The following is a 253,615-nucleotide window of genomic DNA, read 5'->3' on the forward strand; positions in this document are numbered from 1 at the left end:
CATGGTATCTCTTCACAGCAATAAACCAGCAACAAAGACAGAAGCTGGTACCAGTGACTAGGGTATTGCTGTGAGAGGCCTGACCAAGCTATTTGCTGATGGAATATGGAAGACTTTGGACTAGAAAAGCAGTTGACCACTCTGAGTGGGGTTTAATGGGCCATCCTAGCAGGAACATGGAAGACAGTAGTGCTGAGCCGATGTGGACTAGGCAAGCCCAGTCCAAGAGGTTTCAGAAGGAAAGAATATGGTAATGTGGCTGGTCTAAAAAGCATTCTTGTAACATTTTGGGAAGGAATGCAGCTGCTTTTTACTCTGTCCTAAGAATCTGCCTGAGCCTAAACTGAAGAGTTTGGATTAATGTCGTTGGCAGAGATTTTAAGGCAGCATTTTAAGTATTGATCGTGTGCCGTGGTTTTCTTAGTGATCACCCTTATGCAGAGCTATGGCGAAAAGGAGCAAGTGGGTCAGAGAAACATAAAATGTACAGTTTAAGGAGAAAAAGTAGTGGGAAATGTATGCAGAAGTTCCAGTGTTCAAGGAGATAAACGTTTCAAGAAAAGTCTGATGCTATAGGGAATAAGGGAGTACTGCTCTCTTGGGCAAGCGCCACCCAGCTAATCCTGCAACCTGGGAAGTGAGCCCCTGGCCCTAGGAACTTCCTAGGCTAAAACAACCATTGAAAGTTTATGCAAATGTATTCTAGGAGGCTGCTAACAAGCAGAAGAACTTGGCCATGTGGTTCTGGATTTAGAGTCAGGATGCTGCTGTCAGGCTTATGGCAGGAGAATCCTTGCCTGCACAGGCTACTGTGTGATAGAGATGTGAAAGTACTGTTGTCTGGCTAAATACAGATCACAAAACATTAGTTTTCCAATTTTCATTTATCAGTCATGATATGTACAAGAAAAACACTCACAGAAACATATACACAAACTCCTTTAAATTACTTCATTAAAACAAAGGTGAACCAAACCATTTGAAATGAAGTAAAATCATGAACAAAAATTAAAATTAACACAGAATATCAATACTTACACATCAAAGTGGTCAGTTACCAAAACAAAGCTAGCATATGGTCATAGAGAAAGACCCCGTGATCGCTACCCAAACGCTACTTCACTTCATTTTTCTCCATCTCCTGTCCCTCAGGCTTCCAACCTTTCACACTGGGGTACCAGTGCAGGAGGCTCCTGGACGTGGCTAACCGCGCAGCAGCTCCCAAGACAGCCGTGGCTGTACTTCGAGGGATGTAGAGCTTCTGAGCAATCTGGTGCTGGGGGGACAAAATCAAAGAGAGCTGGTCTATGGCTCCTTGACTCTCGTCCTTGACCACTGTGTCGGCATGGCTACTAGAAAAATCTTCACTCTTTAGGCTCCCTGGAGAGCTTTCCACTGAAAAAGAGGAAAAACAAGAGTCCTTTCAAGAAGTTCTCCAACTCCCTGCCTGCCCCTCCAGTCCCCTTCTTTACCAGCATGCATTACATATAGGCTTTTCTGATTGGTCAGAGGGACACTACTCAGAAAACAGCCAAGGTTAGGCAGGAAGTGAATCCTGCATTAGCATAAAATAGACACTTCTCAGGCTAAGGGCCAAGAAAGGGAGAGACGTGAGTGAGGAAAGGAAGACTTCCTTTTAGGAATGTCGGAAAATGAATCGGATGAAGCTCAAATCCCAGCGAGAAGCCCAGAGCTCCCTTTTTTTTTTTTTTTCCCAGTACAAAACAAATGGTACTCCACAGGCCCTCTCTACTGCCAATGGTTCTGATTCCAAGTCCATGAGAGAGTTGGAACAGAGGTGTAAAAGGCCACCTACTAACAAGTACCTTCTGTGTTGATTTCTGTAATTAGAAATAGCCACAGGAGCAAAATGGAAATGCTGGTGCTCTAACGCTCCAGCCAGAGTTTCTAATAACCAAGGATAGGGATGCTACACACTCTTAAATGGACATGCTAGACCAGTGCTGGCTCTTTTCCACTGGAGACCACTTTTTGCCTGAGAGTTTTATAGGGCCCTGTTACATAAAATAGACATATAAATCAAATGTTTACTGATAATAAATTTATTCTTTTGTTTTGTTTTGTTTTTGTTTTTGTTTTTCGAGACAGGGTTTCTCTGTGTAGCTTTGGAACCTATTCTGGAACTCACTCTGTAAATCAGACTAGACTTAACTCACAGAGATCCACCTGCCTCTGCCTCCCAAGTGCTGGGATTAAAGGCGTGCGCCACCACCTCCCGGCATAAATTTATTCTTAAAACATCTTTGGTATACATGTAATTTTACTGATTATTAAAGACAAAATCAAACGTGCATGCTGATCTGATGGATGTACTTATTTTTTACACAAAGGACTGAATCTTGGCTGAGCATTTGATACTACGAGGATACAGAACATCTTCATTGTTTACTGAAATGTCTTACAAAAATGACAATGTTTTAGTCCATTTCAGAAATTGTTGGAAATTCGGCCCTTACCTTAATCCTAAAGGCAAAATTCATTCAATTTTTTTTTTTTTTTTTTTTTTGGTTTTTCGAGACAGGGTTTCTCTGTGTAGCTTTGCGCCTTTCCTGGAACTCACTTGGTAGCCCAGGCTGGCCTCGAACTCACAGAGATCCGCCTGGCTCTGCCTCCTGAGTGCTGGGATTAAAGGCGTGCGCCACCACCGCCCGGCTCATTCAATTTTTTAAAAATGAAACTCATCAGTAACTCAAACATTCTAATACGATCCAATCCAAAGACACACTAATTTGATACTTAGGAACAACATTGGGAAAACAGTAAATAAAAGCCTTTGTTTTCTATAATTAAGCCATTAGGTTGTATTTGGTTTTGTTTGAATACAGGGTATCACATAGTACATTCTAGCCTCTGGAAATCACTCTAGAACTCCTGATCCTCCTGACCTTGTCTCCCACACGCTGAGATTGTGGGTTTGTGCAGTTTTATGGAGTGCCTGAGCTTGAACCCAGGGCTTTGTGAACACTAGGCAAGCACTCTATTAACTGAGCTATACCCAGCTCCAAGCCCTCACCTTTTCTTGTAAACCATTAAGTTTCTATGAGCAGAAAGAAACCTGTGTACAATAAAAACACTGCAATGTCTAACAACCTTCTCTCAATTCTGCGCCCAGGTGTCTCAGAGAGCATTTGCTGGCCAGGTCCTACTGCATGGTGTGTTGGCATGCACACTGAAGAGCTGTCATCTTACGTGCACGGGAACAAAGGCTGCAGGGAAATGGTGTGAGGCAGCATGCGCGAGTGTACCGCAAGCACCCCGGATTCACTAAGAGTCTGAATCGAGGAGCTGGAGCAATGGCTCAACGGCTAAGGGCACTGGCTGCTCTTCCAGGGGTCCTGGGTTCAATTCTTAGCACTCACATGGTGGCTCACCAACCGTAGTCCCATGAGATCCAATCCTCTCTTAAGGTGTGCTTATATACATGCAGACAGTACACCCATACATATTAAGTTGATTTTTTTTTTGGTCTTTTTTTTTTTTTTTTTTTTTTTTGGTTTTTTTCAAGACAGGGTTTCTCTGTGTAGCTTTGCGCCTTTCCTGGAACTCGCTTTGGAGACCAGGCTGGCCTCGAACTCACAGAGATCCGCCTGGCTCTGCCTCCTGAGTGCTGGGATTAAAGGCGTGCACCACCACCGCCCGGCATTTTTGGTCTTTTTCAAGACAGGGTTTCTCTGTATAGTTTTGGTGCCTGTCCTGGATCTTGCTCTATAGACCAGGCTGGCCTCGAACTCACAGAGATCTGCCTGGCTCTGCCTCCCGAGTGCTGGGATTAAAGACGTGCACCACCACCGCCCGGTTACGTTAAGTAAAACTTAAAGATGTCTGAATTGCATTTTGATTGTTGCAAGTTCACAGCCTTTTACTACTGTACACTTTACCCCTCACAGTTTTAAGAAGCTGATTTCTAGACCAATACTACCCCAGGTGGCATCCCACTGTGAGAGGAGGGCTGTCATGTTTGGGGGCATGTGGAATAACTTGGCTTTATTCCACAAAGTCCTGCTTTAGTGGAGCATGCTGGGCACATGCCTGTAATCTCAGCACTAGGGAGAATCAGGAGGTTAGGAAATCCCAGACCAGCCTGAACTAGGTGCAAGGTTCAGTCCAGCATGGGCCACAGAGCAAGGAAGACTCTGTCTTAAAAAACAAAAACCCTGCTTAAAAAAGTTCAGGTGAACTTAAATCCATTCAGCAGGACACTCAGTTTGCCGTGCTGCACCAACTCCTGTTATACTGTCTGCAGACACTTGACAGACTAGCACAACTATCTCCAAACATACATTTCACTAACTTCACAGGAAAGTAAGTACAATCCAATCCCTTTTATCTTTGCATGTTAAGCACGTAACACATGATCTATTATCCCTGGTACCTGTGATAAGTTTTTGTCACAGAAGATTTGACAGTGTGTTCTAAGAAGTGATATTCTGACCATAAAATGATTAAGTAGTAGTGCCCACTAGAGAGGAGGAGACAAATACATGAAAGGGGGGACATGTGGTCGGTCACACAGAGAGCTGCAGTGTTGAGCAGAATCAAGCGTTCACTCTCCTGCCCTGAACCATCAGGAAACTGGGCAAACACACGGACAACAGTTCCTGCAGAGAACAGTGCTGTGGGAGGGACTCCTGAGGGAACACACTAGAGGGGGGTGTGTGTGTGTGCATGGGTGTGTGTGTGTGTGTGGGAACCAATGCTGAGAAATGTAACTGCCACACGCCCCTTCCCTAAAACAGACAGAATTCTGGAAGGAATCCAGACAATATAAAATTCTATGTCTGGCATCCAAAGAAGCAGAGTCTGATTTGGAATCAGGAGAAAATAACAAACAGATCCAAACAGGACACAGACGATACATTTCAGAAAGAATCACTAGCCGGGCGGTGGTTGGCGCACGCCTTTAATCCCAGCACTCGGGAGGCAGAGGCAGGCAGATATTTGTGAGTTCAAGGCCAGCCTGGTTTACAGAGTGAGATCCAGGAAAGGCGCAAAGCTACATAGAGAAACCCTGTCTCGAAAAACCAAAAAAAAAGAATCACGAGATAAATGCATTAAAACAGATGCTGGGACGCTCAATAGTTAAGAGGAAAGAAAAACGTAAGCATGATGGAAAATAACTGGGAAATAAAGACTCCAAACAAAAATGTGGAGATGAAGAACAGAGTATCTGGGATCTAAGTCCACGTTGGGACACTTGGGACACAGGACAGACACTACCACAGAGAGCAGAGCTGGGAATGGAGCTATCAGTGAGCTACAGAGCGGGTGACTAGTGCGTGTGCGATCCGATCTGAGAAGGACTCAGGACACTAGCCTCAGTTTTTAAACCTTCCAGCTCTGTGGTTTTATAGTTTCATTAACTCTTATCTACAACTGTTTTTGCACTGTAGCACAGATTCCATACCCGCAAAAATGAAATATGTATATTTGGGGGTGCCAGGGACCAAACTCAAGGGTCTTGTGAATGCCATACAAACCACAATTCAGTCATTCTCCAGCCCTATTTTCTTGACTCCTTACAGCAAACATTTGTTGAATCCTCATTTAAACTTTAAAATAAAGGGTACTGGAAAAGATAAATATGTAAGTAAATAAAATAAAATGCTTTCTTTTTTAAATTTCTTTTTAAAACTGACTATAAAAAGAAAACTAAGAACTGATTATGGGTACATAATATAAAAAGTAAAATATATAACAATAACATCAGGCTGGGATAGGAAAATGCATACTATTCTAAGATTTTATTAGTAGAGATGTGTCAACTTAAAGATATAATGGCATCTAAGCACAGGAAAGCCGGCTAACGTGGGGAACAGAATGACCGAATTGGTTGCAATAGCCCCTCACATTCCACTGTATTGGCAAAGGTAAAGGAATTTTTTAAAAGCTGGGTGGTGGTGGCACATGCCTTTAATCCCAGCACTCAGGAGGCAGAGCCAGGTGGATCTCTGAGAGTTCAAGGCCAGCCTGGTCTACAAAGTGAATTCTAGGACAGGCTCCAAAGCTACACAGAGAAACCCTGTCTCAAAAAAAAAAAAACAAAAAAAAATTTTTTTTTAAATACTATCTGGAGGTTAGGATGTGAAGCAATCGCAAATTTCATACCTCACTGGGAGGCATGTGAATACTACATCCTCTTTGGAACACATTTTGGTAGTTTAAAAAGCTATGCATACAGTGAACATAAGCCCTAGAAAAATCACTTCCAATTGAATAGCCAACAGAAACGAAACTCTACAATATGATGATAAAGGAAAGAAGTCAGATATGAAAACTATATACTATGTAACTCTAGAAATGGCACAGTGGCATGCCAGAGGCCAGCCAGCTGAGGTAGGGACTGACTGCAAAGGGCACGAGGAAACATTTTAGGCTAACGGAAATATCATGACTGAACACATTTGTCAAAACTCAAAGAGCCATGTACTCGAAACTTTATAAAACTGTAAAGTCCCTCCAAAAACTACAAGCAAGGAAGAAAGTGTCGAAGTTAAAGAGAACTGAGCTCAAAACTAAGATGAGAACTTGGAGCAAATGCTGGCACTAGCCATCTTTCAAGGTATGTTCTCAAAGAAATCGAGGTTTTAGCAACAGGGCAAACCTGTCAACTGAGCATGCCCAGGGTACGCAGACCTACCAGAGTCAGAGTGGGTTTCTGGAGAGTTGACCCTGGAAGGAGCTGAGCTGGGCACTGTCGAAGACAGCAGACTGTGCTTGGGTTGAGTCTGAATGCTGACAGGTTCCGACTGGCTCCCTTCTGCCGACTGCTGTGACTTGATAAGAGAGATGTAGAACTCTTCCAGTTTGGGCAGTGTGGAAGAATCCAAAGGATACTGTAAATCTGCTTGCTGCAAAATAGGAGAAATGGGGCAAAGGCATGAAAAGTGCCAGTCAGTACCATAAGAATCAAACCCTCTGTTTTGTTATTTAGATCATAATTTAAAACTTCGGAAAAAGCAAGCTCTTCTCTATTTTTAATAAATATCAAAATTCAATTTAGGAAATCTTTATTGATATTTCTATGAGCAAACTGGTACTGAGTACTACCACACAGTGGAGTCAGACCCTCCTTCCTGCCATGTGCCCGTGTTCAAGTGCATACGACAACTCAGGACCATTATCTTCCATGATACTGAAAGGCATCAACATGGCTAATGTGAATACAAACTAAAGGCACTCACATTGCAGGGGAAAATGCCAAAAGACATTTATCAGATTAGCCACCTAAGATCCAGGAAAACCCTGGCCAAGAGTAAAAGGTAGGACATAACTGTACGAACAGCCAGCCTAGAAATTATGCTCGCTATCGGGAGGAAAAGAGTGATACCACAAATTCCAGAGAAAGATCGTGATTCAGAAAGGAACAAGAGGCCCATAATGATCAACTACAGTGGAAATCAGACAAAATAACGCGCACCAAATTTAGCAGCTAAGCCTGTGAAAGGAAGGTGGGCCCTTCTCCCTGGTAACAAGGAAGCAAGCCTGGATCTTTGTTGTCAACAGTTTGGGCCTTTCCAGAATCTGCAACATGCATGCCCCAGAGCCGGATGCAGGGTTCTGGGCAGGCGGACTACCATGCTCCCGACTGAACTGGCCCTGGCAGTTTTAGAATAGAAAAGAACATGTTTTTGACTTCACCCTGGGTCAACCTCATGTATGCTGTGGTTCCTCCTTCTGTTAGGGCAGCTTCTCTTTCAGTAGACACAAGCATAAGACCTCTGCTAGTCACACTAGACGATAATCTACTAAAGCAGTAAGAGAAATTAAAGTTGATCCAACTGTATGTATAATATTTGTAATGTATAATGTGTATCTATTATATGTGTATATACTGTGTATATATGTATAATATGTATATATTACACCTACAATTTGAGAGGAGTGTCCCCAATGACCTAATTACATCATACCAGGCCCCAACATTTTAATACTGCCATACCAGAGACTATACCTTTGACACATGATACTTTGAAGGAAAAAAACACAATGCAACTCACAGCAACAGAGCATTGTTCCTTCTAATGCAAACAGCCCTTAAGTCGATGCTGAGCATCTAATTTTCTCACAAGAGTGGGTGATATTTTCAGAGGTTTTCTGAAGTGACTATATATTCTCCTAACACATTACTGATATTTATTTTCAGTGAATGTCCTCCAATGTTAGAAATTACAGTCATGATTTTCCTTGTAAAGTTTTGTAAATGGCCTCTATAGGAGTCTAAAACAGGTCTGAGTTATCTCCTACTTCAGAAACACTTTAGAGTTGTCTATCTTTAATACACAGGCCTATTTTCAAATTGTTACAATTTCTTAAAAACAAAATTGAGACTTTCCCTAGTAGATGGTTCCTAGCCCATATTAGGTTTATTAATAACATTGCCATTGCTACTATAATTATTACTATTTTATAAAACTAATGTGTGCTTACTATATGCCAAACACAGCCTTGTGGAATACCTTCACTACTGTGGTGGCTCGAATAAAGAAGGCCTCAGATTGGGGCAAATTAGGTGGTGTGGCCTCACTGGAGTAGGTGTGGCCTTGTTGGATGAGGTGTGTCACTGGGATTGGGTGCTGGGGTTTCAAAGCCCATGCCAGGCCTGGTGTGTGTCTCTGCCTGCAAATGAAGATGTAACCCTCCCGGCTACTTCTCCAGCACCAGGACTACCTGTGTGCTGCCATGTTCCCTGCCGTGTTGATAATGCACCAATCCTCTGAAACTGTTCAAGTCCCCAATTAAACGCTTTCTCTTGTAAGAGCTGCCTTGGTCATGGCGTCTCCTCATAGCCATAGAACCGTGACTAAGACAACCACTTAGTATAAACCTTTGGCAACAATCTAAGTCTTATTTCCTCGTTTAAAATGGCGGTAACAGGGATGAACAGAAAGTGCTTACAACCGCGGTGGTAAACAGTGAGTGCTTAAGCACGTCAGCAGGGTTATCTCTACTAGTGAAAGGGATCATAGTGGTAACAAACCACAGGAACTAAACCCAGATATGTGACTGTAGAGGCAGAGCTCTGAATTACTATGAAGTTCACAGCTCCTTACAGACTAGCGATGGGGAAATGAGCTGTCACTAATTGAAAAGGCCCAGAGTATAGTTACTAAAAGCCCCAGCAGATTCAGACATATTGGGTTTACAAATCCCGATCCCTTGGTGTGAAGATATAAGCTATAAAAATGTTAGCAAGATTCCCAATCATGGCACTCCTCAATTTTACTGCATTGGAAACATTGGACAAATTCGATTTTATAATATTTGAAAGTCCTGGGGAACAAACACAGCTGGGTAAATTGTCAGAAAGTGAAGTGGGTTCCATAGATACCACAGCATTTTAACTAAGGCATTCTCTAATCAGAAATGGGGTTGAGGTCCAAACAGAAGTTTCAGTCTTAGGGTTAATGAGAGAGAGAGCAGATCCTGAGTTGACAACGCATCCAGGCCTCGACAGACACACACACCCCAGAGAAAAGAATGAGAAAGCAGTCGAACATTCTGCTCACCACTCTCTCAAGTTATCTGCCAAGTCCAAAGCTGCAAATTCACAGAGTCTATGAAAACCCGCAGAGATCAGCAGCTGGTAGGCTAAAAGACAGAGAGTGGAGTCTGAGCCTCGCCAAGGTGGAGGGGAAACTGACCAGGCTTTCGGCTGGTGTGTCAAAGAGGAACGCGGAGCGAAGGTGAATGTGAGCTCAAACTGTCCCAGTCAGCTTTGTCAACGGACAGCCTAAAGCAGCGGTTCTCAACCTGTGGGTCAAACGACCCTTTCACAGGGGTCGCCTCAGACCATCAGAAAACACAGACATTTACAATACGATTCATAACCGTAACAAAATTACAGTTATGAAGTAGCAATGAAATAACTGTATGGTTGGAGGTCACACCACACGAGAACTGTATTAAAGGGTCGCAGCTGTAGGAAGGTTGAGAACAACTGCTCTATCGCCATCTGAAGAAAGCCTCGACTGAAGATCTGCTTTGACCAGATGGCCAGGGGTGTGTCTGTGGGTGACTGTCTTGAAAACTGATGCAGCAGGCATACATTAACCCCAATTTCTAGGAACGAAAGTGATTGATCATGTAACGGGTCACATAATGCTAATTGGATTTTACCTTTCTAATTCTGGTTGTGCCAATATTTTTTTCTTGAGCAATGGGCCCTTCAGGTGTTTGAATTCCTCCCTTCATGTCATGTGCAAAGCCCAAGGGCTGCCATGAGTCATCCCATATATCTTTAGATGCGGAAAAACACCAGTCCTGCACAGAACAAGACAACAACAAATCAGGATACGGAGGCACGAGACCGCAAAGCAAGATAAGGTGGCGGCAAAGGAGTGGCGTGTTTTAAACGACAGAAAGGATGTGTGGACTCTCTCAGGGTGACTTCTTCCCTCCAAGTCTGGAGCAAATCTTCAACACTCGGGCTTCATGAAAATAAATACATCACTGTGGGGTTTAATACTACTCTCTTAACTAGCTGTTTCCTGAGCACCTAGTACTTATCTACTTCAAAAACAAAACATGCATTTTTTTTTTTAAATAAATCCCTCTGAATTCCAGCAGGTGAGACTCTCTAGAAGCCTGGGCTACTGAGTTTAAATTTCCTTTGTCAACAGTGATTTGCTGTTTGTTTTCCCCAAGAATCTAACCTTTTGTGTCATTTCTCCATGGGACTGATACTGTTTCTTCCCAACAAGGCTTGAAGTTAACATATGGGAGGCAGGGCCCTCGCCCTTCCCCATTTTAGCCTGTAGAGGGAGCCAGTTCTCATCCCAAACATCATCATCTATGGTCACTGACTCCAGGCATGGCATTCCAGTAGGGATCTCATCCTGGAATATATCAGAAGACAAAGAAATACTATTATTTATATTTCCCAACACAAACACACTTTAAAACTCACGTGCACCATTTTTTCCTGGCTCCAAGTAAGGACAGAAGTTTAATACACAAGACATTTAAGGACATGTACATGATAAAGAGGCAAGGGGAGAAGATGCTGTCTACATCCTGGTTGCAGGAAAGCAGACTTCGTAACTGATTACAGGGTCCTAACTGACCACAGACTTCTGAGTGTATGATGGGAAAAACTGAGACACAACCAAATGTGTATAACATAAAAGTTCAGGAGCTTTTAAAGAGTCCAACTTCAGAAACTAAGTTCTTCTGGGTGAGAGTAAAGAGGGAATGAAAACAAGAGCCTGGGGTCAAAGTCAGGGTAAGAAGCAACTGCATCTCCAGACATCCTGCCCTACTCACTCCTCCTCCATCTGCTGGGGACCAGAGCATCTTCCGGAGGGACTCTGGGAATGTAAACTGAATGTGGAATAAACAAGGAGAAATGAAGGGTTTTGGATCAGCCAGCCAAATCCATCACTGTTCCATCACTCAGAGATAACTTCTAAGAGAAACAATTCAAAAAGAAGACAAGTCTGTTTGGACCCATGGTTTCAGGGTTTCAGTCCATGGTCAACAGCATGCCTGTGAGGGTTAGGGAGGCTAGCAGATCCCCTGGCACCAGAGTTCCAGAACAAAAAATATTATTTAAAAGTATATAGGCAAAGTGTCCTAGCACACTATTTGGCTCAGCAGAAAATAGCGTTTACAGCCATAAATACTGAGTGGTCAATGGAAGTTTGACATACTGTACTAAGAAAGACAGTGAGGCGGGGAATGAAGGATAAGTTTATGCCTGGTGGGGTGAAGGGATGAAGAAGGACTTAACCCTCATCTTTCATGCCAAGAAACCCAAAGACACAAAACTGAAAATCAGAAAATAAATATACTATTTAATAAAATAATTAGAGGTAAATTTCAAAACAACAGCTCAAAGAAAAGAAAATAAATATTTTAGAAAACAGAAAATGGGTCTGTCATGAAGGACTCTAGGCTATGTGCAGATAAACACTTGGTTACAATAAAAATGTGTTCTCCCAAAATGTAGACATATTTCATGATTTTTTTTCTAATATTACTTCTCAAGACTTTGAACACTACCATACTTGACCAGATCGTGGGTAGTAACCTACACATCCAGCCCAGACAGAGCTTTCCTCTACATGACTGGGTACATTCTGTACTGTGGCCTTGGTGGCTGCTAAGGAGATCATTTGACACCGACCTCAGTGTCGTGGAGTAATTCTTGCAGATGGAAACAATGGCACCTAGAGGCCGGCTGATTTATGAATCACTTAGTGAATGTAAAACCATCTCTCCTCCTTCTCCTACCTCGTTGTCTTCCTTTGGCTCCCCGGGCTTCAGGATGGACCACTGCAGATCTCCTTCACAGCTCTTACATGTTTCCAACGAACTGAACTGAGAATCCTTTAATAATTCCTTTGACGCAGATGTAAAGTGACTTAAAGACTTTTCATCATTAATATCTTGCTAGTAGACATAAAAGATAAATCATTTTCTACATTAATGCTGTTTCTAAAATCTGTATTTCTATAAATTTTGGTGGAAATTTTACATTATAGTTTATAGATGCCCATAAGTGTTCCTCTATTTTTTTTAAAAAATTTTACCCATTTCCCTAGGTCTTCCCATTCTGTTCAACTGCATCAGGAAACAAGCATTGTTGAGCACATGTTATCAAGTGTCTACCTGTAGTTACAGAGAATCCAAAGGTCCCCGACTAAAGAACTAAAACTATGGGAAACACACAATCAGGCCATTTGAGTACATTTTTCCTAGTACAACCATTAGAGCTATGTCACACACATTACAGGAAGGAGCCTGTCTGAAAAGATGCAGTGAAGATGGGCTGTTAGGAGTCTTAAAAACAGTAGGAATAGCAAGAGGCTGGGTGTGCATGTGGTGAGCAGTGGATGTGCAGCAGGTCCGCAGTGGGTGTGCAATAGATGTGCAGTGAGTCTGAGGTGGGTGTGCAGTAGGTAGCACACAGACGCTTTGCTATATCAAAACACAAACTAAAGCAGCAGAGTTTACATTTTCTCTTTTGCAAAAAAGATGGTATTTCATTTCTAGAACTAAACTATGATTATTTGAAGATACCAAGAGATATATATTCTAAAAATGTTAAACAATTAATTAAATTCATTATTCAAGAACAATAAGATATAATTCTTCCAATGCAGTAATAATGATTAAGAAATATTTAAACCATATTAGTTAAAAATCATTTCAGGGACTGGAAAGATGGATCACTGGTTAGAGGCACTTGCTGCTCTTGCAGAGACCCCAAGCTTGACTTCCAACATCTCCATGGTGGCTCATACCCATCCATAACTCCAGTTCCAGGGAATTCAATGGGCCCTTTGATATCCATGACCACTACATGCACTGTGGTGCATTACTTACCTGTAGGCAAGATGTTCATAAAGTAAATAAGTGCATCATTAAAATTTTTCATGATTTTTATTTTATGTGTATGAATGTTTTGACTGTACGTGTGCCACACTTGTGCTATGCCTTTTGCCTGAGGAGCCGGAAGAGGGAATTGGCTCCTCTGGAACTAAAGTTAAAGGCAGTTCTGAGCCACCATTTGTGAGCTGGGAACCAAACCCAGGTCCTCTGCAAGAGAAGCAAGTAAGTAGTCTTAACCACTGAGCCATTTCTCCAGCCCCAGGCCAAACTAATTTTAACTAGAAAGCTAATTTTTTTTCTATTTCCTTTGAATGCATCAGGGGACAGTCACATTTTTTGTGTGTTTAAGATAAAGTCTTGCTATGTTGCCTAGGCAGGTCTCAAACCTGTGGTCTCCTTGCTTTGGGCTCCTGAGTTGGCATTATAGGCGTGTGCTGCCATGCTCAGTTCTTATGTATTTTTTGGGACAAGTTAAAATCATAGTAGTCAAAGTGGCCTTGCCTTTGAACCTTTTCAATAATCAGTAAATATTTACTAAAAAAAAAGACTTTACCATCTCCAAAATACACAGACGTACCCATTAAACAAAGGATAACAGTGCCTGGGATAGACTACTAGTTCAAGAACTCTTTCTACTCTTATTTGGGCCGGAACAATACATGTTAGTGGAAAAGATGTTATAATGCTGAGATTACTGGGGGGGCAGGGAGAGAGAGCTGGCCGTTTGCATAGAGTATGAAATAAGAAGACTCCAACAATACCGAGTAGTCCAGGAAAGTGTCAAGGGCAGCAAGGTGCTCAGGGGAAAAGCACTTGTTACCCCGAGCCTGGCTGCTGGGTTTCATCCCTGCGACCCACATGCCAGAGAGAGACCAGTTCCCACAAGCTTTTTTCTGACCTCCACGTGTGCATCGAGGCATGCCTGTGCCTACACACATACACACAATAAACACATGCAATAAAAATGTTTTTAAAAGAATAGCATTGGCATTCGTGTAGGGGAACCACAGCCACACCAAGGGAGCAAGAGAATTTGGTGCATAAGAGGACCCGTTAAAGAGGAAACAGGACTAATGCAAAGGATTAAACTGGCAAAAAGACAAGGTCACTCTCACTATAGTTGTGGAAGGTTCCCAGACCTTGTCTGCAAAGTGTCATTACACTCATCTACAAAATGAGGGTGTAACGATAGTTAACTGGAGTAATTACATCTGCAGAAGCCTTTTACTTGGCTCTACAGTGCACTCACCTTGGACTGCTGCTGTATCTCCCTGTCTTCGTTAAAATAGTGCTGCTGAGAAGGACGCCCCAGCTCTGTGAGGACCGTGTCACCTGCGGCCACTCCGCTGGAGTTAGTGTAGAGCGCTAGTGGGTTGAGATCACTGAAGCCCTATGACAAAGCATCCAATTATATAATAAGCTTGAAAGGGAGAACAAGCTGGCGCTTCACACGGCACTGAAGCCTACGTTCTAACATAAGGTGACGATCTCCACACTGATACTTCTTCAGTTCAAAAACAGCATCAGGATGAGAAATTACGTAGATAGGACTATTACTAATTTCAAAATGTGAATGTAGTTCTTTTCTGGGAAAACATTAGATTAACTAACTATTTCAGGGTTAGAGGGATTAAATCATTTGTTTTAAATACAAGTAGTGTTCACCAGAGGATTAAAGAACAGTTAGCAAGTTGTGGAGTTGTTTCTCAGTGGTGGTGGTAATGGCCAGGTTTCAATAGTCCCCTGAAAACGAGGAGGGTGCTCTGCATTGAGAAGTCAGGAACCTAACAGACATCTCTAAGATTGAAGAGTACATCAGTGACTGCACATACTAAATTGTCTTATATCCTAAAATGTGGCATTTAAATATGTATTTTACCTTGGATGGAGCATTTTCTCGGCATACAATAGCATGGCCCTCTGTCCTCAAGACATGATGAAAGTAGACATCTTCATTTGAGGATGTATCACAAAGAAAAATATTAAGGATTCCGTCTATATATTCATCCACCACCCCTACTAATGGCTTCAAACCACATAGCTTCTGGAAGTGCAAAATAGCTCTGGATGTCCAGTGTTCCTAAAATACAACAGAGATATATTTATGTGATAGATTTATACCTGAGTTAAAGCAATCATATACAAAAATGAATTGCTAATGAACTAGAGTTTTAAGTGAAAAAAAACCAAAATCCTAAAAAACTAGAATATATAAAACATGTATAATTTTAGGGGGAGAAAAAGAAAAAATGGTTAAATAAACATGACTACAAAAAATCATCTGGTGAAGAACTCTCATTTTCAGGAATATATTATTTACTTATATAAATAAGGGATCCAACCATCAAGAAAATGCACATCAAAACCACACAGAGATTCCACTGCACCTCAGTCAACACAGCCATCACCAGAAAACCATAACAAATGCTGGAGAAGTCACAGAAAAAAGGGGCCCTTGTAAATGCTGCTGGGGGTGTGTGCTAGTCCAGTCACTATGGAAACCAGTATGGAGATCCCTCAAAAGGTAAAATTAACAATTCCACACAACCCAACTACACTGCTCCTAGGTATACACTCAGAATCTATGTCTGTCTCCTACAGGGCCAGCTGGACACTCATGTGCACCATGGTACTGTTACAGCAGCGAGGTCACCATGGCACTGTTACAGCAGTGAGGTCACCACGGCACTATTACAGCAGCGAGGTCACCATGGCACTGTTACAGCAGTGAGGTCACCATGGTACTGTTACAGCAGTGAGGTCACCATGGTACTGTTACAGCAGTGAGGTCAGGAAGTCAGTCGGTGCCTACTGATGGATAAAGATGAAGGGATAAAGCAATCGTGTTGTACATGCACAACAGAGTTCTACTCAGCACCAGGAAGGGTTAAATCACGTAGTTTGCAGGGAAATGGATGTAGAAATCATCACATTAAGTGAATTGGGACAATCTCATAAAACAAGCATTCCATGTTCCTCTAAGGTGTGGAATCCAGGGCTGGGCATAAGAATAAAAGGGGTAATATTAGAGCTACAGAAGATAAAAGGGGAAGGGAGTATAAGAATATTATATAAACACAAGAAAATCTCATAATAAAAACAAAGGAATGGGGCAAATATGATCAAAATACATTATATGTATGCATGAAAATGTCATAAACTCCTTATTTTATATTATATATGCTAATTTAAAAAGAAAAATAATGAAAAGGTTTGGAAAACGTAAATAATTATCCACTGAGTAAATCTCATTTTTTAAAAAGTCAGTTAAAGATTATTAGGCTAACCCTTCCATAGAAAAAAAATAAAAATTCTGGGTAAAATATTATTTTAATATATCACAAAAGACCAAAGAACTTATAAAATAGCAACAAATTGTCATGCCAAAATGGAAGGGAAAGTGAGTTCTACTTCTGCCTTCAGAGTACCTGCAGATCTGGGCAAATCTGAACTATAGTTTTGATGATCCTAATGAGTCCAAAGGGACAGATATCAAAACCAGGGTCTACAATGGCTGGGAGTCTAGAGAACTTTCCTTCCTTAAGCTAATTTCTGGGAGATACGCTCCCAGGAAAAAGGGAGGCAAAACATATACTAAGCTTCACATGGATTTGTGGCTCCGTTTTCACCCCACCAGCGTAGTCTAGCAATCTTCAGGTTGTTCGTTTCCATCAGCATAGTACAGCATAGTAGACCTTCTGGGCACCTGGCGGAGCAACTATAAACCCTCTCTGGAGACAGACACCATCCAACCATCCTGACACAAACTTTCAAGAGAACAGCAGTATAAAGGCAGATACAGACACAGTGTGGACGTCTGAGATTGCTCCACAAGCCTGACGAACCTGAGTTTGATCCCCAGGATCCACATGATGGAATAGAGACCCAACTCCCACAAGCTGTCCACTAACATCAATGTATGGCATGCATGCACACACAGATCCATGCATGTGCTGGAGCATGAGTGCACATGCGCGCGCACACACACACACACACAAAATTAAATGAAAATATAAAAATTTTATCTAAAATAAAGCCTAAATAATGAACCATATATATGCGAACAAGTAGAAACCACATAAAAAAATCCTCAAAACCTTAAAGCATTTTCATTTCTAAGTAATTATAAAACTAACTTTACACTTAAAGCAATACTAACAACAAAAAAATTACCCAACTTAGTTTGAAACTTTTGTAGAGATTAGCAATTTATAAAGATTGGTACAGGTCGGCCAGCAAGTTGTCTCAGTGGGTAGAAGCACCGACCGTGCATGGGCCTGATCACCCCAGTTTAACCCATGGATCTTACAAGGTGGCTGGAGAACTGTCTTGCTCTCACCCCTGCTTCTACACACACACACACACACACACACACACACACACACACACACACACACACACTTTTTAAAATTGATACAATTGAACTAAATTTCAGTAAAAGTACAATTAACAAAAACTAAAACCTTCCCGAGTTAATTCAGTAGCAGATTAAAAAGGATTAAAGAGTACACTAGACAGTGGAAGATAATTTAGAAAAAAACTGCCTACTATGTAAAGACATGGACATAAAAATACAGAAGACAGCTAAAAGATTTGGAAGAAAAACTTACCTTTAACACTTTAAATGTTTGTTCCAGAAAGAGAGACACACAAACAGAGAGAATAAAAATATGAATATGGAGCATAGATAATAGTCAAAGAATAACAACTTCAAATTCACAAGGTTTAATGAAAACTAATAACCCACAGATTATTACTAAGTGCCCAGTGAGAAAAGTAGGATAAATAATAAGTTCACACACAAGTAAACATATCACATTTTACATAAACACTCCCTGAAACTGAATGTAAGGGACACAGGGAGGAAGATCTTTAAAACAACGAGGACAAAACAGTGTTAAGGAGTTCCACAGGAAGAGTCACTAGACTGACAGTGACTTCTCTAGTTAGGAAGACCAGAAGCTAGCGTAGCCTCTAGTGTGCAAGAGAAGCTGATGCCAGCCCGGAGCCCTACCCCTGGCAAACCTGTAATGGGCCTGGGGTGGGGGGGGGGCTCTAACAGGCGGTACAGCCCGTGCTTTGCAAGCATGAGGCCCTGCCTTCAATCTCTAGCACATGCACCAAAATTAATACAAAATAATGATGGGTTCTGGTAAACATTACTAAATTTGCCACTGCATGACCCTTATGAGATACTAAACAGTGCAGCTCAAGTGGGAAAATATTCCCAGGCAAGGAGTGGGAATAGATGATGAGTTTAAAATATGTAATCAGATCCAAATAGACACTATTATAATTTTTTGTAACCAATTTCTTATTTTTTAAATAAAAACAATATTTCTTAAAACAATAAAAATTCTAACAAAACAAACATCTTCAAGTTAATTTCAGTTTCATTATTTTCTTACATTCCTTCAAGAAAACTATTTATTGTAATTGCATATTATATATTAGATCATATATAGAGACTAGATTCTTTGAACATCTCCCTTTTACCACTGTGTTAATTTTTATTGAACTATATAGCATAAAAATGCACTTTTAAGAGATCACATTGGAACAACACATGATTTATCATGTTACATGAATTACTTGAAAATTACAGTTTTCATATTTTTAAGGTATTATGTAAGACATTTATACAAAATAAATACTTTGACAAAAATAACATACTACTGAATGTTAGACATTATAAAATAACTATATTTATGAAATTGTTAATAAAAGCTTGATCTATGAGGACATGTTAAAAATAGATTTACAGATACTACAATGGTAGAGTGTCACATTCTTTATGCTATGTTCCATTACATATAAAGGTCATTTAAGGTAACATAAAAGAAATTAATCTCTCGCCGGGCGGTGGTGGCGCACGCCTTTAATCCCAGCACTCGGGAGGCGGAGGCAGGCGGATCTCTGTGAGTTCGAGGCCAGCCTGGGCTACCAAGTGAGTCCCAGGAAAGGCGCAAAGCTGCACAGAGAAACCCTGTCTCGAAAAACCAAAAAAAAAAAAAAAGAAATTAATCTCTCAGCAGCTTCCAAATGTAATACTTCAATATGTACACTGTAATCAATTTGGATAATCTAACAAAATGCTAGAATGAACATTAGTTTTTCATTAATCTACAGTCTTACAATTCTAAACTTAAGGTTTGAAAGATTCATATCCTACTGAGACCATGTTTCCTGGCTAGTAGACAGCCTCCTTGCCATGGGCTCACACACAGAGAGAAAGAGGTGAGAGAAGAGAGTGGGAAGAGGAGGGAGAGAGGAAGAGGGCATGTAAATGGTGGGCTCTGTATCATGCAAGGGAAGCGGGGATCTAGTGTACAGGAGGAACAGGAACAGAATTGGGGCCCCATCCCAATGATGCTCACTTTTAGTTACTTCTTTATTATTTAATTTTTATTGTAAGAATATACTAATTGAAGAGTTTATATGTATTTTGCTTAATACAATAAACACATTAATGCTCAATGCTTTGCCAGGATACATACACTCACATACAAACGAATCCCTCAGTCATGAACAATGAGGTAACCTGAGCTAGCTCATTGAGGAAAAAGAGGAATTGATTTCTGGCTTTGTCTAAAAAAATTCTAATAGTGTAGCTCAGTGAATACTAATTTTTAAGCAATAATTTTAGCATAGTAATATAGGCATTATCAAAACATAGTATCACAAAAACAAATTAATTCATCTATACTAAGATATAAATCCAGGGGCTAGAGAGATAGCCCAGTGGTTAACAGCACTTGCTGCTCTTGCAGAGGACCCTGGTTCATTTCCCAGCACCCACTTGGAGATGAAAACCATCTGGAACTCCAGTTCTGGGGGTTCTGACACCCTATTCTGGTCTCTGTGTGAACTGTATGTACTTGTTAAGCATACACACATTCAGACAAAACATCCACAAGCATAAAATTTAAAAGGAAAGATTGTAATTCATAGCATTGATAACATTATCAATGGTGATAGACCCTAAGGTTGCTCCATCAGTCAGGAAGGGGAATTCCAAGAGGATGCACACCTTATGATCATGTTTTAAAAGTTTATTCTAATTAATGTATAGTACATTAGAAAATTAACTTTAAATTTTTATTTGTTAATTTACTCCCACTTTGAATTTCTTCTAATAACACCCTTTAGAGTCATTATTATCTTTTATCACACATACTTTGTTTTTCTTACTTATAAGAGCCATCCAACATGGGAAGTAAAACTATCATGTCTAATATATAAAGTCAAGTATCACGTAACTACATGCCAACATGACTCATAAACGAAACAAGAAAAAAGAACAACTTGAATTATCACTTATTTCCATGGTGTTCAGTTCTACCACCATAAAGGCATTCATACTGTAAAAATATCTGAGGGGTTGTCATATATAGCCTCCATTATGTTAAGAAAGTTCCCTCTACCCCTACTCCAGGACTTTTTTCATGAAGTCATGTTGGATTTTGTCAAAGGCCTTGTCCGTATCTATGGAGACGATCATGTGATTTTTGTCTTTAAGTTCATTTATAGGATTGATTATATTTATGCTGAGGCACCCCTTCATCTCCAGGAAAAGCCAGCTACAGCCAACATCATCCTAAATGGAGAAAAACTCAAAGCAATTCTGTGAATGTCCGTAATGAGACAGGCTCATCTCCACTCCTTTTCAACAGTGGTCAATGTCCTAGCTAGAGAAATGAGACAAAGGAAAGAAATATGGGCGCGACTAGGCAAAGGCGGCAAATCTGAAGATTATATGACTTCATACATGAAGGTCCTGAAAATTCCACCAGAAAACTACTAGAACTGATCACCACTGACAACGTGGAATGATAAAAGTCAACTCAGAAAATTCAGTAGCCATTCTATATAATAACAACAGACATGCTAAGAAAGAGATCATGCAAACACTTCCGTTCAGTGTAGCATCAAAAAATAATATATCGCCAGGTGGTGGTTGCACACGCCTTTAATCCCAACACTCAGGAGGCAGAGCCAGGCAGATCTCTGTGAGTTCGAGGCAGCCTGGTCTACAGAGTGAGATCCAGGACAGGCACCAAAACTACACAGAGAAACCCTGTCTCGGAAAACCAAAATAAAATAATAATAATAATAATAATAATAATAATAATAATAATAATAATAAATCTAGGAAAACACAGAACCAGGGATATGAAAGGCCTCTGGAATGAAAATTTTAAACCTTTGAAGAAAGAGACTGAGGAAGACACTGGAATATGGAGAGATCTTCTGAGCTCTTGGGTGGTAGAGTTAATACTGTTAATATAGCCATCCTGCTAAAGGCAATGTGCAGATTCAGCTCAATCCATATAAAAATCTTCATAATGTTCTTCACAGAAACAGAGAAAATCCCAAAATACACATGGAAACACAAAAGGGCCTGGGTAGCCCAAGCAATCCCAAGTGCAAACAACAATGCTGAATGGATCACCACTCCAGAATTCAAGCTGTAGTACAGAGCTGTAGTCATATAACCACTATAACACGGGCACAAAAGCAGACGTGTGGACCCATCAAAGAAAAGAGAAGACCCAAACATGAGTAAATGTAACTACAGACATCTGATCCTGCCAAAGACGCCAGAGAAAATACAGCATCTTCAACAAATGGTACTGTACCTCATTTATTTAAGTGATTATATGATATTATATAATAAAAACAGGTCAGGAGAGATCAATGACGTTGAGTGCTCCAATGTCTTTGCACTGGTATACGCAAGTATTTTTTTTTAAAATAATACAAAGTAAAGTCAGGCGGTGGTGGTGGTGCATGCCTATAATCCCAGCACTCGGGAGGCAGAGGCAGGTGGATCTCTGTGAGTTCGAGGCCAGCCTGGTCTACAGAGCTAGTCCAGGACAGGCTCCAAAGCTACACAGAGAAACCCTGTCTTGAAAAACCAAAAAAAAAAAAAGTAAAATTTACTGAAATTAATTTTTTAATCTTCAAAATCAGGAATGCTAAATTAAAAAAGAAAGAACAAGCTAGAAAGTATACACATACATATAGATAGTTTAAATGAACTTACGCCACTTGGGATGATAACGCCTTCTGCAAGAGTTACAGACTACCTAATAAAACCCCAGCATGAGGCATGAGAAACCTCTTTTGAGTTGCTGGTCAGGGAGTCCAAGAGATTCCAGAAAATTTAGGCTTCCCTGTTGCCCCTGATTGCTTCTGAAGTTGAAGTTCAGATCCTAGTGTTGAAGACACCACACACTTTGGACAGGACTCAGCATTACAGCTGGATCTGACCCAAAAGTCTCCTCCCTGACTGAGGACTAGCTTTCATATACACCAAAAGGTGCTATGCCAGTCATCAATAATTCCACCCAGCTGTGACGCCCATGAACTGCCAGCCAGCACGAAGTTACCCCAAAGACACAATTACCCACAGGTAAGTGCAGCTCTCGTCCCTTACCAAAGAAGCCTCTTTGCAGCAGATCAGAAATCCCTACTGCTTAGTAACATGTTGTGTGATGACATCATAGCACAACAGAGCACTCATTTGTGGTGATACTGGTATAAATAAACCTGTGCTGCAAGTTAGGTCAAAGTTCACCAAGTGCAATTATACACAGTGCACAGTGTTTGATGGTAACAACTGCTACTTGTTCATAGATGAACTTAGTCACCCCAGCTTATCCTGCATTCTGGGCACAGAATGTTGTGCTCAATGTTTGTGCTCCTCTCCCTCTGCCTGCAACGTCTTCTCTTTTTGCCCTTTGAGTAAACAAAAATAGGCTTATTTCCTTTTGCTGTTCTTTTACACCACAGCAAATGACAGAAAATGTGACATGACGCAATTCCTGCCCACACGTCTCTCTCTCAAATGACCCACAATCATTTCAATGTTATTTCTGTGTCCTGAGAACTCAGAATTGTGACTGGCATAAAGTAAGAACCAAATCTTTGCTGACCAATGAGAAACAAGTAAACGTACCTCTGCTGGTCTCACCCAAGCCAAAGAGCAAGGTATAGCCTGAGCAGGAAGCTTTGTGTAGCAGCATCTGCAGAATCAAAGGTATGACTATTGAATCACATGTGTACACTGCTTTTATCGAGTCTCTGATCCATTTCTTGTCTTGTTATTCACACCATTTTAATTAATTCACCACACTTTAAATTAATGCCTTGTACTTGAAAAGTAATTTAAGAAACAAATTATAAACAGCATGTTTTTGAAGAGAACCATGTCAATCAAAGCACCAGTCAAAACTGTTCAACCCCTGGGCATCTAAGTATGCCTCTTAGCATGACCCTGAGTTACTTTCTTAATAAAAGACCAATATGTATTCTCATGGTCCATTCAAATTCATAATTAAGTGACAGAAGACAAGACAGACTACAGACCATCCATAAAACGAGTGATCAGGGGCTAGAGAGACAGCTCAGTAACTAACAGTGTGTGCTGCTTCTGTGGAGGACTACCTGTAACTCCAGCTCCAGGGGCTCCTATAGCTTTGGCCCCTGTGGGCACCCAATCATACACATACACACAGTTAAAAACAATACAAATAAGTCTCTTAAAAATACAATAAATGGATAGCCAGGTGGTGGTGGCGCACGCCTTTAATCCCAGCACACGGGAGGCAGAGGCAGGCGGATCTCTGTGAGTTCGAGGCCAGCCTGGTCTACAGAGCGAGATCCAGGAAAGGTGCAAAGCTACACAGAGAAACCCTGTCTTGAAAAAACCAAAAAAAAAAAAAATACAATAAATGGCCGGGCGGTCGTGGTGCACGCCCTTAATCCCAGCACTCGGGAGGCAGAGGCAGGTGTATCTCTGCGAGTTCGAGGCCAGCCTGGGCTACAGAGTGAGTTCCAGGAAAGGTGCAAAGTTACACAGAGAAACCCTGTCTTGAAAAAACAAACAAACAAAATATATTAAGTGATCATTTGCCAACTATGCTCTATGATAAGATGTAAAGAATGGATGGAAATTGGCAAGAGAAAGAAAAGATCCCAGCTCAAAAGTTCCATGATTCAAAATTTCATTTTTCCAGCATTCTTGCTGAATTCAACTCACTTGAGGAATCGCAGTGAGGACTTCTGAACAGTTCCAATATTTCCAAAGTCTGGGTAGAACACTTCAACTTCCTTTTTCCCGAGGATTCGGTGGATAATAACCCGATACCACCACTTGTCCTCAGAAATCCTTACACAACAGAGATGTCCTGGTTGAATAAAATATTCTGGCATGATGTACCGATCAGAAACCAGCTGGTTAGAATAACAGCGCCTGTAGAATTCCGTAATACAGGAAAACCCATAGAGTAAGAGAAAAAATGTTAATTTTTACTGATGTATCAAGAACAAGAAAGTCTTAGCAACAAGCAAAGAAAAAAATTTAATTTTCTTTGATTTGTTAATATCTATTAATGTCAATTCCTTTATCAAAATCCTTTCATCAGCAAACTCCTTCCAAGTACGAAAATTACACACTTATCTTGTTATCTTACATTCTCTGAAGATAATGTAATCCAACTTCATTCCAGAGAATTTCCTAAAATGGATACTTTCCTGCATTTATGGTTCGGGAAGATCTTGGATGAGGGACAAAGGACTGTAAGAGCCAGAATCTCAGGAAATGTGCTGTGACAGTCTCACCTAGAGTTAGCCACACAAACAAGATCAGAACAACGGCAGTGGAAGGGGAAATTTCGTGGGCTCTCACCCTAAACAAAGAACTTCAGGCAGCTGTGACCGATTCCTATTTTCAACTCTCCAGAAGCTATGCTAAATGTCCTCTCTCCAGACCCCTTCTCCTCCCTTCTTCCCTTAGTAATAAGATACCCTTATTTTAACTAGCCATACAGACTTCCCAGGATCTAAGCATGGCTATTTGAATAGAAAGTTCTAGCTAATAGGATATTTGAAAAAGGAAACAAAGATGAAAAATTACTGTATACTTTATCACAATTTTCAAAAACTTAGAATGTGAAAACTTCAAGTCCTGTCTTTCGAAGCAACGATATTTCTCCCTCTCGTTAGCTAAGAAGGGGACCCTGGCAGACGTGTGGCTAACTACATCCAAAGGGTCAACACATCATCTGGAACGAGAGAAAACATCGATGTCCTGGCCACCGTGGAGCACCCACACTCACAAGCAAGCTTCTGTTGGGACTTGAGGGAGAGAGAGGCAGCCACGGCTAAACACAATCCTAAGACTGTCAAGTCTTCAGTGCCGACTGTCTGCTCCTCACCTCAGAGGCAGTGAGTGGAGTGTGGGGTTTCTCTCACCCCAGCTTACACCTCCTCAACCTCTGCTCAACAGCCTTCACACTGAGAGTAGTTCACACTCTCTCCACTATTCTTTCTAGTCCCTTTCTTACCAACTGAGGTGTGACTTTCCTAAGTTCTCTCCAGTTTGTCCATTTGCTGACCTTTTCTTCACCTCATTATTTTCTACACTATGACTGGAGTTATCCTTCTAAAACAAGCCGTTGTCTATATCAAAATACCCAGAAGAAACAAGTGAGGACAGCTTCAGGGACTTTGGCTACGTCATTTCTCTGGTGAAGCGGAACATCGAAGGGAGGAGGGGTGAAGCAGAGCTTTTACCTCATGGCAGCCCATAGGCAAAGAGCAGAGAGAAATGGGTCAGGAACAACCTATATCCTCTAAGGCATGCTCCCCGTGACCTACTACCCTGTGACCTACTTACTTTAGCAAAAATCTCACCTCCTATTTTGAACCACTTGCCAGTAAGATCTCTAAATTATGGCGCTATCAATGCATTGATCCATTGATGAGGTCAGATCCATCATGATCCAGTCACTTGACTAATCACTGAACACTGCATTGAGAACCAAGCCTTTGACATGTGAGCCTTTGGGGACACTCCCTGTCCTGACTATAAGGAGGTCCTCCCCCAATCTTTAAGCAAAAAGGTTTCAGTGGCTTCTGTCTGTAAGAATGCCCTCCCATGGCGCTCACAACTCAGCTCTCACATCTCCGATTTCGTATCCAGCCATGCCCTACCCACCCAGCCATGCCTCCCCACATGACTAGTGCTAACTCTGCTTCCTTATTGTTCCCAAAGCCCACCACTTAATCCTTCATTAATGCTGACCTAGTGCCACAATATGTCCACTCCCATCTCTGTCGGAACAGTCAGAAGAATGATGACGCATAGTGAACAATGCCTTGGGGAACTCTGGGAGAGGCTCCAGGGAAAAAGGCAGCGGGCATTTTACTTCCCTAGATTGTTCGTGGACTTGATTTTGTGCCTCCTGAATAAAGCCTCTTTGCTAAAATGTATTCGTGGTCAGACTGGCGAATCTCTGAATGACCCCAGACCCCTAACACTAACACTGCAGTTCAGAGGTGAGTATTTGAAACACATCTCCCAAACTTCACTTCAAGGAGAACTACTAAGACTGTACATTGTCAATGATAGAATCCAAGCCTTCAAGCCAGAGTTAGGACTTGGAAGTGCTGCATTCACCACCACAAACAACAAATTCTGAGAGTTAATGCTGTTCTGACCGTATCGGTGGTAATAAAGACAGTCTGCTTCACAGAGACTGAATTCACTCAACCCCCACAACTCCCTTACTGGTAGGTAGATCTCAGTTTCTTACCGTTTTATACAATAAGTGGGGTTTTTTTTCTTTTCAATATCATGGAATGAAACACATCTACATTTGGACAAGCTGCATCATTTGGTAAAGCAGCATTTAAGAAAGGGCCCAAACATGACATTATAAAATTATACGTAGGTACAAGTCACTCAGGGCTGCTTTCCATGTTTAGAGGAGCCCCAAGCTTGCCTAAATTCTCCACGATTACTATCTTGAAATTCTTATTTCTAAACAAAGGGCCCTGTATTTTAATCTGGTACTAGGGCCAAAATTAGATAGTTCATTCTGGATCTTTTCAAAGAGCTCAAGCAGACCAATCAATTTTAAATTAAGAGCATATGAATTTTATGAAGAATTTGTAAAGTTTTGACATTATCAAAAGACAATCTTCCAAAAAGACTATTAAAACATTCATTTATTAGTTACGTATTAATAAGGCCAGAGGACTTAAGTTCCTCCATTATCCATAGTTTTCACTTACCACGGTCTCAGTTACCTATGATCAACCACAGCACAAAACTATTAAATGAAAAGTTCAAGAAATAAGTAATTCATAAACTCAAAAGTGCACGCTGTACTGAGTGGCATGATGAAATATTCCTCTTCCTCTTTCCAGCCCAGGGTACAAATCACTCCTTTGGGAGTGCCACCGAGCTACGTGAATTACCTACTACGTCAGTTATCAGCCCAGCTTCTACCACAGAATATGGCTATCATTGCTCTATTTTACTGTTAGTTTTGTGACTCTCTTAGTGTATATAATTTACAAGTTAATTTTAGCAAAAGTAAGGGTGTATGTGAAAAAACAGTATACACCTACATATATAGAGAAAGTTTGGTATAACCCAAAGTTTCAGCATCCACAGAGGGATATAGATATATACACCATATATGCGTATGAAGGGCTATTGTACATGCTTGGATTAGAAAAAGGTTTTTTTTTCATAAAATATTATTTACAGTACCACACATGTTTTTTTTTTAAACTAATGTTTTAATTTTCTCAGTTTAAGTTTCTATATGATAAGAGCATCAGCAAGCAAAAGCATTTCGTTGCTTTAGGAGTCCTGAGACCAAAATGTCTGACAATTACTAGTAAAGACAAATGAGAACACAAAGCATGAGGCTCCTACCGCATTTCAATCATCATATCTTCAAGCAACTCTGACGAGTCTCTGCTATAGATCCGAATGTAGAACTGGCTAGGAGAGATTATATATTCCACAAAGACCCCCACAAGGGTACTGGTGTCCAATGGTGGAAGTCTGCACAATTTCTTTGCACGGACAGCATCTGGTGGGATATCATGGTTTGCCACCGACAAGCTGAGCTGGGGCTTGTTTATTTCTACTTGCTACAGGGGAGGCAGGGAGAGAGAGAAATCATAAAAAACCTGTAAGGAACATTTCAAATCTGGTGACAGTATCTCTCAAACGCTATTTCATAAATCATTCTTACCACAATCATCTGGGAAATTATAAAAATCCAGATTCTTGGTCTCAAGCCAGAATTATGATTCAGAATACTTTAGAACAGAGCTCACAGCCACACATTTTACAACATTCTTCAAGTACTACATTATAAAAATACTGAGCAAAAAGTTAAGAGTGTTAAGCAACCATCCTCAACAAAATGGGCAACATGACATCTCAAATATTCAGGCTGGAGTAAGGTGGGTTTCCATCCTACCTAAGCCTACCAGAAGGCAAAGGTTATCTTTAAGGAATGGATCAAATTCAGACTAGTTCTCCGATCAAAAGCGTTTGCAAGCACATGCATTCTAAAATATGCTATTTCTCTAGGTCTTCCTATTGTCCTGAAGAAAATACAGCAGGGCTCTCAACTGCTCATTCCACTGAAGAGCCAGCTACCCTGAGGACAAAGAATTAATTCCTTAGTAACAACAAAGTCAGAAACAGAAGATGAAAATACAAAAGAGATGTGTGAGGATGTCAGTGAGGAGAAAAATTAAACGAACCAGGTGAGAACGGGCACAAAGGCATCTGTGGCCACTGCTGAGACAGGGCCAGAGCAGGGCTCCTGGACTCCTAAAGCCCGAGGATTGCAAGCCTCCACCCTGAGGCTCAGGATAGAGAAATGAACAGTGCCATCAGGAAAGAATTTAAATCTCAACCATGTGAAAAACTTTACAATTAGGTGTGTGGGAAATGAAAAAATGAAAACGAGAGGAAATGCTCCATAAAGTGGTGCTGGACTAAAGAACTGGCCTCTTCCAAGGAACGATGTTCCTAGAAATATGTTTCCCTAAAGAGCATTTTGGTTTAAAGTAACATTCATTCAGTTATTTGGTCTACTATATGAAGTCCAACAACCTCACTCACCAGCTGTAAAGGCTTTACCACAAGGTTAGGCTTCTTGTAGATTCTCTGTTCTGGTTCCTTGTGGTTCATCAAAGGGCAATCCCACGTAGTCTTCTTAACTGCTACAGCAGACAGTGGATTCCTGGAGGGACTGGAGACCCAGGCGCTGGCTTCTGTTTTCTTGTCTGGTTGAACTAAACACGAATTTCTGACTGATGAAAGTGTTCCACCTGAAAGAGCCAGAGTTCCCGCTGTGTGCCACGGCCGGAACCACTGCCACTATGCAGCCCCACGAGCTGGGCAATGCTAACTTGTCCATGCAAACCATTCAGATGGAGGGACACAAGGGAAGTTGTTCTAGAACAGAAACAAGCCCTAACATTCTCATACTGGGAAAACAGGAGCTGTTAAACCCTGGTGAGCAACTTTCTCAACATCCTGATTTCCAATTTCTCCTTCTAACTAAGCAGTGAGCAGCTGACAGTGTACATACTCTATGTATGTATGTACGTACGTACGTATGTATGTATTTACTTATTGACAGGGTTTCTCTGTGTAGCCCTGGCTGTCCTGGAACTAACTTACTCTGTAGACCAGGCTGGCCTCGAACTCCAGAGATCTCCCTGTCTCTACCTTCTGAGTGCTGGGATTAAAGGTGAGTGCCACCACCACCCGACTATATATATTTTTTAATATTATGCCTGAACTCTTAGAGAATTCCTCAACCACCACCTATTTTGTTGAAATTTATGCATAGACGAGCACCTGAGGCTGGCACAATCCAGGACTCCTCAGATCTATGCCTACAGTGGGTCCAACAGAAACGAACTCACAAGGTACAAAAATATTTATCACAGGGCTGAGGATGTTGCTCAGTGGCGAGAAGCTTGCCTGGGATGAATGAGGGCCTGAGTTTCAGCCCCTGAACAGCAAAATAAATAAAAAAGCCGGGCGGTGGTGGTGCACGCCTTTAATCCCAGCACTCGGGAGGCAGAGGCAGGTGAATCTTTGTGAGTTCAAGGCCAGCCTGGTCTACAAAGCAAGATCCAGGAGAGGCGCAAAGCTACACAGAGAAACCCTGTCTCGAAAAAAAAAAAAAAACCAAAAAAAAAAAAAAAAGGAGGCTGGAGAGATGGCTCAGAGGTTAAGAGCACCGACTGCTCTTCCAGAGGTCATGAGTTCAATTCCCAGCAATCACATGGTGGCTCACAACCATCCGTAAAGAGATCAGGTGCCCTCTTCTGACCTGCAGGTGTATATGCAGACAGAACACTGTATACATAGTAAATAAATAAATCTTTAAAAAAAAATAAATAAATAAATAAATAAAAAACTAAAACTACTAGTCACGATGCTTTTATAATGTTAAAAATGGAAACAATCTAAATGTCCACAAACAGGACACAGGTTAAATTAAATATATAAAAATGGTGCAAAGGTAAAAATATACTAATATGGAAAACAATATATTACACATAAAAGGCAAAGACAGTATTTATATAATACTGCATTGTATAAGGAAATTGTCATAATTAAGTATATAATATAGAAATACACTCACTGTAGCTATAAGCATTAACTATCTCTGTGTTATTTGATTTAAAGAGCTTTTGTGATTAAAAAAGTCTATGACTTCAGATCAGCTCTAGCTCAAATCTTCCAAGTCCTGTCTTCAGAGTACGTGGTGTCTTCAGCAACAGGGACTTGTCTTCCGGCTCTGCGAGGCAACCAAAGGAAGGCAACAGCCTGTACTGTTTCGGGTCACTCCTCTGGCTACCCTGACCCAGCACTGGGGTTTTCAGCTGCCAAGGGAGGCAAACCATCATGGGTACTCCTATCCAGCTGTGACACCCATGAACCATAACGATGACCTGAACAAGATGTCCTTAAGGTGCAAGATGGTGCTCTTATCTTGGCAGTAAATCAATGACAGAATATGGAATGGCAGTTGTTCATCAGAACCTCTTTCAAAAATTTATAAAATAGACTGGGAAGGGGAAAAAGCTGTTGGTGAAATCTTGTCTTGCAGACACAAGGATCTCAGTTGACACCCCCCTCCCCAGAATCCACATTTAAAAAAAAAAAGCCAGGCATTGGGTGTGCATGCTTGTAATCCTAGTGCTGGAGAAACAGGGCCAGGGGATTCCTGGGTCTTCCTGGCCAACTAGTAACTTCAAAAATAAATAAATCAATCAATAAAGAGGTGGGTGGTACCTGAGGGACACACCTGGGACTGTACTCGAGCTTCCAAGTGCAGCCCCACACATGCACCTCCCCACACACATCTTATAAAAGTACCCTATTGTTCACACCATTGCAGAATGTCACCACTGAGGGAACTGCGTAAGGACACACGGGCTCTATCTACATGATCATAGAAAGCTATCTCAATAAAAATTCTATAAGAAAAACAAACAGAGCTATAAACAGAAAGACAAAATACAATGCCCTAGATCCAATGTGGTTTCCTAAAGTAAATACAGAAATAGAAAAAACAACATTTTTAGAAAAACTGGAGTTTACTGTAAAGATATAAACGTAGTGTTCCTCATACACACTTCATACACTCTGACTGCACATGTCTAAGAAGCTTTCACTGCACAGCCTGAGAAGCGTTACTTATCAACCAACTATTTCAGACTTATTCCTTCAGAATTACTAATAACTGGACAATAAAGAAAATAATAGGCAGGAGAGATGCTCAGTGGTTAAGGGCACTTACTGATCTTCTGGAGGACCGTGGTTCGATTCCCAGCACCTACATGGCAGCTCATCACTGTCTGTACTTCCAGTTCCTGGGGTTCTGATCCTCTTCTGGCCTCCCCAGGCACTGCTCATACATGTTGTACACAGACACACACGCACACAAAACACCCATGCACATAAAATAAAATAATTTTTAAAAAAGAAAAGAAATTGCTGGACGTGGTGGCTCATGCCTGTAATCTCAGCACTCAGGAGGCTGAGGCAAGAGGATTTTCATGTGTTTAAGACCAGTTGGGGTAACACGGTGAGTTCCAGGCCAGCCTGGGCCACATAGTAAAAATCTGTTTCAAACACTCAAAAAATAAATAAACAAGTTAAATTGTGAAAATTCATTTTTAAAGGTAATAATACAGGTTAACTTTACTACAACATCACTAAGGAGGAGGTCACTAGTCAAACATTTCATGGCTAACGTGTTTGGGTCATGTGATTCCAATGATGACTGTTAATGTTTTCTTCTTCCTGTCCTCAAAAGCACAGTTAGGAAGGAGGTTTGTAGTATACCAATGTAACTCACCAGGTGGTACTGGCTTCAGATCAGCATCAAACACTAGCAAGTCCTGCTTCTCTTCACTGAACTCAACCCGGAGAATGTCACTGAGAGCGCCAACAAGTTCTGTCACATTTAAGAACCCTAACTGTTTTGGTGAAAGTTGCTCTTTAAAAATTAGCTGTCATAAAAACAAAAAAAAGAAAAGCATAAAAACTCTGGATATATGTTAGACAAGGCTTTAGTTGGGATTTTGTCAACCTAGACACTTAAGGTTCAGTGAACTCATGGATACAAGCCTGTTTCACAGGCGGCCAATCTTAACCTAACCACTGAACCCCAGGTCCCAGAGAGATCCTTCCTCAAGACACAAGGTGGAGAGACAGCTCCTGAGGAATGACACTCAAGGTTGACCTCTAGGTGCCACATACATAGGCATACAGGTGAGAACATACACAAACATGCACACACACATGCACATACATCTGTGCTGTTCTTAATACCAAGTTTTCATCTCTTGAACCAACATCAAGCAACTGAGCTAATTACAGTTACTCTCTCCTGCCTAGGCCTTAAGGAAGCAAAGGCCTGCTTCTAACTACATGCCTTCAGGTACCAACACTCTAAAGACTGGCCCCTTCCGGGGTAGCACAGCTGTGGAAGAGACCTTGTCACGTGATGCTCTGATGTGACACTCAATTCTCTGGGACTTCTCCCACAGAACACTTGGGGAATTAGGGGTCTCAAATCAGTCAGATCATTTAGAAGGTCACTTTTATAGCCATCAGCAAACCAAAGGAAAAATGGGCGGGGCGGGGGTGGCGGCAAATTAGAATTAGCATCTCTATTTCTTCACGTTATGTATTAAAACTTCTTTTCCTGTTATGTTTATCAGTTTCTCAAATAATTGTGTTTTACTGTGAAGTCATAACTGAATATAAAGCTAGGGTGTGGAGTATTAAAATTATAAAAAGTAACTACTTTTTTTTTTAGATTTAATTTTTCAAAATCTGCATGTGGGTACAAGTGCCAGTGCCCTGAGAAGCCAGAGGTGTTGGATCCTCTGGAGCTGCAGTTATAGGCAGTTAGGAGCCACCTAACATGGGGGCTGGGAAGGAACTCAGGTCCTCTGAGCTCTCTCTCCAACCCCCAAATTAGTAATTTTTCATAGTATATTCAAAAGGTCCAAGCAAATATTCTGCAAAAACAAGTCTCAGGAGGGAGAAGGGGATAAAACTGATGATGTGGCTGATCTAAGTTATATATGGGGAGTGGTGAAAGAATAAACAATTTTAAAGAAGAAATTTATGATGAAAATTCTCACAAATAAAAAATAACCTCATAAAAAAACAAGTCTCTGCTCATCCCCAAATGCTTCAGTCACCTGTGGGAACCCATTTTCAGGTTCCTTGTGGCTTTACCCAGCAGGTCTGCATAGAGAGGATGATTAGGACCACAGGCCTGAGTGCAGGTGTCTGAGATGGTCTGCACTTGGCTGTGCTGGGGGAGGAGGTCTTTTGCTCCACCCCTTGGCGTTTCTATAAATACCCTGGGGCAGAGACAGTCAGGGCTCTTGGAATAGGTTCCAGGCCCTCTCGAGGCTACCCTTTATTTTCTGTTTATCTCCGCAATCTAAATCCTTCTATCTAATATTTCCTGCTGCTCTCACTCAAGAAAACTCTGGGGAACCGTGGGGTTGAGTTGGTGGGTAGCCGGCCCGCAGTCACCTAGCAATCATTTCCCTAGAAATAACTATTATTGCCATTTTCTGTATAACTTTGCAGAATTGTCAAAACTTAAGTTCTTTGATATACGATTATATAAGTTATGCACCTTGCTTTTTCAGTTACTATAAAGGTAATTCCATGGTGTTATTATATGAAACACAGCTTAGGTGTACTTTACAATCAGCTGAGTCAATTCATTGATATGTCAGATGTATTTTATTCTAATTCTTTTGGTATGCTTTCTGCTTTCCTAGCTCCCAACAAGGAGCAATAAAGAAGTTGGTAGAGTTCTACTCCCACACCCCTTCTTTTCCAGATTTATACTAAGGTTTTCCCATGTATTACATCATCTCATGTTTTAAACCTAGCTAGAGGTCATCATTTTTTATTTAAACAGTAATGTTTTAATCGGTACAGGAGAGCAGTCTTTTAGACCCACTTACATGTTCACTTTAATCCTCTGTTCTTCAACCCCCTTGAAGACTCAAGTTCTTAATCTGGCATCATTTCATTTACCCTAAAGTACATTATTTGTCTTTTTTTACAATACAGGTCTATTTACACTTCTCCATTTTTTTTTATTATCTGAAACGTCTTTATAGTGCCTTCATTCTTAATATTATTACTGGATATAAAATCAGGACTGTATATGGGGTGTTCTGTTTTTATGCATCTCTTCTTGGTACTGTCACACTTCAAAAATATGTTAATCATTATTTCAATGATGTTATAACAGTAAGTACTCTTCCTGTCCATAACCAAATATTTGTTACTGGCCATATCCTTAACTATCATAATTTTTTAAAGCCACTAAAACACAAAACAGGTGGTTTAAGTGTTAAAGGCACAGACTTAGAGGATCCAGTAGGAATAGCAGACTCTGTCTATCATAAGAAAATGAAGCAATACAAAGAGCAGGCTGGTGAGAAGAAAACTCTTACCTCAAACTCTCCAAGCAGTTTAGAAATAAACAAACCTTGTGGAAACTTCGATACAACCTAATCAACAGAAAAAACACAGATAAAATTGAATATTAAGAGATAAAATATTAAGATTGTTTTCATTTCAAAAAACATTACCATCATAAATATTTCATTTTGCACATTTACATAATTTTTAGGACAAGTCCCTAGAAGTGGACTTGCTTTAATTTCAACACAGTATAAAAAACTTTGTGCCTTCCTAAATCTTCTAGATATAGTATTTATAAAACTCTAATTCACACATCAAAGGAAAATATAAAGTAAATATCCCTTTAAAATCTTGTGACCAAGAGACAATCACTGCATTTCAGAACCATCTTTCAGAAAGACACACATCCATGCTCCACTACTCATCCTTTTCCATGAAAGGACAATGCCAACCATGGCACTCTAAACCCTGTCTGAAGTACAGTAGCATGTGCTGGACACATTGCCTTGGAAACCAACAGCAACAAGAATAAACTTTCTTAGGAGCCACATGATAATCCTTAGTTGAATGAATCCTTTATCAATGAATACTTTTCTTCTTCTTTTTTTTTGGTGCTGTATTAATCGTGAACATCTTTGAACAAACAATTGTTAGACATTTGTTGAAGTTTCAAAAACAACGAGAAGATGGCTGAGTGTGTCGGTTTGACCTACCTCCCATCAAAGTCGCAGGAAGTGCAGTGAGATAATGTAAGATAGTGGGAGCTATAATGGCATTCTGCTTACACTGATCAGGACCAAAATCCTCAAGGCAGACTAAACCCCCTGGCCCAATTCCTAACAACCAACGGGTTTCCATATATTAATAATGCAAAACAATGAAATGGCCAATCATATGAAAGTATAAATCAGTACCAAGGACAGAAAAGGCTAGCTAATGTAAACTTATCATTTAAAATGTGGCTGAAAGTAAAGCTGTCTGCGGAAGTGTCCTTTTCTTCAAATCTTTTAGAGAGTAATATAGTAATTTTTATCTTCAACAAATCAAATGTCGGTGCCTCTGATGGCAACCTATGCTACATAAATGTTCATGGACTTCAAATGCAGAATTTTTCTAAATAGCCAAGGTCCAAAGCAACTCAGATTTAATCCCTCCCAGGTCCTCCTAAGTGGAACATGGAACATAGACACACTGGGCTGGACAAACTGTTTGTAATAACATTACATGTTCAGGAGAGAACACTGGGTTAGGAAGACCCTGAACGTTTGTCAACAATGATGTGTTGAAGAACGGACAGAAAGGAATGAGAAGAACACTCACAGAAGAACCATTTTCTAAACAATTTCACATGAAAATTTCCAGTACAATTTTATTGATGGCTTTTTCTGATTTAAAAACTAGTATATATGTGTGTGTATATATATCAAAATTTTAGAAAAGATGAGGTATAAATACAAAAATAATAACCGTTGTAGACAATTAAATTCAACCACACATGAAAACCAATTATTTTTGTTTCCCAGAAATGGAAAATACTTACAAATTTTATCTTATGTTTTAGGTCTGGATCAATAGTCCCACCAGGTCCAATCTGGGCAATAACTGATTTGAATGTGTTCTCCAACTATGAATAAAAGAAAAAGTCAAATCACTAAAAAGTCAAAGATAAATGTAAGCAATCTGTAAAAGGAAATGTATTTCAACAAACGGGTCAAATCCTGTTCCTAAAAAGTGGCACTGAAGGCCACAGAGATGGCTCAGTGGTTAAGAGCACTTACTGCTCTCGTAGAGGACCGGAGTTCAGTTCCCAGACTTGGACCTCTGTGGCATCTGCATTCACATGAATACACACACACACAGACACATATGCATACACACAGTTAACTAATAAACATTCTTAGTATCATTGAGACATTTTATATTACATAAAATATGCAAATAGAATTTGTGTGATACTAGACATCGAGGAATATTCCAAGATAGACAGCATTATCTATTACAGATTCAACAGTCTTTAGTTAATTGGATACTCTTGTCCAGAAAGGATGCTTGCCATTCATTTTCAAAGGTACTTAGTATTTATTAAATACTCAGTGACTGCCTAATACCCGGAAGGCAGGGCTGTTAGAAGTTCTGAAAGGTAGGAAGGAGTGTTGAGTCAGGGAATAAGGAGCATGAGTGGCCCTCTAAAGAGCAGGGGAGGAGAGCCCCTTTACGTAATATAAGCGAAGGATGAAGGAAATGATAGGAAGGGCTGTGCATGTGCGGCAGTGACAGAGATACCATCTAATGTTTCTGGGAATTTGGAAGCACAGGCCTCTCCTAAGAGCACAGGTGGAAAGGAGGACGGGTGAATATTTGAGAAGCAGTGACTGAGGAAGATGCCCATCATCAACCTCAGATCTCCACACACACCCACATGAACACATACTTAACACACGTATGTAGTTCCCACTCCCACCATTTCTTTTCACAGTAGGGAGCCTAGCCTAGCGTGAGGGGAGAGAAGGCAGACATACTGAAAAGAACAAAACTGGGGCAAAGAGATCGCTCAGTGGTTAGGAGCACGGGCAATGGTGGTGCATGACCTTCATCCCAGCACTGGGGGGCAGAGGTGGATGGATCTCTGAGTTCAAGGCCAGACTGGTCTACACAGCAAGTTCCAGGACAGCCAGGGCTAGCAGAGAAACTTCCATCTCAAAAAACCAGAGAGAGAGAGAGATCACACTAGCTCACTGGCTTCTTTCCCAGGGTTCAATTCCCAGTATCCACATGGCACATGGCAGGTCACAACTGTCTGTAACTCTAGTTCCAAGAGATTGGACACCTTCTTTTGGCCTCTGAAGGCACCAGGTGTACACATGATGCACAGACACATGTGCAGGCAGAACACCAACACACATAAAAATAAAAATAACCAGATGGCACTGTGAACTTTGAGAAAAACCTCACCCCTACAAAACAGCCAGCAGAATTATGGGAATAGTCAAACCAAGCTTATTAAGCACCTCAACTCAAGGTTCTAAGACACAGCTTATGTATGAGCAATGATTAATCTGAAAATATCATTTTTTTGGGAGTTTTTCGAGACAGGGTTTCTCTGTGTAGCTTTGCGCCTCTCCTGGAACTTACTTGGTAGCCCAGGTGGGCCTCGAACTCACAGAGATCCGCCTGGCTCTGCCTCCCGAGTGCTGGGATTAAAGGCGTGCACCACCACGGCCCGGCCTGAAAATATCATTTTTAATACAATAAAAATGAGAGGTATAAATAGTAAGTTTAATAAAATGTATACAAGCCATATACATTAAAAACTAGTATACACTGTTGAAAGAATTTAAAGATAAAAATAATGAAGATATGTGCTGTTTTCTTGAATTCTGGGACTTAATATTAGAAGACTATTATAGTTCCTCAAACTTATCTATAGTATTCAATGACATTCTAATCAAAATCATGAGACTTATTTTTAATAAAAATTTAATCAGATTTATATACAATTAAATATATACAATGTAAAAATGTAGAATAGCCGCCGGACGGTGGTGGCGCACACCTTTAATCCCAGCACTCGGGAGGCAGAGCCAGGCGGATCTCTGTAAATTCGAGGCCAGCCTGGGCTACCAAGTGAGTTCCAGGAAAGGCGCAAAGCTACACAGAGAAACCCTGTCTCGAAAAACCAAAAAAAAAAAAAAAAAAAAAAATGTAGAATAGCCAAAACAATTGTAAACAAGAACAAAACTGTTGGACACAATTTTATAATTTCAAGATACTATAAAGTGGCAGTGACCAAGGAGCCCCAGGTAACAAGGGACTTCAATGTGAAAAGCACACCTGTCTAATAAACAGCATCACCATAACTGGCTATCCTTATCCAGGAAACTTCATAGCTGGCATATTATACAAAGATTAATTTGAAATTGGTAATAGTCCCAAATATATATATATATATATATATATATATATAGTAAATCTCAAAAATTCTAGAAAAAAATGTAGAAGAATTTCTTGTTATTTTTCATTCAGCAAAGATCTATTAGGTGAACAAGAACCATATGAGAAAACTCTGGAAACAATCACATCACCAGACTTAAATTTACCAAAGACAAGATTAGGAAAAGGAAGAGTGGGGCTGGAGAGAAGGTTCAGTGGATAAGATACCGGATTTTACAGAAGACCCAGGTTCAATTCCCAGCACCCACCTGCTGGCTCTCAACCATCTGCAACACCAGTTCCATGCAATCTGATGGCCTTTTCTGGCCTCCATGACTGCCAGGCATGCACATTTGCCAGGCAAAACACTCATACACACAGAATAAATAAATATAAAAAAGAATTTAAAGAAGCAAACCATAGACCAGGAGAAAATGTCTGCATTACATGTTCATGTTAAAAGACTTATACTTGCCGGGCAGTGGCCTTTAATTCCAGCACTCAGGAGACAGAGGCAGGAGGATCTCTATGAGTTCAAGGCTAGCCTGGTCTACAGCTCAAGTTCCAGGACAAGCTTCAAAGCTACACAGAGAAACCCTGTCTCGAAAAAACAAACAACAACAACAAAAAGACTTAAAAATGATAAACTGCATAATTTGTTCAAAACCTTAGAAGGTGACAAGGACTTAAATAGTCCAAGAGAATTATCACCTGAAGCTGAGAAAGAATTGGCCTTGGTAGAAAAGAAAGTACATGAAGGACACGTGGATCGTATTGATCCAAAGCTGGATTGCATTTTGGTTATTTTACCTTCTAGGCATTCCCCAACAGGAATATTAATGCAGAGGGAAGATATTATATTGGAATGGATATTTTTACCAAATAAACCAAATAAAAAATTAAAAACTTATGTAGAAAAAATCTCTGACTTGATTTGGAAAGGAAAATTGGGACTTCATCAATTAGCAGGAATAGACCCAGCAGAAATTGTCATACCTTTAACTAAGGAGGACATTGAAAAATTATGGACAGAAAGTGAACCTTGGCAAAGAGCTTGCAGTAATTTTTTGGGAGAAATTAACAGCAAATATCCCAAAAGCGATAGAATTGATCTTATAAAGAGAGCTGATTGGATCTTGCCTCGAATTGTACAGGAAAAACCCATATCTGGAGTTTGAACATTTTATACAGATGCCAACAAACAAGGAAAGGCAGGTTACAAATCAGAAAATTTAAGTAAAGTGGTTCAAAGTCCTTATAATTCAGTTCAAAAATCAGAACTGTATGCTATTCTGTTGGTATTAATGGATTTTTCAGAACCTCTCAACATAGTAACTGACTCTCAGTATGCTGAAAGAGTAGTATTACATATTGAGACTGCAGAATTTATCCACGATGGTTCAGAATTAACTTCACTATTTATTCAATTACAAGATACAATGAGGAAAAGGAGTCATCCTTTATATATAACTCACATTCGATCCCATACTGGTCTGCCAGGCCCTCTAGCACAAGGCAATGATGAGATTGATAAATTGATAGGAAATGTGCTGGAGGCCTCAGAATTTCATAAAAAACATCATGTCAATAGTAAAGGTTTAAAAAAGGATTTTTCCATAACCTGGCAACAAGCCAAAGAAATAGTAAAGAAATGTCCTACTTGTTCCTTCTACAATCAAACGCCATTACCAGCAGGATGTAACCCAAAGGGTACTCAAAGGAATGAAATCTGGCAGATGGACGTGTTTCACTTTGCAGAATTTGGAAAACTGAAATATGTACACCACACTATTGATACTTATTCAGGATTTCAGTGGGCAACTGCTTTGAGTTCTGAAAAAGCTGATTCTGCAATCACTCATTTGCTAGAAGTTATGGCCATCATGGGTATACCTGCACAAATCAAAACTGACAATGCTCCAGCATATGTCTCTGTTAAAATGAAACAGTTTTTTGCTTATTATAATATAAAGCATATTACAGGCATACCACATAATCCTACAGGTCAAGCAGTTACAGAAAGATCAAACAGAACTCTAAAGGATATGCTACATAAACAGAAAGGAGTAACAAAACCCCCAGAAACAGACTGCATAATGCTCTATTAATTTTGAATTTTCTTAATGCCAATGAGAAAGGAACAACAGCTGCAGAGAGACATTGGATAATAGAAAAAAACTACAGAATTAAATCAGCCTATATACTTTAAGGATGTGCTGACCTCAGAATGGAAACCAGGGTATGTGTTACGTTGGGGACGAGGTTTTGCTTTTGTTTCTACAGGAGGAGAATAAAGCTGGGAAGTGGAAGGCTGAGTCAGAGAGACACTGCCAGCCGCCGCCATGACAAACAGCATGTGAAGATGCCAGTAAGCCATGAGCCACGTGGCAAGGTATAGATGTAGATGTAACCAACCTTCTTATTAAATAAGAAACACAGAACCAATGCAAAGAAGAAAGCCAAGAGGTCAGAGCTAAGAGCTAAAACTTTACCCTTCCTCCTGCAGTGGTCCTACCTCTCCGAACCAGAGCTACCCCTGTGTTAAAGTCTTTATATAGAGTTCCTGTCCTGCCTTCTCATTGGTTGTAAACCCTACCACATGACCACCTCCTCACGGCCTGTCTGTATAGGCCTCCAGGTTTTCCATGATTGGTATTGAGATTAAAGGCATGTGTATCCAATAATGGCTGTATCCCTGAACACACACAGAGACTTACCCAGCTCTGCCTACCAAGTGCTGAATTACAAGCTTATGCCACCACTGACTGCCCTGCTTTCCTATGGCTTGCTAATAGCTCTGACCCCCGGGCAACTTTATTTATTAACATACAAATAACATTTTAATACAAATAAAATATCATCATATATAGATGTATAGAAATGGATTAATTTAAGATATAAGAACAGTTAGCAAGAAGCCTGCCATGGCCATACAGTTTGTAAGCAATATAAGTCTCTCTGTTTACTTGGTCGGGTCTGAGCGGCTGTGGGACTGGCAGGTGAGAGAGATTTGTCCTGACTGTGGGCCAGGCAGGAAAGCTCTAGCTACATACTCAGAATATACAAATTCTTCTATTTCAATAAAATGACAACCCAACCTTGTAAAATGAGCAAATGACTCTGACATTTCAAAGACAATATATAAATAGAAACTATGTATATAAAAAGATACCTAACATGAGTATTAGACATAGTCTCCAGCATGAAGTCAAATGACATTATACTAAACAGAAGCTGGAACTGGAGGTGCAGCCATGGAGGTGTTAGCCAACACCTCCCAGAAACAATGTAGCTGATAAAACGCCTCTCACCTTTTCCTAATCACTGTAACCACAGGAGGGCTGATCAATGAATGGCTGGCTTCAACCTTTCATTTTTATTATTGTATGTGTATAGGTGAATGCTTGCATGCATGTCTGTGGTCTGGTCTGGTACCTGCAGAGGCCAGAAGGGGACATCAGATTCCCTGTAACTGGAGTTAGAGGGCTGTGGTCCACCATGTGCTGGGAATTGAACCTGGGTCCTCTGTAAGAACAGCTGGTGTTTTCAACGACTACACCACTTCTCTAGCTCCAGGTTTTGTCAACTTTCTCATCGGGTCTAAGTGATGACACACTGAGCTCAAAAGCCTATTTTTGGCATATTTCTCTCTCTCTCCCTGAGTTCCAGCACCTTACCTGGTTTAATTTTTCAGTGTGGTTCAGCCTTGAAATCTCCACTGTATTAAATGTGGGCATCTTCTCCATGTTCAGTACTTGCTTGGGTGGTTCCATATTTGAAGTGGGTTGTGAAAAGCGTGTCTTCGTTACTGGGAATCCAGTAGAATAGGAGCCCTGTTGTTTCATTCTAAATGGCTGGGTAAAAATTTTACCTTTTGTAAAGAAAGAAGAAAAAACAAAAAGTGATTAGCAATTTCCCAGAGATTTTATAAAAAAAAAACTACTGTGAGCTAACAGCCCTCAACTTAGAAAAAAAATTAAGGAGTGTATATATTCAATAAAACTTACATACTATAAAAGTGATTAGTCATTTATTTAAAAAAATACTAAGAAACTATGTTCCTGAAAAGATTGTTGCTCTCTAAAACTCCATATAAGGTCACCTGAATATAACTGAGAAGTAGCATTTTTAGGCAAAACCTTGAAAACTTAACAGTTATTGTGGTGCTGTTTACTGGACAGGCATGCTTTCCACATTGAAGTATCTCATTACCTGGTGCTCCATGGTCGCTATCACTTTATAGTATCTTGAAATTATAAAATTGAGTCCTACAATTTTGTTCTTGTTTACAATTATTTTGGCTATTCTACATTTTTCATTTTTACATTTCCATGTACATTTAATTGTATATAAATCTGATTTTTTTTTATCAAAAATAAGTCTCATGATTTTGATTAGAATTTCACTTGATACTATGGACGAGTTTGAGGAAATAAAATAGTCTTCTAATATTAAGTCCCAGAATTCAAGAAAATAGCACATCTCTTCATTATTTTTATTTTTAAATTCTCTCAACAATGTTGAGAGCAAACAGTGTCCAACTAAAAAGTTTGCATAGAACTATGCTTCTCATGGTGGGTGACCACCTTCTAAGGAAAGGGAGGAGGAAATGCTACGAGGTAAGACATGGTTCTAAAATAAAAGTTCTCATCAATATCGGGAAATGTACTCTGTAGTACAACATGTATCTCTGAAAAAAAGCACAGCCTAGTGCTTTCTTTACCCCAAGATCAAGTTTACCAAACATACCAATTATGCCTGAGATAGCTGAAGATATGGGAGATGAGCCATGATGGGAAATGTGAACAAGTCAATCACTGGGAAGGAATATCTACTTCTACTGTTCAGGAAACATGTGCAAAGTGCTTTACATAATATGGTTTTTTGCCTGTTTTCCTCTTCCAGTGCTGAAGAACAAACTCAGGGCCTTGTACAGGCTAGGCAAGAGCTCTACCACTGAGTTACACCCCTAAGCCTTGTAAGCTTAACCCCACCCTCCCACCCCCACACAGTTCCAGGACAGGCAGAGTGAACTACATCACCCACCAGTTTAAACACTGCTTTGTAAATTCATGACGCACTCTCATGACGCACTCACTCTGATCTAAATGCAGACTCTGGAGAAAGGGGTCAGTGAAACTGACATACAATTCTCTGAGCCAGGCCCCTGCCCTGGGCAGTGGATATTCTGTCTAGGGTCTAAGTGATGATTATATTACTCTGAGCCTCATCTGCCACACAGAATAAACTTACTAAATGCCAGGCTCTCTACAGACCTTGTCTCATGTGAGGTCCTCAGTACAAATCCAAATTCCATGTATTATATTATATACTTTGGAGATCTGGAGACCAAGGCTTATGCAGATTAATTAATTTGCCTAAGATTATTCAACTTAGTGGAAGACGGATTTTAACTTTAACAAACTCATGGAGTTTAACCCTTCAATTACCTTTCCCTATATGCCAGGATTGCTCTACCATGGGTTCATCCACAGAACAATCTTTTTTAAAAAATATTTTCTGTGTATGGGTGTTTTGCCCGCATGTATGTCTGTGTAACACATGCATGATTGGTGCCCACATAGGCCACAAAAGGGGATGAGATCCTCTTTAACTAGAGTAACAGACAATTTTAAGCTGCCATGTGAGTGCGGGGTACTGAATACCGGCTCTCTGGAAGAGCAGTCAATACTCTTGTCTGCTGAGGCGTCTCTCAAGCTCCACAATTATGATATCACTTCTACTTCTCCCTCTCCCCTCTAACTCTTCCCCTATCCCCCATCTCCCTCTCGTTTGTGACCTCTTCAATTACTGTTACATACAACACACACGTATATAAATACGGCCTGCTGAGTTCATTTGGTGCTGCTCACTTGTAAATATATATAGGGCCGACTGCTTGGGATTAGAAAACCCACCACAAGCTGGGCAGTGGTGACGCACACCTTTAATGCCAGCACTCGGGAGGCAAAGGCAGGCAGATCTCTGTGAGTTCGAGGCCAGCCTGGTCTACAGAGCAAGTTCCGAGACAGCCAGAACTGTTACACAGAGAAACCCTGTCTCCAAAAAGAAAAAAAGAAAACCCATCATAGGGCTTGTCTCTGGAGAAGATGGATTCTTTCTCAGCAGCCATTAACTGCCTGTAGCTCTTCATCTTGGGGTGGAGTCTTCTGAGAAGTCCTCCATCACACTGATGTATCAACTGCCGTTGTACTTGTGGGTGACCATATTTTTGAGTGTGTGGCCACGACCCAATTGTTAATGCCGCCGGGCTTACCTGCTGGCCATCCTCTCTGCTTTTCCTCTGAGACACTCTTTTTTAGTGTCAACAAAGAACCCGCTCTGGTCTGCTCTACAGAAATGACATCGGAAGCTGCATTGAGCACTTCAAACAGAGAGAGGAATCCGTACTGCATGTACTGGAACGATCGTCCGAAACGCTTGGCAAACGCCTTTTCAAAGTCAGAGAGGAGAACAGGGGACAAGGCCAGAAGGTCTTTCAACTCACTCTTCACAACAGCCGGAAGTATAGGGGGCACCCTTCCACGGTAAGGTATGCGGCCAGAGCAAGCACTGCTTCTTCCCTTCTGCATGGAGTTTCGGACCTTATGGCTCCTCCTCTGCTTTGCAACTAAACTTGCTATTCCTTTGGTGGACTCATCTGGAATGGCTAAGGAGATATGGGGGGAAAATCACTTTCAGGCAAAAGACATACTCCATGTATCCTAACTGCAATTGTCTCTCCAAGGAGCGTAACATAAAGCTCTTGGTTCCACCATTTTTACATTCTGACTAACAGTTTCCTAACTCCTCTACCAGGAGATGCAAAGAGCCCACGTGTTATTACTGTTAATGGCACCTGGAAGTTGTGAGACTCTAGAAATGAAGACCAAGCATGCCTACAATGACATTTTTGTGCTCCGTGAAATTTAAAATGAGTTTTAGACATTTAAAAATCAGTAATCTGAAATTGTACCAATATAGTTTTGTGAATATCCACTTTTCTGGAGAATGGGGATGGGGGGGGGGGGGTGTTTTCCCATTACTCTCTCTTTGCCCATAACCTCAAAGGCACCAATGACCACAACGCAATGACATCCACCACCCTGGGATATAGGATAACTGTACAGCTAAAACAACTCTGCACTGAGTGATATGTTTTAATTATAAAGCTTATAGACCTTCCAAAGTCTTACACGTACCTTTCAGTATGATGTTACCATCCCCAAAGGGGCAGACACTAACCACATCAGGCATATCCAACACCAGCTCCATAGTGGACCGATATCCAAGGATTCGGAGCGGTAGATGGTTACCAACCATCAAAAGGTACTCCTTCTCCAACTGTTGTGGGGTCAAACCATCTTTAGTGGAAATAAGAAGTGACCTTATCTCTTTCCTCAGACAGTCCTGTATACGCTCTTGTTCAGACATTGTGCTACAGGATTTAAGACAACAAAAATCGCTTTTGAGAGAAAGGAGTCAAACCCATGGCAAGACAAAAATAAACAAAAACCCTTTAACAACCAGCCATGAAATATAAAAACTCAGATGTGAAATGTATAGATCATAAGCCTGAAGCAATACCGTGAGTTTTCACAAGCCCTCTCCTGCTACACTCCCTACAGTAACCCCAATGCTCAGCTTGTAGGAAAGAGCCTTCCCAATCATTGCCAGTGGCTGGTGTGAAATCGCAGCTGGGCCGGGCCGATTAGTATGCTTACTCAAGGACCATCTCAAGCTCCCTAAGGGGTGTCATTCCCCCGTGCAACCCAGTATCAACTGGAATCTCTCAGCCACTCTTTGGGAACCAAAGGTCTTAGGCCGCCATGCAGGAGCGACCCGGAGAAGCGGGAACCGACGGACGGCAGGCCGTCCCATCTCCTCGCTCCTCGGGCAGGGGTCCCTCACCGCCCCAGCTGGTCCTCCCGTCTGCCCCCACGGCCTTCCGGTGACCTGAGACGGGAAGGCGTGCTGAGGGCGGCAGTAACGCATCCCATCCTCTGCGGCCCGCCACTACCTGTCCGCGGCTCGTCCGCCTGGCTCGTCCGCCCGCCCGCACCCGCGCTGCCGTTGCGCGCCGCCCAAGTCCGGGCTGCTCCGGGAGCGCCGCGGGGAAGCCGAGCCGGCCAGGGGGTCGCGCGCCTGCGCACCACGGGCCGTCGGGGCCCGAGCGCCGCGTTCCACGCGCGAGGGCGCGGCCGGTGTGACGGTTAGCGGAGATCGCCGCCGTGCGGGTGTGGCCGAGGCCCGTCTCCCCGTCCGGGGCGGCGCTGTGGGCTGCCGCGCTCACCTCCTCGAAAGCGGTGGGAAGACGCAGGGGTGGCCGCTGGACCGGCCCGCACCCGCGCGAGGCAGGGTCGTCCCGTCCTCCCCCCCGCACCCCCCCCCCCCCCCCCCCCGGGCACGGAACCGCGGCGGCGGAGGCTCCTGCCGATCTGGCTAAGCCAGGGCAGGTGGCCCCGTCGTCACACCTGAAGATGTGCTCGGTCCGTAGGTCTGCAGTCATTTGAAGGAAAATTAAGAGCGAGTCTGGTTCTGGCTTAAGAATCACTGATGAGCTGGATGAGACTTTTGACGCCAAGAAGAGAGGAATGGATGGGTGGGAAGGCTTTTGGAATGAGTAAAGAACATTCCCGGTGCAATGGAAATAAGAGAACTGGGAGACCAAGGAAGATAATTTTATTTGGACAGATTTGTTGGATTTGTAGAATAAACCAAATTGACCGTCTCCTCAAAAACTAGCAAGTAGAAACTCAGGGTCTGAATAGCTTTCCCTTAACAATATGCAATCTTAAATGGACAAACTAAAAGATAGTCAAAGAATTCAAATTAAGAGACCGGAAGCTGGGTGGGGCACACCTAGAACTTGGGCGATGGAGAGAGGAAAAACCCCAGTTGGCGATCAGATGGGTTGCAAAAGGGGGTGTGAAAGGGAAGCGCGCGCGCGCACACACACACACACCCCTTCTGCCCAAAGCCCATAAGAGAACAAAATGTTCCATCAATGAACAAAGAATATTAAAGAAGTTCTTAAAAACAAACTAGAAAACATATATTCGGCTTACAGTAGAGGAGTGGCTGGTAAGTAAATTAACAGAAAAGAAAATTCTAAGATGAAATATGGACCCAAATATCGCAACATTTCGATGACGAGTTTTGGAACATATCTTCTTATTATAAGAAGTCCTCAGAATAACAAAACAAAAATCCCTTTTTAGACAAAACCTATGTGAAAAGGAATCAAAGATTTTAGGTAGAAACAGCTATAAGTCAATGGAAATTAGACTGCCATTCAAGCCCAAGCTCAATGTTTGCCATTGTGTAACAAAACTTTTCCTGAGAAGATGCAACACTCACGCCTACTCATCCCACATACGAAGCCCACGGCAGACCAAAGTACAAGTACAACCGCCACCAAAGTCCAGCTTGGTGAACCAGTGAGTTTTATTGGAGTTTCCTACAGGAAGATGGGTGAAGAGTCACAGGAGCAGAAATGACTCAAAGACACCTGCATCACCAAGCCTATGCCAGCACAGGGGACAACTCACAAAAGCTGGGAACCTGGAGCACACTGCACAGCCTGCAGGCAGCTCAAGTCAAGAGTGTGTCCTTTCCAAGTGTCTCAGTTGCTCTAAACCCCTTGCAGGCAATGGTGGTTTCTGCTCCTCCCAGAGAAGCTGGGCTGATGTCAGTCTTCTTTGCAACTTGGCTTAGCAAGATCAGATGGACTCTCAGCTTTTATGGACTCTGGCAGAGAAGGGGGTGGGGCCCGATGTATCTGGTCAGTTTCAGGGACTTCTTGAAGCTGTTTTCCTTCCTGTTTACCCGTAGGCTGGAATGTTTCAAGCTTGGAGGGATTTATTTTAAAGGCTGTGGATCTGGAGTTAGTGCTCAGAATTGTTAAGTCTTGTCTTTGTAGGATGTAAACAGACTCTATTCTCAAAACATAAAGCCTGTGTTTTGCTAGTTTTTGTTGGCGCGCGCGCACGCGCGCGCGCGCGCACACACACGTGCATACGTACGTATAAATAAGTTGTTTGTGGAGTTCATTTCTTGAGCCCTACATTTAACTAGCACCAAAGAACTGTGTAGGCCAGCCCACCATTTGTTTTTCCTCTGTGTTATGAAGACCAGTAGCCTATTTGTCTGGTAATTAAGTGCCTCCACCTGGCCTACTCCCAGCACTGCTTCCAATCTGGGAGTTAATTTCAATTACAGCTGCCCCTACAAGTATTCTTGCCTTAGGAAAGTCAGGAAAAGCTAGGGGAGCTTTTTGACAGTGCTGAGGATTGAACCCAGGGCCTTTGTGCATGCTGGGCAAGCATGGTACTCTGAGCTACAATCTCAGCCTTAGAGAAACTTTCTAAGAGCATAGTGAAGGACTGGTGATTGAAAGATCAGGATAGAATCAATACATTATTGATAAGTATTAATATCCCCCCCCCCCCGTAGTGTGTAACTCTGCCGATGATGCAATAAGTCAGATCAGGCCAAATTAAACCGAATTAAAGTATTCCCGGGTGGTCCAGGGAGAGAGGGGAAACCATAGACCTTAAACACCCTGTAGGCTGTCCTGAGGAGCTCGGGGAAGAGCCACTACTTGGAGGCCTTTCTTTGGGCAGGGTCTGGAGAGGGCAGTTCCAGGGGAGGAGCCACCGCTTGGCATGCTTAGGTGGGGTTTGGAATGCCGCCCCCTCCCCTCTCCCCCCTCCCCCTGCGCTGGAGATCCCCAACAATTATTCCTACCTCCCAAGCTTTTGAACATTAAAGCCCAATTTGGGCCATTTGATAGCGAGTTCAAGTCTGTTGCCATAGAAATTCCTCTAAGCCTCTGACTCCATCTTAGACATCTTAATCTGCTATTACCCCACCACTGGAAAACTATGCTCTAGCCCCGTTGAAAATGTACGTTTTCATACAGAAACCTCCTCAGCTCCAGCCCAGGCCTCCGCATTGGCCTCCCCATGTCTTTCCTTCAGGTGTGTGTTCCCTTCCCCTTCGTTCTATTCCCGTAGCACTGGATGGACCACAACTTGGCTCTTCGGCTATCATCATTATACAGTTCCATTTCCATCTCCGTGTAGACTCCTATAACATAAAATTATGTTCTGATTCTTTTTATCTTACATAGAGAGAGCCAAGGAGGGAAAAATCTTCCCGTGACCTACATCCCTCTCTTCTCGTTCACAGCCAAACCCTTGAATAAACAGTCCACGCTAGATTTTTTTTTTTTAACTGTTTCACCATTCACCACTTGGTATAAAGCATTCTGCCCTTTGCTCGCCGAGGAACGTGTTAAAAACGCAGAGTCTCGGGCTCTAACCCAGCTGCACTGAATCAGAGAGGAAGCTGGCTTTGGGAGTGACTTAACAAACCCTCTTCTAGGAGGTGGGTCCACCAGAGAAGCTGCAGTTATGACCAACTGCGCCGAGCAGTGGTGGCGCACGCCTTTAAATCCCAGCACTCAGGAGGCAGAGACAGGCAGATCTCTTGAGTTCGAGGCCAGCCTGGTCTACAAAGTGAGTTCCAGGACAGCCAGAACTACACAGAGAAACTCTGTCTAAAACAAAGACCAAACTGCTCAGCTTCTAAGTCTCCCCTCAAGTCTCTTGTCAAGTCCCATAATCTCAAGGGTTGCCAGGTGCTTATATCACTTTACATACAACAGATACAGAGAATCATCTGGTTATCTTTCCTCGGAAGTATTTCCTAAGGCCACACATCCCCATCTGCACCCTTGGATCAGGCTTTCATCTGCATCACTTCCCTGGACACTGCTGTTCTCCCATAGTTGGTCAATCTGACATCTGAAATTTGGGAAAGTCAAATTTAACACATCTTTGTAGCTGCCAGATCCCAAACAGTAACATCTGAACTTCTATCTTTTATGTTAGAAATTTTTTATGTTTCATGAAATAATCTGTAGAGATATATATCCACCCCTTCTTTTCTTTGGATATCAAATTTGAAGGTACTACATGGGAATAAGTATAGCGTCTTACAACCTTTCCAGCTCTTTCATCTTGCACTCAAGTCAACCATGAGCTCCTCCTCCTCCTAGCTGCCCTATTCCTATGGACATCAGCCTCAACAAAGAAGGAGTAAAGTATTAAAAGCTTATGAGTACGTAGAATAGTTCCAAGAAAGGTATGAGCAGCATTTTCAATTAAAAAGGAATCTGAAGGAAAACATCAGCCCTGTTATAACCGCAGAGGAGGTCGGCCAGCAGCACTGGCCGCTGACTCTGCACTGCCCTCCGCAACCCCTCCACCTTCCAGAATGCTAAGTCGGCCGTTTATCAGGGACCATCATGCGTTTTTCTTCAGATACTTTCATCATTGGTAACCCCAACCAACGAGTAAACAGACGCTTATATTGCTTTAGATACGGACAAGGAAATCATAATGCTTTTCCCTCTGTGAATCAAAGGCAGCTTCAGAACTTTTCTCTGTGTGCTGTTCTAGACAGGAAGTGCTAATTGAGCCAGACTTTTGAAATATTTGCCCTCTCATGTAACTTGTGCAAGAATCATTGTCAAGGGCTGGAGAGATGTCTCAGCAGTTAAGAGCATGGCTGCTCTTCCAGAGGACCCGGGTTCAATTCTCAGCATCCATATGGCAGTTCACAGTTGTTTATAACTTCTGTTCCAGGGATCCAATGCCCTTTTCTGGCCTCTACAGGCACCAGGCATACCCAAGGTACACAGACATCTATGCAGGCAAAACACCCATACATAAAATAATTTTTAAAATATTTTAAAAATCAGCCTCTGAGGTTCATTTAATTTCAAGTTACTTGGTTACTAAATATTTATTGTATTCCCATGGATATATAAAACACATGAAAAGAAAACAATAGTTTTCAAGGTCAATTTATTTCAGGTTCTCATTACTGCAGTTTTTTATTTATAATTTTGGTTTTTCAAGACAGGGTTTCTCTGTGTAGCCCTGGCTGTCCTGGAACTCACTCAAGTAGACCAGGCTGGCCTCAAACTTGGAGATTCACCCGCCTCTGCCTCCCAAATGCTGGTATCAAAAGCATGCACCACCACTGCCCAGCTACTAAAGTTTTCTAAAAAAGTTTTTGAGGGGAAAAAAAAAAGGTATGTGTGAAATCAATATTGAAAACTAAATAAATGAACATTTCTATCAACGTGGGCTAATTCTATTGGAGTAGAATTGTGAACTTTGCTTTAAAAGTCATAGAGACATTTCTGTTTCAGACAGAAACAGTGGAATACAAAGAAATCTACAGCCGTGTCACGTTCCCCAGAAAAGGATGAGACAGCTCCTGGGTTTTGCTACTGGAAGCAGTTTGGCCACTGAACTTTGAAAACCCCTAACTCCAGCCTTCAAGAAAGCATGGGAACGGGACCTTTCTAAACACAGAAATTAAAGCAGATCCCCTACTACCACGTGTCCTATTTCACGCCGCTGTTAACCAGCAAAGCAGAACTACCTTCCTTTTCTAGTTCGCGGACCTGGTCCTCGAAGCTACCGGGTGCGGAGGCACCGAGACTCTCTCACCCAGGTCCTCTGAGAGCATCCCACCCTGTCTTGGAGATCCAGGGGCTCTGTCCAGACCCTCAAAGGAACAGCAGTTGAGTTTAGTGTGGAGGGAGGATGGAAGGGGGTGGTCACCCAGGCCCCGCCCCTCGCCCCTCCCTCTCTGCAGCTCGGTCCTACTTAGGGTCCCGGGGTCGCTCCCCAGCAGCTCAGAAAGCTCAAGCTGCCACTCTGCCAGGCCCGGGGCTGCACCGCCGCGCTGAGAATGGACAGCAGGGCGCGGAGCTCTTCCAGAGAGGCCCACGGGCGAGGTGGCAGGTCCCCTTCCAGGGAGGACAAGAGGGCGAAGGCCGGGAGGGGCAGCGGAGGCCGCACGCGCCCGGAGGCTGGGTCAGAGCGGCGGAGCTCCGGGCGAACCCGGACCCGGGGAGAGCCCCGAGCCCCCGCCGCCACCGTAGTGGACGTGGACGAGGTTCGGGGCTTCGGTGAGGAGGGCACCGAAGTGGTGGCGCTGCTGGAGAGCGAGCGACCCGAGGAAGGTACGGAGGGGCAGACCCGACCAGAGGAGGGTGTGGAGGGGCAGGGGAGAGATGTCAGACAAGTGGAGTGAGTTGACCCACTGTGACAAGTCAGATAGACTGCGTCCGAGATTCGTTTCCGGGAAAAGAAAAGCATGAGTTAAGGCAGTTACTGAGTGGTGGAGACCAAAGTGCATCAGACGAAATACAAAGAGCAACATCGGCTAAATAGTTTGTCCCTTTTTGCCCAATGGATGGGAGGTGGAAGAGAGAGTGGTTCAGGACGGGCCCAGTCAATGTGCAAAGGAACCACAGCGTTGGCTTTTGTGGTCATGGAAGGACCTGTGGACACAGTATGATGGCTCTGAGTAACAACCATGTAGCTCTTCTCTCATCCTCGCCCATCCGTCTTACCCAGGAGTATGGTAACCTTTCTTTGGACCGGCCTCCCCCGCCCCACCCCCTAACCGCAAAGGCAGCAAAGCCCACTCAAGAGCCAGACCTGAGTTTAAGTTTCAGCCTAGCCACTCGCCCGCAGTGTGACCACAGAAGGAGCCTTCGCTATCGGCCATGTGACCACAGTGTATGCTCATAGGGTAGATGTGAGAATGAAATAAGCCTTCCAATGCATCTTGCGCAATGTCAGCTAAATCCTTCAAGCCAAAGGAGAATGCCACCATGTCACAGGGGAGGATGCAAACAAAGGTGTCCCTTTCACCTCCGTGGGTGCCACAACTCTTAGGAGAAATGTATCTACTTCCAGTCCTTTTCATGGCAAATGTAAGAAAAAGATCATTGTGCTCGAATTAAAGAATAACAGATGCTTGACGGAAGTAAGAAACAGCATGTTACATTGCTGTCTGCTGGCCACGTGGAGATTTAGCATATCCTATTACCTGCAATGCAATACATGCTAGATCATAGAGAGCTACTATTTGTGGAAGCCTCGTGCAGCTGGGCTATAGTGTAAATGGACCATGCTCAGACTTTTTGCCTAAGTGATAACCCTCTGGTCCTTAGGAGAGTGGTTGGGTTCAAGGCTATAGAAATGCAAGTTAGTTTGTGCCAGATCACATCAAGGAAGTACGTAAGGGAGGAAGCCCCATTTGTGGAGTCCTTTCTATGTGGCAGGCACAGACTGAGTGTTTTGTTTTTTAATTATTTAGTTACATACCATCACAGATGAGGAAAAATGCTTTGAGAAATTAAATAGCTTGCTTGTATTGGGCGGAACTTTCTAGAGGAACAGAATCAACAGAGTTGGGTTGTAGGGGGTTGGCCTACATGATGGTCTGGGTAGAAAGGCAGAAAATCAGGTTTCCATTCCAGACAGTGGAACACCTTAACTGTCACAATCCAGCCCTGAAAGCCCAGGCATTCTCTGGAGAGTCGTTGATGTTGAGTCAAAGCAATGTGGATGTGAAAGTGCCCCAGTTCCATATCACCTTTTTACAGACACAAACCAGATTATGCCAAATAGGTGATTTCCAAGGACCGAGAAACACCTCACTCCAATAGAGGGACTCTAATGGAAGAATCTCAGACATGAAAGCAGGCAGGACCAGGGACTTCTAGACACTTCACACAGTAAAGCCTGGGACGTGTCAAGCATGAGCTGACATCTTTATATGTGTATGCCATTCACCTTTGTACCAGATATATCAGCTAGAGCTCATGGACTAGCTATTATGGGATAGTAATTAGTCAACATCCCATTATATAGGTGAGGAAATTAGGCTTTAAAGAGGTCCTATGCCCTGCTTAAAAGTCATCAATGAACATGATTGGAACCAGAACTGGAACCAACTGGCCCCCCTGGCCTCCTGGTCCCCCAAGTCTCCCTGCCTGTCCAGAAGTTTATTCCACCTTCCATTGGCCCACATGTCCATCACACAGACAATACCCCAGACCTGGGAATTCTGATCATTCTGTTACCTGGCTCATACCAATTTTTCCAGACATGTCTCCAAACTGTTCTGACTCCAGTGCTAAGCACTAGACTGACAGATACTGCTCAGTAAATATGGTGATGTTTCAATCTAATTGTTTTCCTAGGTATCAAGTCCTCTGGGCTAGGGGCCTGTGAGTGGCTGCTTGTCCTCTCCTCCCTGCTCTTCATCATCATAACTTTCCCTTTCTCCATCTGGTTCTGCATAAAGGTGAGTGTCTACATGAACCCAAGAGGTGATTTCTGTTGTCTCTCATAGAACATACTAGGCCTGCCTGCCTTCCAGAAGAGCGCTGCTTCCTTCAAGACCTGGCTCAATGTAACCATGAAGCTTCCTTTATTCTCCCGACCTATAGGTCTTCTGTCATGGCTAGAACAATATGTTAGCAAATCGTGTGTGTGTGTGTGTGTGTGTGTGTGTGTGTGTGTGTGTGTGTGTGTGTGTATGTAAGGATGACATGGATGGATGGATGGATGGATGGATGAATGGATAGATATATGTCCCTGTTAGCCTGAGAGACCCTTAAGAAGCCACATCTAGTTCATCCATGCTCAGTGACACAAAGAGCACCCCAGAATGGATCATCCACTTTGACACTACAAGCAAAACGTCTTGGGCAACTTCCACAGACCAGGAGAGACAATTATCTTTGGTCCCCAAGTGTTTTAATTATACTAATCCAGAAGTAAATGAAGACCTGGGTAGCTCAGGAAGCACATGCTGTGATGAAATTAGAAGCTTGAGGCATTTAGAGGAGAGAGAACAAGAATAGGCAGAGGCAGGCAGATCTCTGTGGGATCGAGGCCAGCCTGGTCTACAGAGTAGGTTTCGGGACAGCCAGAACTGTTTACACAGAGAAACCCTGTCTCAAAAAAAAAAAAAAAAAAAGGAAAAGAAAAAGAAAAAAAGAAAGAAAGAAAGAAAGAAAGAAAGAAAGAAAGAAAGGCAGGGGACATCTTTGATGACATAGTTTGACACTTGGGACAGATGAAGCGGGAGAGCTGGACAGAACGAACGCTAGACTGTGTGCGTGACCACTCTCAGATAGCCACAGCCCACTTGAAAGGGAACCCCAGAGCAAGGTTGGCTTCATGGTGGGTAGAAATGGTCAGGCCTCGGCACTCCTGCCGTTCAGTTTTCTCCATTGGCTGGAGCTGCCAGGGAGGAGGGATGCGGTGGCTGGACGCTGCAGACGCAGTTAGTGCTGGTGCTGGTCCTTTTCCTCCCAGCGTACAGCATACAGTGGCTTTCCTAACCCCTTCTCCCACTCCTCCCACTAGACTGACTGCACGGGATTGTATCCCAGGATTTTTTTGCATCTGTTTAAATTTTCACATGGTAGCTAATCTTTATTCTATATTTTAGGATGTCAAATCCCGCTTGGGGGCCACGGTGATAGTTCAGTTGATAAGGTGCAGAAAGGGCTTCACCTATTGGGCAGCTCTCTAGCTCCTACCTGCCCCCCATTTGAGACAGAGTCTCTGTAACATCAGCTGTCCTGGAGCATGCTATGTAGACCACAGGTGATCCTCCTGCCTCTGCCTCCCCCAAGTGATGAGATATTGGGTATGAACCACCATGCCTGGCGTTGTTCTTAGTTCTCAAAACAAAGGGTTTTTTTTGTTTGTTTGTTTTCTTTTTGAGACAAGGTCTTACTATGTAACCCAGACTGTCCTGGAACTCTCTATGTAGATCAGGCTGGTCTCAAACTCACAGAGATCCACCTGCCTCTGCCTCCCGTGTGCGACACCACACCTGGATAGCAACAAAAAAAAAAAAAAAATTCTGTAGCCTAAAATCATTCCTATGCAAAGGTCTTTTGACTCCTTTGTTTTCCTTTGAAATCATTTCAAAGTATTGCTTTTCCCTTCAGGTTGTACAAGAGTATGAAAGAGTAATTATATTCCGACTGGGGCATCTGCTCCCTGGAAGAGCCAAAGGCCCTGGTAAGAATTACCCTCCATGAGTTTTAAATTCTTATCCCACCCCATGATTTGTTGATGATTTCTTTAATCCATACATAGTTCTAATCCATAGCGTAGATTACATGAAGTTATTTGAGTCACTGTATCTGTATTTCTAATCTGTTCATTATAGGGCAGATTGTCCTGAAATTCTCCAGAAAGCATTACTAACAGGTCACAGGTGGCTAAGAGAGGACAAGCCCAGAGAGCCCCCACCAGGGCCAGTCCAGTTGGAACGGCAAGGCATCTACGGACCTAGAGCTAATGATTGGTCTGAGTACAGCGTGTGTATAGTCAGAATCCTGAGACTTCTCAGAGAAAATCTGAGCTAGTTCAGAATTGGGGATGGAGGCAGATTAGCTCATGGAAGTCAAGCAAAATTCAGCATCTAGTAACAAATAAGTCTTTAGTTGGTAGAAGAGGCATATACTGAAGCCTTCCATTGTTTTAGACTGTACACTGACTACCAGGGACTAGAGGAATAAGGCATGGTCTCTGATCTCTAGGACCTGAAAATCCAGAGGAGGTCCAACCTGAGGGGAGGGCATATAGATAGAAGTGTGGTTAGTCTGAAAAACCTAGTAGTTTGGATTTGGAGATCTGAGACAGCCAAGAAGGCCTACGAGAGAGTGAAGTCCCACTACACATATACTGAGAGGCTCTGAGTTCTCAGCCATGCCTGCACGAACAAGTTAAAAATGGAAGGCAGTCTAGGAGACACAAATCAGAGTTTCAGGGTTCTGAACCCAATATATAAGTCCACACAAGACAGAACCAGACTCCAGAGCTCCAGGGTACATACCATCTTTCTACGGCCCTGGTTTTCAGGAACCTTCTCTGTTGAGGCTGAGAAAGGTCCTAGCTGGCTGCTTTCCCATACATCCTGGGCACTTGAGCTGCTACTAGTTTCCACAGAGTTGTGGCTCTTGAAGGGTGCCTGTCCTAGTCACTGTTCTATTGCTGTGAAAAGACACCATGAGCAAGGCAACCCTTATAAAAGAAAGCATTTAGTCAGGGACTTGCTTACAGTTTCAGAGGTTTAGTTTGTTATCATCATACTGGGGAGCCTGGCAGCATGCAGGCAGATGCTGTAGCAGTAGCTGACAGCTACATCCAGATCTATAGGCAGAAAGAGAGAGCCTAGGTCTGACATGAACTTTTGAAACCTCAAAGTCCACCCCCCCAGTGACACATTTCCTCCAACAAGACCACGCCTCCTAATCCTACTAATCCTTTTAAATAGTGCCACTCCCTGGTGACTAAGCATTCAAATATATTAGCTTATGGGGGCCTTTCTTATCCAAACCACCACAGTCCCAAATCATCCACGGGGCTTTAGGAAACTTTCAACTAACCAATCTACAGATACTGCATATTGAATCTGTGTACTGTCTGGGGTAATGAGAACTAACTGGCCAACACAAAGCTGCTGTCATGATATTGCTACTCTGATGACCCTGGGGCTCACATTTTCAGAAATAACACCCAGAAGTTGTCAGATCTAAACTGATGCACCAGTACATTTCACATAGTAAAACAATTTTGCACAGTACCTAAAAGGCTCCAAGACACATTAAGGTTAATGTTCATGCATATGGCGCTGTACTTACAGAGCTTGAGTCTAGTAGAGAGACAGGTATGTAAGAGATATAGACGGGTCAATATGATGCCTCAAGTGACCAACCAAGTGGTCTAGTTTTCTGAAATACTCTTTGTTTATACCTGATGTGCTGAACTTAGTTTTAATAATAACCTCCCTTTTACCTTCAAAAGTGTCCACAGTTGAATAATGAGTTATATGACAATACTTTAGTTACAAGGAAGCTGCCCAGTGGTCTCTGGGTAATGGAGGCTAAGAAGAGCAGAGCAGCCTGGCCCTGAGAAGACAGTCCCCAGCAGTCTTCACACTTGCTGTTCACCTGTTATTCTCCTCATGCCTTCTTGTAGGCCTGTTCTTTTTTTTGCCATGCCTGGACACCTACCACAAGGTTGACCTCCGTCTCCAGACCTTGGAGATCCCTTTCCATGAGGTGAGATGCACAGTATGTTCGCTTCCTCTTGACATTTCTATGGTCTACTGTCCTAACTCAATCCCGAGGCAAAGTAACTATGCTCAAAAGTAGGAAAGAGAAGCAGAGATGTGGACTACATCAGAATCAAAAGCATCATTATCAAAGTATACAACCAACAAAGTGAAAGGTAGCCTATGTAATGGGAAAATGTATTTTCAAATCATTTATCAGAGTTTAATATATAGGATATAGAAAGAGTTCACTCAGGTCAATAAAAACAACAAAAGCCACAACCTAATTTAAAAATGGACAAAGGAATTTATAATAGTTAATTTTATCTATCAATTAGACTAAGCCTCAGTTATTTGGCCTATATTTAGTTAAACAAATCTGGATGTTATTGTGCATGTATTTGATAGATTGGATTAGTATTTAAATCAGCAGACTTTTAATAAAGCAGTTTACCCTTGATCATGTGAGTAAGCTTCATTCAGTCGGTTGAAGGTTTTAAAGAACTGTCTTTGGCTTAAAGAGGAGGAAGTTTTCTTCCAGTAGGCAATATATATAAACCTCCAGGCCCACCCACACATACCGACTCCAACAAGGTCACACCTCCTAATAGTGCTACTCCCTATGAGCCAAGCATTCAAACACATACAGGCCATACCTGTTCAAACCACCACAGGTACCAAGTGCCAAGTATTGAAGAGAATGTGGAGAAGCTAGAATTCATCCATTACTGGTGGGACATAAGATAATACAACACTGTAGGATGCAGCTATCCAACAGGGTGACTTCTCCAAAACTTAAGAACAGTATTACTGGAAGCTTAAAGTTTCAAAGAATTGAAATCAGGATCTTGGAGAAATTTTTTCCCCTCAGTGTTCATAAGAAAATGTAGAATCAGGAACAGGAGAGATGGCTTAATAGTAACCTGCTAATCTAGCAGAGGACCAGAGTTCTGTTCCCAGCACCTGAACTGCCCCTAACTCCAGCTCTAAGTGATCCAGTGCACATAGATGTGACATACACTCACACAGACACAGACAGACATACAGACACACAGACACACACACAAATAAATAAATAAATAAAAATAATCTTTTAAAAGTAGAAGCAGGGGTTGGAGAGATGGCTCAGTAGTTAAGAGTACTTACTGCTCTTCCAGAGAACACAGGTTCAATTACCAGCCTTATATGGTGGCTCACAACTATCTGTAACTCTAGTTACAGGGGATCTAACACCCACTTCTGACCTCCAAAGATACTACATGTAAATGGTATATATGCAGGAAAAATACTCACATATATCCAGTAATAAGTTTTAAAGATTAAAAGAAATCTCAAAAAAAAAAACTTTAACTGGAAGAGCTCAGATGTCCAATGATCGCTGACTAGATAATCAAAATGTGGTATGCGTCTATGATTAAATACTGTTCATCCCTTAAGAGGAAAGATATTCTGACATGTTCTACATATAACGTGGATGAACCTTGAGGACATTATGCTAAGTGGGAATGTCAAATCAAAAATTCAAATAGTTTTATAATCTACATCCAGTAACTAGGTAACTCAGTTTTCCTAGAGTATCCCAATTCACAGGGACAGAAAGGATGCTGGGACTCTAGGGAAGTGGGTGGGCAATAATGATTTGATTTCAGTTTTGTAAAATGAAAGGCATCCCAGAGGTTGATTGATCCGCTAAACTCTATACTATGGATGGTATATAACATGACAAAATTGTAGACTAGAGGTGGCATATTTTATGTTATATATTTTACCACAATTTAAAAATTTAGAAAATACAAAGTAAAGACAATATCCATATTTCTCTAGCAGAGATTTGGGTTAGTAAGTCTTTCCCAGTCTCTTACCTTTTCAAAGTTCTGTCCCATTCTTTCTTTTGGTAAATATAAATGGTTTCCTTTCAAAGATGCTTACTTTTGATAATAACATTTACCAAAAGGAAAAGAACAAAACAAGTCTTGAGGAGGTGTTTGGATGCTGGTGTATTATCCGTGAAGCTCAAACACGGAAGCAGTCCACGTGACTGTCAGCAGAAAGTTCATAAGCAAAACGTCAGCTCTACACAGAGTGAGACTTACTCAGACTCAGGGGACATTCTGACGTGTGCTACAACATAGATGAGTCTGGAGGTCATTGTGCTAAATGAAATAAGAAATTCCAAAGGACAAATTCTGTGTGATTTCACATTTGTGAAGTGCTTAGAATCATCAGAATCATAAAGACAGTATAGTGGTGGTCTTTAAGAGCAAGGGGATGGAGTGGGGAGTTAAATAGGTACAGAATTTCCATATTATAAGACAGATTCACAGAGATGAATGGTTATACAGCGTTATCAATGCACTCAATAAAAGGTTTGCATACGTGCATTTTAACACAATAAAGCACTGGTAAATACTTCTCCCTAATACTACTACCCATAGGTACTTACTGGTATTTTGGAGTATAATCTTCTAGACTTTTCTATGTACATGACTACCTTTATAAATTACCTATATATTATATGCTATTTTGTAGCCAGTTCACTTTTTATCCAACAATATACTGAAATCACCTTTTCATATATTAGCTTGTTGCTGCTGCTATATATGTATATATACAAAGTAAAGACAACATCCATATTTCTCTAGCAGAGATTTGGGTTAATAAGTCCTTCCCAGTCTCTTACCTTTTCAAAGTTCTGTCCCATTCTTTCTTTTGGTAAATATAAATGGACACACCACATTTTATTGTGTGAATGTACCATGGTTTATTCAACCAGTTACATATTGGCAATTATTTCCGATGTTTGATTCCAGTAAGCAGTACTGTGAATAGCAATTCTTATAGCTAACGCCTTAAATACATCCCTTTGATAGATGTCTATGGATGGAGTCTTAGTTATGGTTTTTATTACTGTGATAAACACCATAACCAAAAGCACCTTGGAAGGGAAAGAGTTATAGCTGAGAGAAGCCATGATGGGAAGTCAGGGCAGGAACTTGGGAGGACCACTGCTTACTGGCTTGTTCCTCCCAGCTTGTTCTGTTTTCTTATACAGGACCACCTTCCCAGGGGTGGCACCACCCACAACGGGCTGAGCCCTCCCACATCAATCATCTCTCAAGAAAATGAATCACTTTGGCTTGCCTACAGGCCAGTCCTATGGAGGCATTTTCTCCATTAAGATTCCTTCTTCCCGCCGGGCGGTGGTGGCGCACGCCTTTAATCCCAGCACTCGGGAGGCAGAGCCAGGCGGATCTCTGTGAGTTCGAGGCCAGCCTGGGCTACCAAGTGAGTTCCAGGAGAGGCGCAAAGCTACACAGAGAAACCCTGTCTCGAAAAACCAAAAAAAAAAAAAAAAAAAGATTCCTTCTTCCCAGATGATCCTAGCTTGTGTCAAGTTGACATAAAAACTACCAGAACAGATGGGCTTTTGATGGAAAGCCCCAGCTTGCCCTCTAATATCACTCCAGTAAGTGTATGTGAGAGTACCTATGTCTTAGAACACGACTCTCTTCCAGGAGACCCACTGGGCATCTGTTTAGGAAGGCCTTGACATAAAATCAATTGAATGTTTTCATATGAGAAAGTTAGTCTTGGTTTCTTTTTTTAAAAAAAGGATCTGAGCCGGGCGGTGGTGGCGCACGCCTTTAATCCCAGCACTCGGGAGGCAGAGCCAGGCGGATCTCTGTGAGTTCGAGGCCAGCCTGGTCTCCAAAGCGAGTTCCAGGAAAGGCGCAAAGCTACACAGAGAAACCCTGTCTCGAAAAACCAAAAAAAAAAATAAATAAATAAAAATAAAAAATAAATAAAAAAAGGATCTGTAACAAAATTTCTTAAATTATGAGTTCTCAGCCGGGCGGTGGTGGCACATGCCTTTAATCCCAGCACCAGGAGGCAGAGGCAGGCGGATCTCTGTGAGTACAAGTCCAGTCTGGCCTACAGATTGAGTTCCAGGACAGCTAAGGCTACACAGAGAAACCCTATCTCGGGAAAAAAAAAAATTATGAGTTATCTGTATTTGTTCTGAGCCTGGGTTGTGTTCATGTGCTCCCCATTCCCTTCCCCCACCTTCCTTCCTTCCAGAGGCAAGCATCACCAGGCCTGAGTCCTTAGTGTGCATGATAAAACCTTCATGCATTAAAAAATACATATGTCACCGGGCGGTGGTGGCGCACGCCTTTAATCCCAGCACTCGGGAGGCAGAGCCAGGCGGATCTCTGTGAGTTCGAGGCCAGCCTGGGCTACCAAGTGAGTTCCAGGAGAGGCGCAAAGCTACACAGAGAAACCCTGTCTCGAAAAACCAAAAAAAAAAAAAAAAAAAAAAAAAGAAGAAGAAAAAAATACATATGTCTATTTTGAATAAAGAATCAATTCTCCCATTACTCTTTTCCTTTCCCCTACTATAGTCTTACTCCTGGAAAATGCACTTAAAAGCATTTAGTTCCCCTCGCCCACATAGGAAGGAGTCCAGGAATCTAGCCTGCATTCAAACTCTCTTCTGCTTAGGTGGTAACCAAAGATATGTTTATAATGGAGATAGACGCCATCTGCTACTACCGCATGGAAAATGCCTCTCTTCTCCTGAGCAGTCTTGCTCATGTGTCCAAAGCCATCCAGTTCCTGGTGCAAACCACCATGAAGCGCCTCTTGGCACATCGATCTCTCACTGAAATTCTCCTGGAAAGGAAGAGCATTGCCCAAGATGTGAAGGTACCAAGAGGAGTTTAATGATGAATTGGTCATGTGTTAAATTTGCCATGTGCAAGGCATTTGGCCATTCAAGATGCCATTCATTGGGGAGTGGACAGTCAATGACATCATTAGCCTGGGGTACAGATTTGCTGCCCTCCCTTCCCCAAGTCACTCTCCAGTGACCTTAAGCACACTGTGAAATACCAGCGTAGTACAGAGTGTTGGAAGCAGCTGTAGGCAGGAAGGGTAGGAATGGGGGGGAATGGGCAGGATGATTGAGGGCGATCTACTAAGATGAGGAGGCATGGTTCCCAGATGCCCAGTCTCGCTGGGGGGATGAGCATAGTGTGCCCAAGGGTAAATAATAGTAAATTCAAGTCAGACTTTCAGAGTCCAGATATCACACACCCTTTCATGGTTAATTGCCATACTTAATTGGTTTGGAATTAGACGGGGAAGTAAAAGTAAAATCTGCCACTGGAGAAATGGCTCAGTGGATAAAATGCTTGCTGTGGAAGCATGAGGTCCTTAGTCTAGACCCCCAGAAACCACGTGAACAGCTGTGTTTGGCAATGCATGTGCCAATGTGGCCCGACATAAGAAGGCAGAGCTGGGCCGGGGAGTGGAGTTCTCTAGCCGACTAGTCTAGCCAATTAATGGGTTTCCAGTTCAGTGAGAGACCCCATCTCAGGAAACAAGGAGAAGAACAATAGAGGAAGACCCTCAGTGTCGGCCTAGGGCTTTCTTATTCACAAACATGGGCACATGCACGTGTGCGCACACACCACACACACACACACACACACACACACACACACACACACACACACACACACACACACAGCAAAACAAAAAAGAAAACTCCCTTCTAAGCAGTCTTACTGAGTCCACAGGCAGCCAGCTCTGCAGTCTCATCCACAGCCAGGGTAGATGCCTCTATTACCAAGACAGGGTGACAAGAGATACTAAGACCGAGAACAAAGCAGGGCTGTGGGCAGCTGGCCAGTCAGGTGGCAGTTACCACCAGGGACCCAGGCCAGTACTGAAGTCATAGGCACACAAACATTGGGATGGGGGGGCTATTAGGAAGAAAGACATGAAACAGAGGAACCACCTGAACCAAAGGCTTTATAGAACCTGAAAAAACACAGTGTCCAGTGTTTGTGACTTGTCCAGAGTGTTGCTAATCACTAGTGTTCATATCTGGAGGGGAAGTGAGGAGCTGGAAAATACAGCGAAGCAGGAAAGAGGTAAAGATGAGCAGCACAGACACTCCTCCACTGACATCTGAACCACTCGGCATGCTCCCACTGTTCCTTCAGCCTCATCCTTGTTCATCCCTCTCCTCTGAAGGATAAAGGCCGGGCTGCTGATAGCCAAGCTCAATTTTGTTGCAACGGGTTATAATTTAGGCATTTGTACACCTGTTTCCCCAGATTATGAATTCCATGGACTTGGCACAGTGCCGAATATTTGGATGAGTTGAGAAATGGCCCAGCTGTTGTGGCCTCACTCCCTACCACCCTGGCTCCACAGTCCAGCACCTCCACGTGCTTAGCATTCACCCTCCATGCAGCTTCCACTCCTCCGGCTTCCTCTTGAGCTGTTTCCTCTGCCTGGAATTCCTGCCTTCTCTCCAGGACAAACCTTGTCTGTTCCTTACGCTGCCAGCTGGGCTCTGATGTCTTTCTCCACATGTCTTACTCACACCTGCCCCCGCTAAGTAGTTGCTCCTCCCAGGGTTTGCAATGCACTGGGATAGTATTTAGCCACTAGGAAATGATCAGAAGGTGAGTTTGAAATGAACATGATCCACATGAAAGGGCTCTAAGCCCTATCCCTCACCCATTTCCAGAACCCAGTTCATTTGTTCTTAGCTCCATTTCCAACTTCAGTCATGGAGGGCAGAGAGGACTAAGAAGCATGGGGAACAACATCATAGGGGAAGTGGAAGTACCCTAAAAATGTTAGTCATTTGGCAGGGTCTCAGCCCAGAGACGCTGGTTATTTAAGGAATGAATTTTAAAACAAACTGGAAAAAAAATGTACCATCTGTACTGGTTCCCTATTTGCTCATGTAACAAATGTTCCCAAACCTAGTGGCTCAAAACAGCACAGCTCACTGAACTCTTGTGGTCCTGAAGATCAGAGTGCAGAATCAACTTCACCAGGCTTAAGTCCAGGCATCAGCATGGCAGATTCCTTCTGGAGGCTTCGAATCCAAGACTTTGCCTCTCTCGGCATCTAGCTCCACATGCATTCCTCTGCTGCCCCCCACACCTATGCCCCCAAACTCTCTACCCCCTCTACTTCCCACTGCCCCCCACCCCCAGCTTCACAGCGCACCAGCCCCGTCCTGCCCCCTTCATTATGACACCGTCTCTTCTGGAGTCAAATCTTCTCTCAGATGAAGACACTTGTGATTATATCCTTCAAGAACCTTTGGTTTAATCACATCCTAACAGCTCTCTTGGGTACCAGTCCAGGTCTAGGGACATGAGCATCTTTGAAAGCCCATTATTCAGGTCCCTACATCCTCTTTAGATCCAGTGATTATTCAATGGCACTGTGCAAGTTCAACAACTCTGTCCCAGACACTGTGACATTAAAAAAAGCAGTGCCCTGTGAAAGGACCTGTTCTGAGGACAGAACAGTGGCCCTTGGTGTGTGGGGGGAGGGGAGTGGGGGGGTAGCGCTTGTCTTATTTCCACTGGGGTGGCAGGTCTCACTGGCATCTCACCTCTTCCCTCCACAGGTTGCCTTGGACTCAGTGACCTGTATTTGGGGCATCAAAGTGGAGAGAACTGAAATGTAGGTGGGGAAATAACCAGAAAGAACAGTGTCTGAAAAATCATTTCAAATACTGTAGCCACACTGATACTAGAGAAAAGTGACCTAACACCTCATAGCCAAGATTCAATTGCTACATCCTCCAAGCAAACTGTCCTTGTGGTTTTTAATTTTGCATTAAGAGGTCTTTTTACATAAAACTTAGCATTGATCATGTTTTGGTATTAGCTCAGTGGTTTTAGTCCTGACTTCACATTTCTATCACTCCCCAAATCCTACAAGCAAGAACTCTCTAAACCATTCCCCTTAGCCCTTAGCCCCTCGTTCTCCTTCAACGGATATGCCTGTCATTCTGAGTAGTTCACAGAAGTGGAGTCACAGCATAAAGACTTCTTGTGTGGCTTCCTTTCACGTGCATAATTTTTCAAGGTTCATCCCTGGTATGGCACGCATCCATACTTCATTCCATTTTATGCTTAAATAATGTTCCGTTGTATAACCATACAAAATCTTGTTTTTACATTTCTCAATTAACCACTTTGGGACTATGGAAAGTGCTATAATGAAATTTTTTTTTTTTTTTTTTTTTTTTTTTTTTTTTTTTTTTTGGTTTTTCGAGACAGGGTTTCTCTGTGTAGCTTTGCGCCTTTCCTGGAACTCGCTTTGGAGACCAGGCTGGCCTCGAACTCACAGAGATCCGCCTGGCTCTGCCTCCCGAGTGCTGGGATTAAAGGCGTGCGCCACCACCGCCCGGCCGAAATTTTACTTTTGTGTCTTCTTTTATGCAGTATACTAGAATTATTCTTATTTGTTCGTTCCTTCTCCTCAAATTCATTCCTCTTTTATAAACTCAGATGAATTCCTCTGGTTTTTGTTTTTAGTTGTATGGCTCTTCAGAGTTGTTTTTCATTATTCAAATTTCATAGCTTGGATTTACACAAAATCTTAAGTGAGAAAGATGACCACAGATTGTGAACACAAAATATGGCCTGTGTAATTAGAGTGTCGTAGCCCCACGTAGCCTCCGTAGCGGTCATACCTGCACTTAGGGGACTGCCCCCGAACGTGCTCTTCTCTGCCCGTCTTCCATGTCAGAACTCTAGGAACAGCTCTATCTGCTTGTTTAGAATTTACTGTTTGGGGCTGAAGAGATAGCTCAGTGGTTTAGAGAATTGGCTGCTCTTCCAGAGGACTTGGGTTCAATTCCCAGCACCCACCAGTCAGCTCCAATTGTTATAGACAACTGTCTATAACTCCAATTGCCCTCTTCTGGCCTTCATGGGATATAGGCATGTATGTGGTGCACGAACATACATGTAGGCAAACATACCCATACACATAAACTATAAATCTTTAAATAAAAAAAGGGATTTGCTATTCATAGAGCAACAGTAGGCAGGGTCAAGTCTGTGAGAAGGCCCCGGCTGCTACCGTCAGGGCACACACCTATGCTGTCTGTCTTCTTCTGCAGTAAGGACGTGAGGCTGCCGGCCGGGCTGCAGCACTCTCTGGCCGTGGAAGCTGAGGCACAGAGACAGGCCAAAGTGCGGGTGAGCCCTTCCTGAGCACTCCACCCTCCCACCTCTGCCCCGGAAGAGCATCTGAGAACCCAGGGGAAGGCCTGCTGGTGGAGACCATTTCCCCTGCACTCTTCCTCACGGGCCCAGGAACTGAGCGGAATCCGGCTGTGTCCCCACCACTGTTGACAGTGTGTCCACAGGACTAGCCGTCCAGTACCTCAGCCTCTCCCCAGACTTCCTGCTAATGTCCCCCCCTTCTGCTTTCATCCTCTCTCCTTAAAGTCTTCCCTTGCCACCCTCCCTCTCGCGCTGGGATTGTCCCTGGAGAACCGAGGCCTGTCATCCCTAGGATAATGAAGGGCTGAAAAGATACAGATTCCTCTCAAGTAACTGAGTGGATGAAGAAAAGGACTCTAATCGCATAGAAGAACCAATAACAAAAGACTCGGAAGAGAAGGAGGGAGGGGGAGAGGAAGGTCACCTTTTGGGGTACAGTTGCATCTAAGTCTCCAAACCAGTTACCTGTGCCCAACATTCAGTGGCATCTGTGAAACAGGCCCGAGAGCCTTCTCTTCGGAAATGCTTTCCCATTCTTTTTTTTTTTTTTTTTTTTTTTTTAACCAAGTTATAATACATGTCTGTCCCCAGAACTCAGACCAACTTGTTCTCCATATGGCAAGCACAATCCTGAGTTTTCAAGCCTACCATGCATTAACAGTACCCCTACAGTTCATGTATACTTGTCATGACCTATAACAGAATCCACCTTCAGTTTTGATTGCTAGTTTAATCTGTTCCCTCTACCTCACAATCCATCTGAGAGAGTCTTCGTCTAATGCCCCAAGTTTAACAATGCCTGCACGGAGCAGATGTGCGGTACTTGCTTTCTGGGTCACACTGAATGGTTAGCACTTAAAACCCTCATGACTCCAGGTGGTGGCGCACGCCTTTAATCCCAGCACTCAGGAGGCAGAGGCAGGTGGATCTTGTGAGTTTGAGGCCAGCCTGGTCTACAGAGTGAGTTCCAGGACAGCCAGGGCTGCCCAGAGAGACCCTGTCTTGGAAACAGACAGACAAACACCCTCATGAAGTGAAGCAGCATGGTCACATTGCTCTCTTCGTGTGTGTTCTACAGATGATCGCAGCGGAAGGAGAAAAGGCCGCTTCTGAGTCCCTGAGGACGGCAGCTGAGATCCTGTCAGGCACCCCAGCTGCCGTTCAGCTCCGATACCTGCACACTCTGCAGTCCTTGTCCACAGAGAAGCCGTCCACTGTGGTTTTACCTTTACCATTTGACCTGCTAAACCTTCTGTCTTCTCCCAGCCCCAGAACGCAGGGAAGCATCAGCTACCCACATTCTTCCAAACCTGCCGAACCGCTCAACCCCAAAAAGAAGGACTCTCCCATGTTATAGGGGTGAGTGGGCAGAAAGCGATGTGAGTCTACCGTGTAAAACTCTATCCCCGAGTGAGGCATTCAGTCCTCCTGCTCTTGTTGGGTTGCCAAATAGGCCTTTTGGATGTGTGATGTCGCAAGATGGCCACGTGCATGAGAACACAGTGAAATGCCAGTGGCAGAGAAGGCATCTAACTACATCATAGTAATTACAGGAAAGAGATTTAGAATTTTGAATCTGTATGTGGCTCGATTTTGATTTCTGAAGACTTAGTTCACATATCTTCCACTGCGTGTTACCTGGCTCCCTTAACAAGGTCTTTGCAGGCCCCACAGCCTTTTCTATGAGCACCTGTCAATGTGCTTATCACACCGAGTGCTTAAGTTCTACCTGGGCTGGAGAGATGGCTCAGAGGTTAGAAGCACTGCTGTTCTTCCAGAGGTCCTGAGTTCAAATCCTAGCAGCCATCTGTAACGAGATCTTGTGCCCTCTTGCAGGGATACATGCAAACAGAACACTGTATACATAATAAATAAATCTTAAAAAAAATAGAGTTCTACCCCCTTTCAGCATTCTTCAAAACTCCCACTGTAACAGCCATTAGGCTCTGCTGCTGGCTTTTAACAACCTTTCAAGCCTAAAATCCCAAACTCTCCCACAAAATAGTGCAAAGGCATAAAAGCCTCATGGTCAGGCTTGTCATGGGAACAACCCCATTTCCTCAGTACCAACTTTGCTTTAGTTTAATTTCTGTTTTTATGATAAAATATTCTAGCAACAAGAAACTGAAAGGAGAAATGGTTTATTTTAGCTCACAATTCCAGGTTACAGTCCATCACTGTAGGAAAGTTAAGGCAGGAACTTGAAGCAACTCTTGGGCACATCATATGTGGGAATGCCGGCAGAAACCTGGAGCAGCTGGTCACATCACAGTCAAGTGCAGAAAGGAATGAATTCGTGCTGCTTAGTAACTTGAGTTCAGCTCAGTTTATTCACTCATCCAGTTCTGGGCTCCCTTCCTAGGGAATGGTGTCACCTACCATGGGCTGGATCTTCCCACGTTAACTTAAAACAGTCCCTTACAGACATGCCCACAGGACAACCTAATGGAGATAATCCCTCATCAGCCTTTTCTTTTTTTTTTTCTTTCTTTTTTTTTGGTTTTTCAAGACAGGGTTTCTTTGTGTAGCTTTGCGCCTTTCCTGGAACTCACTTGGTAGCCCAGGCTGGCCTTGAACTCACAGAGATCCGCCTGGCTCTGCCTCCCGAGTGCTGGGATTAAAGGCATGCGCCACCACCGCCCGGCCTCATCAGCCTTTTCTGGGGTGAGTCTAGGTTTTTTCAAGTTGGCAAACAAAGCTAACTGTCATATCTACTTAGTAACACCGTGTTTCAAAGCCGACAACAAAAAAGAGTCACTTGTGCCAACATTTCAAAAAGTAACTAAGGCCTAGAGCAGTGGCTATCAACCACTTTGAAACAGTTCCCCATGTTTCGTGACCCCTCAACCATAAAACTTCTTTTTGACTACTTTGTAACTGTAATTTTGCTACTGTTATGAATTGTAATGTCGATATCTGTGTTTTCTGATGGTCTTAGGTGACCCCTGTGAAAAGGATCATTAGACCCCAAAGGGGTCATGACCCACATGTTGAGAACCATTGGCCTAGAGGTTATAGAGAAATGGTTCTTATGGATGGTTACCTAACCCTAATGCCTTCCAACTTTGGCTCCTACTTGTATTCTGTTTGTGACATTTGTTTCAGACACAGGCACACTTCAGACATTCGATGTGTACAAATATGTGTTGGAGAATTCCCTTACTGGTAAGAAGTTATGCTGATAATCAACCAGGGGTATGTGTCAGGATGCTATCCTTCATGTGATACAGACCTTAGGGCTATGAGAGTTACTACTGACAGTAGGGAATGATAGGGCACTTTCATACTCTGTATTATAAAGACACACTTGTACTCAATATTGGAGAAAAGAATCTGCACATGCGTATATTGCTAGCTTAGCATATCTACACTGCTATGGTTTGTTCCAAGTTAACCACCCTTCACAGCCAGGTGCTCCTGGAGAACACTGTTAAATAGCAACAGAAACCAACTTGACTTTCCAGAAGTGTATAAGCCCAAACATCTACAGAATGAGGGAAAAAATACAAAGAATGATAGCAAGAGATGCACAAACGTCCATCACGAGTCTCAGAAATGTCACTGACCTCCTGACCAGGGGGACAAGACTGAGTCTGATTGGCTGACTGCCTCTGTCCCTCCTCTTCTCAGATTGCTTGCTCTCTGAATAAAGTACAGTTTTATAGCTTAAGTCCTGTTTTTCATTGACTTCTCTGACAGGCAACACAAACCAACTTCCATTTCCACTAGGAAGTGGTGAATTACGGAAGGTTAAGCCTAGCTGGAGGAAGTGGATAGATGAGGTTATGCCTTTGAAGGGTATATTTTGTCCCTGGACCATTCCAGTTACTCCCAGCTACCTATTGGCCTTGATATGAATAGTTTCTACCATATGCTCCCACCACCATGATACTCTGCCTCACCTCAAGCCCCAATATACTAGCCAGTCCTGGACTGGAACCATGAGCCAAGAAACCTTCCTTCCTGTTAAGACATTTTTCTCAATCATTTGTCATAGCCACAGACAGTCAATCAGTTTCTTTTCTACTAGAGATGAGGTCAGCCTGGCTGTGTCTGCCCATCTGACTGTCTGCCTTGACACAAATAGCTTCAATGGCCTGATGCCAGGGATGGACAACAAAGAGTTTGTCCCTCTACATCTCTTGAGAGACCCAAGAAAGTACAGCAAGGTCTGAAAGGCTGTAAAACTTCCCACAAAACATCTGTCCTGTTAACTTTGGCTGTCAACTTTACACATCCCTGAGTTCACCCAAGAAGGAAGTCTGAACTAAGAGATCACCCATACCATATTGGCCTGGGCGTATGACTGCAGGGGAATGATTTCATTGCCCTGTCTACTGTGGGCAGCACTATTCCCTGGGCAAGTGGCTCTTCACTATATAAGAAAGCTAGCTAAGCATAAGCCAATGAGCAAGCCAGCAAGCAGCATTCCTCCATGGTTTCTACTTCAAGTTCTTGCTAGGCTTCCTGCCCTGATTTCCCTCAGTGATGGACTCTGAAATGGGAGTGAAAGCTGAAATATGCCCTACTCCACCCCACCCCAACCCGAGTTGCTGTTGGTAAGTGTTTTATTCAACAGAAAGGAAACCAGAACTGCGTCTTTGGTATATCTATGGTATGGCCTTTGACCAGGAGACAGACTTTTCTCTCTCGGGAACCTGAGACCTTGGCAGAATAAGATAAAGAAGGAGAGCCGGGCGGTGGTGGCGCACGCCTTTAATCCCAGCACTCGGGAGGCAGAGCCAGGCGGATCTCTGTGAGTTCGAGGCCAGCCTGGGCTACCAAGTGAGTTCCAGGAGAGGCGCAAAGCTACACAGAGAAACCCTGTCTCAAAACCCCCCCCCAAAAAAAAAGATAAAGAAGGAAGAAATGATTGGAATTTGTTTATAGTAATCTGGGGTGAGATGGTAAAGCAATTATTATACCAGAGATCTTACAAAGATGCTTGTGATCACTGGTCTCATCATAGTTTTTAAAGATTTCAATTACTTGAGCTCCCCCAAATCCTTCCAATAAATTACCCTGCAAAAAGAGGTTTCTGTGGCTTACAATCAACTAATAAAGTTCTAGATACAAAACATCCCACTGCAATCAGGGTAGCAGTAGACACAGCACTTAGTGCCTTCTACCTGATGGAGTTGATGTGATTTGACACATGCTAAGGGACATGGCTCGTGTTCACAGATGGGGTCTACTAATTTGTATGGGAATGCCCATTCATTCCTATGGAGTAGAAAATTAATAAAAACCATAACCATGCAGGACTAAAAAGCCCTCAGATTTACCAGTGTCATCAAGGGATGTCTTTTGGAAGGAGGAAGGCAGGGCTGTAGCCTAGCGGGTGGAAACTGTAAGCAAGAGCTAAGGCTTTGGCCATCAGTTGGGCCATGAGCACACCCAACTGTCTGAAGAATTTCATGTTTTCTTGCCTATTAGCACTAAGTGTAGTTGACCCTGTCCAGTAGGCATAGGTAACTCCTAAGCAATGTTGAACCCATCCCTCATACTCTGTTGGTGGCCAGGGGCAGACCTGTCCAAGGCTGAGGACTCTGGAGTCAGTGGGTTTCTGAGGATGAAAGCTCAAAGGTCTATAATTCTAGGAGAGAAAGCCAAAGGAACAGCAATTGTATGGAATAAAACAGATGCAGCAACCTTCCTGACAACAACTGAGTCCCAGAGGTATGCAAACCCAAGCAGGCCAGACGCAGTGTAGGAGGGAGCCCTGCAGAGTGACAGCCACAGCCATTTGACATTCACAGCTTACTTTTACAGGACAGACCATCTTCTGTGCCGTACAGACTCTGGGACATGAAAAGTGAAGGTGAATGAGGTCGTCAAAGAGAAAACAGTGTTGAGTCTCCAGCAACACAGAGCTGTGCTAAAGAAGCCATGGAACCATGGCTGGGCAGACAGTTTAGACAAATCCAGCCAGGTGCAGATTCTGACACCAATCAGATCTGTGGAATCAGGAAGACTGATAACCATTCTGGGGCTCAGTCTCATTTTCTGAGAAACAGGATTAACAGCATCTCCCCTACCTAGCCAAAGGATTATTAAGATCAGAAAGATCAGAAAGGTGCCTGAAATCAGGAAACTCGAATCTCTGACTGAAATCTAGGCAAATGAGCAGGATCCTCTCTGCTGAATCAAAACCTAAAGCTTCCTAATTCCTTCCCACCTGATCTGAGTCTACAGCAGTATTTTCTTCTTAGAAATGAACACTTTTGGTAGAACTCTCGGGAAATCAACTGAAGAGGCCAGCATACTTTTGCATGAACTGTTTTTAATCTGGCAAGTAAACTCATGTGCTGACTCCCTGTGGCCTCTCTGTGCCTCTAAAGGAAAGTGTTGGTGACTTGGATGGTGTGGCTTTTCTAATGGCTGTTGCTAAGGGAGTCCATCCATGCGAGCAGCATGGCCAGCTCCACAGCTCACATATCTGTGCACGTTCAGGGGCATGGCCGCTGTGAACCCCGGTCTCTTGGGAAGCTATTTGGGTTTGGCCTTAGATTTAGTCCGGGTTCCAGACTTAGAAGAACCATCCTTGGGCTGTGCTTCTAAAAAAGACAAAAACAATTAGACTATTATTAGTGACTGGTGTCTTATATGTACTAAAGGCTTTTAACTTTAAAAAACTGTTTTTAAATTCTATTTGGCCTGAGTAAGTCCAATCCAATTAATAACCCTAAATTGGTTATTGAGATTCAGAATGTTTCCCAGCATTTATGTGTGGCCAGTTAATTATTTGATTTCCTGGTCCTAGGATAAAGGATTATGCAGGCAAGTAGCAAAGAAGAGAATATTCAAACAGAGTGAGTCTTCAGCATCCTCACTTGTTCATTCCTGCGTCCCTCTGCCGTCCCCTGCATCCCTCTACCGTCCCCTGCATCCCTCTACCGTCCCCTGCATCCCTCTGCCATTTCCTGGATCCCTCTGCCGTCCCCCACCCTTTCTCTCCAGCCTCCTGAACACACACACTCCATGAGATGCACCCTTGGGATCCAGACAAGAGGCCTCTGCTCTATCTAGCAAGGGCTTTAAAAGGTGACTAAATGTGAAGGAAAGCTGACAGAATCAGAAGGATTCAGCTGAGGAGGCTGGGTCTCATCCCCACCTCACATTAGCCACCTTTGTTTGCAGGCTGTAGTGTGTGTTTGTGGGGGGAGGGGTGTATTGGGGGGTCATATGTGTTATGGAGTATATGTAGAAGTGAGAAGACAGCATTGTAGAGTCTGTTCTCTCTCTCTACCTTAGGTTCTAGGGACTGAAACTGGGTCATCAGTCTTGTGCCTAAGTGTTTGTAGACACTGAGCCATCTTGCCAGCCATAGTTATTTATTTTTACGATGGTGTCTTGCTTTTGCCCAGACTGGTGTCAAATTCATGCTATCAAAGCAGTGCTCTAGCCTCAGCCTCCTGAGTATCTGGGACACAGGGACACACCACAATGAAATCACTAGATAGAAGTAAAGGCAAGCTTTAAAGGAATTGCTATATGTACTACCAAATTTTACATATGTTTCCCCACAAGTGTATTTATAAAACTCTATTGCTACTTCTTTGTGTGTGTGTGTGGTGTATGCATGTATGTGCAGTGTATGTGTATGTGTGGGGCGCATGCATGTGTGAGTGGCATATACATGTTTGTGTGGTACATGCACGGGGGAGGAGTCACCCATACATGTGTGGAGACCAGAGGCTGATATCAGATGTCATCCCCTGTCACTCTCCATTTATTTTTTAAACTTTATTATTTTGTGTGTATGTTGTGTGCACATGGTGAGATGCACACACATGTGTGTGTGTGTTGTGTGCAAACACATGTATTGTATGTATGTGTAGCTTCCCCACAGTAAATAAATAAATGTAAAATACTCATGCTCTTTTAAAATTTTGTGGTGCAATCATGTTTTCTTGATAAAAATGTGAAAGTAGGTCTCACCTTTCTTTGAGTGTTTAGGGGATTTTTTCCCGTGTCTGTGTTCCTCTCCTTCTTGGCTCCCTTCCTTTTGTTCAGATTCTTCTTCCTCTTCCTCCTCCTCTTCCTCCTCCTTGGGGCTTTCTATTCTTACACGTGAATCTTTCCTGATTTTCTTGGCCATTTCTTCTAATTCCTTCTCCAGATCTCTGTTTCTTATGAGGGTGTGATGAAGTTTCTCGTTTACATCATCAAACTTCTCCTCCGCCTCTCTGGCTCTGCTGTCAATCTGTCTGATGTGGACGAAGTCCAGGGAAACACAACAGAATGGAGAGGAATGAAAATGTATCCTTCCTTCATACAGAAACTCCTGTGAAAACCACCATGGGAGAAGACGAGCCTGGCTAACGGGTGCCAACATAGGAAGGGGGCTTCGGTGGGCCAAAGAGCTACGGCACGTGACAGACAGCTAAAGTTATGCTGTCACTTAAGAATACAATGTAGACCTCATTTCTTAATGAGACCTGACTTGGTATATGTGAATTCCCCATCAATAGCCAGAGAATCCTCATCAGTAGTTCATTTTAGATTCACATAATCAATAGAACTCAACAAAACCCATGATGTCCCTTCTTTTCTAACACTCCAAAGGCAGAATTTACCATCCAGAAAGCCAGTTTGGATATGATTTTATATTGTGAGAGGATATGTCAGGACTGGTGAGAGGACCGGGTGAGTAAAAGTACTGCCGAGCCTGACGACTGGAGTTCAATCCCCTGAACCCACATGACAGAGGGAAAGAACGGACTTCTAGAAGCTGTCCTTTGACCTCCACATGCAACACAGTCACACAGACACAAACCCACATACACACACACAAACACATACACTCACACATACACACACACACACATACATGCACATAAAGTAAATAAATGTAACAAAACATTAAATGTCGGATATATATATATATATGACATATATGTATGACATATATGTATGACAGATTCCTCTCAGTGTCATCAGACATCTTAACTGTGTTATCCTTTCAACTCTGGGTTGGGTAACATTCTTTCTTAAGCACAGCACTTTCTCCCGGTTCCATTCTTTTCCTTAAGTCATCTCCCAAAAATACACTCATTGACTTGGATCATCCCATCCCTTTCCTGACAAATGTACACACTGCAAAGATCCACACCAGCTCCCATCTCCACTGTGGGTCGAGGAAGGACTTTCTTAGCACAACAGTGTAGCTCACTGCCTCTAGCCCAAGATTTTCAGTTGTTCCTCCCGCTAGTGAGACCAGAACCAGCCAGACAAAGGTAAGCTAACAGTATGGATTGCTCAGCCAAGCTTCTGGCCCACAATCTTTATCCTCTTACCATCATGATACTTCATACTCACACAAGCTTCTCCTGCATGTGTTCAATGACAGCCATTACTTCAAGATACTTTGGCTCCAATACACCTTTGTAAGCTGGTTCCCTCTGACAAAGAAAATATGTGAGGTGACTGAACCGAGAGTCCCAACAGTTACTGGTCTGTCTTCAGGAACTGTCTAGAATATTCTTTTCTATTGCTCATGTTTATCTAGTAGATGATTACTCACAAGCCTAACACCAAAAAGGCCAGAGACACTCACTGTCTGTGGCCAAACAGCACAGCAGATTCCAAATTATTCACGCGACATGTAGGTGTGAAAGACATTAGCATAGAAAAGAAAGGTAGGAGAAACAGTAACCAAAGGAAATGTGGAAATGCTTTAAAAGTAAGAAGGGTAAACGTGTTTCTCTAATGAATCAAAGAAAGAAAATAATTCAGTTAGTTATTAATAATTTACTGCTAATAATTTTATTTCATATATATCATTGCAAAATCCCATAAGATTTTTATATTCCTGAGGGAATGTCATAATAGCTTAAAGGTGTAAATCTTGCCAGGCAGAGATGATGTCAGGGGTAGGCTGGAGCGCCTTGTTTGTGTACATGGCCTCCTTCCGGCATTTACAGTCTTCACCAAGTGTATGACAGAGATAAACATGGAGGCACGGCTCTGAAAGGTGCATTTGGACTCTGGCTGCCTGTGCACACACACCCCCACTCCCCCCCCCCCCCCACACACTGTCCCTTTAGGCCAGGCTCTGTCTGAGATCTCCCTTCAGCATTTGGTCTCACCCTTCCCAGCTCTCCTAAGGGCTTTGGCCTGGACTAACCTCCCTGGCCTGGAAGTGCCTCCGATAAGGTGTGGATCCAGGCCAGCCTCCTACAGCTACAGTTTTCAGGACCAAACTCCCTGCCCAACATTGTGTGAGCACTGTCTGCTTAGGACATACTTTTCTGGAGTCGTGTACTTTGAGGGCCCTTTCCTATCATTGTTATAAAATCGACAAATTGGTCGCTGCTCTTTTTGTTTTGGTTTGGTTTTTTGTTTGTTTGTTTTTGTTTGTTTTTCCAAGACAGGGTTTCTCTGTGTAGCCTTGTCTGTCCTGGAACTCCTCTGTAGACCAGGCTGACCTTGAACTCACAGAGATCTGCCTACCTCTGTGTCCCAAGTGCAGGGATTAAAGGCATGTGCCGCCACTACCACCCAGCAAGTCACTGCTCTTACTGTCTATTCCTGGGGTATATAGTATTGTGGTAGGAAAATCAAGACCAGTCCTTTAGCCCAAATGACAGGCAAGGGGAGAATGTCTAATCTTGAGTTGAAAACACTGCTGAGCCCAAGTCTGCCTCCTGTTTGTCTTTCCAAGGATAGTCACATATGATGCAGCAAAACTCGAGACATGCCTATGACTCTATGGACAGTCAGGACCCAAGAATTTAAGAAGACTTTTATGTGGCCTGTTTCTAGCGTGGTGCTTGCTGGCTAGAGTAGCTGGGCTCCAGGCAGCCCTATTCATACAGCTGAGCACCTGAATTAAGCCAGTGTCTGGTACAGCCTGCTGAATTTAAACATTCCGCATCTCCACCAGTTAGGTGGTCTGAAATCTCCCAGAGTTTGAGCTGTGGGTTCTGTGATAAGATCTTGGGGGCCCCCTGGCGGTAGAATCAGAATCCATCCCTGGTGCATGAGGGGGCTTTTTGGAGCCCACTGCCTATGATGGGACACCTCTTGCAGCCTTGAGGCATGGGGAAGGGCTTGGACTTGCCTCTACTGGATGTGCCTTTCCATGGGAGGCTTTGCCTTCTTGTGGGGGAGTAGAGGGTGGGTTGGGGAGGAGGCTGGGGGGGGGTGTGGTGGGAGGAGGGAAGAGGGAGATCTTTGATTGGTGTGTAAAATGAATGAAAAAATTTTCTTAATAAAAAATATTGTCACAGATTATTCATGAATGAATAAATATATGTAAATTTTTTAAAAGATCTTGGAATGATTGTGACCCAGTGAAGGCCCCCAAACGCTGCTATGCTAAAAGCTCTCAGGATTAATGAAATTGAGCCTTCCCTGGAGGTAAGAGTAACCTTTCCCAGGGAGGAGAGGCAAGGCTTAATGGGTCTGAAATGTCCCCAAAGGCCATACGCTAAAGGCCTGGTTCCCAGCTGGTGGCAGTATAGGACGTGATGGAGACTTTAGAGGCTATGGTCACTGGTACCTACCCTACCTTGAAGGGTATAGTTAGCACCTTTTTTCTCTCCCTCGTCCTCCTTTTCTTTCCTCTCTCCCCCCTTCTCTCTTCCTTCTCTCCTCTTCCTATCCCCTTCCTATCCTTCTCTTGCTCTCCCATCTCCTTCCACTGGGGAGGCAGCGCTGCTCCAGGCATGCTCCCTGCTAAACTGGCTCACTCCCTGCCGTACTGCACACTGGACCGAGTGACAGCGGACTGAGACCAGGAGCAAGACAATCCTCTGAGCTGGCCTTCTCGGGCACTGTGTCACGGGATACAAAGCTGACTAACACAGGCTGCATCCCAGAGCAGTAAGTCCCGTCCTATCAATGATCCTCAGTGAGTCCAGCCCATCAATGGGCCTCAGTTTTGTCCCCAAACTGCAGGCTTCCAGCTCCCCTCTGCTTTCTGCCTGTCTCCAAAGCTGGATCCGAACACCTCCTCTGGACAGAACAGCAGGGTTTTGACTTCAGGGAAACGAGTTCAAGGCAGAACAGCTTTGCCTGGGACTAGTGGTTTTGTATTTTCTTTTTAAAGAACTTGTCTTAAGACTCGGTGTCCCATTGGTACTGTTACTTCCTAAATCTGCCTCAGAGTGGTGGTGACAGATACGGAGCATTATTTCAAAAGCGTCTTACAGGACTGCACTTGGGGAATGTGCTTATAATCCCCCATGTACTCTCCTCACCCCAGCTGTGCCCTACATGACTTCTCTGAGTTCTTTCTGCTGTTGGTGGGTTTTATTATCTACAAGGTCCTTGTATAAACTCACTGCCAATCCCCTCTCCTCTAGGCCTGACCTCCACCTACATGCTGTCTGCCACCCTCCACTGTGGGGCTCCTCGGTCCTGTGCTCAGCCACCTCGGCTAATGACTCACACCTCCTGACAACTGCAAGACTCCTGATTCTTTTGGTTGAGCAATTTGGTGACATATATTGATCCCCTCCCCCAACCCAGAAAATACACACATAAAGTGTAGCACCAAATTTCGGGAGACTGGTGGAATGAAGTCCACCAGAGACTCCTACAGAGAGACAGAAGCCCAGTAGAGCTGACCTAAGTCTGCCACGGTCCCAGAATGAGCTTTCTATGGAGACATAGAGAATGAGTTGGGTTTTTGTTTTTGTAAAGTCAAGATGGAAAAACAAATAAGAGTCTTCTAAAGTTAGTGCTATAAGAAGAAAAAAACTGCAAAATGCATTACCCAGGAGTCACCTGAGAGGAACTAAAAGTTAGACCCATGTTGTTTTCAAAGAACGTTAAGGGATAGCTTTTGGACTTCCTCGTTGGGTTTTAGTTACATACCCAGGATGAAAATATATCTTCTTCAAACAGAGGTTTGGAATGAATGTTTTCATCTTTCCCGATGTATCGAATGGTTTGTTTGTTGTCTGTAGATGTTGAAGGTTCCTAGAGTCCAGAAAAACCAAGGACTTGTTAGCCCGCTGACACGCATCACACAGCAGGGCAAGTCACCCAGAGCCCCGTCTACAGCCTTAGCTTTCCACTGGTCTCCATTCAGCAGACAATGTTGGAAGGCCTGCTCTGACCAGGCAAGGTGGAGACGAGGGTGTGGGAACAGGAGGAGCTGGTTATGATCAAAACAAAGAGGTTCAGGCCAGCACTCGAGAATGGTCATGGCTAGTCTTGGTTGTCAACTTGACTAAATCTGGAATCAACTAATATCCAAACAGTTGGGGACATCTGTGATGGGTTTTTCTTGATTAAATCATTTGAAGCAGGAAGACCCAGGTTGTTTTTTTTATTTACTTTTTAACATTTATTCTTTGTGTCTTTCACATCATGCATCTCCATCACATTCATTTCCCTGTCCCTGTGTATCTGCCCTCTGCCCTTGAACCCCCACCCCCAAAATAGAATTAAATTTAAGAGGAAAAAAGATAAAAAAAAAAAAAAGGGAAAGGAAAAATCTCATCATGGAAGCTGTACTGTGACACAGTGAGTCACACAGTAAACCCTTTTATCCATATATCTTTACTTGCAAGTGTTCATTGCAAAGAGTCATTGGTCTGGTTCAAGGCCTCTGGTTTCCACTACACTATTAGTGCTGGACCCTCACTGGGACTCCTCTTGAGCATCCTGTTGCTGCTCTGTGTGGAGACCCTGCAGCTTTAGGTCCTGCAGCTTTAGATCTGCAGTCCTTTTCCGTGCTCCTGCAGATTATGGATGTGTGGATGTTTGGAGTGGGCCAGCTCATAACCCTGGATCTGCACCTGGGTAGTTGCAGGGTTGGTCAGCCCACCAGCTCTCCCTTGTCCTCACCACCAGGGTGAGCTCTCCTGCATTGCCCTGGCTAGCTCACCCTTGCAGTGAGGAGCAATTGGCAGGCCAGTTCTCCTGCTCTCCTGCCCTCAGGTTTCGCTCTCCCACACCTGGACCATCAGGGCCAGCTCTACTGTGATGACCAGGCAAGGTGCAGGGGCCATCTTCAAGTGCTGCAGCTGGTGAGGGGCAGGGACAGCTCTCCTGCTCCTATGACTTCACAGCCATCTCTCCCACCCACCACAGGAGGCGAGGGTTTTGGGGGGGGGGGGGACTCTTCCCCACCCACCCCACCATATGGCAGATGAGGGGTGGGGCCGGATCTCCTGCATTCACGTTCTCGGGGTGGTTCACCTGTATCCCTGCCAATAGGGTCAGCTCTGCTGCTCTGCCCAGGTGAGGTGCAGGACCCACTTTCCCAAGTGCTGCAGCTGGTAAGGGGGATGGTTGGCTTCCTTGTCTGTCAGAGGCAGCAGGGAACAAGGGTTAAGGAGAGACATCTCTCCTCTGCCCACACCGCCACATGACAGATGAGTAGTGGGGACAGCTCTCCCACACTCACAACTTTGGGACTGGCTCACCCACACCTCTACCAACAGGGCTGGCTATACTGTGCTGCCTAGGCGAGGTGCAGGGCCTGCTCCCCTGAGTGCTGCAGCTGGTGGGGGGCAGGGGCAGCTCTCTCGCCACCTTGGGCATGGGTGGGGAGGGGAATCTATTGCCCCCCCTCACCCCCACCCATGCAGGGCCAGATGTCTCATGCTCATGTTCTGGGACAGTTCACCTGCACCACCACCAACAACAACAACAACAACAACCCCCACAACACAGACAAGGTCAACTCTGCTGTGCTGCTCAGACAAGATGCAGGGCCCACTTTCCCGAGTGTTGCAGCTGGTAAAGGGAGGGTCAGCTCACTTGCCAGCTGGAGGCAGTAGGAGAGCAGGGAGGGCATCTTTCCCTAGCTCCCGTCACCACAGGGCAGATGAGGGAGGCAGCACCACTGTGCCCCTCTCACGCCCTCAGGGCAGGCTCACCCACACCCCTGTCTACAGGGTCAACTCTACTGGGCTGCCCAGGCCAGGCACAGGGTCTGTTCTCCTGAGTAGTGCAGCTGGTGAGGGGTTGGGTCAGGTCCCCCACCTGCTGCAGCTGGTGAGGGGCGAGGGGAGGAGGGCATCTTTCCCTCACCCATGCCACTATATGGCATACCAGAGAGACTAAGACCTGCTCTCCTATTCTCATGCCCTCAGGGCCAGCTCACCCATTCCCCTGCAAACAGGAAGACCCAGTTTTTATTCAGATCTTTTTAGTGGAAAGATCCACACCTCTAATCTGTCCACACCTTCTGCTGGCAGCCTATGTAAGGACATGGAAGAAGGAAGCTTCTCTCTTTGTCTGCTCTTGCTGGCAAGTCCATTCCTTCACCAGCATTAGAGCCTCCTTCTTCAGTGAATACTGAAGACCAGCTGAGACATGACTGAACAACTACTGGACTCCTGGATCTTCCACTGGTAGACAGCCATTGCTGGACTACAGCCTATAAGCCATTCTAATAACTATACACACACACACACACACACACACACACACACACACACACATGAACATACACATAAAGTGTAGCACCAAACTTCAGGAGGCTGATGGAATGAAGCCTACCATAGACTCCTAAAGTAACGGTGTTCTGCAGAGAGACAGAAACCAATCAAGAGCTGACTTAAGTCTATCATGATCCCAGAATGAACTTTCTGTGAAGACATAGAAAAGAGAACGAGAAGGATTTTCTATAAAGTCAAGATGGAAAAATAATCCTAACCCCTAACCATATAGAGAGAATGAATATATATTATACACACACACACACACACACACACACACACACACACACACACACACACATATATATATATATATATATATATTCATTTTATAAGTTCTGTCCCTCTAGAAAACCGTGACTGATACAGAAACTCAGCACAGAAGGAAAGGCAGATAAGAAGATGATCAGTCATGGCATATGATGGCTGTTAGCATAAAGGTGTATTCTAAGGGCTGTATGTACACACAAGGGGGCCCTGCTCACAGAAAAAAATTATATTTGAAGACTGAACAGGTACTAGGAATCGGTAAGGGTTCTTCTGCCACAACTGTCTAGGTTTCAGTGCTGATTCTGCCATTTGAAACTATGGTTTTAGGTGAATTTGTCAACCTTTCAGAGCTTAAGTTTCCTGTCTATAAAATGAGGCAATATATACCTAAGATGTCATCCTGGACAACATGCACAGCATAGAACTCATGATCTACACTCAGTTCCTGGTAGCTGTCATTGTATTATCACCACTATAAACGTTCAGGTGGGTTTTTACTGCTGCAGATCTTCCAGCAGGAGTAGAGAGAGTCGGAGTAATGAGAAAGTTAGAGACAGGAGGCAGGAAAGGGCGGCAGAGGAGCTAAAGCAGAGGCCAAGGGAAGACTGGACTTCTTCCGGGAGATCTAGCCATGAAGGGAGAATGGAGCAGCAGCAGGGAGTGAGGAGGACCGTGTTGTGTTGGGGGGTGAGTGAGGAGGACCGTGTTGTGTTGGGGGGGTGAGTGAGGAGGACCGTGTTGTGTTGGGGGGGTGAGTGAGGAGGACCATGCTGTGTTGGGGGGTGAGTGAGGAGGACCGTGTTGTATTGGTGGTGGTGAATGAACGAAGCTAATGGGAAAATGTGGATTTAGGGAAAGAGAAAGTCACAAGATCAGTATCCCGTATGTGTGGCTACATCTGGATGGGGAAAGAGAGAGGTTGAGCGGTCACTCCATGACACCTGCTTCCAGCTTCTATGGCTCTTATCATCTTAGTCTTTGGAAAGATAAAGGGAAGGGATAAACCAGTGCTAAATAATCGCACATCATTTTTGCTTGTCTTCTTGGTGTTTTGTTTGTTTTGAGACAGGGTCTCACTGTGCTGCCTTGAATTCCCGGGCTCAAGCGATCTCCTGTGTCAGCCTCCCAGGTAGCTGGCTCCCATCACTATGCCCAGCAAACATTCTTACCTCTTCCTCCACTTCTGCCTCTTCCTTCACTTCTGCCTCTTCCTTCACTTCTGCCTCTTCCTTCACTTCTGCCTCTTCCTTCACTTCTGCCTCTTCCTTCACTTCTGCCTCTTCCTTCACTTCTGCCTCTTCCTTCACTTCTACTTCTTCCTTCACTTTTACTTCTTCCTTTTCTTGAATTTCATCCTCCTTCATCTCAATTTCGTCTTCATCATCACCAATAAAAGGTTTTTCTGGGTCAAAATAAATTTTCGTAGCTTCCTATACAATGTAACAGTATTATAGCTGTAATTCATGTGTATAAATATTAGCAATTCCATAGAAAGTGAGCACTAATTCCACAACCAGGTATTCTAGTATCGATAAGAACACAAATGGGTGGAGGAGGTAAAGAGACTGCCCAGTGGTTAGCGACACACACTACGCCTGGCACCATATCAGGCAGCTCATCACCACCAGGGACGACAGCTCCAGGGAGCTATGATGGCCTCTTCAGGTACCTGCACTCATGTGCACAAACCTACACATACTTAAAATAAAATAAAAGAGAGCACACATGGCAGGAACAGTGCTTCCTGTGCTTGCAGAGTTTGCCATTTTTCAGACAGCACAACTGTCTGGATGGGGTGTGAAGCAGGGACGGCCGACCCACAGCGTGACGACGATGACGACGATGACGACGATGGGGTGGCAGAGGGCCGGTCAAGGGGAGGCCGTGATGGTAGGGTACTTCCTCTCGTAGTATGAGAAGGAGAAGGAGAGGCCGGGTGGTGGTGGCGCACGCCTTTAATCCCAGCACTCGGGAGGCAGAGGCAGGCGGATCTCTGTGAGTTCGAGGCCAGCCTGGGCTACCAAGTGAGTCCCAGGAAAGGCGCAAAGCTACACAGAGAAACCCTGTCTCGAAAAACCAAAAATAAAATAAAATAAATAAAAAAAAGAAAGAAAAGGGGAAGGAGGAAGGTAGAGGATGCTGGCAGAAGCAGTGTGCACATTAGCTCCAAAGAGAAGTGGTTCCCATAAGACAGAACCTTGGAGGCAAATGGACCAACGAGGCACAACTGTAACCCAGGACGGAACTGGCATGTCAGGAGACTGGATTGTATCAGAAAGGCGACAAAACATCCAAAGGATGGAAAAAAATGATTAAACTGATTTTCATTTTAAAACAATCATTCTCACAATAAGAAAATAGATCAGAAAGAAAGGAAGAAAGAAAACTCCAAGGAGAGAGTGAATACGATGTTTGTAGCAGTCAAGAGAACGGTGATCCAGGAGATACTGAAGAAGTGGTTCTTACCGACCAATAGTTAGGAAAGAAATGACTAGGGGAAAGGTGCATCTTAACTGACACATGGTTGATGGCTTGGGATGCCATTCACAGAAATAACGAGCAAGGCTGAGGAAGCAGGTTTGGAGAACGAAATGGGTTCTGGTTGGGCTGTGTGCATTCAAGGCACTAGTGAGCTAGCTAAGTGAAAATGTATGGATCTGGAGTCTAAAGAGTCCAATTTGGCTAAATAGTTAATAGTTATATGCACTTAGTTAAAGCAAAGAAAACCATATTTCCACATAAACTTGTGGACTGGTGGAAGAACTTAAGAGAGAAACTAGTTACATAAAACTGTAGAGAAGAAAAGGATCCCAAAAGTAGCCCGAGAAGTCTAAGAGGGCCACCCTGAGAGCCCCAAGAGAAAAGGGTTAACAAGTGTCCAGCCCTTAAAGGGGCCTATTCAACTACTGACAAAAACATATGTGTGTGAAGGACACGTCAGAGTGAGGGTGCAGATGCCCAAGACAAAAAGGAGATCTTTAAAAGTAGGCAAAGTAAAAGACGGGTTATCTTCAAAGGAACTGACGGTTGAATTTTCCATCATGAGCTTTGTAACCATCATACTGAGGAAAAAGAATACCATTGCTGCCGGGCGGTGGTGGCGCACGCCTTTAATCCCAGCACTCGGGAGGCAGAGCCAGGTGGATCTCTGTGAGTTCGAGGCCAGCCTGGTCTCCAAAGCGAGTACCAGGAAAGGCGCAAAGCTACACAGAGAAAAAAAAAAAAAAAAAAAAGAATACCATTGCTAATTGCACGCACAGAAACAAAAATTGAAGAATGAACTAAGATATTTCAGACAAGCAAAAACTTGGTTTGCTACCAGTACATAGACCCTCAGTTAAAAAAAAAAAAAAAAGAATTCTAAAGGGTAAAGCAGAAGAAAAAATGTCTCCATACAGAAGGGCTGAAATTTCTGAAGGAGCAATAAAGACATTCAATAGTAGGTCAATCTATTGTTTTTAATTTTTCCTGGTGTTGTTTCCTTTTTCATACACATTTCCATCTTTCTTTTTTTTTTTTAGTTTTTGAGACTGCATCTCATTATACAGTTCTGACTGGCTTAGAACTAACTCACTGTGTAGAACTTAGAACTATCCGCCTGCCTCCTGAGTGCTGGGATTAAAAGCAGGCAGCACCAGACCAGGCCTCCAGCAGAGTTCTTAAGGCAGATCATTCAAGCATTCCTGCTAAAGTCAGAAACAAGAAAACGGCTGGAGAGAAAGCTCAGGGGTTCAGAACTCTTGCTGTCCTAGAGCCCCCAAATTCAGTTCCCAGCACCCACAGCACCCAGTTCAGGCAGCTCACAATGCCTGTAACTCCAGCTCCAGAGGCTCCATCGCCCTCTTCCGGCCTTCAAAGCTACATGCATGAATACACACACACACACACACACACACACACACACACACACACACACACACACACAGCTTCAATAAAGAAAAAAAGGCTGCTTGCTATCTCCATTATTTAACACTGAATAGGAAAATTTCAATACAATTTAACAATTAAGAAGCCTTTAGAAGTTATCAAAACTGATATGTGAGCATAAAACTTTTTTTGTAGATGACATTATTAAATATCTAGATAACTCAAAAGAACCAACTGAAAAAAGTGATAAATTGAGTAGATTCACACAGTATATAAAACTAAAATGTAAATGTTTATAATATATAAAATAGCAAAATAAAACATTCATATTCACATAAACTTAACAAGAAATAAGCAAGATGAGAAAATTATCTTACATTTACAAGCATAAAAGTACACATTACATCCCAAGTTCCTGGAAAGCACAATTCAACATTATAAAGTTGTCTTTCTGAGTTAATATATAAATTTAACATTATCCTAGTTTTTTAAAAAATCATTTTTTCTAGAGCTAGATTATAGAGTTATATAAATAATAAGTAAGAAAAGCTGAACAAATTTTTTAAAAAATCAGTGAGGAAGGCTTGGTCCTATTTGATACTAAACATAAGTAATAAAATGTTGTGGTGTAGGGTTGGAGAGATGGCTCAGAAGGTAAGAGCAAACACCATTGCTCTTTCAGAGAACCAGGATCAGTTTGCAGCACCCGTGCTGGGCAGCTCATAACTGCCTGTAACTCCAGCTCTAGGGGATCCAATGCCCTCTTCTGGCCTCTGCTGGCACTGCACTCATACTCACAGCACACACACACACACACACACACACACACACACACACACACACACACACACAATTTTAGAAATGAAATAAATCTTAAAAAGAAAATAAAATGTTGTGGTATAATTCATGAATAGACAGATCAAAGAAAAATAATAGAAAATCCAGAAATGGACTTTGATTTAATATGGCCAAGAATTGGAAATACTATACTGTCAGATATTAACGCAAACACTGAATTAGGGGATTTAAAAACAAAAGACAATTATCAGCAGTTGGTTAAAAAAAGATACAAGGAGAAACAGCACATATATCTCAATAGAAAGACTAATCTTCAGCGCTCCCCTGCTCACCAAAACCACATGGACCATTTCAGAGAGCACCTGTCAGCAGATACTCAAACCTGGGCACAGTGACTGAGTTCGAATGTCCCCTTTAGGATTCATGAGTCAGATTCATGGAAGGTTGAGGGACATTACCTTTTAGGTCCCTTCTGTGCTCATGTCTCTATGATTATGTGCACTTGTTAAAAACTCCATGTGTTTACTGTTTATCTGATAACAGGTCTTTTGTAGTTCAGGCTTGGCCTAGAGCTTGCCATGTAACCAAAGATGACCTTGAACTCCTGATCATCCTTCCTCTTCCTCCCAAGGCTGGGACTACAGGTGTTTGTCACTATACCCAGCTGACTCTGTGTGCTTAAATGTTTCCCCTGATTCAGTTGGTAACCACAGTCATGACAGTGCTACTTCAGCAATTTTCTAAAATTATACTGCAATTTAAGATTTATGATGTCAATGAAATCTTTCAGTGGTTACTTCAGAAATAATTTTGACCAAGATCTGGGCAACACAGAAAAGGTTTTGCTGAAGATGCATTTTTAAGGTGATGCTTCAAATCCTATAAATGTTTATATAAAAATGCCTCCTTCCTTCACAGAACTGGAGACATTAATATGCATGGTATCAGATCATACCTGTGAGGTATGGCTGTCATAGCAACCGGAGCGTCTTCAGAATTTCCTGGAGGTACATGCCCTTCAGTCAGAGACTGGAGGACTATGTGGCTGCCGTTAAACAATCACTATGCACTGAGCTGGAATCATGGGTAAAACTACAGGATTAGCCAGGTACGATGGCTCACACCTATAATCCCAGCATTTAAGAAGCTGATGAAGGAAGATTGTCACAAGTTCAAGGCCAAGGCCAGCCTATCTCAAACAGTTCAAGCCAATCTGTGCTACAAGAGACCCCATCTCAAATACACACAAGAAACTGGATGAATACAATACCATGTAGGGATGTAGAAAGGGTAGTAAGTACATCCTAAGGACAGAGTCTCAACATGTCCCACACAGGCAGAAGTAGACAAGTAAGACAAGGCTGAAGAGACATGAAGAGGATAAAATCCAGGAACTTTTGTCTTGTAAGGAAAGTTTACCGACGGAATGAACAGTTAAGAGCCAGATGCTAAAGGGAAGCCCGTTAAAGGGGGACTGAAGATTCCAGAGCAGGCAATAAAGCCACCAGCGACTCACAGTAGATTTAGAATTTTAACAGAACCCACTGTGGGCCAGGTTGTGTCTCAGGGGTTGCTCAGCATCCCTTAGGCCCTGGGTAAGATCAGCACCACTGAAAAAACATTATGGTGGAAGGAGAAAGAGAAATGAGGCAAAAATCAAAGGACAGATTTTTTAGAATGGAAGAAATGGCCATGTTTCTAAAGTATTTTCATATCGGTAGAGGGAGCTACTGGGAAGATGTTGAAGATGAAAAGGAGAGAGGCTAGCCCACAGATGAACGAACCACTCAGAAGTCACACCCTGGTGACTACAAGGAGGGGGGCACAGAAGCAGCTGGTCTGAGGAAGACTCAGGAATGTCCATCTGAAGACGTAGATTCAAGCCAGGTGTGGCAGTGCACAAGGCAGGTAGATCTGTGAGTTCCAGGCCAGCATGGTCTACAAAATGAGTTCTAGGACAGCCAGAGCTACAGAGTGAGACCCTGTCATGTAAAAACAAAAACAAAATTTAAAAAAAAAAAAGGCTCAACAGCTAAGAGGGCTTGCTGCTCACGCAGAGAACCCAGGTTCAATTCCCAGCGTCCACAGCAGGCAGTGCACATCTGTATGTACCTCCAGCTCCAGGGGATCCAAAGCCCTCTTCCAGCCTCCATAGGTACACACACACACACACACACACACACACACACACACACACACACACACACAGGGCTGGAGGGAGACATAAAAACAAATCTTAATTTATTTTAAAACAAATGTTTTCCTTAGGAGGAAGAAGAGCTAGATCAGAAGCAAATCCTCTTCTAGTGGAGTCTACAATGAACACGCAGAACAGCGATTGCAGAAAGATGCTACAACTTACCCCTGAGATTGAGGAAGAACCTGAATGTGACCTTACTAATGACCGCTCCACGCATCTCCTTACCAGCCGAGTAATACCAGCATGTGGTAAATACCTCTTCCCCAAGCAGCTGCTCTGCTTCCTCGTAGTTCAGTAATCGCATTTTCCTGCCTTTGATATTAGAAAGGAGGTGCGAACATGTGCTGATCCAATCATAACATTCTCTCTGGGAAGAGACACAGCATAATTACTATGCAGGGAAAAAAAAAACTATCCCAACGCACTCATTGACTCCCATTGACCTGCTAAGCACAACTCCTCTAATTAGAGCACCTTTCTTTTCTGTTCAGTTAATTGCCCAGAAGTGTCTTACTACAAATGTAGACCTAAATCACATTATCTCTTTCTGACAGGGTTTGTGATCTAGGTTGTAATAAAATAAAGTGTGATGAGGTACCATAAAACCAGATGCAGAAGGATTCATGGGTTTACTAACACTTAAATGATCTGTCCTAATTAATTTTATGCAATTGACCATGTTAACATGATTGTTTGCTAATAACAATAGTGTTGGGTGAGGGTTACTTCTGGGATTGAAACAATCCATCTTGCAGGGAAACCCCGTAACATAGGAAATAAGCAACTCAAAATAGCTTCAGGAAGTCCCTAAAACTGACCAGATTCACTAGACCCCTCCTTCCCCAAGAGTACATAAGTAGTAAAGACTGTTGAGAGTTAAAAGCCCAGCAGCAGAGACCAAATGAGCTGCCTGAAAAAGGCTCAGACCAACTGAACCACCTGGAAAGGACACTCCCCAGCCTGTTGTCCTGTCTGCAGGCTGTGCACTGTGCCCCAGGTTCCCAGCTTTTGTGAGCTTTTATGCTGAAGTGGGCTTTGGTGATACAGCTGTCTTTGAGTGATTTTTTTGTTCCTGTAAGTAACCTCTCATTTGTATTCCTATAAGTAATCCCAATAAAACTCACTGACTCACCAAATTGGATATTGGTACAATCATTACTTTGCCGTGGGCTCACTATCTGGAGTTAGTAGACTTGTTTGTATTGTGTCTACTTAGGAAAAATCTGTCACACAATAAATAGAAATAGCAAACACATTCATGGTTTTTAGTTCCACACCAAACTCTTCTAAGTATTGTGTGTATATCAGTATCAATCAAATATTCATTGAATCCGTGAGGTCTAGGTTCAACAAGAGAATCTGCCTTAATATGTAAGTGGAAGAGTGACCAAGAAAGACACCAGATGTCCACTCTGGACTCCACACACACACACACATATGCACATAAACCCACACAAACACCTGTGTCCACACACATAAGAACACATATACAGACATGCATATCACACATCATCTATAACTGTAGTCCCATGGGCCCAATACCCTCTTCTGGTGTGCAGACATATATGCAAATAAAACACTCATATACATAAAATACATAAATAAACGACGGGCTATATCAACTGTTGGTGAGGATGTGAAACAAATGATAGGAGTGTAAAAATGGTTCAATCACTTTAGAAGCATACATATCCTATTCCAAGAGAAGAAAGTAAATGTCTGTTCAAAGATTGGTACATTAAAGTGCATTGATGCTTTGCCTATGATAATCAAAAGTTGGAAACAATTCAGGTGTCCATCAAGAGATAATGGACATATTTTATATTTTATATATATATTATATATATTATATATATATATGATATACATACAGCAAAATACTTATGTTGCTGTTTGGGTAGGACATGTCCCCTTAAGATTCCTGAGCTGACTGTTTGGTCCACACCTGGTGGTGTTATTGAGAGGTATACATGAGGGCACCAACTTCATGGATGGGTTAGTCCATTGATAACTTTGTGAGGAATGGGCTAACAGAAGGTGGGACCTGGTTGGAGAAGTTGGGGTTCTGTCTTTGAAGGTCACATCCTATCTCTAGCCCTTTCTTGTCTGTCTCTTTCTGCTTCCCAGTTGCCATGAGGTGAGCATTGTTGTAAATATTATGTTAAGATATGTTACATTTGTTTACACTGTGGAACATTTGTTTAATGATGCAAAGATGTGTTGCATTTCTTTATGTTGCATTTGCTTAACTCTGTGCCTAATAAAGAGCTGAACTGCCAATAGCAAGAATAGGTGGGGCTGGCAGGCAGAGAGAATAAATGGAGAAAGAGAAAAGAGAAATTGAGGAGTGAGAAAAGAAGGGGCCAGCCACAGAGCTACACAGCCAGTCATGGAGTAAGAAGTAAAGAAAGGTATATAGGATAAAGGTAAAAGCCCAGAGGCAAAAGATAGAAGGGATAATGTGCAATATGTTTTGAATTAATTAGACCTGGAAAATCTGCTAAAAGCAAAACAAAGCAAAACTAAGAGAAAAAAAAATCTTACCCTCATCTTCTCCAGCTCCTGCAGTTCCTTAGCAGGGTTCTTCTGTAAGTGAGCAGCTCGAGTCAGGGCCATTGCCCTTACCATGCCTATGCAGCAGCTGGAGTGGGACAGAGACAGAGATAGGGTCAGTATTATGATCTGGACGAGTGTAACCCCCAAAGGGTCACCTGCTACAGACTTGGTCCCCTCCTCCCGAGATGGCACTAGTGGGAGGTAGTGGAGGCTGCAGGAGGTGAGCCCATTGGAGGTGTGCCCATGGGGTGGACTGTGTTATCCCTGTCTTCCCCTTTTGCTGCCTTGCCTTGAAATGAGGAGGCTGTTCTCTCATAGACTCCTGCCTGGCCTCAGGCCCAAAGCACTGGGGCCAAGAGGTCATGGACTGGGACATTTCAAACTGTAAGCCAAGACAAAACTTTCCTCTTTATAAATTAATTACCTCAGGTATTTCATTATAGTAATGAGATACTTACTGGCTAACATTCCTAGCATGATCTACTCATTACTGATCCTTTAAGTGCTTAAAATCCGGACACTACTAACCATGATAGTTTTCTATAATAATTACAGTACTGCTTCACCGGGACAATAATTTGTCCTTACTAAATGTCTCACCCTTGTTGCCTTCCTGCCCTCCATTCTTCTCATCTCTGAACATCTGTAAACTTGAATTGAAATAAAGGACAGATTCAGTTTGTCAGTGCGCCAATTGTATGAGCTACTTCCAAAACTAAAAGTAACCACAGGCAGCTCTCAATTTAATTCAGGTTATGATTTTCATGTCTCATCTTTACTTGATTTGAATCTTCAAACTTTGTGAATCTTCTTTCTAATTTTTTTCTTTTTGAAACGGTATCTCAGGTAGCCCAAACCAATCTCAGACTTAACTATGTAGCTAAGGCTGGCCTTGAACTCCTGATCCTCCTGCTTCTGTCTCCTAAATGCTGGGATAAAAGCATGTGCCACCAAATCCATATTTTTTGTTGTCTTTGGTTTTGTTGTTGTTGTTGTTGTTGTTTGGTTTATTTTGTTGTTGTTGTTGTTTGTTTGTTTGTTTTGTTTTTAAGAAAAGGTCTCTCCATGTAGCCCTAGCTGTCCTAGAACTCACTATTAGACAAGAAATCTGCCTGGCTCTGCCTCCTGGGTACTGGGATTAAAGGTGTGAGCCACCACACCCAGCTCAGGTATTTTGCTTTTTTTTGTTTTTACTTTTCAGTTTTATAAAAGATAATTGGTTAGTATTTAGTGAAACACAAAAGTTATATATTCAATTTTTCATGGAATTGGAAGCATCTTGTTTTATTTTGTTTTCTCTCCCCTCCCCCTTCATTCACTCCCTCCTCCTCTCTCTCTCTTTCTCTGTGGTGTGTGTGTGTTTGTGTGTGTGTGTGTGTGTGTATGAGAGAGAGAGAGAGGGAGGCTTGCTAAACTGTTTTGACTAGACTGACTGGCCAGCAGATTCCAGGGATCTGCCTGTCTCTGCCTTTCCCATGCCCAGCACTGGGGACAGACACAATGCTTGTCTTTTATGAGGGTGCTGGTGATAGACCCCAGGTATTCATGCTTACATGACAAACACTTTACCCACGGAGGCATCTTCCAAGCCCCAAGACTACAAGCATCTTAAATGCTTCCCAGTACATATAAAGGTGAAAGACATTTATGCAAGTAAGCCAGTCCTTTTTAAAAACAAATGCTCGGGTGTACGGAACACACTTCCTAGCCCCCCTTTGCCAATACGCTTCCCAAAAGGAACCTGCAGAGCCACCGGGCACCATGTTGAAGCAAGCTGGAAACCTGAACTAAGATTCCTTTCTTTTTCTGAGACAGAACTTCATTACAGAGCCAGCCCAGCCTTGAACTCACAACCCTCCTGCCTCAGTCTAGTATTCCTTTCAAGGTCTTAAACTAACGCCAACTGTTACTTCGCTCCGTGTTCTACCTCCACGCATTAACCTTCAAGTGGACAGCAACACAGGGAACAGCAGGTGTCACCTGTGCAAGTAGCTGGAGTATTGTGCCAACTTCTTGGCCAGTGAAATGGCATTCAACTCTAATTCTGCAATTCCCACTTCGCGTTGCTCCTGGGCCTCTAGTTCTTCCTCCTCCAGCTTTGGGAGAGTCTCTTGGTTAGTATAGTCAGGAAGCATTATGGTCAGCAAGTTGACCATCCACTTGATCATGGCTATATGCAATTCATCCATCTGTTAAAATGATCACAATCCAAACAACCATTTTAAAACAATAAAAACTACATCCCATTTAAATAATAGAAGCAAGGAGGGGGCTCGGGAAGATAACTCAGTCTTTACAGCTTGTAGGCAAGAGAGTTCAAATAAACGCTGGATGGGCATGCCTGCATACCTGTAATCCCAGACCTGGAAGGCGGAGAAAGAATCCCCAGAGCAAGCTGGCTAGCAAGACTAGCCATATAGGTCTGTTCTGAATTTGGGTGAGAGACCTTGCCTCAATGAATAAGGTAGAAGAGCCATTGAGGCCTTCACACACATGCTCACATGCACCTGCACACACATATGCATGAAACACACACAGACACACACACCACTCATGTACACATGGAAAGAAAACCAAAAAAAGAAAAAAGGAATGCTCATACCCACGTCAAACTTTCAGCAACCCATAAATCTTAAAGAAATCAGACAATTACTTAGTTACTGTAATCTTATTGTCTCACTATCTTGTGTTAAACTGATTTTTTGCTTCTTCAGCTTGACTAAGGGTGTTAAGTCACTAAAGTTCAAGTTTCCAAATTGTGCCCAAGTCACTCTAGTGCTCTACAAATAACTCAAAAGGACCCCCACAAGATCTTTAATGGAAGGAAGCAGTGATTAGAATATGTACTATACACAGCATGAACGTGGCAGCCCACAGCTTCCTCATCAGATGCATATATCACTTTTGATGACATTGTATCTTTTTAAAGTTTGCTGTTGATGGTTACATGGAAAGACAGAATGAAATAGAAATATGAATATTGATGTGTAGGAGGCACAGAGGTCCTTGTGTTCACAGAAGCACTGGAGGAACCTAGAATGTTAGCGCATGGGGCTGTTCCCTCAAGGGAAGGAATTCAGTACCTGTCATCCACCCAGAAGGCTGGGAGCAGACATGCATTCTAGCCCGAGGATCTTTGTGCTATCTGAGTGATCAGAGACCACACTGGACCCTTCCCCAGACCCTCATCATGAGCTTGTTTATGTCAGTTCATCTATAGAACCTATCTTTATGGAAGGTGTCACATGTACTTTACAAAGAGTTTTGATATAGTCACATCTGACTTTTATTTAGCTGACTTTGTTCCTCAAAAAGATTTATGTATGCTTTATTGGCACACAGGACTGAGTTAATTATCACCAGAAAAGTTTTCATCAAATTGTGCTGTGCTTAAATATGCCTAAAATAAACCAGTCAGGATCAGACTCCTGACATTTGAACCAACACTGGCTACTTAGTTATATTGAACCCAACTGCCTTGTTGCCTTTCTAAGGGGCACAGCCAAGGCAACACAGTCCTCAAATACCCAGCTCCCTTGCTTGGATTACCAAGCTCCCAATTGTCTCTAGGCTTCCACATCACCTATCTGGACTTTACTTTTTTTGTTTTTGTTTTTTTGTTTTTTCGAGACAGGGTTTCTCTGTGTAGCTTTGCGCCTTTCCTGGAACTCACTTGGTAGCCCAGGCTGGCCTCAAACTCACAGAGATCCGCCTGGCTCTGCCTCCCAAGTGCTGGGATTAAAGGCGTGCGCCACCACCGCCCGGCTTGGACTCTACTTTTTAAAGATTTATTGTTTTATATGTGTGTGTATGTGGATATGCATGGAGGTGGTGAGGTGCCCTTGGAGTCCAGAAGCCATTTTGGACCCCCCTATTTGGAGTTATAGGCCATTGTGAGCTGACCAATGTGGGTGCTGGGAATCAATCTCTGATCCTCTGCAAGAGCAGCAAGCTCTCTTAACCACTGAGCCATCTCCCCAGCTTCTAGGATTTTAGTTTCCACTGGCTTTAGGTTGTTCCCTTTCCTAGGATGCTATAGCACTTTCTAAATACTCTACTACTGTTCACTTACACCTCTAGCTACTCAATTTGCCTGGGTGTCTCTTTAAGGCATAAACCATTGTGTTTATTCCTTCATACCACATAGAGTCTTTAGCAGGGAGTAGCTACTCCATGCTTGTTGAATGGATAAAAAGTAAATAAATAAAATGTGGTGGTCTACCCAGCTTCCTGCCTCTCAGTCAGAAGGAAAAGGTTGTGAACTACCCAAAGCAAGGTTGGTTAATGTGTATTTCATACTTAATTTAATGCATCGGAACAAAAGGTAATCTTGCCTGAGGAGGAGTTAAAAAGGCTGCCACCTCTCTTCCCCCTTTCCACCTGCTCAGAGGTAAATGCATTCCTAATAGCTCTGTCACATTCCAGTGGTCTGGGTGATACTGCCACTGAAATGGCCTATTTTTTGCTTACCTAAAACATCGATCCATCTTTGAATCTCCCTATGAAATCAACGTAAATGGATACTATTATCTTCATTTCCAGGTTATATGATAGAAATTAAATGGCAGAATCAAGGTCATGCAATTAGTCAGGTGAATTTAAAATTAAAACAAAAAATTAAAAAGATTATCACTTATTTCCATGATTTTTAACAAATAGAAAATGAACATTATCATTGTTATACTAAACAGATTGGCTGGGATTCTGATTCAGAGCTCTCAGGACAGAGGTCACCAAGGAGTGTTTGTTTCTCTTTTATGATCTGTGTTGTAGAATATTGGTTTAAGAAGTGTTATATTCGTTTATGCTGTGCAATATTTGTTTAATGATGCAAAGCTGTGTTGCTGTGTTATTTTGCTTTTCTAAGACACCTGATGATCTAATAAAGAGCTGGATGGCCCATAGCAAGGCAGGTGAGAGGGATAGGCAGGGCTGGTAGGCAGAGAGAAAAAACAGGAGGAGAAATCTAGGCTTGAAAGAAGAGGAGGAGGAGTGAGAAAAGGAGAAGGAGAGGAGGATGCCAGGGGCCAGCCACGCAGCCACGCAGCCACACAGCCACACAGCTAGCCACCGAGTAAGAAGGAAAGAAAGGTATATAGAATAGAGAAAGGTAAAAAGTCCAGAGGCAAAATGTAGAAGAAGAGGAACTGGATAATTTAAGTTGAAAAGCTGGCTAGAAACAAGCCATGCTAAAGCCGGGCATTCATAAGTGAGAATAAATCTCCATATATTTATTTGGGAGCTGGGTGGCAGGCCCCCAAAGAGTAAAAAAAAAAAAAATTCAACTACAATACTGACTTGCTGCAGTTACACTAGTCTCTTCGAGAAAAAGAGGCTACTCAGTGACTTCTTAGCTGATATTTAAAAATAAGTAGATAAATACAGCAGGATGGGATGGGACAGGCCTGAAACAGCAACACTCTGAAGATTATAGGACAAGGAGGATCAGGAGCTAGAGGCCAGACTGGGCTACACAATAAAGTCAAGGCCAGCCTGCTCTATGTAACAAGACCCCGTCTCAAAAATAATATTAGTTAATTAACTCATTTTTTTGTTTGTTTGTTTGTTTTGTTTTTCGAGACAGGGTTTCTCTGTGTAGCTTTGTGCCTTTCCTGGAACTCACTTGGTAGCCCAGGCTGGCCTCAAACTCACAGAGATCCACCTGCCTCTGCCTCCCAAGTGCTGGGATTAAAGGCATGCACCACCACCACCCGGCTAATTAACTCATTTTTAAAAGGATACTTAATTTGTCCCTTCAGAATATAAGTGAAATTTTGGTGTATAGCTCAGTGGTTAGAGCATGGTCTGGCACATACAAGGTCCTGGTTTAGTTCCCAGCATGGAAAAACAAAACTCGTGTGTGTGTGTGTGTGTGTGTGTGTGTGTGTGTGTGTGTGTGTGTGTGTGTGTATGTATGTATGTAATAGTGAGTAACTGAAATATGCTAAAGACAGGTTATTTTGCTAATCCACAGCTGTTCGCAGCTCCATCTCTGTGAATTGGTTGCTGAAAATGATCATAGACCAACAGACCAACCTTACTTATTTACTTGTGTGTGTGTGTGTGTGTGTGTGTGTGTGTGTGTGTGTGTGTGTGTGTGTGTAGCCCAGGCTTTCCTGGAACCCACTATGTAGCACAGGTTGGCTTTGAACTGATGATGATAATCTTCCTGCCTGGGCTTCCCCAGGGCTGGGATTACAGGTGTGTGCCACCACACCCCTCTGAATTACTTCTTCACACAACAGCCTGAAAATAATTTTCTAATCTGTTATAAAATCTTGTGACTAAAAAATGATTCAATGAACTAAGATTTCAGAAAATACAGAAATGCTACTCTGTCTGGATACTGTTTGCAAGATCAGCTAATGGACACTGTGGCAGATGGTAAAGAACCACTGCATAATTCATAGACAATTCAGAAACAAGTGTCATCTGTAACAAATACAGCTAATGATGGGCTTCACTTCGGATTTGTGTCTGTTTGTGAGCTGTGGTTTCAGAAAAAAAAAAAAAAAGCATCAAAGTAAGGTAAGCTCTGGAGCCACCCCCAGAGACTTATCGAGAACTGCACCTGCAGGGCTGGTGGAAGGTCCAATCACATCAGTGTTTTGAACCATTTCAAAATTATTTTAAAATACTGAGTTTTTCAAAGATCTCTTTTGACTTTTGTTTTTTGTTTTTGTTTTTGTTTTTGTTTTTTCGAGACAGGGTTTCTCTGTGTAGTTTTGCGCCTCTCCTGGAACTCACTTGGTAGCCCAGGCTGGCCTCGAACTCACAGAGATCCGCCTGGCTCTGCCTCCCGAGTGCTGGGATTAAAGGCGTGCGCCACCACCGCCCGGCAACTTTTGTATATGTTTTTATAACAGAAAACATTTTAATAATTCTGATGTGCAAATTAGTCACAACAAGTTAGAAATAACTTTTTCCGCCCATTTTTCTTGCTAAGAGAACAACAGAATAAAGGACTTCCCGCACAAACCTGAAGTCCAGTTCAAAACCCTGGTAAAAACCTGCGTACATGGTGGCCTGCCTGTGCCCCAGGGCTCACAAGGTGGAAATGGGATCCCTAGGGCAAGCTGCTTAGCTGACTAGCTGAGCTAGTGACTGAATCCTTGAGCCCCTGGTTCTGTGAGAGAATACTCCTCAGCAAACAGAGACTAAGGAAGACATCCACCATCACCCTGTGGTCTCTACACACATGCTCATACATATGCTTGCGAACATGCATACACACAGGCACACACACCACACACACTGACAAAAAAGAAAACTTTGAAAAAGTTGACACACCAGTGTTGGAGTCCGGCAATCAGCACAGAGCCAATGGAACAAAGGCGCAAGGGGAAACAGTGGAAACTGGAGGTGGGAAAACGGATCAGGAAGCAGAATGGAGAGCTGATGGACAAGAGACCAGGCGCTTCCACTTTCAAACACCCATGCACATAGTTCCCAGAGGCCGTTCCAGTCTCTCCCCTCCCTACATGGACTAACTACAATATCGCAATGTTAATAAAGAAGGACACAGGACATTTCCAAATGCTCCTAGAACAAGGGCTGAATTCTAGATTACAAAAGAAAATAAATAGGATTCCATGGATCTAAATTCCTAATGGTAAATCGAGCATTTTTCGAAGAGGGTTGCTATAGCAATGCCATGAGATACTAACAGTGCTAGAATGTTCTTCTGTCACAGACAAATATCGAGTCCTATCATGTGATGGCCCCTCTGATAAACTTTTTCATTCTCCATTGAAAATCATTTGAATAATTACTATATAAGCTTCCAGTTTTCACTTCCCAGTGCCTGCTTCACTGGGGCCCTGTTTTTCCCTGAAGAAAATCACCCCCCAACCAAAGCAAAGTAGAATCCCGCAAAGCCACACAAATACATACGTGTCGAAGAAGTTCAATGTTACCATTGGTGATTTCATTGCCTATCTTCAAAAGCCATTGTTGAATCATGTCAAATATATGACTTTGGAGTGTCCTGCAGGAAAGAGCAGGCAAGATAAACACAAGAGACTTGAGAATATACCAGTCACCGTCAATGAGACAAAAGCAGGACATAGTAAGTGTGGGTGTTGAGAAGGTTTTGTGAGAATTTAGACAAAAGTGATTCAAAGCCTTGAGCTACCGATAAGTTAGTTAGGTTGAGATAGCCTTCCTAACTCCTAGACAGGTGTCAACTAGCATGATGCACTTGGAACAGTGTACAGTCTACCTACAATATTCTCTCTCCATTGTCAACAGCATGCTGTTCACTCCTAGCTAGGAGGACCTTCTTGTGTAATGCTAATTAATTTTAAAATTCTCTCAGTGATTGGCTGCCAGCATGACAGTGTGCAGGGTCAGCACGGCCCACTTCCCAACTGAAACAATGAGAGTTAACTTTGAAAAACTGAACTATTGAAAGCTTCCAGAAATGATAAGAAAGAAAAGAAACAATGGCTGAAAATGACCCAAATTTATGGAAAAATAATAATTAACACACAAGGTTCAGCAGTCTCCAGGCAGAATAAACACAGAGATCCATAAACAGATACATCAAAGTGAAAATCAATTAAACCGAAAGGTAGTTCCTTAAAAAGGATGGGTTTAGTCGGGCTTTCTATTGCTGTAATAAAACGTCATGTCCAAAAGCAACCTGAGGAGGAGAGTTTATTTCAGCTTTCAGTTGTAGTTCATCACCCAGGGAAGTCAGGGCAGGAATTCAAGGCAAGAATCTGGAGGCAGGAACTGAAGCAGAGGCCACTGGCTTGTTTCGCTTGGCCAACCACGTCAGTCATTAATCAAGAAAATGTATTCTACAGACTTGCTACAGGCCAATCTTATGGAGGCATTTTCTCAATTGAGAGTCCCTCTTCCCAAATGACTCTAGTTTGTGTCAAGTTGACATAAAACTAACCAACACAACAAGTGTTTAGCTGCAGTTACCAAGAAAAGCAGAGGCGAGGTCCAATGACCACATTCAGAAATGAGAGAAGGGATGGTGTTGACTTTTGGAAACAAAGGATAGGGACATGGCTGTAGTTCTGATGTGGTTTGAATGTGTCCCTCAGTGGTCACTGTGTCAAAAGCCAGTTCTCCATGCAGTAACGTTCAAAGGCAGTAGAAGCTGGGGCTCGAGAGATGGCTCTGTCCTTACTTGCTGCTCAACCAGGGGACCCAGGTTCAATTCCCAACACCCACATGATGGCTCACAACCATCAGCAACTCCAGTTCCTGGAGGCTGATCCATTTCTCTGACCTCTGTAATCACCAGGCACCCAGACATACATGCCAGCAAAGCTCCCATATACATAAAATCAAATAAAATCATTTCTGAAAGAGGTAGTAGAGTCTTTGAGATTTAGCTCTGCAGGCAGGGTCTGCCAGACCCTTCAGGGAACACACTGGAGAAAGGTGTTGAATCGTCACTAGATGAAGTAGCTGATGCCTGCACATTTCTAGATTTAGTAGCAAGGTGAAGTTGAGAACTTTACAGAGCAGGAGAGAAATACCAGAATCTGTCCTGGAGGGATTGGCTCTCAGAGAGGAGTGCTAAGCCAGATGTGGGAGACACGGCTCAATGTAAGCTCAGAAAATCTGCACGTGCTCCCAGCACTGGGCACTCTGGAGGACAGGAAAGAGAATTCAGACAGGGGATGCATACAGGGTGCCTGCAGGAGATGCCAGGGTTTTGTAGGGCTGGTACAGCTGTGGAATGCCATTTCACAAAGCCCTCGGCTGAGCTGGCATCCAGCAGCCTGGCACCCTCTCTGAACTGCCCTCTCTGGAAATCCAGCAAGACACTGCTGGGTGGAGAAAAGTCTTTCTTTGGATTGGTAATTGGCAAGGCGGGAACTCAGCCAGAGCCTGCAAGGGGGATTTCAACCCAGGTTAGAATAAGGATGCGACAGAATGATCCCACAAGCAACACTAGCAACTAGCACTAGCAACAGGTCTCCTAAAGGACATCCCAGAAGCCACTCACTGACCAGACTAAATCTGTAATCTTATCTCCCAAAGGAAAGAACCCCGGTGAGAAAAGGACTGTTCTGAGATGCAACAGGCGTCTGGGAGCCTGGGAAGGACGACCATGAGGCTCCGACAGGAAATGGAACCCCGCAGACCGCCAGCAGGCCAGCCTGCTTTCACAGTGTGCTCTCACCCAGCCCTCTCTGCTTCACAATTATCCCCTCCTCAGTTAAGACACGGTGTCAGTTCAGTTAAGGTAGCTGACTCTGCCCTTCCTAGTTCTTGATCCCACTGTGGTGGTTGAGTAAGAATGGTCGCCCACAGGCTCGTATATTTGAATGCTTAGTCACCCAGGAGTGAAAGGATTAGGAGGTGTGGCCTTGTTGGAGGAAGCATGTCACTGGGCCTGGGGAATGAGGTTTCAAAGGCCCATGCCAAGCCCTGTGTCTCTGTCCCTGCCTATGGATCAGGAATTAGCTCTCCACTACTCCAACACCTTGCCAGCCACCAGGCTCCACACCATGATGATAATGGACTAAACCTCTGAAACTGCAAGCCAGCCCCAATTAATGCTTCCTTTTATAAAAGTGCCTTAGTCATGGTGTCTCTTCACAGCAATAGAACAGTGACTAAGACACCCTTTACCATTCTTTATTTTCCTCTCTCAGAGAACACAGGCTGCCCAGTCTGTAGCACCCTTGTGTTTCAGATTTCTGAGACCTGGGAATACCTCATTGTACTTCCTTATCTCTCTGGTCAACCAACCCTCAGCCAAAATGGCCTCATGCCCCTCTTCTGCCCCTTCAGTTCTCCCCTTCATGTCTTCTGTCTCTACCCTTTCTGTCTCTCCCATACTAGTTACTAGTCAGACCCTGAGGAGGTTTTCTCTTCTTCTTTTCTTTTCATTTTCCTTCCCACTCCCAAATACAGTAACTAATACTATTAATACCTCCTCCTAAAGTGATTGGCACTTACAAGATGATTTTTCTTTTAATACCACTGTATTTTGATAGTGGGCCTACATTTAATAGTGATTATTTTTGCATTCCTTTCATATGAACTGTTTATAATGGAAAAATGCAGAGAGATGGAAAGCACATTAGTGGTTGATTAGGACTGTAGGTGGGGGAGGGGTACAGGCTGGATGGGTTATATGGCTTGCTTGTGTTTTTTTTCCCCAAGGGTTCGTGTTTTGGAAAGCTAGGCTTTTTGCATGGTCATGACACTTTTAAGGGGGTGTGGCCTACTAGGAGGTAATTTGGTCACTGGGGGTACTCTCAGGTCCTTCCGAAGAAGTTGCTGGGAAAGAATGAGCTAGATCCCTCTGACTTGCCATGTGACTCCCTCCCTCCTGCATTCCTGCCATGATGTCATTTGTTAGGAGCCCTCAACAGAGTCAGCACCATGCTATTTAGACTTTCAGCTTACAAACTATAACTAAAAATAAGCCTCTTTACTGAATAAAGAGTCCAGCCACTGGTATTTTGTGACAGTAACATAAATCTTATTTCATCATAACATGCACAGTTTCTTTTTTAGAAGAATGGAAAAAGGTTTTAAAATCCACTACAGTTGGCCATATCTATAAATACACTGAAACAACTGAGTTATTGTATTAGGACTTTAGAAACATCCTCCCTGAAAAGAAGAGCCTGGGAACTTACGCGCCAGAATCCATGTCCAGGTATTGTGGAACGGTACCAATAATGTTTAACAATGTGTCCAACTGATACTTCATTTCATTGATTTTTTCATCAAGTTCATCCCAGTCTTCAGGGGGCATACTAGTACACTCTAGGAAGTTTTCTAACTTGAAAAAACATATGTCCAGAGAAGTAATCAAGTTTGGAAGAACTTTGGAGATACCTAGAAAAGTAGGGGGAAAAACATTAACAAACTATTTGTGATATCATTGTTTCAATACTAGATTATAAAATCTGGGCAAGGACAGACCTCCTTTTGCCTATCATCTACCAGAGAGCCTTGAAAGACTCATTTCTGAAAGGACTGGAATTGGCACAAAACATCCCAAGACTAAGTTCTCAGCACAAAGGAGATTTATTTGCCCCAGAGGGACGAAGGGCAGAGATAAGAGACCAAGACAGGAGATAGAGGATGAGGGAGAAGGGGAAGGGGACAAGGGAGAGGGAAGGGGTATTTGTTCTGAGAGACAAAGGACTGCCTCTGGAAAGAGAGGAGAGAGATGTGGCCCATGGGCAAACGGTAATTTATAAGGTAAAATGGGAAACCCCATGTTAGGAGGAGCTGGTTTGTTTTAATTGGTCATGTTAATTAGGGCAGCCAAAGGGGGCTTTTGATTGCTGGACTTCAATACTTTGATAGCTAGACCTTGGTGGTCAGCCTCAGGAAGAGGAAGTGGCCAAATAAGGGAATGGACCTTGGTGGCTAGCTTTAGGAATGTGATCTAATGGTTTTTAGCGAGGCAGAGGGAGTGGGGGAGAAGGGCAAGGCCTGTCAGAGCTGTGTTTGCCATGCTCAGCCTACTAGAACCCATCAATTCCTAAACACACAGTAAGTAAACACTCTGCAGTGAATGCTTCTGAAGCAGTGGGATACATCTTTTGGTGCATTCTAATTTTCTTGTTTTCTCCATGGAGAATCAAATGCCTTAAATCCAGAAATTACCAGCGAAAGTTTTCTGTAAATGGCATTATTTTAATGTCACTCTCTGAAGAGTGCTTCTCCCTGGGATAGTTAATGCCAGGTGAGAGTAGACATGGGTCTGAAGCCACTTCCTGGGTCCCTGACCAGGTCTTCACGAAGTCCACAGTTTCTAGCCACGGCAACCACTATACCCCAAAAGCCCCTGGAGAACAGAGCCTGGATCCCACTGTTAACCCAGTGGACTACTTCACTGGGAGATCACAGAAAAATACCTTCTCTGTCTCATCTCAGTTTTAAAACACGAAATGAAGATCCTACCTTCTTAGAGTTACATAGAGAAATAACAACAAGCCAGCTGTTTATACTGTCTTTGGTGGAAACTGTATTTACCAGTGCATCAATAAGTAAACCGAGATGTTCAAACTGACTTGAGAATTGTCCATCATTTTGACTTCTTAATTTTAAACCCTCTATAACCTCATTTTTTCCATGCTCACTATGCACTCTTATAGGTATTGCCATTTTATTTAAAATTGTATTATTGTTGCTACAGAAAATTAGGCTGGTGTTTTACGTGGAACAATGGTGCTATCCATGGATCAAGGTAACCAGAATTCTTTACCGGGAAGGATTCCAAAAGAATACACAACATAGTAAAAATGCACTGGTAAACTTTTAGCATCTCCATGGGTTTGGAAGAATGGATTTCCAGTATCTCCCTTCAGAGGAGTGGGGATAAATTAGACTCAGAATCCACTAAGAAGCAGATGGTCTGGACCCCTAAGCCACCACACCTTACAGATAACGGTGGAAGGGCTAGGTGAGACCTCGAAACGCCTAGAGACACACTTCATTTCAACTCAGGCTCCGTTTAAATTAAGGTGATCTGCTCTAGCCCTAAATGGGAGGAGATGCTGTAACACTCAAGGACAATTTAAAATTGGTACCAGAGTCTCAGATCATCTCTAGAACTGTACAGATAGTGTCAATATTCAATCAGAATATGGCTCATAAAAGAATTGGCTCAGAACTATGACAAAACAGAATGATTTTGAGAGACCTAAAGGAGAACCAAATGTGGCCCAATTATCATAGCTTTACATTTTAATAATTATTAAATTTTAGAAGTTGTTAAGGCCAGGGATGAGAATTGGTAGTAGAGCACTTGTCTAGAACATACAACTTTTTGCTTGATCCTTAGCACTGGAAAAAAACAAAGACTGAAATTATTAAATGACAAAATAGAAAATTTTGGTATTGGACTAGAAGCTCTAAAAGTTTATAAATCCGCCGGGGCAGTGGTGGCTCACGCCTTTAATCCCAGCACTCGGGAGGCATAGGCAGGCAAATCTCTGTGAGTTCAAGGTCAACCTGGTCTACAGAGTGAGTTCAAGGACAGGCACCAGAACTACACAGAGAAACCCTGTCTGGAAAAACCAAAACCAAATCAAAACAAAAAAGTTTATAAATCCAAGGACTGAAAAGGTAGTAATTGAAATCAAGAACTCAGTAGATGTCTGACACGGGTTAGAGAAAGCCCTGAAAGAAGGCTGCTCCCAGGCTGTTTCCTGTACCCAGACAGATGACCTTTAAACAGAAGAGGAAAAAGCAGAATGTGGCAGCACACACTTTTAGTCTCCACACTAGGGAGGCAGAAGCAGATGGAACTCTCAGAGTTCGAGGCCGCCCTCATTTACATGGCAAGTTCCAGGCCAATCAGGACTACATAATGAGACCCTATCTTGAAAAACAAACAACCAAAACAACAACAAAACAACTGACAGAAATGTGTAGCAACCCACTACTGTAAGAAAAACTAAAGAGGGAAACAGAAAAAGAGACACAAGTAAAGGAGATGCCATATGACAAGAAAAAGATCTTTCTCCAAATCCACAAAGGGGAACGGTTGCTCACTGTTTAGTCTTCGACTAAAGCCATGAAGAAATGACAACCACTGGACATGGTGGTGCACACCTTTTATCTCAGCAGGCAGATCTCTAAATTTGAGGCCAGCTGTTCTACATAGCAATTTCCAGGTCAGCCAAGCCTACAAAATAAAGAGGTCTTGTCTCCAAAAAAAGAAGGAGAAGGAGGAAGAGAAAGAAGGAGAAAAAGAAAAGAAGGAGAGAAGAAGGTGGGGAGAAGGAGAAGGAGAAGGAGAAGGAGGAGGAAGGGAAAGAGAAGGAGGAGGAGGAAGAAGAAAAAGAAGAAGGAGGAGGAGGAGGAAGAGGAGGAGGAGGAAGAAGAGGAAGAAGAAGAAGAAGAAGAAGAAGAAGAAGAAGAAGAAGAAGAAGAAGAAGAAGAAGAAGAAGCCCCCCCACAGACATGCTCACAGCCCAATCTGATGGAGACAGTTCCTCAGCTGAGTCTCCCTCTTCCCAGATGACTACAGCTGTGTGAGGCTGACAAAAAACTAACCAGTACAGGACAGCTACTATTAAAAAGACAGAAAATGGCTAGTATTAACAAGAGTGTGGTGTGGTGGAGCCTTGGACACTGTTGATAGGGATGTGAACTAGTGTAATATGGCAAGTAACTTCTTCAAGTAAAAAATGGAACTGCGTGTAATCCAAGCAAACAATCACATATCTAGGTATATACTAAAAACAAAAACAAAAATATTTGCATATTCATGTTAGTAGTAGTACTGTTTACAATAGCCAGGTGACCTTGGGGCAACCTTGATGTCTTTCTTTAAGGGAGTGAGTGGAGTGAAGAGGAGCAACTCCATTCCCTAAATGTTATTCAGTCTTTGGAAGAAAGTCCCAGTGCACTCTGCAGCATGAATGAACTGTAAGGACACTGCACTAAGGAAAATAAGGCACAGCAGGAGGATCTCTGTGAGTTTGAGGCCAGCCTGGTCTACAGAGCTTGTTCTAGGACAGCCAAACCCTGCCTCAGAAAAACAAGACACACACACACACACACACACACACACACACACACACACACACACACACACAATCCAAACAGGAACTTTCCCAAAGAAAGTAGACAAAAATTTGGGTATCCTTTATGATCAGGAGCACACAAATCAAGACCACAGTGAAACAGTATTTCACATCCACTGTCATGGTGAGATGGCCAGGGAAGCAGAAACATCAGAGCCTCCTCACTGTCCTGAGGATATAAACTGTGTCCACCTCAGAAACAGTGTGACAGTCTCCAGAAAGCTAAACGTGGAGCTGTCAAACAGCCAGGACTTCCCTCCAAGAGAAATGAAAGCAGAAAAGAGGGACAACCCCAAATGTTGTCCCTATCAACAGCTGCAACTATACAAACTCAGGTATACACACGACAGTTTATCTGCTCATAAAAATGAAGGCAGGCCAGTCACAGTGGCAAAGACGGTGACCCCCGCACATGGGAAGCTGAGAGACTGCAAGTTTGAGGATAAGTCATGTCTTTAAAAAGAGAGAGGAGAGAGAGAGAGAGAGAGAGAGAGAGAGAGAGAGAGAGAGAGAGAGAGAGAGAGAGAGAGAGAGAGAGAGAGGAGTTTTGGACCAATCTGGACTATATAGTGATCTCAGGACAGCCAGGGCTACACAGAGAGACGCTGTCTCAGAATAAGGGGGAGCAGGGTATGAAAGAAAGATTGGTACATGCTATAAATATAGGTGATCCTTAAAAACACCATGATACTACATAAAGAACCATAAAAGGACACAAAACACATTTCTCATTCATAATAAAGCCCAAATGAAACTGTAGGGGATAGAAGGTGGATTTAGGAATAGGGTAGGGGTGAGGGGGTTAGGAGTAAGAACTGGAGGATGCAGATTTCAGGATTCCCAGTGAAGTGTTCTAAATATTGCAGACTCAGCTGTGGTGATGAATGCACACACCTGTGTATGTTGCATTCATACTTTAGACAGGTGGATGATATTATATATTAAATTATATCTCAGCAAAATGATACTCAATGCTTTTCTACTGCTTGACTTTTATAGCTTATACTTAGATCTTAGCTTTTCCTTTCTAATTAACTCTGGGTTTTAATGATCTTCAACACTAATTACTGATAAGATTCTCTCCAATGCCAAGAAATCTCATCTGGCTTGCTTACCGTTGTCACCGTTTATCCTTATTTCGTACTCCTTGTAGAGTCTGCCTATGGTTTTTAGCATTTCCTCCATGTACTCGTACTCTGGGGGTAACACCCCATCCATGTTCTTATGGCGACTAAATATCCCAAACCCAATGTCTGTCCAGTTTTCCTGTAAGCGTTTAATCACTTTGAGAGCATCATATCTGGCCAACAGAAAATCCCCTGTAAAATTGTCTTTCTCCTCATTCAGCATCTAGAAAGGGAAACAGAGGGGAGAATGGTACATTACTAATTGAAGTCTGCCCCAAGCCTCCATCCTCCATGATTCCTAGCGATTCTGGAGTGTCACGGGTTATTGTCATTGTTTGTACATTTCTTCTTGTAAGATTTGGGGGTTAAAGATACTCAAGCTCACATTCTTCTGCCATTTGCCGTTGACAGATGACTCAGTTAACTGTTTTCCTATGCTTCAACTGGGGAATGTGTCAGATGGGGATCATAAAACCTCTATCATGAGCATGTCTTGGGCTCTGTATGAGATTTCATTAGGTCATGAATTTGATATTGCTTCTTAAATTATTTCAATATCATTATACAATTTTCTTTGTCCCACTACTATAGCATAATAGTAGTGGGGGGGTAGCTGATGCTTGAACCAGGGCCTTGCATATGTTAGGCTCTGTGGTATAGTACCACTGAGCCATATCTCTAGCCCTCATAATGGTTACTTAATTAATAAAATTCATTTTTAAAATTTGAAACTTAAAAAAATCCTAATATTGTGTGAAAATGTAATATATATGGCACATACACAATACAATACAGCTTGGCCTTAAAAAGAGAGTTAATCCTGAAACATGAATGCTCTTTGAAGGCAATATACTAAGGGAAATAAGCCATTCATAAATGGACAATGCTAGAACCATCAAAATCACAGAGAGCAGAATAATGCTTGTCAGGGGCTGAGGGAAACTGAGCACTGGGACTTACTGTTCAATGAGCAGCAATCCCGTTAGAAAGCTGGACCGTGTGGCAGTATGAGTGTGCTCCACGCCACTAGCCTATATACACACTTAAATGGTTAAGATGGAATTTATGTCATGTATATGTTCCCATGATTTATAAAAGTGTGATTAATTTTAAAAGTCCAACTTGTTCTTTACACAAAAGCTCTAGACAAGGGGGGTAGAAATGATGTTATACTGGGAACTCAACTGAGAATCAGAACCACTCTTACCTACCACACAGCCTTACTTCATTTAACCCACAAACTGAAACAAAACTGAAAAATATCTAAACGTATTTTTAAGGCCCCAGTGGTTTTGCTGGCTTTTTAAATTTTTTGTCATTCATAAACCTTGCTGTGCCATTTTAAAGGATGAAATGTGCTCAGCTGTGGGTGGGAGCACCCACATTGCCACCAGCGATACTATCAGCAGACTGTTGGAGGAAGTCTTACCTTTTGAAACTCCTTGAAGTCGAGAAGGACCGCAGCGAACGGGTTCCCCTTATTAGGTCTTACAATCTCTTTTCCACTGGAAGAAGAGTGAGAGAGAGGTCTCGGAACAAGGTACACACAACGAAACGCAGAAGTCTGCCCATGAACAGCAACATTACCTGTTCCCTCGGCCATCTTTCAGCACAGCCTCCAGGCCCAGCCCCTCTCCTCACAGGCATTCCTTTCAAATTCACAATTAGAAATAACAAATTCTCGCCGGGCGGTGGTAGCGCACGCCTTTAATCCCAGCACTTGGGAGGCAGAGCCAGGCGGATCTCTGTGAGTTCGAGGCCAGCCTGGGCTACAGAGTGAGTTCCAGGAAAGGAGCAAAGCTACACAGAGAAACCCTGTCTTGAAAAAACCAAAACCAAACAAACAAACAAATTCTGATTCTAACTAACCAAGTGATGGGGCTTGAAGCCTTCAGGGCATCTCTTTAAAGGGTGAGCTCTCATTTTGAGAACCCAAGACTAGGGTGTCCATAAGAATTCCCGTCAGACAATATGTGAGTGGACAGGAAGCCTGATGGATAGATAATTAAGAGAACATCAGGTCAGGAATCTCCCTGATGGATGGATAATTAAGAGAACATCAGGTCAGGAGTCTCAACCTCTTACAAGAAGCTCCCTTTCATTTCTCTGAAGTGTACAAGAAGGCTTTTATTTTTTTACTCTTTTATATTTTTATTTATTATTTGTTTGGTTTTTTTAAACAATAACAACCTTTTTTTGAAGCTTGGAGATCATTTTATTACAAGCAAGCAAGCTGAAAACCCCAACAGCTACCGACAGGAAGAAGAGAAGAGGAAGTGTTGGAGCTGGCTTGGAGGTGGTCAAGCAGCTCTAGAAACGGGGGAGTGGGGTGATACTTTGTTTGTGCTCTAATAAATAAAGCTGGGCTGAAGATCAGGGGTGGAGCTAGCGATTAGTTAACCATAAAGGCCTGGAGGTCTGTACAGACAGATAGGAAGTGATATGGCTGGGCCGAGAGAGGAATATAAGGCAGGCAGAGACAGGAGCTCAACCCCTTTTTGGTCTGAGGAGTCGTGGAGGCGAGAGGTGACTTTGGCTGCTCCTTTACTTCACTGATCTTTCAGCATTTATCCTGATGTCTGACTCTGGGTTTTTATTATTAAGAACAATTAGAATTCACACTATGAGGAGGGCAGGACAGTATCCAGAAAACCAGTGACAGAGTCCAGTGTCAGGAAAAGCATGCTGAAGCATTTGGCTAGTAATGGAAAAAAGAGACAGAAATGAGGAAAAATCCAAGTTTCAGATTTCAAATTAGAAATCAGAAAAGCAGGTATGCTTATCAATGAAGATCTACAAGTGACTGCTTAAATAATATTTATAAAAATAGGGTCTCACTATGTAGCCCAGGCTGGCCTTGAACTCACGATCTTTTACCGTCACCTCATGAGGGCTTACAGGTGAGAGCCATTGTGGCTACCCTGATGAAGTCATTCTTAAGAAGTTCCTAAAGAACAAGGGGGAGGACATCTGGGTCCCCTTACTGCTGCATGGGCTGCACAAAGCCACTCGGAGATGGATCAACTTTGGCTTTCAGAACTTTCACCTCTTCTAATTGGGAAGTCTTCAAGAGTTTGGAAAAACTGGAAACTACTAAATTAAATTCACAATAGAAACAGTGTCTCTGTGACAATGCACTCATGGGATAGCACAGGTCTTCTGTCCTCAGCTGAACTTCCTAGAAACTCACTCCCAGATGCTCCAAGGGATTCCAAAGTGACTCCATATGCAGTCACACAGACCATGGAGGTTAACTCTCACCCTTCTCTGTTTTCTGTCTAGAATATGAGTACTAGCAGCACAGGCAATTGGTGAGTCATGTGTGCAAAGGGAGCAGAAATCATTTAGTCCAGTCGGCACCCAAAGTATAGATTCTCACTAACCTTGTCTATGTACATATGATTTAGTCACCTAACCTCAACTTACTTTATTGTTAGCCTCTTCCACTTTCAGACTACTCTGGGCTGTGGAGATGCTCAATGGGGGAAGCGCTTGTCACTCAAGCCTAGTGAGCTCTGGGTCTCCAGAGCCCACAGAGGAGGAAGAAGCATTAGCAAAAACTCTCTGTAATCCCAGTTTGCCTGTGGGAAACAGAGACAGGAGCCTATCCAGAAGCTCCTGGGCCTACATGAGGCAAAGAGACCCCATCTCAAAGAAGGCAGAAAGACAGGGTCACCCAAAGGGATCCAACGCCCTCTTCTGGCCTCCTGGGACACATACACATACGTGCACATCACACATACAGAGACACACAAATACAATTAAATCTTTTTTAAAAAGGGGTGGGGGGGACAAAGAGTTGGTGTTATGAAGGCAACAGCAATTTGGCACCGAGATCAGGAGGGCTGCACAGGTGTTCAGCACTGGAAAGCACCTGAGTTCAAGGCCCAGCAATGGACGTTCTTACCTCCCCCAAACTCAGAGTAATTAGTGAAGACATTAGCTGCATTACCAGACATAATGTAACCAAGTCAGAAAAAGCAAGATTCCTGCGGACCCACACGTTATTTTTGAAGAACTCCTGCCACCTGAGGAGCCCAGTTTTCACAGTTTGCGCTCTGTCCTTTGTAGAAGCCTCCGTGCGTTCCACATCCTGCTTAAATCGGTTCACTAACCTTTTCCATTTTTCTGTTAACTTCTGCAGCACTGCAAGGTCTGCAGTGTCCTAAAATGAACAGAATCAATGCATTCATTTTCTCATAGAACTCACATTGACTGACAGGTACTAAGTCTTTATTACTGTTGAATTACTTGAAGAGTTCACAGGAAGTGGGCCAAGAAGTTGAAAAGCTATTTCTCTTTCCAAACACCATCAGTGACACTATGGCAATGGATTTTCTGTGGGACATGTTATTAGGGACAATACTTTTTCCTTTGCAACATGAACCTGGTTTTCCCACAGGATTTTTGCAGGGGCAGAATGACACACTGGCAAGGACAGGAACTGGAGAGCCAGGCAGAACCAAATGCGGATTCTAGACAGTGATATTATTTAGTCTAAAGTTCGTTTTTATTATTCATAAAATAAGGACACTGATACATATCTCAGAGGGTTATTTTAACAGTTAGATGGCAGGAGCTAGAGAAATGACTCAGTAGTTAAGACTGCTTACTAATATTCAGAGGGTTGACCTGGGGCTCTGTTCCCAATGACTCATAACTGTAGTTCCAGGGGTTCTGGTGCCCTCTTCTGGCCGGAGGGCAACTGCACACACATGGTACACAAACTCACATAGGCATACACACATTCACATAAATTTGAAAATAAATATTACAGAGAAGTGAAATGACTGGAAGGTGCTCCTCCTACTCTCTAGAGTTCTTTCTCACATTTCATTAATAAATGTATGTTTGCTATGCTCAAAGGGAGGGGGCTTAATGACTGCTGAAAATGGCTTGACTTAGTGAAATGCACTAAATGCCAGCACATTTTCTCCTTTGGAGACTGTCTTAGTTAGGGTTTTTATTGCTGTAAAGAGACACCATGACCATGACAGCTCTTACAAAGAAAAAATTTCACTGGGGTGGCTTGCTTACAGTTTTAGAGGTTCAGTCCATTATCATCATGGTGGTGAGCATGCAGGCAGACATGGTGCTGGAGCTGAGAGTGCTACATCTTGCAGGCAACAAGAGGTCAATTGACACACTGGGTGGTCAATATGAAACCTCAAAGCCTGCCCCCACAGTGACACTTCCTCCAACAAGGCCACACCTCCTAATAGTGCCACTCCCTTTGGGGATCATTTTCTTTCAAACCACCACAGTGATCAATACATTTTCTCATAAAATTATTTAAGAATGCATCAGTAATGTCTCCTTCCTCTCTCCTTCCTCCTTTTCCTCTTCTTCCTCCTCTCTTTGTTTGTAGCCCAGCCTGGCCTCAAACTTGTGACCCTCCTGCTTCAGTCTCCTGTGTTGTGGAATATGACTTTAACTAGGCAAGATGTATTACATTTGTTTATGCTGCATTTGTTTAATTATGTAAAGATGTGTTGCTATTTTACCTTGCCTGCCTAAGGCACCTGATTGGTCTAATAAAAAGCTGAACAGCCAATAGCTAGGCAGAGAAAGGATAGGCGGGGCTGATGGGCAGAGAGAATAAATAGGAGGAGAAATCTAGGCTCAGGAGAGAACAAAGGAGAAGAGAATGGGGGAGAAAGAGAGGGAGACCTCAGGGCCAGCCAGCCAGGCAGCTGCCAGACAGACAGACACAGGGTAGGACATACAGAATGAAAGAAAAGTAAAAAGCCCGAGGAAAAATGTAGATGAAGACAAACAAGTTAATTTAAGTTATAAGAGCTAGTGGAACAAGTATAAGATAAGGCTGAGCATTCATAACTAGTAAGTCTCCATGTCATGACTTGGGAGCTGGTTAGTGGCCTAAAAGAAAGCCTGCTACACTCCTAAGTTCTGAGGTTACAGGCATGCACCACCACACCCAACCACCCCCTCTTACTTTTATTTTATCTTAAGCACTAATAATAAGTAACTCTATGAAACTCTGGAGTGTTGTTACTAGACTAGATGTGCTGCTTTGATTACAGTGGAAGACACTGTAACTAAGAGTCTTTATTCCTTCCCTTATTTTTTTCATTCTACCCACAACAAAGCATAAATATAGAACTGTACTTAAGAATCTATAGATCTGGCAAAGCCAAGCCTACAGCTTCAAAACATAACACTTACAATCATTTACCCATGACCTATGTAAAGTGGGATTTACCTTGGTTGACAGCATTATAATGAAATGCTTGATATATTTATTCCAGCCTTTTTCACTGAGGTAGAGTTTTTTTGCCATTATGACTCTATTTCTTTCAATTACCTATAAAAAAAAATGTACTATAATCAGGAACCTAAAACATTTTTAAACAGTATAATTTACTTGTAATGTTTTCACATATCAATTTTTATTCAGCCATTACCTTGATCAAAATTTCTTACTTTAATAATTTGAATCGCAAATTTACACATTTCTATAACTATTGAACTGGAAGTATGTTACAGTTCAGGACTTCTGGGTAAGATGAAAGACCATAAATTGCTATCCAGACTAATCCTAACACAGAGAAACTTCAGGATTGCACAAAGACAATGATGGGTTACTTGTAGATTGTTGAGAAAAAAAGAAAGCCAATACAAAAGAAGCCAAGCTGGAGCTAGATAGATGACCCAATAGATAAAATATGAGGACCTGAGTTCGAATCCCTAGAACTCAGGTAAAGCTAGCATAGTGGTGCACTTCTGTACCCCCAGAGCTCCTACAGGAAGATGAAAGCTGGATACAGGAAAGTCCCTTGAAGATCTCAGATCAGCTACCCTAGTGTTTACAGTGGAGGGGGGAGAGAGAGAGAAAGAGAGAGAGAGAATGAGAGAGAGACAGAGACCCTCTCTCAAACAAAGTGGAAGGTGAGGACCAAAGCCCAAAGTTGTCCTCTGACCTCCACTTAAGCAAAGCAGCATGTGTATGTTCTCTCTCTCTTTCTCTCTCTTACACACACACACACACACACACACACACACACTGAAGAAAAATTAAAAAGAAAGAAAAAGGAGCCAAACTGAACATAGCTCCCACTGCATCTCTACCTGTTGGAGTCTGTCAGAGTCCAGCTCTGACCTGTCAAAGGGTTCTTGGGGGAGGAGAGAGGAATGAGGAAGTATTAGATAGAAAGGTAGACGGTAAGAAAGACAGATTGCTTCGGGAGGGCCTTGGGTCAATACCCAGCTGCCCCAAGATTTATTCTATTGGGCTTTTTATACACTATCAAGGGGAAAGGCAAAAGACCTCCCCCTTTCAAGATCAAAGCACAATGTACAGCCAAGTATATATCCTTCAAAACACTTGGTAACCATGCCCATGGTCAAATCATCCCATTATGCAGCCCTGTGCTCAGATTCTCTATCCTTGAGTAAGGTCTTACTAGGGAGCCTCTGTGGGCCCCCACACCTACCCAAACAAAGGACTCAGCCAAGAGGTAAAGTGGGAGGCCCTGGCAAAGACCAACAGTCAAGCCCACAATGCTTGCAAACCTTAAAAATAGCTGCAGGTTTTGGTAAGACAGGGTTTCTCTGTTTAGCCTGCTCTATGCTGAAACTCACTCTGTAGACCAGGCTGGCCTTGAACTCAGAGATCTCTCTGCCTCTGCCTCCCAAGTGCTGGGATTAAAGGACACCACATCTGGCTTCCCATGTGTCCTTTTACCTGCCCCCATCCTCTTTCAGCACCTATTGTACCCTTTTATTCTCCTTTCTAGTTTTACACATTTATACTCCTTCATACACATACAAATTTAACAAAGCCTAGTGTTTCTGCTTGTTTGTTTGTCTGTTTCTCAAGACAGAGTCTCCCTATGTAGCCATGGCTGTCCTGGAACTCACTATGTATCATAAAAACATTCATATATACTCATAATTGATTCTAATATATTTACAATATCATGGTTTTTACATTTTAAAATGTAACCTTTTCTTGGACTTACTTTTCCCAAGTAAGAAAGTCTTGATTCTGCTGCCCAGTATATAAGCTTTCTCTCTAGGTTTAGGACACCTGCAGAGTTTGATAGGAATTCCTTCTTTATGTTCTCCAAGCAGCTGACAAGCCACCCCATGCTGTACTAACAAGCATCTATCATGCAGGCTGTCTGCAAGGGGAGCCCGGTGACCTGCCACCAGAGGAATTTTGAACCAATCCAACTGGATCAGATTTTTAAACTTCCTATGGGTCAGAATTCAAAGTTAATTTCTACCAGTCCCTGGGGTCAGAACAGAGAGTCAGCACATATGTGTCTTTAAAATGAAAGACTATTGTGGGATTTGCTCTCACTGTAAAGCATTACTGTCATGTTCTATGGGTTTCCCTCATTGATTTGCCAAGGTACTATAACCCATGTGACATGATATCCAAGTATCTAATATGGTTACATAAGATGAAAAAGTAAGAGTTACCTTTTATAGAGATTGGAATTAGTATATATTAGCCATACTACCTTTTCTAGGGATTAGTGTACACTACATCTGCAAATTAGCATACATTAAAGTTAAAAGTTTTAATATATGCCCAAACAAAAGAAAACCAGAATTTACAGTCCTAGTTTACAGGTTCCATTTAAAGAAGGAAACAGTCCTGAACTGCACAATAGCCCTTTACCCAACAGAGAAAGGACACTTCCATCTTCAGTGCCCACAAAACCTATGATTTCATCAACAAACATACACCTTCCTTCCTCCTGCACCTTTCGTGTGTGTTATTAAAATCTGTCAGGTGGAACTTTAGTCAATATAGGAGTCCGAGTGGTACGTAAGTCCAGATGAACAAACCTTTAGGGCCAATTCATATGTGGCTGAGCTCCAAATGTCTCTTTCTGTCATTAAGAGTTTAATATCATTCTCCATCCGCCCTCTCTGTAATGTATATAAGTCGTGGTAGTCTTCTACTATTCTGAAAGAACATTAAGAAATACCTGTTTAGATACTTTAAAAATATCTTTGTGCCGGGCAGTGGTGGCACATGTCTTTAATCCCAGCACTCGGGAGGCAGAGGCAGGTGGATCTCTGTGAGTTCGAGGCCAGCCTGGGCTACAGAGCAAATGTCAGGATAGGCTCCAAAGCTACAGAGAGAAACTCTGTCTCAAAAAAACAAAAAACAAACAAAACAAAAAATAAAAAAAAATATCTTTTTATGAAAATAGGCAACCTGGTCCTTCAAGCCTTTTTATAAGGTAACTGTAGCATACTTGCTGGATATATTGGCAACACTTTTTAGAGTGAAATTTTAAAAGTTCACATTTTGTTTACAAATATCATGGTAGTCGTGACAAGAAAAATACACCCAATGAACCTTCTATACACCATTGTATCTAATAAAAAACTCAAAATAAGCCCCAAGATATGCTCAGTGAGTACAGCATTTGCCTCGCAAGCCTGATGCCTCCCTGAGTTCAGATCCCCAGGACATTACAAAGCCAGACACAGTAGAATGCATCTGATCCCAACACTCCTCTGGTGAGATTGGAGGCAGAGACAGAACAGCTGTCCGGAAGTGTATCCAATAGCCACCCTGGAGGACACAGCACAGTGAGAGAAAAGAAAGACCCCGGCTCAAACACGGTGGGCAAAAACCGACCTCGAAAGTTGTCCTCTCACCTCTGCAGGTGTGTGCCTGCACACACAGACACACACACACACACACACACACACACACACACACAAACACACACACACACTCACCTAGTTTTTAAAGCATTTTTAAAAATTCAGAATGAAAGTAATAGCAATCCAGTAATTTTATTGTTAATCATCTTTGCTGATTGATTGGGATTCTTTAATTAAAGGCCTGAAGCCTAATAAACTATAAGTCACTAAAACTTTAAATCATATAAATTAGCTCAAGGGTAAAAGAAATTCCTTCCCAGCCACCCAAAGGCTTCTGTATAATCCTGGCTAGTTTTTAAGTCAACTTGACATAAGCTAGAGTCATTTGAAAGGAGAAAAACATCAACTGAGGAAATGCCTCCATGCTATCAGGCTGTAGAGAAGCCTACAGGACATTTTCCAGCTCATTGTGGGTGGTACCACCCCTGGGCTGAAGGTCCTGGGTACTATAAGAAAGCAGGCTGAACAAACCAAGAGCCAACCAGCCCATAAGCAGCACTCCTCCCTGGCCTCTGCATCAGTTCCTGTCTCTAGGGTCCTGCCCTGTTTGAGTTCCTGTCCTGACTCCCTTCCTCCCCAGGTTGCTTTTGGTCATGGTGTCTCATCAGAGCAGCAGTAACTCTAACCTAAGACACACCTCTTTCTTACTGTGTTCTCACATCTAGCAGAACATATCTTTTCCTTCTCATTGACACCATTTCCTCTCTTGGAATGAAAAGCCCTCTGAGTTTAGCCAAACAGAAGTTGTTGGGGCTGGCAGGATGGCAGCCAAGCACTTACTGGAAAGCCTGAAAACCTGAGTTCCACCCCCAGGACACACACACACACACACACACACACACACACACACACACACACACACACACTCATTCACTAAATAAATGTGATGGAAAGAATAAACACAGAAATTACAAAGTGACTGTGGTGGTTTGAATGGCCCCCATAGACTCAGAGATCTGAATGCTTGAACATCAGGGAGTGGCACTATTAGGAGGTGTGGCCTTGTTGGAGTAGGTGTGGTTTTGTTGAAGAAAGTGTGTCACTAGGGATGTGATTTGAGGTTTCAGATGCTCAAGCTAGGCCCAGTCTCTCTCTCTTCCTGCTGCCTGCCAATCCAGATGTAGAACTCTCAGCTCCTTCTCCAGCACCATGTCTGCCTGTGTGCCACCACGCTTCCCATCATGCTAATAATGGACTAAATTTCTGAACCCTAAGCCAGCCCCAGTTAAATGTTTTCCTTTATAAGAGTTGCTGTGGTCATGGTGTCTCTTCACAGCAATAGGACATTAGCTAACACAGTGACAGATAACACTCTCCCTCATTAATGTTACCTTTGCTCTCAGCCTTAAAGTGCACTGACATAGAATTGTACTCTTGGCATGAGGCAGGAACTACCACTTTAAGTTGTCCTCCATGTGCTCACATAATTGAGAGGAAAGCCACACAGGCGGGCACACAGGAGACCTCCTGGAGCTGTGCCTTCATGATGTGTTTACCTTTCTGCCTGACCGACAACACTTTTGTAAAAATAAGGAATACCCTAATTCATAAAAGAGCAAAACTGGGGGCTGACAGATGGCTCAGCCACAGAGAGCTCTTGCTGCTCTTGCAGAGGACTGGTATTTGGTTCCCAGCACCCAACTAGTAGCTCACAACCATCTGTAACTCCAGTTCTGGGGCATCTGACACCCTTTTCTGGGCCCCACGGGCGTTGCCCATGCATGGTACACAGACGTGTGTGTAGACAAAATACCCACTCAGATAAAAAATGAAATAAAATAGAAGAGGTTTTAAAAGTGGGGAGAAATAGAAGAAGATGCACTGACCCTGGCTTCCATAACGCACACACAGGTAATCACAAACACACAGACATACGCACCACATCACACGTCTTTTCTTAAAGAATTGAAAGCTTCCCAAAAAAGGAATGAGAAAAGCATCCTCCACACTGTTGTCTTTAGATTCAGTTAATTTATTGATATTAACTATGTTGATTAAATGCATTAGCAATTAACTACGCCATCAATAATGTATCAGTGTCGTACTAAAGAAAGAAATAAAAACACTTCCCCTTGGTGTCATTTAACCAAGAGCAAGTCCAGATTTAAATTCTCTACCTTGTGCAACCTGTTTCTTCAATCTCAGTCAGTCTGCGCTATGAGTCTGAGTATGTGCCCACCCGAAGGCTGTCCTGTGACTCTGTCCCTGTCCCTGTGTCTGTGTGTGACTGTGTCGCTGTATGTCCTGTCTGTGTCTCTGTGTGTGTGTGTGTCTGTCTGTCTGTCCCTCACAAAAGGCTTTCCTTTGTATTTATTGAATGGCACAGAATGGGGAAGGAATGGGTTACTTTACAGAAATCTTTAACAGAGTTTTACAAGGAATTAAGTCACTGACTCTAACTGACCTTAAGTTACCCAGACTACAAACACCATTATTTATCAATCAATACCCATAACAGACATTCGTGTTAGAAGATTGTTTTCAATCTCTGTATTTTCTGTTTCCAGCAAACAACATCAAAACACACATGTATTGTTCTGGGTCAGGGGCATGGAAGAGTACATAATTTGAGATTACAGTTGTGCATTAGCTTAAGTTGTAAAGGTTTGCTACTTGGGAAATCCACGGTAAGTGAGGCTCACTGTTAGAATGTTCTCTTAGAGGCAGGTTAAACTAACAGCTGAGTACACAGTAGGGTATCAGCATTAAGTCTTAAGTGATTTCAAAGTATGTTATGAACTCTGGCTGTGAGGTCCAGCAAAAGTCCCAGTCTCTTAAAATGCAAACAATACTTTCATAATATTGCATTGCTACATTAATGCTTTCATTGTATTTCAGTGAACAGACACAGATAGAGTTCTTGTCCCAACTGTCTGCCTTTGTGATCTTGCCATTAGAGTGCCAGACAGTCAAAGAAGGGATACAGACATGACATGTACACATAAGCTTCACGAACTGACACTGAACCAGAGATGACATCTGAAGGGCTCTGTTACATGTCACTTTTAACCTTTATAAAAAATAACCCTAGGAAGCAGGCGATACGGCAATCTGGATTTTACATGTGGACCAACTGAGGCCCAGGAAAGTTAGATGATTAAACATCTCCTCTTTCCATTATCAAGCAATATAAGCTTTACCAACTCACTTTGCATTCTTTTCTGCTTCCAAAAGAGCTTCTGCCAGATCCTTCTGGGCTTTCTCTGCATCCTTTGTTAATTTTCTGTCATGGGCCCGAACCAGACAAAGTTCCCTGGTTGGGGGAGGGGGGAGAAAAGAAATCTCAGACTCAAAGATGAAAACTTCCAAAAAGTTTCTACCCCAGAAATCAGATTCACACATAACCTCTGTAACTCTCTGCATCCTCTCCATTCATTTTCTGCCCGTAAAACAAAACGAAACCCCCAGTGCACTTCCTGGGTGGACTCGGTCAGGTTTGGCAATGGACTTGGACAGGTGCATCTTCTAGTACAGAGCAGGGGCAGCTGCTCTACCCCGCTCTGGTCTGCCTAGCCTGTGCTCTTCATTCTTACCACTGGTCATCTTGGTGCAAGGTTAGCCCACTAACTATATTGCTATGGTATATTTATTTTCTTTGGAATTGAACATTAACATCTACAGTCATGGAAGTGCTCTGGAAATATGATTAAGATAAATATCCATAATGTGGAACAGGTTCTTTTCTATCAAATACAGGCAGAATTTTGGTTTTCGGTTCAAATGGGTAACCTGGTCTCTGCCTCTCCACCAGTCTCCAGTTCTCTGAAGGCAAAGGAGCCTTCCTCTTTAACGTCTCCTCCCCATGGTTTCCTTTCACTCCAGGTAAAGACAGGGCTCTGGCTTCCACTTTGGGTTGAGGAGGCTCAAGGTTTTCACCTGGTCAACTCCTCAATCACATTCTTGAAGTTATACAGTTCTTGTAAGATGCGCTGGTCCATCATCCGCTGAGTTACGAAGTCTTTGTAGAATTCAATCATCTGCCGGGCAATTTGGTCAAGCATTTGCACATATCTCTCTCTACAGGAGAAAACCAAGGAAAAGGGAAAGAAAAGAGAGACAGGAAGAATGCAAGCGAGAAAGTAATGTTAGGAAAAGAAAGAGCCAATAGGCACGCATGAACTGACAGAAAAAGAAAGGAATCCAGACTCCTCTCCCACAGCACACACATAGTGAGTTAGAACCAGAGACATGGCTATTAGGAATATAAATAATATCTGAGACATAAAACAAAGATAGGATGTGTTTTAGTTTTAAATTATAAACTCTTTTGAGAGAGGAACAATGCCATATATCTATGTTTATATTAATAACCAGAGTGCCTTGAATAGAGTGAGATTTTCACATAGTTGAATTCATAGGTGACACTTTCCTCAAACTGACTAAATGTAAAAAGACACCAACTATTTAAAACAGATTAAAATGCAGCTAGGCGGTGGTGGTGCATGCCTTTAATCCCAGCACTTGGGAGGCAGAGGCAGGCGGATCTCTGTGAGTTCGAGGCCTGCCTGGACTACAGAGTGAGTTCCAGGAAAGGCGCAAAGCTAAACAGAGAAACTCTGTCTAAAAAAAAAAAAAAGCAAAAAACAAAAAAAAAACGTATTAAGATGCTTTCCCTCAAAGGAGCTGTTTCTTTTGCCGTCGGTCCTGAACTGCTTCTATCACTCTCAGCTTTATTCTGACCTTGACCGTGTGGCTGCTGTTCTGCTGCTGTTCCGATCTGGCGCTCCTCACAGTATTCTATTACTCCTCTCCTAATCCTAACCAGTCTCTAATGGCTTTGCTTCTTCCTCAGACCAGTCAGACCGCAGGGAGAGGAAATCCACACTAGAAGAAAGGGGGGTCGTACTGGGGTGTGGCTCAGTAGGGAAGGGCCTCCTGTGCCCTCACACATGATACACAATAATAATAATAATTTTTAAAAAGAAACTGATAGGCTGAGTATGACAGTGCATGCCTTTAATCCCAGGCACCAGAAGGTAGATCTTTTTGAGTTCAAGGACAGCCTGGTCTACATAGTGAGACCCCTGCCTCAAAAAAAGAATCCAGTGCATATTTAACAACAGGCTCAAGGCCAGCCTGGTCTACATAGCAAGTGCCCGGCCATCCAGGGCTACTAGCTGTACTTAAAAGATGAAGAAAAAAAAAAGGAAGGAAGAAAGAGATGTTCAAAAAGCTCTTACAACTTCTCCTGGTTCCACAAAGAGTGAAATACAGTTATACTGTCTGGCCAGTGTATTCTTTCAGCGTTTTGGACAAAACCAAAGTCTAAGAAAGATAATTATAGTAACAGTAGTATTTATTTATCATCTTTACCATTAATGACTGCATATATTGAGCACCTATTCTGTTCTCATTTTTAATTTTAACCAAGTCATTATGATTCTGAGATAGGGCTATGTGTACTCACGGGTGTGCAGGTGTACTCATGGGTGTGCAGGTGTACTCACAGGTGTGCAGTGCACTCACGGGTGTGCTGGTGTACTCACGGGTGTGCAGTGTACTCACGGGTGTGCAGGTATACTCACGGGTGTGCTGGTGCACTCACGGGTGTGCTGGTGCACTCACAGGTGTGCAGGTGTACTCACGGATGTGCAGGTATAGTCAGGGGTGTGCAGTGTACTCACGGGTGTGCAGTGTACTCACGGGTATGCAGGTGCACTCACGGGTGTGCAGTGCACTCACGGGTGTGCTGGTGTACTCACGGGTGTGCAGGTGCACTCACAGGTGAGCAGGTGTACTCACGGGTGTGCTGGTGTACTCACGGGTGTGCAGTGTACTCACAGGTGTACAGAGCACTCACGGGTGTGCTGGTGTACTCACGGGTGTGCAGTGTACTCACAGGTGTACAGTGCACTCACGGGTGTGCAGGTGTACTCACGGGTGTGCAGTGTACTCATGGGTGTGCAGGTGTACTCACGGGTGTGCAGGTGTGCTCACGGGTGTGCAGGTGTGCTCACGGGCGTGCAGTGCACTCACGGGTGTGCAGGTGTATTCACAGGTGTGCAGTGAACTCTCAGAGGTGTACAGTGTACTCACGGTGTACAGTGAACTCACAGGTGTGCAGGTGCACTCACAGGTGTGCAGGTGTACTCACGGGTGTGCAGTGCACTCACAGGTGTCGGGTGACACGGCATATGTGGAGGTCAGAGGACAATTTTCTGGAGTTGGTGCTCTCCTTCCATTTCGGATTTCAGGTCATGAGGTATGCATCACAAGCATTTCTACCCAGTGAGCCTGTGTGCATTCAGCAGCCCTGTGTTCTCATTTAAATTTCACCACAGCTAGGCATATATACCTCTAAGGCTATATAACAAGTTCGAGGCCAGCCTAAGCTACATAAGACTCTTTGAATAATCAATAATCAATTAACTCTTTCCACTGTCCTACCAAGCATTTCAATACTTGGTAGAGAGTAGGCACTCAACAAATACCACTGGTTTATGAATGAATAGTGAGAAAACAAAAGCTTGGACTTTTCCCAAGATCCTATGCCAAGATGAAGATTTTCTATAGAGATGAAAACTAAACACACATTAGTTCACAGAGATATTTTTGTAGCTTTCTCAAAAGCAGATACAAGCACATCTCAACACATTCAAAAAGATGCATGTATGGCAGGAGTACTGTGGGTCCTATCAGCTTGTGTAATCAATATGCACTAATAGTCACAATTTCAATGTTTGAAATGGGGAACCTGAAACACTCCGTTAACATTTCTAACCTGATTCTTGATAGCAGTTCTCCTCTATCTACACAATCCACGCTGACTTGACGAATCAGTTCATGGAATACTGTGTTGTAAATGGTCTGTTCCTTTTTCAACACATTTAGTAGCTTGTGCATCTGCCAGAGGTAAGTCAGATAATCAGTGCTTATCACAGGGTATCAGTCAAAATTCCTTTAAAAAGGAAATACGCTGAAAATGAGTAAGTTTTAGTAAAATCTTGGTTGGCTTGTTGAGGTTTCATTCACATATGAACACATCCAGAAATGACTTTTAAAATCCAGCTAACCTTGGTTGCTCTCATGTGACGCACCGAAACTGTAAACACTACTCCCGCATTGTACCGACTGGAACGAAGCCTCCATCTAATCACGAGTGGACATCGGAGAAACCAAAACCAAGGCACACTCTACGGACAGACTGCCCATGGACAGCAGGGTCTCAAGGGTAAGAAAAGCAAAGGACTGCTGACAAATCGTGGGGCTGACGCCAGCTACAGCAATGACAACTAAAAGCACTCTGGGATCCTGGGACCCTCGACTGGGCGGAGAGAGCTTAGAAACCCCAGTCGGGCGGTGGTTCTCAACCTTCCTAATGCTGCGACCCTTTAATACAAGTTCCTCATGGTGTGCTGACCCCCAACCATAAAATAACACTATTTTCATTGCTACTTCATAACTATTTTGCTTTTATTTTGCTACTGTTATGAATCGTAACGTAAATATTTTTGGAGACAGAAGCTTGTCAATGGGGTTACCACCCACAGGTTGAGAACCACTGAATTAGAAGGACAACTGGTGAACTATAAAATTCGAATATGAGATAATGCTATCTTATCCATTGTGTACAGATCAGATACATGGTCTTCAGACTTGGTGGCAAGTGCCTTTACAAACTGAGCCATCCTGCCATCCTTCTTTTTCTGTTTTGTTTTCAGATAAGTACTTGCTACATACCTTTAGGCCGGATTGGAACTTGAAATCCTCCTGCCTCAACTTTTGTTGGGAGCCATGCGGCCTAGTTTTGGACCAGTATATGAGTGTTTGTCCAATGGATCTCCAGAAGAGGCAAAAGCCCATGGGGACAGTGTCACTTGGCAAGGACCAGTGGACATCTGGACAGCACAGAATACTGCTGAGACCACATGGCCTGCATGCTCTCTTCTCGCTTATAACATTGATGATTCTCTTGGTGGTTTTAGTATCATTTTGTCAATTATGCATGGGATAGATATGATCATTCCTGGGAACCCCATTTTTTCTCAAATATCTTCCCCTAAAATTCTTTGGGTGCTGATGCTTCTCAGGTTTCTTGTCTGGGGATGCTAGCTGTCACTTCTAATTCAGTGCTGACAGGATTGGAGGCAGATCACCCCTACTTCTGTAAATCTGTTTTGAATGATAGTGTTCTTGAAAATGTGTGCCTATGCTTATCACCTTTAGTTTTGTAAAGACAGGAAGTAACTGGCTTGGTATTTGGCCAAGCTAACAAAATGATAAGTGTTGTTTTGGGTTTAAAGATGTTTTGATGTAAAAGTTGGGGGGAAAAAACATATTTGACATATTTGTTTTTGCTCGAGGTCAACATTGGAGGATGGCAAAAACTTGTTTGTCAGTATGGAAAAACACGCTTGCTTTTGATGTATAAATAAAGACAGCCGGAGCTATTCAGGGCCTGCCACTTGTGTGAAACTCCTCTGGTGGCTGGACACTTCATTTCTTCATGCTGAAGCCCCTTCCCCATCTCAGGAGCCGAACCCAGGCTGCGGCTGGACTGTGGCAAACCTTCGAGTGTTAAGAAGACCTATGCCAGCACGACCTACTTCAGAATAGCCAACAGAAGGTTAGGGTGTGATTCAGTTGGTAAAGCACTTACAAAGCCCTTGATTCAATCCCAAAGCACCACGTAAGTAAGGCATGTTCTGTTGACCTGTAACCCTTGGAAGATGGAGACAGGCGGATCAGAAGTTCAAGGACATCTACAAAAGTTCAAAGTCACCTCCTGATACATAGTGAATTCAAGGCAAGTCTGGGTTCCATAGATCCTATCTCAAAATAAAATATCCAGTAAAAAGATTATAAATATACCAATACAAGGAAATGAGAAATATTGGAGAATACGCAAATTACCCCAGCTGATCACTACACACTGTATAAGGAAGTATCACATTGTACTCCATAAATATGTATATGTCCATTAAAAATAAAACTAAGTAGTAAGATCAATCCATGGAGTCTTGACAAATGTAGTCACATGCCGAACAACGACACTTCAGTCAACATAGGCCAGGTCATAACCATGGTTCTCTAAGGAGTAGTGACTGAAACATCCCCATCACCTGATATTTTGATTGGCCTTCTCTGTTTGGATACAAGGATCCTTACCACAGAGTTGTAGCAGTCTACCCCACCTAGGCCTGTGCATCCAGGTTTATGTAAATCCATGCTTTTGGGTTTGCACAGTGACACCACCTAATGACGCCTCTCTCAGACACATCCCCATGACTAAACAACATAACTATACTAACAGTTGATGGTATGGTGTTCTCCATATGCCAGGCCCGTTCTAAGCACTTTAAAATGTCATTCACTCTCACTCACAATGACCCCATGTGGCAAGTACTATTATTACGTCTAATCAATAGATTAGGAAATTGAGGTACAACAGACACATGAGATGATCTACCCAGGGCCACCCACTAATAAACGGCAGAGTCAGACCTCAAACAAGCACTCTGCCTCCCAAGGACACACCCTTAGCCACAAGGTTACTCTGACTGGCAGTTACCTTGGTTGGCCCCACATACTCCTCAGTCTCTACTCCAGCCCTCTCCAACATGGTGTCCATCACGTCACCCAGCCGGATCACTTCTACTCTCTTATTAGGTTTCCTAAAGATCCAAGGGACAGACTTAGGTAAGGAGCATCCCGGGCCATCCTCAGATGAAAACGAAAATGTAAAATGTTTCAGGAATATGTACACTATGGAATACTAAGGGCAATTTAAAGGGGTAGGACCAGACATACTTATTAAGTGATATACCACTAACATAGTTTAAAACAATAAAAATGAAAATAGTGTAATTTTTTCTTAAAAGAAAAATGATTCTGACCCCCAAAGGTGCTATATAACTGCATGTGGGATGATAAGAACACAGAAAAAAAAGGAGGGACCATAAACACTAAGCTTAAACACTGGGTAGTTCACACTGTGAGAGACAAAAGATAGACAGCAAAGCAGAGAGATTCTGATGCTCAATGTACAGAACATAAAGACACACTCTAGTGCTTGAGTATCAGGCTATGCACACTATCTGAACATGCAACTGGTCACAGAAACACAACGAACTGAATCATGGTCTCACAGGCAGTTATTACCTTGGGCCTCTGCCATGACTTGAATGTTTATGTCTAATAAAATACCAAGGAAAGGGCCATGTGTGTATGTGGTTACCCTGTCCAAGAACACCTCAGAAAATCACCTATACTCACATGGACGGGAAGAGCAACAGCCTGTTCTCACTGTCTGTGAGGAGGGTGGTGTATTTGCTGCAACAAACACAATAAGAAAATGTTACTTTAAGAACACATTCTGGGCGAAGAGTATAGGTCAGTGCTGGAACAGGCCCTGGAGCCGAGAGGGAGGAAGAGAGGAGGGAGGACAGCACTCGGCCTGTTCATCAGTTAGCACACCGCATCCCCGGCACCTGGGTTCCGAAGAGCCATTTTCCACCAAATGAAACCCAGGTTCTCTAGAGAAACTGCTGGGAACTCACTCAGGAGTGAAGATAGAAAAAAATTACAACATGATAAACCAAAGACCTCAATGGAATTTAAAAGCTTGGATGTAATTTTAAAAAATCATGTGCAAGCCAGGCGGTAGTGGCGCACGCCTTTAATCCCAGCACTTGGGAGGCAGAGCCAGGCGGATCTCTGTGAGTTCGAGGCCAGCCTGGACTACCAAGTGAGTTCCAGAGAGGCGCAAAGCTACACAGAGAAACCCTGCCTCGAAAAACCAAAAAAAAAAAAAAAAAAAAAAATTTAAAAAAATCATGTGCATACAAGATCATCCATAAAAATCCACACAGAGCTATAATGACATTGATCATATGTGGAATATTTTTAGTAAAGGATATTTATTCAATTCCATTCCTTGATATATCGAAATACAAAGATTTACTTGATTCATTTAAAAAAAAAAAAAGACATGCCTGCAATCCCAACAGAGGCAGGAGAATCAGTTAATCTCATCTCCTCTACAGAGAGTTCGAGACCTACCTGAACCACATGAGACTTTTTTAAGGCCTTTGAGAAGGCGCCACAGGTAAAGGCACTTGTCACCAAGCCCAACAATCTGAGTTTGATGCCTGGAACCCACGTGGTGGAAGGGGGGCACTGACTGCCAAGAGCTGTTCTCTGATGTCACCCCCTGAACACACACACATAAACAAATACAATTAATAACAACCAAAGTGCCTTTTGGCATTTTCAAAGATGGCAGGGTGGGCTTGGGAGGTAGCTTGATGGTAGGGCCCTTGCTGGCATGTGCAAAGCCCTAGATTCAATTCCAGTACCAAAAAAAGGAGAAAGAAAAGAAACACAACGGCTTTGCAATAGTTAACTGTTATTTTAGAAAATTAAAACAAGACTCTGTTTTCAAATGCATAAATAGGAATCAGCAAATGATGAAATGACTAATGTGCAGTCTGGAACAAAGCCCTAGAGACGGGCATACAGACTACCTTCCATTGTCTGTGTGGGCACTGTTCAAACCCCTTCCACAGCTAAGAATTTGCGAGACCAGCAGTGGTGGTGGCACACACCTTTAATCCCAGCACTAGGGAAACAGAGACAGGAGGATCTCTGTGAGTTCGAGGCCAGCCTGGTCTACAAAGTGAGTTCTAGAACAGCTAGGGCTATACAGAAAAACCCTGTCTCTGAAAAAAAAAAAAAGAGAGAGAGAGAGAGAATTTGGAAGAAAGTTCTGCTTTATCTGGTTGGTTTGTTTTGGGTTTTGAGACAAGGTCTTTCTATATAGTCCAAGCTGACCTTGCATTTGCAATCTTCCTGCCTCAGTTTCCCAGGTATGCACCACTACACACAACTCAAAGTTCCATTTTTTTCAAGATTTGTTTTTTTATGTGTATGTGTATGCCTGAGTGTATGCATATGTACCACATGCTTGCAGACCCTTCAGAGGCCAGAGGAGGGCATCAAATCCCCTAGAACTGGAGTCACAGGAAGTGGTAAGCTGCCAGTGATGCTGAAACCAAACCTGGGTTTTCTGCAAGAGCAGCAAGTGCACTGAAGTGTTGAGCCATCTCTCTAGTCCTAACATATTTTTTAATAATGTATTTATTTTTATTTTATGTGCATTGATATCTTGCCTGCATGTTTGTCTGTGTGAGGGTGTCAGATCTTGGAGTTACAGACAATTGTGAACTGCCATGTGGGTGCTGGGAATTGAACCCAGGTTCTTTGGAAGAGCAGTCAGTGCTCTTAACCACTGAGCCACCTCTCCAGCCCCTAAAGTTGCACTTTTTCAAGTATTAGAAATTAAATGGTAAGAAAAGTTATGGAACTATTTAGTCATGAAAACCCAAAATTCTTGTATCCCTCCCTTGGAGTCTCCTGACTATCAGGAGATCTTTCTCACTTTGCCTTAACAAATCTGTGTTCACTGTACTCTAAAAGCAAACAGGAGAAGGAAGAAGAACCTTCTAGGGTTGTTCGTTTTGCCTTTGCTCTTGTTTTAATATCTCTTACACTGTGCCAGGGCAGCTAGCCCAAACATTTCCTGACCACCCTAGGAAAACGAGTGTGCTCTTCTCGGGTTCTTTCAAGTGTGGAAAGGAGAAAACAGTGCACGTCAGATATTCAACAAACATCGTAGTACTCACTCATCATAACACTCCAAACCCGAAACTCCTGTATTTGACACAATATGAAATTCTTCAGGGACCAAAGTGTCTGCTAATGTCTTCTGCTTATAAAGAAAAGGATGGATATATTAATAGATGAAAAACTGTACATATATAGCAAAATTAAGCAAGAATGTGAGGATAGATTTTTCTCCTGGTATAATCAATCATCACTTGGTATTTGAGAAGGATTAATTTTAGAATCCTTCAAAGATATCAGAATCTAGATCAGTGGTTTTCAACCTTCCTAATTCTGCGACACTTTAATACAGTTACCTCATGTTGTGGTGACCCAACTATGAAATTATTTTCATTGCTACTTCATAACTCTAATTTTGCTAGTGTTATAAATAGTAATATTTTTGGAGATAGAGGTTTGCCAAAGAGGTTGCACCCCAGAAGTTGAGAACCACTGATCTAGATGGTTAAGCCTATTACATAAAACAGTTTAGCGTTTACATAGGACCTACATACATTTCTTTTTTATACTGTATTGACTCTGGATTACTGTAATACCTCATACAAGCAAATTGTTGCCATGCTAAATTATTTAGGGAATTATAACAAGAAAACATTTTTATGTGTTTAGTACAGATACAATTTTTTCAAGTATTTTTTACTTGTGGTTGGTGGCATAGGTGAATGGAGAACCCTCAAGTATGGAGGGCCAACTATATTCATAAATCCTTTAGCTCTTTTTTGTCCTTGCTGTGGTGGTTTGAATGAGATATCCCTTACAAGTCTCGGACATCCCCAGTTGGTGGAACTGTTTGAGAAGGATTAGGAGGTGTGGCCTTTATTGAAGGAGGTGTATCAGTGGAATTAGCTTTAAGGTTTCAAAAGCCTTGCACCAGTGTGCCCTCTCTCTGCCTCCTGCTCTTGAATCAGCTGCTCCTGTCACCATGCCTTTGCTCCACCATCATCGACTCTAACCTCTGAAACCATAAGCCCAACGAACACTTCCTTTTATAGGTCGCCATGGTCATGGCATTTTGTCACAGCAATAAAAAAGTAACTAAGACAGAAGTTAGAACCAGGAAGTGGGCCATTGCTATGAAACTTAACTATGTTGTTTTTGGAAGAATGTAAGAGACTTTGGGACATTAGACTAGAGACATCAAGCATTGTAAGTGGAGCTTAATGGGCCATCCCAGTAGAATCTTGGAAGACTATAATACTAAAGCTATGAAGACTGTGGAGGACCAGATCACGAGGCTTCAGAGGGGAACAATATTAGGAACTGGTCTAGAGACCACTATTGTGATATTTTGGCAAGGACTGTGCCTGCTTTCTGTCCTTGCTCTAAGAGGTTAAATTCAAAAGTAATGGATGAATTTCTTTGGTGGAGGAGATTTCAAGACATCCTAACTGACTCTCTTGTGTGGTTGTTAGTAATCATTCTTATGCAGGTCTATGATGAAAAAGATCAAATGGGTCAGAAAGATATGGAAACTATACAGTTTGAGGAGAAAAGGAGCACCAGGAAACGTAATGTTACGGCCAAGGGGTGATGAAAGGGATAAGAAGATTAGGTAGTGCCTGCCCCCACACTGGAATACCACATGAGGGATGCTCTTAGCACTTGGGAGGCAGAGTAGGCAGATCTCGAGGAGAAGGAGACTAGCCTGATTTCCATAGCCAGGGCTACACAGAGAGACCCTATCTGGAAAAAATAAATAAATAAAAGGGGAGGAGGAGGAGAAAGAACAGGAGGAAGAAAGGAGGGAGGAGACGAACAGGAGGAGGAGGACAGTCACCATCTACAACTCTATGTGTGGACTTTCCAGGGGAGGGAGAATACACCCTCCCCTGATTTTGTACTTTTAAAATCAGTGAATACTTACTAACTGGAACAGTTAACTGTGGCCCGGGAAATGGCTTAGAATACCTTTGCTCTTTTCCTAGTAAATGCAGTTTTAAAGAAATAACTGGGATGTACTGTAATGACAATGGAGCCCGAAGGCTGTTGTTATAATGAGCCAAATGTTGCTTTAGAGTTTAGAGAAACAATTAAAAAGCCAAGAGGGAGAGAAAATTCTTCTTCCCATACTTACGTTATGAGGCACCATGGCACTGTCCTCGGGCTCTAGGGACTTGTTTATACCTGGGGGACAAAGCTTCTTCTCCTTGGTCTCTCCTTTTTCATATTTAACATCATACAGAAAAGAAATATCCCTTAAAAATTAAGAAAATACGTTTTAGAAGTAGATTTTTCTTAGGGGGTATACAGCCACACACTTCCTACTAGTGGGTAAAATATGAATTGTGGTCAGCAAAACTGCTCTCATTACTTCTTGTCCCCTGCTTATCTGATTTTTATTATTTAAAATTATTTAAAAACATAGGGAAAAGGAAGTGTGATTTCCATTGCATAAATGTCCTTTGGTCCTCAGCCAGCCCCGTTTCAGAAGATGAGCCCATTACTTTAGAATGATGACAGCAGTTTACCAACCAAACAGTCCTCACAGTTTCCGTGACAGCAGCGATGCAATGCGGGGAACCATCTGGAGAAACTGAAGCTGTAGCACTGTCGCTCTAAGAGACTGGCTCTTCACTTTGACCATCTGCCACTTTTAGCAGCGCTGCCGTATAAGGACACTTCAGAGATCACAGCTGTCAGAACGCGCAGCCAGGCCCAGATTCCCCGGAAATCCATAAGCTTCCAATAAACGTTGCCTAATTAAGGCAGACTAGTATTTGGTCCGGACTCTCTGGGCAGAGCAGCTTAAATCACAATGGCTGTGGTTACTGCCTCATGAGCAGAGAGGGGAGAAAGCAACCAAGGTGGGCAGAAGGGCCCTGGCTTGGGGAGGACACTCCCTCAGGGTCCACAGCCTTTGGAAGAGGGGCTCGATCACCTGACTGCTGACCTTGGGTTTAGCACCCAGCACCAGCTTACTGAATGGAGGCCCCTCCATAGCCAGAATCCAAGCGTCAAGGGTGAACCTGCCGATACCTGGACCAGCACTTTCCAACCCCTCTAAGACTAGGGCATTGGACAGGAGTCTGCCCACATTCTTCTCTTCAGCATCACAAATTTCTCATTCACATCATTAACTCTTTCCTCTCCTTCAACCTCAGATGAATCAGTTCTTTTTCTCATGGTTATTTCTGCCACATGTGTGCAGGACTCCATCTTGGTCCACAGCCCCAGAATGTCATTCCACCAGTGATAACTTGTGTAGAAAGCTCCCACTGCCCCATTAAGACACTCCCTGGCCTGTTTGCTCTGTGTCACTCTGATACAATACTGATCAAAACCACCCTGAGGAAGGAAAAAGCTCGTCTGGCTTACAGGTTCTGGACCATCACCCAGGGAAGCTGAGGCAGGGACTAGAGAGGAAGTGTGCTGACTGGCTTGGTCTCCATGGGTTCCTCAGTCTGCCTTTTCACACAGCCCTGCCTGGGGAGGGTACTGCTTCTAGTGCGAGGATCACCAATCAAGACAATGCCCCACAGACATGCCCACGGACCAGTCTGATGGAGGTAACTCCTCAACTGACGGTCTGTCTTCCTAGGTGGCTCTGGTTTGTGCCAAGCTGACAGAGACTCTCTAGTACATCCATAACAAGTCTTTTCCCTTCTAACACTCCTTCCTTGACCATGCATTGCTACTATGCCGTTTTGATGTATCTAGCTAGAATCCGACTATCTATCATCTATGTCTTTCTGTTAAATATCAAACTTCCTGATGTTACCTCGCAGAAGAGATGCCCCTCCCTTCTGAATCCATGCCCCAGAAATCTAGTGCGGACTTCCCTTTACTAAGCTGATCTTTTATTGGTTTTCTTCCACTGCCCAGAATACTTTCCTGGTGTGACTACTCCTCCTGATCTCTTGTGTTTGGGACACTCCTGGTTCTTCTGTCTACCCTAGCTGCTACTCCTCGGAACTTTCTGAGCCCTCCTCCTCCTCTAGAGATGCTCCATAGTGTTGTGTCCTTGTTACCCTAACACTTTCCTTTCTGATTTCTTCTTTGGTGAAGCCATCAACCCCGCAGTCTGTTTCACCATCCGCTATTGGCTAAGGCTGTCATCAAGATCTCAGCATCAGTACTCCACCCTCCCATCCCTTGCCCTCCGTATCCAATCCACTGCTGACGTCGATGAATTCTACAGTCTCCTCATGTCACTAGAGTGTCGGTGTCCAATCCACTGCTGACGTCGATTAATTCTACAGTCTCCTCATGTCACTAGAGTGTCGGTGTCCAATCCACTGCTGACGTCGATGAATTCTACAGTCTCTTCATGTCACTAGAGTGTCGGTGTCCAATCCACTGCCGACATTGATTAATTCTACAGTCTCCTCATGTCACTAGAGTGTCGGTGTCCAATCCACTGCTGACATTGATTAATTCTACAGTCTCCTCATGTCACTAGAGTGTCGGTGTCCAATCCACTGCTGACGTCGATGAATTCTACAGTCTCCCTCATGTCACTAGAGTGTCGGTCCTCCTAGTTCTTACCAACAGCACATCTCTGGCCCAATTGTCATTACTTCTGATGTGACTCCCCAGGTCTCCAGGGTATGTCCTCTATCCTTCTCTCAGACTCAGCTCCCTAAGGCATCAGTATTTCATGTGGAATACTTTCATTTGTCTCTGTCCCTCCATCAGCTTTAGAGTAGACTTTGGCCTGCTTTGTGCTCACTGTTATTCCCTCTCCTCCGTATTGCTGCTGCTGCTGCTGCTGCTGCTGCTGCTGCTGAAGACACTGGCCATTTTGCTGACCAGCTATCCATTCCCTTTCATCAAAACCAATCACTTTCCTTTGAGTAGGTGTCTCGTTCCTCTGTAAGAAGGTCTCTCAAAAAAGGTTCTGGGGGCCAGCAAGATAGTTCTGTGGGTAAAGACACTTGCCACACAAGCCTGAAGACATGAATTTGATCAGTAGGACCCAAATAAAGGTAGGAGAATCAACTACATAAAATTGCCCTTTAACCACAAGTGAAGTGTGACACACACACACACACACACACACACACACACACACACACACACACACACATCAACACATCAACACATACAACACAATACTAATAAAATATAATAAAGTATTTTTTAAAGATCATGTAGGACAAGCAAGATTACTCAGTGGTAAGAACAATTACTAAACAAGCTGAGTTTGATTGCCAGAATTCACAGTGCAGGGAGAAAACAGACTCAGGAGAGTTGTCCTCTGCTCCCCACATGCATACTGTGGTAGGAGCACACACATGCAATAAAAAAATAAGCATATCAATAAAAATATAAGTAAATGAAGTCACAGTAGTGACTTGGGTCATTTGCATTGAGAATATGTCATGTGCAAGGGTCATAACAGAAAAATAGTAAATATTACTGCACACATTTAAAAAAATTTTTTGAGGCTGGGTGGCAGTGGCACACGCCTTTAATTCCAGCACTCGGGAGGCAGAGCCAGGAGGATCTCTGTGAGTTCGAGGCCAGCCTGGTCTACAAAGCGAGATCCAGGACAGGCACCAAAACAACACAGAGAAACCTTGTCTAGACAAACCAAAAAAAAAAAATTATTTGACAAAAAGCACCCAAAGCATGGAGGAGGGCACTGCAGAAGGGGGCAAATTAGAATCAAGTCTCATGACACACGTAGGAAAACACCCTAATGAGTCTGGTATGGGAGCACATGCCTTTAGTCTCAGCTCTCAGGGATCAGACAGGTGGATCTTTGCTTGAGGCCAGCCTGAGCTACATAGACTAGACCAGCCAAAGCTACAGAGTGAGACCTTGTCTCAGAGAGAGAGAGAATGAGAGAGAGAAAGAGTCATATTGAAACTTAATTGAATAAATAAAAGGTTTTTCTTTGTCAGCAGAAAGTATTGTGAAGTCTCTGTGAAACTGGCCATGTGACCATCATATTCATGTCAGGAAGCAGCAGGCACTACATTCCTAGCAGCACCAGGTTTTATATCCTCCCTACCTTTTTATGGAATTATACAATTATGCACAATTCTATATCTGTTATATTCTTCCTTAGATGTGGTGGGCACACCTTTAATCTCAGCACTTGGGAAGCAGAAGCAGGCAGATCTCTTGAATTCAAGGCCTGCCTGGTCTACATACCAAGGTCTAGGTTAACCAGGGCTATACAGTAAGACTATATCTCAAAAAAAAATTTTATTTCCTTATTATTAGTGGGGATGTGGGTGTATGTGATGTGGGTTCGTGTAATGTGTGTGTGTGTGACATGGGTGTATGTGATGTGTGTGTGTGTGTGTGTGTGTGATATGGGGGAGTGTGATGTGGGTGTATGTGACATGGGTATCTGTAATAGGGATGTGTGATGTGGGTTGTGACGTGGGTGTTTGTGATATGGGAGTGTGTGATGTGGGTGTGTGATGTTTGAGTGTGATGTGAAAGTATGATGTGGGGTGTGATCTAGGGTGTGACATAGTGGGGATGTGTGAAGTGGTTATGTGATGTGAGGGTGTGTGATGTGGGTGTGTGCATGACTTGTGGGTGTTATGATGTGGGGGTGTGATATGGGGGTGTGTGATGTGGGTGTATGATGTGGGTGTTTGTAATGTGGGTGTGGGTGATGTGAGTGTGTGACATGGATGTGTGACACAGGTATGTGTGACATGGATTGTGATGTGAATGTGTGATGTGGGTGTGTGTAATTTGGGTGTGGCTGATGTGTGTGACATCGGTGTGTGGCATAGGTGTGTGTGAGACATGGATTGTGATGTTGGTGTGTGATGTGGGTGTGTAAGTGTAGACACAGAGACACCACAGCACTCACATGGCAGTTGAGAACCATTTGGGGGAGTCCGTTCTCTCTTTTTAACCCATAGGAATGGGCTCAGGTCACCAGGCTGCAAGGCAATTGCTTTTCCTGCTGAGCCATCTTGCTGGCCTCAATAATTTTTGTAGCAGTCAGTTTTCTGCATTCGATCATTTCCTGCTTAAAATCCCGAGGTCTATTGTGTGCGTTGAACACTGACTGAGGAGGCCATCAGGGAAGACTTGAGAGCTGAATGCCTTGTCATTTGTGTGTCATTGCTGTGCTCTGAATACCGGCAGTTGTGCACATCACTTTCTAGTGTGCAGCTGTCACAGCCCTGAAACGGAGCTGTCGGGATGCTGATGAAGATGTGGTATGGATGCCTGGAAGAGCCATGCCTGAGCTTGTGCTGCCTGGTTTCTGTTTGGTTTTGTTAACTTGACACAAGCTGGGACTATGTGGGAAGAGAAACCTCAACTGAAAAAATGCCTCCATCAGATTGCCAGTAAGACATTTTCTTGAATAACGATTGAGGGAAGGCAGAGGCAGGCGGATCTCTGTGAGTTCCAGGTCAGCCTGGGCTACAGAGCAAGATCCAGGACAGCCAGGGCTACATAGAGGAAACCCTGTCTCGAAAAACAAACAAACAATAAGTAGATAGATAAGAAAAGAAAAGAAAGAGAGGAAGGGAGAGAAAGAGGAAGGAAAGGAGAAGGGAGGGAGGGAGGGAACTGAGCAAACCAGGAGAAGCAAACCAGTATTCAACCACGGCTTCTACCACCACGGCTTCTACCTCAGCTCCTGCCTCCGGGTTCCTGCCCTGACTTCCCTCAGTGATGGAGTGTGACCTGAGAGCTGTAGGATGAAATAACCCTTTCCTCTCTAAGTTGCCTTTGGTCACAGTGTTTTATCACAGCAAGGGACACCTAAGACAATCCTCATCGGCTGTTGACAGAACTCCCCCCTGGAGGTCATGGGACTGGGGCTGTGTCCTTATGGACACCAGCTGAGCCGTCCTTACGTTTCTTGACCTGTCCTTCCATTCGGCCATCCTTGTTTGGTCTCATCTCCTGACCCACTCCTTCACCTTCCTTTTCTGCTTTCCGAGATGTGTGCTGGGCTCACAAGCAATTGGGCACAATTTCTCTGTTTTTAACCTTCCTGCAAAGTCTCCTGCTGCTGAGGTCTATTCACAGGTTCCAGGGTTACAGTGAGGATGGGCAGCTGAGGTGTGTATTCACAGTTCTGGGGTTACAGTGAGGATGGGATGCTGAGGTGTGTATTCACAGTTCTGGGGTTACAGTGAGGATTGGGTGCTGAGGTGTGTATTCACAGTTCTGGGGTTACAGTGAGGATTGGGTGCTGAGGTCTGTATTCACAGTTCTGGGGTTACAATGAGGATGGGCTGCTGAGGTCTGTATTCACAGTTCTGGGGTTACAGTGAGGATGGGCTGCTGAGGTCTGTATTCACAGTTCTGGGGTTACAGTGAGGATTGGGTGCTGAAATTTTTATTCAGTTTCTGGGGTTACAGTGAGGACTGGGGTGGTGCTGCTACTTGATGGCCATATTTTAAGAACTTCCACTCAGAAATCGTTTGATAGTAAACCTCTTGTGTCAGTTTCCCACCATAATCAGATATAACTAGTTAACTTTTCAAAGTACTTTAACCATCGCATAACTGCTAATTCCAACACTAATAATTACAGCTGTGATCTGAATGCACAAAATACAAAATTTGAGACACTAAAGCCACCCAGCCAAGTTTCTACTGTAACACTGCGGAACAGCAGAGCCATACCCCACCCCTTAAACATTTGACATGCTCCACCCTCCACTCTCTCATGTCTCCTTTTTCATAGTGCTCAAGGCACAGAAAACTGAGCGACTCTGTCCATCCCTTCTCACCCATGAGAACAGTAACTTCCATAAGATTAAATACCCTACTAAGTGTGGATGGACTTCTGGAAGAACATGGCATGTAAGCAAGGCATGCAGGGAGATTTTGATAAATGGAAAATACTTTCAAATGAATAAGCCACAATCTTCATGGAACAAAAATTGACAGCGTATTTTTGGGAATGATACAAAATAATAAATAGCATTTGGTGCTTTACTCTGAAACAGTGTAAAAGTTTAAGGGTTCCCCTTGAAAAGAGCCAGGAAATTAACCTATTCGTCAAGACTTTCCATGTCATGTTTCCTCTAAGATGTACAAAATGCATGGACACCTACAGATATAAAATTTGCCAAAGGCCTTCTGTTTGATGGATTTATCCTTCTTAGTATAGTGCAAAAAACCAGGACACTAGAGAAAGAAGTGTACAAACAAGTGTGCAAAAAAGACAAACAAACCAACAAACCAGGCCTGGAGGAGGACTCAGTGGATAAAGGTGCTTGCCAGCAAGCCTGACAGCCCCAGTTCAATATGCAGAACCCACATGGTGGAAGGCCAGAACCAATTGCTACAAGCTGTCCTCTGGTCTTATACATGGGACATGGCATATACACACTAAATAAATAAACAAACAAACAAACGAATATGGCCAGGCAGTGGCGGTGGCGGTGGCGGTGGCGGTGGCGGTGGTGGTGGTGCATGCCTTTAATCCCAGCACTCGGGAGGCAGAACCAGGCGGATCTCTGTGAGTTCGAGGCCAGCCTGGTCTACAAAGCAAGATCCAGGAAAGGCACCAAAACTACACGGAGAAACCCTGTCTAGAAAAAAACAAAAAAATGAACGTGTGTGTGTGTGTTTAAAAATTCACGCCTTTAATCCCAGCACTCGGGAGGCAGAGCCAGGCGGATCTCTGTGAGTTCGAGGCCAGCCTGGGCTACCAAGTGAGTCCCAGGAAAGGCGCAAAGCTACACAGAGAAACCCTGTCTCGAAAAAAAAAAAAAAAAAAAAAAAAATTCAGCAAACCAAAATGTACAGCCAGTATTCAAATCTACCGTACTGATAATAACTATACATATATCCTTTCAAAATTATCACTTATCAATGATACTGCAAGTTTCACAATCCATAATTCTACAGTGCTGTCAGTCCACCCACACCCAAGATTATCACCCAAAATGAGAAAACAATTCTATCTATATGCATATACCCCATTCGCTTCCTTCTTTACCTTCCAGCTGCTGTTACGGAGACAGGATGATCAATCAGATATTTGAATTTATTCCTTCGAACAGGGTGCTGCCAGACATGGTCTACAATACGTGGAAGAGCACCCTGTTGGAAAAGAAGTGAAAACACAATGTCCAGCAGAGGGCACTCTAGTCAAAGAAAAGTTACCAATTTGAATATTTACAGCAAGGGCATTTGAACGCTTTAGAGAGGAGCAGAATGCTTATTCAAGAACAGGTTGAAAGGCAAATTAGAATATTAAGAGAGCATCAATAATATGTTCGGTAAGTTTACATAAAAACAGGTTAACAGAAACACTAAAGCAATGGAAACATTTGCTCAAAAGACCTGAGGGCTTTTTGCTTTTGGTTGTTTCTGGTTTTGTTTTTTGAGACAAGATGTCATTGTGTAGCCCAGTCTGGCCTGGAACTCATGATAATCCTCCTGCTTCAGCTTCTGAAGTGCTGGAATTACCAGTGCCAGTCACCATGCTCAGCAAGATCTGAAGTTTCTAGTTGGCAAAATGGCGCAGCAGCTGAAAGCTTACAGTCTGGCGACCTGTGTTTCTCTCCCAGAACCCATGGTGGAGAGAGAGAACCAACTCCCAGAAGCTGTCCTTCGACCTTGTGCCCAAACTCACACAGGAACTAATAATAAAATTTTTTAATTTAAATCTGACTTTTAAAGAGCATCTGAAACGTTCAACTTATGCTCACCAAACACTTAATGAAATAAATACAAAAAAAAAAAAAAGATAATGACTCCCAATGTTCTACGTATGTGTATACTCACCTTTGGAGCTTTAAGTTTCTTAGCAGGCAATAAGTTTGCAGGACATGGACCAGCATTGGCTGCATAGTTCAGAGAGAGAAGAACTTCCTCGGGGATGAATTCATTCGGAAGGGAAGAAGGAAGGGGTTTGACATGGTCCACCATGACTTTTTTCTCCTTCAGCTCAGGAAGGACTAAGAAAGTAACAGGAAAGAAAAACTTTCAGTGGAATGTTCTAGAGAGCTAAAGCTCCCCAGACTGCCTTATCAGTCTCATATGTACTTCTAACAGTGGACAGACAACAAATAATACTCAAAGCACAGAATAGCATCCAGTCCATAGAAGGGTGGAGGAAGAGAGGATGCATGAGAACATGAAGAGAGATACAAATTAAAAAGCTGGGCTAGAGTGAGTGTACAGCCAGCTGGACAACGGAGTGAGACTCCCCTATTTCAACGTAAAAAGTACACAGGGAGCTAGCTCAGGGTAGAGTCCTTGCTTAGTGTGTATATGTCCCTAAGTTGAATCATCCGTACCTCCTAAATAGTAAAAGGTTGATGGGACTGTAGCAAAATATAAATAACAAAACAAACAAAACAAAACCCCCTAAGTGACAGTAAGACTGGAGAAAGCGTCAGTCTAAGAGTAAGGATTCTTACTCTAGTACAAGTGTACAATTATCATAAATCTTCCCCTTTTTTTTTCTTTTGAGACAGGGTCTCACTATGTAACTCTAGCTGTCCTGGAACTTACTCTGTAGACCAGGCTGGCCTCAAATTCACAGAGATCCACCTGCCTCTGCATGAGCCACAAAGTCCAGCCCCAAGGATGAAAATTTTAAGGACTCTCAGAAAAATTCTTGAATCTTATACAAATAGGCATATAGTACTGTGTTTGTCTTATCCACACTACTACGTTTTTTTAAATTCTCTTAAAGTCAGAGAGCAAGGAGCCAAACAGGTGGTGTTTCATACAGCTGTTAGTATTTAAACGAAGATGAAACAGGATTCTGCCTTGGTAATGGCTAGGTTGTCCGAGGAGAAGGGGAGAATGGATTGCATTGCAAAATCTGTCAGTGGCTATGATGGTTCTGTTTGATGGTTCTGATGATGCTGAAGTTTACCTCTTGTCTCCTCCTTGACTACAGACAGTTTTGACTGTTTGACCTCAGAGGTTGATGGGGAGTTCAGTGAAGTTCCCGACGCTTTGCGGAGAGACATAATGAACAATGCCTCCTATCACTCCCAGAGCTAATCCTCCAGAAAATTAATTCAGAAACAAATCAAAATCGCGCTGCGTCTTTCAGGCCGCCCCGTAGTTCTGTAGGCAAAACAAAAGCAAATGAACAAGGAGGCCCCTTGATGGTTTATGTTCAGATTGGAACTCAGAATTCATCTAGTATGGTGTCCCTTCTTTGGGGAGTGTTCTCTCAGATAACCTGCCATGGTCGAGGAGGGGTACGGATGAGTCAGAGTCAGGGCCTAGCCCGGGAAAGTCAGGGTCCGCCGCCCTACAGACGGCGGGCGGGTCAGCGCGGCCCAGCTCCCCGGGCTCGAGTGGGGCAGGGCTCCCACGGCCCCGTCAGCAGAGGCCTGTTGACGGTCACCCGCAGCTGTACCCACAAATTGTGTTTCCCGCCAGGCCTCGGTTGGTAGGCCCCTTCCTGGAACGCCCTGCGTCGTCATAGCAACGCAAGACCCCGTGTCCTAGCAACCTGTGGTCCGGGCTGCCTCCGGCGGCGCCATCAAAAGAAAAGACCGGTGGAACAGTCTCTACACTATCTAGCTGTTTCCGTGTGCTTTTAGTCGTGCGTAGTAACAATAAGGAAGTCAAATATTTAATCTGGCTGTTGCCTCGGAACGGGACCGTCTCTCGTGGCCGCGCTTCACTTCCGGCTGCAGACTGCGCAAGCGCAGACCCAACTGGCTGCCGCGCTCCCTTAGAAACGCCCCTGTGGCCCCGCCCATACGATAGGGTGTTGTAGAAGTCCTTTTCGTCCTTGAATCCGTCTTTATTGTTTTGCGTTTTTTCTAAATATCCCGGGTGGCTTCAAACTCACAGAGATGCTCCTGCTTCTGCCTCCCAATTGTTGGGATTAAAGGCATGCGCCACCACGCCAGGCCCTACCAGTTCATTTTCACAGCCTGTGGGCAAGATTTCATTTTCATCTTTGGGTGCTCAGATAGGAGCCTGCAAATCTCCTTGAAAGGAGTCCGTGAGGGGGAAGTAGGCTAGTATTTGTATTTAATGTAGCTTTATTAAAACATGAAGGTTTAAATTAGCACTTTTTTTTAAGGAGTTGACTGCATAGCCCGGGTTGACTTCAACCTTTGCAATTCTCCCGCCTCTACCTGGAGTGCTAGGTTCACAGGCATGCACCTGGATTAATTTGGAACTTTCCAGAGAGATACTTTTTAGTATCGAAGAAATTTAGTTACAGCTTAGACAAACACTTCCCAAGGGAATTAGTGATTTAAAAAAAAAAAAACTATGAGAATAATTACCTTTCTCACTCACTGTACAGTAAATCAGGCTCCTACCAAGAGCAAATTGGGCAGCCATGCCAACCTTGAATATGGCATCCCATGAGAGCTTTCTCTTGTTAAATTTACAAACTGTTATATTAATTTTGTAAATCAGATGCACAAACTTGGTTGAGTCCAAATGGACCCTAAGCTTCCATAAATTGCCCCCCCCCCCCCCCCCCCCCCCCCCCCCGCCCTGTGCTGTTTCTTGACTCCACACGGCAATGAATAGCCAGGCACACTTAATTTCTGAAGCGACTTCCCCAACCCACTCCCTTGCACTGCAGAAATAGGTGGGAACAGTTTGGTCATAGAGGGTAAGCAGAGTGACTTTGTGCCTGTTGCTCCCATAGGTGTTTCAATGGGAAGAATGTTGTGATGTCAACTACTGATCATGATGCACTCCTACAATCAGTAGATTCTTTGGGGAGAAGATGCCAGTACACTTGTGCTGTTACAACAGAATACAAGATGGGCAGTCTGTGGAAAAATAGACATTTATTTCGCAGTCGTGGAGACTGGGAAGAGCCAAGTGCTGGCAGGTCCAGTTTGATAGCTCAGTAATCTCAGCCCTTTGGAGGTTGAGACCTGGGCTACAGAAACTGTCTCAACCCCCAGCCCCACTTCACCTCCCAAAAAGGAATGGCCACAGTAAAGAGAAAGCTAAAGAGTCAATACCACTGCAAATACAAATCGGGCCCTGTTTATTTATTTGTAACTGTAACATAATTCCCTCCATTAGCCTAGGTAAGAAAGTCCTCAGTTACTTGTCTTCTCCTTCAGCTACTGTTGGCATAAAAGCTGCCTGAAGCTAAGATGAACAGCACTTACGAACATGAAATAATAATGCATAAAAGTTACTTGCACAACAGAACTAGGATATATGTTAGCTTACACGCCTCCTCGCTAGTGGCCCTGGCTGACTTAGAACTCATAGTAGACTGTGCTAGCCTTGAACCTGCAGCCATTCTCCTGCTTCTGCCTCTGAGTGATGGCACATGCCCGCTAGTGTGCTCTTCTCTACCTGTGATGCTGAGGATGCTCTAAAGCATCTTGGCTATCACGTTTAAGAATGGCCTAAAACCCAACTTTTTAAATTATGCATTGTGGGCCCACATAGTGTTGTGTAACTGAATATGGAATAGGGGAAAAAAAACAGTCAAAAGCTTCTGAACCCACAACAGCCAAAACTATTTCAAAAATCAAATGTGTGATGAAACCAGTGTCTGTAGCAGTGCTCACCCAAGCTGTATCATGTCAACTCACTGTGGACTTAGTTCTAAGTATACAATGTGAACACACCCCACTGCATACAGCAAGCCCTGTGACCCCAGGAATGTCACTTCAAACTCTTCTGCTTGGATTTCAGACTGTGTTATTATAATGTTTGACTTTAAAGATTTATGTTGTGGAATAATCTTTTTGTACACTGTGAAAAAATGTCACTCAGATTGGTTTAATAAAAAGCTAAATGGAGCCGGGCGGTGGTGGCGCATGCCTTTAATCCCAGCACTCGGGAGGCAGAGCCAGGCGGATCTCTGTGAGTTCGAGGCCAGCCTGGGCTACCAAGTGAGTTCCAGGAAAAGGCGCAAAGCTACACAGAGAAACCCTGTCTCGAAAAAAAAAAAAAACAAACAAACAAACAAAAAAAAAGCTAAATGGTCAATAGCTAGGCAGAATTTTGGGGGCAGAGAGAATGTAGTTATATATAGTTTTACTACGTTAAGGTTAAAAACTTCCTTTTTAATTAAACAAAAAGGGAGAAATGTTGTGGAATAATCCTTCTGTACACTGAAATTATATATTACTTTCATTGGTCAATAAAGAATGTGATTGGCCTTTAGCAAGGCAGGATAAAGTTAGGCAGGACAGTCAAACTGAGGATACTGGAGTGAAGAAGGGTGGAGTGAGAGTCATCAGTAGACAAAGAAAGAGCAAGATGGGCATGCTGTACTAAAAAAAGGTACCAACCCACATGGCAAAGCATAGATAAAAAATATGGGTTAATTTAAGTGTGTTAGCTAATAACAAGCCTGAGCTATTGGTCAAGCATTTATAATTTATATTAAGTTTCCAAGTCAGTTATTTGGGAAGTGGCTGCCAGTTATTTGGGAACAGTCAGGACAGGACATAAAGGAAAACAACTGTTAAACTTTGCCAAGATAAGGTGGGACAGTCCTTCAAAATCTCTGCTTCATAGAAAAGTCTGTCAGACATTCTGCAGGACATAAAGGAAAGTGACTGCTGAACTTTGCAAAAACAAGGTAAGACAGTCCTTCAAAATTCCTGCTTCATAGAAAAGTCTGCCAAATATTCTGCAGGATACAAAGGAAAGTGAATGCTGAACTTTGGCACCATCCTTCAAAATTCCTGTTTCATAAAAAAGTCTGTCAGATATTCTAGGCCTGCAAGCCAAAGATGGATATCCCAATGTTGCAGAGGAACCTTAGGTGACTGTCCAGGTAGCCAGATGTCTATCATTTCTATAGGTTTGGAAGTGGTTTGTACTGCACTTCCTGTTTACTCAGGTAATATTATATCCTTCTGGGGTCCTTGATGAAACTGAAGACTACATAGTTATACTTTTCCTTAGTTATGATGGAAGGTAAATTAAGTACAAAACTTTGGCCTCACCAAGATAGGATTAATAATAGAATATTTTATCTGAATTTGTGAAATACAAATGGACTGAACATTGTAAATGTAATTACCTGATAGTTGTTCTTATTGTTTTACTATGCTAAGAGTTAAAACCTTTCCTTTTTATTTAGACAAAAAGGGGGAAATGTTGTGGAATAATCTTTTTGTTCGCTGTGAAAAAATGCCATTCAGATTGGTTTAATAAAAAGCTAAACAGCCGGTAGCTAGGCAGGATTTTTGGGGTAGAGAGAATGCTGGGAAGAAGCGTGGAATGGCCAGCGGATGCAGATGGGAACAGACATGCAAGAGGTAAAAGCCATGAGTCACATGGCAACATGTAGATGAATAAAAATGGGTTAAGTTATAAGAGCTAGTTAGAAACAAGCCTAAGCTATTGGCTGAGCTTTTGTAATTAATAGTAAGTCTCGTGTCATTACTGGGGGGTTGTACATTACATGTATGTGGGTATGTGCATATGTTCATATGAAGGTGTCCCAGGTGCAGAGGGAATTAGATTCTATTGTGGGAGCCTACAGCGTCTCCAGTTTGTGGTTTGATTTCCATCTTGACTCAAGGTCAGAGTCCAAGTTTGTTTTGCTCTGCAAGGCTTACAGGATGTTTGGACAAAGGCATGGTTACCAGATGTCTTACTCTCCAAGGCTGTATAACAGGATGCTTTGCCGTAAGGCATGGTTACTAGGTGTTTTGAGAATTAAGGAGGTGTTTATGCTTGTTTGTACCTTGAACCATGGTGTCCCTGAGAAAGGAGGTCTTTTTGCCTCCTGTTTTGGGTATAAAAAGGCCCTGAGAAATAAACTTGGGCTGCTGTGGTATTGACTCAGAGCCCCCCTGAAGCTATCCTGTGTCTGTCTTTTTCTTTTACAACATCTACATCTCTATTTTACCTATTATTTCTCAGTCCTTACTCCCCTATTCAGGACTGTTCGACAAGTAGGGTGGGGCCCAGCACTCTATACACATTCATACACTACACAACTCAAGGTTTTTTCTAAGTATATTTATTTACCATATTCACATATGCAGTATTTATGAACACACAATTTAAGAAATTTTCAGAAGAATGTGAGCAATACATTTTAAACAAATTCATCTCACCAGTGATTAAAGCAGGAAGAGGTAATCAAGATTCAGTAGGAAAAACCAAGCTCTCTTTAATCACTCACACACACACACTTTAAAAACAACTTTTGCTGCTATGACCTAGGACACGCAGACCTGAGATACACAGGCAGTCACTGCACAGTCCAAATGACAGAGCCTAGACCAGGGCTCCACCTCTCTTCACACCCAAGAATCAGCACATTGACCCACAGGCTACATCTCTAATGACTAGGTGTTGGGGCTGCCTATTTCAACAATATTCAAAACAGTACAGCTACCCTTCAATAAGACACACACCACAAGACCCTGTGTGCCATCCACTCACCTGAAGATAAGTGTTCCACCAGGGTGGGGCATGTTGAAATAGAGACAGGAAATGTGTAAAGACTGAGGATGATCATATAAAAAGGGGAATATGTGCATCTTTCCATTTAAACACACAACTTGAGACAGTTCTGAAAATAATCCATTCTTTTTCTCAAGTCTAAATTAGCTATTTAAAAGCATTTCACAAAATAAAAAAAAAAATCCAATAAGGATTTAGAAGACTCCAGAACTCTCCTACCAACTTACAGCCTATTGTTTCTATCTGACGATTTCTCAGCTGCCTATCAAACTGAGAGTAAAGAAGGGCTCTGATTTGTTTCAACAACTAGCTGTATTTATTTCCTATATAAACGGGGCTTCTGTGTTTTATTTCGACAAAGGGTCCAGCACATCGCCTGATAGAAACTGCATGGGTGTTAAAAACAATCAAATCCTTACACAACTGTCGCATGTCCCACGCCTCAGAACCTTCTCCTAGTTCCTTCAAGGTCAGGTCATAAATGTCCAGAGACTGAGATTTCCTTGCCACTGTGAGTAGTTACACATAGCATTACAAAAATTTTGTGGAAGCTAAATTACTGCATAAGATTAGTAAGCAAAGACACTTACACTTTATTAAAAGTAATGAGCTATCTTCAGCTAAGAAAATTATTCCAAGGCTGGGTGGGGCTAGCTCGGTGGTGGGGTGCTCACTCAGCATGCACAAGGCCATGGGTTTAATCCCCAATTCAGCACAAAAAAGAGATTGATTCTGCCTTCAAAGGCTATAAAGCCTTCTATACGCCATCAGAGGTCCTCATTAGGTTCCTTCCTCTCCGTAATTCTAGGACTTGGCTATGAAATATGCACACTAGTTCTAAACACTGGAGACAAATACCCAGGTCACAGCAGCACTGCTCTCTAGAAGCTTTGTCAGCTCACTCTGACGTTAAAGCAGAGAAACCTGAAGCAATTTTGAAAAGACAAAACCATGCCCATCTAGTTTAAAACGACAGGCGTGGTGACTCCCGCTGTTACTCTCAGGGACAAGGCCGGGGAATTGCGTCTTGGGCGAGTCTCTCGAGGAGCAGGTGGACTCAATGGTTGTGGTGTGCTGTGGGGGGCTGCTTATGAGAGCAGCAATTCTTGGAACCCTGCCATTTTAAAGAGGCAACAACCCAGATTTAGGTTTCGACTGTACGGAGATTAAGTAGTAAGCTGTTTCTGCCAGGGCTGGTGCTCTGCGGCGATCCTATGAGGTAGTTATCATCCCCACCTTACACAGGAGGACACTGGCTCTTTAAGACAGGCAGCTCTGCCCCGCGGCACTTTGCTATGCCCGGCTATCTGAATCCACAGCCCACCGCTTCGGTCTTCTCCTACTGGTTCTCATCGGGGTAGTCTGGGACAGGAGAGAATCACTCTGCCAGCTGAGAGGAACCCTACATAGATACATTGTGTCTGCTATGTAATGGGGCCTGAGAGACTGGATCACTTGTAGCCCAGGCTGGTCCCCAACTTTAACTGGTTGTGGAGCTAGGAATAACCTGGAATTCTGATCCTCCTCCTCTACCTCGCTAGAGCTGAGACCACAGGTATATGGTCCCGTTGCATCTTGGGCGAGCCTATCAACGGTTTGTGAATGGTAGGCAAGCATAGCCCCAAACTATTTTTCTTCTTTTCCATTTTTTTAATGGAGCAGAGTAAACATACATTTATTAAGGAAAGGTGAGAAAGAACTCAAGAATGGGAGTTCTTCCAAGGAGGAATACCCACAATTCATTTTTAAAACAATGTCATAAAAGTTTAAATCATTACAATCAGTTTTGTTACTAGTGTCATGTGACTAGCTCAGTGGTTCTCAACCTTTCTAATACTTTAATCTTTTCATACAGTTCCTCATGATGTGACCCCAACCATAAAATTTCTTTGCATGGTGCCCCATGCTTTTAATCCCAGCACTCGAGAGGCAGACCTCTGTGAGTTCGAGACCAACCTGGTCTACAAGGCAAGTTCCAGGACAGCCAAGGACACACACAGAGAGAAATTCTGCCTCAGGGAAAAAAAAAAATTTTTTTTTGCTCCTGCTATGAATTGCAATGTAAATATCTGTGTTTTCCAATGGTCTTAGGTGACCACTGTGAAAGTGAAAGAGCTGTTCGACCACCCCGGGGTCACGACCCACAGGTTGAGAACTGCTGCTTTAGCTTCCTCTTCCTCCCACAAACATGAAACTGGGCTTGCCTCAAAATTTCTTTATACCTGTGCAAAACAGATCTTTTTCTGAATGACCTTTCTTGGCAACTAATAGTAAATTCCATCTTTCTAGGCTACACAAACCAAGTGAGTAGTTTTCAAACATGAGACTTGTCCTGAAAATCTGTAATAGCCAATTTCTAGGCAAGAATAATTTTAAAGTTTTCAAAACAAGTTACAGATCCTAAATGAGTTAGTTCTATAACAATCTGTTTGCAAATACAGATTATTTCTACACTGAACTCTTTTGTTTTTTCAAGACAGGGTTTCTTTGTGTAACAGCTTTGGCTGTCCTGGATCTCACTTGGTAGCCCAGGCTGGCCTTGCACTCACAGAGATCCGCCTGCCTCTGCCTCCCGAGTGCTGGGATTAAAGGCATGCACCACCACCACCACCCGGCTACATTGTACTTTCTTGGGAACCAGGCCTACATTTTCCCTACTGTCAAATGCTGCAGTGACTGACAAGTCAGAAGCCGCCCAAGCCAGGTGTGGTAGCACACCCCTTTAATTCCAACACTGGAGGCAGATCTGTGAGTTCAAAGCCAGCCTGTTCTACAATGACAGGGCTATGTAGAGAAACCCTGTCTCAAAAACAAACAAAAAACCCAGCCTTGATGTTCTAACTAAATTCTAACAGGAAGTAAGCAACATTATCCAGGCAATTTTAATACATTAATCCACCACCAAAAAAACTAAACTTGCACCCTCTCCCTCTATCTGGAATTGAGAATAAAAACATCTGATACAGAGGTAATAAAAGACCAAAACAGACATCCAAATGCAAAGTGAAAAACTGTTCATAAAGTGGTTTTCTTGTATGGTCTCTCAAAATCAGTTATTCACGCTTTTTTTAAAAAGGATTTTTTTCATTTTACATACTATTCCCAGTTCCCCCTCCCTCCCCTTCTCCCCCCCCCCCCCTCCATCCACTCCTCACAGAGGCTAAGGCCTCCCTTGAGGAGTCAACATAAAGTCTGGCATACTAAGTCTAGGCAGGACCAACACCCCCACCCACCCACCCCACCCCCGTGTTAAGGCTGAGCAATTTCTTATAGGAAATACTAAATCCCTTACTTTGTAGACAGTAAGTATCACTCTTAGCTGAAAATAATTTTCACCCATTGGCACAACAGACAACAATAAATGACTTGCTTGGAGCACACTATTAGCAAGAGGTTTTGGTTTTATTTTATTTGTAAGGAGTTCAGGTAGTGGTCTGAAGAAAAGGCTCCTGCTAAGGCAACCGGCAATGGGTCACATGGTTGCCAGCCTCTTCTTTCACGAGTCCCTGCTTCCTTAAGGACTCTCTACTTTTGAAGTTTAAGACACTCTTACAATTCTAAACAGTTTGCAGACATGATTTTCAGCTGAAATCTTGGTGAAAAACAAATCCCCAATGAAAAGCCTTGTTGGGTATGACAGCACATGCTTGTAAACTCCAGCACCTGAGGAGGCTGAAGCAGGAGGATGTGAGGAACATGCCAGCTTGGGCTGCAGAGAAAGACCTTGTCTCAAAAAGAGTGGGTGAGGGGCAAGAGCAGCCTTGACTGGTCCAACAAATGCAATACTGAGAACTGCTACAGAGTAACACCCTTTTCTGAAAATGCATACATAATACTTCACAGAATGGGGCATCCTGAAATCCCACCCCTTACTTCAGAAGACTCTTATGACCAAGTTTCAGACCATTCTGTTCCCTCATTATATTCCAAATGCAATTACACATAAAAGTCACTTAGTTTAGCTGGGTGGTGGTGGCACACACCTTTAATCCCAGCACTCGTGAGGCAGAAGCAGGTGGATCTCTGTGAGGACAGAGTGAGTTCCAGGACAGCCAGGGCTACATAGAGAAATCCTGTCTGGAAAGACCACACACACACACACACAAATGGAAAGAACACACGAACACACGAACACACACACACACACACACACACACACACACGGAAAAGCGACTGGCTCACTTTAATCTTTAAGACACAAGCCAGAACTTAATAGGCTCTATTCACAGCAGGCTTATTGAGGGGCTTATGATTCTGTGACAATACAGTTTGGGAAGAGAAAAAAACCTGTGTCTGCTGATGGTGGAGCAGACATTCAGAGAGTGCATCTAGAGATACGGTGAATAAAGCAGATGTTGAAGCTGGAGGCACGTGGTCCAAATTAAAAGTGATTATTAAGGAACTCTACATTATCTTCCTGTGAGATTTAAAATGATTTTTAAAATCACTCTGAAAAGACTTTGCAAAACTGTATGGATAGTTGCCAGGATACCAGCGAAGTCTCTCAAATGGCTGTGCCATGGAACAATACACATGCTAGCAACTCATACGCTCATTTCTTTGGGCAGGAGGTTGAACTACAGGTCTGCGTTACCCTTTCCAATGTGCAAACCTCACACACAGTCTGACCCGTGCGCACAAGCACAGCAGCCCTTCCCAGTACACCTGTAAGGAACGGGCACCTCTGAACTTGGGAATGTCACGTAATGAGTACATGTCCTTACAAATGATCACACAGTAATTTATTTCGTCTAAAAATATACCGTTAAAGTATAATGATGGAGCAGCTGCTTCAGAAGCCAGCTTCTGGATCCTTAGTAGCAGTTTAGTATTGATAGAGAGATTAACAGTTCCATTATGGACTCCCTAGTCTATAACAAGGTAGGTCACTAATTGGTTGACAATAAAGCAACTGTACCAAAGAAAACTTCTAAGTAACTTAAAAGTTAAAAGAAAAGAAAAAAAAAAAATCTTGGCCAGACATGGTGGTATCTTCTGTGATCCTAGCACTTGGCAGGCAGGGGCAGGAGGTCAGGGGTTCAAGGCCAGTCAGGCTACATAGCAAGTTCAAGACCAGCCTGGGCTACATAGCAAGACCCTGCCTCTTAAAAAACCAAACCAACAACAACAAAATCTTCTTCTGATAGCATAATTAAAATATATGACCAGCTCAGTGACTGTTTTAAAATGATTTTTGAAGTTTCAAAAGGCAATCTATTTTTCCCTTCATACTTCTGACCCTTGAATTTGTACTAGTATTGAGTTCAAGGTGAAAGAACGCTAATTTAAAAAAAAAACAAAAACATAACTTATACAGAAAAAGAAAAAAAGGAGTAGACCAAAACTTTCAGAAAAATACAATATGGGGCTGGGGTGTGGTTCAGTGTGCTGCCACTGGGCAAGGCCCTGGATTCTATTCCCAGCTCAGAGACAAAGCAAAACAGAATAGCAACAAAGATATGAACATAAAGCATAACGATATTATCTCTCTTTCTACTAGAAATAACACAATTCATTTCTCCCCAATTGCAGTTAATTAGTTAACCTCTTAACAGTGTACATGAAAAACCTGGAAGCCAGAGGCACTGGGATGATTTCTTCCTGAGTGTTTTTGGCTAATTAATGGCCAAGATATGTTTAGTCTCTGGCTGGACAGAATCAAGAAAATAAACAGATAAAACTACCAAGGCTTGAGCTGAGATAACTCCGAAAAAATCTGCCATTACCTCAGCCATTGGTCTCCTTTCTACCCAAAAGAAAACCAACCCCTCCCCGCCCCAAAATCATTGAGTGAACCGAGCCCCGCTTCGGGTGAGCCGTCGGAAAGGCTGGAGTGTCCAAACGACGTGGCATAGATCAGTAACTGCTGACAACGGCTGGCTCAGAATCAGGAAGAATATCTTCATTGGCAAGAAGGCAGCAGAGACGAGGCTTCTAAAACACATACCGACAGGTCCAGGAACGCGGTCGCACATAATCCAGAAATGTGGGCTACGACGGGGGAAATAACACAGCAGTTGATTTATGGCCACAGCACATGTGAGTTAGGTATGCGGTAGGTAAGAGCTGAAGGTTATATACTGGACTTCTTTAAACTGGCCCCCAGTATTTCAGCAACCTTTAAGGTTTGAGAAACTCCCTGTTTCAAAAGATGTTGAGATGTTTTCTACCAACAGCATCAATTAATTCAACTGAGAAGCTTCGTAAAGAGTTTTAATTTAGTAAACTCCATTCAGCTCCATGAACCATGGATCAAATGGTAAATAGGCACTGTGTCTCTTAGCAACTTGACACCTTATTTTAGCAAAATTCAGTTGTTGTGGAATATTATTTTAAGCTGTGTTACATTTGTTTCTGCTGTGGAACATTTGTTTTAATGATGCAAAGATGTGTTGCATTCTTTTATGTTGCATTTGTTTAACTCTGTGAAGCTGTGTTACTTTGCCTGTCTAAAACACCTGATTGGTCTAATAAAGAGCTGAACAGCCAATAGGAAGGCAGGAGAAAGGATAGGCAGGGCTGGTAGGCAGAGAGAATAAATATGAGAAATGTGGAAGCAAGAAAGGTCAAGGAGTGAAAAAAGAAGGGGTCAGCCATTCAGCCAACCATGGAGTAAGAGTGAAAGTAAAGATAATATGGAAGCAAGAAAAGGAAAAAGCCCAGAGGCAAAAGGTAGATAGGGTAATTTAAATTAAGAAAAGCTGGCCAGAAATAAGCCAAGGTAAAGCCAGGCATTTATAAGTAAGAAATAAGCCTCCGTGTATATTTATTTGGGAGCTGGGTAGAGGGTCCCTCAAAGAGTAAAAAAACCAACAACATTCAGTTTCCGCCTAAAAATCTAAATAGTGGTAGGACTAGAAAAATAAAGCATGTGTATATGACTATAATACAAGGTTTTAAGTTAGTGATCCAATTCAATATGAAAGACTTTGGAAGTTCCAAAACAGGAAAGATGGAACAAGAATTCAAAAAGCTTCCATAGCAAGTGCGGCATCCAAACTGGATCTCAGTCGGGGAATCAAATCTGACGTGGGAGACCAGAGTATAAAGAACAGCGTGACCAGGGACTGCCGGGATCCAGCGCATCAGATGCACAAAAGGCCTCAGCAGGAAGTAAGGAGGGAGAAGAGGAACTGCGTGACGAAAGACAGTAGTGCAGATGTGCACGGAGACTCTCAGCTGTAGATATCTGCACTCAGTTATGGTTCCTGGAAGAAATACCCAGGAAGATACACCAACAGGGAATCTCAGACACATACAAATTGAGTTATCCACCTACAGACTCAAACAAAACAAACAAAACCCAAACATAGCCACGAGGGGGGAAAACAAAGAGAGTGGTAAAATCAACGGAAATGCAGCCCTAGACATCAGTGTTGTCTGACATGCTTTAGAAAAGCTTATTACTTTTGGGGGGACAGAAGAAGGGATGTATGTGCCACTGGGAAAACCCTGGAGATACAAAGTCACAGGAGGTAAAGAAAAAGGAAAATGGTGGTGGTGGCACACGCCTTAATCCCAGCACTTGGGAGGCAGAGCCAGGCGGATCTCTGTGAGTTTGAGGCTAACCTGGTCTACAGAGCGAGCTCCAGGAAAGGCACCAAAACTACACAGAGAAACCCTGTCTCAGAAAAAAAAGAAAAAAGAACCAGAAGAGCTAAATGAAGAAAGGTGAAGGAGTGAGCAACTCAGGGAAGTGAACCAATGTTCATGTCCTACCTCCCTCCTTCCAACTCAGCCTCACACTCTCCACTACTATACTACCTCCATAACACCACCCCTTACATCAGGGTGACTAATACCACCCCCTACATCAGGGGTGACTAATACTACCCCCCTTACATCAGGGGTGACTAATACTACCCCCCTTACATCAGAGTGACTAATACCACCCCCTTACATCAGGGGTGACTAATACTACCCCTTACATCAGGGGTGACTAATACCACCCCTTACATCAGGGGTGACTAATACCACCCCTTACATCAGGGGTGACTAATACCACCCCCCTACATCAGGGGTAACTAATACCACCCCCCCTTACATCAGGGGTGACACCCAAGCTGGACTGGCAACTCACATTCTTCAGAGGACAGTGCTGGCGGGCATACCATTCTTGAGAATAAAAGCACAGAATGACTCCCTGGCCCAGGAAAAGAGAAGCCCATACCATGATGTTCCAGATTGGCCTTTTCCGGCTGTCGTTGACAATGAAGTTAAAAGCCACTAAAGTTAGAAAGAGAACAAAAACACAGTTATCAAAACATGGTTCACCAGGGACGAGGGCTCAGATACATACAAGCCATGACCGAGTCCCAGCAGTGAACATCGGCCATTCATAAGCATCTTTTGTCCTGCTCACTTACTCTACAAGTAAATGAGGCTTCACTACTGAAATTTACCGGTCCTAATTAGCAGGAAACCAAGAGAATTCAGAACAAGTGGAAATACATTTCATCGAGTGATTCTTATGGGTTCCTCTCCACACACTCAAACATGAACCCATTTTCAGGAGTTGCAGTGACAGTGTTTGTGATTGGTCCCCAAGAGGCTATCTAGCACACATCCTCCCTCCAGTGTGTAAACATCTGTAGACACAACGGCATACAATTACTCAAAGTCAGTGTTCTGACCACCTGCTAACATCTAGCTTTTCTAAGAGACCTCCGAGTTCCCTTCCTGTTTCGCTCTCCCCTTTGGTGTGACAGCCGGTGCCCACGGCACGCCAAGGCACTCACTTCCGAAGAACATGAAGAGCACGAAGAGCACCGGGTAGAAATAGCTCAAGCAGACGGCCAGGGCGTACTCATGCACCACAGCTGACATGGCGAAGACACCCAGCATGGCAGCAGATTTGAACCTCTTCGAGAAAAACTGAGGCACGAAGAAAACATCAAAGAGTTAGTAACTTAAAAAAAAAAAAGTAAGCATGAACAATGAGACATGATTACTACGCATTAAAGGCAGCCGCTTAGTCATATTTGACTTTCCAAGCCTATTCCATAGGTTAATCCAAATCTATTAAAACAATTACAAAAACATGATCAATGCTCTAGTCTGGACTTGAAGAGTCCTGCGTGAAGGCTCACGTGCTGAGGGCTTGGTTCCCAGGTTGGGGTGCTATTTTGAAAAGTTCTAGAAACATTATTGAGCCAGGTTTCATGTACCACAGGCTAGCCTTGAACTCCTGATCTTTTGGCCTCCAGCTTCCAAGTGCTCACTTGACCACCCCAGGCTCAAATTTCAATCCTCTGAGGGACACTGTCTAGAACACAGGGCAGGCACCCCTTCCAGAACTAAGATTAAAAAACAAGAGACTTGTCTCAGCCCAACCTGGGACTTCAATGTGAGAGACAGGACTCACGGTCGGACACGTGCCTATTTCCTTAGGATGCCGTCAGCCACTGAGGCGGTGACACTCTTTACAATGAAAACTGCTTCAGAGACACCAGAGTTAGCCAGGAGTACAGGCTGTAATAGTTACTCTAAATACCTTACATTCCAAAACATGGCTCCCACAGCCAAGTCTCTGGTTGAAGAGATGTAAATCCAAAGTAGCTCTCTACTTTTAACAAAGAAACAAATCCAAATGAAAGTGGGGAGACAGAGGCAAGGGGCTATGTGCAAACTCCAGGCCTGCCTGGTCTACAAAGGGAGAAAAGAGAGTGGTGTGGGAGTGGGGGGCTTGAGAGGAAGAGAGGATAGAGAGAGATTATTTGTGGGCAATGAGATTCCTACAGGTCCTTGGTAGGTGGATCACTTCAGCTCCTACACAGACCTTTAAGAATTGTTAACTTTATAACCAGGTCCAGAGAAAGGCATGGTGTTGTCCTAGTAATGGACATAATGGTGTCCATGCTCACTAACACTCACAGCATTAGATGCAAACTTCTAAGAAAATGGACAAGAACTATAACACCTTCTTCACAGGCAATTAAACACAGTTGTTTCCAGCTGTGCAACACTATAAAAAAAAATCCCCATTTCTTTCATGTTGGCTTGGCTAGCTTTTCGGCTTTTGTTTTGAGACAGGGTCTTACTGTGTAGGTCTGGTTGGCTGCACTAAAACTTAGGATGTAGACCAGCCTGGCCTTGAACTCAGAGATCCAACTGCCTCTGCCTCCCAAGTGCTGGTATGTGTGTGCTACCATGCTGGACTTTTTCGTAAAGATTAACTTATTGTATTTTTATGTGTATATACATGGACCCCATGCATGCAGGTACCACATGCGAGGCCAGAGGAGGGTATCCAGTCCCCTGGAACTGCAGTTGTATGTGGCTGTAAGCTGACCCACGTGGGTTCTGAGAACCGAACCCAGGTTCCCTGCACGAGCACCAAGCACTCATAGGCCCTGAGGCACCTCTCCGGGCCTCTCCGAAGCCCCATTTCTCACATGACATCAGCTAGGTCTTGCTGTTTACCCAGAGGAGGTCCTTGTACGCATAGTAGTAGAGCCAGTCATGGACCACCACATTCCAGGTCCTGTAGTAGTTGGAGTATGACGTCGAGTTCCACCAGTCCTGAGAGAAGAGGCACGGTATAAAATCAGACACACAGCAAAACCCCTGGCCAGTCCCAAAGAGCACACATGCCTGACAGAAAGCCTGCAGGACATTAGGATAAAATTGTTCGTCCACACACTGATGCTAGAAATCTCAAAGGCATCTGAGCAGTTAGTAACCAATACTAATGTATGTCAGCGCTATACACAGGTTAAGGCTCTGAGTGCATTCTGTCTCGTCATCAAGTAAGTTATGAACACACAACCATTTACATCTAATGTCTGCCTCCACGGCTATCAGTGAACTTCCTCTCCACCTTGTTAAATATCAGAGAACTGAGCACACATGGGAACAGGCTAACTGGGATCTGGTAGCAATATTTAATTATAAAGGGAGTGAGGTGGTGGTTCCAATGTCCCTTTTGTATTTCTTGCTCCCAATATGAAGGTAAGACTAATTAATAGAATCAGACATCCAAAATTTGCCATCCACATTTACTGTCTTTGAGAAAGAAGTGGTGGAGATGAAGTCAAAACAGTGAAACTTGACAAGGCCAGCTTCAGAAGTCTAAGGATACCATTTGAAGCAGAACTAACACCTTCGAAAATGAAGGAACTTATTTCCCTTGGGAGCCGCTCACCAGTCTTAAGTGGACTAACCTGCTGAGGCCACTTTGTAAAACGCAGCAGCCAATGTGAAATGCAGTGAGGAGCTGGCAGAAGGCCCTCTGAGAAACACTTCCCACCACAGTCACAGTACCTCACAGGGTCCAGCAGAGGCTAGATGCCTCTGTGGGGGTGGAAGAAGGAAGGCCAAGACAAGGTTTTACTCTACTATATAGTCCAGGCTGGCCTGGAACTCATGGTAATCCTCCTGCTTCAGCCTCCCGAGTGCTGAGTTTACGAGTATGTAACAGCACTCATTTGCTATCTAAAGGGAAATGGCATCAGAAGGTTACCATACATATATCAAAATTTCAGACTTAACATTGGTAAAACTAGGAAAAAAAAAGTTATCTTATGGTCTTTGTGTTGAAAACCTGGTAATACTAGTCAACAAAGGTCATACTCAGCAGTATGGAAGTAAAAGAGAACGTGAAGGCAGACAGGACGGCTCAGGAGGTCGAAGTGCTTGCTGCCAAGCCTGACGGCCTGACTGCCATCTCTTGAACACACAGGCATCGTGGGACATGTGTACCCCCCCCAATAATTTCTTTTCCTAATTGATCAGAAATGCCAGGCATAGTGGTGCATGCCCAATACTCGGGAGGCAGAGGTAGGTGGATCTCAGTGAGTTCAAGGCCAGCCTGGTCTACATAGTGAGTTCTAGGATAGTCACAGCTATACAGAGAAACCCTGTTTCATATGTGTATATATATGTGTGTGTACATATATACACACATATACACACATATATATTATTTGTTTATTTATTATTATTATTAGAAAGAAAACATAATGTTTTTGAAAAGATGAGAGCAAGTATACAATACCTTATAAAACATCCTGTCGCCAAAGCGTAACATCTCAGCGAAGGCGTTCAGCCAGCAGTGCAAAAAGGCGAAAAACGAAAGGAACAGCACCAGCACACCTGAAAACCAGAGTGACGATCTGAAGAGTCTTTCCCAGCAGCCCACAGAGCCAGCCATCATGAGCAACACACCGTATTGTGTTGTTTAGCTGGGATGCTGCCGCAAAGCCTGCTGGTATTCCAGCTCACCCATTCCAGAGGCGATACAGTACACCTTGGAAAGCTAGGGTTTGTTGTTACTTACTTTAAAAAAAAAAATAAGGTATTTCTATGTAATTTTAACAGAAAATAGAGGATTCCAGCCTGTTTTAAAGAAACGCCTGGACATACAGCTGAACTTGGTGCCCGAGACGCTTTAACTCTCCCTAGGTGCTGCAAACACCATCTACAACGGGACTTCTGCCATTCCAAGATACTTTAGGCCTTTCTGTCTGTCCTTCTGTCCGAAAACCTTCCCACCACTTTTCTCCAGATGGTATTTTTATTTAATTCTCCAGTATATATTCCAGCGCCCAATGCTAAATGTCATCTCTAACACGAGAAAAAAAGCCCACAAGGCTGTTCTATTTATAGACTACTTCCACACTACACTGTAAAACACTCACTGCATGCCACCTATTTTATTCACTCGTTCAAAGAAGATTCCCTCGGTGTTTGCTGGACAACACAGGATAAACTAAAAGTGGCTCTAAAGAATGACGCTTGGGGCTGGAGAGATCTCAGTGGTTAAGACCATGGACTGCTCTTCCAGAGGACCCAGCACCCAGTTCCAGGGGATCTGACACCCTCTTCTGGCCTCTAAGACTACTGCAAGGACACGGTACACATACATTCAGGCAAACACTAATACTAATAGATACTAATAAAACAAAAATAAATAAATAATCTTAAAATATGCTCCTTAATCTCAAGGAGTTTGCAGTCAAGTGAGTTAAGTTATGCGCGTGCATGTGTGTATGCGTGTCTGTGTCTATTCATGCTACAAGAACATCTAAAAGACAAGAAAGGGAGATGACAACAGCAGTAGTAGAGGCCAGAAGGTTAAGTCAAAGAAGCTCTGAAGTCAAGCTCCCTGAAGCACAGACTGTGTCTGCATCACCTGCAGCTGAGTCCTCAGCACTGGCACACAGTAGGAACTCGTGTGTGATCAGAAAAAAGTACATGGAGTGAATGAAACCAGAGACAAGGTATGGTAAAAGCAGAGGAAATAGTGGCAAATTGAGACTTCACAATGTGGCCAGAGCATCCTGTGTCTCCTAGAAACACTCTGGAAACAGCTAAACCATCTGTCGGGTTTAGCATCAGGAGGTTACTGGCGACTTTACCTATGGGTATTTAATGGCCTGGTGAGATTACAGGTTATAGAGAACCGAATAGGAAAAGGAAGATACACTAAATGCAGACGGTCCAAACTTGAGTGAGAAGTGAAACTAGACGGAGATTTTACTTCTGGAACAGATGACGAGGTGGTGGGTGGGTATTTGTACAGCTCAGTTCTCAGGAAAAAGCAGGGAACTCAGGGTGCCTACAGAGAGCAGCTTCCTGCTTTCTTCCTGACTGTATATACAGATGAGCAAATTAGTGAGCCTCCAGCTTACCTGGCAAAATGGAGTTAAATACACACAGGACCAGAACACGAGCGCTGAAGGGCTCCTGTTTGATATTCCGGAACAATGGAGCGCAGAGTCTTTCAAAGATGTAGTATACATAAAACAGGCAGCCAAAAACCTGGAACACAGCAAAGAAAACAATGCCAGCTTCATAAAGTAAGAGGGAGGGCATGTCTTCCTCCAAGAGAAATCCACATACCACTAATGTTTACATATATTTCTTTAACTCCAGTACACAGGACTCTGCCCCACTCCTTCAAAGAGATTACTTAAGCCTCATTTCTACCACGGTTTTTTCCTTATCATTTACTAAATGATTTTCTTTCTTTCTTTTTTTTTTTTTTTAGGTCACGTCTTGCTGTGTAGCTCAGGCTGGCTTCAAACTCAACAATCCTCTTCCCTCAGCATCCTGAGTACTGGGTTTATAGACATCTGTCACCACACTTGGCCCAAATGGCATTTTTAGAAGATTATTGAAGAACCTGTTGATGAAGCCCAGAATAAAGAGAACTCATTTTACAGCTGAGTATTTAACTTAAACAGAATTTAAAATGGGAATCTCTGGGATTTATGATTCTCAAAATGAGTGAGGAAGAAATGGGGGGTTCAGCCGGGCGGTGGTGGCGCACGCCTTTAATCCCAGCACTCGGGAGGCAGAGCCAGGCAGATCTCTGTGAGTTCGAGGCCAGCCTGGGCTACCAAGTGAGTTCCAGGAAAGGCGCAAAGCTACACAGAGAAACCCTGTCTCGAAAAACCAAAAAAAAAAAAAAAAAAAGAAATGGGTTCAAAGCAAACCCCCACACATACAACACCTCCCCAGAAAAGGGAGAAGGAAATCTATCTAGGTTCTTACTGAACTAACCAAACAGAATGACTTTCATTTAAACACTCTCCTCTAGTGAAGAAAATGGCGTCTGAACTGGCAAAGCACACGGACTGCATTGGGGCAGCTTCAATGGCTGAAGTCCCGTCAGAAAGCATTCTTGAGCTGCTCACTGACATACTTTACCAACTTTAGTTTTTGGAGACAGGGTCTCACTATAGTCAAGTCCTGGTTGATACTAGAATTCAGAGATCCTCCTGCCTCTGAGCCACCACTGGCTCAACATTTTAAACAGATTTTAAAAAAAAGGGTCAGCCATAATGGCACACACCTTTGATCCAGCACTTGGGAGGCAGAGGCAGGTGGATAGCTGTGAATTCAAGGCCAGCCTGGTCTATATAGTGAGTTCCAGGACAGCCATAGAGAGATAGCTCAGCAGTTAAGAGCACTGGCTGCTCTTCTAGAGGTCCCAGGTTCAATTCCCAGCACCCACATGGCAGCTCACACCTGTCTGTAACTCCAGTTCCAGGGCTTCTGACACCCTCACACAGACATACATGCAGGCAAAACACCAATGAACATAAAATAAAAAAGAAGCCCATTTATTAATAAATAAATCAAATAAAATGTACCAATCAATAACATGTTAGGCAGTTTTTAAAAAGTTACCTGTAAAAACTGCTTAGCAACGTAACCCCATCTTACAGTCGGAGTCCTGAAAAGAAGGAAAGTAGGTTCTCTAAAACAAGCAACGAACTATTTCTGTTTTGTCCTTTTATCTACAATGTACTTAACAATGTTTTTCTACACAGACCATTGTTAATGGGCAGAGGAATAACTTAACAGGACAGTGTGTACTTAGCATGCCGTGAAGCCTTGAACTTGGTCTCCAACCCCCACCACCACCACTACCAAAACACATAACAAAATTATATAATTCTATCAAGAATTATTAGTTAGAACTGGCCTGCTAGAATGACCACTTACAGCATTCAATTTTCTCTGTAGCCCTGGATGAACTGCCCTCCTCCAAAGCTGCCCCCTTACTTGGATTTCCTCCCCCCTCAAGGTTACCTCGGATAGCTGTCACGGTAAATGAGTGTAGGAGCAAACAGGAAGTACAGGTACTGGTTGACTGTGGGTACTGGAACTGTGCCTAAAAAAGGAAAACTACTGAATTACAAGATCTTTGACGTCTCCCAGCAAACTAGAAGAAGAAAAAAAGGAAGCAAGAACAGGGCTGGCCGGGTGGTTGGTGGTGAACGCCTTTAATCCCAGCGCTTGCACTTGGGAGGCAGAGGCAAATCGGCGTCTGTGAGTTCAAGGCCAGCCAGGATTACACAGAGAAACCCTGGGGGTTGGGAGGAGGAAGAAGAGCAGGGAAGAACAGCATGACCTCTTGGCTCCTGTTTTCCTTCCTAGTCTACTAAAATGACTTGTTATTCATGCAATAACCCAGTATTGCCAATCTCTCAAAGCCATTACTGTGACTAAGATAAAAATTCTAGAGTGGAAAGCTACAATTTGCAAAGTAAGCAGACCCAGTGCAGTGAGGCTGTGAACATTCCATGAATGCTAAACTACAGGGGTCTAAAGGTACATTTTTTTGCATTGTAGATAAAAGGATAAAACAGAATAGTCAAGAAATAATGAGTCTTCCAAATCAATATAGATCCCATCCACTTAGAATGAAATATACTCTCTACAGAATACAATGTCATCCTGGCGTGCAAAAGGATGAAATATCCTGTGGGGCGTTTACCCAACCACCCCCACAGTTCCCCAGAGTTTTCTTGAGTGTAAGCAGCAAGAAATATTAGATAGAAGGATTTATTGCGGAGAATCTTGCGGAGATAAACAGATAGAAAATAAAGGATAGCCTTGAGAGGGCCTGGAACCTATTCCAACGGGCCCCGACTGTCTCTGCCCCAGGGTTTTTATAGAGACGCCAAGGGGTGGAGCAAAAGACCTCCTCCCCCAGCACAGCCAAGTGCAGACCATCTCAGACACCTGCACTCAGGCCCGTGGTCCTAATCATCTTCTATGCGGACCTGCTAGGTAAAGCCACGAGGAACCTGAGAACGGGCTCCCATAATATCCCATCAATAATCCTTTAAGGTGACAGAGTTACATACTTGATTTCTCCTTGGCTGCATTCAGTACTCTCGGCACATTCTCTCTGACAAACGAGTGAGCCTTCATTACCAAACGAATCTGCCAACGGAGAGGGGAAATGAATTTCCTTGTCTTCTCTCCTATAAGTAACTCCAGAACTGCACTGTGTAATATTCACACAAAATTTAAATTTTCACATACCAACTCAAGTTAGCCTTTATAAAGGAAAATAAAACTTCCAGTGAAGGACATGTAATCACTTAAATTATTTTTACCTAATAGAAGTATTACAAGTTTATTGAAAAAAAAAATTGAGAAGTTAAAAATCTGTTCAAGGACTGAATGTAGCTCTGTGGTGGAGCTCCTGCCAGACATTCCCCAGCACTGCAAAGGAGATGGTCAGAGAACGTCTCCTGACTGGTCAACACAAGCCAGAAAATTCCAGAGTGTAGTACAAACAAATTAAAATGTTTCTCTCATTTCAATAAGAGTAACAACATAAGGGCAGGGTGAGTTCAGCGCTTCAAAAATGGAGTTTTTCAACTACAAACATAATCTAAATGACTTTTACAAAAAGTATTTCAAAACTTTTTTCAAAAATAGTTCAATATGGGCTGGAGAGATAGCTCAGCAGTTAAGAGCAATGACTGCTCTTCCAGAGGACCTGGGTTCAATTTCCAGCACCCACATGGCAGCTCACAACTGTCTGTAATTCCAAGATCTGACACCCTCACACAGACATGCATATAGGCAAAACACCAATGCACATAAAAATAAAAATCAATAAATTATAAAAAAAATAGTTCAATATGATTAAATAAATCCAGATACCTGAAGTAGAATGAACTTTTTAAAATGATATGACCTAGTCAAACGCTTTGATTCTAAAGCAGGCATGCGGCGTACCTGCAATCCCAGGATTTGGGAGCAGGTGGCAGGAAAGTTAGGACCTAACTTGGTATACATGAGCTCCTGACTCGAAAACCCTTCAGTTCCACAGATAACCATATCGAGATACATATGAACATATATCCAGCGCTGACATCCATTAATAACAGCATCAGCATTAGATCATTACTGTTATTATTTAACTAGGCATAGCATCATTCCCAGTAACACTAGAATCCTTACCTGTTCAAGTATAACAATGAGCCGGGAGGCTGGAGGCAGTGTGTATGCTAACACAACATACGTTGGGACAAAGCCCAGAATGCCAAGCTGAAAGACTAAGAAGAAAAAGCCATGGACAAGGGAATAGATCAGTGGATGAGAACTCTTGCTGTAGCCATGGGCCCAGCGCTGGAACAGGAAATAGGGAATTGAAAGTGTAGACAGGAACATGGCCCACCACGTCCAAACAACAATGGGAAGTTTGCCAAAAGCGTAGGCCAGGAGATTGAACTCAAGTACCAGCCTGTGGAGGAGAAAAGTAAAGAGGAGTGAATCTTTGCTATGCAATCAGTTTACAGAACTTAAAATCCTCTCTCTCTCTCTCTCTGTCTCTCTCTCTCTCTCTCTCTCTCTCACACACACACACACACACACACACACACAGAGCTTTCAACTTTGAGAAACACTGCAACATTAACATATCAAGGTCATGGTACCAACATGTCACGTGTGTTTACTATAGCACTGTTCACAGCAGCTAGGTTACTGAGCCAACCTAAGTGTCCATCAATGGAGGACGCATAAGGAAAATGTGGTTTACATACACAATGGACTTTTTTTCAATCTAAAGAGTAAAGCTGTACCATTTACAGGAAAACAAGTGCAACTGGACATAATCTTAATAAGGGAATTATGTCAACTTTAGAGAGATTTATTTATATTTATATTTATATTACATGTTTTCTATCATTTGTGGGCTCTAGACTTTACAGACACACAAATCATCGTGTGTGTAGATGATATGAAAGTAGAAGCAAGCTGGGGAACAGAGGGGACTAAGAGGAGGGAGTAGAGAGGAGAAGGCAGCGCCATATGGGGACAATGAGCTCAATGAACATGATGTACTTGCACAACAGTGCCCTTATGTAACCCTGTAAAATAGAGAGAGAGAGCACTTTAAAAGAGTCGTGGGTATAGCTCACTGTTGAGTGCAGACCTGTCATCCCTTGGGAGATGGGGAAGGAGGGTCAGGAGTTCAAGGTCACCTTCAGCTATGTAGTTAAGTCTGAGGTCGAGCTGGACTACTTTCTCAAACAACAACAAAATGATGGTGATGATGATGATGAGTAATGAAACTCTTTTCTTTTACGTTTAGGAGAGAAGAAACTCGCCATCCACTCAGCTGTCTTGGAATTTTTTTTAAGCAAATGAGAACGGTCAACTTTTCACACATCAACTAGCCAGACCCCCGCCTGTCTTACCTTCCTTCATCAATGTAATCTACCACAAGAGTGCTGAGGATAAAGAGGATGAGGAGCGCAATGAACATGTGGTAAATTGTTCGGATGTGGTCCACTTCAAACAGCTCACTGAAAATGTAGGTCAAGCAAATCCTAAGTTAATAATCTATATTTCATTTTAAAGTCCCACATAACAGACACTTACTAAAGCAGTTTACAAGATATTTAATCCACTCTTTGAGAAATCTCTTTAAAAATCAAAAAAGGACAATATTAAACCTGAAATATACAGAAATTAAATGATACAATCAAGGTGAAAAATAATGGATTCTGAAACTTTCTTTCTAAAATAGGGTACTGACTCACAGAAAACAGCATGGCTACCCGCATCTAGACAGCCCACCGACAGCTGTTTACTGTGTGAGCAAAGGCGAGTCTCCAGAAAGAAGGAGTAGGGCTCAATTCCAAACCCTCCAGAAAGCCTGGTTTTACGAACTCACTGAAGTCTGTGTTTCTTTGTGGACGATGGTAGCCGGCCGCCGCCCACCAACTTAACCCTTAACCATTCCCAGCGCCTTCCGCTTTCTGCTGGCTTACAGACCTTCAGACTGGCTGTTGGCTTTTAACAGAATGCCCTTCTGGGTGACTCTTCCTCTGCAGCATCTCCTGCAGCCAACTGAAACAAGCGCTTTACCTTGGTTTGGGGAAGTGTGCGCAGCCTTTTAAATGACTTTGAAGGATCTCAACTATTCTTAAGCTTCTGTATAAAGGATCTTCAAAATCTAATAAAAACCCAGCTAAGCTATTTCCTTGGTCACATTTCTTTTTTTTTTTTTTTAAGTTCAAGTATATTTTCACTGATAATTTCTCTCTTCTCTTCTCCCTTGTTTTTTCCTTCCTCCCCTAATCATTAATGAGGACTTCATGCATGCCTCGGGAAGCACTCTACCAATGAACAACAGCTCCCTTTCATTGTTAATTTTTCAGTAATACAATTCTTAGGTTTAAATGTTTAAATAATGACTCTTCCTTCTTTGTGAAAAGCCTGCATTTTTCTCCAGATTATAAACTTTAAAAGATCACTCTCTTGAAACTAGAACACAGCCCAGTTGCTTTAAAGTACAACATGAACAGAATATAGAACACTCTGCCCTCCTCATCAAGGTTAGGAACTACACACCAATTTGGCTTATAATGTAAGTTTTGATAAACAAGGTTCATTTTTAAAGGAAGGCACATTACAGCCCCTGATTTAATTTTCACCAACCCAATGGTCTCTCCTATTGCAGGTAAATTTCATCAATATCCCAATGAATACCTGAATAAGTAGGTGACTTATAAATGACTAACAACAGGAAAAAACAAACAGCCACCTCCCATCCAAAGTGTACCTGTTGTTTTCCGTTCATAAGTTAAGTCAGCACAATGCATTCATAGCATGCAATTTTAAAGAGAGTGGATAATCATGGATTTTTTTAAAAGTAACTTTGAGGAAACTATCAAGAATCTCAGGAAAATGAGGTGGAAACACACACACATATCAAGAAGGTAGCTGAGGAGGTTTGAAAGAAAATGGCCCTCAAAGGGACTATTAGGAGGTGTGGCTTTATTGGAGTGGGTATGGCCTTGTTGGAGGAAGTGTGTCACTGTGGAGGTGGGCTGTGAGGTCTCATATATGCTCAAGCCACATCCAGTGTCTCAGTTCACTTCCTGTTGCCTGTAAGTCAAGAGGTAGGACACTTGGCTACTTCTTCAGCACCACGTCTGCCTGCACGCCACCATGCTGCACCATGATGATAATGAAGTAAACCTCTGAAACTATAAGCCACCCCAATTAAATGTTTTCCTTTAGAAGAGTTGCTGAGGTCATGGTGTCTCGTCACAGCAATAGAAACCCTAAGACAGCAGCAACTCCAAAATTCTCTCCAAATAGACTACTTCTGCTCTACCTCTCTGGATAAACAATTCTCTGTAGCACAACTTCAAAAAATTGGTCAAAGGAGAGAGATACCTGGTTTTAAGTCTAACTTTTCCAAAGAAGCCAGAAAGAAAACTAGAAGAGAGGCCAGAAGGAACACAAAAACATCACCAAAGTTCGTGATTTATATGAACTTAGAACAAACTGGCTAGACAGACAGATCAGAGAGTCTATAAATCAGGACAGTTTTTCCTTCCTAAATCAAATTGATAACTAACAAAAGCAAAAACCACTCACTCTAACAGAGACCGCCTTGAAATAAAAATCTTCCCTTGTTCTGGAGGTGCTCTCAGATCTCTGGAAAAGAAAAAAATCACAACAAAACATAGGGAGCAGAAGTTTGACCATAAGCTCAATCCCATGAGCAAGAGGACGCAAGTGTACTGGTATCATCCCTTGACTTCCTTCCCCTTCAAATCCAGCACTGTGTGGAGGGGTTTATGTGTTATCTCACCACTCCTGACAGTGCTGTGAAGTGGGTGCATGGGTGCTTGTTTAGGCAGGAGCTATGTCAGATATCTAACTGAAGCAGCAGTTTCCATTTCTAGCCTCATGGAAAGGCGGTGCCTGTACCACCCGTCCTGAGAGACCTTGAGGTGATGGGCAGTCCTCCACCACACTGTACACTGCTATGGATGTGTCCCCACACTGTACACTGCTATTGATGTGTCCCCACACTGTACACTGCTATGGATGTGTCCCCACACTGTACACTGCTATGGATGTGTCCCCACACTGTACACTGCTATTGATGTGTCCCCCACACTGTACACTGCTATTGATGTGTCCCCACACTGTACACTGCTATTGATGTGTCCCCACACTGTACACTGCTATTGATGTGTCCCCACACTGTACACTGCTATTGATGTGTCCCCACACTGTACACTGCTATTGATGTGTCCCCACACTGTACACTGCTATTGATGTGTCCCCCACACTGTACACTGCTATTGATGTGTCCCCACACTGTACACTGCTATTGATGTGTCCCCCACACTGTACACTGCTATTGATGTGTCCCCCACACTGTACACTGCTATTGATGTATCCCCCACACTGTACACTGCTATTGATGTGTCCCCCATACTGTACACTGCTATTGATGTGTCCCCCACACTGTACACTATTGATGTGTCCCCCACACTGTACACTGCTATTGATGTGTCCCCCACACTGTACACTGCTATTGATGTATCCCCCACACTGTACACTGCTATTGATGTGTCCCCCACACTATACACTGTTATTGATGTGTCCCCCACACTGTACACTGCTATTGATGTCCCCCACACTGTATACTATTGATGTGTCCCCCACAGTGCCTGATGTTTGTTTACTTTTGACATTTTACTTAACTACTCTTTGGGGGAGGGCGGCACACACATGTGTGTAGAAATCAAAGGACAACTTGCAAGAGTCAGTTCTCGCCTTCTACCAGGTTAAACCAATGACTGAATTCAGGCTTGGAGCGTCTTTCACCCTGATGTTCCAGTGTGAAAGAACTTGCAACCTCCCAACAGCTTCCCAATCATATCAGGTGCTTTTGAGAAACAGAAATTCACATATTAGTGCCCAACTACCATCTTACTTAGGGCACTGCTGTTGGCTATTGATTCTCAAAATCGTTCCCACGAGAGACTGGTAGAGAGCCCGGAATGGCAAATTAGCACATTATTAGTCATTGATAGATACTTTCCCCTCTATAAACACATACCAACTGCAGGGTACTTTATTACAAGCACACCCCAAAAAGAGTACAACAGGCATGGAATGTCGTGGTTCAAAGTACGGACTCTGGAGCCGGACTCTGGGTTAAATCTTGGATAGACTCTGGCAGGATCTTGGATGGCTGCACCAATCTGTAACATGCAGATAGCTGTACTATCTACCTCACAATGAGGGGCTTGGCTTAAGGTTCTGTCTACATTATAAAACCCACACTGGGCCAGTGTGATGCCTTAGCAGGTGAAGGTACTCATCACCAAACCTGAGAACCTTAGTTCAGTCTGGGATCCACATGGTGGAAGAGAAGAACTGACCATCAAAAACTGTCCTCTGACCTCTATATGTACAGTGTGGACTGCATGCCCCACATACACATACATACAAAATAAATGAATGTTAAAAAAAAATTAAGTTAGCTGGGCAGTGGTGGGTCACGTCTTTAATCCCAGCACTCAGGAGGCAGAGGCAGGTGGATCTCTGTGAGTTCAAGGCCAGCCTGGTCTACAGAGCTAGTTCCAGGACAGTCAGGGCTACACAGAGAAATCCTGTCTCAAAAAATAAAACAAATTTAAAGCTATAATAATAAATAAAATGAATGGAACCCTATATTAAGAGGGGGAAAAATCTTTATTCCCAGCACTCAGGAGGCAGAGGCAGCAGATCTCTGTGAATCTGAGGCCAGGCTGATCCACATAGGGATCTAGGCTACCCAAGGCAAAATAATGAGAATCGAACTAAAAAACCGGAATACAATGTAAAGTGGTAACACAGTGTGACCCAGGGCTACACTGGAGTAGATGTCTACATTGAGAGACAATAGTGCACACACTCACTTGGCTCTGTGGTTGTTTTTCATGTCTTCAAGAATGGAGAAGGTTGTGAGGGCACACCCACCATTGTCCAGAGACGCAGACTTTTCAATGAGATTGGTCACAAAGTCATCAAAGTGACAACCAACTTCCTTCAGAAACAGTGGCTTCAGTTCCTGAAGTTTTAAAACAAATAAAGGAGAATGTCAGCACATGTTGGTGGGTCACTGACGTTTCTCTAAAGGGATTCCTTACACAGAGCTGGTTCAGTAGAAAGCCACACTACACAAGTGAGTTCACAGGAGTAAAGGCAGAAGAAATAATTTCAATAGTTGACTTGTAGTTTCAGACACGGCTGCTGAAAACACAGTAACAACACATACCCCAGTAAGAATATATACCTTCCAACCCCCCCACCCCCAAGGTACTACGTAGACAAAGGACCTTGATCTTCCAGCCTTCACCTCCAAAGTGCTGGGATCAGTCACATGCCACCATGCCTGGCGATATGCCTTCTCTAGTCTCCAAGGACACCGGAGGAAAGCACCTGGGAAATGAGGGTCTACAAAGGACACTAACATCAAAGGTACACGATGGCAGAGAGGAGAGGCAGAGTAAGTGGGAGGCCACCTGACTAAGACCCTGCCCCCAAAGTGTGCGTGGCGCACGCGCGCGCGCACACACACACACCCCCCACAGCAGATAAAAATGAGAACACTTTTAATATTTTTATTTAGGAAACAAATATCAATGTCTATATTATGTAATTACTAGTCTTTTTTCCCTTAAAAAAATCCCTTTGCAGCTGGGCAGTGGTGTAGCACACTTTTAATCCCAGCACTCGGAGGCAGAGCCAGGTGGTTCTCTGTGAGTTTGAGGCCAGTCTGGTCTACAGAGTGAGTTCCAGGACAGGATCCAAAGCTATACAGAGAAACTCTGCCTTGAAAAACAAAACAACAACAAAAAAAATCCCTTTGCCCTCAAGTTTCCACAACTTATATTCTAAATAGCTTTTAAAAAAATTTATCTTATTTTATGCGTTTTGCCTGCATGTGTTTATATGCACCGTGCACAAGCCTAGTGTCTGCGGAGATCAGAAGAGGGCATCAGACCACCCCCCACTTCCACCCCCCGAAACTGGAGTTATGGATGGTTGTGAACTACCATGTGGGTGCTGGGAACCAAATCCCAGTCCTCTGCAAGAGCAACAAGTGCTCTTAACCACTGAGTCATCACTCCAGCTCCCTCAATTTACATTTTGAAGCATGTCATTCTATATCATATCTATGTTTATATAATATTTATTCCTACCTCCATAACTATGTATTTGCTAATCACAGAACATGAATAAACGTGGTGGTGGCAGCAGCAGCGCATGCCTTTGATCCCAGCACTCAGGAGGCAGAGGCAGGAGGATCCTCTGTCTCAAAAAACATATAAACAAAAAGTATATACAATTGTTATTGTTTTGGGCCTCCAGCTGCTCTTAATATTTCAAGATAAATACTTGCAGCTTTTAAATATATTTATGTATTATGAGTACATATGTATTTTTTTTTCAGGTTATAATACATTGAGGCAGAAGGAATGCTATGAGTTTGAGACTAGCCTGAGCTACATAGTGAGTTCTAGAACAGCCTGGGATGTTCTAGTAAGACTCTGTCTCAAATTAAAAATAAATAAATAAATAATAAGTAAATAAAATAAAATTAAAACCTAAAAATGCCTATGCATGTAATTGCAGGAAGGGTAGTGAGAATATGCTTATATGCTCTCACAGATGACATGTTGGAAAGACCAGCCTCTGCCTCAAGTGCTGGGATTAAAGTCATGTCCACCACACCTGGCTATGACCCAGCTCTCACTCCTTATCCACTACTTGCCAGATGAATGTGGAGCCTTTGCGTCTGTCTAACGATGAGGAGAAACAGTGTCACACAGAAAGGACAGCTCTAAGGATCAATGAGAGAATAGGGACAATGAGAGGACACAGGCATCAGTGGTGACAGCCAGTGGAAAACAGAAGGCTTCAGGTTTTCTCTGACACCCCAAAGGGGCGCAAAGCATTTCAACAGGATTAACTCCAGCCTTTTATCCCCCCTGAACTCAAATTTGCACACGGGTATTTTAGGAATCCAAGACAATCATTTAAATGCAGCCCCTTATATACAGCACTATAAATAGCGGCCTAATGCTTATGTCTTAATGTCTTCCTTTCTCTGAGGAATTAAAAGTCAACAGAAACTGCAGCCAGAGGGACTCAAGAAAACTGCCTTTGCTGTGGATATCATTCTGTATAAATAAAACACTGATTGGCCAGTGGCCAGACAGAAAGTGTAGGCGGGACAAGGAAAGAGGAGAATTCTGGAAAGTGGAAGGCTGAGTAAGGAAGACACTGCCAGCCGCCGCCATGACAAGAAGCATGTGAAGATGTTGGTAAGCCACGAGCCACGTGGCAAGGTATAGATTTATGGAAATGGATTAATTTAAGATATAAGAACAGTTAGCAAGAAGGCTGAGCCATTAGGCCAAACAGTTTAAACAATATAAGTCTCTGTGTTTACTTGGTTGGGTCTGAGTGGCTGTGGGACTGGCGGGTGACAGAGATTTGTCCTGACTGTGGGTCAGGCAAGAAAACTCTAGCTACATGCCTTTGTGAAGATCATGAAGTTTCTTTAAACTCCGTTCAAAAATCCTCATAGAGACGACACTAGTGACTCCTTAGACTGTCACTCCCTCTCTGAGAGGGAACAGAAAGAGACAGCTAATGGAGGGGTCTTCTCCTGCCTTCCAAGTTCTCCGAGCACATGAAACTGTTGTTATTTAGAATTCAAAAGGTGAGCACAGTTAGTCCGAATAAGTCTGAGCAGTAACCTGAAGTAACCTGAAGGTGTTAGCTGGGGTTTTCCCACTGACTTGATCTCTCAAACCTGCATCTGTGATGCATTAACTTCACTCAGTCAATGGGCCTCGGGAGATGGAGAGAGGCTGAGGGGGACAAAGGACGGTGACTAGAAATGAAGGTGTTTAGATAATCTAGGATTCACCCCAGCACCTGGGAGGCTGAGACAGGAGGATTGCTGGCCATTCTGTATGTTTCCAGGCCACCCAGAGCTACAGAATAAGACCCTGTTTCAAAACAACAAAAAGTAAACGAACAAGAATCCAGCAAACAAATGCACTGTGTTTTGGGGCTCACAGAAATGAACCTTCTATTTTCAACAAGCAGCTGAATCAGATCACCTGAAAGATTCCAAGAATGGGGAACAAAGATTCTGTGGTTAGGAACCTACATAAGAAAAGCACATGCTCAGGGATGAGACAGACGCCCAGATAGGAATGGACGGACATTTTAGGCACAGATTTTACAAACGCTCTCAGATCCACAACTCAGAAAGCTGCTTTTCTAGAGAGCCTCCCAGGCAGACGCTACACTGGACTGAGTACTTCAATGAGAAAAGGGCAGAGTCATTTGTGGATGAATCAAATAATTCTTTCAAAGGCTAAAAAACTTGCAAGCAGGTTGGGAGAAGCAGCACAGAGCAAACCAATCAGGGCACAGCTTTTTAGCATCTCAAAACTCCACATGACTTAATCACAATTTCTTCAAAAATGGCTTTAAGGAAGATTGTGCTGACTCCACAAGGCCCCTGATCGTCTGGGAATTGTTTGGTTTCTCTGACTCAGTGCCTGGCTTAGCACAGAGAACCTTTCAACCTCCCAGAAAGAGGCTGTGGCACAGAACAGAAACCGATCCTTCTAGAACAAAACAAGCAACCCAAGGAACAGGGAGGGCGGGTTCCTAGTCAAATGCTCCACTGGCTCCTCGGTCGGTCCTAGAAAGACACTCCTTGTAGCAGATCTTAAAAGGTCTTATTTAATAAAATCAAACCTGAGCCAGGTATTGGGGTGAACACTGGAAGATCAGAGAGACAGAACAAGCCACAGCTAACCTCACCTGGCCAACTTCTCAGCTGGTCTAGTTTCCTCAGACTGGAAGCTTCTGTGTCCTCATCCCAATGGCTCTCAGCTGAACTGCTGCTTGAAAGCCTGGAGCTTAACCAGCTAAAAGCTTAATCAGCCAAATGCTTATAATTTCTGGTCCTCACGCCTTATATACCTTTCTGCTTTCTACCATCACTCCCTGGGATTAAAGGCTCACGTTCTGGGATTAAAGGCGTGTGTCACCATGCCTGGTCGTTTCCAACGTGGCCTTGAACTCACAGAGATCCAGAGGGATTTCTACCTCTGGAGTGCTAGGATTAAAGGTGTGAGTGACACCATTTTCTAGCCTTTGTATCTAGTGGCTGTTTTGTCTCTGACCCCAGATAAGTTTATTAGGTTGTACAATATTTTGGGGAACACAATATCACCACAACTCCTCATTCTTTTCCTTCATTGTACTTAACTCCTTTTCAAAAGCTCTTATCTCTTTTTCCTGTTTGCCTTCCCAACTGATTTTCAATATCTTGGTCGGTTGGTTGGTTGATTTTTTTGTTCTCATTCTCTAGCCCAGACTGACTCAAATTGGAATTGATCCTCCTGCTTCAGCCTCCTGAGTGCTGAGCTTACAGGCATGGGCTACCACGCCTTGACAAGTACCACCTCTATTTGTACATTATGCATTCAGCCCTCATAAAAGTAACTTAAGTGACTTTGCAATTTCCAAACAACTGTGGAACCAGCCGGTACCAAAACTCCTACAACACGCTACCGCGAGACTCATTCAATCTTTGTTATAAAGGATGTAGAACGTGGTTATTAAAAACAAAACAAACACCTCACCTTGACTTTTTTCCTGGAAGCTATGAAGGGAAAGGGACTAAAAATCACATGACCACTATTTATTAGATGACTACATATGACAGATCTCTGTTGGGGGCTTGTATATATTATCCCTAGCCTTGAAAACGGGCAAGCATTACAATTCTTTTTTTTTTTTTTTTTTTTTTTTGGTTTTTCGAGACAGGGTTTCTCTGTGTAGCTCTGGAACCTTTCCTGGAACTCACTTGGTAGCCCAGGCTGGCCTCAAACTCACAGAGATCCGCCTGGCTCTGCCTCCCGAGTGCTGGGATTAAAGGCGTGAGCCACCACCGCCCGGCACAATTCTTATTTTACACATGGGAAACCTAATCTTTAAAAACTCAACTGAAGAGCTAGGGCTGTAGGCTTAGTGATAGATGCTTGCTTAGCTGGAGCAAGGCCCTGTGTTCTATCCCCAGCCCGGAGTTGGGCAGGGTTAGTTAGAAGAAGTGGGTAAAGTGTTGCAGAATATTTATGTAACTATGTGAAGATGTGCTGTATTTGTTTAATTACGTAGATGTGTTGCTGTTTTACCTTGTCTGCCTAAGGCACCTGATTGGTCTAATAAAAAAGCTGAATGGCCAATAGTAATGGAGGAAGTATAGGTGGAACTTCCAGGAAAGGAAAGTAAGAAGAAGGAGGAATTTAGGCTCAGGGAGAAAGAGACAGAGAGATGCCAGAAGAACCAGGAGAGTAGGGCATACAGAACTAAAGAAAGGTAAAAAGCCCAGAGGCAAAACATAGATGAATAGAAACAGGTTAAATTAAGTTAAAAGAGCTAGTGGGACAAGCCTAAGCTAAGGCTGAGCATTCTTAATTAATAATAGGTCTCCGTGTCTTTATTTGGGAGCTGGTTAGCCCAAAGAAAATTCTAACTACCGTAAAGTGGTGTGTGCGAAGTCCCAGAACTTGTCTACTGTCAAGTTGGGGAAAATCCAGGTCCATACAACCTCAGACTTTATTATACTATATTGCTTTCCACCACACATTATCTGAAATATTTTCTACATATATGATTAGTACCATCAACAAAACAAAACAAACAAGTAAAAAAACCACATTTTTAGGGAGGGGGAAAAAAAGACCACAAAATAGCAATGTGTATGTGAGGCAGAGGTAGGTGGTAGGTGGATCTCTGTGACTGAGGTCAGCCTTGTCTACATAGAGAGTTTCAGGATAGCCAGAGCTACGTAGAGAGACCGTCTTTAAAAAAGTCAATGTATGGCATGTAGCCTGAAAATAGTAGGTAATCTAATAAGAAGGAAAGCTTTATTCAGGCTAAGTCAATCACAAGCACTTTGTTTGAGAGCAAAAGCCTAAATAAGGTATTGCAGGCTGGACATAGTGGTACAGGACAGTAATCCCAGTATTTGGAAAACTGGAGCAGGAAGTTTGCTTCCAGTCTGAGACCAGCCTAGGCTAACAGTTTGAGCTTCTGTATCAAGAAGTCAGAGGGGGCAGGGAGCAGCTGTGGATACAGGTCGGTTGGTAGAGCGCTTACCTAACATTCAGGAGGCCTGGGATTTGTCTCAGCACAGCATAAACCAGACATGATTTTGTAAGCCTGACATTCCAGTATTCACAAGGTGGAGTCCAGGCAAGAGGATCAGAAACTCAAGTTCGTCCTTGGCTACAAAGTGAGTTTAAGGCCTTCCTGAGATAGAGATCTTGTATTAAAATTCACACTGGGCTATCACTCAAATTAGTCTACAATTTTTTTATTTTTATTTTTATTTTTTTTGGTTTTTTGAGACAGGGTTTCTCTGTAGTTTTGCGCCTTTCCTAGAACTCACTTTGTAGACCAGGCTGGCCTCGAACTCACAGAGATCTGCCTGCCTCTGCCTCCCGAGTGCTGGGATTAAAGGCATGCGCCGCCACCACCCACCTACAATATTCTTTTTTTAATTTATGATTTTTATTATGTCTACAATATTCTTAATAAATCTCATTTTAATCAGTCTACACTAAGCTGAAACATATTTATCCACTTTAATAATTTGTTTATTTGTATTTTATGTACAATGGTGTTTTGCCCGAATGCATGTCTGTGTGAGGGTGTTGGATCCCCTGGAACAGGAGTTACAGGCAGTTGTGAGCTGCCATGTGGGTGCTGGGAATTGAACCCAGGTCCTTTGGAAGAGCAGCCAGTGCTCCTAACCACTGAGCCACCTCTCCAGCCTCGCTTATCCACTTTATTCTTCCACTTGAATAGCCTATTCATCTTTATCTCCCAAATGTTTTGTTAGTTTATTAAAGACAAAGTTTTACTATGTAGCTGTGGTGATTTGAATGAAAACAGCCCTCATAGGCTCATAGGGAATGGCACTATAAGGAGGTATGGCCTTGTTAGAAGTGTCACTGGGGGTGGGCTTTGAGGTTTTAGAAGCTCAAGCCAGGCCCAGTGTCATTCTCTTCTTGCTGCTGCTGATCCAGATGTACAACTCTCGGCTCCTTCTCCAGCACCATGTCTGCCTGTGTCCCCATGCTTCCTGCTATGCTGACAATGGATTAAACCTCTGAATTGAAAGCCAGCTCCAGTTAAATGCTTTCCTTTATCGGAGTTGGTCATGGTATCTCTTCAGAGCAACAGAAACCCTAGGACAGTAGCCCAGGCTAACCTTGAACCTGAAATGCTTTAGCCTAGTGAGTGTTGGATTACAGGTGTGCTGCAACACCCAGTTAACAAAGGATATATTTCACTTTCTCATGTTCCTCCCCTACCTCTTTCACTTCATTAGTCTTTATGAAAATCCTAGGATACTAGAAAAGCAGTAAAAATATTTTCTTCATAGTTAACAAATGAGACATCCACACAAAGAACTATAATGTAAACACTTCTTAAGATCACATTAAAACATATAATATGCAAGTACATAACGTTAGGAATGTGCAAACTAAATACACACACAGCAATGTGCATATGCATGTGCACATATATATATATGTGTATACACACACACACACACACACACACACACACACACACACACACCCTCCCCGTAGAGATAGACGCAAGCTCTGCACAGTCCCTCTACTGGACTGTGTGGCTGACAGGAAAGGGAAAACAAGCCGTCAGGAGGGAAATAAGCCGAATGTTATTTCCCGGTGGCGGCATTTAGTCGGCAGCTATTACTTTTTTAGGATGCTTCTCTTAGGGGTTTTCTGCAATGAGCCAGTACCACGTCTACAAAGAGAGAAAAGTGTGTATGAAAATATATTCCCCCTGCTCACAAAGCCAAGCCAGGTGACAATATAACAAACAGATAAAATCTTACATTGTGGGCATTTTTTTCTTAGTAAAAGTAAGTTACACAAGCAGAAGAGATGCCAGAGCATCTTTCCCTCACTGTGGTTGCTCTGTTGTTCACACTGTCTTGACACAGGGTCTCAAATGCCCAGGCCCCAGACTGGATACCTCACCCTCCTCCTCCACTTCGCAAGTGTACGTCATCACGCCCAGACCTCTTCTCATTTTTTTGAAGTATTCTATCTAATCAAGATGAAGCTGATTTTTGTGTGGTACTGATTACAGCGTTTCCTCTCCAGACTTGGCACATGCCATGAATACGCTGACTGAGAGGTGGTGCCACAAAGATCAGGAGTTCAGCACAATCCTCAACGTCAGGGTGAGTTTGAGTCTAGCCAGGGTTACACGAGACTCTGTTTTCAGAGGCAGAGGGATGAGGGGGAGTGACAGGAAGGGAGGAAAGGGGGCGGGGGATGTGAATTGTAAACATAGCCCAGTGTATCTATTCCAATTTCAGAGATACTAAATAAGACATGTGGAAAGTGTTCCTCAATCAGCGTCCTGCAAGTCATCATCCTTTGACTGTTTTGAGGTTTTGGTTTCATTAACCACAAAACAGATTAGAGCAATTGGTGACATATTGTGGTTCCTGCCTACAGTACCAGCACTTGGGAGGCTGAGGCAGGAGGACTGTCTCAAAGTCAGTCTGGGCTACAAGGTAAGATCCTGTCTCAAAAAAAAAAAAAAACAAAAACAAACCCCCACAAAATAATAAGATAACATAGAGCACCTCAGCTGAGGTCTTCACCACCTCTAAAACTGGGGAAGTCCTTACTACGGACACAACCTCCCAGGTCTTTAAGGTATCTAACTGAGCCGCTCTATCGTCCACCTTGTACAGTGCGTGAAGCCAGCGCAAGGACAGAGCGGCACGGGCAGCCAAATCCTGTTAGTCTGCACTAACCCAACACATCTCCCCTGGTCCACGTGGACAGCTCTTTCATCTTTATCTGAAAGGCTGAACGAACAGTCCCAAGGGCAGGAGCATTTTAGTTTTAAATGATGAAATAAAAAGACCAATGACCCAACTTTCCCAAAAGTCTCCAAGGTAGACTAGAGGCATGCATCTATACATTTAAGTAAAACGAGAAAGGAAATTCCGAAGAATGTAGCCTGCGTTGCCAAATAGAAAGTGAGATTTGACCTTTGACTGGAAGCCCAGAGGTCAAAGAAAAATGGACAGTTTTGACAGAGGTGCTGGGGATCAAACCCATGGCTTCATGTGTGTTAGGAAGGCACTCTACCAAGCAAAACTACTATGCCCCTGCCCGCAACTGCCAATTCAAAGGCATTTAAATCAAGTCACAAGTTTATCAAACAGAGTGTAGAGGTTCATGTAGAACAAAGCACTACATAATAAATGCAGGAAAGCACTGCTGCAGGCCTGGAATCTTAGCTAAACAGGAGGCAGAAGGTCGCAGCTGAGGCCTGCCTGGGCTAGAGCTGAGTTCAAGGTCTCTAAACAAGCAAACATATCGGGCTGGGGATGATGCTCAGCATCATAGGAGAGAGCTGGCCTAGCATGCGTAAAGCCCTAGGTTTTCTCTCCAGTACCCCAATCAATCAATCAATCAATCAATCAAATTATAGACTGAAAACTCAGGAGGACAAGATGGGGGGAAATATTCAAAGCAAGGATGGTAGAAAAACTGTGGTCAGCAGAATGAGCTAGAATTCGAGCTAGAATAATATAGCGCATCATTTTGATTGGTGAAGGTATGAAGTTAAACAGGTAGAGAACTACACCAACAAGGGCATGAAACAGAGGAAAGAATACAATGTAAGCCCAACTTTCCAACTACATGTCCCCGTCCATTGCTCCCCAGCAGAGCATAAATAACATCAAAGACCTAAGACACAGTTGAGGTTGTTACCTCCAAATCAGTGTTCAGACTGCTGCCTGCCCCTAACAGCAGGAAACATAACTCACAACAACCCTGAAGCCTTGTCCCATACACATAATTAATACTGTGGGCTAAACTAATGCCCACCGTCTCCTCAGCTACTTCTTTATATCATTTATTACTTTTTCCTGATTCCAAATGACCAAACCAGGGGATTTCCCATTTTTTTTATTTATTAATACTGCGTGTATGGACATACAAGTGCCTCGGCACAACTGTGGAGGCCAGAGAACAATTAATTTTAGGGAGTCAATTCCCGCCTTCCACCAGGTGGGTTCCAGGGACTGAATTCAGGTTGTCAGCCGGGGCAGCAAGAGCCTTTACTCATTAAGGCATCTCACAAGTCCTAGAATTTGATGAGTTTATTCACTAATAAATAAAACAGATACATGGAGTACTCTTTTTTTAAAGCTATAAGCCAGGCATGGTAGCTCAGACTAGTAATTTCATCACTTGGAGGCTTAGGGAGGGGGACTGTTTTGAGTTCAAGCCTAGCCCGGGCTACCTAGCAAGGGCTTGTCCCAAAATTACAGAACTAAGGCCCCAAAGTTAACTTTCCCCAGTTCTGTACTCTTCCTGCCCACGCCCCCCCCCCCCCCCCCCACTTTCCCTGCCACAATCTCTCCCCTGTGGATCAGGAATCTGTATGAAAAGGTTCCCACCACTTCAGCTTTTTCCTCTCTCTTACGGAAATCTTTTATCATACTTTTGTAAACACTTAAGGAAAACAGATTTGCCCATTAGTCACCATGGTCCAGTCTGTGACACTAACTTGTATTGGGGCCAATCAGCAATGAGGCCAGCTTCATTCTTCTTTTATTTACTATTTTGTGTGGATGGGTGTTTTGCCTGCATGTATTTCTGGGCAGCACATGGATGAAGTGTCATCAGAGGCCAGACAAGGCCGCTGGATCCCCTGGGACTGGAGTTACGGAGGCTGTAAGCAGACGCAGAGGCACTGGGGCTCAAACTCTGAAGAGCAGCCAGTGCTCCTACCCACCGAGCCATCGCTCTAGGCCCCAACTTCATCCTTAAGTCAACTCGGTTGAAATATAGCACCTGGTGATCTTTTTTAAAGAGTTATTTTTATTTTTTAAGCATGTGTGTACAGACATGTTCGTATGTGTATCACATGTGTGTCGGTGGAGACCAGAAGAGGAAGTCAGATCCCCTGGAGCTAGAGAAGTTAGAGGTGTTGTAGGTTGCCTATCTAAGTGCTGGGCACCAAACTTGGGTCCTCTGCAAGAACAAGTGCTCTTAAGCACTGACCCATCCCCCCAGCTCCACATTTTTGAGACAAGGTCTGCTATGTAGCCCAGGCTGGCCTTAAAGTCATAGCAATCCTCCTGTCTCACCCTCTCAATTCCTGGGATTACAGATTATAGGCATGCATATGCCTCCCACCTGGGCTAATAAGTCTTTAAACGGGTCTTTATATCGGAGTGATGAAGTACTAGTTAGAAAAGACATTGTCTGGACCAGCAAGATGGCTCAGCAGGTAAAGGCTCCTGTTACCACACCTGAAAACCCGAGTTCAATCCCTGGGGCCCATGTGATGGAAGGAGGGAACATTGTCACAGCTGTCCTCTGACCTCCCTCCACACTCATGTGTGACACTCCCACATTCCACACACAAACACAACTTTTTTTTTTTTTTTGTTTTGTTTTTGTTTTTAGAGACAGGGTTTCTCTGTGTAGCTTTGCGCCTTTTCCTGGAACTCACTTGGTAGCCCAGGCTGGCCTCGAACTCACAGAGATCCGCCTGGCTCTGCCTCCCGAGTGCTGGGATTAAAGGCGTGAGCCACCACCGCCCGGCCAAACACAACTTTTTTAAATACCCCTTTATAAAGCAGTTCAATAGACATCACAAATACACTTAGAGTATGTTGCGTGAAGAATACTCTATTAATATTAAGCAAATAAGTTCTTGTACTAATATTTCCAGGGATAGCACTGCCCATTCTAGGGTCAAGAAAGTACTGTATTTCAAACAATTAAATGAAGGGGAAACATCCCCTTGGCCTTTAAAGGTAACAAGAAAACTAAAACAGGTCATTGTATACTGATTATATCTTCAATTTTGCCAGTGAACTTTGATAGTGATCTCACTGGGAAAGGGGAAAGTTTAACACAATCAAATTAAAATCAGGTATTTTTAGAATTTAAAGGCACTGCCGAACCGGTATGGTTCATAAGACAGTCCATCCACATTTAAAATGGCCATACTAGTTTTTAAAATTATTTCTACTTCCCTGACAGGTAATTAGCTTTTAGATTCAGAATATTTAATGGAAGCAGATGTAGTAAGAACTACGGCAGGTATTTTCACAAAGCACTCACATCTACATCAGCTGTTCGTGGAGTTCATTCACTGTAAAGATTTGCTTATAAAAGCCAGACGATGACACTAATGGATGGAACCAGAGAGAAGGGCAAAGTGAATTCTTATGTGAGATGACAGTGACAGATCTTATTTCCTGTTCCATAGCCAGATGTCCACTTATAAGAAAGGCAAATAATTCTTTTTGTTTGTTTGGTTGGTTGGTTTGGTTTGGTTTTTCGAGACGGGGTTTCTCTGTGTAGTTTTGGTGCCTGTCCTGGATCTCACGCTGGAGACCATGCTGGCCTCGAACTCACAGAGCTCCACCTGGCTCTGCCTCCCGAGTGCTGGGATTAAAGGCGTGTGCCACCACCACCCAGCAAGGCAAATAATTCTTTTTTTTTTTGGTTTTTTCAAGACAGGGTTTCTCTGTGTAGCTTTGCGCCTTTCCTGGAATTCGCTTTGGAGACCAGGCTGGCCTCGAACTCACAGAGATCCGCCTGGCTCTGCCTCCCGAGTACTGGGATTAAAGGCGTGCGCCACCACCGCCCGGCCGGCAAATAATTCTTAAACAAGTGGGACGAGGTGGCACGCACTTGCAACCCCAGCACTGGGAGATGGAGCTGGAGAAGCTACAGTTCCAAGCCAGTCTGGACTAAACAGGGAGTCTCAGAAAATTAAAAATACATTGAAACAGAAACGGGGCTGAGCCAGTAAGATGGCTCAGCTGGTCAAGGTGCTTGATGCCAAGCCTGACGACGTGAGTTCAATCCCTGGGACCCACATGGGTACAGAGAGAAGTGACTCTGGCATGTTGCTATCTGACCTCCATCTATGTGCCCAGCACAAACACCCAATAACAGTAACAAAATAAAAGAAAGAGCAGAGGGTGAGGGTCAGGAGCTCCAGGTCAGCCCTGGGCTACATGAGAACCTGTCAAAAATAATAATAATAATAATAATAATAATAATAAAAAAAAAATAAAATAAAAGATAAAAACCTAACTAAATAAATGAAGAATATTTAAACTGTTTCTTTACCTACCTCCGCCTCTGCGGCCAACTGCCTCTTCTTGGCTATCAACTGTTTCATGGTAATGCGACCTAAGGAAAATAAAAATAACCGAATGTTTAAAACGGAGCTTTACATTGACTCTCAAGCAGCAATAAACCATGAAGTGGAAAGCAAACAAACATAAAGATGAATGCATACACTCGGTGTACAACCCAACAGTGCCCTTTAGGAGGAAGCACGAGCAATCTAAGCCGCTCACAAACACAGTTACGGGTCCACTTCCAGCAATGTGAGAAATCGGGTCCCAGAACAGATCTTCACTTGAGACTCTGAAGATACTGAGTAAAGTATTAAGGATGTAAAAACTTATTCTTGAGGCTTATTGCTGGGGATGGAGGGTTTAAGGCTCTGTGGTTAAGAGTGCTTGTTGCTCTTGCAAAGGACCCAAGCTAGTTCCCAAAACCCAAGTCAGGCTGCTCACAACTGTCTGTCCCTTTCTCCAGGGCATCCAACACCCTCTTCTAGCCCCCAGGGCACCTGCACTCACATGTGCATATACACTCATACATAAACACAATTAAATTAAATTAATTTTTTTTAAAAAATCTTAAAGACTCATTGCAAAGCTGGTCCAAATCCACAGGAACAAAAGATAGAATGAAGCTAGAACCCTAAGGTATATGTGACAGGCACATGGATTCTTGCCAAATGCTAGAAAACTGTCGCACACTGGCTGCTACACATCAAGTGGTCCTCTCACAGAACAGCACCCAGCCTTACAGAATGGCGAAACCTAGGGCCTATTACAGCTAAGAACCCATACAACCACATCCTCGGGGTCCTGAACAACACAGAAGGGAACAAAAGGAAACATGTCTGTCTCTACTTCAAAGACAGGACAGTCTCCCTGAAAACTTGCAACACTTCAGTGGATTTCGCAACCTAAACTTTTGTTATCTCAAAAACCTTAAAGTGTGTTTATTTGAAAGCAAATTGAAGCTGTGTCCCCAGAATGCCAACAGATAAGTACAATGCCTCCCTGGAAGGTCACAGAATCAGCCAAGGCCTTCAACAATTCTAACAGATAAAGAGTTCCAGGAACAAAGGAGAAGCTCCGGGTCACAGACCTAAAACATTTGAGATATCAAAACCACAAGAGAAGCAGCAGGGGCAAATCGAAGGGACGAGGGTCAGAAAACTAAAGCACTGTCATGTAAATAATTTACTTATTTAGACGGGGCTTCACTGTGTATCCCTGACTGGCCTGAAACCCACTATGTAGACTGGGTGGGTCTGCCACCTGCCTCTGCCTCCGCCTCTGCCTCCTGAGTGCTGGGATTAAAGATGAGAGCTCCTGGGCAGCCATGAATACAAAGAGGAGAGAGAGAGAGAGATAGAGACAGAGACAGAGAGAGACAGAGACAGAGAGAGAGAGGAAAAAGAAAAGAAAATTAGGCTTGCAATGTTTATTCTTCATGAATAAGTGTTAGCTAACATTGATAAACCTACCACATTTGACAGACACATCTAAAGACTGTTCCTAGACTGTACTACACTGGTTGTTGTACCTGTCTAGAAAAAAATTCTTTTGGTCAGTGAGACAGATCACAGGTAAAATGTCTGCCTGCCACCAAGCTGGAGGACCAGAGTTCTCAAGCTAGAAGGAAAGAATCGACTCCTGAAAGTTTCCTGACCCTCCTGAGGTTTTACACACACACACACACACACACACACACACACACACACACACACACACACACAATCTACAGCCTATTCCTTGAGGTATCAAAAATCTTACTTGAATGTGTTTTGAAACCCTCTCTCTGTTCCCCCTTTTCTTTGCCGATTTTCACCAAACCTGTTCCCTAGGACAATCCTGTACTTTATTACCATGTCAGAACTCAGGTGACAGCAACGCTGTGACGACACAGGTGACATCAGTGTATCCATCCCAAACCCACCCTGTATACATAAAACTCTTCCTTTAGACACTTAGAACAAGTTCACAAAGGGATTACAATACTCAGAAGGCCTACAGGAGCACGGAGTGGGGTGTGTGTGTGTGTGTGTGTGTGTGTGTGTGTGTGTGTGTGTGTGTAAGGAACTATGACAGAGTCAATATTTGAGCTAAGAAGCTGGGAGTATATAGTTCAGTGGTAGAATGCTTGGGCTAAGACCCTGAGTTAGACCCCTCCTAGCAATGCAAATAAAATAAAATAAATCATATCACCATATATATGGTATATATATACACATGTATATATTGTATATTTTTATTATATAAATATAATTACATGTATGTCATGTATATATGTATAGATAGGATTGAGTCTCAAATGATAAAGAAAAATGGTAGTAAGTATATACTAAAAAGATTCTTCCAGCAAAAAAGAAGATAGCATAAAGACTTGTTAAGATTCCCGGGAATTTAACCTGGATCAAATGCCAAGTTCTCATTGCTTTATAATATTGTATTTAATATGATTTTTGCCAAAAGGCAGATATTATACTTATTTTCTAGGTTACCAGTTGCATGGTAAATCAGTGCTGTCCAAGGTGATACTCATTAACTATATAGCCCAGGCTGGCCTCAAATTCACAGTAATCCTTCTGCCTCAGTCTGGATTACTGATACAGGCCACAGTGCCCAACTAAGTAACTTTGTTTTGTTTTCAAACAGTAGCTTACATAGCCCAGGTTAGCCTTGAACTCCTGATCTGCCTGTATACAGTTCACAGCTTCTAGGATTATAGATGGTGACACCATACCCTGTTTAATAATGCTTCTTAAAAGTCACAAAATAAAGGCTGGGCAGTGGTGGCACAAGCCTTTAGTCCCAGTACTTGGGAGGCAGAAGCAGGCAGATCTGTGAGTTCAAGAACCCTGTCTCAAAATAAAACCAGAAGTTACAAAGTAAAAAAGACTTCTAGGTAAGTTGGCAGGCTGGAATTTGCTTCTGTGACACAGTACAAAAGTATCAAAATAAGAAAAAAACAGGAGGGGGGCACTGCAGAGATGGCTCAGCGGTTAAGAGCACTTGACTGCTCTTTCAAAGGTCCTAAGTTCAATTCCCAGCACCTACATGGTGTCTCACAACCACCTATAATGAGATCTGATTCCTTCTTCTGATGCACATGAAGACAGAGCACTCATACACATAACATACATGAATAAATAAATCTTTAAAAAAGAAAAACACAGACTCTATCCTAGAAAGGAAGAGTGTCAGAAACCCTTCAAGTGTGGTAGTCAGCTGGCAAATGCAGAGTCACAGGAGGTGTGGCTGGGTGTTGGCTACACCTCATCCAGAAGGTAAACCAGGAAGCCTGGTGAGAAGAAACCTGCAGGCAGCCAGCCCACAGGCCGGGGGCCAGCTCTCACAAGCCTCAAACCCATCTACTGGCCTTGCTGAAACTGTCTCTGGCAGGACTAGTCAGCAGCTGAGAAGTGCAACCCGAGGCTCACAGAGCTGGGGTGGAGTGCTATCTTAAAACCAAGCTGAGGGGCCTGGGAGTGGTGGCAGGTGAATCTGAGTTCAAGGCCAGCCTGGTCTACAGAGTGAGATCCAAGACAGGCACCAAGACTACACAGAGAAACCCTGTCTCAAAAAAAAAAAGAAGAATCATTTGAAAGCCATCTCCATGTCTATAGAATAGTTAAGCTTAGGAATTTTGAGAGAGTAGGTTTTTTTGTTTTGTTTTTTGTTTGTTTTGTGTGTGTGCGCGTGCGTGTGTGTGTGTGTGTGTGTGTGTGTGTGTGTGTGTGTGTGTGTGTATGTGTGTATGTGTGTGTATGTTTTGAGACAAAGTCTTAGTTATCTGAGGCTAGCCTCAAACTTGCTATGTAGATGAAACTAGCCTTGAACTCCCGGTTCTCTTGTCTCCACCTCTGTTGTCAATTGCACTCACACATGCACATATCCCTACATACACACACACACACACACACACACACACACATACAAATCAATCTTAAAAATAAAAATTTCAGCACAATTAAAATTTTCTATAAAGGTTGCTGACAGAGAGAGTTTGTCCCTTGAAGAGACCATTCCAGTAAGAAAGTTCAGACAGTCCGGGTGGTCACACACGACTTTAATCCCAGGGTTTGGAAGATAGAGGCAGGCAGCTCTACATAGCTCTACACAGAATTCCAGGACAGTCAGGGCTACAAAGAAACCTTGTCTCCGAAAACCAGTAAAGGCTTCTTCAAAGAGCACCAGGTCACGCTTAGGACCACAGGCGCCTTTCCTAGATGTAAGTATGCACTGTTCTGGCACTCTCCAAAACAAGAATGTGAAACTTATTCACAGTGAAAACAGGTCTTCACTCTTTGAGCAACCTTTATGACCAGTGGTTTTACTTATCAGATTGTAATCATACCTAAGGCACCTCAGGAAACTACATGATCTCATTTACTGGAAAAGAGGAGGGAAAAGTGCCGAAGAAACTCTCTGAAGGTCGATGTCAGCCGGAGATCACAGATAAGGAAACAAGAAGCTCTTGAGAAGCCCACAGCACCCTCAGGCGTGTACGACCCTCTCCCTGAGTAGCCCTCTCTACTCTGGGTATTTGCTTTGGAGACAGTTTCACTGTGTAACCCTGGCTAGCCTCCCTGCCTCTACCTCATATACATACAAGTACTGTTTTTATTTTAGATTTATTGTATGTGTATGAATGTCTTGCCTGCATGTATATCTGTGCACTGTTCAAATATATGCCTGTGCACTATGCACACGTGTGTTTGTGCACTGTGTGTGTGCCTGTGCACTGTGGCACACCTGGCACCTGAGGAAATCAGAAGAGTCAGATTCCCTAGAACTGGGGTTAGGATGGTCGAGAGCCATTATGAGGAGCTGGGAACTAAACCCAGGTCCTATGCAAGAGCGGGGAGCATTCTCAAACACTCAGCCATCTCGGCTCATCCAGAATTATTATTATCTTTCTTGTTGTTTGAGACAATGGGCTCACTGTGGCTTCACAGAGATCCACGTGCTTCTGCCTCCTGAGTGCTGGGATTAAAGGCAGTGCCACGACACCTGTGGAATTTATACAGTGAAGTTTAATGAAGTCAGGCATCTGACCACAAAGCCCAATCAGTACCATCTACAGGCTCTTTCATCCTTCACACCTTGGGACCCCCAGGAGGAGATTCTGACTCAGAGTTCAGGCTGCTGTATTGAAGAGTTTCTTCATTTAGGGGTGATTCTCATTCATATCCAAATGATAGGTGCCACACTAAAAGCCATGTCTCAAGCTGGCTACGATAGCGCACACCCATGATCCCAGCCCTCGGGAGGTAGAGGCAGGAGGATTAAAAGTTCAAGGCCAACTTCAAGTACATAACAAGTTACAGCCCAATCTGGGCTACATGAGACCCTGTCTGGGGGGGGAGTGGGGGATGCAACTAACTAAATAAAAGCTGTATCTCAAGTGTGAACCTGTGTATATGAACCACCAAGAATCCTATTAAAACGAAATTTGTACTCAGTGCATGTGACGTAAAGCAACCAGCTCCTAGGTTGGCCTGTTTGTTCAGCCACAGCCAAAGGCCTTCAAGCCCTTGAAATTCCAAGGTCACAGCTTACTCATCCAGATTCCACAGATGTTAAAATGGAGAAACACACTTAATTTTCCAGTCGGCGTTACCTTCACCAAGATAAGGAGGGTGCCGCACTTCTTAATTTAAGCTAAACAACGTAATAACAGCTGTATTAAAACCTAGAATGAGGGGTTGGGGATTTAGCTCAGTGATAGAGCACTTGCCTAGTAAGTGCAAGGCCCTGGGTTCGGTCCTCAGCTCTGGGGGGTGGGGGTGGGGGGGACACTAGAATGATTCCAACTCAAGGCTGTGGATCTAGCTCAACAGATTGTTTGCCAAGCAAGCAGGAAGGCCTGCATGAAAACTGGGCATGGTGCCGAATGCCTCTAATCCCCACACTCCGAGGACTGAACCAAGACTACGTAGAAAAACCCTCTTGGCAAAACAAAAGAGCAAAAAAGTGAAAAAAAAAAAAAGAGCTTTTTAAAAAATGAAATATAAAGAGAATAGTATGTGATGATGATGATGGTGGTGATGATGATGATGATTACAGTTTCAATAACACCGCTTCTGTCTCTAAGAAGTACTAACATTAGACAAAAACAAATGGAAAACTAATTTGTGGGAATCCAGGCAAAGGAGACAACCCAGACTATCACCATGAATAATGGAGAGAAGGGGAATGCTTCTTTCCAATGCTGGCTCATCCTCCTTTGCATAGACTGCACTCTTAATAGCACAGTGGAACTCGACCAAGTGCAATATGTCATAAATAGCTAACAGAGTCTGTCAATAAACCTCATTATACCAACTAAACAGCCTCATTCACAGTCCCGGTGCGATCTGGCTGCCGATACTTACAATTAAGGTACAAAAGGTTAAAGAGAGCCTCTTTATGAAAAGAAGTCTGAGGATGCCAAAGACAACCGGTCTCCAGAAGTCCCTCCTCTATTTGTTAACCAAACACGTCTCGAGTTTCAAATCCCTATGAAAGCAAAACTATACAAATGTCACCGCGAAAAATAAATATCCTGATGCAATAGGTGACATCATGGGGGTTGCATTTCTGAATCTACCATTCTTTTTTTTTTTTTTTTTTTTTTTTTTTTTTTTTTTTTTTGGTTTTTCGAGACAGGGTTTCTCTGTGTAGCTTTGTGCCTTTCCTGGAACTCACTTGGTAGCCCAGGCTGGCCTCGAACTCACAGAGATCCGCCTGGCTCTGCCTCCCGAGTGCTGGGATTAAAGGCGTGCGCCACCACTGCCCGGCTTGAATCTACCATTCTTAACCCTCAGTCTCGACCTTAACAAGCACTGTATTGTACTCTTCATACACTAAGCAAGTAATAAATGCCCTAATTTCTCCCTTTCTCCTAAGACTTATACAGCAGTTCAGACCCTACTCCTTATTCAATTTATATTCATTATATCTATATAAGGATAACTAGTAACTTATGAGATTATACTTATTTTTAGTAATTCAATTATGTGCGTTTTGGTTTGGTTTTGTCATGCTGGGGAACAAACCCAGGGTCTCCTCAGTGAATTACATCCCCAACTCTGCATGATTTTGAGGGCTTGCCATTCACCTAACTCGAAGCTCCATAAATTCAAACACACATGTATTGATCATTACTATAACCAAGCATCCAGCAGGACATTTCAATAATTACTGATAGGCTAGGCTGGCTGAATGAATGGATGATATCTAAAACACAGTAGAAATGTTTGTTGAATTAACTTTTATTTATTTACTTTTGTGTGTGCGGATGTGTACTGGGTGGTTTTGTGTGTCAACTCGACACAAGCTAGTCGTCAGAGGAAGGAGGCTCAGCCTAGGAAACGCCTCCTTGAGATCCAGCTGGAAGGCTTTTTCTCATTTAGTCATCAATGGGGGAGGGGCCAGCCCATGGTGGGTGGGGCCAGCCCTGGCCTGGTGGTCCTGAGTTCTATAAGAAAGCAGGCTGAGTAAGCCAGGGGAAGCAAGCCAGTAAGCAGCTCCCCTTCATGGCCTCTGCATCAGCCCCTGCCCCCAGGATCCTGCCCTGTTTGAGTTCCTATCCTGACTTCCTTCGGTAATGAACAGCAATGTGGAACTATAAGCCAAATAAACCTTTTCCTCCCCAACTTGCTTTCTATTCTGTCGCAACAACAGAAACCCTAACTAAGACAAGATGTTTTGTCTGCATGTATGTCGTGTGCCCTGTGAGTGCAGGGCTCTCAGAGGCCAGACAAGGGCAGCAGAGTCCCTGGAACTGGAGTTACGGGAACCGCCTTGTGGGTGCCGGGATTAAAACAAGTACTCGGAACTTCAGAACTCTTTCTCCAGCCCATCACTGAATCAATTAATACGAACTTACTCACTATCAGATATATACAACCACCAGTACGCATTTGTAGTAAAAATCTGCAAGCCCTGCCCTAGAACAGTGAACTTGTTTTTACCAATTTACCTCGGAAACATTAAAAACCTCACCATTTCTCTGTGTGTCCGAGAGACTTCTCTGCGCTTCATCTTGCTCAGGATTTTCACCAGATTTTGACAGCCGGTTTCTTAGTGACATCTTTTCTTCTCCCACCATCGAGCTGCCTAGGAAGGAACAAGAGCCAGAAATAAAGACGCTGCATGCTCCCAACACCAAGGGGTGACTTGCGGACAAGCTATTGTCCTGACTGATGGGTACACAGGCAAACATCACTGCATATTGTAAATGTGCAGAGTTAACTGTGTGTCCATTAAAAATCTGAATAAGGTGGCGAATGAAGCTCAGGGGGCGAATGAAGCTCAGGGGTACAGCGCTTGCCTCCCATATATGACTGACACCCTGGATCTGAACCACAGAATCACAAAAAGATTTCTTTAATTTCATTTAAAAATTAAAAGTTTTGAACTAAGTATCTGGCGAGTTGAATTTCATCACTACTATGCTTAAGAGAGGTGAAAACGGATGACATGTTATCTTTCTCTGATTTTAATCATTTTTTTAACACTTTCTGAGTATAAGATATTGCAACAAATTTGAAGAAATTGGCCGCTATCAAATGTTGGCTAGTTTCAACGCCCTTTTTTTTTGTTTGTTTTTTGTTTTTGTTTTTTGCATTTCTGAGAAAATTTTCTTGGTTTTTTGGATAAAATTTATTTGCCAGGAAGGATGCTCCCATCATACTTCTGGAACCAACGCATGGCCTCCTCTTTGCTGATGCTGTGCTTGGCCCCAATGCAGCCTGTCCTGTGCTTCTTGTCTGCAATGCTGAAACCTGGCCTACCCAGCACCACATAGAAGTCCAGGCCAGAGATCCCAATGCTTGGGTCATATTTGATGCCCAGATCGATGTGTTCTTGAATCCCAAAGTCAAAGTTTCCAGTATCTGAGAAGTTATTTTTCCATAACTCATACTCCTGCACCTTCAGGCCTTTCTCCAGAATCTCTTCTGCCTTGGCTCCTCGGACAGTGCAGTGAACAGCAATCTTCCCATTTCGCCGGATGCCAAAGGACCTGACGGTGTATCTAGCTTTGGAAAATACAGGTGTCTGGCCTGTGAGCTGCTCCAACACCTTGGCCGCCGGGGTCAGTCTGTCTCTGCTCTCCCCAACACAGATACTGAGGCAGAGCTTGCGGATGCGAAGTTCCCGCATGGGGTTCTTCTCCTTTTCACCTTGATCTTGTGTCATGATGAAGAAAAGGGAAGAGAGAGCAGAACTTCCGGCCCGTGGCCTTATGGGTCAGGAGGCCTCAACGGCCCTTTTTAAACACAGCCCCCATTCTTAATCAACAATACAGATGAACAAAGCACTGAACACAGGAAAACTAAAGAACAGCGGAAGAGCCAGGCATGGTGGCGCGTGCCTTTAACCCCAGCAGGATCTTTGTGAATTTGAGGCCAGCCTGGTCTATCCTGAGTTCCAGGATAGCCATACAGAACGACCCTGCTCCAAACAAAAACAAAGGAATAGCAGAAGATGCCAAAGATATGTAATGAGAATGCTCCTCTGATTCCGAGCCAGAGGAACGCCATCTTTCACAAGCCACCACTGAACTGTTCTGCAAGCCATCCTCCCCATGACTGAAGTGTCTTCCAAGACCACAGAAGGGCTATGATGAAGTACGCATGCGAGTAACTTCTCCACAGCACACCTGTCTGTGCTTTATGTAGGGGGCTGAGTCTGTAATCACCCCTAGTGCGTACACCACGGCTGTCTGAGAGTTACGGGGTGTGAATTGCAGTCACCTCTACTGCCCTTCACACGGGGCACTGCTCTCAAGCTAGGTGTGGAGCCACTCTGTTGTAGACGTTACAATGTGGCTGGGTAAGGAGGAGGGCATATACATCTGTCTTTAGTTGTCCATAGCTCTTCAAGTAATCCCTAGTAAATTCTTTGGACCATCTAGATGAACTTGAATGAGGCATTCATTCCTCAGGCTGCTGGTGCTATTCCAGTTTGGAGGCAGATGCTCATTTGACATCTCTTAGGAACAGTCACACGTGATACCACAAGTGAGAGCATGATTACCAAGGCAGTAGTGATAACTGCAAACATCTGGAGTTCAAAGAGAGGCTAGATCAGTAATAGAGATAATGGATTCAAGAGAAGAGATATTCTTTGATTGAGCTTTGAAGGATGAACACTCCACGTGTGAGAAAGGGTTAAAACCGGAACTCTCGGGGCTGGAGAGAAGCCTCCTCCATGCTGACACTTGACGACAACAGAATCCCACTAGTGGACAGCTTGTCTTTTCACCGGTAATGGAAGCAAAAGCCGTGAAGCTAGGAGCTGAGTCAGAGTCAGAGTCAGAGTCAGAGTCATTTGCCCACGCGGTAACAGTGTCATGCGCCTTCCTCTTCTCAGTGATGACTGACAGGATGAAGTGAAACCGACTGACACTTTTCAATAATAGAATAAAAAGAAAAACAACTTCTTTTGGCCTTTAGATACTCAACAAAGGCTAAGACAGACGCTTACCTCACATTCTAGGCAAAATTTAACTCAAAATGTAGCAAAGACCTAAAACCGGGGGTTGGGAGTCGTGGGCAAAGTGTTTCCTTGTGCAAGTATAGGAACCTGAGTTCCCAGGGTGGGGGTGGTGGTGATGGTGGTGGTGGCGGCGGCGGCGGCGGCGGCGGTGCACGCCTTTAATCCCAGCACTCGGGAGGCAGAGGCAGGCGGATCTTTGTGAGTTCGAGGCCAGCCTGGTCTACCGAGCGAGTTCCAGGAAAGGCGCAAAGAGAAGACCTGGGTTCAATCCCCAGCACCTACACGACGGACAATTCACATCCATCTCTAACTTTGGTTCCAAGGCATTCAATGTCCTCTTCTGACTCGTGGGCAGAAAGCATTCATATGATGCACACACATACATGCAGGCAAATCACTCACACATAAAATAAAATGAATAAATTTAAATCTAAAAATATACATATAAACATGCACACATGCAAAGGAGAAACTTAGAAACAATTTGGTCTGGGCTATTGATAAAGATTTAAAAGTCATCTATGTAAAAGTCTGAGAAGAAACCATGGAACATCTAATTATCCCACAGAAATATTCACAGCAGTGGTAAGTAGGAGTGAACATTGAGGATTCCTTTGAAGGAAACAGAAATCAGAAATAAAAAGGGCACTGGTACAGCAAAAAGGAGTTTCACAAGGGATAATGTGGGCTTTAAAACGGGCGCTCAGGCCAGGGGTGTCGGTGCACCTTACAATTCCAGCACTCGGGATAGAGGCAGGTGGACCTCTGGGAGTTCTACGTAGTGAGTTCCAGGCCAGTCAGGGCTATAAAGTGAGACCCTGTCTAAAAAAAAAATAAAAATAGGAACTCTTAGGGCTGAGGCGATGACTCAGTGGCTAACAGCACTTGCTGCTCTTGCAGAAGACCCAAGTTCAGATCCCAGCACCCACAATGGGTGGGCAGCTCACAACCTCCTGTAACACTCTCTTCTGGCCTCCAAAGGATCCTACACACAAGCGTGCATATACACACAGAGAAAGACATACACACACACACACACACACACACACACACACACTCATAAAAATTTAAAAGACAGTAAAATAAACACATTGAAAACCGAGTGTCAGGCTGGAGAGATAGAAGGCTCGGTGGTTAAGAGCACTTACTACTCTTGTAGAGACTCGGGTTCGATTCCCAGCACCCTCATGGTGGTTCACAACCACCTGTAACTCCAGTCCCAGAGGATCTGATGCCCTCTTCTGGCCTCTACAGGCAAAACACCCATACATATAAAATAAATGATTAAAACTGAATGCCAAATTCAAGTTTATTACTCAAAACATGAGACAGTATACCAGTGCAATGCTTATCAAACTAGAAAAAAAGAAACAGCTTTTTAAAAAAATATTTATGCTTTATATGTACAAAATATTTGGGTTTTTGGGGGGAGGGGGGGCAGAAAAGTGGAGTATCTCACTTTGTAGACCTGGCTGGCCTAGAATTTGCAAAGATCCTTTTGCCTCTGCCTCCAGAGTGCTCTGATTATGAGTGTACACCATCAGGCCTGGCTTGATACTAAGGCTTCTTGGTTTTTGTTTGTGTGTTTGTGTTTGGTTGGTTTTGGTTTTTCAAAATAGGGTTTCTCTGTGTAGCTCTGGCTATCCTGGAACTGTAGACCAGGCTGGCTTTGAACTCAGAGATCAGCCTGGCTCTGCCCCCCAAGTGCCAGGATTAGAAGGTGTACATTACCACCAACCAGCTTCCATATATATTTTTAATTTCAGCATCTATTCAGAGATCCATTCAGTAACCTGGCTCTGTAGAGCTGATCTTCAATCCACCACACTTTCTGATACTGTTAATGCTCCAGCCACCACTGCTCCACTCCCTGATAACCACACACCACTTCTTCGATACCGCGTTCCCCACCAAGGTCTGATGATGAGCAAACCCACCATCCCACTTGACATTTCCCAGTAGGTGTCCAACAGACATTTTGAAAATGACCCAAATCCAAACTGTTGACACTCTTATTTTTAGGGGACAGGTCTTGCTCTATGGACCAGGCTGGCCTTGAATATGAGGCAATCCTCCTGCCTCAGCCTCCCAAGGGACTATAGGTATGCACCATCACACTCAGCTAGAACTACTGACATTCTATCCAATTCCGCTTTGGTCATCTCCATCTCGGTTCACAGGACTAGCAGTCATTCTCTGCACAAGTTGGCTTTTTCCCTCAAAACCTAGTCTTCCTCATATAATCCAAGATAAATCCATCTGACTCTAGACTCCTGTTACACCTAATTAAAGTCTTCCTCATACAATCCAAGATAAATCCATCTGACTCTAGACTCCTGTTACACCTAATTCCAATCGCTCCCCACATCTGCCTCCGCACTTCATTCAAAGCACTATTTATTCAAAGGCCAGGCATGACTCACGCTTGTAACCCCAGCACTTGGGAGGCTGAGGCAGGAGAGCTGCCATGAGTTTGGGGACATACTGGACTATGTATTGAGATTCTGTCACACACAAACACACACACTAAGTAAAGAAATAAAAATAAATCTCCACTAACCACTGTGGTAATCTCTTACTTAGTCTCCCATCTGCTTCTAGTCCTTTTGTTTTTACTTTTCTTCTCCCTCTCAAACACAGCACTAGAATTACACTTTGTTAAAAAGGAAGACTGGGACCTCAGGGTGAACTTCAATCGCAGTTCATCTGTCTAGAATGTGGGAGGCCCTCAGTGCAGCCCTCAACCCAAAAGACAAAAAAGTTCTCAGACAAGGACTTGATATTTATCTTGAGCAAGAGTACTCAGAACCAAAGGGAAGGATGTGAAAAAGAAAAGCAAGATCAGAGTGCCAGCAGCCAGCAGCAAGCTCACATACACAGCAATGAGGTCTGAAGACTCGCCTGACGTGTGGGAAGAGATAAGGAAGATCAGATAAATTTACAAATGATTAGAGAAGTCTTTGAGGCGTGGCTGGCTAGAGGTGCAAGGTAGCTAGCTGTTCGCAGATCCCAAGTGAGTATGCTAACTCAGAAAGGCTAGGAATGCCATTATGCTAATTATAGGGAGAAGAATAGAAAAACCCAAAATTACGTGTCTGCAGGCCAGCCAAGGTATAAAGGGCCAGCAGAACACACAAGTCTGGGCTGAAGATAGGGATCTGAGATGCATCAGTGCACACCAACAGCTAAGGCAAGTTCACTGACAGCACAAACAGTTCAGGACATCTCCCAGGCAGGTCACCCAGGCAATACTCAGGCACTGTTTACATAGCATTTATTTAACATGCTAAGCAGTAGATACTAGCACACCATCTTATAGATGGTGAAGCAATTTCCCCAGTATTATGAAGCACTTAAAACATGAACAGCAAAAAGACTTTAGCAAAGAGGTTGAAAGGAGAATAAGGAGCAAGGAATGCCGTCGGGGGTAGGGGGGATAGGAGGATTCAGCCTCCAGGGTCAGGACCATGGAAAATTCAAGTAAAGAACAAACACAAAAAGAATGGTGTATGACATTTTTATTTGCACGGTTTTGTTTTGTGTTTATATATAATATATATAAAAGGTTATTAGCCGGGCGGTGGTGGCGCACGCCTTTAATCCCAGCACTCGGGAGGCAGAGCCAGGCGGATCTCTGTGAGTTCGAGGCCAGCCAGGGCTACCAAGTGAGTTCCAGGAAAGGCGCAAAGCTACACAGAGAAACCCTGTCTCGAAAAACCAAAAAAAAAAGGTTATTAAAAAGGGGGGGGGGCGTGGAACTTGGGACAGCTATTTCACAATGTGGAGATGAGCTAACAGTGGGTGGTTTACTAACGACATGTACAGCTGGTTCCAGAAAGGGCAAATGTATTGGAGTAGGTTGCAAAATGTGTTGAGGAACTGAAAATGGATCATAGGACAGTTCTCACAAGAGGCCCAGCAGCAAAAGAAAACAAGCAGCGTCCACCGTGCTGGGCGCCAAGGGAGGTGCGCCACCAGCTCACGGCGCCACCAGCTCACGGCGCCACCAGCTCACCGCGCCACCAGCTCACGGCGCCACCAGCTAACCACCAGTTCACGGATGGCCTGCACTCCTTTTCTATTGTTGGTGCTTTTGGCTTGTTTGGGGTTTTGTTTGTTGTTTGTTTTTGGAGGAGATAAGGTCTCACACTCTGTAGCCACGGCTGGCCTCACTCAAATCTGCCAGCCCTCTCTACCCCAAAGCACTAGGCCTGAGTCACCACAAAGGTTTCCACGCCATTTGCAAAGATGTATTAGATTGTGTGGTGGAACTATCTTCCTTTTAGGTGACGAAGTTGACCAGTGGGGCTGGCGGGATAGCTGAATGGAGAAAAATGCCTGCATGCAGCCTGGCAACCCAAGCTGAATCCCTAGAAGCCACATAAAGGTAGAAGAAAACTAACTCCACTAAGTAGTCCTCTGACCTCCATACTCACAGTGGCATGTGTGTATATGTGTACACACACACACACGCACAAGCAATAAAATGCAACACACTGATTAGACAAGAATGTAAGAAACCAATCTGTACAGGGAAGTTACGTAATGTTCTGTGGTAAGCATCTCCCTTGTCTCCAGAAAGCAAATAAAAGGAATTAGAGAAATAAATGATTCATGTCCCAAAGAAATGTCAACTTTAGCCTGCCTCCAATGTTCTCATTAACAAAGATTTCAAAAGAACCTATAAATCTGTATCACAAATAAATACTGGGTATCTACAGCAGGTGAAGAACTCCTACATCACCCTAAGGTTCAGGGGAAAAGAGAAACCACTGTGATAGAATTTACAGTCCAACCCTGGACACAGTGGTACACACCTGTGGTTGAGGCGCGAGAACCAGGGGTTTAAGATCATTCTCAGTTACACAATGTCAGGCCAGCCTGGGCTACATGAGAGCCTAGCAATAGAAAGAAGGGAGGGAGGGAAGGAAGGAGGAAAGGAGGGGGGGAAATTAACAATCCAAAGCATAATGTCTTCATCTTCTCCCCTCCAAAAATGGTTTGTCCTACCCTACAACTCTTTCACATAACTAACAGAACGGGGTCAATTAATAAGACTTGGGCAAATGTGGGGAAAAAAAACAACTGAAGTCTCCTGTCTGACAAATGGAACTTCCATAGGAAACAGTCACTCTCCCTAGTTAATGTTTTCTCAAAGTTCCTTCTTTGGCCCTCCAGCTCTTTAGTTCTGTTCCAGCCAGGTACTGGGCCAGACCCTGAGAAGACAGAAAAAAAAGATAGTCTAGCCTCATGAAATCCACTAGAAAACAATTAAGGCATCTACTTGCAATAGCTGATGGACTAATTGCTGGTAAGAGGCCGAGTGCTAGCAGGCTTATACTCATGAGTGGCTCGCACAGGGAAGTGATCTTTCGTTTGAGGAATGCTTAGGGGTGGGAGAAGGGGAAAGAGCAAAGAGCACACAGCCTGGGGGAAATGCTCCAGGAGATAAGAGGAAGCTTTCCAGGGACAGGAAAGGAAGCTGGAGCTCGGCGAACCGGCCCAGGCTTGAAGACCGCAGGAGCTCAGGCACTCAGTCCCTTGGTCTGAGTCCTAAGGGAACGTGAAACCCCTGACCAGTTCCAAGCACGTGACACACTAAGCCGTGTGCTTCTCCACGTTTACTCCGCTTACTCTTCGCTGCATCAGGAGCTCTTTGCAATCCCCACTCGAGTGCTGCCTGAGCTGGCTTTTTAACAAGTCATTTACATGTCCCACTTTAAAGCAAACAAGAGAAAAAAAAATACTCAAGTTGGATTCTGCATCAAGGAAGAAGGCAAGTGGTTTGCAGGGAAAAAAGTGGCAACTACTTAAATATTACAGTGACCAACGACTTTTACAGAAAATGCAGAGAATGGAGCTTAGAGTAATCTCTCACAAATGCATATATATATATATATATATATATATATATATATATATATTATATATATATCGCTTAAGTTACATGCATATTAACACTTAAAATCAAAGACAAACTTAACAACTCCCTCCTGCTACTTAAAAACAGAACACGAGCTTGACTAAAGGTTTTGGTGCCCCGGCCCATATGGAGACTGGTGTCTGGGTAGTGCCATCTTTCCCCTCACACACATCTCCCCCGCCCACATCAGGAAAAAAACTGACTTCCTGGGCGCATTTTTTGATGTCGCTTTTCAAAGAATGCGATGACTTCTAATTCTCAACTTTCTTTACTACTGACTGGCTTGAGAGAAGCCACATGATTCGGGGGACATCAAAACCATCCCTGATATTGAAAAGGATGGCGATGGGTAACTTTCCCGCCCTCCCCCGGCGGCGGCGGCGGGCAGCGTCTCCGCGGGACAGTCTGGCCCAAGCCAGGCCCGCAGAGCCGGAGCGGCGCCGCCATCGCAGTCCCCCTTCCTCTCGGGCGCAGGGTGGACCTGGACTGGAAAGGAGGAGGAGGGGAGCGGAAGCTGGGGGTTACCTGCGGCCCGAGGGCAGCGGCGGCGGTCCGGGCGGTAGGTTGGACAGCCGCGGGAGGGTCGCTGCGGAACGATGTCCCGACGCGGGTCCGCAACGCCACCAGCCCGGCTGCGGAGGAAGATAAAGCGCTGGCCCCCACCCCGGTTCTCCGCCCCAACCTCCCAGCCCGCGGCTGCGTCACGCGCATCGCCCCGAGCTCCGGGATGCCATTGGTGGTCCTGCGGCGCGGGGCAACGCCCACTGCCACGCCCCCTCCCCAGCGCCTGGGTACCCGCGGCGCTTCTCCAGCTACCGAGTTTTCCGGCTCCACCGCGACCCTCCTCCTCCCCCTCCTCCAAGGTGGCCGAGAGGGGACCGAGTCAACTTCCTGAGAGTCCGAAAAGGCAGCCTGCGTGGTAGCGTGGGACGAGGGGTGTCTGGCGCTAACGGGGATCTTGAAACCGACCGTTAAGGAAGGAGGTAGAAGCAGTGGCTGAAAACCTGTTATAAGTCGCTCTGTGGTCTAAATTCTACTTGGCTGAGTCTGTCCTTAACACACAAACTAGAAAAGACAGAAATGAGTCACTGGAAGTAATGGGACAATCTAGTAATTTAAAAAGCATCCTTGGGAATAAATAAAAAAAAATGATAGGGGTAGATTTAGGACATAGATAAAAACAGTTTAGGCCTTGGACTTCTCAAAAGCAAAGATGTGGGTGAGTTTAGGATAAAGAAGGGTGAGAGAGAAAGCTAAAAGAAAGAGACTGAAGAGTCCCTGTCGGCCTGCAAAACAATGTCAGGTGAACGGGTCTCCCTAATCAGTCAGTCCTGCTCTGTCGGGTTGACCATTCCTCTCCAGGTCAGATGCCCTGAACAAATGTCTGACCCTTAAAGAATTGCCTGCTCTGCAGACCTTTCAAGCAAGGAGTTCCATGCCTGCCCATAGCAAACAGCACTGCTCACCTTAGAGCTGGGCTCTGCAGAGATCTGCCCAGTTTTTGCCTCCTCTGGGACATTAATGCTTCTGTCAACAGTTGGGTGATAGCATTTGGAAGGGCTCTGCTGTTTGTGCTTTCTCCTCCTGTCCCCATTTGGGACTCAGGAGTTCACTTCTGTGGGGACTCTTATAACAACCTCCTTTACACACCAAGAAGACACGTGCCTTTTCATTGTTTCATTTATTCAGTTTAAAAAAAAAAAAAAAAAAAACTAAGCTGGGTAACACACTCCTGGGGGTGGTGGTGCACACCTTTGATCCTAGCACCCAGGAGGCAGAGGCTGGCAGATCTCTGTGAGTTGGAGGCCAGCCTGGTCTACACAGTGAGTTCCAGGACAACCAGGGATATTTAAAGGGACCCAATCTCATAAAAAAAAACAAAAAAACAAAAAAAAAACAGTCGCTGTGATTGTGATTGCAAGTGTGTGTTTCTAGTGGGGGAAAAAATAATCAGATAATTGCGGGTAGTGGTAAGTGTTAGGAGAAACTACAGAGTGGTCAGGAAAAGATGTGAAATAGTGCCGTAAGTAATTTAAAAGCTTTCCTGGGTTTTCATAAAACAGAATTTGAGGACATAAGCTACATACAATCAACCCCTTAACTTTCATAAAGACAAAGGCATGGGTGATTTTTTTCTGGGGTGATCTGAATTAAGACTTAAATAAGGAAGAAGAATTAGTTATGCAGCCATAGGCAGGAAGAACATTCTAGACAGAGGACAATGAGTGTAAAGGACCGTATATTGAACAACTTTGGCTGGTTTGAGGAGCAGGAGGCTGAAGCGCACTTGGGGGGAGGGGGGACACTGAGGTTGGATCACTGAGCAGGACCCAATCCTGGGTTTTTTGGGGTTTTTTTGTTTTTGTTTTTTGTTTTTTGGATTCTTATTCATAAGTGCAAAAGAAAGAAAGGGTTGGGTTTTTTTGGGGGGGTGTGAACCATGGTCTCACTAGGTAGTCCTGGCTGCCCTCTAACTCAGAAATCCACCTGCCTCGGCTGGGAAGGCCTGTGCCAACCTGGCCAGCCAGCTGTTTGTTGTTTGTTTTCATCTAGGGTTGTTATGTTACATTTTTAACCTATTTTATAGAGAACAATCTCTGAAGAGTAGCAGAGATAGAACGAAGAGAATAAAGAAGTCATTGGGGAAGTATATGGTGTAGATAGTAGGAGTCACCTGCATTGGGGGTAGCTGCTGTGGAAATAAAAGATGAAAGAGTCCAGGGTACTTCCCTGGGGGGCAGATGTGAACAGAGGTTGACAGGAGGTAACTCTCGGTCATTTCCTTGAGCAACGAGGAGGGTGGCGATAACCATCTAGTGCAAAGGCAACTGGAGAAACACCAAAGCCTCTGACTGGAACCCAGGTGTCTCCCAAGCTGGCCTGTAAAATCTCCCATCCCTTAATCCTGCGGTCAAGGCTTAGTTAAATTCTGCTAATTTCATCATATTCCAAGATACATTTACAGAACTTACAGCCAGTTGCTAGGGACATGAAGTTGATTGTCTCTTGAAGAGAGTGAACTAAGCCATTTGAAAACAGTGGAACAAACGTTACCATAAAAAGAAGCTTAAAGCAATGCCTGCCTGATAGGGTCATTGTCTTTAATAAGTCCGTGTTTTCAAGGCTTTCCCTACAGACCTTGGCTACCACTGTCACCGCCGCTGTTCTTCTGGATGTAGCAGGAGCAGATGGCCTAGAGTAGAGGGGCGGGAGAATGGAGAGGGGGCACTCTGAGCCTAACTTTCTAAGTAGGAGAAGAGTGGTCTGGGAAAGGAAGGAGGAATTTTCAAAATAAAAGGAAAACAAGATCCAAACCCTTAAGATAAAAAGGAGCCAGATCCATGAAACACAGAGGTAGCAGAGGATCCTTAACAATAGGGCACTTCCTGAGAGGCAACAAGAGACAGAGCTGAATGTGTAAAGCCAGTGTGTCTGAGACATTCTGATTCAGACTCTCATAGACAGTGGGGAGCCAGTGATGGATGTTAAGTAGGAGGGACTCATAATTTAGAAGACCTTACTGGACAGAGATGCAGCTGGAGGTGGGTAGATTAATTAGGAGGGTGATGTGTAATATAGGTGAGATGATAAAGAGCCAGTTTAGGCAATGGCCAAGTGGGATAGAGAGAATAAGGAGAGAGATGAACGGGGAAAGAGTTGGGGATGTAGCTCAGTTGGCAGCCTGAGTGCCCAGCATATGAAAAGCCCTGGGTTTGATCCCCAGCACACTGCCGAGTCAGGACAATGCTCAGGCATCATCCCAGCATTGAGATAGAAGCAGGAAGATCAGAAATTCAAAGCTCTCCTTCAATGTAATGACTTTGAGACTAGCCTGGGCTCTGTAAGACCTTGCCTGTAAGAAAAGAGGAATTGATAGTTGAAAGATGTTTAAAAGAACAGAATTAAATAATATTTTGGTTGTGGGAGCTAATTCAGGATTAACTTAGAAAGCAGGGCAGCGGGAATTAATGCTGACAGAGGTAAGAATATACATCCTGGAGAAGGAGCAAGAACAAACTTTACTTGGGTTAATGTTTAAGCCACATTACTCCACTCCCGCTAAGAACTGAAGGAACTGGACAAGAGGAAATCAAATTAGCCTTCATATTTTCTCTGGTTCGATCAACAGTGCATACTCACTACAGACAATAAAGTCAAATACAGAAAGGTTCAGGGGCTGGGGATTGGGCTCAAGAGAGAGCTTGCCTAGTAAACTCAAGGCACTGGGTCCAGTCCCTGGCACCAGAAAAAAGAAAAGTACAAATATAAAAGTCGGTTAACATTGTAATTAGAAATACAACTCAATTTTGAAGTGAAGGGAGAGAGCAGTGGTTTGCACTTAGGCTCTGAACCCCTTTGCCAGAACTTGCTAAGTTTTACAGAAAAGCACCCCCCCCAAAAAAAAAAAAAAAAGAAAAGAAAAGAAAAGAAAAAGAAAGAAAGAAATGGGACTTAAAAAATATGTAAACATTGGCAAGGGCATTTTGATGCACGCCTTCAATCCCAGTGCTCAGGAGGCAGAGGCAGGTGGTTCAAGGCTGCCCTGGTCTGCATAGTGAATTCCAGGCCAGCCAGGAAATGGAGGAACCCTGTCTCCAAAAAAGAAAGAAAAACAAAACGAAACAACAAACAACTGAAGATCTTAGTTCTTCAGAGGAACACATCTCCCTTAATGATACAAAATGGAAAGTAGATCAGTATCCCATCCTCAGCAGGGCACCATTGGTATGTGCCTTTAATCCCAGTACTCGGAAGCATAAGGCAGGAGGATTGCCATAAACCTGAGGCCAGACTGGACTACCTAATGAGTTCCAGACCAGCCTGGGCTAGAGTAAGAACCAGTCTCCCAATAACAGAAACAGAAAGTAAAAGAAGACAACCAAGTACACCAGAATGTAGGCACACACGTCGATTGACCCCGAGAACTCCGGGAGGGCAGCACTTCTCTCTTGTTTTTTAGAAGCACCTAACACAATACCTATATGTCACATGCTAAATATATTGAATGAATTAATGAACTGGGCGCGGTGGTTCACACCTGTAATGCCAACACTCTGGAGGCTGAGCTAGAAGTCCAAAGTGGACAACAGAGTTCATTTCAACTTAGCCTGGGCTACGGAGTGAGACTCTATCAATATAAATAAATAAATAAATAAATAAATAGATAGATAGATAGATAGATAGATAGATAAATAAATAAATGTAAAAAAACGAATCATTAAATTATTATTTCACTTTAGAAATAAAAATTCTTTTTAATGAATTAATGCAACCAACTGAAGGCATTAGGGCCTGGAGTACAGGTCAGATGTGACGTCATTCCTTCCTTCTCTAGTGACTCAGTCATCTTGAAAGTGGTGTGTCACTTGTTTTCTGCTAAGAGATGTCTTAACATACAAGGTAAAGAGTCAAATCTCTAGCCAGGCAGTGGTGGTCCACTCCTTTAATCCCAGCACTCAGAAGGGAAAGGCAGGTGGATCTTTGAGTTCGAAGCCAGCCTTGTCTACAGAGCAAGTTCCAGGACAGCCAGGGCTGTTACACAGAGAAACCCTGTCTTGGAAACATGCCCCTCCCCTCCCCCCCAAAAAAGAATCATCAATCTCAACCACCTTAACTCCATGAATTTTCTTGAAGTTTAAATAGCAAAGTATACTCTAGGCATGTTTATAGACATAATGGAAGTTGAAGATATCTACACACATGAGGAAAAATATCAAGAGTTCCTGAACTTTCCGTGAGGGTGGGTGTGGCCTGTGGCCTTCTAACTACCCCACGGACAAATGGAAGAGCTGGCACACTGCAAACCCAGTTCATCCTCTCTGATACCATCTCTAGGGGTGGCTTCCCTCAGCTCTTTCTCCAAAATTGAATGTGGCCTACCTCTGGACTCAGAAAGACATGTTGGGGCCAACAATTTCAAGTTTGCCAGCTAAGACATTAGCTATAGGTCACAAAACAAAAATGTCCTTCAGAGGATACCAGCTCTGAGTGAAGCTAACATGAACGGCACATGTCAGGTGACAGTGATGTGATGGTTCAGTATCTGAAGCAGTGCACAGCTCTTGAGGGGGGTTGTGATAAGGAGGGGGCTATGGGATGTCTCTGAGTTCTGCTTAACTTTCCTCTAAACCTAAATCTGTGCTCATGCTTCTGGGCTGCAGAGATGCCGAAGTGTAGGTACTGCTCTTGCAGAGCCCCAGAGTTCAGCTCCCAGCACCTGTGTTAAGTGGCTCATAGCACCTGAAATTCCAGCTCTTGGGGATCCGATGCCCTCTGACCTCTGTGGACGCCTGCACTCGTGTGCACATACATATCCAACACACAGGCAGGCATGCACTCACATAATTAAAAGGTTTTTTTTTTTTAATCTTTCAAAAAGAGTGAAGAAAGCCCAGCATTGTGGCACACATCTTTAATCCCAGCACTCAGGAGGCAGAGCCAGGCAGATGTCTGTGAGTCTACAGAGCAAGATCCAGGACAGGCACCAAAACTACATGGAGAAACTCTGTCTCAAAAAAACCAAAAAAAAAAAAAAAAAAAAAAGTGCTAGCCACGTGAAACAGAAAATCCGGAAAGCAGCAACCTAATGGGAGCTATAAAAAGTTCGGTAGCTCACCAGAAACAACAGAGCCAGAAAGCCATCAGATGGCATATTCAAGTTGCTGGAGGGTGGGGAGAACACCCAGGAACCAAGAATTTTATAGTCAGAAAAAAACTCAAACATACAGGCATTCCCAGATTATCCAAAACTGAGAGGATTTGTTGCTGACTGATTCACCTTGCAAGAAATAACACAAGAGAGACTTCAGGCTGAAAGCGAGTGGCACTGGTTAGGAATTAAAATCCACATTGGAAAACAAATGGTGGGGTGGGGATGGTTCCCTGGTTAAGAGCACTGGCTGCTCTCGCAGAGGACCAGGCTAAGTTCTCAGCACCTGAAAGGCAGATCACAACCATCTAAAACTCCAGTTCCAGCCATCTCATGCCTTCTTCTAGCCTACACAGGCAGCAGGCGTACTCATGCTACACCTGTGTACCAGCAAAACACTCAAACAATTAAATCTTTAAAACACACAAAGAGGGACTGAATGTGGTATTCCATACCTGTAAGCTCAGCACTCAGGCACAGGCAGGAGGATTTCTGTGACTTCCAGATTAGCCAAAGCTACGTAATGAGACTCTCTCAAAAGCAAACACCAAACAAAACCAGGGAAACACACACACACTCACACACAAAATTAAGAAATAGGGAAGGGATGTGGGATGCTTGAGACCTGGGCCACCTTCTGAGAAAGATCCCAAATTCCTATTCCTGGAATTCATGAAATCCAGCTACCTGTGCCTCCTGAGCGCTGAGATTATTTTCATTTGATCACGAGAACCCCGTAGGTGCTTACCTGCAGATATGTCTGCGCACCACATGAATGACTGGTACTTACAGAGGCCAGAAGAGGTAATCAGATCCGCTGAAAGTGAAGTTATAGTTGGTTGTGAGCTGCTGTGTGTGTGCCAGGAACTAGTCCTCTAGAAAAGCAGCCAAGACTCTTAACCACTGAGCAATCTGTCATCTTCGAGTAGCCCGTATTATTAAAGGACTAGATTGCCTACTGAAATACATCTCCACATGAACACCTCTCTCTCTCTCTCTCTCTCTCTCTCTCTCTCTCTCACACACACACACACACACACACACACACACACACACACACACACACACGGAGAGGGAGAAATTAATGTAATAAACATTTAAAAGAAAGAAAAAGGAGGCCCAGCCAGATGGTCCTGCAGGCAAAGCTGCTTGCTGATGACCCGATATCAATCTCCAGATCCCATGACAGAAGGAAAGAATTGACTCCCAAAAGTGGCTCTCTGACCTATATGTGAGTGTGCTCATACCTACACACACCATACACATAAATTAACTCTTAAAAAAAATCGAAAGTGAGGAGAGAATAACAGAGGGGCATAAAGTGTACCTATCTATATATGAAATTGTGAACCAATAACATTTTCAAAACATATCTTTAATAACTCGGGGGGCAGGGTGAGCAGAGTGAGACAAAAGCAAGATGCCTCAGTGGGTAGGGCACTTGATCAAACCTGAGAACAACAGAGATTATCAGACTACATAGTAAGCCCTAACTGTACATTATCTTCTGGAGACACAGGTGAAATTCAAAGATACATACAAAGGCCTTTCAAAGGATAGAAAGAAATACAGACTTAAGCCGGGCAGTGGTGGTGCATGCCTTTAATCCCAGCACTTGGGAGGCAGAGGCAGGTGGATCTCTGTGAGTTTGAGGCCAGCCTGGGCTACAGAGTGAGTTCCAGGAAAGGCACAAAGCTACCTGGAGAAACCCTGTCAAAAAAAAAAAAAAAGAAAAGAAAAGAAAGAAATACAGACTTAATAGACTATAAAGAAGCCAGAGTAGCTATGGGGAGATAAGATATCAGACAAAATGGACTTTAAGGCAAAAATAAAAATAAAAATAAAAATAAAAATAAAAAAATGTGAAAAACAGTACAAGCGGCCTGGGCAGGCATCTCCATGACGGGTAAGGTGACCTGCTGACTTCCCACACAACCTAAGTCAGAAGCTCATTTTTTAGTAAAAGGGGGACCTGTAGGGCCCTGGCCCCCGTTTTGGGTAACTGTTGCCTTGCTTGCTGATCTTGACCTTGATATCTTCCCTATGCTAATTCCCTGCCGGGTTCCACCCTCCTGAATGCTTAAGGGAAGTTCCTTGTCTGTGTATCCTGCATAATGGGCGTTAACAACTTAGATGCAAGATTGTAAAACATCGGTATCGAACTTCTGCCCTCCAGGGTTCTCCCATTGTGCTGTAAGCCTGTATTTAAGACCTCTTCCCTCCTTCAATAAACAGCATTCGGCATAAAAAAAAAAAAAAGTACAACAGTTAAGCAGTGATACTATGAGACTCAGCAGCTCTACTCCTAGGAACACCCAAGAGAGCTGGAAACAGGGCCACAAAAACACCAGTACAAGAACATCCAGAGCTGTGTCTTGTACAACAGCAAGCAGTGGGAAGAAGTCAACATGTTGACCAGCTGAAGAGCAGCTAAACAAGATGTGTACAGTGGAATACTATTCAGCCACAAAAAGAACCCAGCGCTATCACATGCTCCAACATGGATGAACCTTTGTTCCAGGCCAACTGAGAAGAGGGCTGTTCTTAAGAACCAAGTATTAGCCAGGTGGTGATGGTCCAGGGTTTTAATCCCAGCACTCGAGAGGCAGAGGCAGCAGATCTCTGAGTTTGAGGCCAGCCTGGTCTACAGAGCAAGTTCCAGGATAGCCAAGATTATACAGAGAAAACCTGTCTTAAAAAAATTAAAAAGTTCGAGGCCAGCCTGGTCTACCAAGTGAGTTCCAGGAAAGGTGCAAAGCTACACAGAGAAACCCTGTCTCGAAAAAACAAACAAACAAAAAAATTAAAAAATAAAAAATAAAATAGGAGAGTCATCTGTAGCACAAATTCTAATTGGTTTTAATAATAAAAACCCAGAGCCAGATATTGAGGTAAATGCTGAAAGATCAGAGAGACAAAGGAGTAAGCCACAGTCACCTCTAACCCCGCCAATTCCTCAGCTGAAAAAGGGAGATTCTCTCTCCACAAATCCTCAGACTGAATGCCCCTGAGTCTTCAGCCTATAGGGGAGGCTGGACTTCTGTCTCCTCCAGCCTTATATCCCTTTCTCCACCCAGCCCTATCACTTCCTGCCTCAACCTTCCTAGTGAGGATTAAAGGCGTGTGACTCCCAAGTGAGTCATCACCGCCAGGCTCGGTTTCTCTTTTAGACTGGATTAATCTTGGGTAGTCCAGGATGGCCTTGAACTCACAGAGATCCGTCTGCCTCTGCCTCTGCCTCTGCCTCCCGAGTGTTAGGATTAAAGGTGTGTGCCGCTACTGCCTGACCTCTCTGGTTAACTCTGTGGCTGGCTCTGTCCTCTGATCTTCAGACAAGCTTTATTTGTCAGAGCATATACAAAATATCACCACAGTCATTTATGGGATATACAGAAAAGTTAACCAAGGGACAGGAGACAGAAAGCAGATCTGTATTTTCGTAGAGTTGGGAGAACTGGGAGGAAACGGAAGGTAACCGCTCATAGATAGCACTTCTCTGGGAAATGACAAAACTGTTCTAAAATGACTGCAAGTGAAATTGCAAAACTCTGAATGTGCTTTAAAATTCATGAAACTGTACCCTTGAAAAGCATTTTAGATTTATTTATTTTATCTTATATGTAAAGTGTTCTACTCGCATGTATGTATGTGAACCACAGGTGTGCCTGGTGTCCCCAAGGAGGTCAGGAGAAGACACTGAATCCCCTGGAACTAGATTTATGAATGTTTGTGAGCCATCATGTGGGCACTGGGAACCAAACCCAGGACCTCGGTGAGAGCAGTAAGTCTTTTAACTGCTGAGCCATCTTTTCAGCCAGAAACCCTACATTTATTTGTTTGTCTGGCTTTATTTTTGTTTTTTTGAGACAGGGTTTCTCTGTGTTGCCTTGACTGTCCTGGAACTCAGTCTGTAGACCAGGCCGGTCTCAAACTCAGGGGTCTGTCTGTCTCTGCCTCCTGAGTGCTGGGATTGAAGGTATGTGCCACCACCGCCTGGGCTGGGGTTGCAGCTCTGTGGTAGAGTGTGTGCCCAGCATATACAAAGCACTGTGTTCAATCTTAAGCACCACAAAAGCTAAAACTATGTAAGATTTATTTGCTTCCTCAGCTCTGTGGTTAAAGGCCCTTGCCCCATAAGCCTGACAACTTGGGCTAGATTTTTTTAAACCACAATAAAAATGGAAGGAGAGAACCAACTCTGACCACTACACATATACTGTGGCACACATATCCAGACACACACATCTATCTAACACACATATGACAATAAATATATATATATATATATATATATTTTTTTTAAAGATTTATTTATCATGGATACAGTGTTCTGCCTGCATATATGCTTGCAGGTCAGAAGAGGGCACCAGATCTCATTATGAATGGTTGTGAGCCACCATGTGGTTGCTGGGAATTGAATTCAGGACCTCTGGAAGAGCAGCCAGTGCTCTTAACCGCTGAGCCATCTCTCCAGCCCAAATTTATTTATTTTTTTAAAAATCCCAACCAGTGGTGGTGGCAAAAGCCTTTAGTCCCAGCACTCAGGAGGCAGAGGCAGGAGGATTTATGTGTGTTCGAGGCCATCCTGGTCTACACAGTGAGTTTCAGGACAGTCAGAGCTACATAGTGAGACCCTGTCTCAAAATAAAACAAAAAGCCCAATACAGCAGCATGCATCTGTGTTCTTTACCCCCACCCCCACCACCTCCAGGATGGGAGGTGAAGACAGAGTCATCCGGAAGTCCAAGGACCAGCTACCTGGGGTCTGTAGCATGACAGAAACAAAAAAGACCCTGTCTCAAGAAGGCTAAAGGAGGGAATTAAGCTGAATAAGTTGTACTTTGGCACGCATGTACCTGCACCCTCCCCTCCTGCAAAGCGCTCGAAGAGCATGCATGCTCTTACCCATCCTGCCCTCCCTGCATGGTAGCTATCATGGTAATGGTAGGCAGGTGCTCAATAAACAGATTTTGAATGTCACTAAATCACACGTATCAGAAGTGGGAAATACACTTCAGAAAGTTCTCTGAGCTTGGTGTGGTGACACATATCTGTAATCCAGGATCTGGAGGTAGAGGCAGGAAAATCAGGAGTTCAAAGTCATCCACAGCTGCGTGGAGAGTTCAAGGTCACTCACATCTGAAGTTTTCTAGATTTGGTGTATTTAAGAAATCCAACAGGTAAGCTGTTGAAACTCAAGTTTCTTGTCCTCAGGACACACAGTGCATATGCAATAGAGAACAGTTACCCAATCTACAATACCAAACTGACTGTATACTCTTTGACACAATGTAGTACTAATATAGGTGAGAGAGCCACTGACTCAGAAGGGAACTGGCCAATGTGTGATAACGACACATGTATCTTGGGATAACTTTTAGAGTGCAAAGTGGGGAGACATTAAGTTTCATACCCAAAGGCAAAAGCCAGTCACCAAAACTATACAACCTCCTTTGCAACATTCTAATAGACACTTAGGTGGAACCTGTAGTATACGACTCAGTTCCACTGGAGTCTACTGACATTACCAATAAAGAGGCGGGAGAGATGTCTCAGAGGTTAACAGCACTGGCTGCTTTTCAGAGGACTTAGCTTAAATTCCCACTACCCACATGGTGGCTCACAGCCATCCATAACTCTAGTTTCAGGGGATGTGGTCTTCTGGTCTCTTTGGACACTGCACACATGCACAGACATACATGCAGGCAAAACAACCATACACATAAAAAAATATTTTTTTTGTTTTGGTTTTTTTTTTTTGTTTTTTGTTTTTTTTTTTTTTTTTTTGGTTTTTCGAGACAGGGTTTCTCTGTGTAGCTTTGCGCCTTTCCTGGAACTCGCTTTGGAGACCAGGCTGGCCTCGAACTCACAGAGATCCGCCTGGCTCTGCCTCCCGAGTGCTGGGATTAAAGGCGTGCGCCACCACCGCCCGGCTGTTTTTTGTTTTTGAGACAGGGTTTCTCTGTGTAGCTTTTGGAGCCTATGCTGGAACTCACTTTGTAGACCAGGCTGGCCTCGAACTCACAAAGATTCACCTGCCTCTGCCTCCCGAGTGCTGGGATTAAAGGTGTGTGCCACCACCGCCTGGCTTTTTTTTTTTTTTAATAAATATTTTAAAAGAAGGAAATTTCCAATAAAAATCTAAGTGGCAATTCTGATTAGCTGTATAATCAATAACCGGGGATTTAGCTCAGTGGTAGAGTGCTTGCCCAGCAAGTGCAAGGTCCTGAGTTCGGTCCTCAGCTCCAAATAAAAAAATAAAATAACATCTTGTTGGTTTTAAATGTGGCGTGTTTACCATGTGAGGAAAGGTCAGAGGCACAACAAAACCCAGAAGTAGAGCTTTATTAGGAGGAAGGGGGGTACAGAAGAGAGCGTGGCCAGGCCTGGAGCAGAGACACGTGCAAGAGAGAGAGAGTGGGGGGAGGGAGAGCAGAAGAGGAGGGAGGAGTCTGTGTCCGGCTTTTTAAAGGATTCCCCTGCCACGCATGCGCAGATTGTGTGACAGCACTTGCTGTGCACATTTGCGCAGTCACTCAGCCCACGTAAGACCTCCTTGCTTAGCTACTGAACTGCGCATGTGCAGTTATATAGCTGGAGGGGCAGAATCCTAACACATCTATTAGAAATCTGAGGGCCAGTGAGATGAGGGGTCAGCAGATACAGCACTTGCCATACAAACAAGAGGGCTTGAGCTTGCATGATCCCCAGGACTGACATTGGCCTCTGGCTTCCACACATGCACACGTGGGTGAGCACACACACAAGGAATTTAAAAAAAATAAATAAATTTGGGCCTGGAGAGATGGCTCAGAGGTTAAGGGCACTGACTACTCTTCCAAAGGTCCTGAGTTCAATACCCAGCAACTACATGGTGGCTCACAACCATCTATAATGAGATCTGGTGCCCTCTTCTGACCTGCAGCTATATATGCAGGCAGAATACTGTATACATAATAAATAAATAAATTTAAATAAATAAATAAATAAATAAATAAATTTGAATAAAGCTTGGGTGGCATGGTGATCCATACCTGTTATCCCAGCACTCAGCAGGTTGAGGCAAGAGGATTTCTAAAGTTCAAGGCCACCACGGGTTATATAGAGAACTCAAGGCAAGCCTGGGAGAAATAGCAAAACCCTGTCTTCAAACCACCCCCTCAAAAAGTTTTTTTTTGACTAAGATTTCCTACTAGGCTATTGGTGTTGATTAACTTGGGACCTCCGGAAGAGCGACAAGTGTGGGGATGGAGAGATGACTCTGGTCACAGTGCCATTACTGTTCCAGAGGACCCTGGCCCAACATCCAGCACCTACAGGGCAGCTCACAGCTCTCTATAACTCAGGTCCTCAGAGATCAGTCACCCTCTTCTGGCCCCCATGGGCACCAGGCTTGAAAGTGATGTGTAGGCAGGCATACATGCAGGCAAAGCACCCATTCACATAAAAATCATAAAAGTTAAACAAATGCTCTGAACCACTGAGCCGTCTCTCCTACTTTCTCTTTCTTGATGGCAGACACCTTTAGAAGTTTCTTCTCGAGATTCGAGCAAGCCTCCGAGCCTGGATGGGTGAGAAAGCCAGGCAGCTTCTCAGTTGCTAGCTTCAAGGATCAAGGCCTATCCTCATGAGCTGGAGAATGTATGAACAGGAAGTTATCACTGAAATGATATGCAAGGAGTACTTCAGGGATCTGATCCCTTTATGCACCTTGAGATCCAAATGAATAGGTGGAGAAGGCAACTAGTGGGCAATAGAATAATACTGGAACCATATCATGTTAGGAGGTGTCCCAGAGGGCTTGAAATAATGGCTGTGCCGCAGACGTATCTGTATCTGCCCCCTCCCCAAGGAATGTTTTTACTATAACATAAAGTTGGGGCTCGTACATTTTCATATTGAACTTTTTGTTTGAGACAGGGTCTCACTGTGTAGCTCTGGCTTCCCTGGAACTCTCAGCCTGCCTCTGCCTCCTGAGAATTGAAACTAAAGGTGTGCACCACCACTCCTGGCCTTAAACGTTTTTGCTAACTAAAACAAACAAAACAGCATTGCTTCTCAAACCTTCTTGTAGAGCAATCAACCACTTACCCAACATTTACCAATTCCTAAATCAGTTAAATATCATACAGTTATTAAATTTTTAACATGCCAGCGGGGCAGTAGTGGTGCACACCTTTGATCCCAGCACTTGAGAGAGGCAGGCAGATCTTTGTGAATTCAAGGCCAGCCTGATCTACAAAGTAAGTTTCAGGACAGCCAGGGCTACACAATGAAACCCTGTCTCATAAAACAGAACAAAACATTTCAACATGCCAATGTTTATCTTTTGAGAACCTTGCCTGTATATAATGTGTGTGTGTATGTATGTTCTAGAACGTTCGGGTGTTCTGCCACATTGTTCCAAATGAAAAAAAAAATCTGTCAAAATATATTAATTGTGCCAAAGGTCACACATCCCACTCACCCCTGCTAAAAACTAATCTCTCAGTAAACACTCATCTCTGGGAAAATATGCTATACCCTTTCTCTTACCTCCTGGACATTCTTGCATCAATTATGGTTTAGGAAACACAGTGGAGGAGTGAGAGATTAGATTTAAAAAGGGAAACAGAAGTCATTAAAACAGGCGAGCGCAAAAGCAGAAATAGAGGCGTGTGTGCACTCCCTAGCTGTCGATTTTGAGACTCGTTTTGGAAATTCCTCCGTTGACAAACTGTAACAGGTGAGAGATGATTTCTTTTCTTCAAAGGAGCTCTTTCATTCCACCTCTTGAGTGACTTTCATGTCCCCGACACTGGTTGAACATTGTCTGGGATAAGAGATGATGAAAGACACCACTCTGCCCTGAAGCAGTGTGGAAGCTAATCTTGAAACCTTTCTTACATGCCAATGGCTACCATGTTGAATAAAACATGCCAGGTACCAGAGAAACGGTGAGCGTTCAGAGAGCCAAAGAAGTTCAAAGTAGCGCTCTGAGCTGGGAGTGCAGCTAGGGTGGCCATCTGTCCTGACTTACACTTACTGGTGTGGCGGTCACCTTCGTAGCTGTTACAGAATACCCAAGGAGACAGCTCAGAGGATGCAGGATTTATTCAGACTTTGCCAGGCCACAGCTGGCTCCGTGGTTTCTGGGCCTGTGGGGGCATCATGGGTGGTGGGGGGAGGGGGGAGGAGCCCATCATAACCAGGTGTGTGGTGGAGCAGAGCTGCTCCCCTGGTGGTGGCAGGATATAGAGAGATGGGAGAGAGCCCAGGACAATAGAACAGTGTGCTTTTCAAAGACACACTTTTAGTGATTGACTTCCACGGATGCGTCCCCATCCCCTTACAGCCTGCTCAGCTATAAAAATATTCATGCATAACCCACTGATGAATTTGATGTCCTCATGATCCAATCACTTCTCAACACATGAACCTTTCTTGGGACACATCATATTTAAATCTTAACAGCTGGAATTGGTAGGCAGCATCTGGGAATACAGGACCATCACTGATTTGACTGAAATAGTCCTGGGCAAATCAAATCAAAGGGATTAAAGGCCTGCGCCACCACTGCCCAGCTTGGTTTTTATTTCTTTGATACAGGATCTCATGTAGCCTAGGCTAACCTCAAATTCACTATATAGCAGAGGATGACCAAATTCACTATGTAGCAGAGGTTGATCCTCCTGCTCCACTTCCCAAGTGTTGAGATTACAGGTGTGAGACACTACACTAGTCTCGGCGGCTGTTTTCTCCTCTTTTATTTTATTTTGCTGTTGGTGGTGGTGATGGTGGTGCTGGTCTTGGTGGTGGTGATGGTGGTGGTGCTGGTCTTGATGGTGGTGGTGGTGGTGCTGGTGGTGGTGCTGGTCTTGGTGGTGGTGATGGTGGTGATGGTGGTGGTGCTGGTCTTGGTGGTGGTGATGGTGGTGGTGGTGGTGGTGGTGCTGGTCTTGGTGGTGGTGATGGTGCTGGTGCTGGTCTTGGTGGTGGTGGTGCTGGCCTTGGTGGTGGTGCTGGTGGTGATGGTGGTGATGCTGGCCTTGGTGGTGGTGGTGGTGGTGGTGGTCTTGGTGGTGGTGGTGGTGGTGGTGGTGTGGTGATTTTGATACAGGCTCTCACTTTAGCCCAGGCTGGCCTGGAACTTGGGACAAGCTTCCTGCCTCAGTCTCCTTAATTCTGTGATTACAGGCCTGTGTCATCATCAGTTGTGAGACTTCAAAAATACTTATTTTATAGCTGGGACTGATAGTACCTGCTTTTTATCCCAGCACTTAGAAGGTAGAAGCAAGACGATCAGGAGGCAGATCTCTGTGAGTTCAAGGCCAGGCTGGTCTACACAGTGAGTTTTAGGCCAGCCAGGGATATGTGAGGCACTGTCTCAAAAACAATTGATTTGTGCTTGTTGAAGTTTAAATTTTTTTCATTCCATTTTACAGTGAGTTGGCTCAGTGGTCAAGGCCCCTGGCTGCTGTTCTAGAGGACCCCAGTTTGATTCCCAGCATCCACTTGGCAGCTCAGAACTATAACTCCAATCCCAGGGGATCCAATGCTCTCTTCTGACCTCCGGTTACTGTATGCATGTGATGAACAGACATTAACAGGCAAAACATCCATACTTGTAAAATAAAGAAGGGAGAAAAATGTGTGTATGTGTGTGTGTGCCATGGAGTGTGAAAGTGGAGGACAAAGGACAGCTTGTAGGAGTTGGTCTCCTCCACAATGAGGTTCCCAGGGATCCAACCCAGGCAGTGAGGCCTGGCAGTAGGTGCCTTTGCCTACTGAGGCATCTCCGGCTCTTGCTGCAGTTTTAGTATCCATTTCCCAGGGGATCATCAGGTTGGATCTCTCACATGTCTACTGAATATCAGAAACCCTTGCGTCTCTCCATCCTTGAGCCCTGGAGACTGACCTAAAGTCCCACAAATGTCAGGCGAGCGTTACTGCTGAGCTACATCTCCAGCCCCTCGTTTTCTTTTGTTTAAATTGATTCTTCTATCTCGGTCATTAAAGTACCTCGAACATCTTTCCTCTGTGTATACTTGTGTCTCTTGTTTTGTTTTGAGACGGGGGTCTCACTATGTAGTCCTGGCTGTCCCGGGTGCATCTCTCTATCCTTTTCTGAGAAGCTTCTAGATGCAATAGGCGGTGATTAACCCAGAGACCCAGCCCGCAGAGCACTCAGCCCTAAAGGGAGCATCTATTCTACACGTGCCCCACTTCCAAGGCTTAGGGATCATTTCAGAAGAGAGGGCAGGAGGAGTTTAAGAGCCCGAGTTGGTGGAGGACTATAAGGAAATATTTTCTGGACACAAAGGAGCAGCCGCTCACATGTGAACCCCCGGTGATTACGACAGTACACACAAAACATGGGCAAGCCCTAGTCAAAGCAAATCCCAGCATGAGGAGGGCTGATGGCACACAATCCCACCCTAGTTAAGTACTGGTGATTGTCAGCTACTGGGGGAGGGAGAAAGAGTTTTTTCTAAGAGTGTAGCCCTTGATAAGTTGACCATGCTCCAGTGGAAGACCATGCATCCACAAATATTTGGGCAGCACAAATTGTTCTTAATGGGAGAGGAAGGAGGACATAGAATTGGGTGAGTAGGGAATGGGGGTGGACTTGGCAAGAGCTGGAGAGAGGGAGTGAATGTGATCAAAACAAAGGCTCAGTGGTTAAAAGCGCACTGACTGCTCTTCCAGGGGACCTGGGTTCAATTCCCAGCACCTAAGGAAGGCCAGCTCACAACTGTCTATAACTTCAGTCCAAGAGAATCTGACCTTTTTTTCTGGCCTCCAGGAGGCACCAAGTATGCTCATGGTGCATAGACATACTCACCCACACTCAAAAAAATGAATCTTTAAAACAAAAGCAAAAAGTTAATTAAAAAATCAAGAGTTTAAGTCCCAGCCCCACGCAACAAGAGATTCTGTCTCAAAACAACAAAAAAGAAAAGAATAAAAGCAAGCAAGATTTTGGGGAGTGGGTGCCCACTGGGTGCATAAGTTGCTCCCCAGGAATCTCAGGATCTGGCCCAGCTGGGTCTGCAGGACACCCTGCAGGTCTTAAAACTTTCCCAGCCCGGTTTGTCTGTGTCTGCCATGTCATCCTAATCCCAGTGCCTTTAGGTACATCTCAGAATGTAGGAACAGACTCCTAGCTTCCTCCAAAGCCAAGCATCATCAGATAACATCTGAAGCCTATAGCAGAGGTTTCCTACTCTGCTGTAACCCACCTACCTACAGCTTCCATCAGTATCTCCTCTTCCTTCTCCTCTTCCTCCTTTTCTTCTTCCTCTTCTTTCCTTTTTTTTTCACCAATGTATTTTTTAAGAGTCTTGGGGCCAGCAAGATGGCTCAGCTGAGAAAGGTGCTTGCCTCCTAGCCTGGCAACCTAAATTCAATCAATCCCCAGAGCTCACATGGCGGGAGGAGAGAACCGACTCCTAACTACCTCCTCCACAGGAGTGCTTGGCATTAGGTAGGTAGGTAGATAGATAGATAGATAGATAGATAGATAGATAGATAGATAGATAGATGATAGATAGATGATAGATGATGATAATAGATTATAGATAGACAAATGATTGATGATGATAGCTAGATGATAGATAGATAGATAGATGATAGATAGATAGATGATAGATAGATACCTAGATAGATACGTAGATAGATGTACAGATGTAATATGTATATATTTAACATATCTTGATCAATAACTTCCTTTGTTCTGTCACCACAAAGACTCCATTGAACTATGACTGTCTTAGAACATGGGATTTGAGGTAACCTAAATTTGTGTTCCTGGACATTTGGCTCCAGAATAAACTCTTACTCCCTTTGAGATGAAAGCTGGTTTGTGTGTGTGTGTGTGTGTGAACAACACTGTCTGTTCTGAGACGCAAACTCCATATATATAGTCCAGTATGACCTTGAACTGCTGATCCTCCTGCCTCTACCTCACTAGTGCTGGGACTACAGTCATGCACCACCACACCCATCTCAGGCACTGATTAAGAGGGGAAGAGAAAGGTAGACAGAGGTATTAGGAAGAGTGGGTGTGAGGCCACTGTGAAGTATTGAGAAAGTGGAGGCCCTTAAGGTTAGGGCAAAGGCCATGTAAGGACGGAGGAGGTGAGGAGAGAGAGGTGAGAGGCTACGCACACAGCTCTGGAAGCCTTGCCTCCAGACAGGCTGAAGAAACCTAGTGATCCTAATTAAAAGCCGGCCTACTCCTAATGTTTTATGGAAGTGCGTGACGCAGGCTACGTCAGCAGTGTTAACTGTCTTCTCTTGGTTGGGTTGTGCAATTGTGCAATGGAAGAAGTCATTTTGCTAAATGCACAAGCCTGGTTGATATGGCACAATTACGTTTTAGTAAAGATTAAAGATTCCGAGGAAGGAGTTGGAGCTAAAGGAAAGAGTGCCGGAGGCACCCGGAGGTGATGGCGCTGGCAGGAGTCAGCCATGCCGGGCCAGTTGGTTCTTGGGATGAGGAAACTGAAAACAAGTAGGCTCAATTGGATTACCCAATGACACTCAAGTAGTTCATAACACAGACTAGACTCAATAGCAAGACTCTTGACTCTTAATCAGGTGCTTTCTGCAAATGCTACACAGTAGTTCCAATATGTTTGTGTGTGTGTGTGTGTGTGTGTGTGTGTGTGTGTGTGTGAGAGAGAGAGAGAGAGAGAGAGAGAGACAGAGACAGAGACAGAGACAGACAGACAGACAGACAGACAGAGAAAGAAAGGGAGAGGGAGGAAGGGAGGGAGGGAGAGAGAGGGGGGAGGAAGAGAGAGAGAGAGAGAGAGAGAGAGAGAGAGAGAGAGAGGAGATCTCCTTTGTTTGTTGAAACAGTGTCTCTTATTGGCCTGGAGCTCCCCTTTAAGGCTTGGCTGGCTGGCTAACTGTTCTTGTTAACTGGAGTATGTCAACCCAGAACATGGTTTTGTGCTTAAAAGCTGGCACTGAGAAAGGCTTAGGGCTACAGTAGAATCCGGAACACCCAATATAGTCACCAGCCAGTTAATAAAGATTTTCTATTGGCTTAAACCCATGTCTAAACATGGTGAACAACCCACAACAATGCTCAGTGTGATCTTTTTTTTTTCCCAAGAACTTTATGATATTGCATCTGGCAATGTAGCCCAGGCTAGCCTGGAACTCATGATCCTTCTGTTTCTGTCTTCTAAGGGTTGAGATTACAGACATGTCCCACCACACTGTGCACCAGATTTCCTATGGAGTTATTAAAAGAATTGCTCTCTCTCTATCTCCTACCCTGAGGTGTAGTGGCACATACCTATAACCCCTGCTCAAGAGACTAAGGCAGGAAAACTGTGGCAAGATCAAGACCAGCTTGACCTACATGGGGAATTAATTCCAGGCCACTCAGAACTATGGAGTAAGACCCCGTCTTTAAAAGAAAAATCTCAAGATTAACCCTCTGACTCTCTCTCTCCCTCTCTCCCTCCCCCCTCCTCTCTGGCTTCACTCATGCTAAGCATCACTTTACCCCTGAGAAACACTTCCTAATTCAAAGAATGAGAGTCTCATAATTAAAGTCTCATAACCTTCTTACAGTTGAAATTAGGAAAGAAAAGTGTTCATAAAACATCCTTTGGTGTCAGTCTTAAAGTCAAAATCATCTGGATGAATCACAGATGTTCCCATGATGGCAAATGAATCCTAGAATCAAAGGGATGATTAATGCAAACCCATGCCTTGTTAGATGATTCAACTACTCCTTATGCCTCATGGACTTAACACTGGACACTAATGATAGAAGGAAAGAAAAAGTAAAATCTGTTTCAAAAGCCCTGAGGGAAGAGGCCAGAGCCACAGCAGTCCAGCCCCTGTCTTCCAGGTGGACAGATCCCACATCAGATCCTTTGCATCTCTTCAGTTGCCAGATTACTGAAGAAAAAAAAAAAAGAAAAAAAATCCACTCCCCTCCTCTCTCTTTTGAGACAGAGTTTCTCTGTGTAGCCCTGGTTGTCCTAGAACTCACTCTGTAGACCAGGCTGGCCTCGAACTCAGAGATCTGCCTCTGCCTCCCAAGTACTGGGATTAAAGACATGCACCACCACTTTTATTTTATATGCGTGTGTGTGTGTGTGTGTGTGTGTGTGTGTGTGTGTGTGTGTGTGTGTGTGTGTTGCTTGCAAGTAAGTCTAGGCATCATGTGCTGCAGTGCCCTTGGGGGCCACAAGAGGGCTTTGGATCCCCTGGGGACTAGAGTTAGAAGTGGTTGTTAGTTTCCATGTGGGTGGTGGAAATCAAACCTGGGTCCTCTGGAAAAGCAGCCAGTTCCCAGATGATTTTATCACCATGGGTATAAAGACAATTTCTCCTTTTAATTCCATTTATTTATTCTCTGTATGTGTGTGCTCTGACACAGGTGGAGGTCAGAAGACAGTGAGTGGACGTCAGTCACGACGTGGGTCCTGGGGATTGAACTCAAGTCACGCAGGCTGTAAGCAAGCTCCTTTACCCACTGAGACATCTCACCAGTCTTCAAGAGCTATTTTCATTCTTTCCTGGGCCTCGCCTTCAGCTGAGCCAAGAAGTCTTGTGACTGAATGTGTTGCACGGTATCTAATAATTTCTGGTGGTGCCTTCAGGGGCACATAAATACAGAAAATAACAACAAGCATCTGCAGGTGCTGAGAATTCTGAAGTGAAACTAAATATTAGTCACACTGAAACTAAACAACTGCCCAGATTGTTTCCTGTGAAACGAAGAACAGGATGAGCCAACACGCTGGACAAAAAGTATGAAAGAAAATGTGAGGAAGAAAACTCAGAGCTTCAAAGTCATACTGTTAAAAAACACTCATACTGTTTTTTCCACATAAAGAATAAAATTTGTTCCGTTTCTTTCCTCTATAAATGCTCCCTTTAATTAACCTTAAAATAGTGACTACAGTGTTTCGAGTTTAATACCCAGTGTTCTTGCACTCCAGACACAAACATCAAATGGAAAAGAAAAACACAAAACCCTTGTCAGTCTTTGGGCAAATTTCCAGCGGTCTTTCTACATAGAGTAAAAATGTTTCAGGGTGTGTGTGTGTGTGTGTGTGTGCGCGTGCGCGCGCATGAATGAGCACACAAGCATTCAAGACTGCAGTACTATTCCTCTGGGAAGGACAAGGCAGCTGCCTACCTTGATGATGAAGCAGGATCTAATGTTGGGATGTGGTACTCACGGACTAGGCCAGGCTGACTGGCCATCGAGCCCCGGGATTCCCATCTCTCCCTCCAGAGCTCTAGGATTACCACCCCCAACTCTTTACATGACTTCTGGGGCTCTAACCTGGGTCCTCATTTTTGCTCAGTAAGCACTGTACAGACAGAGCTATCTCTCCAACCCCTAGGGATACACTTTTTTTTTTTTTTTTGCTAATTAATGGTTTATTACTTTATTAAGCAAAAACCATGGAAAAGGCTGGAGAGATGGTTCAGCAGTTAAGAGTACTTCCTCCCAAAGGATCCAAGTTCAGGTCCCACCCAGCACCACATCAGGCAGCTCACAATCACCTGTAATCCAACTCCAAGGGATCCTATGCTGTCTCCTGGCATCTCTCTGTCTCTCTGTCTCTCTCTCTTTGTCTCTCTGTCTCTGTCTCTCTCTGTCTCTGTCTGTCTCTGTCTCTCTGTTTTCTCTCTCTCTCTCTCTCTCTCTCTCTCTCTCTCTCTCTCTCTCTCCCTTTCCTCTCTTTCTCTCAGGAAAAGCAAAATAAACAGAGAAACACTGCTTCCTGGCTCACTTACTGGCTTATACTTACCTAGTTTTCTTACACAGTCCCCAACCACCTGCCCACGGTGGGCAGTTCCCCCTACATCAGTTAGCAATCAAGACAGCACCCCCCTGCCTCTGTCCCCCACACAGATATGCCCAGATTCTCTTCTTAGGTGACTATGTGTCAAGTTGACACTTAAAGCTAACTATGACAGAAAGCTTCCCAAGATGGCATGTTCTTCACAGCTACTACAGGTGTGCCCACAAAGGACAGGAACAAAGAAAAGTATCTCAGAAGATGAAGCCAGGACTACAGAGAAAAATATTGAAAAAATAGTGAAAGGAGTTGTCTCAGTTAGTGTTCTATTGCTGTGAAGACACACCATGACCACAGCAACTCTTATAAAAGAAAGCATCTAATTGGGGCTGGCTTAGAGCGTCAGAGGTTTCCATTATCATCATAGCAGGAAGCATGATGGCACACAGGCAGACATGCTGCTGGAGAAGTAGCTGAGAGTTCTACATCCAGATCCTCAGGCAGCAGCAAGAGAGAGACTCTGGAAATGGCCTGGGCTTTTGAAACCTCAAATCCCACCCCCACCCAGTGACACCCTTCCTTCAACAAGGCCACACCTACTCCGACAAGGCCACCCCTCTTAATCTCTCTCAAGTAGTGCCACTTCCCAATGACCAGGCATTCAAATATATGAGCCTATGGGGGCCAATCTCATTTAAACCACCTCAGGAGTTCTTCTTAAGAGGAGGTGGAATCAACACAGTTCTCCCACCTCAAGATAAAAGGGAGTCAGTCAGGTGTGATGGTCCAGGTTGGCCTCAAATTCACTAGGGCGGCCTTGAACTTGTAATCTCCCTGCTTCCTCCTATCTCTGCCTTCTGAATGCTGGGGTTAGAGGTATGGCCACCAAGATTTGGAGGATTTGTCTATTCCAATGGTTCTCAAAGTGTGGCCTCTCAGAAGAACATTGTCAGTATCACCTGGCAAGATGTTAGAAATCCAAATTCTCCATTTGGATCCCAGATCTATTGAATCAGTAACTACGGTGAAGGGTCCAGAAACCCCTCTGAGTGGCCCTAACAGGCAGTGAAGTTCAAGGACCGCTTAAGGTTAAAGGACCCGAGTGGGCAGACCATAAAGTTGCTTAGTCTGATGTTGTCATTGTTCTCAATGGGGCCAGGTGTTGCTATTGACCTCTGACCTAACTCTGCTGGCAGAAGATTCAGGAAGCCGTGATGATTAGTTTTAATTATCGACTTGACACAATCTAGAATCATTTGTCTATCAGGCTAGCCTGTGGGTATGTCTGTGATAGACCGTCTTGATTGCTTTAACTGATGTAGGAAGACCCAGTCTGAAAGTGGGCAGCACGGTTCTCTGGTTTGGGGCCCTGGAGTGTACAGGAGTGGAGAAGAGCTAAGCACTAGGCGTGCATGCATTCATTTCTCTCTGCTGTTTACTGCATCACGGGCACACAGCACCGCTCTTGGCTTCCCGGTACAACTTTGACCCTGATGTCAGCACTGCCTATGGCAGGTGCTTGAATGATGTCCTTCCAGTGGGCGGTGACTCATCTGAGGCTGCCTTCAGTGGGCGTTTCACTAGTGCTTAGCATTCAGGACCTCACAGAGCAGATGCTGCAGGGTGATGCCAGGGTGGTCAGCTCATCCCAGTGGGATACACGGGACCATCCTGGTTTTAACATGGTAAGTCCTGGATCCACAATGTTTGGTCACTTTCGTTAACGTTGGTTCAAATATTTACCCTTCCGACCATTTTGTCTCACAAGAGTGACCCATGGCTCAATAACCAGGTCACTTTGTACTTTTAAGTTTGGAACACAAAAGTTCTAAATATACCATCTGGCTGGTTTTGTGTGTCAACTTGACACAAGCTAGAGTCATCAGAGAGGAAGGGGCCTCATTTGAGGAAATGCCTCCATGAGATCATTTGATTGAGAAAATGAGCTGGAAGGCATTTTCTCAATGAGTGATCAATGGGGGAGGGCCCAGCCCGTGGTGGGTGGTGCCATCCCTGGGCTGGTGGTCCTGGGTTCTATAAGACAGCAGGCTGAGCAAGCCAGGGGAAGCAAGCCAGTAAGCAGCACTCCTTCATGGCCTCTGCATCAGCTCCTGCCTCCAGGATCCTGCCCTGTTTGAGTTCCTGTCCTGACTCCCTTCAGTGATGAACAGCAATGTAGAAGTGTAAGCCAAATAAACCCTTTCCTCCCCAACTTGCTTTTTGGTCATGGTGTTTCGTCACAGCAATAGAAACCTTGACTATGACACCATCTTTCACAGATGGTTGGTCTTTTGAAGGCAGATTCCTCCTGGGGTTCACATATTCTTCAGTGATGTATGACTGCTGAAGGGTGGCATTCCCCGCTAGTAGATGCTTTTCCCTCCTAAAGATAACTTGCTAGCACTAATACAGAAGGGAATTAGGCACCACATTTTCTGGTTAAATCTCTCCTCTACATTTGAGCTTAGGAGAATATGTGGCTTGCCCTCAAACTTCAAAATACAAAGTAAAGAGTTGACTTTGAGTTGGGCATGGTGTTGCATGCCTGTAATCCCAGCACTTGGGAGCTGGAAACTAAGGTCATTCTCTGCTAAATAGTGAGTTTGGGTCCAGCCTGTGCTACATGAAACTGTTTCAAACAGACAAGCATCAACTACTAGATCTATAATCGGTATCTATCTGTTGGTTTTCTGTCGACTTAGCAGCTGCACATCAATCTACTTACAGGGGGTCCAGCCTTCTCCATCTGCAGGTCAGAGAGACTGGAAAGAAGATGCAGAGTCGGCCAGGAAAACACAGGCTTCTTTTCTGAGGGATAAAGCCTTCTTTTTATTCTTCTTTCTGTTGCTTGTTCTACTCTGTTCTTTTTCTGTTCTGTTCTTCTACCCTGATGCTTCCTTTCTTCCTCCCAGATGTCTTCCCTCTCCACTACTTCCTGATGACTTCCTTCCCTCTTCTTTATTTTTTTTCCGCTTACAGCTTACATACCCCAGCAAAACCTTTTAAGCAATATAGAAATTACAACACGGTTACATTCTATTTTTTAAGTGAATGCTATAATGAATACAAGTAAACACCAGCATTTTCCCCATTTCCTTTACATGATTAAACATTTTACATATTACAGGTGAAAAACAAATTATCTTCAAGAACCCACATACAGTTAAACATTTATCTTGGAGACTCCTCATAGATCAGCTACATAGGCAGTAGTTTTTATGATTGCCAGAAAACAGTTTCACTTCTCATATTTTGGAATCCTGTCCAATTACCTTAACTAATTGTCCAATTCTTTATTTTCTAGTTACATGAAGTCAATTGTTTAAAGATTTGTTTTAGCTATGATGCACACCAAAACCTGTCAACACATTTCCCAACATCAAAAAAATCTTGAGCTAATACCTAGGACTCAATTGTTTTCCTTAATCATTAACCTAAACCATAGTCTATATGACTTCTCAAGAGAAACCCATAAGTCCTAGATGTGTGACACTCCCTTGTTCCTATTTCCTACCCTCTGCAGCCCTTGCTTTATCAGGGGCAGGGACAACACTATATCCTACCTTTATATTAATTTTCCCACTAAACTCGCCTCTATCATAAGCCTTTACTACATTTGTTAGAAACCCTTAATCATCAAAGTTCTATTTAAACTAACACTATTATTGTATAAAATCATTACTTCAATTAAACAGTACAGCTTAAGAGGAAGTCATGTTCATAATAATCCATAGGTAAAATGCTCAGTAGAATGGGATATTTCCATGAGATAAACACACTACATTAAAGGCAGTGGGGATCCACCCACACCCATCCACACCGTGCCAGATACCAGAGAAAAATGGCAGCGACAAACATGTAAAGGCACAGCAGTAGTAAGAGACATTCTGTAGCCAACTCAGGGCCTTGCCTATCTGAGATTCACCCATCAGTGCTTTGCATTCTGATGGGCCAAACTCCTGAGGCTCAGGTGCCACCTGCTGCTCCTCTCACGTGGCCACCAGTGTCTACTGATACTTTAAATACTGTCTGCAACCCCATGGCCCTGCAATCAGTGCCTGACTGGCCACTCAGACAGAAGCCTACAGGGACTTCCAGTCCTGTGGCCCTGGTTCTGCTGCGGCTGCCATATGTAGGTTTTTAACTATGTCTCTATTGTTCTATTTACCGATAAAGACTCAGGAGTCAGATATTGGGGGAAAAACCTGATGGATCAAAGAAGCAGTGAGGAGCGACCAGCTGTCCTTCTCTCCACACTTCCCAGAGCTAAGAGACCATCGAAGTCCCTCCCTTCTCCTTCCTGTGCATCTTCTCTCTCTGTAGTCCTGGCTTTTCTACGGCTAAGTCTGGTCAGCTAGTTGCTGGCTCCACTCTCTGATTCATTATTAACACAGTCTCAGAGTGTCACAGTGTGATCAAATATCCTGTAACATTTATCTGTCTATCTATACATAAAGTGTATGAATAATGTACAGTGAGAGGACCTGGAAGGATAAGTATTTTGAAAACTGTGTGTGGTGTACATGCATGCGTGTATGTGTGACGTGTGTGTGTGTGTGTGTGTGTGTGTGTGTGTGTGTGTGTGTGTGAATGAATGTGTGTGTGCATTTGTGTTGGGGACTAAAGTTGATGTGGAGGGTCTTCCTAAATTTCTCTGAACTTTTTTTACTGCGGCAGAGTATCTCACTAAACACAGAGCATGACAATTTGGCTAATCCAGCAAATTAGTTTCTTCCAGTTATTCCTTTCTCTGTCTCCTGAGTACTGAGGCCTGCCCAGCTTTTACATGGTGCTGGGGATCCAAACGTTGGTCCTCAAGGCATCACGGCAAACACTTTATCCACGGAGCCATCTCATCAACCTGGGTAAGAGCGTCCATGATTGCAGAGGATTTGTTCTTTTTTCAAATATATATGTATTGGTTCATGGAGATAGGGCTTCTCTATGTAGCCTTGGCTGTCCTGGAACTCAGTCTGTAGACCAGGCTGACCTCAAACTCACAGAGATCCACTTGTTTCTGGCTCCTGAGTGCTGGGATTAAAGGAATGCACCACTATCACCTGGCTTTTTTTTATGTATTTTTTATGTGTATGTGTGTGTACCTGAGTGTATGTATATGGACCACATACATGCAGGAGCCCTCAGGGATCAGAAAAGGCTTTGAATGGTTATGAACTGCCATGCGGGTCCTGGGAACTGAACTTGGGTCTTCTGCAAGAGCTGTGAGTGCTTTTAACTGCTGAGTCAGTTCTCCAGCCCCAAGATTTGTTATTTTTATTTTATTTGGATGAGTGTTTTGCCTGTATGTATGTATCTTCAAGTGTCATAGCATGTGTGCCCACACACATACACACAAACATTAATAAAAATAAAACCGCAACATCAGAGCTGGGGTATGACTCAGCAGTAGAACCCTGGCCTTGCTTGTAAAGGCCAGCAGTTTTATTCCAGGCGCTACAAAAATGAACAGAAGTAAACAAAAGCAACAAAAACAAAAGTTACAATGTTAAGAGCTTGTGGACACTTGCAAGCTCCCCCAGAACAGTGTGGCAGACTCTTCTGCTGCAGCAGAACTCCAGAACACAGGCTTCAATTCAGCTGGGCCCAGGTGCTGGGGCTGCCATCTACTGACTGAGTATCTTGGATGCCTTGAGTTTTCCTGTCTGAAAATTGGGATAGTAATAACATGTTGCTTTATGATTGGGCTTTTATAAGATGTGTACAAAGTGCTTAGCATGGTATCTGAAGCACAGCGACCAGCACCCAGGAAGTAACTATTATTATTTTAACTGGTACAAACAGGAGGAAAGATGATAAAGGAATTACACCACCCAACACAGCAAACCGTCTTCCACCCCGTATAAACCGATTCCCAAAGTCCCAGTCATCAAAGTTTCTCTTTGGCAACCTACATCTTTTCTGGATGTCTTTTCATCCTTGAACCACTTATAGACACCTCCATATGAATTTTTTTTTTTTTTGAGACAGGGTTTCTCTGTGTAGCCCTGACTGGCTGCCATGGAACTCGCTTTGTAGACCAGGCTGGCCTGGAACTCACAGAGATCGGCTTGCCTCTGCCTCCCGAGTGCTGGGATTACAGGTGTGCACCAACACCGTCCAGCATGAATTCTTTTTTTAAAGTATCTATTTATTACTCTTCAATAATGTCATATATTTATATATGGTCCTTTGGTCATTTTCACTCCCCCCTTACCCCGTTCCCCTCCCATTTCTTGTGGATTCCTATTTAAACCTATCCCATGTTACTTCTCTACTCTCTACTTATCTAAGTATAATAAAAGAAAAATGTCAGACAATTTAAAAAATTAGTTATTTTTTTAGATAGGATTTCACTGTGTAGTCTTGGCTGACCTTGAACTCACTCAGACCCACTTGTCTCTGCCTACCAAGTGCTCGGCTTAAAGGCGTGAGCCACCATGCCCAGCAATAAAAAGATTCTTTAAAGAGGGACCACAAGGCTGGGCATGGTGGCAATGCCTATAGCCCCAGCACTTAGGAAGCCGACTGTGCTGGCTCATTTTTATCAACTTGATACAAACCTAGATGCATCTGGGAAGATAGACTCTTAAATGAGAAAATGCTCCACAAAATTGACCTAGAGGCAAGTTCTGTGAGTCACTTTCTTGAGTAATGACTGATGTGGGAGGGCTCAGCTTACCTTGGGCAACCGGTGCCAAGCCTGCACAGATGGTTCTGAGTTGTATAAGAAATCAGGCTGAGCAAGCCTTGAGCAAGCCAGTAGTAAGCAGTGTTCCTCCATCGCTTCTGCTTCAGTTCCTGCTTCCAGGTTCCCGCCTTGAGTTCCTGCCCTGACTTCCTCAGTGTTTGGAGAGTGCCCTCCCTGACAGTTGTGAGATGAAATGAACCTTTTCCTCCCCAAGTTGCCTTTGGCCACAGTGTTTTAATCACAGCAGGAGACACTCCATCTAAGACACAGAGAAAGGAGGATGGTGAGTTTGAGAACAACCCAGGCAGCATAGCACGATTTTGCCTCCAAAACAGAAAACAAACCAGCAAATCCCCAAACAAAGTAAGGGCCAGTGAGATGCCCCAGGGGACAAAGGTGCTTGCTGCTGAGCCAACCCGACAGCCTGAGTTCGATCCCTGGCAAGAATGCCTCCCCCAAATAAAAACTAAACTTAAAATTCTTTCTGAAAACCATGTCTCCTAGTTGGGTGATGGTGGTGCACACCTTTAATCCCAGTACTCAGGAGGCAGAAGCAGGCAGATCTCTGAGTACAAAGTCAGCCTGGACTACAGAGTGAGTTCCAGGACAAGGAAGGCTACACAAAGAAACCCTGTATCAAAACAAAACAAAACAAAAAATCCCATTTCTCCCCAGTTTGAAGCCTTGTGTATATGTCAAATACTTGGAGAGTCATTTAAATCCAGCAAGACTATGTTCAGTTAAGACATTCTAGATTCTTTTTTTTTTCTTTAAGATTTATTTATTTATTATGTATACAGCTACTGCATGTAGGCCTGCAGGCCAGAAGAGGGCACCAGATCTCATTACAGATGGTTGTGAACCACCATGTGGTTGCTGGGAATTGAACTCAGGACCTCTGGCAGAGCAGCCAGTGCCCTTAACCTCTGAGCCATCTCTCCAGCCCTAGATTCTTTAATCTATGTTGATGATAGAAAAATGTGTCTTCTTGAGGTCAGTTTTTTTTTTGTTTTGTTTTTTTCTTCCAGTTTGGGCTTCATTTAGTCTTTTCCAGGACTAAGATTTTTGTTCTTTGGGACAGGTCTTAGTGTGCAGCCCTGGCTGGCCTGGAGCTCACTATATAGACAAGGCTGGTTCCAAACTGACAGAGATCTGCCTTGTTCTGCCTCCCTGACGTTGGGGTTAAAGGCATGTGCCACCATGCTAGGCTAGGACTAAGCAATTTTTTTCTTGTCTACTTTGAAGCTTGTTTTTGTGGCCTCAGCATATGCCCAGTGAAGCCATACAAATGCTTAACCCAACTGTGACCCCAAAGGTCACATCTTTTGGATATCCTATGAAGAAAATCCCTCTGCAAATTCAGCGGGCTCACAGTCAGAAATATTAGTAAGGGACCTTAAACTTCAGTACCCAAGTCCTTTCCCATCTACCAGAAGATCCACCATATGCCCGGGACAGAAGCAAAAGTTTCTGGTGGGAGACCAGATGTGTTGTTACATCCAGATGGAAATGGTCTAGATATTATTATCTGAGCAAAGAGAAAGGCAGGGAAGACTGAGATGTGCCCTAAACAGAAGATAGTCCCAGCTTGAAAGAAGAAAACTAAGAAACATTGGTTTTGTTTTGTTTTGCATACACACATACACACACACACACACACACACACACACACACACACACACACACACACACGGGTCTCTTCCAAACCTGTCACCAGTAGTAGACAAGCAATATGTGCTGTTTAAATGCATATGGATTTTATGCTTCAATTTGACCCAAAGAAGCACCAGTGAGTCTCCAGTATTCCCATGTGCTTCAAGTCTGAAGCTGGAGAGATGGCTCAGTGGTTAAGACTCCTAACTGAACCGGGGCAGAGTTTAGTTCTCAATACTGACCTGCCTGCGTACAGCAACAGCCAGTAACTCCAATTTCCTGGTATTTGACACTATCTCTGCCCCCTGCTGATTCCTGCACTGTAATGATTCACATACACTAATACAGGCTCACACACATACACATAAATAATAAAAAAAAAATATCTTCAGAAAAACAAAGGAAGGAAGAAGAGGCAGCCTCAAGTCTGAGATGAAACACAATAGCCTGAAGGGGTGTAGTTAGGCAGTTTGCTTAGAATGTTAATCATTAAGATAGATATTAGATTTTCTCGTTTTCAGAAATTTTCAGTGAAGGAAATCTTGTGGTATTTTAATTTTCAGGAGCAAATAAATGTAGAAAGCGGCTGATTCATATTGGAGGAAAAAGAAAAAGAAAAAAAAACAAAACCCTGTACCTTCTCAACCTCTATTACTCGGGAAAGCTCTTGGTAGCTCCTCCCATAGGTTTCTCTGTCTAAGGGAGCCATCTAGAGGCTGCCGGCTGGTTCTGGGCTGTCTGTCCTGAGAGGTTCTTCCGGATGGGTTTTCTCACAGATCCAATCCCAACTCTGAAACCACTGATCCCAGTCGGTAAACACAACTAGGATGACATTAATCTATGGCTAATCTGAAGGAGAAGAAACACACCTGAAGAGGTTATGTTCATTCCCTAGGCACAGCAGAGGCGCATCACAGAGAGAGCAGAAGCACATTAAAATACAACAGGCGAGCCGGGCGGCGGTGGCGCACGCCTTTAATCCCCGCACTCGGGAGGCGGAGCCAGGCGGATCTCTGTGAGTTCGAGGCCAGCCTGGTCTACAGCACGAGATCCAGGACAGGCACCAAAGCTACACCAAAAAAAAAAAAAATAATAATAACAACAACAACGGGTGGGGGAGAACAGTTATGAAGGACATTTGGGGAAATCTGAGTGTTGACTTAATTCCGGTTGATGGGACTGAGTTGCTATTTACTTTATTACTCTCCTGCACCTTCTCCTTTTTCCTTTCTTCTTCTTGCTTTCTTCTTCTTCTTCTTCTTCTTCTTCTTCTTCTTCTTCTTCTTCTTCTTCTTCTAATATTACTTTTCTTAGGTGTGCCTAGGGTATTGCTCAGTATAGGAGAACGCATCTGATCTTGGAGATGCTGGTCTAGGTCTTTCAGGATAGGGAGGAGTATGTCTGCAAGCTACTTAGAGCTGTTTCAGAAAAAGGTAAGTGTGCATAGATACACAGGGCACAGAATGTCAATAGTTGCAGAATTGTTCAGTGTGTGTGTGTGTGTGTGTGTGTGTGTAGTTTGATATGAATAGCCACTACACTATTCTTCTTTGCAAAGTAACAAGGAAACTTTATTCAAAAGCAAAGCTATGCTGGGCCTGGTGGTGCAGTCCTTTAACCCCAGTACTTAGGAGACAGAGGCAGGTGGATCACTGTGAGTTCAAGGCCAGCCTGGTCTACAGAGAGTTCCAGACCAGCCAGGGCTACATTGGGAGACCCTATTTAGCAAACAAACAAACAAAAAAGCAAGCAAAGCTATAATGAAGACCAGAGATACTATGCAAGGCAGCATGGCCCACACGAGTGGGAACCTACTCCAGGGACATGTTCTTTTTTCACTTCTTAAAATTAAAAATAATAATAATAATAATAATAATTTAAATGTATTGAGCAGAGTTGCTTAAAATATGATCAAAGTCTGAGCCTGGTGGTACAGGCCTGTGGTCCCTGTACTGAGCAGCTGAAGAAAGAGGATCAGAGGTTCAAGGCCTGCCTGGGTTACAGAGCCAGTTCAAGGCCAGACTGAGTAATTAGGGGAGACCCTATTTCAAATTAAAAGAGAAAGAAAGAAGAAAGGAGGGCTGAGGATATAGCTCAATGGTAGAGTGCTGGCTTGGCATGTGCCAGGCCCTAGTACAGTGGTTCTCAACCTGTGGGTTGCGGCCCCTTTGGGAGTCAAACAGCCCTTTCTTGGGGGTCACCTAAGACCATCATAAAACACAGATTTTTTTTGTTTTGTTTTGTTTTGTTTTTTTGTTTTTCGAGACAGGGTTTCTCTGTGTAGCTTTGCGCCTTTTCCTGGAACTCACTTGGTAGCCCAGGCTGGCCTCGAACTCACAGAGATCCGCCTGGCTCTGCCTCCCGAGTGCTGGGATTAAAGGCGTGCGCCACCACTGCCCGGCTTAAAACACAGATATTTATATTATGATTCATAACAGTAGCAAAATTACAGTTATGAAGTAGCAACAAAAATAATGTTATGGTTGGGGGTCCCCACAACATGAGGAACTGTATTAAAGGGTCGCAGCGTTAGGAAGGCTGAGAACCACTGTCCTAGTAGATTAATCTCCAGCCCACTGAAAAACAAGAAATATGACTATAGAAAGTCACTTAAGACAGGTGTAGTAGAGCACTCCTTTGCTCTGGGCACTCAGAGGCAGGCAGATCCTTGAGTTCCGTGCTAGTCAGGGATACATAGTGAGATCCTGTCTCAAAACAAAACAAACCCTTGAGCTGAGCCGTGGTGATTTTCCTGTAATCAATCCCAGCACTGGGGAGGAACCTGAGGCAGGGGGATCTTACCTTGAACTTCTCAGTGGGACCTTGTATCAAAACAATAATAGAACCGGAAACGTGAATTTGCACCAAATGTGACGTTCCTCCTGCTGTTTTGCTTGCGTTGAAATGTGATGCTCCATGCCTTGTGGTCCCGTTTGCATCGCTTCTGCTGTGCACAGCAAACACAAACACTTGGCGATGCTAAAAGGGTAACAGAAAACTTCACGGCGCCCTGCTGGTGCCTCCCTCTCTCTGCTCTGCCTGGGGCTGGAAGGATGCTGCCTTCCTCCCTTCCCTACCCCAGCTTCCCCACGAACTCCTGCTGGTCCTCTGGATCCCCATGTCGGGGGAAGCCTTCCTGCCCTACTTCTCTGCTCCTAAGTCTTTTCCCCTGCCTCCGCACTTAGTCCAGTCCAGTCTAATTATCGGGGTCTTTTGACTGATATCTCCCCAAGATGACAGTTTCCTGGAAGAGACAAGATCTCTGCCTTTTTAGAGCTGTAACCTGAGTCCCTTATGCAGGCAGCATCTGCACAAAGAGCCAAAGAACATGTAGTGGCTGAATGGCCATCCCCACCCTGACCAACCTTTTGGAGCATCAAAATGGAATGCAGCTATACTAGAGAGACTCACAATATATATACACATGTCATCATTTAGCATAAATATGAAAACAGGCACTTGATGCTGAATGGATTTTAATTAGGATTATGATAAAAATCTTAGACATTATATTTTTATAAAATTAAGTTTTCTTCAAAAGTGCTCTCTACTCACTGAATTAATTTTGGACTTTTTTTTTTTTTTCTTCAAGACAGGGTTTCTCAGTGTAGCCCAGGCTGTCCTGGAACTAGCTCTGTAGACCAGGCTGGCCTTGAACTCAGAGATCCACCTGCCTCTGCCTCCCGAGTGCTGGGACTAAAGGCAAGCGCCACCACTGCCTGGTTAACTTTAAACGTTTTATTTATTACTATTTTGTGTGTGTACGTGGAGGGGGGGGTGTGCCACAGTGTGTATGTGGAGGGCAGAGGACAACTTGTGGGAATCGGTTCTCTCCTTCTACCAAATGGGCTCCAAGAGTCAAACAGGTTACCAGGCTTCTCAGCAAACGCCTTCACCCACTCAGCCATCTCGAGGTCCCAACTTTGGCGATTCTCTCTGTAACTCAGGATTGCTCCTGTAATGCAGTCATATCCATAGTTGTATCTAGTATCTCAAGTTGTGGTATTAATTCTAAACTAGCTAAGTAGCTCAGATTTCCCCCATAGTCATACCTAAAGGTAGTTAGTTCTCCAGCAATTGTACCACCCATTTTTTTAATATTTTATTACTTTATCTAGAACAATGGCCTTCATCTTGACATCCACATATTCTAGGAGTCCACAAAGATATTGCTATTTTCATCTGAGCAGGAGGTTTTTTTTTTTTTTGTGTTTTTTTTTTATCAGTGTCCAGGTTTCAGCCGGTATGTGTCCTCTTTGGAGAACTGGAGACCTTGTCTCTTCTTATGCTTGAAAAGGCACTTGAGTAATCACGCTAAGACTGGAGTTACGTTTTCGGGTAGATGTTAATCAAGCTACTTCGACCAGTGCCGAGTCTCATCTCATAATGCAATAAACCGCCTCAACAAGGGTCTCCTGGTAACTGAGGTATCACAGTGAATCCTGTTTGCTAGAAGAATGTATACCAGTTATGACTTCAGGATTTTATTGTTGTTGTTTGGTTTTGTTTTGGTGGTACTAGGAACTGAACCTAGGTCCTTGCATGCTGGGCAAGGGCTCTACTACCAAGCCACTTCACTAGCCATCTTTCTTTAAAAAAAAAAAAATTCAGATGACATTTATCTATTTAGTGTGGGGGGAGGGGCAGGAGGAGGTCAGAAAACAACCTTCAAGTATCTGCCAAACCCATATTTTTAAAGAACGCTGTTGAGCGGGGCCTGGTAGCACATTATCGGCAATCCCAGCCCTGAAGTGGTTAAATCAGGAGAATGGCCCACAGTCCAAGACCAGCCAAGGGCTACCTAGCAAAACCCTGCCTCAAACAATCGCAGTGTGTGTGACTGACACACAAGGCAGGCAGTGGAAGGCAGGCAGCAGGTGGGAGTTTTCGTTTGGGGGTAAGAAGTGTACAGAAGCTGACTGTACTGATGCATTCCAATAATCCCAGAAGTGAGAGGATCAAGAGTTCAAGGTCATTTTTGGCTACTAAGTATTTTTCAGGCCAGTCTGGGCTACACAAGACCTTGTCACAACCTCCTTTGCCCCCACAAAGTAGTCTAGAGACAACGGAGTTTGCCATCATTTTTATTTTATACTGTCTGTTGAATAGGCAGGCAGATTAAAGTCCATTTTGTTTGGGGGCAAAATATAATCTTATTTTATTTTTTAAAGATTTATTTATTATGTGTACAGAAGAGGGCACCAGATCTCATTACAGATGGCTGTGAACCACCATGTGGTTGCTAAGAATTGAACTCAGTGCTCTTAACCTCTGAGCCATCTCTCCAGCCCCATAATCTTATTGTATATGCTCTTCCACTTCATTAGACTGTTCACCCAAATCATGAAAACTATTTTAACTTTTTTTTTTCAGTCCACGGTCTTCGAAAGCTAGAGGGACATTTTGTTGTTGGTCCTGTGATTCAAGGCTCGATTTGGCGGACCACAGAAAGCATGATGGCCAGCAGGAATGATGGCCAGCAGGACCTGTCAGCTTCAGCTCTGCACTGTAAGGGACCAATCTGTCTGTCAGAAAATTTTCCTTTTTTTTTTTTGGTTTTTCGAGACAGGGTTTCTCTGTGTAGTTTTGCACCTTTCCTGGATCTTGCTCTGTAGACCAGGCTGGCCTCGAACTCACAGAGATCCGCCTGCCTCTGCCTCCCGAGTGCTGGGATTAAAGGCGTACGCCACCACCGCCCGGCTAAATTTTCCTTTTTTTAAAAAATTATTTTCATTATGTTATATTTTTTATTGTGTTTGGCCTGCATGTCTGTCTGTCTGAGGCCTTGAGTTACAGATAGTTGTAAGTGGCCGTGTGAGTGCTGAGAAATGAACCCTGGTCCTCTGAAAGAGCAGCTAATGCTCTTAACCACTGAGCTATCTCTCCAGGCCCCCACCCTTCCTTTTTTTTTGTTTTTTTGGTTTTTGTTTGTTTGTTTGTTCGTTTTTTTTTTTTGAGACAGGGTTTCTCTGTGTAGCTTTGCGCCTTTCCTGGAACTCGCTTTGTAGACCAGGCTGGCCTCGAACTCACAGAGATCTGCCTGCCTCTGCCTCCCGAGTGCTGTGATTAAAGGCGAGTGCCACCACTGCCAGACTCTTTCTTTCTTTTTCTTTTTTTTCTTAAAGTCAAGATGTCTATATAACAACCTTGGCTGGTCTCTAACTCACTGTGTAGAACAGGCTAGCCTCAGACTTATACAAATCTGTCTGCCTCTGCCTCCCCACTGCTAGGATTAAAGGCATACACCACTACACCTGGCTAAAATTTCCCTTTTCGCTTGCTAACAAACCTTCTCAAGTAGGAGCTAAAATGGCACTCAATTCCACAGAATAATCAAGGACAGCACCTGGTAACACACATGAACATATGTCCCTTTACACTGCGTGCTCCATAGTTATGCAGCAGCAGCTTTTTAATCTGGGCACTGGGGGCATGGAAGAGATGAGAGTATTTAACTTGGGGCTGGGGTTGTGACAAGGTTGGTAGGGTTTGCCCAGAAGGCATGAAGCCCTGGTTCCATCACTAGCATGGCATGAAACTGGGTGTGGCTTCACTTGCCCATAATCCCAGCACCCAAGACCCTGCTCCAAAGATTGAACTGAGTAGAAATCCTGCCTTTTTCATCCTGAACTTCAGAGATTCAGACTATTTTTTTTTTTTTTTTTTTGGTTTTTTGAGACAGGGTTTCTCTGTGTAGCTTTGTGCCTTTTCCTGGATCTCGCTCTGTAGACCAGGCTGGCCTCGAACTCACAGAGATCCACCTGCCTCTGCCTCCCGAGTGCTGGGATTAAAGGCGTGCGCCACCACCGCCTGGCAATTTTTAATTTTTTTTCTTTTTTGTTTTTTGCTTCTCTGTGTAACCTCCCTGGCTGTTCTAAAACTTGTTCTATAGACCAGACCGGCCTTGAATTCACAGAGATCCGCCTGTCTCTGCCTTGCAAGTGCTGGGATTAAAGGCATGCACCACCAACACCTGGCTCTATTTTAGATCTTTTATTTATTCTTTGACAATTCCATACATGTATACAATGTGTGTTGATCACATCTACCTCCAAGTTCCCCCTCCCATTCTCCCTGACACCTCCCCGACACCTCCTCTTCTCATCTTCACTCACCTCCTTTTATTTTATAACCCGAGTCCAATTAGTGCCGCCCACCGGCTGGAACACTGATCTTGCTGTCTTGGTCTTGTGCTGGGAACAATCATTGCCATGAGTTAATGAGTGCAATGGCCACATTATGTGCAGAAGACAGCATTCCACAACACCCCTGTCCTCATCTGGCTCCTGCATTCTTCCCACCTTCCCTTCTGTGACATTTCTTGTGCCTTGAAGGGGGGGAGGGGCAGTTGATATAGATGTCCCGTTTAAAGTTGAGTACTGGTAGTCATTTATTCTCAGTACTTTGACTAGTTATGAGTCTCTGCACTAACTGCTGTCCACTGCGGAAACTTCTCTGGCTAAGATTAAGAGCAGCACTAATCTGTGGGTAATAAACATAAATATTTAGAAGGCAGTTTGACCACATTCCATCTGACAAAACAATAGTGAGTTTCCCCTAGGGCCTATGACCTCCTGAGCCTTGGGCTTTTGACCAAGTTTACAGCTTTTCTTTTTTTTTTTTTTGAAGACAAGAATCTTCATCTATAGCTCAAGCTATTTTGCCCCTAACTGTGGTGATTCTCCTGCCTCAACCACCATGCTGAAGTTGAAAGTCATTCTTGAAGTCACTGCTTTTGCCCTCCAATGCCAAATTCTTCCCTACAAGTTGTGCAGTGCACTCTAGTTTGGTTATTCACTTTTTAACCTATATGGGTTCTTCTATCATTATCGCAACACAGATGGCCACAGCATTAAAAATTGAACTAGCAATATACTCATGCAAGCTCAATGGTTAATCCACAGGCAAAGTCAAAGGCAGATTGTTAAACGTTGTCCTTAAATTGCATGCCTCACAGTAGTGCACCAAGAGACTGCTCATAGAGTCTGAGACAATGGGGGAAGTAGAGGGGAACAGGCATCCACAACAGAAGGAAAATCATTTATGTGGGTTCAACTGACACTAATAGTGGTGCCTTCAGTCTCTATTTTATTTATTTATTTATTTATTTATTTATTTATTTATTTATTTATTTATTTATTTATTTATTCATTCATTCATTCATTCATTCATTCATTCATTCATTCGAGACAGGGTTTCTCTGTGTAGTTTTGGTGCCTGTCCTGGAACTCGCTTTGTAAACCAGGCTGGCCTTGAACTCACAGAGATCTGCCTGGCTCGGCCTCCCCAGTGCTGGGACTAAAGGCATACGCCACCACCACCTGGCATTTCAGTCTCTATTTTTATTTATTTTTTTTTAAAGATTTATTTATTTATTATGTATACAGTATTCTGCCTGCATGTGTCCCTGCAGGCCAGAAGAGGGCACCAGATCTCATTACAGATGGTTGTGAGCCACCATGTAGTTGCTGGGAATTGAACTCAGGACCTCTGGAAGAGCAGTCGGTGCTCTTAACCACTGAGCCATCTCTCCAGCCCCAGTCTCTATTTTTAATAGATTAATTAATTTTTCTGCTATGTATGTGACTGCTTTGTCTGCATGTATGTATATGCGCATCATCCTCAGAGGTCATAAGAAAATGTTGAATCCCCTAAACTGGAATTATGAATAATTGGGAGCCAGATTAGTGAACCAGTGAGCCAGATTAGGGAACCAAACTTGAGCTCTCTGGAAGAGCAGCCAGTGCTCTTAACCACTGGGCAGATAAAAGTTATGTGTATTTGTTTGTTTTTGAGATCTCTATGAATTCTGCATTGTAGCTGGAGAGTTTCTCTCCGGGTTCCACCAAGCCCCCGCAGTTCCGCAGCCCACTTACAAAATAATCACTCAGACGCTTATATTACTTAAACTGCACTGCCATTAACTCAGGCCTACCACTGTCTAGCTCTTACACTTAAACTCAGCCCATTTCTACTAATCTATACCTTGCCACGTGGCTTGTGGCTTACCGGTAACTTACATCTTGCTACTCATCACAGCAGCTGGCAGCATCTCTCTGCCTCAGCCTTCCACTTACCAGAATTCTCCTCCCTCTTTGTCCTGCCCTATACTTCCTGCCTGGCTACTAGCCAATCAGCGTTTTATTTATCCATCAATCATCCATGGCACTGCATCTTGGGTACCAATGTGAAATGGGATGGCTTGATTTTCCAAGTGATGCTAGTAATGACAAGAGACACTCAGACTTACTGGATTTATCAAGATATAATAATCTGGTCCTATGGGCACATGCCTATAATCCCAGGGAATGAATAAAATCAAGAGTGAATGTATATTGTTGACATGGGTACAGCCATGTCAGGGACTCCATTATGGCACAGGCTCCCCCAGTGATGCTCAGGGGGCCAGCAAAGTCTTCCTCTGGTCCAAGTACAGTTGACCAGTATATGCAAAAACTAGCAACTGCAGCATCCCGAATGTCCACAACCTGAGATCACGGCCCTACAGTGACCTCCTACTGAGACTAGCTAACCTCTCCTCTCACGCTGTATATAACAAATGCTCTGAGTTTCTCAGTCCCAGCTTTTCTGTATGTGTATCTATCGTGTCTTCATTAGCCATTTCTTTTCTTTTTTTTTTTTTTAAAGATTTATTTATTTATTATGTATACAGCATGTGTGACTGCATGCCAGAAGAGGGCACCAGATCTCATTACAGATGGTTGTGAGCCACCATGTGGTTGCTGGGAATTGAACTCAGGAGCTCTGGAAGAGCGGTCAGTGCTCTTAACCTCTGAGCTATCTCTCCAGCCCCATTAGCCATTTCTTTGTTACCAAGTCATTGCCATCAGGCTTCCAGGACCAAGCTCTGCAGGACAGAGCATCTAGCACCAGGAGGATTGAGGCAAGAGTATTGGTGTCATTTCTAGGCTAGCCTGGGCTATATGGTGATTCTAAGCCAGTGTGGGGTAGGTCAGGACCTCAATATCCGAATAGAGGGAGGGCATAATTCAGATTAGAGCAAGAAGCCTTAGAGAGGAGAACTCAGGGTCTCCAACTGATAGCAGCACTGGTTGCCAGACATGTGAGTGAAACCATCGTATCCCCTTCGGCTCAGCTGATCCTCCAGCAAAATTGTCCAGATATAACCAAGGTTAGATACCAGAGCTGTCTAGCCAATCCACAGGATAACACAAAGCAATAAGTCAGTGGCTGTTTGTTGTTGTTTTTAAAGCAGGGCTGCATGTAGCTTAGGCTGGCTTTGAACTCACTTTTGTGCTGGGGATGACCTTGAATTCCTGATCCTCCTATCTCTACCTCCCAAGTGCTGGGATTACAGATGTGGGTACCATTCCCAATGAATCATTGTTATTTTAAGCTTTTTTTTTTTTCTCTCACAGATGGCTTGTTATGCAACAAAGGGTTACTGAAACAACCCCACTTCACATAAATTCCAGCCCAGGCCTGAGCCCATTATACTGCACTTGATGATACGGTCCATGTAAAATGGATTGGTTAGTCAGCTCTTTCATTATTACCATTGAGAGGGAAGTGAGTACTAATTTATTAATTTAAAATGAATAGACAGTGCTGTTGGTAACATCTGTGTAGCACTTTGCCAATTGTTTGAAACAGTCTCTTAATAATTTATAAGGTTTTTTAATCAGAGAAATATTGAATGATAGACTCTTGGGGCTAAAAGAAACAACAGGAGGTCACTCACTCTATCTCTCCACCTTCAAAGAGAATGGCTGATTCTCTCTCAGCCAGATGAAATTCTTCCTCTTCTTCCTTTTCTGCTTCCCCCTCGTTATTGTCAAAACAACTTTTATAAAGTATTGATCTGGAAGTGGGACTGCATTTGGCATTCTCTAGGCCTTTAAAGATTTAATATAACATTGCAGAGAAAGCACAGCTAAAATCCAGAGGACTGCATGCGAAGACAGCTTCAGAGAAATACTCTACTTACAATGACAGCGTTTTCCCGTTCCATTTGTCTATACAAATGTTTTCAGAACAGATAGATGAATATAAGCAGAGGGCTGGAGAGATGGCTCAGCAGTTAAGTGTGCAAACTACTCTTCCAGGGGACAGGAGTTCACTTCCCAGCACCCACATCAGGTGGCTTACAGCTGCCTGTGATTCCAGCCTCAAGGCATCTATCTGAAGCTCTCTTCTGGCATCTGTGGGCACCTATACTCACACACACATACCCACACAGATACACACTTACACATAAACAAAAGTAAAAAAGTAAATGTTATTTTTTTAAAGAAGAAACACACAAAAAACATATCATAAACAGCTAAACATACTAGCATATGCATGTATGGAATGAAAAAGAGATTGGGAGATTCAAGACAGCTTCCCAGTGTTTCAAGGACTGTCATGTAGAAGAAAGACCAGCTCTGTGTAGCTGGAGGATAGAACCAGGACCAGGAGTGAATAAGTAGAAGCTGCAAGTGGGCTCTCCTCTCCTCTTCTTGAGACAGGTTCTGTTGTAGCCCATGCTGGACTTGAACTCATATAGCAGAAGATGACCTTAAACTCCTTATTTTCCTGCCTCTACCTCCTTGGTGCTGAGATTCCAGATACATGCAACACTTGGTTTATGTGAACCCAGGGCTTTGTCTACACCAGGCAAGCACTCTATCAACCAAGTTGTTAGATAGCTATAGTCCTTCAAAATAAATAGATTCCCTCACTGGAATTACTATAGGAGAGATTCCAGACTAACCTAGATGACCTCCAACACTGTCTCAAATCCTATGACACTGAGCTGTATACCAAATATTAAACATATTGGGAGATGGATTTGACTAAAACACATAATATCCATATATGAAGTTCTCAAATAAGGAATTAATCATAGTTGTAAGATGCAGATAAAAGCAAGTTAATTTATAGGCAAAGAATCATCAGCAGTTGTATTTCCCAGGAAACCCTTAGGTCTCTGTTGATTTCTGAGGTTCTCTTATGGCAGAGGCAGGATCTGCATAGTCTCTTGAGTACTATAAAGGGGAGGGGCACTCAGGACTGTACTGGGAAAATTATTACAAAGTCATAGTTCAGAGGAGGCAAGCCAGAATTAGGATGACTAGATAAAGCATGTGTGCCTATGTAGGCGAGGTTGAGGTGGGCAGAATAGAACCTGAAGACTGTTAGGTGACTATAACCCAAGGATCTTGGAAAACAACTTTGAAACAGTGTATGAAATTTTAGACTTTTTATATAACAAAGGGGAGAAAGAGTATAGACTAAGAAATGAGGAATAAAGTTTATATATATATATATATATATATATATATATATATATATTTATTTATTTATTTATTGGAGACAGGGTTTTTCTGTTTAGCACTGGCTGTCCTGGGCTTGCTCTGTAGACCACGCTGGTTTTGAACTCAGAGATCCACCTGCCTCTGCCTCCCCAGTGCTGGGATTAAAGGTGTGAGCCACCACTGCAGGGCTTAATTTTTTTTTTTTTTTTTTTTTTTTTTGTGTGTGTGTGTGTGTGTGTGTGTGTGTAAGTCAGAGGACAACTTTGGGAGTTAGTTGGTTCTCTTCTTTTATATCATGTGAGTCCTGGATACTGAATTCAGGTCTTAAGACTTGGCAGCAAGTGCTCTTACATACAGAGCCATCTTGCTGACCCACAAAGAGTTTCTGTTTAGTGAACTGGGGGGTGCTAAAGGCAAGGAACTGGGTGGAGGCAGGGCAGGAGGAGGCTAAGTAGCAGCAAAATCCAGCAGAGAAATCACCTGAGCCTAAAGTAACAGTGTCCCACATAACAATGTGAATTAAATTTCCAGAAAATAGTCACTCCTACGTTAAAGATTTTACAAGGCTAATTGATTAGAACCCCATGATTATAGAGAGTTGGAATGTTACAGATCCCAAGCCAACCTATCTTGTGCTGTCTTTACAGACTTAATAGCCATTCATTGCCCATCTCTGTGTCTGGCCTTTAAAATGGTTTTAACACTTTATGTGTATGAGTATTTTGTATGCATGTATATCATATGTTCTGCATTGCCTGGGCGCTTGGTGCCCAAAGAGGTCAGAACAGGGTATCGGGTACCCTGGAATTGGAATTACAGAGGGTTGTGAGTCTCTCTGTGGGTGCTGAGAATTGAGTCAGGGTCCTCTGGACAAGCAGTCAGTGCTCTTAACTGCTGAGCCATCTCTCCAGCCCCCTGACCTAAATCTTTGTGACTATCAGGCAAAACCTTTTGGGATGTACTACTAACTTAGCTAACTACTAGTTGTGTGTCCTACCCCTTCCCATCTGCCCCTCTCCAGCTAAGAATATCATCCATTAGCATCTGAAAGCTATAGCAGAGAGATTCCCATTTTACTATAACCTGCCTACATGATGTTTCTGTCAACATACTTTTAAAGTGCCTTGAACTATGATTTTCTGTGTTCTGTAATAGGAAGACTTCATGAAACCACTTCCACATTAAACATGTTATTTGGGGCAAACTGAATCTATGTTGCTGGGCCACAGTCACTCATCACTGGCTTCCTTCTGAAGTGAGAGCTGTGATTTGCATTGACAACACTGTCCGTCCATCTAGACGTAAAGAAAAGGAGAATCTGGGAGCTCCTGTGGAAACTGTCACTGTGACAAGAGCTTGGAAATGCAGACCCGTGAGGTGAGGGGTCAGGGAGGCCCGGCTCAGCAGTTCCCCGCTTTTGCAAAGTGCTGAGGCTCTGTGACCAGGATGGCAAGGGTGCTGAGCAGCAAGCCTCTCAGCTAAGGCTCTTCTGAGCCTCTGTGCACCCTGCCTGCATGCCCATCCTCTTCCTCTCCTCTCTCCCCCCTTCCCCTCTGCACTTCTTCTGCGATCATATGTAGCTTGAGTTTTCCTGCCTGGCCCACAGTCAGGACAAATCTCTCTCACCTGCCAGTCCCACAGACACTCAAACCCGACCAAGTAAACACAGAGACTTATATTGGTTACAAACTGTATGGCCGTGGCAGGCTTCTTGCTAACTGTTCTTACAGCTTAAATTAATCCATTTCCATTAATCTATACCTTGCCACATGGCTTGTGGCTTACTGGCATCTTCACATGCTGTTTCTCATCATGGCGGCTGGCAGTGTCTCCCTGACTCAGCCTTCCACTTCCCAGCTTTATTCTCCACCTTGTCCTGCCTACACGTCCTGCCTAGCCAATGGCCAATCAGTGTTTTATTTATTGACTAATCAGCAACACATTTGCCATACAGAACATCCTACAGCAATCATATCCAGGGGCTTGCATATAATAGGTAAGCACTCTACCACTGGACTATGAGCCTATGCCTACCTCTAACTCTCTGTTACCTTCTTTGCCCAGTTACTGTCTAAAACTCCCAGCCTCCTTCAGTTCAGGTAGAGATGATACTCGGAATTGTTTTAAATGTGGAATGCTAATGTCTCCCCTGATTAGCATAATAAACTGTGTGAGGTTATTTATTATTATTTTTTTCACTTAGTTAACCAGTCCCTCCCTAGTCTATTCTCTGCCTTCCATTTTGAATTCTCAAATCTCTCCTTTCATTCTGAAAACAGAAGAGCAGAAAACACTGCAAGATCATGGACATGTCCTAAGTCTCCACTTACAGAATATTTGCATTGGTCCAAACAAGATCTTAGGGATCAATGGGGGCAGGCGTGGCAGCACACATCTGGAAATCCCAGCAGCTGGGAGGCTGAGAATGGAGACTCCCAGACCAACCAGTGCTTCATACGAGGCCCTGCCTTAAACAAACAAACAAACAAACAACAACAACAACAAAACAGCAATGGTAGCAATGACTGGAATCACAGCACTTAGGAGGCTGAGGAGTGCTGTGAGTTTGAGCTCAGCCTGGGGCTAGAGAGAAGAGACTATGTCTCAAAACCAGAAAAAGGAGACAGGAAGCCAGAAAGAGCCTATGAGAGAGGGAGAGGAGCAGGCTGTAATGGGGGAAGAGGTGGTAGAGCACATATGTAAGAAGTGGGGAGGGAGGGGAATGCTGGGAGTTGAAAGTTAAAGGGCTGATGGGGGCAGGAGAGTAGGGGGAGGAAAGCAGGTGGGTTAAACAAAGCTAGAGATGTATGAAAAATCCTTATGGAAACCCACTGCTTTGTAAGCTAATTCCCAAACCTGATAAAGCTGGGTGTGGTTTGCTTGCTTTTAATCTCAGCACTGGGGAGGCAGAGGCCAAACTCTCTGTGAGTTTGAGTCCAGCCTGATCTATATAGCAAATTCCAGGACAGCCAAGTCTACATAGTGAAGCCCTGTACAATAAATAAATAATAAGAGTTTGAACACAGGACTCTGCATGGGTGAACAAGGCTTCTCTCATAAGACATGGACTAGTAAGTGAAAATCTCAGTGCCAGGCATTGACACACTTGCCTACAAGTTACTGGTCTCGGAGCCCCTTGAAACTCCCCACATAGGCAATTGCTATTCCCCCCCTTTTTTCTTAATTAGCTCTCTTGACCAGGAGCTGTGTTTTTTTTTTTTAAATATTTACTTATTTATTCACTGTGTGTGTGAACATGTCATGGGGCACATGTAGAGGTCAGAGGACAATTTGAGGGTGTTGTCTGTCTTTCCATGTGAGTCCCAGGGATCAAACTCAGATTACTAAGTGTTGTTGGTTGATTTTGTTTGTTTGTTTGTTTGTTTACTTTTTACTCTTTTAGCTCTTTAGCTCTTTGGTCTTTTGGGGGCCCACCACCCAGCTCCCAAATAAATCACACATGGAGGCTTATTCTTAATTATAAATGCTGGCCTTAGCTTGGATTGTTTCTTGCCAGCTTTCTTAACTTTAAATTACCCCATCTACCTTTTGCCTCTAGGCTTTTTCCTTTTCTTACTTCTGTGTATCTTACTTTCACTCTCACTCCGTGGCTGGCTGAGTGGTTGGCCCTAGCACCCTCCTCTCCTTTTTCTCTTGCTCTTTATTCTTCTTCTCCCAGATTTCTCTTTCTATTTATCCTTTCTGCCTGCCAGCCCTGTCTATCCTTTCTCCTGCCTTGCTATTGGCCGTTCAGCTCTTCATTAGATCATCAGGTGTTTTAGACAGGCAAAGTAACACAGCTTCATAGAGTTAAACAAATGCAACATAAAAGAACGCAACACATCTTTGCATTATTAAAACAAATGTTCCTCAGCATAAACAAATGTAACACACCTTAAAATACTATTCTACAACAACTAAACTTGGTAGCAAAAGCTTTTACCTTAGTGGAACATCTCACTAAGCCCTACTATTACTTTTAATCACCCACCATTCCTAGATACTATGATCCTATTGCTGAAGACACCATGCACTTGGGTTGTAGGACATAGAGAATTCAATCTGGAATTGGATGGGAAACTTCCTCCCTGCAGGCTAGCTTTCATGGTACTGAAAGATGTTACGCAGACCACTGAGAGCCGTGGTCTTACCCATTGCTGGACCCTGAATGTTACAACACTGACTTATCAGGCAAGTTGTGCAAACTGGTGCAATAGTAGCATAACTGTGTGGTGGTGTTGTGTTCCCCAAAATATTGTGTGCCCTAATAAACTTATCTGGGGTCAGAGAACAGAGCAGCCACTAGATACAGAGGCCAGAAAATGGTGGCACTCACGCCTTTAATCCTAGCATTCCAGAGGCAGAGATCCATCCAGATCTCTGTGAGTTCAAAGCCACACTGGAAACGGTCAGGCATGGTGACACATGCCTTTAATCCTAGGAAGTGATGGCAGGAAGCAGAAAGGTATTTAAGGCGTGAGGACGAGGAACTAGAGCCTGGTTAAGCTTTTAGGCTTTTTAGCAACAGTTCAGCTGAGATCCATTTTGGATGAGGACTCAGAGGCTTCCAGTCTGAGGAAACAAGATCAGCTGAGGAATTGGCCAGGTGAGGTTAGCTGTGGCTTGTTCTGCTTCTCTGATCTTCCAGCATTCACCCCAATACCTGGCTCCGGGTTTGTTTTTATTAATAAGACCTTCTAAGATTCGTGCTACATAACTATTATGAGGTTATTCAAGTGATCTTTTAAAAATTGCATTTGAGGCCCATTCCATAGGAAGGAACTTATGCCTGGTACTGTTAATCTTGTTAAAAGCCCATGGCTGAGAAGTTCACAGGCCCTAGTGGGGAACTATTACTATTATAAACTATTACTATTGCTTTGCTTAATGGTGAGCTTGTCAAATCACCTTCTAAATATTTATATTTATACCCACAGATTCGGGCTGCTCTTAACCTTGGTCATATGTGAACATAACATGGCCATTGCACTTATGGGCTCACGGCACCTGTACTTCTCACCACAAGACCTGTATAAGGTCAAGCCAGTCCAATTTCAGCATGGATAGAGGGGTGCTCATAAAGCCTCACTTCTACTGAGAAGTTCTTAATGTTGGAGGCTGCTGTGGAGGGAGAGTAGTGTTTCTTTGGGGACATGCCCATCGGTAGATTGGTTGTCCACACTCAGGGACAGGGAGAGCTGAAGAGGAGAGAAGTGAGAAGAGATGATCAAAATATGTTGTGTACACATATGAAAAGCTCAAGTAACCAAAAATCATATTAAAAAAAAAATAGCCAAAGCCAGGCAGCGGTGGTACATACCTTTAATCCCAGCACTCAGGAGGCAGAGGCCGGCAGATCTATGTGAGTTTGAGGCCAGTCTGGTCTACAGATCGAGTTCCAGGACAGGCTCCAAAGCTACACAGAGAAACCCTGTCTCAAAAAAACAAAAACAAAACAAAACAAAACAAGTAGCCAAAAAGGAACACACAGAATTAGTGTTTGGAGAATCTATATGTAAATGGACTCTACAAGCATTATTTTGTTATTGCTTTTGTATTACTTGTTTTTGTTTGTGTGAGACAAGGTCTCACATACCTGAGGTTTGCCTTGAACTTCTGATTCTTCTTCCTTTGTCTCATATTTTTTGTGCTAATAGTATATATTTACATGAGACTTTTTTTTTTTTTTTAAATAAGACAGGGTCTTTTTATGTAGCTCTGGCTATCTTGGAACTCACTATGTAGACCAGGCTGGTTTTGAACTCACAGAGATCCACCTGCCTCTGCCTGAGTGCTGTGTCATAGTTGGCAAGGTTTTTTTTTTTTTTTTTTTTTACACCAAACGCTCTTCTTCTCCTCCAGTCCTCCCTCCTTCATCCCCTCCTCTCTCCTTTTTCTGCTTGCTTGCTTGTTGTTATACAAGGTTTCACTAGCTAGCCCAGGCTGGCTTGATCTCTGGTCTCAACCTTCAGAGTCGCTGGGGTTACAGGCATACACCCTCGTCCCGCCAGAGCCAAGTTTTGAGTCTAAGCCTTCTAATTTCAGAGTCCCTGCCCTTAACCACAGCACTGTTCTACACAGCAATTACTGTCCATCATTCATGAATTAGCAGAGAAACCAAACTGTTGTCACCAAATTGAAATTCCCTGGGTAAATGAAAACTAAACAGTAAAACAAATTGTATTTCTATGATCATCTTTATGCTTTGTGAATTCATTTTTTCAGTAGCTGCTACCATTTTGTGACTTAAAAGAAAAAAAATATTTCAAGACAACATTTTGCTGTCATACAGGCTGGTCTCATTCAAATTCATGGACTCAAATGATCTCCCTGCTTCAGCTTTCTTAGCAGTTGGGAATACCACACAGGAGTTCAAGTAAACACCCCAGCATGGTGTGTGTGTGTGTGTGTGTGTGTGTGTGTGTGTGTGTGTGTGTATGTGATTTTTGCTGTTTGAGACAGGATCTTACTATGTAGTTACTCTGGTCTTAAACTTGTGATCCTCCTTCCTCTGGACTGTTAGAATGGCAGGGGTACAACATGACTCCCAGAAAAAAAAAAAGTATTTAAATTTGATATAAATGAAAATTCATGTTCTATCCAGTGCTAACGTGTAGTGCTTCCTTTCCTATGGAAGCTAAATTCAGTTGTATCTGGCCACACCTTGGATGGCAACGGAATCATTTAATAGTGTTCTTAGTTTGCTTGCTTGCGTGTGTGTGTGTGTGTGTGTGTGTGTGTGTGTGTGTGTGTGACAAGACAACTCTCACTGTCAGTTCTTACCTTTTGCACTTGGTTTAAGACAGGCTTCCTTAGCCACTGCACTTGTAAGCCTGGCTAGCTGGCCTGTGGGCTTTTGGACACCCTCCCTTCTCTGCCTCCTGCCTTCTTGTAGACAAACTGGGATTAC

The 253,615-nt window shown here is 43.5% G+C and overlaps 5 protein-coding genes across 7 annotated transcripts; 1 reads left to right on the forward strand and 4 right to left on the reverse strand.

Moving 5' to 3' along the window:
* Positions 1 to 865: 865 nt before the first annotated feature.
* Tdrd5 (tudor domain containing 5) lies at positions 866 to 46,534 on the reverse strand. Of its 2 annotated transcripts, none has more exons than XM_052737273.1 (17): positions 46,303 to 46,534; positions 45,609 to 45,770; positions 42,778 to 42,917; positions 36,711 to 36,794; positions 35,200 to 35,256; positions 32,559 to 32,712; positions 29,297 to 29,505; positions 28,088 to 28,308; positions 24,398 to 24,610; positions 23,315 to 23,381; positions 15,233 to 15,433; positions 14,603 to 14,743; positions 12,253 to 12,411; positions 10,674 to 10,856; positions 10,138 to 10,281; positions 6,659 to 6,869; positions 866 to 1,395 (listed from the first exon to the last, which is right to left on the reverse strand). In XM_052737273.1, exons 1-17 carry the CDS (start codon positions 46,532 to 46,534, stop codon positions 1,115 to 1,117), a joined length of 2,859 nt encoding a protein of 952 aa, XP_052593233.1. In that variant the 3' UTR covers positions 866 to 1,114. The 2 variants fall into 2 exon arrangements, with proteins under 2 accessions (XP_052593233.1, XP_052593232.1); XM_052737272.1 differs by having other exon boundaries at positions 42,778 to 42,971; positions 45,378 to 45,770.
* Positions 46,535 to 52,873: 6,339 nt separating this feature from the next.
* Positions 52,874 to 69,475, forward strand: Nphs2 (NPHS2 stomatin family member, podocin). 2 transcript variants are annotated; one of them, XM_052736591.1, is made up of 8 exons: positions 52,874 to 53,147; positions 55,182 to 55,285; positions 56,949 to 57,021; positions 58,987 to 59,069; positions 63,566 to 63,769; positions 66,507 to 66,562; positions 68,013 to 68,091; positions 69,197 to 69,475. In XM_052736591.1, exons 1-8 carry the CDS (start codon positions 52,874 to 52,876, stop codon positions 69,473 to 69,475), a joined length of 1,152 nt encoding a protein of 383 aa, XP_052592551.1. The 2 variants fall into 2 exon arrangements, with proteins under 2 accessions (XP_052592551.1, XP_052592553.1); XM_052736593.1 differs by lacking the exon at positions 63,566 to 63,769.
* A 3,509-nt stretch (positions 69,476 to 72,984) lies between these two features.
* On the reverse strand, positions 72,985 to 144,491 carry Axdnd1 (axonemal dynein light chain domain containing 1). The gene is made up of 25 exons (XM_052737274.1): positions 143,928 to 144,491; positions 142,826 to 142,998; positions 142,035 to 142,138; positions 134,226 to 134,346; positions 132,151 to 132,233; positions 129,743 to 129,799; positions 129,039 to 129,141; positions 126,249 to 126,370; positions 123,404 to 123,544; positions 122,676 to 122,780; positions 118,694 to 118,814; positions 116,097 to 116,198; positions 113,875 to 114,038; positions 111,303 to 111,378; positions 109,862 to 110,096; positions 104,835 to 105,036; positions 101,107 to 101,200; positions 95,194 to 95,402; positions 93,202 to 93,298; positions 90,914 to 91,024; positions 84,962 to 85,222; positions 80,944 to 81,048; positions 77,440 to 77,522; positions 76,060 to 76,328; positions 72,985 to 74,675 (listed from the first exon to the last, which is right to left on the reverse strand). Exons 1-25 carry the CDS (start codon positions 144,022 to 144,024, stop codon positions 74,608 to 74,610), a joined length of 3,303 nt encoding a protein of 1,100 aa, XP_052593234.1. The 5' UTR covers positions 144,025 to 144,491; the 3' UTR covers positions 72,985 to 74,607.
* An 8,327-nt stretch (positions 144,492 to 152,818) lies between these two features.
* Positions 152,819 to 203,352, reverse strand: Soat1 (sterol O-acyltransferase 1). Its single transcript, XM_052737275.1, has 16 exons — positions 203,194 to 203,352; positions 194,247 to 194,360; positions 186,263 to 186,321; positions 172,909 to 173,060; positions 170,585 to 170,644; positions 168,391 to 168,498; positions 167,150 to 167,432; positions 166,039 to 166,117; positions 164,978 to 165,059; positions 164,573 to 164,618; positions 163,069 to 163,198; positions 161,433 to 161,530; positions 159,860 to 159,958; positions 158,176 to 158,311; positions 157,518 to 157,663; positions 152,819 to 155,428 (listed from the first exon to the last, which is right to left on the reverse strand). Exons 2-16 carry the CDS (start codon positions 194,350 to 194,352, stop codon positions 155,372 to 155,374), a joined length of 1,641 nt encoding a protein of 546 aa, XP_052593235.1. The 5' UTR covers positions 194,353 to 194,360; positions 203,194 to 203,352; the 3' UTR covers positions 152,819 to 155,371.
* Positions 194,907 to 196,630, reverse strand: LOC128109831 (60S ribosomal protein L11-like). Its single transcript, XM_052737276.1, has one exon. It carries the CDS (start codon positions 195,441 to 195,443, stop codon positions 194,907 to 194,909), a length of 537 nt encoding a protein of 178 aa, XP_052593236.1. The 5' UTR covers positions 195,444 to 196,630.
* Positions 203,353 to 253,615: the final 50,263 nt, after the last annotated feature.

The sequence above is a fragment of the Peromyscus californicus genome, unplaced genomic scaffold, assembly GCF_007827085.1.
Source record: "Peromyscus californicus insignis strain IS unplaced genomic scaffold, ASM782708v3 Scaffold_14__1_contigs__length_90479793_seg_2, whole genome shotgun sequence".
NCBI lineage: Eukaryota > Metazoa > Chordata > Mammalia > Rodentia > Cricetidae > Peromyscus > Peromyscus californicus.

Excerpts from the sequence above, each read along its gene's own strand:
- Tdrd5 (XM_052737272.1), bottom strand. The coding sequence starts at position 46,534 with ATGTCTGAACAAGAGCGTATACAGGACTGTCTGAGGAAAGAGATAAGG. Across the intron at positions 10,282-10,673 it reads ATGGAGAAATGACACAAAAG|GACTGGTGTTTTTCCGCATC; the intron begins GTTAGATTCTTG and ends TGTTCTGTGCAG. Across the intron at positions 6,870-10,137 it reads GCACAACCAGAATTAGAAAG|CAAGCAGATTTACAGTATCC; the intron begins GTAAAATCCAAT and ends CCTATTTTGCAG.
- Nphs2 (XM_052736591.1), top strand. The coding sequence starts at position 52,874 with ATGGACAGCAGGGCGCGGAGCTCTTCCAGAGAGGCCCACGGGCGAGGT. Across the intron at positions 55,286-56,948 it reads CCATCTGGTTCTGCATAAAG|GTTGTACAAGAGTATGAAAG; the intron begins GTGAGTGTCTAC and ends TTTTCCCTTCAG. Across the intron at positions 63,770-66,506 it reads GCATTGCCCAAGATGTGAAG|GTTGCCTTGGACTCAGTGAC; the intron begins GTACCAAGAGGA and ends TTCCCTCCACAG.
- Axdnd1 (XM_052737274.1), bottom strand. The coding sequence starts at position 144,024 with ATGTCTCTCCGCAAAGCGTCGGGAACTTCACTGAACTCCCCATCAACC. Across the intron at positions 105,037-109,861 it reads AAGGATAAACGGTGACAACG|GTATCTCCAAAGTTCTTCCA; the intron begins GTAAGCAAGCCA and ends CTACTTTTCTAG. Across the intron at positions 101,201-104,834 it reads CTGGACATGGATTCTGGCGC|GACACTCCAAAGTCATATAT; the intron begins GTAAGTTCCCAG and ends TCTTTCCTGCAG.
- Soat1 (XM_052737275.1), bottom strand. The coding sequence starts at position 194,352 with ATGGTGGGAGAAGAAAAGATGTCACTAAGAAACCGGCTGTCAAAATCT. Across the intron at positions 165,060-166,038 it reads TGCAGCCAAGGAGAAATCAA|GCACAGTTCCAGTACCCACA; the intron begins GTATGTAACTCT and ends TTCCTTTTTTAG. Across the intron at positions 155,429-157,517 it reads AGCACTGTCCTCTGAAGAAT|CCCACATTTCTGGATTATGT; the intron begins GTGAGTTGCCAG and ends CCCCCGTCGTAG.
- LOC128109831 (XM_052737276.1), bottom strand. The coding sequence starts at position 195,443 with ATGACACAAGATCAAGGTGAAAAGGAGAAGAACCCCATGCGGGAACTT.